Source organism: Falco cherrug, chromosome 4 (genome assembly GCF_023634085.1).
Source record: "Falco cherrug isolate bFalChe1 chromosome 4, bFalChe1.pri, whole genome shotgun sequence".
Taxonomy (NCBI): domain Eukaryota; kingdom Metazoa; phylum Chordata; class Aves; order Falconiformes; family Falconidae; genus Falco; species Falco cherrug.
This window is the reverse complement of record NC_073700.1, coordinates 67,194,157-67,435,715: the sequence shown is the minus strand read 5'-3', so window position 1 is coordinate 67,435,715 and position 241,559 is coordinate 67,194,157. Positions and strand designations below refer to the sequence as shown.

The 241,559-nt window shown below is 41.5% G+C and overlaps 1 protein-coding gene and 1 long non-coding RNA gene across 20 annotated transcripts; one reads left to right on the top strand and one right to left on the bottom strand.

The window, feature by feature from the left end:
* Positions 1-11,722: 11,722 nt before the first annotated feature.
* Positions 11,723-69,626, bottom strand: LOC129736009 (uncharacterized). 6 transcript variants are annotated; one of them, XR_008732113.1, is made up of 5 exons: positions 68,693-69,626; positions 61,446-61,523; positions 23,046-23,363; positions 18,016-18,419; positions 11,723-16,951 (listed from the first exon to the last, which is right to left on the bottom strand). It is a non-coding gene; the product is annotated as an uncharacterized LOC129736009 (long non-coding RNA). The 6 variants fall into 6 exon arrangements; XR_008732109.1 differs by lacking the exons at positions 11,723-16,951; positions 18,016-18,419 and adding exons at positions 53,904-53,962; positions 59,892-59,988 and having other exon boundaries at positions 21,475-23,363; positions 61,453-61,523; XR_008732110.1 differs by having other exon boundaries at positions 11,723-18,419.
* Positions 69,627-69,823: 197 nt separating this feature from the next.
* Positions 69,824-212,234, top strand: SVIL (supervillin). Of its 14 annotated transcripts, none has more exons than XM_055709482.1 (38): positions 69,825-69,953; positions 99,192-99,280; positions 141,106-141,172; positions 146,405-146,496; positions 151,766-151,823; positions 151,963-152,114; positions 152,515-153,199; positions 160,372-160,455; positions 162,474-163,361; positions 163,692-163,862; positions 164,483-164,517; positions 165,657-165,718; positions 166,083-166,222; positions 168,332-168,584; positions 171,195-171,681; positions 173,267-173,486; positions 179,015-179,144; positions 189,528-189,678; positions 192,364-192,453; positions 192,536-192,622; positions 193,682-193,859; positions 194,142-194,314; positions 195,561-195,716; positions 196,445-196,581; positions 197,097-197,244; positions 197,384-197,529; positions 198,405-198,580; positions 198,682-198,826; positions 199,151-199,427; positions 201,293-201,444; positions 202,623-202,728; positions 203,541-203,748; positions 204,423-204,556; positions 205,235-205,390; positions 205,792-205,935; positions 210,051-210,172; positions 211,002-211,157; positions 211,283-212,234. In XM_055709482.1, exons 5-38 carry the CDS (start codon positions 151,816-151,818, stop codon positions 211,367-211,369), a joined length of 6,444 nt encoding a protein of 2,147 aa, XP_055565457.1. In that variant the 5' UTR covers positions 69,825-69,953; positions 99,192-99,280; positions 141,106-141,172; positions 146,405-146,496; positions 151,766-151,815; the 3' UTR covers positions 211,370-212,234. The 14 variants fall into 14 exon arrangements, 13 of the variants coding, with proteins under 13 accessions (XP_055565459.1, XP_055565457.1, XP_055565460.1 ...); XM_055709483.1 differs by lacking the exon at positions 69,825-69,953 and adding an exon at positions 73,395-73,468; XM_055709484.1 differs by lacking the exon at positions 99,192-99,280 and having other exon boundaries at positions 69,824-69,953.
* Positions 212,235-241,559: the final 29,325 nt, after the last annotated feature.

Here is a 241,559-nt window from a genome sequence, read left to right as displayed (position 1 = left end):
AGCTTGCATGTGCAAAGTGACCAACGCAAACTAAGTCGAAGCTGTTTACAGTCTGCTGAGAGCACAGCACTTAAGAGTTATGCTTGTTTAACTAACATAGACCTTTATGCCATAACAAGACTTGCTCTTATTGAAACATATATTTGAGACCTTGAGAAATACATCTGAGAAACTATATCATGATAAGAGTAAATGTAGGTCTTCTTGGAATAATTGCATTCTTTTGTGTGCCCCTTTGAAACATTTAACAACCTTACAACCTTTCCTGTAAAGTTTGTGGAACTTTATGGCCCTCATTATTAAAGTTCTTGAAGACATTTGTATCAGGGAGAGGTGGAATCCTTTCTCTGCATTTCTTCACAGCAAACCTGTATCAGCTTTATTTGATTTTATGCTATTCCTTGTGAACATGACCTGAGCCCACTCCAACATCAAATGAGAAAGAAAAGGTCAGAACCATAAATTTTTGACCTTGCTGGCTGAAAGTAGGCTTTAGACTCAAATCCCTGTTACTAATGGTAGCTGTGCTTCATGGCAGTGCAGGCAGTGCTAAAGGGCACCAGCAATGACATCTTTCATCACTTGTGCTAAAATGCTCTTCACTTACTGCCTCTTGCATGGGCTGCGAGTGAAATGAGATGTAAATGGATCTGTTGACAAACAGGTTAAATGTCAACACCCACGGTGATATGTTGTTAGGAGTAAGGGCACAAGATACTACAGGATTGTTTAAAAGGGGCAAGTGCTGAAAGGTGAGCAAAGTTGTCATCACAGTTATTTACTGTGTAAGTACCATGGCTGGACAAGTTGGCTCCGGTTCAATACAGCCCTCATCCTAACCTCTCTTTTCTTTCAGGCAGCCTCACTCCAAACTTTGCTGCTGATCATCCACATTCCTGTGGTTCCCCTGTTAGTGTTGTAATGCAACAGGAGGACTACACAGAGGCACCAAGCCCTCTTGGGACCAGTGATTGGGGACTAAAATGCCTTCTTGCTGGAGGCTGTCCTCAGGGATGGTGAGAGCTTCAGATAGGAGATGTTAGATACTGTGCAGCTCGGGGCAGCTATTAGATGTCACACTACTTCTGTGTGCTCTGACTTGTTTGCTTTAGAGGGAGGCTTTTTAATCACACTGGTATTTATATTGTTTTACAATGTTTTTGTTATTATTCTGAATCACTATCCAGGGCTTGTGCTAGGCACAACTTACTCAATGCAGTTATTCTCATTTGCTTTACTACTGTAATAAGCATCTCGAGACCCTGAGAGTTGCTCCTGAGAGAAATAAATTGAAAACCTCCCTTTCTCTGATGCTGAAATATGCAGTGTTTTTCATAAGGAAAGAACCTGAGTGAGTGGCTGCTGCTTGTTTCCACTGTGCCTCAGGCAAAGGAGGAAAGATGCTATGGAAAAGTGTTTAGGAATATACACATACAAGGTGGTACTTGTGATTGACTTAGTATCTTCCAGACAAAATAGTTTATAAGCAGGATAGCAATTAGATGATCCATTCTTTTTGTAAAGCTGTTATTACTATGTTATGTTTAATATACAGTCATCCCCCCATGTCCCATTAAGGTCCTCTCTCTTGGGTGTTGTGTAAACGTGGTAGAGTGTATAATGGGCAAGATTAGACTTGATTCCAGTCAGTTTTTGATGAACAAATATTTTTATGGTGTATTTTAATGATGTGAATAGAGAAACTATCCTATGAAATGATGTTAGTATGAAATAGCCAAAGGCAAAAGCAGCTTCTAACGAGGTATGAACAGCTCTGCAATCACAGGGTTTCCCATCTTAAGCTGATGGATTTGTCACTTCCTCCCTTGGCTCTTTCCCAAATCTAGATGCCAAATGAAACAAAAATAACTTCAGATGAAAATCTTCATAAATAATGACAAGAATAAAAAATTTTCATGCAGAGCATTAGGAAAATATCTCCATAAAAATATAATGTCATTATAAAATATGAGTATGTCTTTTACTAGAAAAATAAAATATGTTAAATAACAAAAGGAAAGAATGACATGTTAGGTCAGCAGGAACTTCTGTGGAAACAGGGCTGGGTTACGTCTCAATCAGCGATCATCTCAGATGTTTCTTATAACTAACCCTGAAATAACTTCTTCAGCTAGAACAATGCAACTTTGAGACAGGGAACCAGGGGAAAAGCAGGAATTCCTGATACTGAAGAAATAACAATACATATACTTGATAGTTTCTATACTTCGGAATAAATTTTATTTGGTGCAGTGATTACTGGGAATGCAGCATTATTCTAAAGAGATTTTCAAATGTGAAAATTAGATGTTGGTTTGAAACCAAATAATAACCACTTACATTCTTAGGGCTAAACCAAATAAAACTGAAAGAGCAATGGGAAGTATCTAAACTTTGCAGCCATGGGGAAGAACCTGTCAGCTTCTCCTGGGGAAACCTTGCCTCACAACACCTTTTCCCTGATGTCAGCTTCAGGCTTCATTCTTCCATGGCCATGGCTTCTGGCTGTCCTTCCACAGGAGATGCTGGCTGGACAGCGAGTGTGAGCAGCAGTTCCTTAGGCCCCTACAGAAAGAATAAGCTTCATGGAAATATCCCAGACATACTGCTGATGAGTTCCACTCGTTACCCTACATGGGAGCTCCCAGTGCCTTGCCTGGCCTGCTCTCCAAGCTGTCTGCATCCTGGTTTGGATGCATCCTCCAACTCCTCCTGGCTCTCTGCTTCCTTTTGCATTTTCCCCCCGTTATTCTTAGGGCTTTTTTCGCTTTCCTCTCTAACCAGGCAGCTCCCTCTGACTCCTTCTAGTGCTTGTACTGTGTCATGATTTCCTTGTGTCCTCCTCAAAGGGTGCCATGTAGGAGCATACACATATTGGACACTCTCTTATTGTTTGTAATAATAAGAAAGGGAGTATGTAGCTCTTTTATGTGAAATTTCTTGCAGGATTACAAAACTGCCCGCCTGCTGTGGTGCTAAAATGATCTCACTCTACCTCAGGCTATATATCCCTGCATGTCCTTCTTCACAAATGGCTTCATCTTATACTAAAGTCAGTACGTGGAACCTGGCCATCTGCAGGATGATGCTTGAGTGGTCTCTGCTTCTGTACTGCATCAGTTTTATTTCTACCTACTCCTGCTTCTCTTTCTCTTTTCTCCATGATTTTGTCCATGCTTTGAGCCTGACCTTCCTTTCTCTGCCTGTTCATCTCTCCTGTGCCTCCTGGTCAGGTCCTGTCTCTTGGCAGTCTGTACAAACCAAGTGACTCCCAGACTGGACCTTCTCTCCAGATCTCTGCTGAATCTCTCCCATCCTTGCTGCCTTCTCTTCTGCTACTTCTTGGATCTCTCAGCCATCATGGGACATTTTTTTCCAGTTCCAGATTTCCACAGCTGCAACCTGAGTAGCTGTCTCTCAAACCCAGTAAAAGCAGTAAATATTTATACTGTGTTAGCGTCTCAACAGGTATTTGGGCTATACTGAATTGCTGTACAAAATCAAAGGAAACAGTCTTTGGCTTGACAGCAAAAGCTGCAGAAGGTGGGTTCAGCTGGGTGCCCCGGGGCAGCGCCTGTCAAAGGGCGCCTGTGCCACCGCAGAACACTGCCTTTTCAAGTGGGAACTTCAGAAACTTCTGTCTACCATAAATCTATAGCCTGTATTCTGCTCTTCTGTCACTGGGTTGCCATACAAATCCCAGCCAAATAATGCATACCGTATACTAAACACTGGTTAAAGAGCACCACACATAACATAAACTTACATAAACTCCTAAGGTTACCAAAGATTTAACTCCTCAGAACAATACTTCTCAACTCTAAGACCTTAGCATGAACTTCCCCAGGAAATACCTCATCACCTTCTGCCCTCAGTGTAAACTCTGTTTCTTTGATGTTACCTTCTCTTAAATGTATAATAACATGTGTGCGGTGTTAGAAAATTCAAATCATTGTATATACTGGAAGGGAAAGTAAGAAAGCGAGCACGTGTGAAGCTAATCCCAGCGGGGACCTCAGGATGGAGACATGCTCAGATGTGGTGACGGAGCGTGTAAGTTCCAGCGTAGGAAGGACAGAGCAGCTGCGTGGCTTGCCAGGATGAAGTGACTTTGTACTGATGTGGGAAGGGAGCCCACGAGGTCTGACTCCGGGCTCTTGGCTTGGCTGGTTTTTGCAATTAAGAAAAGATACCCGCTGTCTTCCTGCTGTAACAGGCACTATCCAAAATACGACAGTAATAACAAATGCAATGGCATGTACTGCAGCCTGACCCTGAGGTGAGGTCAGAGATAATATTGTTGCTGCAGTACTTCTTCATGGTCAGCTGTGGCTGAGTGTGAGGCTTCTTAATGATGACAGTGGTAACTCCAGGACTTGATAAACTTGTCTTTATCGGTGAAGTCAGAGCATGTTATTAACAAATGTATACGGATTTTGTGTTCTGCTATAGCACATGTTTGTATAGCCTTTTCTGACAGTTAAAGATGTCCTAAGTTTCCTTGACAGAAAACAGATATTTTCAATAAAATGGCTGCCACTTAACTAGAGGCTCCTCTGCAGAACTCTATGGGAAACAGTTCCCATGACCTTCAGGAGGGAAGAAATGTTAATAGGGCTCCATACTGTAAAAAAATCCTAACTCTGCAGTATATAGGCTTTTTTAACAGAACCCTAATGATGCAAGTTGTGAGGAAGTACATATGTCGTTTGTGGAAACATACTGCAAATTACACTCGTCTTTACTTTCAGAAAAAGAAACTTGGAAATACTATCTCAGAATAATGAATTTGGAAAGAGTGAAGCAGGATCTTCTGTAATGCACCTAATTTCATTACATTACACATTTTAATCCTGAAATTACAATTGCTTATCGATTTTTTTACCCTGTTAAGCAACTGACTGCTAGTCTGTATCTGGGAATACATACTTACTCTGCATGGGTTTTTGTTTTGGATCATATCTAAGTTCACATTTAATGTATTTATTTTAATTTAAAGCATGTTTTACAAAAGTAGCAAAACCTATAACCCAGCTGTCTTTATTCAGTGTATCCAGTTCATGCTTAAGGGTCACCAGCTTGAATTAGCTCCTTATTCAACATTGCTGGATTGTTTATAGCGTGCACATGTCACTGAGCAATTGTAAGGAAAGATTTATTTATGAGCTGCCCTACCTGGGAGTGCTCCCCAGCAGCGAGATGAGAAGTGAGCAACGGGAACTGAAGTTGAGAAGGAAGTTGCACCATCTGTCTTAAAAGCAAGACACAGGTGAGGGATAAAGAAGGGATGAAAAGAGGTATTCATAAAAAGCTGATTCATCATTAATCTGCTCACACTCAAACACAGACAATAGCTTGTTTTATGATAAGGTGCTGCCCTTCCAAAGCTGCGTTCCGCTTTGGGAGGGAGAGTGTACTACGTGCTGCAAAATTGGGATGATTGGCCTCATTTCACCAAAGAGCTTGTGTTGAAACTCCACCTGTTGTTTGTGGTTGGCACAGAAATGAAATGCAAAAAGGAAGAGAAGCTCTGCAGAGTCCACCAAGAGTGATTGCTCCCGAAGGCTGTCAGCTGGCTGAGCTGGCTGGATGGACGGGGTGCCCACCCCAGCCCTGCTCAAGCCACCTGGATGTGAGATCCATGGAGCTGCCTCGGGCAGTGCTGGCTCTGAGCCCACCAAGGGCCCCTGCTCACCCCTTCAGCAGTGCCACTGGCCCTCCACATCTCCCACCCAGTCCCACAGCCCTGTTTGTGTACGTGTTGTGTGGCCTGTGGTTTTGTGCTGTGTGTTATACCCACTCCTCACAACTGGAGGTAGAGTGGGGTTAAAAATAACAGCAAATTTCTGTCTCCTTCTTGCACACGTACAAATAAAAAGAATTTTGAAGTAAAAGTGCGACATGGTCCCTTCTGCTTGGCTCCTTTGGGAGGGGCTTTTGCAAGCAGTATGCACTACCCTGGCATTTGTGCCAACAGCCTTTGGTTTTCTGAAGAAGCAGCAGCCTTTCTTGCAGTCTGCATGGAGCAAGTCTCCATGGTAGGCTGGGCCCTGGGCACAGCCCCCACCCCGGGGTGCTGACGGGCTGCTGCACCCACGGGGAGGGAGCCCTTTGCTCCAGGGAACAGCTGCACAGCCACTTTCCTGGCAGAACAGCATCTGACCAAGCTTGAGTCCTAAGGTCCTGGTTCAACCCGTCACTTATGCCTACATATAGTAAGACTTGAATACACATGTGCCCAAACTGTAAAGACAAGTCCGAGAGGGCCGAAGTTTTTCCTTAGGCTTCTAGAAGCTGTAGAAAGAAATCCCTCTAGAAAAATCTTGTTGGCTTTGTGCTGAGCCTGCTTTCCGAAGGAAGTTAGGCTTGGGCGGTTGCACTCTGCCTGTCAGACTCCTTTTCTTTCCTCCAGCCAGCACCTTTCTAGCTTGTGTGCCAATTCAGCCAGGTTGGAGCAGGATGAGGGTCTCAGAGAGGTTCTTCCTCCCTGTCCTGTGAGACCTGGGGGCTGCATAAAGGACAGAGACCCAGGTCAGTGCCTGCTCTGGGGGAAAAAAACCCCAGCGAGTGCTCAGGAGTGATCCACTCCAGTGAGGTTGCCTGTTGGATGACCAGCTCGTGATTATCCATGCAGGTGGACATGTGATATTTACACCAGAGAACACCTATTTCATTCATGGGTCATGAGAGGGGAAGGCGCAGTTGGCTGGACTTCACAGGGTGACACCAGGCTGCTCAACTTCTGATTAAGTTGGATTTTCTGTGTTAGAGTTCAACAGGGAGAAATTCCCTGCATTTTAACAGATTTTAATTGCAAAGCAAAGAAAAAGCAAAACAGGGGTCTCCATTTTTTCACCACATTTTTCACACCTGAAATGAGAGTCACTGGGTCTTGAGGCTTTGCCAGTTAAAACATGGTAATATTGCAGACCTTTTGTTTTTGGAGAAGGAAGCCAGGTAGGAAAATGGCATGCATGGGAGAAAATTTCTGGCTGGGTATGTAAATAACAAATACCTGCCTTATGCACTTGTTGACAGGTTTTCTTGCAAAGTTCCAACTAATCCTATGTGCAGGGGAGTTGTCTTGTCACCATGTGCAACATGGGGACAATTTGGTGTCCCAAGACGTCAAAGGCAAAAGCTAAAAGCTGGAAGTATGGACCAGGTACTTGGAGCTATGATGCCAGTCACGCAGACAGTGCAGAGGAAAGAGAGCCTGTATGACCCAAGACTGGGTCTAAGCACTTTGGGTTACTCAAGTGACCTCTCATGTAAATTGTTGTCATGATAGTGACTGCCACAGTAACATCCTCAACCTGCCAAGAGACATGCCCTCAAAGACAGTCAAAAGAACTTTGCACTGGTAAAAATTAGTAAAGAAACCATTTTGTATGGATAATTAAGAGTAGTAACAATTGTCATTTGGCTTATTGTAAGTACTACAGGAGAGGCTCTTGAAGAGTTATTAGTGAGCTGTCATGTTTCACACAACATGTAGAAGGAACAGAGACCAAAAATTGTCAGCAAAGTCTTTCATCTTGTATTTAATTCTTATTTTTAAAGTGTAATGGCAAGACAGAAAAGATAAAAAGCAATATCATTCCATGTATATATTAGATTTCAAATACCTGACATTACATTTTTATTTTAGCAAATGAAATTTCATTAATCAATTCAACCACTTTCATGGAAAAAATGTTGACAAAAGGTTGAAAGTCAATTACCAAGCATATTGCGTGTGTTTAAGGAGGATTGTACTAGAAAGTGGTCTAAGCTCTATTTTCAGTCATATTCTTCAATTTTTTAATATGCACTGAATTTATGATGCCCTTTCCTTCTTCATATGCAGGAACTGAAATAATATTTTCCTTATCTAAACAAGGTGAGGCAGAGCTCTACATACAGAGAGTTATATTGCTTAGAAAAAAACCACCATGGACTAAAACTGTCTATAAGTATCATCTTAAATAAGAAGAGCTTAATTATGTATTGAAGTGCGGTAGCAATGTATACCTAAGAGGAACATGCATCACCTCTAATGGAAATACAGTGCCTCTGGCTGCCCCAAGGAACAAAGAATTGTTCCACATTTGAGGCTTATTTCCAACCAATACAGACTATGGTACCAACCTCTGTGTTGCCAAATATGAACCTCCACAGCAGCTACAACAGGGATTTGCTTGCTGACAGCCACAGTCACTCCAGCCTGTATCTGGGGAACACAGGTAGGAAGTGAAGGGCCCAAGGGTGGTCCAGAGGGTGGTGGGTTGTGGGGCTGGGGTGGGAGGCATGGTAGAAAGAACAAAATTCAGGGAAAAGGATGCATAAGAGGGTAGGAGGAAATTAAGATCACAGCTCAGGAAAAGAGACTCCATAAGCACCTAAAGGGCAGGGGTGGGCGGGGGGCACAGAACCCAAAATGAAAAGAAAGTGGAAGAGCAAGAGAAAGCTGGTATATAGGTTTGCTGAGTAATGGCCCATGAATGTACCATGAGATGATGATAACCAGGAGATCATGTGTAATTTAGCCAGTTAATTGACCTGCATCAAGTAGAGTCTGATATTTCTCTTGGCTGACCCCTAATACATTACAAATCACAATGTATGCCAACTGCAGTGCCAAGTAAGTACCAGTGGTCTGTAAGCCATAGGCTTACAGACACGGGGCTTGTAGAAAGTAACAAACTAAATGAAGACTGTCATAACAGTTTTCAATTAAATAGAATGTTGTTCTCTCAAAAAATGTCGGAGCAACTCAAGCCGTAATGGGTTCAAACACAGTGCAATATGTGATACCCAGTGGTGGTGTCTGTTCAGTGTCAGACGATGGCTCAGTTGTCTGCTGGGTTTTAAGCCAGTAGTAAACACTGATGTGCAATTTCCATGTAGCCAGACATGAGGTTTTACAATGACCATCTTAACCACAAATATCAGGAAAGAGCAGAGGCTGCTTCAGAAGTTGTTGCCGTGCATGTTTTATGTTGTCAATCATCATTTGTCTCTCAGTGCAGGTATTGCAGAAGATTTTATGTTCACATGTGATAACAACACCTGAATGATGGTAATGGTGCCAAAATGAAAGCAGGATATATACAAGGCACAGTCCACTTGTGGGGGTCTATTCCCTTCCAATCAAAGTCTTTCTGAAATTCCCTCAGTAGCCCAACATCAGCAGATACAGCTGTACTATCTGTAATTAGATGTGGTTCACTGATACTACTAGCAGTGCACAGTGCTAAAGTACAAAGGAATATTCCGAAACAATACGTTAGTGTCTGAACAACATTCAGATGAGCTGTGACTTCTTTCAGCCTCTAGGACATGAAGGCTTATTACACGCTCTATAGCTGCAGAACATCCCTTTCCTTTTCTTTGGTTGTGGCTCCATTATGTTCCTGTGAATAGCTACACACGGTGAAGAGCTTAGCTGAGAGGAGAGTTCTTTTCTGAGGGCAAATTCATGAAGATACAACCAGAGCTGCAGCTACAGGACGGAAGAAACCTGACAAACCCTTATCTCATTATTGCTGTAATCTGAATGTTGCCCCTGGATAATAATTATCTCCCTAATATCTTCTTAGCTTGCACTTCAAGTCTTGCTCTAAACACGTTTGTAAACTTAAAAGGAAACTTCTGTAAAGGTTAAAAAACCCCTTTGATTACACCTGAGGTGCCAACAGACTGCACAAGAAGGTGACACCCCCAAAGACCAGAGGTCTTGGCCATTTATTGCATGCCTTCACATCCCTTTAGGAATCTATACCTGCTCAAATTCATCCAGATACTGTAAACAAGGACTTTGGAATAAATCTTGTTATGTTTCTAGCCCTACCTCTGGGGCTTCTCAGGAGCATGGGTGTCCCAGTACCAAAACTGAGAGCAGAGCAAATATGGGAGCCCCAGTCCAATTAGACTCCTTCAATCAAGTAATGCTCGAGTAGACAGCATTTCCTTTTCCTTCTGCCACCATCTTGCACCTTTCAGGAATAAATTCATCCATGGCTTTAAACAGGAGGTCCACATCCCTATTTTCTTACAGGTGTATGCCCTGGCTCTAGTTCACATAGTATATTCCAGAGGCAGCTTTACAGTAGCAAGTTACAGCCTCTGGTTACAGTGGGGTTTCTGGGTACGGAGTTCAACACAGACCCCATACTCCCCAACACTTAATAGGTTCTCTAGATATTCTTCTGGGCGTAGGTTTTTAGAGTAGGAACCCTCCTGCAGTAAAATTTTTCCATTACTGAGCACAATCAGACTCTAGTCAAGACTTAAAGGCCCTAATTGTGCAATAAACACTGGTTAGTAAAATGGGGTGCAGGGCTCCAGTAGCCATCTCCTTAGGAGACCCTCAGCCGCTGGAGGCCACAGCAGGGTGCACAGAGTAAGTCCTTTTAGAAGGCCCTTGCTTCATCTTGGTGAGGTTCAGCATGACTAGGGTTTGTCGGAATTAATGCAGAATAGGGCCTCCACGGTCTTGGGCATCTCAGTGATAGTTTTCCCAGCCAAATTACATGTAGAGTGTGTATGTGAGACTTGCACAGCTGGGTCCCCCTGCACATCCTACAGCCGTGCCCAGATTCCACCCATGGGACACAGCTGGTTCACACACTCCACCACTGACCAGCTGCATCTGCAAGGCTGGGTCAAGAAACAGAAAGGGCTGTAGTGGCAATTGCACAGCTGGATGTGTGCTGCCCAGCAGAGACTTTGCTCAAAACCAGCAACCACCTTGTGTTGCTCCGTTATAGTTGCACAGGCTCCCATCATGTCGTAAAACATTTCCCTCATGGGATCCAACATGGGAATGTCTCGAGTGTCAGAGTGGTCACTACTGGTGTGGCTCACAGCCTGGTACATTCCTGTTGGTAATACAACCCACAACTAAAAGACATGCTTCGTCCTCAAGTCCCCGTGCAGCACCTCAGGGTGCAGCATACTTAATCTCCACCGCTGCTCTAGGGAGGTAAATTTTTTTTCCAAAAAGCAGAACCTTGCTGCTGGTGCTGAGGAGCTGGCCCAAGCCTTGGCCCCAGCCCTGGGAGCATGTGTGCCCCTGTTGCTCCTCTCAGCTACTGTCAGCAGCTCCAGAGCCCTGTGAAGAAGGTAGAGAGGCAAGAGCAGGAGCAACAAGACTTGATTTTTCAAAATCCAGCTTAATCTTCAGAGGCAGTGGTAAGAAAAAAAATAACATTGCAGCTTCCAACTTGCATATATCATATGGACTACTATATGAAGGTCATATGGACCACATCATGTAGTGGCATTTTTTTCTACTCTAGCTGCTCTTCATTGAAGAGGAAGGTTCTCAGAAGTCCATCCAGAGGACGTGTGCTTTGATAATCTGCTCTGTTGTGTTCCCCCAAACCCCCTTTCCTCTCTAATCAGACCATCGGTCACTACAAAGGATCTAAATTGCCATGTTTAAATACTGTTCTCCTTGTGAGAAACTAACATCTGATCAAAGTTTAACAGCGTGAAATGCATTTCTTGTTTTTGCAGTAAACCTCCATGTTCCTTGTTGTTGATCCAAGTTCATAGAGGTTTATTTTCAAAGCAAATCCCTTGTTTTTATTCCACCAGAGAGCTGTTATAAAGCCAACTATTGTTACTGTAGAGTATAACTTTATTTTTCTTAGTCTAACTGCTAGAAGCAAATGGTTTTCATCAGGTAGAAAGTCATTGTATACATGCATTACATAGACAAGTCTTGGACACAACAAGCAGTTAATGGTTTTTAATTAAATAGAGTGAGACGGGGCACTCACGGGGTGACCCAGGGGTTACTTGTAGAGGAAGTTTCTCTCATGGCTAATAGTGACTACAAATAAGATGGGCTATTACAATAAAATTCTACTGCTGACAAAAATATTAACAGTAAACGACGACAGAGCTTTCATCTGGGACTAGGAAAGCATCTGGAATATATTAAGACTGTAAAATTTCCCTTTAAGTATGGATTCCTAAAGTTAAAGTCAGCCACCCAGAAACTATGGCACTCAGAGTAACTCAATATTTTTTTTCATTAAAAATTACTTAAGGAGATTTACATCTTCCCTTGGTTGACATCGCGATGTTCTACTTGTCCAGACTTTGAGTTCTGAAAATATGTATGTGATAAGAAGGAATGGAGCAAAAATAATCTCAGATATGTCCTGCCTATGTTCGTCTGAGAAAACAACCCCAGTTCCAGGCATCCTGCAATGCAGTCAGATGCTCTTTGCAACCACTCTGTGCAGACACTCACTGCTTATTAACACCACATGTGAAGTGATGCATTATGTATCTAGAGATACAGTATAAGCATCAGATATTGACAGAGATAAACAGGAAAGAAGTGGGATGTGCTGGGAGATCATTCCAGAAAACAGGAAAGTTTGCATTAAACAAAAAGGCAGTGTGCTGAAAGAAGGGTGAGATTGCAACAAGGTTCCTTTTTTCCATCCTCCTTTCTCCCTGTTACCAGTTCTCACGACATCTCTCACTGCAGCCTTGTCTTCATTTAGACTGTGAGTTCCTGGAGACAGAAATTATCCTGTAACTTGCATACGTTGCATGCAGTACTAGAAGTGCTCTTGTTTCGCCTGCACCTTCAGATGGTGTTTGGGAGGCAGCTGCAGCATAAACAGAGGAGCTGGATGTCTCTGCAGCTGGACTCCAGACCATGCACAGTGCACAACAGGCAGTGGTCCTGCGAGGGGACGCAGCATCCCACTCCTGTCAAGCTGCACCAGGTGGTCTTGAACCACCAAGAATTAGGAATAACCAGACCTTGTGTACAGCCCCCGCATTTTCAGAGTAAAACCCAGGAGATGACACTGGTTTTGGCTACATTGGGAGCTCCCAAAAGGCAAGCCAAGGTCTGCAGAACAGAGAGTCAAGTGCTAGCTCTGCGCTCCTGCTCCCTGCAAAGTGGACCAAAACCCACAAAACTCCTCAGGGTGGGATTCATCTCACCTCCTAGGAGGCCCCAGGTCACAAAGATCCAGGGTAAATGATTTTTCTTTTTCCACTTTTCTTCACTTGCTCTAGTGGGAGTGGAAGTAGGAAGGACTAGTTGCTCAGCAGTTAGTTTCCAGCAGCTAGTGTTAGGTAAGATGAAGCTCATCCACTATGTTCAGAAATCAGCCCTGCCAAAGGGCTTTCCTCCCCTACATATTCCACCCTGCGGAGCTTCCTGGCTGTTTCTGAAGGAAATTTGACAAGGTAAGTGCAGCAAAGCTCAGCCTGTGAAGCACAGGAGACCTTGCTCTGCATCAGTGTAGAAGTGGTAGGTCATGGTCCCCATGGAGCCAAGCACCCCGCGGTGAAAGACATGCACAAATACAGAACAGAAAGATGGTTTAGAACAAAAGCCAACTCACTGGGTGGCCTTGGTTAGCATCTGATGTCTCAGCTGAATATTTATGTATTTATTTCCGCTTATGCCTATTTTCCTCAGAATAGGGGAGGGTTTGACATGTCTTTGCTATAAAACTTCAGCCCAAATCCTAATGCTGGGATAACAACCCATATTCACAGATGAAAGCACTGTGTCAGGAAGAAGAGATGAATCTTCTCTCTCTCTTTCTTCCCACCTCCCACTAGCTCCCATTTCCACTTTATTCTGACCATATATTTGTGTGGCTGAAACATCCAAAAGTAGCTGTAGAAATAAGATCAAGTTTGTTCAGAAACTGGCAGGGAGCAACTATTATACCCACTGAGGTCCTTACAGACAGACAGCACACAGGATCTGAACTCTGATGAGACGATAGCTACTTTTCTGGCATTTAAGAAGGAGTTTTGAAATGCCAGCCTGCAGTGTTAAGACGGACAAAAACTCTGCATGTGTCTCCCAAAAGGGAAATCTGAACCTCCTGATGTACACCACATCTCATCCTACCAAGAAGTTGGTGAACATTATAAAAAAACCAAAACACAGAGAAAAAGTCTGATCCTGGAAATGTTCTGAGGGGAGGAATATAAGATATATTCTGCCCTGAGCATCAGTTCTTATCACCTGACCCCATTTCTGGGCCTGGTAGTGAAGGGGTGGCATGTGTGTGTAGGAGACAAAGTCGGGGAGCTGCAATAAAGCGCTAGCATCCTCAAATTTTGCTTCCTGTCAGTAAGCCATTGCTGCTAAAGGCAATCAAGGACGCCTGCCAAATACAACAGCTAAAACCAACACGTTATAAAACATAATATTTAGGGAAAGATGGTGTGGGGCAGGGAGGGCGGCTTGTGCCAGCTGCCAAGTCTGCAGCCATGAGAGGCCTGGGGCATGGGGAGGTCTCCAGGAGAGTGCCTGTTGGTGGCCAGGCCCAGGACAACCCCTCTGCTCCTGTGCGGGTATGAGACCATGCCCCCCACTGACGGCGTGGGCGGTCAGCTTCCCCTTCCCTCAAACCAGTCACTCTTTGCAAATGGAAATAGAGATGAATACTGATGGCAGCCCCAGGGTGGGGTGCAGGGCTTGGTGAGTGGTGGCTCATACAAGGGCTGAGCTCAGCACTCCACAGCAGCTCCCAGGCTCTTAGCAGGACTCATCATCAGGGTGGAGTGAAATAGGGGCTTAAGGAAATCCTGGACTTACCAGGGTCTCCTGGAGGTCTGTCAAAGAGAAATAGGGAAGTTCTTCTCTAACATAGCCCTGGTAGGACGGGTGCAATACAATTTCCTTGTCTGCACATCTAGAGGGATGTTGGGAGAGGTACACAGCACAATACAGGGGTGGAAAAAGTCTTGTAAGTCTTGAGCAGATGGGATGTGAAATGGGCAGAGAACTCCCCGTCTTCCCTCTTCACATACCTGGGGTTTAATATGGGGCTACAGTGAGGCTCTTTTTTCCCCACATCAGGATGACATTGCCTGGTTCCCCTACCGGGAGATTTTGATCAAGGAATTGGGTATGACTGTTAGCAGGGCGAATCCTGCTCTTTGGTGATGGCAATTAGTAATCTGTTCCCCGAGGACTTGTGTGCTTTTGTCTAATCCATGCCAAGGGGCTCAAGTAGCAAGTAACTAGGCAAAACTTTACTAGCTAAATGCCTAATCTGCAGGCAGTTTGGTGATCTTCTGCCTTTAAACTCAATTAAATCCATGGCTTTGGGTCCACATGATGTCTTATCAGCTGCTTCTCTTGGCCAGCCTTGCTGTCCTTGGCATTAGAGTCTGCTAAGAAGACTGAGGCTTGAGGCTGGGGTGTGCAAAACCATTAGTAGTTTGGGATGTCTAGTGGGGGTGTCTTTCAAAAGATGTGAATGTAGGAGCACGCTAAGCACCTGTTCTCTGGAGTCAGGCCGGTTCACATGGCAAACAAAGCAGCTGCATATCCAAGGGCTCAGAGTTACTGACCCGACACTTCATGCGAGCTCTGCAAGGCTCCTGTCCCACAGGACAGACCCTGTTGCGGCACAGCAGCTCCTTTTGGTGAAGGCAGTGCTACAGCAGCAACACAGTTCACTGCACCTCAGAAAAAAAAATAAATTGCCTGTTCATTTTTGATGGCCATCTCAGTCTGAAGAGTCATAAACCAGCTTCTACTAACTCTACAGCAAGTTCTTCCTAAGAGGTCTGAATTTCTCAGTATGTGAAGGCCACTTCTCCCCATGGGGCTCCTGGGAACCACTGCAATTGTTCCTGGCCCCACTTCTCCTTGCAACTTCTATTCTGCACGCGCTCTCACTTGACTGCGATTCCTGCGTTCATTTTTATCTTCATGCCAGTCTTGAGCTGCAGCTCATTGTAACAATATTTCCTCATAAGGCTGTGCTTAAAAAGTGAGGAGCTTGTTATTTGTTGGTGCTGGGTGGCAGCATGTGAGGCTGCACAAAGGAAAATAAATGTTTGAGATATTTGTGAATGTGCTGTCATGAGACAAAACAGGGCAGTCAGGCCTGACATTGCTACGTTTACTTGTGCTGAGGTGTACCAGAGCCTGTTCAGTCTCTTCAATAACTCTCCCCTGGGAAGTTTCCATCACTTCCCTGCCCTCCTGCCAGCTCTGCTTGCCACCGGGGCTGTGCTCTTTGGAGAGATGATGGGGAGACTCATCCCCACCTTGGAGAGTCTGACCAACTATTGCCACCTTGCAAAATCAGCTTCTTCACCCCTGTTTGTCACACGGGTGACACAGTTCAGAACACCCTGTGCAGCCACATCAGGGCTACTTTTGCCATCCTACGGGGAAGCGATCCACTCAAACCCACAGCTTTAAAAGCTGCAGAGGCTTTGTGCTGGCTCCAAGCAGTTAAAATATCCATGCAAATGAGGAAACAAATATCCTATTTACTCATTTCAGGGTGAGCTGTAAAGTGGAAGGACTAAGCCCCGTCTCTCAAGGGTCAGCGGGAGCAGAGACAGAGGAATGGGCAATGGCTCGGCCACTGCACCTAACTGAGCTTGCTTGCTCCTTATCCAGCCTGGTTTGGAAGCAGAGCTTAAAAGCTGTTTGCTTAGAAGGTTTGTTATAGTTGTGGAAGCTAACACTGGAGTTACACTGAGCAGCAGGGCAGAGGGTAAAACAATATTTTATTCTTAAGTTAAAGCACTTTCACAAGGGTAAAATAAGTAGTCTGCTCTGGCTGCAACTTGTGTAAGCAAGTGCTGCTGGTGGGGTTCATCTGCAGGAGCCTGCGCTGGGGCTTTCCCCGTGCCTGCCTGTGGGGTGGGCACGCTGCATCCTCGGGCCATCAAATCACCCCTCACCCCCCCTGTCCTCTGGAGACCCTGATGATTGCTCTGGGATGAGGAAAGGAAAGGGGATTATTTACTGGCCACCCAGTGCTGGGGAAAGGCTCTGTTAAAGCCCACACAATGTAAGACCATCTTTCTCCGTGTAGGAAACTTGCAGCTGTGAAGATGTGATTCCTGGAAATGTGGTGCCTTCTTGTACAGTAACTGTGAGTATGAGCTGGGTAACAAAGTACTATCCAGGTATTTAGGCAAAGACTTCTTTTGAAGTGCTCTTTAAAATAAGCAAAAACTCTCTAGTATTAGGGTTTGGTATTTCTTAGTTTTGCCTTCTTGTTTTTCCCTTCTAAAACTTTAGTACTAATTCCCCCTGGAAATGAGACATACAAAGGAAATATATTTGGGGAAGAATCATACTCTGAACATGGGAAAGTGAGGTCCCAGGAGGTGAAGGGACTTGCCCCAAGCCCTGTAGGAAGCTTGTCCCACACTGTAGAACCAAAGGGCCTTTCAAACCCCAATCCTTTGTTTTAGCTGCAAATTTCTTGCAAATATTTGGGACTCAGATTTCAAAGTTCAAGCTGGGTTAATCACAAAGAATGCGGCTCTTCCTGCTCTGCCCGCAGGGGTGTAAGGTAACAGGGGCTGCGGTGCCCTCCCAGACACCCCATGCATCTGCAAGGGTTTCCAGTAACATCTGGTCTTTAAATTCAATATCACACATACAGATTAATGATTACCTGCCTGCTGTCCTGGCTTCCAGTCAGTTCCACTTTATTGACTTAGCCCGGGCTTGACAATGGTTTATTAATCTTGCCTTTGTGTACACATAGCAGCCTTATTGTGATTATATACTTCGCCCAGTTTTATTAACCAAGGTTATTATTGCAAGGCACTAAGGACTTTGTTAATTTGGGCGTCTGTCAACAGTCTGCAGACTGGAGCCTAGGTGTGATAATTATGAGAGCCGGATCAAACTCTACTGCGTGGGAAGTTTCCCACAAGAAGAGGTCTGATAACAAGGCACTGTCACATCCCAAGAAGAACACAGGAACGGACCTGGGAGGCTGTCAGGACCTGCAAGGTGCCTGTCCCATGGGCTGCCATCAGAGACTGTACCGCTGCCTGGCTCTGGCACCCTGGCACAGCACCTGGGACCGCAGCCTACAGGGTCCTGCTCTGCTCTGAGCCCCGCAGCAGCCTGCGCAGAGCCAGCCCCTGCCCTGTGCGCAGCCCGCACGCCATGCCCCTGTCTGGCTGCCTGCTCCATCCTGCCTTCGTCCCTGCGGAAAGGGGAGAGGGCAGGCAGCTCATCAGGGCACGAGGCCAGGGTTTTACCTGTGTGGTGGAGCTTCTCGCCTGGCCCAAAGTAGCTAAAGTGTTTGGGGAAGCTGCTCCGGGCCATTCCCAAAAGCTCATTCCTGGAAACAGATAATTCAAAACATTTGTCTGGAGGATGGTCCGTGGGATACCACAAGCATTTGTATCACGGGGCAAATATTTGGGGCGCATCCAGATCAGCTATTACCAATGTTATTGTTTTCACTTATCTTATGGAGGATAGGCCCCTGCGGGGTGGCTGCACTGGGAAGAGAGAGGGGGAGGAAACCTGGACCTCGAAGTGCACCCCAGGCTGATGGTTCATCTGCTCTTTCCTGATGCAATGCCCACTGCGAGCACAGATGTGAGAGCTGGGGACTGTGTGGCAGATGCTCCAAAGTTTTATTTATTGGGAGGTTAACCTGCATAGGAGGAGAAACAAGGCCCTTTTATTATAAAAAGTAGAGGGAGTCAAATAGCAGCTGTAAAAATGAGAAGCTCCAACAATACAACAAACATAAAATTACATTTCCCCTCATTGTGTCAAAGGGACTGAGCTTCCAGCCAGCTGTGGAGGAAATAAGGAGTTTATATTACTTGCAGTGTCAGTGAGGACCAATGTACGAATTTCCTGTCTGGCTCCCTCCACAGATTAAAAAAACTTCAGCAAAGAATATATTTTCATTTAATTTCATTTTTCTGATTCTGTGGGGAGAATACGCACTCCAAGCAAAGTGGTCACAGAAGGTGTGACTGAGAAGGTGCCATGGGAAACTGAGCATGAAGGAGACAAAAAAAAAAAGAAAAAAAAAAGGCAGAAATGCTTGTGATGCTGGAGCGACACAGCTCTGCCCCTTACAGCTCTGAGCCCAGACTGAGTCATGTATTGCTGTTTGTGGTATCACAGATAAGAATGTGCCATTTGCTCACAAGTCCAAAGTTTTTTCAACGTGTGCATTGCCATGCAGAAAATTACCTCCTGCCAATGTTTGCTTTAAGTTTCAAAGCATTGACATGTAAACTTAAATTATTTAAAGAAAAATGCCATATTCTGACTTGGCGCTTGTTTATCCAGTCTGTCTAAGCAGAAAGCACAGTCCATATGTGCTGGAGATTTCTTGGTGCCTTCCTGTACTCCAGCACAGGGTATTTCAGCTGGCCATGGGCAGAAATGGAGCCCACAAGACTCCTGGCTCGTCGTGATGGCTGGTGTTCATGCTGCTTTTCCAGCTGCCTCCAGCATCCTATGACTGATGGCACTGGGCAGGGAGAAAGCAAAAATGGCACTCAGCAAACTGCAAGTCAGGTGTATGTAAAATGAAGCAGTCAATAGTCCACAGCAAACTGCTCAGCACACTGCAGGCTTCCTGAAGCACCCTGAGGAACCATCAGACATGCAAGAAGACCCCAGACAAAGGGCCCTGACATCACAAGCATCATGTTTTCTCTAGTTTTCGACAATCCCACCACAAATAAAACTGGTATGACCATCTCCCTCTTCCTGTCCAAAATTACAACTTGTGGGTTCCTAATTTAAGGGCAGCTCCCGCCTGCCTTCCCCTATGTTTAAGGCATGCTGGCTGCTGGATCTCTCATCTTAGTGTCTTGGAATAAATGGCAGAGAAGTCAGCCGCCCTGTTCCCAGGATGCTTGGAGTTATCAGGGAACGCAACAGAGGGAAGAGTATTTCAGGCTTCCTCACTTGAGAGAAGGGAAGGAGCATGGAGGAACCGCTGGATGAAAAGAGCTGGATTTCACCTATTGTGAAGTATTGTATTGTAAACTGACCTAACCCAGCTGCTCTCACTTCTGTAACTGGACAGATGTTCTCCCCTGCTTGAGCTATAATGTGTGTTTCCAGGAGTCCTGTCCCTCTACCGTTGTGTGTTTGTGCATCTATCACCCCTGTGCAATGGCCTTTTCCCTGCATCTCCTGAGGGAGCCCTTGAAGGGGACCCCCAGAGCCACCGCTGCATGGAGTTGGTGGGTGATGGCTGGGACTAGAGGGGCCAGGGGGCCAGGCTGAGGGAGATACTCCAGGAGGTGTTTGGAAAGGAGTGTACTAGCTAGAAAAGAATCACTAGGAAAAAGACAGGGATCTGCTTTAGGAATGGCTGTGAGGTTTGTCGGCTCCAGGGTCTCCCAAGGCGATTAACTTCTGGTGTGGAGCAGGCTCATTTGTTTACCTTCCCGGGAGATGAAAAACAGAGTGAGATTTCGCAGCACTCAGATTCCCTGGGTTTTTTTAAGATTTTGATTAATCATAAGGCATTTTGGCAGCCTCCTCGAATACTCCATAACCCCAGTTTAATCAGTCACCGTCTAAGTGCTTACTTTGTCTGCTCTCAACTGGCATGGCTTGACTGCACAGGGGACTGGTGGGCCTCAAGGTGCTGGTGGGGCAGGCAGCTGGCTCCACTCAGGGTGCATGCTGATATCCTCTTGGTTTTATGACAAATGTCCAATGGATGTAGAACACGGAATAGCCTTAATCTGTATTCTGTGCAATCACGGTTGGCTCATAGGGCTCAAGGGACAGAAAGATTCAGATGCCATGGACCTGGAGACCATCACCATTAAAGCTGGAAAATTATGCTGTCAGTATTGCAATTATGAGAAGTTGTGGAAGTATTGCCAAAAAGTTATTAAAGAGGGGATTTGCTGTCCTGAGTGTCTCAGCTCCCTGAGTGTCTCTGCCATGTCAGGTGAATGGACAGTGGGAGACCCCTCAGCTGGCTGTGTCTCCATTAACAACTTAGTGCAGACCAGGATGGGACTTCTGAAGCAAATGTCTTAATGTGCCATGCTTTGACTGTGGTCACAGAGGAGTTTTGGTGAATGTGAATTGGATCCCTTTCAACAAACAGGAATGTACTCCAGCCATGCACTCAACAGCACAGGGGCATTCGGTCCATGGGACCACATCCAGCTAGTGCAGAGCAAGACTCCCTTGAAAGGCTGGGTGTGTAGGCATGGCCCTCAGCACACTTTCCACTCTACCGTTTTGTTCGCTGGGTGACACTGAAGAGAGATAATGTTACACAGTCAGTGGTGAAATGGTCAAAAAGATGGATACCTTTTTCTTGTCCCCTCTGCATGGTGGATGGCTTGTTGATCGCAAGAAGGTGCTGGCTGGTACTTCCTGTTAGCAAAACACCTTTCTTGTGTTTTTCTGAGATGGCAAAGCTGCTTTACAAAACTGCACAGGAAGTGCACAAAAACATGATTTGCAGAGGGATCTCTTTTTCTTATACAGAATGGATCTGTGCTTCATTTTCCCTTCTAAAACTTTCCTTGTCTAAACCAGGAAAATTCAACATTCTTCCTTCCAAAAAGTGAATCCAAGGAATAAGCCTAAAAATGTCACTCTACAGACCTTGGGGTACCAATACAGGCCACTGATTAGCTGAACAAAGTAAAACCAAGCATGTCTGGAAAATAAGGATGAGCAAAAATTGGCAGAAGAATAAAGAGAGCTTCTACAGAAAAATAAATATTTCATTTATTTTATCTCTTAACAGTATAGCAGCGCTTAAAAATGTACAATTCACTGCTGCTTCCAAGCCCATTTGGAATTGGCACACTTGGGAACATCAGGTGTCCACCATTACCACATGCCCATTTCTCGATTTCCTTCTTTGATGATGACTGTGACTGGTACATGCACAGCTGCAGAACTGTCTGCTGGCTCCTCCTCAGTAACTGAAGCACGTTTTCCTACTGCATTTTCTCTGTGCACCAGCTGCCATGGGGGTATAGTTTTCTAATTACCTGTTTACAAAAGTAACTCTCCTCTTTTTTGCATTCACAGCAAGAAGCTGATGAGCATGTTCCCTTCTGATGTATGGCTTGAAGACCCTGGCTGACTGGTGTTGTACTTGGATGTTAAACATAGAATCAAAAGTATATAGCGGCATCGGCTTAAGTTGAGCTTTTCCAGCAGAGGACACGGCCAAGAACAAGCAAAGCTCTTGCTGGGGAGATTGAGTAGATACTGTTTACAGACTTTCAGAACAAGCCCATTAAAACAAATACCTCAGTAGAATGAAGTACCTGTGGAATCATGTTTCTGATACAGTAAATGACAAAGTTTACTGTCATGTATGTTTCAGACAGTGAGTTGAGTATGCAGTGCTTTTCCTGTACATACCAAAGGCAGTCTATGCACTGGTATTTGCAGATATCAACAGATTGAGTTGTTCCTTGCCTATTTTTTAATCGGGAAAATGGGTTTCCTCTTGAAGTGCAGGTGTTTTTCAGTGAGGCAGGGATTTTTCAGATAGGTCCCTCTTGCATAAGATTTTGATATCTCATCATCTTCAGGCACCAACTTGCCTAAAAAGAAGTGGTAACCTTCCTAATAGCCTGATAGTCACTCAAAGATTTACCCCAGATGTAATAATGTAACTTAAATTTCTTTTGCCATCCTGTATACATCCCAAGTCTTGAGTCACCTTTATGGGTCTTGGTTCATTTCTGTAGTTCCTGCTGCTCATAGTGTCTTGGGAACGAGTTTCCCAGAGCAAGGTCTGTGGCGATGCCATGCAAGAATATTTTCCTGCAATTCATTTGGGAATTCTCCAGCAAGCTGTGCATGCAAGAAAGTCTTCTGCTATCTTACTTCTCAGGCAGTAGGTGGTCATATCTGCACACTAACTTTCATCAGATTTTAGGTGCGCTGCAATCATTCTTTCTGCCAGTGATAAAACAATTCGTCTCTCATTCATCATTATGACTGAATGACATGGGAATAGTAATGATGCAGTCCACGAATGAGCAGCTGAGACAGTTGCGAATTTCATGTTACATTGCATTTAGTTAGTCATAAAAAAGGCTTGTTCAGATAACCAAGCACTCAGTTAACTGCCACGCAGACAGCTTGCAGTGGGTGTCTTGGGATCTTTTTTCCCACAATTACCAAGTAACCAAACATGTAAAGGACCATTTTCTTTTAAGATTTCCTTCATGGAGGTATTTATTAGTTAAAAAAAGATATGGGAACATTAGCCTCTAACTGGCACCAAACTATTATCCAAGGGAATACTCACATGCTCTCCTGTGTGAAACCCTGTGTTTATTCTGCAGCTGTCAGAAGTAGGATAGGCGTATGTCATGTGAAAGATGTTGAATGGATGATCACTCAGCTTTCCAGATTAGACCTGGAGCTGGTCCACACAGATGTGTAGCGAGACTCTTCGTAACCACAAGTCATACAACTGGCACCAATTTTTCTTGAAGAACTCTCAAGCTTCTTGGACAGACTGTCCACACATGAATTCAGCAACTGCAGTGGAAGAAAATATACCCCTTGTCTTGCTTGCTGCTCATTCAGATTGCAGACCATTCAGCAATTTTCCTGTGACCATCTTCAGATTAGAGAAACATTAAAAATGTGCTAAGCCAGTACCACTTAAAAACTCTGAGAAGCCAATGGAAAATCCCTGATGAATAACTTGTATGTATGTGAATTTTGGTATTTTGATGCTGCCATCTTCCTTCCACTGCTGATACAGAGCACAATAAGTGCACTGCCAGGTAAAGGGAAAGAAGGTTTAACCAGCGAGAACAAGAAGAAATAAACTATCCAGTCCTTTTACAGCTCCTGCTGTACAAATACTGCTGTGTCCCTTGTTTAAAGGTTGACGATATTTTTAAGCCTAAGTACCCTCATGTGCTGTATAATTACTTTCTGTCTGTCTGACATGGTGAAATGATATGAGGACAGAGTAATGACTCTCAAGCCTTCAAAAACTGGAACTTATATTCTTGGATATGACCTTTTTTAGATTCTTGGAAGTTTTGGGCCACATAGTTGTGTGCAAAGGGGAAGTTTGCAGTAGAACAACAGATCCATGATCCCTAGATCTGACTGCTTTACTAAGAAACTAGAGGCAGGATTCAGCTCATGGATCAGGACACTTGTGCCTCCAGGCGATCTTAGGTGGCTGAGCCACGTTATAGTCCTTAGCAATCTAGCCAATACACCACTTGAGTAGAGAGGCATTTCAGCTAGATGCCTACATGTGATCACCAAAGGCTCTCCAACACCTTTGATGTATTGACCAGATAACCACTGACAGTAGAAGACAGAGGATCTCAGACACCTTCACCTGTAGAGACCCCTGCTTTTAGGTGTCTGTCTCTGGGGGCTGGATTCCACTTCAGGATTCACAGCCAGATCTTGCTGCCTTTTGGTGGGCAGTCACCAAGAGGGTCTGGAGGCTGGAGCACACACACTAGCTACCAGCTATCATCCTGAGGCATGAACATCCATGTTCTCATAGTTCAGATTAGCTGTCCATGCACATGCTGTCACCTCAACAGACTTGTAGTTACAAGCATCAGGTAGGTCATGTCACAGTACAAGAGCAAGAAAAAGAGTATCAAAATCTGCACCTCAGGTTGTGGATAGCAACTGCAAAATTCCACTGAGAAAAGTGGAACCAAGAAATTGCACTATAATATTAGTAAAACATGTCACCCACATTAAACAGGCAGCATAATACATATTTAAATGTGTCTGATAGACCAGAACTAGATGGAAAAGTCAATTACATGTTCTACAGACCTGAAATGGATGCCTGGCTGGAAGTCTTCCAATGGAAAGATTTTTCTTGCAAAATACTGACTACAGTTAACTGTCTTGAGGATACTTTTGGCTTTCAATTAAAAAAAAATCATCTGAAGAAAAAAAAAAGGAAATATAATTTTAATAACATTGAACATTTTTCTATTTGGATATCATCATTCTTTTTCTTTGTATTATAAACTATAACCTCTTCCCAAAAGCTTATTTAGATCAAAATCTTAATTTTTGGTAGAACAAGATGTTTTACCCATCTTGTACTTTTTCACAATTAGGATTCATTTGCAATATTCATCTGGAATGAAAGAAACTTCAATGTTGTAAAACGCTCTCTGCAATGAAAAATCTAACTCCTGGATTAGCTGTTACTTTCCTTCACTGAAATAACCTTCACTTAGTGTCTTGTTCTTTTATTTATATGATAAAATATTTCAGCTTATGAAAGCAAAGAATAGTTGTTGACTAAGACGTTCTTCTCACACATTACAATATATCTCTGTAGGAATGCAAGCAAGTTTTATTTTTTTGATATATACCATGTTCCTACAAATAGTTATATGATAAACATGTGTCAAAGTAACTCAGTTTTATTAAACTTTACCAGAAGGTTTTAAAAGCTACATTATAGTATTTATTGAATTTATATTTATTTTTTCTTTTATTTATTCATCCCAAAGACTTAGGCTGAAAATTTCCCCAGCCTGTAAGGAATCTCTAATGAAGACAAGCAAAAGATTTACATTTTTTAATCATGTGTCTGGATTTTCTTTCTAATTTATGGGAATAGTAATGAAAAAGTACACCCCCAGGACATCCACAGAATGTCTCTGACAGTACGTCAACAGGGACTGCATACCTAAGGATAAATAAATGGAGAAAATGACTGCTTGACAGATTCCTGGGGAGGGAAGAAAGAAAAGAAGCCAAGGAGAGATGGCATTTCCTCAAAGAAGTGATAGCAAGGGCACAAGGACAAACATCCCAATTAGGGTAGTGACTAGCTTGGCTAAAACAGTGGCTTCGGGCTCTACAGGGAAACAAAAAAGTGGAAACCATATTGTGTGAATTTGGCATAAAGTTTGAAAAAGAGAGGCAAGGCTGAGGCAGAAGAGAGGCAAGAACAAAACAGGAACATCTCAAAAGGGGGCATGACCATGGTGGCTTTGCACGTGGTGGAAGCCTACGATGTTCGGGACACTGAGTTCATACGGAGAAGTAGCATCTTTATTAGTCAACCTGATATGGCTGACAAAATGCCATTTGATAGATACACTCATCAAAAGAAAAAGGCCAAGGAATGCCCTGCTTCACAGTTCAACAAGGTTGCAGCTGTTGGCAAAAGACTTAAATTTATTGTATATTTTTTATATTTTATAATATATGTCTTTGTTGCAACCAGGTAACCAGCGTGATCCATATTAGTGAAAAAGAGGCAAGAACTTGGCCTTCAGTAGTTGATTTTAATCTTTTGGAAAGTTTTTAATTACTAGCAAGGAAATAAATAGCACTCAGGATGGATTCATTAAGAACAAATTTATGAAATAAAGTGAGTTTAATCCTGTGGTGGGGTAGCAGTCTTTGCGTGCAAGGGCAAGTAGCTTGACTTTAGCCAGCCACTGAATGCTACATCTTGCCCTTTTCCTAAGCAAGGCATGAAAATGTGGTGTTGATGGAGGAAGTGGACATCTTTGAGAGCAGGCTAGACAGATGTCCATAGGGAATGGCGAAACTTTTGGAGAACTGGGAAGGGCTAAGGGATTGTTGGGGTACCTACCCCTTTATTTTTCTATGCTTCTGTGACTTTGTATGTACATAAATTATTATTATCTGAGTTTGCATTCTGTTCTTGTCCTGTCCTGAATCCCATGATGTTTCTCCTTGTTTGATTCACATTGAGTTCTCCAACTTGCCTGTTGAATCGTATCACAAGTGCTTCTTAGTTCCAAGTGGCACAGAGATCTGACGGCCTCTTTTGCTGGAGGAGTTTCTTTTTTCTTTAAAGTCATTGCATTCAATGACACAAGGCAGAGAAAGTGAATTGTTACTTATCCCCACTTTGCAGACAAGAGAAGACTCTACAGAATCCATAGCAAAGCTGGTAACTGAACCCGAATCTTCTGGATCCCCATAGAGTTTCTTATATGCACAACTACCCTATTAATCCTGAGAACAGGACAGGCTGTCATGAACCATTGACAAGCCTCACATCAACAATTGCCATCTTCTCCCTTTCTCAAGGTAAGTGAGTACAGGAGCGGTAGAGCTGAGTCTAAATTGTGAAAGCCCAGGAAATATTCCTGGGGCTCGAACAGCCTAATGAATCCAAAGTTTAGATCCCAGCATCGCAAGCTAATGAGCCTTTCAAAGCTCCCCTCAGGTTGTCTTGAGCCACTCCCCAGCCACAGATTTAATTATCTCTATACACTCTGAGAAAAAAATAGTCTGTTTAATATTCTACCCACAACTTGGCTTAAGGCTACTTGAAGCTATTGTTTGGGGCTTTTTTCTGGTCTGTTAATTAGACCTACAATTGGCAAACTACATTTCTGATGTAAAGCTACATGTGATGTGTTCCCAGGCCAAATCACATATGATCTTAGGCTGGAAAACTAGCAGCTAGCAGCCAAATGCAGCAAAAACTGAGCTCTGGAGGTATCCCCTGAGCATGTGTAGGCAGCAGCCAAGACAAAATGAGAAGATGCCAGAAGGGCAGATCCTAAAACACTTGTTCAATTTTTATGGCAATTCTTTACTCAGGCAAAAATCATTGGTTTTAGGGAAGTGAGGGCTTTGGAGATTGGATTTGCAGTGCTTATAGGCAGACGACTGTGAATCCAGAAGCCTTCCGAAGGAAAGTTTCCCTCCGTGCTACCTATTTACAACGGAGATGCTAACACCAGGCTGCAGTGCTTCTCACCCCACGGCATGATGCATGGCACCCTGCCCCAGGTGCAGGTGAGAGTCCCCAAGGTGACCAGGACCACCAGCCCCGTGAGCATCTCCACTAGCCCAGCACTGCCTGTGTAAAGCTGCACAGAGACTCAGGAGCAGCCCTGCCAGGGAAGATGCTGGCCCTGGCTGCCTGCACATACGCAGTGCATAGCATGAGGAGAAATAGTTTCAAGTGAGCTGCTCTTGTGACAGCAGAAGGGGCAGAGGTGCATGTCGGTGGGTCTTCCAGCAGTGGCTGGAGGTATGTTAGCTCTGCTGCCCAGCAGTGCTGAGCCAAGCCTTCTGCACGCCTCTTCCTCAGACACTGCATCACCAGCCCTGCTTGTCTGGAGAGGTGAGAGGTCCTCATGGCAGACACCCAGGCACAGGGAGACACAGCTCACACAGAAGGGGTGTCCCTGCAGGGATACATGCCTCTGCAAATTCAAATTTAAATACAAACAAGGCTCCCGAAGGCAGTGCATAGCCTTGGTCTCTTGCTGCTCATCAGTCCCACATGTACAACAGCCTGAGGTGACAGGGAATTTTCAGTCAGCGCTTCCCCATGATGCCACTGCCATGGATCAAGCAAAGGCCACTGCTTTTTCAGGTCCTTGGTAGTCACGCTTCACTGTGGTCAGGTGGATCAGAGGAGAGGAAAAGGGCATAGACTCAGGGCTGGCCATGAGGTAAAGGGCAGGCCAACTCCAAGAGTTCCCTCTGAATTCATGTCTTTTCCTGGGAAACCACTGGATTTGGCCACCAAGGCCTTTCCATGGGAGAGAGAGGCAAACAGCCGTGCCTCTCCCCCCGAGTGACAACCAGCCAGCAAAACTCACAAGGATGCTTGCAAACCTTTCCCTTGCAGCCCATGCCAGGAGGGACAATTCAGGCCTTAACAGCTATTACTTCTAGTGCCTGTGATAAGAAATCAGAATGGAATAAAAACTAACCCAAATGGAACAAAAAATATTTTTATTTTGCAAAATCTGAGGTGAACGGTAAACATATTTTTACATTTTTCACAATTTGTGGAATGTTTTCAGAGTACTTCAACTTTCTGGTAGTTTAGCTTTGAGTTTCTTATTTGCTGCCAAATATAATAAACTAAGTGGTGGCCACAGGGTAGCACTTTCCCCTATTTTTTCACTTTTCTGTGTTACCATAAGCTTTCAAGACATCATAAAAATGTGGAAGTTCTGAAAATCTAGAGAGCAGCAGAAGGAAAATGAAAAGAAAAGTGACAAGTAGGGAGAAGAACAGGAGGTAGCCGAGAAAAAAAAAATCAGTGGGTTCTGATCTGGCAAAAATTCTTAGACATCTCAACAAACCAAATGGAAATTGCAGGGCCACCCTCACAGTCTGTGTAGCCTCTATTGGCAGATCCGCTGTAGAGAGGCATGAAATGATTTTGTGCCACAACATTTGTGCCTTAAATACAAGTGCATTTCATGCCATACATTGAAGAAATCTTAGGCAACTTAATTTGGCCAGTTAGTTTGAGCTTGAGGCTGGTGTAGTCCCTTATACAAACATTCCAGAGGCAGCGCAATCCATTTCCTACTTTGCATAAATAAACCTCTCTTTTCTCTAAAATTTTGAACACAGAAAGAAAAATTGGCTAGAACAAGTCTCTTGGTAGAAAGGTTGCTTTCTACAGCTACTCGAAAGAAGGTGTTTTACAAGCGAAACTGTAAAGTCGTATAAAACAACTTTCCTGCCCCAGCAACGAAACAGCATGCTCTGGCTTGCTGCTTGTGCAATGACAAATCGACGTGGAGGGGAAGGCCACTGATGGCTGCAGCAGCAGCAGCCAGCATGTTGGCGGTGCCGTTCTGGGTGGTACCCAGTGGGTTTGGGGACAGAGGCCAGACAAGCACTGCTGGAGGGCTCACTGGGGACCAGACAGCCTGGCAGTGCAGAGCTGCTTTCCCAGTTTGGCAGCTGTGACTGGGCTCAGGCTCAGGTCCCACTGCATGCTTTAGTAGTAAAGTTGCAAACCTAACAAAAAAATACAGAGTTAAAAAAAAAAAAAATCTTTTTCCTGCCTGTTTTAATAAATCACCCAACAGAATTTTTTGTCTGTAGAAAATAATAGAAACTTGACCACTGCTTTATATTAAAATCTTGTCATTCCCATGTCACTCTTGCATGATGCAGGATTGAGTCCACCATGATCTGGCAAACAGCAAGGGGAGGGGAGGAGGAAAGACATGACAAAGAGGTCAGCATATTTGAGCATTTACCTCTTACTGAATGAATCTGGAGCAAAAGAATTGCTGGGAAATAAAATAATGTAAGAGAATTTACAAGGCAACATCTGTTTCAGTGTCAGAATTCATTAGTGAAGAAAAGGGGAACACAGGTACACCAGGGGGATTTGGAAAATCTGAGATTACAAGCAAATGTGTCATTCAACATCCATTATTTTCTGTTTCTTGCAACTTTGCTCAACAGATCAAAAGAATTTGAGTCCAGCTAAAGAGCGTATGTGAGGCTTAAACGTATTATGGTACTCATTATCCTTCATGCAATCCTCTTTAATGATTTGTTCTGTGACCATATACAGGATCACAAATGCAATAAAAGAGGGAAATGTTGAGTTAAAGCAATGGTCTGGCATGGTGATGTCATCTATACAATAAACAAATGTCAATGCAGAGCTATAAATAATCTTTTTATCATAATCTTGAATTGATCCGATACCAGATGTATACACACTTCATGAAAATTCCTTAGCTTTGAAGAAAGAGGACAATAACCTGTAATACAAAGTTGGACATATTTATATGTGTGCTTCTCATGGGTAATATATGTTACAGGCAAGAGGGCACCTTGTCTTTCCTGCAAACAATGCATATGCCTCTGTGCCAAGCATGACACGCTCCTGTGAGCACACAGGCTGAAAGAATCATTATGGGCTGGTAAAGATCCCCCAATGGCAGTCAGGTTCTTAGAAGCACAGAAAAATCTTTATAAAGAACATTTTGGTTATTGTATGAGAGAGAGCTGTTCTAGTTTGCACAGGGAAACTCCCAGGTTCAAAATGCTTACTGTCCCCCAGCACACCTGAGCTTTCCCTCTGTATGATGCAAAGAGTGAAGTACATTGTTGTGAAACATCACAGAAACATATATCCACACTGAAATAGCAGCCTTGGGCAGCTAAATCTGTCCTTTTGTTCTGGGTCTCTCTGTAATTCTGTTTGTATGAGATATATCTGTTCAACAGAAGCTTTTACATTATAACAATTGCATTCAAAAAAACCCCCAACAACCCATTGCATCAGTTGAGCAGTGTCTTGGGTCTCGCTCAAGCCAATGAGAATCTTTCCATTGACGTCACTAAGCTTTTATTCTTAATCTTTTATTTTTATGCTCTTAATCTGCAATCAATCAACCCTTAATATTATTCCAAGCAGGAGTCCATGCCTTCTTTTGGTGATAGAAAAAAATGAGACCAAACACTTGTCCCAGCTACCAGTGCTGGAAAAAATACATTTTTAGTGAGCTTCAGTCAGGAGTTACCCTGCATTGCACTGTTTTGCCTTTTCTCCCTTGTGTACGTTTCTCTAGCTTCATGTTTGGGCTTTTGTGCTACACTGGACTGTCCCTGCTGATCGAAGCTGGGGACCCCCATCCTGTGGCATCCCGAGTGTTGCTGGGGACAGGCAGCCTGGGCCATGAGCTGGCTCCAGGGACATGCAGTGCTTCCCAGGAGCATGTTCTGGGACGTTAAATCCTCCCGCAGTATCATGAGGTATTTACCAATGGTGCTGAGAAGCTGCACGAGATTGTCAGGAAAAAAAGATGTATAAACCCTAATCTTTCTTGGACTCTCCCAGTGGTACATCTCATTAACCTTTCCATCTCCAATGGCTACAGCCATGGCTGCATTTTCTCATGGGGCAGTGACTCTGCACAGGCTGCCACAACAAGAAGCATCTGTCTAGAAGCTCTGATGACAGGTTCTTTATCTCTGGTGGTCTTTCTGGTATATCTTCCTCATATGTCTTCTGTTAAAGGAAAGGGAATGGGTGCCTGGTTCTACACCTGTGGGGGTGGCTGCACAGGGCTAAATAGCTCAATAAATGTCACCCCCATCTCACCCAGGACTATGATGTGGCTGTAACTGGGCTGAAACAAGTTTCTTCATTTAGCAGCAGAAAAGAACAGGCAAAAAGAAGGAAACAAAATGCAGGGCATTATCAGAGGTGTCTGAAAAGTGGTCTGGGTACACTGGACATTGAGAGGTGACCTGGAAGAGGAGTGACAGAGGGGAAGGCCGCACACTAGAAATAAGTTCAAGCACAGGTAGTTTGGAAACATGCACAACAACAATCAGATGTGCCACAGAGTGCAAGGTCACAGTTGGCAATGGTGGCCTGCTGCTTCCTATTGCAACTACGTCACTTACATTTGGAAATCATTGAACAAAGCATTGGCCAATGCTTGCTTCAGGTCTCACAGTAAAAATTAACCAGCAACCCCATGAGGTCAAAGAACGGGCAGAACGGTTTTAACCTTAGACTTTAAAGGGCAGGGCATTCAGGATTGCTGTTGGGGCTTAGGACAGCAGAGCTATAGGTTACAGGTTACAGGTTACCTATTCCTGAAGGTGTCACAGCCTTTGCCCAGTGACTACACTGGAGGCCAAGGGGTTTAGAGGAATACAGAGCACCCAGATCCAGACTGCAGGGAGTGTCCACATATCTAAAGCAGATCAGGAGCAGAGCAGGCACCACTTCCAGGTCTCAAGCCTTGGTCCCACATCTTATTCATGCTGACTCCCTCATTCATGCCATGGATTGAGGGGTGAAGTGTGCAGGTTTGGGACAGGAAAGGAAACTATTGTGGGACAGAGGGATGCAGCACTCAGGGCTGCTCTGCCCTGCTAGCAGGGAGCACCCTTCACTCAAACCAGTGGTCACACACTGCCCAGCATTGGTTTTGCAGACTTGAGAGGTGGGAGTGGCCCAAGGGCTGAACTGGGGGTCAGGAGAAAAGAAGAGGAGCAGCTAAGCTCAGAAGCACACTTAAACTGCTGACACACCTGGGTGAGGGTAAAGATGGTCTGGGGTCTCTCACAGAAGGCTTCTTTTTTTCTAGGCAGTGTATAGGAAACAGGCCATGGGTCTGTCCAGCCATTCACTGGGAAGTGCTGCAGGCACTTAAAAGTAAACACTGGTACTTTCAGTTCGGTAAAGAACCTTGCTGTATGAGTAGCTTCATTACAATGCTAAAGATTAAGTACCTGTAACCTAAGATTTAATTTGAGGTGAAGCCATAAATTAAATTGTTCTCATCTCTCATTATTGATCGTTTCTGGGAAGATACAAGCAGATACAAGTTGCATCTAGAAAACGAGGAGTAATTGATGGAGCAGCCAGAGGGCTTTGTTGTAGCCACGTTCATTTTGTGCTTGTGAGTTAATGCCAACAATAGCAGATATAATTACAGACATTAGTAGTACATTCAGGATAATCTCTTGGTGTGTGAAGTACGTGCAGGTACTCTGATACTATATCATATATATATATATATGCAGTGATGTGCTGCATCAACAACACATGTCTCTGTTTCTGAATTACTGCTGAATATTCCAGGTGCTCTGTAAGACTGAAGGCCTTTGCACTATAAATAACAGGAGAGCAATAATTTTAGCCTTTCACAATGGGAAAGCTTGTTCTGAAAAACCTTTCCCTCTTGAAGGCCCCCTCTTGACTTTGGGTGGTTTGGGCTTGTAGGTCTCCCTACTTTTCTAGGCTACAATTTACAGACAGAAACTAAAAAACGGGTCTATGTCTTCAATCTTTATCACAGGTGTGAATATAATATAACACTAAGGTAATGGTGCCTGGCTTGGGGGGGTGAGACCCTTCCTTATGTGACTTGTGGCCTCAGGAAATTAAAAAGTTTAAGCTCAGGAGGGACAAAATATATTATAAGCAGAATTGCTTCTTGTTCAGTATTCCTACTCACTGGCCTCAGGGGACCAGCTGAAAGCCCCACTGCTGTCACAAGGGTCTTAGCATTTCAGGTGTCCTTAGAGACTTATCATCTGGACATACAAGAAATGCAAATGTCAGTTCACAAGGCACAATTTTCTTGCTCTCAGCACTGCAGGAAAAATACCCTAGAAAATATGAAATGAATGTAATTAATGACTCACAGAAATCAAAAGGAAAAAGTATTTGAAATAAGTTATTGTACAAATTACCATGATTTTAAAATCAAATTGTTTGGGCCTGACTGACTGGCCTGTATGCAGAGGTGTGTCAATCCTGCAGCCAGAGAGGCCAGTCTTTCTCCAGCATTGTAAAACCATTAAAAATGGATGATACCCTGATTTTCCACCCTAATAATGCAGCTTGGCCAGCTTTTGTTGAATGAATCTTCTAAGTAACAGCTGTGAAGTGGTGCTGATTGCACTGGAGCTTGAACCTCTCTGCTCAGGCCATACAAACCAGAGCTCCATCAGAGAAAAGGGAGAGGGACCACAAGCTGCCGGGAAACACAGGAGGGCTGCCATGGGTGGCCGGACAGCCTGGCACAGGAGGAAGGGTGCTCTGCCTGTGCCGAACCTGCCGCCCTCAGCAGGTCTGCCCCAGTTTGCATTAGCAAGCAGCAGTTGCTGGAGTCAGCTGCATAATGCAAAAGCTTATGAGGAAAAGTGTGACTGGAGCTCTGCAGGCAACCGCCTTGTTTCTGACTCACTGACTAACTAGAAAAAGAAGAATCAAAAAATAATCATCCATCTGGGTCAAATGAAGGAGCAGGATTAAGAAGCAGCGCCTAGGGCCCTGAAGTACCTGGACAAGCATTTCCACAGAGGGGATTAGCACAGCCGGGCTCATGAGCTGAGTTTCCAGCTGATTTGCTTCCCCAGTCTCTGGCCCCTCTGTGTCAGGACACCTGCAGAATGCTCCCGGAGAGCCATGGCCGAGCACCTGCTCTCCAGCTCCGAGTGGGGCTTCTGCCTCTGGGTGGAAGAGCCCACCAACCTGGGGCGAACTGCAACTCGCCTTGACTCAAAAAGTGAGGGCAGGGAGAGGGGCAGGCATTGTAACTAGTCCTACCCAGCCTTCTGTTCCCAGCCACCCGAAAGAAGGTAAATTAAAGAGGACTGGGCTGTGCTGTTATTCTTCTGAATAACTGCTACTGACGTCTGGGCAGCCTCAGCTGGCAGCACTTTTGGATTTCTATTCTTATATTTGTATATTTTAAGCCTAAGAAAAGCAGCTGAGGCCACAGGCTAGGTACTTTCAGCAAATCCCAGGGGAAAAAAAACCCAACACAAAACCATCTAATAAAAGTTCCCTTAGAAGGCGGCTCTCTCAGCACGCTGCCCGGCTGCCCACCTCCAGCACGCTGGGTGATGCTGGGTGAGGAGGGGCACATCGGGATGGGGACTGGCACACGGTGGGCTCCTGCCTCCTGCAAAAGGAGATGGGAAAGCAGGGTCAAACCTGAAAAGCTGTGCTATTCCTGTGGTGACTGCCACCAGAGGCCACTTGCTGACCCCCACGGAGCTGTGTCTTAGATGAGTTCTTGGTTTCGCCTCTGCAGGCACCGCATTTCACAAAGGCACGCTATAAACTCAGCGAGCATGTCAGCGCAGCCTGAAGGCAAGCAGCAGGGAAACAACCCCAGGTCTGTTTTTTTCACTCTTTCTAAATATATGGGCAGTGACAGGTGTAAAATTACACCGACCAGGCAATAACTCAGACCTGTTTGAGTGCCAATTATGTGTCTTTTTACAACATTGGGCCTCTGCCTGAACACATCATTTAGGAGAAAAGTATGTTATAAAAGTGTATTCATTCAAAAGAATGCTATAAAAAATTATTTTTAATATTGGTCTCACTTGTTCAGTCTTCAGTCTTTTTCTCTGCTCCTCCCCCATTCTGGGGTAAATGAGCTCTGGATGCCCTGTGTTGTGTGCACAATCTTGTAGAGTTAGCGAATAGGCCATTGAAATAAATATACATAAATCTTAGCCATGTATGGTCTCCAGCCGGGGAAAATGTCTTACAAAACCCAGAAAGATGACCATCCATTAAAAAAATGCTGGACACTATTACTTTGATGCCAGGAACTCAAGCTACGCAGCGTATGGCACAGTTTACAGAAAAAGAGTCTGCTAATTTAACACAGCAGCTTGGCAGGCAGGGCAGCTCACTGCCTGGGGCACGTGGTCAGCCCGGATTGTGCACTGGTGCCAGCAGTTGCCACCAGAAGCAAAGAGTTTAGCCTCTGTGATTTGGTTGATAGCAACTAAAAATTAGGTGGAGATGGTAGGGTCCTGCCTCTAAAACGTACAAGTGTGGATACTGTCCTTTGCTAACAGGAATGCTTTATGTATAAATTAATTTGCCCACTTCACAGGTGGAAACACTGCCTGCTCTGAAGCTTAGGGGACTTCTGTGGCTGACCAATGAACACCTTCAGGGGAAGAAGGCACAAAGAAGATAGGTAAGGATGATGTGCTCACGAAGCGCAGAGAAGCATGTAAGAAGTGACCACAGCTGTTGTAAAGGAAGCTTAACTTATCTTAACATAAAGGGGACTGAAGGGTGGCCTTTGTTTTAGATAAACAGCTGTATCTGTTGAGTGGGTCAACTGGTTGTGTAAATGGCCTTCCCCAAAATAATAGGGAAGTATTATCTTCCTGAGCCAGCCAGACCAGCATGGGTGAAGTGTACTTGTGGCTCAGCCCAACACAGAGTGTAAACATTAACCAACAAAACAAACCCTGAAGACAGCAATGGGCCTGAGCTGCCCTCAGCCACTAATGGGAATCATGTTTGTATCATGATCCAACTGTATGTTGCAATATATTGTGTTTGGGTTCTGATTTTAGTAAGTTGCTGTATCACTCGGTGGAATCAGAATCCCATGCTGTCAAATATCTACGAATAAGTAAATACAATATTAAACCTCAAACCCTGCTTGTGTGAAACATCTAAAAGAACCTGGTCAATGGGTGTTGGACTCATGAAAACTTCATGCCTTACTCTCACCAGGAGACAGGCTTAGCAGTCGATTTCCTAAGCCCTTTGGAGCATGTTAGTCCTGCCAGTAAAGCTGATTGCACAATTTCTGTAGAGGTTATCACTGTTGGTGTCACTGCAATTTCCAATATTTCCCTGCAATTTCCCAAACTGCAGACAATTAAGGGAACGAATGTGAAATGACAACTCCTTTGCAAACTTCCCAAAGCATAGCACAAGCCTCTAGAAACCCTCCCACCTATGTACCCCCAAGCTTCTACTCAGGCTATTCCTCCCCATTTCCTTACCCCTCAGGTTGTTCACACTCAGGTATTGGGACTTAGATGAGTAGAAAAATTGTGTTTGTTATTTGTCCATGTTCTGCACAGCTGAAGTGGGAAGGCTGAGCCCTTGTTCTTGAGCAGAAGCATGCAAAATGATTCAAAGCATGCCCATGCTTTTATTTACATATTTATATTTATATTACACACTATAACAATATCTCATAATTTAGTATTATATTAATATAATAATACATTCGAGTAATTTTTTATTATTACATATAATGGTAAATATTTAATTTTAAATGTTCATGTTTATCCTTTTTAGCCAACCAGTGGAAACACTAGACTAGAACCCAGAAGCCCTAAAATAGTTGAAATGTATCAGATGTACATGGAAGTACTTTGTCTTGTGACACAGATATTTATAAAAAATCATTCCACACATACAGTTATGCTGCTGATAGACATAGTTTTCTTTTGCTGACACCATATTCCTCGGTCTGCAGAAGCTGTTTCTTCCCTTACAAGCCCTGTTTTAATAACACTTCAAGCCATTTAAAAATCCGCACTGCAAGCACAAGTCAAGGGGTGTAGAGCAGTGTAGAAATCAGGGCAAGAAGAATGCAGCCAAGTTTAGGGCTTGCACAGATGTTTCTGTGACAGCTATGTGTACTGCTATGATCAAGAAGTACTCCTTTTGGTAAAGGAGCTGCAAAGCAAGACTCAAGGGTTACATATTCCCACGTACAGGAGAAAATGCACATTTGTTAACATGAAGAAATAATCTGCACCAAGCTTCAGATACATATTCCCTGGGATGCTAGCTTCAGCTATTTCCTTTTAAACTAAGGTGTCTTGCCACAGGGTTTTTGCATATGAATTCATGACAAAGCCTGAGGTACTCACTCTATTTTGACCTTCTCGATATCCTCCCAGCCTGGGGCCACCTTTACCCTTTCTTAATTTACTCCCAAAGCCCCAGTTCACAGCAACCTTATTCCAGCTGGGGGTAATGAGATGCTTATTGAACTCTGAGGTCACCTCTGAGCATCATCAGAACCCTTTCTTCCCTCTCACCACCATTGCCAAAGACTGAGCTGGAAGTTTATCTTTTTAGACCAATTTACATTTCAAACTCAGATCAATGAAAGCAACAGGACTAAAACAGATTCAGTGGAGCAATCAAGCAGTGAATGAGGTTGCCTTTCCCCATGGGAGGAACCTGCCTGTGAGGCTTGTTTGTTCTCCGAGGCGTTGCAGAGGGAGGTGGGGGGAGAGTTAGGGGGCTCCTGCGTATGGGACATTTATGGTTCTTAGCACTCCATTACGTTCAGATGTAGCAAATTGTTGGACAGGGGTATTGAGCATCTTTTAGAAACCTAAATGAATACAGTCAGCATAATGGTCCAGTGGTTCTGAGGCAGTCAGCAATTAATGGCCCTCTGGGGGAAAGCCTGTGACTAATTAATTTATAGAACTGATCAAACTGGAAAGCAACATCAAAAACCAGATTAGGAGAAAAAAGCAAAGTGCACTTGTGAAAGATTTTAATTACTATAAGAGGGCAGCAAAAAGACTGCAATAGCTTCTTGCCTTACCTGTCTGCCTTGGAAAGGCCAAATCCTGCAAATACATTATCACAGATATATCCTGTAGGAAACCCTGGCATCTGCTTGGATCTATTTGCAGGATACCCCATGAAATAATAATGTGCTTCAGGTCCATAGAGAATACTGGCATTGGAGGCAGTACAAACTGTGAGGAAAAATGCCTTTTATTCAAAAGGGTTTGGCTTGTTAGTGAGATTGGGCCAGCAGATGGTAAATACCAGCTTGTAATACAGTATAATGCAGTTTGCTGCAGAAAAATGTAGCATAATTTAATATGAGGGCAAGGAACCAATCACTCAGAGCAATGAGCAGGGAAGGGATTGAGAGTATTACGGAAAAATCATTGGAACCATGAGGCCAGTGCACAGCTGCAGTAATAAAGTCTGTCATAAAGGGGAAGGGACTATAAGAGAGGAGGACTTAGTGTAGATGGTATTAGTCGCAGCCCGATCTGCTCTAAGTCCCGCACCATGTAAGGGGCTACTAATGGCTCAAGAGGGTACAGGGCAGCTCAGGGCAAGGACATCTGTTTTACTACCAGGTTTACACAGAGGAGTTGACCTACATGGAGGTTCTAGCATCCCACAGGATGCTCTCCTATAACAGAGAGGGAAGTGGGCATGGAGCTGAACCCAGGTTTGTAGCTCTCAGGTCTTCAAGTCCTTACATAGACAAAAATTCTTGTATTTTTATTGTTTCCTGTTTGGTCAGCTCTAAATTAAGGCCCAAGTAGATATTTTGCTTTTTCTATGACCAGCCTGAACTCTGAACAACCCCTGGTGCCCTTGTTAAAGAAAATGTATTTTGAATTAAGGAATTTAAAGCGCTGAAGCTGCTAACCGGCAGAACCAGGCCTCAGCCCTTGTATAGCCCTAATCCAAGGCTGGTTTAAAACCCAGTCAAGTTAATCAGTAGGATAATGGAAAAGCAACAGATGATCAATTTGTATACACAGGTGCTCTCAGAAACACAGATGTCTTTAGAAAAATGAATATAGATGAGTAGGAATTGCTTGTTCAATAAGTAAGTGTGCTTGAAGGATTGTGTAAGTTAAAGCAAGTGGAAAGAAGATCATGATCCAAAGGGGATCTTGAAACTGAGGCAGAGACTGGAACCAGAATAGATGAATCAACTGGGACAGGGTCAAATGATGATTTTGCAGAACTGACAAGACCAAAGGAAACTCCCAAAAACTTTGGACATTGACTAATGATTTAATAAGTGTGTATAAGCTGTGCTGCATCTCTTTGTTCTCTGCCACTCACTGAGGTGGTGACCCAGCTCTGAGTTGCGATTAAAGCAAGCCCAGTCGTACCCACATCTGTGTGAATTTCTCCTTTAAGAGCCCTGATGCTGAGCAAGCATTGTACGGAGGCACACTGGGTAGCCAGGATCCGTGAAAGCTTCCCACCATCCTTTCCTAAAACCTACCTGCCCCCAACAAACCCCTTCAGAGAAAACAATCATCCTCCTCAAATTCCACAGAACCCAGGCTAGATTTCTCCAGAGAAATACAGGGATGCCTCTGAATTATTTAATGCAGAATATTTAATAATATTCTGATTTTTTTGGCAAAGTTCTTTCTCAGACAACCACAATTTTCTGATTCATTATGCAAAAAGATTCACTTTAGATCTGGAAATCAAGCCAAGTTTCCCCTACTTGTTTCTCATTCCCCACCCCAAGCAGCCTGCAGACCGGGCTACACTGCAACACCCCTGCGTGGTGCATGCTGTTGTACCCAAGCCCTCCACACCGGGGACTGTCTTTGTCTTCCGTGGGATTGCAGAGTGATGAATGAGTGCAGAATCTGATTGAGCAGGTATTAATGAAGCTTAATACTGTCTTTGGCCAGCCACAGTGAACACCAGTTGACAGCTGAAGGAACCATTATGTTCCACAAGAAACCATATAATTAAACCTACAGGAACCTCCACATCAAACACAGGTATGTGTCACTACCCCAGATGAAAGTACACATGAAGCATAGAAGGGGGGAGAGCTTTTACTGCCTCTCCTTTACAAAGGCTTATGTGTTTGAGATAGAGGCTGAGCAGCCAAGGGGAGCTAGCAGAGATGTAAAAGGAGCCCTTGAAACAAAAACACTCCAATAGTGCAACATAAAAAGCTATGCAAGAAAGAAAAGGTGTCTGACTGGTTTAGAGGTGTAAGAAAAGAGATTATCCCCTTTTGGCTGATTTCTCCTGTGATTTGTGACCAGTGCATACCCTTAGTGCATTAACAGAAGTGCATCAAAAGAAGTACCTTCCTCATCAACACTTTTCCTTTTAAAGGAAATAGTCCACCAGACCTTCATTTGGCTAAAAGCTTAGGGTCAAAAGGGAAGAGTGGTACTGCTGCTGCCTGAGATGCAAGAGTACAATTTGGCCTTTGCACCGTCAACATGAAAAAGGAACATGTGAAAAAAATTCTTGCTATTGAAGTCACTAGACTGGTATTCTGATTTTGCACATGGAATGTATCTACTAAGAAAGCAGTTGCCAATTTTATTCAGAAAATCTTTAGAGTAAAACCATACTTTAAATAATGACAGAGTGGGGAAGCGCATCAAAGGTTGGAATGAGATTTCATGTTACCATGAATAAAGGCTAGCAGTGCTCTGGATGACTTCAGAGCTAAATCTGTGTGATTTTCTTATAAATAAGTTAAATGAGCACAATGGAATTTTGCGCACGTTAATTCACTTCCCACAAATAGGGAAATGTGAGGCATCCCTAACCTTCTTCCTCTCAGTTACTGGACCCAGGCCCAGTAACCCAAGTGCACGTCCTGGTTGTGTGTTGAACAGCACAATCTCAGAGCCACTCTTAGCCAAACTCCCCATCTTTGCTCATGTGCTCAGCATTCCTAGTAAAATGGAGCCTGAGTCCACTTGCTGACCCCCCGAAGGGCCAGCCGGGAGTGTCCATAGCAGCACCTACCAGACCTGAAAAGGATAACACAACTGACCTCAAACCACTTCAGAACAAGGCTTTTTGTGTGCTGAAGGTCAGCGTCCCAGTTTGCTCAGCAATGTGGTCTCCCCTGTCCTATCTATCTTTGTTGCAGACTTGATTGGTACCAGGGTTACAGCACTGAGTTGAATGACTGTGTTTTCACCAACTCTGTGCTCTGTCCCCATGTCCCTGGGACATCCTGGATCATATTCTCCATCTCTTCAGGTGGCAGAGGTGGAGCCACATTACAGCTCTGCAGCCACAGGGTGCCGGTAGGGGTCCTGTCCCAGAGGAGCACTGGGGAACAGTGCCATGGGAAGGCTGGATGCACTGGCCTGCTCCCTGAGCATTTTGGCTTTGCACCCCTTTCCAGGCCAGCTAAACCTAGTGGAAAATGGCACTCACTTTGTATGAGCAAGATTTGCCTTAGGAGAGGGGAGAGGTAAGGGACAGAGTGTGCCAGAAATTATAATCAAAACTGTGAGCCAACCTGGATCCAAACAATTTTGGCTGGAGACGCTCTGAGACAGAAAATAAAGCCCTAATGTATGCTCAATTGCAGCTGCCCCAACTTTGTTGTTACTATCTTCCTGAAATGGGAACAGGGACAGCGTAAGTGACCTCTTTCCCTCTTGATTTTGTGATGACCACAAGATAAAACTTTCACTGTTATATTTTCACATTATGCTGTACTAGTGACTTCCCCTAAAATAATGAAACAATAACAACAACATTTAAGGAAGTGTAAAATATGATTAGTTTTTAAACTATTTAAAAACAGTTGCTTTTTCCAGGTGGATTTCTTCTGACTTCGCCTTGTACAGAGGATTTTGAAAATAGCTTGGTTTATTTCTGTTCAGAATGCTTGTTTTTAAACACCCATATTTCCTCCAAAAGAAGAATGTGAGGTTTGGAGTAAAGCTCTGACTTCAGCCCAGGCTTTGCTGTGGGGGAACATCCCTTCTCTGTAGCCTTGCTCAAGACCTCCAGAACAGCAAAGGGAAGGCATCAACCATGACAGCTCCATGGAGCTGAATCTTGCCTCTGCATAGGTGTTCTCTGTCCTGTTATTCATAACAGCAGAATCCCTTTACAGAGCACACGCATGGGCCACTTGGCCATTGCGGTAGGTAGCACACAAACCCAAGCTAAAAGGAGAGTCCCAAGAAATGTCCAGCCTGGGCAGAGGGTAACGCTGCTCACTGGTGGTGCCAGCTGGTTACACTAGTTCCTTAGCTGCATCTGAGTCCTCTTTACATAAACACTTCCATTTGGATAGTACAAATTGCCAGCGCTGGTACAGATCCTCATCTGTAGCAGCATCACACCTTCACCAGTTAAAGTGAAGTTCCCAGAAAGGATTCAAGTCGTGCAGGCTGGAAACAACATTCTTCAGGTAGCTGTCAAACGAGGGCAGCTAGGCCTTTGCCTCCCTCCCCAGCCCACCACCTCCACCATGCTGCTGTGTGCCCAGCTCTCCATTTCTACCCTGCCTATCTGGACTGGAGGGTACTGGAGAGGCAGGAGGAGGGCTGGCTGTCACTGCCTGTGCTGCAGTAACGCTGAGGGCAGGGCTGGGGAGTAGCACTACAGCTACAAAAACCCTCTCTGGGCCTTCTGACCATGTAATCTACTGCTTGCCTTTGGTACATCCAGAAGTGCAGAGGGGTTCAGGCGTGGGTGAAGGATGTAGTTTAGACATCTGCATGCTGGAGGGATGCCTCCCTTTCCACCGTGTGTTGTCTGAGTATATAGTGGGTCCTCTCATTAACTCTGGGAGAAATCCATGGCTGCCACCACTAAGGCTCATTACAGCTGCTAGAGGCAACAGAAGCAGTCTTTCTGTGAACAGTTAGAGCAGTTTAGCTCCACTTTGCCTTCAACACATCATCATGTACTGATCAGATATCCGACAACAATGTGTGGCTGACTGGGATCCTCACAGAACTGGCAGCCCCTGAGGGACTTTTATTTTATCAATGTACTTTAGGATAATTACTCCAAACAATTCTAAATGAGGCTAAGAAAAATACCTCCACCCTTTAAGTGCAGCTGCTAATTTGTAGCAGTTCTTGAAACAATAGATCTTTGTGTGCTATAAGAAACTTTGATCTGGCATGGGTCCTTCCCTGAGGAGGCTCCAAGAAGAAAGGAGCCCAACTCATTCCAGGACAAAACAAAAAGCTATGTGCTTAAATACTCAGCCTTACATTTAGGCTCATTTTGAAACATCTGCATAATCCAAGTACAGATCAAAGTCTGGATGCCTGAAAATATTCCCCTGACTATGAATGCAGGATTACAGCGACTCCATACATCACACAACAGGTGGTGGGATATTGAAGGATCACATTTCTGGAGCCACTTAGGATTCATGCCAGGAGGAATTTCATACATGAAACAGATCAAGCAAATGAACTCTTGAGCTCCACTTTGAGCAATGTGGAATCCTCCGTCCTCACCTGGCTGCTGCTGCAGGCCAGTGCTGGAAGGGCCTCTGGAGCCAGGACTTGGACCTCAGTGCTTGGCTCTCAGGCTGCACTGTGCTGCTGGTGTGCCAGAGACCTGGCTCTGGATCAAAGCATCCCAGGCTCATCTGCAGAAAGCACTTGAGTCAAGGAGCTCCTGGGTACAACCTGTATGGACCTTATCTTGGGGCGCTGTGCTGCCTGATCTGCAAGTTACAACAGTTATGGGTAATTAAATTGTTTCTTGTCAGTGAATTATAGATCCCTTTAGGCTGCTGCTGTCAATGATGAGACAGATAATGGTTACTGTTAACGGAGCCAAGGTTGGTAACAAGTTGCCCTCTAAGGAATGTTCCACTTTGGGGGCAGTTTTTTTAGGGAATGTTCAAAAAAGGATCTTCTTTATGTGGGACAGAAATCCCAGTGCCATCACAGTACATATAACAACACACCATATATACATACATTCATGCACACGTATAAAAATAAATATTTTATATGTATATATAAAAATGGACATACTTATATATATTTGCAGTTATTTATATAAGGTTTATCCCACTAGACTAACTCAGTGCAAAAGATATCTTGGGTAATGGCTCTTTGCATTGCACTTGTTGTAGCTTTTGCAGTGGAAGGATGAAAAGATAATTTTCTGTAAAATTTTAACATATTTTGGAGCCTTTTTAAATTTTCTTTTTGTGGTCCACCCAGGTTTCTGGGAATGGGATTCTGTCAGTGCAGGATTTTAAAGGGCACTGTCCTCATTAATCACAGTCCCAGCACTCTGCCCTGGAGAAGAATGTATAAGCATTGTACTACGTAAGCGGTATAAGTAGATTTAATGAGATCTTCCCCTGGCATGAATACATATTCCTTCACTGTGTGCTGTAAACACAAATGCAATCTATTTACTTTACCTAAACCTTATCAAGGAGTTTACAGTGAAACTGTGACCACTGAATGTAGAAATCTTGGATGAAGAAATTATTTTCTCCCAGAAAACACAAACAAAAGTCTATGTCCTCCTTTACTTTGATGGGATGGCTCTGCCCTGCAGCTGACCTCCCACACTCAGCTGTCATTGGAAAACATAGTTGGAAAGTGATGCTGGTATGTACCTGGACCTGCTTGGGAAGCATTTTTGAATGCTACTCACTAGGCATAACGATTGCTAGGTGACTGAATGCAGGTTTAGGGACCCAAGCTTAAAAACTGGCCTTGGGACTGCATATTACTTCAGTTAAAAACAAGAAGCTGGTGGCATTAAGTCATTAAGAACAAGAAGGATGTTCACAAATAAAATAACACCCTTCAATAAAGGAAGAAACTGTGTTGGCTCCCAGCCAGTGGCACTCACTCCAAAGCAGTTTCAAGATAATGGCTCATTCATTAAAAAGTATTGCTCAACAGCAAAGCAGCAAGGGTGATTGATGTGTGGGAGTCAGAATCCCCTTTGTGCTGGGGCTGGAGTCTGGGAACAACCTGCCAACCCTCTGCAGAGTACTACCAGCTGCAGTCCCCCTGGTCAGGGCAGGGCAGAGGGTGTAGTACAACCTCACAGTATTTTAAGATGCAGTGCCTCTACTAGTCAGGCCTAGAAACCTGCAGCCTAAAGAGCCCTGCTTTTTTTAATGTAATATAAACTAAAGCAATTTGCAGAGGGATCTGCACAGAACTCATATTGCCTGTATGTTGCACTGCCTGTGATTTCCTGCTTTGTATTTTTGGATACAAATTCTTTACACAAGGACAATATCCAAGAGACTGATTTATTTGTAACAATTCGTACAAATGATTAAATATTAGATAAACACAATTATCTCTCAACTAGCTTTTAAATAGATGCCTCAGTTACTGCACTGCATTCCAGGCCCCAGGGACATGGATCATACTCGACAGCCTTAACCAGGCGATATGGACAACCTTATTAGGAAAGGGGATTGCCATGGGCCTGCTTGTGATTTCATTTTAGTTGAAGGACTTTTTGACAACTTATTCGTGAGGAACAGTTGCCAAAAATCCAATTGTTTTAAGATGTTCTTGAAACAGGAAAAGAACAAAAGAGAGAGAGAAAGGGGGGGACGGACACATGGAGGGAGGAAGGAAGGAAAGAGGTTTATTAAGTATGCACTTTTTCTTGCCATAAGTGATTTATGAGCAACAAATTTAACCACACAACCATCATTGGAACAGATATTGGGAAATAGAGCCCTACCTAACACTAGTCACATTGGGGCCTCTTCTGATCCTATCACAATTAGCAAGTAGCAATTCTTTGCCTGACTTAGCAGAAATGGAGAGTCATCCTTATAGCGGGAAGCATGGACTTCCCCACTTGGCAAAGTTTCAGAAGCTAGGAAGCCCATCTCTCTGTGTAGATTGGTTCAACAAAGTATGAACTACTTCTGTTGTTTTAAAATCTTTCTCCTGTTTTTGCACCCAAAGGCCACAGCCAGGCCTGAAGCTCCTTTTTTGAGAAAAGCTGACAAAGATAAGAACAGGCCTAATTTTGTGCCAAAATGATGTGCAGTAACAAACTGGGGCATGGTTACAGCCATATTTATTGGCATTCCAGCACCATGACTCAACATGGAATTAGTGCTCAAAGTGGAACAATGTCAGCTGAAGAGGTCTGCACTTGAGGAATAAACAAAGGAGATGGATTGAGGATCCAATCCGCAAGAGATCAAATTTAGCAGAGGACCAGTGCAGCAGAACTTCGTTAGTTGCTGGGCTTTTTCTTTCTTCAGGTTAAGAGTAATGCTAACCTTTAAGAGTTAATCTTTAAGAGTTAAATGGAAAACAGCAGTTTTACTCTGCTAGGTGAGTGTACTTCTTTTTTTAACTCCTCACTAAGTCAGAGTGTGAATATTCAGTGACTAAGATGAGACAAGGCCATGAATTATGGGTTTATCCTAGAGGATTTTACCAGGGGTTTAGTCAGAGCTCACCACCATATTCACAAAATCCTCTAAAGATCAGGCTCATATGAAATCTGCACATGGGACTGTTTGCCTTATTGGGGCAGTTGATTAAACCCCAGGTTTTCATGCAAGAGAGCTTCCAGACCACCTATTTTATTGTTAGGGCTCATTTAAAGTCTGGGGAGCAGATGCTGCCTTTTGAGAGTCCTACAATAACTTCCCACATTTCTTCAAATCTGCATTCCCAGGTGTTGCATCCTCCGTCTCCATTCACCTCCTACCAACTGGAAGCCACAGGAAAGTTTATATAAATGTAGTCACTGTTTTACATGCAGCCTGCTTAATTTCTTCAGGATTCAGCTCGTTTCAGTTAAACGGTACTAGAAACTGGTGGTGTGGTGTGCTGCTAATGGGGCAGAGCTCCAGTCAGCTGCTGGTGCAAGTGCAGAACAAACCAGTATCCTGTGAAATGCACAGCTGGATGCCAGTGACACCCAAAGGATGCTGAAGATAGAGCAGATGTCAGTAGCAAGAGGAGAACTAAGGCCAGAAATCTGGATCAGACCTTGGATCAGACAGCTCCAAGGGCCACAGCCCAAGGTTCTGTCTAGGTAGGATGGATAAAAACAGCTCAGAGAACAGCCAGAGCTGGGACTGCAGCAGGGTGAGCTATGGCCTCTCTGTTTTGTTGTTACAGGGTAAAGTGCCACATTAATATAGTTGCTGTGGAGGGCAGTGCATGAAATGGGGTTGTTTTGCTTCAATTAATCGTGGGAGGAATTTAACTTCTTGGAGGTCCCTTTCTCTCCTCCCCCTGCACCATCTCTGAGCGTGATCCAGACTAGATTCCAAGTGGGAGGAAGAAAGGAAACACACAATTATTGATTTGCTCTGCCAAAGTTTGAATAGATTCCTTCTAAAAAAAATGAAAGCTTGTTTAACTGGCCTGGAAAACATGAATGTGTATAACATTATGTACTGCCCTTTTTGTAACTATCACACTGGGAGACCGTTATAGCATAATCAGAACAACATTACCCCAAGCGGCCTGAATTATAAATCCCAAAGGCTGTGTTACACTAAAAAATCCCTGGGTGATCACAAGAGTTAGTCTCTTTGCCTTACTTAGGCAGGGGACATCAGCCTCCTAGCTATCTCACTATTTTTTGTATGGCTGTCTTTCTGCCTCTGCCCAAATCCCAGCTGGTGGCTGAGGATTCAAAATATTTAATGCAGGAGAAACTCAAGGCAGTTGATCAGAATCTGTAGTAGAACAAAATTCCTGTTGCCTTGCTTGTAATTAGCCTTTCTACTCTGAGTCTGGCTGGTGAATTAGTAGGTGGTAAAAAAAATCTCCTCACAAATAAATGATCTAGCAGTGGAAGATCTGCCACCAGGAGACCAGGTGCTTCTTTTCAGGATGTGCACTTCCACCCCAAATGAATTCAAATTCACTTTTAGAACCAGTTCTTGACTTGACTGTCCTAAATATCTTGGTGTTCCCCCAAAATTTCTTAGTCTTTTACAAAGGCACTGAACCTTAAATGCCTGTGATATTCTGTCTGTGGGCTAACAGCAGCTTCTCTACAGGGTAATGGGCAGGGGCAGAAAGGTGGCTACAAACCTTCTTTGCCATCTTTGCTAATCCTTTTAGCTCAGTTCTCAACCTTGCTTTGCTATGTTTGACTCTGCACTAGCTTGTGAGAGAAAAGTATTTTCCCAACTGTGACTCCAAGTCTAGTCCATGAACTAACTTACATAGAGTTCACTTACAGTGAGGTTACAGTGAACTTACACAAAAGAAATGGAGCCTTTCCACAGTGGCAAGGCATAGAAAATGCCTTGAAGAACTGAGAAATAATATGTCTTTCCTGCAGACAGGCCATGCTCCCCAGAGCATATACATAGGCAAGGGCGTACCAGCTACGCTGTTGTTACTGACCAGTAGGTATTTGTGGTGTCCTCAGATGCAATCCTCTAAAGGCTACAGTAGCATCAAAAGGTTAGACACTGTCATTGTGGAATTTGTAAGAAGGGCTGAGAACATGAGAAGGGGCAATTGTTTTTTTCTTCTTCGGTATTCAGGAATATATTGGCTGAAAGATGTAATTAGGAACAGCATACAAGTACGGCTGGCGTCTGTTTTAAGACAGATGCAAGCTATAAAGGAGTAAACAAACTCTAATAGTTACAGTGAGAACATATAAACCCAAATTTAACCTGAATGTTTCTCTTTTATCAAATACATTGAGAGAATTCAGTCAACCACAAGCAGTGGAATCAACTAACTGAAAAGAGCTACCTCATCCAGAAGACATACCCCAAAATCTGCCAGTGTTGTCAGCTGAGGACATTTCTGTTTTGGAGGTAGACTGTAACTACCTGAAATGCTCTCATAATTAAGTTTTTAGGTATTTTTAAACTACCTATTTCCTCCTGGGACCAGGACCAAAAAGGCCAAAATACCACAAGAAAAGCTGGTTTTGCAAGTTTTTGGCCACTGCCACAAGTCAGAGAACTGGAAATTTTTAAGTGAGAGAATGTTTCACTGGTTCCTCATCTGCTGAAATATGGGGTATATGTAAATGCCAAATAAACATCAGCTTTCAGGTACTTGACTGAACTCAGACTCCGAAAACTATGAAGACCATCCAAACCTTCCTTTGACTATTAATTTTCTTTTGAGGGAGGTGCATATAGAGAACAGAGGCATGGCCTCAAAAATAGATGCAACTGACACTACTTTCAAGCCTTGCGCTGCTTTACAATGCCCTTTGAAGAGCACCTAAAAGTAATTACCCAGTGCTTTGGTTCATCTGGCTAGATTAGAAACCAAGACAGTTCAAAACATTCCTTCCTGTTCTAGTAACTTGTACTTTGGAATAACAAATAATTCAGTGTGGTAATTAGGTAATGTGTGGAATCAGTGTATCACTGTGTCTTTGAACCATGAACATGGGGAAACAAACCTTCATGGGCCAGGTGATTAGGCAGCTACCTGGCTTTAGGAATTTGCCTTGGGTGGACCAACCTTACAGTATCTACTTACAAAGTTACTTGCACATTTCTCTGAAAAACCTAGGACTAACAACTGTCAAAGAACAAACTAATATGATGACTCATTGATCGAATGTGAAAAATGCAATGCAATTAGGATGCAAATGTTTCCCATACTAGCTTAGTCTGGTGACAACATTTTTAATATTGAAAAACTCTCAAAAGTTCCACAAATCTCCCTCCCTTTATCCAATTGTCTTTTCCAGAAGAGGGACAGACAAGGCCAAAACAGGCCCTGCCTGAGCTGACTGCTGACCCTGCCTGCTGTGCCAGCAAGATCCTCTTTTTTCCCTCTGTCTCTTGTTCTCAATCTATCATTTTCCTCAGGCCAATGCTAGCTATGACAGCAGAATAAGGAAAAGGATCCAATCTAAGAATATGTCTATAAATGAAAGTCTCCAGCTTTCTAGTCTCTAACTTGATTTGCCAGATCACCTTGTGAAATCAATCAGGGAGAGATTCTCATCTAAGAGTGGTTAGAGTGAGGGGATGGCATTTCCATTCAAGCTTTTCAGAGCAGTTTACAACCTCCCTGTGAACATGTTTTCATATTTGAAAAATATGTTAACCTGACAGGAATTTTATGGGGATTAAGTAACAAAGCCTAGTTATTTACACAACGAACATGGGTAGGAGGTAAAATAGAGAAGTCAAACCTCTTGCCCAGGCTCACATACTGTGGCAGTGGCAGAGACATGGGAATAACCCAGGTCTCCTGAATTCAAGGTTAGTCCACAACACTATTTCCATATTTCCAGAAAGTCTATGAGTTAATGAACCTGCTAACTGTTTGTGCATTCCTGTCATCCTAGCTCCCTGTTGTGATACTTTCTGCTGTGTTAAAACAGCTTGACAGCCCCAGTCTTGAAGCTGGAAACTGAGTGAAGCCAGTGATTGTGAGCATTAGACAAATCTTAAAATGCTCCCCTGTCATTACACAAAAAGAGAGCTGCCACTCACTGCTCAGGCAGTTCTGCCATATACATGGATACAAATGACCGGTGCCAGTGTACAAAGGTAAATGCCACCTAATGTATCTTAGTCTACAAGGTGCAGGCTTGAGATAGCTGCCTAGCAGAGCAATAGATGCACCACTCCTGACAAAATATATGCACATGTATGGACAAAAGACTTTATTTGCCTAAAAACTGATGCCAGTCTAATTACCTTGGAGGCAAGGCTCTTACAATCAGCAGAAATTCCAGTTGTACCTGGATGTGTAGTGAAAATACAAAGAAATCACAAGATCCCTATTTGGAGGCTGAGCATAACATGGATTTGCTAAGATGCTCTGCCTGGAGAGTGAAACCCAGGACAGCGAAAAACTGATGGCTGGTGGGCCAAGCATGATATGGTGTTAGGGAGTTCTTGGCAGATGGCTTTCATCTAGGTATACCAGGAGGGATGTATGGAGGTGTCCCTAGGGCACTTATCTCTGTGCCCAGCTCACTGAGAAAAACCTTGGGCTAGAACCCCTGGGCTTTCCTAGAGGGAATCTGCTGTACTGTTTCAGGAAAGAAAAATATAAACCATCATCCCATCTTTGACAAAAGTGAGAAACTCCATTGTCATGGCTGAGTAAGCTTCTTCCTTGCTTATAGTCTACAGGCTTGCTTTTTGTTATGGTTCAACTCCAGCCAAAGCACACCTGAGACTTTTAATTACTGTAATTAATATTATAGCAATGCCCCAAGCAGAAATTAGGTCCCCACTGAATGGTGTGCTGCTCAAATGCATGCAAAGAGTTCTTCGCCTTAATAACTTGCAAGCTGAAAGGACAAACTATGGTCAAGTTTGTGGGATATAATAGCAGAGACAAATTGAGGGAGGGGGTGATGACAGATGCATGGCTTGTTAGCTCCATTTCTGACTCATTTTTTTACTTATATTACATAAACCTGGATTCAGGGGATGTCATGGGGAAAATACTGTTGAAATAGGAGACAAGAGGGACTATTGGAACAGGAGGAAAGGTGGGAGCAGTTCAAGCCTTTTGGTGCACTCAGGACCCTGACTGATGTGGGAAAGATGAGCAAGAGGAAAAGCTGAGCTCACTCATTCAACAGCAACAGAGCAGGAAACTGACGGCTGCTTCTTTGAGATCTTTACATAAAACAATGCTGGGTACTAGCCTTTCCAGTTTCCTTCTTTGCATCATTGCTAGAAGGGATCTATGCTGGCTCTTCTCCTGGCCTGGAAAAAGTACCAGCCAGGGAACTGTGCAGCTTGCCTCCTCTGCACAGCCTCCACATAGCCCTGAACCAGACTACTCTTGAAAGTACTGTGGTAGCTGGCACAGAAGACTCTTGGTGAAGACCCTCACAGAAAATCAAACAATCTCATTACCTTTGGGCAGAGAAGCCAGGCATTTCTCTAACTCAAAAGCCAAGCCAGCCCAAATAAGCCCAACTTTTAAATCAGGGAATACCCACAGAGAACCAGAGGGTCAAAATTTTCTACCTGCCCATCTCGAGACTTGCTGTCAGCTCTCCAGGCCTCAGAACTCCTGCTGTCTCGAAGCCACAAGTGCGGTTAGCTCTGTTCTTTCTATGACCAGCTATCCTCCTACTGCCTAATGTTTTAAACATACCAGGAAAAGCATACATGGTGCTAACATTACAACTGTTGTTGGTGTGCAGGATCACTGCCTGAGTAAGACATATTCTTCTCCAGGGACAACAACCCACTGCAAACCATCTTCAGTGAATGTATCCTTTACATCTGATTCCCTCTCTCATCCTCCTCTAATTTCAAGGTATCCTTTCATGTTGAACAGGTGGCAAGCACCATTTGTTACTTTGCTCAGTATATCACTTTTGTATATTAAAGTTCATTTACATGAGTCCATATGCTTTCCTTCCCCAAGTGGATATGAGATATTTCTAGTGTCTTCCCAGAACACAGCTTAGCTGAGTGTCTGATGCTCCAACTCAATAATTTAGTTTTGAAACTGTTTAGCAGTGTCCCTTTATGAGATTTGCTTGGTGGCTGTCACCATGATAAATAGTGCTTTATAAGACGTAGTGTGAATACAAACCACATGAATAGCTTCCTAGTTTTATCAGGGGTTTATTGACAAATATTTCCAGAGCTTGTTTCTGACCCTCGTCTCACAGCAAAGAATAGTGCCTCCTTAAGCAAAAGTTTACCCTACATTAAGGTTTGTCTGTAGCTACAAATCTAAAATAGGCAGATAAAAAAATAGAAATGAGCTAATTTGCCAGTGTTTCTGTATTTAAACTTTCCTCTGCTTTGAAGTAAATCCACAGGTATTTAATGATACTGGCTTCCAGAGAACACAAGTATTTCCCCAGATAATTATTCTTTGGAAACTTCTGCAGTAACTCTTTTTTAAAACAAAACAGGCTGAGTGGCAAGGCTAATAGGAGAAAGAAAGAAAGAAAGAAAGATCAAAAATGCTACCACTCGACAGCAAGGAACCAACAAAATTGGGCAGGAAGAGCCTTGAGGCTCTTTTTCCAAATAAACTAAATGGTTGGAGACATAGTTGCTTTGTCTTTTTTGGGGGCATGGGTCATGTAAATGTGAAATACTTGGGACACAATGGACATCTTGCACATATACACTTCAATAGCATAATACATATGTAGTAGGACAGATACTAACTGTAAGTACGCTTGCTTGATGCTCACCAGAGCAGGAGAAAAGTCCTGCCTTTGTGCAGGGCACGCAGGAAGAATTTCTGGGTATTAGCAGCCCAGCTAGCTACATATATTTGCCTACACATTCGGTTCTAAAATATAATAACAACTTATACTATTCTAATTTCTAGAATATATTATATTATTTAATGATAGTATTTATCTTAATCATTTATATCACATACTAGGTTTGCCTTCTGGGCGTAAATCCAGAAATCCTGAAATAGTCAGATTAAGCCACTACTAAGCCAGCTCGGTTAGAAGGTTGTTGACTTCCTCCTTGTGTCCATTGCCCCAGTAGTTAAACCCAGCATAAATGGCTGGGGAAGGACTCTTTGCCACTGGTTCCTAAATGAGCAGCCCAGTGACACAACTAATCAACCCCACTTCCTTCAATAAACTAGTCAAATCCTGTTATGTATGAAAAACAACCCCATACCTGGCAGAGGTTCTCTCCTCCACTGCAGCTGGTGTTGCAGTTGATGGCGTCACTGATTATGAGGATGAGAAAAATACATCAGCTACAGGAAGCATATTGGCACTGGGTCAGCCTCAGAGCACGCTGAAGCTTTTGGGGTCAGAGAAGTTGCTCAGCCCTCCCTCCCAGAAGCACAAAAGCAACCAACGGGCAGCCAAGACTGCCAATCCCCAGTTGTCCCTCAAAAATGAACACCCACCCCTAGACTCTCTGGAAAGTGCCATCAACCTTCTCCCCATTGCAGGGAGGGGGTGAAGCATTTAGAGATGGAAACTAGCCGGCACTCAGCACTGACTATAAGCTTGTGCAGGGCTACTGCAGCTCTGTTGATTCCCTCCCTCCTGGCAGCCTGCGCTCATGGCCAGGCAAAGAGCACAAATTGGCTGCTGACCTATTTGCAGAAGGGCTGGTGGGAACAGCAGGCACTCACACCAGCCCTCAGGACAGTGCTTACTCCTCGCTTCAGTTCACAACTTGCTTGCTTTTGGATTGACACTAACTCCGGGGCTTCCCCATGCAAGAGCAAGAGATGGATAAAGCCAAGAGCACAGGCTCAGACTCTGCTACAGTATTTTAAATAATTCCCATGAACATGAAAGGATGACTGGGCTCGGAGGATGTCCTCTGGTTTGAATGTGTAGTTAGGGATTCTTCAGGGAGAAAAATCTGCCGGTCTGCCCTGGTGTCATTCTACTGAAATCAAAGAGGAATCAGTATTTTAATTCCGGTCATGCCTTCTACACTCTATGTTAATAGTTTCTGGCAAAAAGAGGTTCAGTACTAATTTTGATTGTACTGTCACTGCTCTTTCCTGGCATGGCTCCAGAAACGTATGTGCATTTTTTAACCCTATGTACACACTTATTACTATTTCTGGATTTTAAACAGTTTTAGATAGGAAATACATTCTCCATCTACCTTTAAATAGGTAGTTAGGAACTTATTTGTGCTAACTGCCTGGGATGGTATCTGGATGGAATATGAGTCTTAAGCCTCTTGAAACAATGTCTGCTTTTGATATGGTTGCTAAATGGAGTTCTTTACCTTGTTAAATTTGGCTCCTTTGATGGAGTAATTCACTCTTCCACAGACCAGATGACTAGAAAATCTGGTTACATTTTTCAAACAGTTCTCTTTTGGGATGATCAGGTTACAGCAAATGCATCGGCAATTACGCAAATAAAAATGTACGTAAATTCAAGGGCTTAGGATTTTTAAGGTAGCAATTGTAAGAAATTGCAGAAAATGTGAAAATTATAATATGCATTAGCAGATGGCCACTACAATGGTCAAGACACTGAAGTGCACAACTTATAAGGAGAGGTTGAGGCAATTCTGTTTGTTCAGCCTGGAGAAGAGAAAGCCAAACGTGGGGATTTAATTGCTGCTTAACTACCTATTAATTAGTTATAGAGAAGATGGAGATAAAGCAGCAGAGACAAACTGCAAGGAAATTCTCATTAGGAAAAAAACTCCTTGAGGGCAGCCAAACACCAGAACGAGTTGTCCAAAGAGCCTGCAAAGACTTCATCCTTGCAGACACTCAAAACCCAACTGGACAAAACTCCAAGCAACCGGATCTAATATTGAAGTTAGTCCTGTTTTAAGCAGGAGATTAGATCACATGAGTTTCAGAAGTTCTTTCTAACCTGAATTGTGCTTTGAATCTATGAAAAATATTGTAACTGGTTACCAAACCAGACACAAGATGACAGGTATGTCACAATTTTTGCAAGGGAAAAGAAACAAAATTAATTTCCATTGTGTCAAGTAGTTCTGCCAATATAGGAATATAGCCCACAAATCTTCTATTTCTTATATGGTTATTTTATCTTCACTGGTTGTATCTGGGATGCCAGCCTGCAGCTCGTGAGGTCCTGCAGCTTCACAGTGAAGCCAAGATCTTTGCTAAATTCTTGTTACCAAATACCAGAATAACTTCTCAGCTCTGTATTATGCTGGTTACAGAAGATGCTCCTTGAAGTGTGTGATTTTGTTTGTCTTTCCTTCTGGAATGCATAGAACTCTATTTAATCAATCACAGAAACCACAAGGCTGGAAATTCACTGAGCTGTTTCTGTTCAGACTTCCAGTGATATGCCTGGTGGGGTGAACATTTTGCTTGCATACGCCCAGAAACGGTGACTGCCTCAATGAAAGAAATGTGGAGAATAACAGAATCATAGAATCATTTAGGTTGAAAAAGACCTTTAAGATCAAGTCCACCCATCACCCTACCATTCTTTTTGAATAAAGGGTAACTCTGTAACACACCCTACAGATATGATAAAAAAAGAATGAAATGGGGATGAAATAACAGAACTCAAATCTTTATCAACATGAAGAAATAAAAACTATATGACCATTTCTCTCTCTCTGGGGCATGCTGCAGAAGTGGGGTTGGGCCAAATACGTGGAATAATTCAGGTTTGAACTGACAAGTAATGAAAAATTTAAGAGTTCAATATGTGCAGTAATTTCAAACCTACTCCCAAAAAGACAGGTTTGGGAGGGGTGGGGATTTTTTTTGGGAAAATTCTTGTCTGTAGCCAAATCTGAGTTAAGGATTTTGTCTAACTCCATAGTTATAGTCAACTCAGAGAAACAGGCATGTCTGGATGTCAATTCACTCTATTCAAAGATAAGTATTCAAGACTGTGGTGCTTACAGCTGGTCAAATGAATGCCACCCAAATGTTTTTGCCCCAGAATATTGAAAATTAAATATTTACTTTGGAAATAAGGAAATGATTTTGACTTTTTTTTTCTTAAAAAATGGGGTTATTTCTTTAAACAAGAAGGTGTTTTGACAATAAATCAAAATTAAAGAGTTAGCTCTATTTCAGGACAAAGAGGAGCTTCAAAGAATTATTTTGCAGGTTTTTGCTTTTCTCTACAAAGCAGAAAAATTCTGCCTCACTCATTTCCATTCTACAGGTCCATATTGTGGTAGGGTTGAGTCAGTATTTACAGAGCAAGACAAAAAAAACCTTCTTAAGTAGCAAATACGGTTGTTAATAAGCTGAAGAACGTGATTTGTTAATTAGTAGTATTCTCAATCTGTTGCCTTATTTAGCATTTCCTCCAAATGCCTGTGGTTACAAATGTTTCATACATTTTAGGAAAATGATTATCCTCTTGAAACAGAATATGCTGCAGCTTGGTATTTTTATTCCCTGATTTATGATTCTATTTTAAATTTAAGAGTCATCCAGTCAGGAAAAAACAATACTTGAAAGTACAAACACATAACATGGATAAATGCAGTTAAATGCTCAAAGGAAGCTGTTTCAAAGAGCCAAAGGACTGAGAATTATTTAAGCAAGGTATTCCACAAAGAAAGTATGTAAAAAGCAAAACTAAAAACATTAAAGAGCCTAATTCAGATTTTTTCTCTCTCCAAAAATAATGGTAAATCCATAACAAACAGTTCAGCCAGCTCTAGACTCAACTGCGGTCTGATCCAGTTATTATTTTGGTATTTGAAATCAAAAGGAATTTGATGGAAATGTATGATAGATTATTTTCTGCACATTTTTAATTGGGTGACTTCTTCCCTTAAAGGGTTCTAATTTTTCACACATGTCTCCAAACACCCTCTGCCAATATTAAATTCTGCTCAGATGGATTTTCTGTTAAGAGAAAAATTTGGCAGTTACAGCTCTTTGGCTATAATCCAGTAAATCCAGATGGGAGGAGCCAGCAAATGGAAATGTTTTATGTAGATAGTATGTTACTTCTCTGTGAATCCAAATTTACACATTCCTGGAATAAATAAAGTCATGAACTTTCTTTTGGTTCCTTTTTGACTTTACAAAAAGCTACAGTAGCATGGAACCTTCTTCCTAATCTTTGCGGTTCTCTCCCTGCTCTTTAGTTTACCTGGCTGTATTTACTATTGTCGACACATCTCTCCCCCTTTGCCCATCTTACTTTATACAACCTGATCAAGGCATTTTTAGAAATGAAAAGTGATTTGGTCAGATGGCTTAAATTATCCATAGTCTTAGGTAGGATCAATCTTACTAAGTAGGTGAATGCCTTATGAAATTATATCCTCTTTAAATATTCCCTCTTTTAATCTTCTGAAAACGGATTTGAGAGAGAGATAAAGCATTTGTTAAATTTACTTGAAAAATAAAACTCTCAGACTTTGGGTGAATAAACTAGAGACACTCAGTTCAGAAAGAGAACTGGGATTTCCAAGTTTGTAGATGAATATTTAAGTATGCCAATAATGAGCAGCTGAAATAGTACAGTCGAGGAAAGCAAGGCAGCTTTAAAAGGCCCCAAATGGTTACCTTCAGATTCCATGGTTTTATGAGTGATTATTTTCACCACAGATTTAAAAAAGTCCATCTGCTTATTCTAGCCTGCTGAAAAAAGTGACTAGAGGAATGGCTTTTACCATACCACTGACATCTCCTTCATACAACAGTGTCAGAGGGTAGATACAGGTTTACTGCTAGAAAGCTCCTGTATATAAGTAGAACTAGTTCTTTTACAGGGACAATTGTATGCATGCTTAGGTTATTGAGGACATGTTCATTACAAAAATCTGCATAAGTTATTTCTTCTCCTAATTTTTTTCTTGTTTTTTTTTCTCTCTTCTGCAAGTTTAGGTTTATTGGGGTAATTACAGGGATTAACCATCATTGCCCATTCTAAATGCTCAGACAGGGCTATGGCAGAACTGGAACTTTAATTTTGTATGAAATTCTGTTATTTTGAAACATATCCAGGTTTGGAAGGGGGAAAAAATAGAGTTTGTGAAGTCCATAAAACAGAACATTTCAAAAAAGTAATGTTAATAGGAATATATTGTTTTGTTAAAACAACAAAAAAAAACATTTAGTTTTTTGTTTGTTTTTAAAGAATAAGAGCTCTTCTGAAAGAGGAGTAATAAATACAAAATACACCATTCCAAAACCTTTGCAATGACCCTTAATCAAATATCTTTTTACTAAGTATGAATATTTCCAATGTGAAATATCCACCTTGACATATTCCCACTGACAAATCAGCATTTTTAAAATGGAAAACGCTAATTTAGAAAATGCCTGCCCAGTACTAGGAAAAGATTGAGGAGCTGCTTCAGAGTATTCCTTGGTTACTATTTTCTACTAAATTTTACTAAAAAAAATACCATAAATGTTATGTAAGTGTTTTCCACATCTTATACTTGGCATACTTGGCACGTAAGCTAGCAGCACAGTCACCAGAGGGTCACCTGTCTCTATGGGACTGGAAAGATGTCTGCCCTGGAATCATGTCCTGGGCTCCAACCAGAACATCTTAACCTGAGATGCTGTTAGCAGCAGAGTGCTCCTTCCCCACTTTGTGCTTTTTTGTGCCACCTTGGCAGCATAAAAAGGCTGTACAATAGTGGAAAATAGAACTTCAAGTCTCCACCAATTTTCACAATCCTCATTTTCACTCAAGTTCAAATGTTAACAAAGGAGCAGGATATACGACAACAGTGGATGTCTGAAGAGCAAACTTACGCAGTCATTGTCCTCATCAATGAGATGTTTATCTACACACTTTCTCCCTGTCTTTGGCATTATTGCCACTGGGAAATAATAGCTAGGAAACCCTGCAGAAGTACTCTCATTATGGTAGTTCAGTCTCTTTTAGGTTATCTGAACTTTCCCCTTTCATGCTTCTGTATTAGACAATCTGCACACACGCAGCACCATGAACCCCATCCATCCATAGATGCCAGCATTGCTGAGGAGTAGTATTATTCAGTGTTTCCCTCACCGCTTCTAGAACAACATATAACATTTTATGGTTCTTTCATGGCTCAGTTGTGAAGTAATGAAATATAATTATACTCACATTAGACTGGGGAAGGTTATTTGCTCTAGTGAGAATGATTAAGAATGTAGGGAGTCGGACCTGGATGTAAACATAGCTGGTAGGTAGCTGGTATTTACTTACTAGAAAACCAGAGGAGTATTGGAAGAAGATCCAACTCTAATGTAAGAGGATGCAGTTTCCAATAAAGTGAGCTAAATCTGCTTAAGCCAGGCCAAATCTGTGAACATACAAGCAATCCCACCCAAATGTGTTCATTATATAGACCTGTGCAGCACATTTAATGTTCTTTGACTTGTGACATCCTTGTTGTAGGTTCTGGCTTTTTTAATTGGTTTTGGACAGGCTTCAGGATCATGAATTTACAATTATTTGAACACACCAAGATATTTTAGTTGGCTAAAGTGTAAACATTTTGAATGCAATGACAGATAGCTTTAGAGCCTGATTTTCCACTGCCTTGTACCTTACATAGCATAAATTCACTGTAAGATAAAGGTTTCAGAGTGCAGTTTGGTAGCTCACTGCTCATGACTTTCCTATGACATTAAGCCCACTGAGCTTCTAATGACCTTCTGCTGTGTGACTGGTTCTGCTCAGGGTCTTCTCTACCATCACAACAACATGATGGGGTTCAGAGTTAATGCAAATGGTCTCCAGGGATTTTCCCAATCATATATGCTCCCTTGCTTATCTACAACTTCAGTACCCAAACTTTGGAGTCTATCAGTGAAGAAATATTTGTTGCCAAATTCTGCTGTTTCCAGCTTTTTTTTTTCTCTTGTTCCAGCTATCATAGCACTTGGTAGGACCTCAAATAGCTGAAGAAAATGAGAAGCAAAACCAGAGCTTGAAGTACCAACATCTTTTGCCACAAAACTCTACCAATCACAGCTTGTGACCTGTGAGCTCACTCCTCAGTATAAATCTGGCAAATCATTTCAGCATATGCTTAACTTAAAATCTTCAACTACACCCATTTTATTCTAAGTATGACTAGTGCATTCTTTGAGAGTTCTCAAGTACTTCACCGATAAATTCAAGAGGGGCCTAAATAAATGAATTATAAAATACAAGGCAGAAAAGCATTTGTCCTTGATTTGAGGTGCTTTCAACTGTGGGTTTAGAGAATGTGTTTTATCACTATGTAATTTCTGATCTTTGCCTTGACACAGTGTCAGACCTGGGATTATTATGTTTTCATGTTTTGCTACCAGACACAATTCTTTGGCAACAATATCTTCAGGGCTGGGGAAAATACGCGTGAAACTGCATCAGCATTGCAAATGAATTTACAACTATGTCTTTTAAAACATTTTTTGTACCTTCTGCCTTACTACCTACAATATAGCGGCAATATTCTGGATGGCTTTGGAAACGTGTGCAGTGGTGCTCACACAAACTCTGTGTATTCAGAGGCCAGATTTTCAGCTGAATGACACTAACCTCCATTACTGTAGTTGTGAGTTGTAGCTGATGGCCCATGCTGTTTTTCTGTCTAATGTTGCTATCAGAATCATGTTGTAGACAACCATTGAATATGTAAAAGCACTAGCAAAATCAGTTTATACCAAAGACAGTATTTCCATTACACAACACACTGACACTAATGATGTTTTTCATATGAAAGATCACAATACAATCATGCAACAAAGAACAACTGCTAGGTCATCAAACTACTCACCATATCACTCGGTAGTAACAAAAAAGTTGCTTCATAAAATCTGTCTTTCTGCCTTGAAAGCCTTATTTAACCTAAAAGAGATTGGGGGGTTTCATTAGGAGACAAAATATCACTGTTTAGTCTTTTTGTTCCTTCATGAACTCAGTTTGCTGAAAAAGCTCTGAGTTGTACAGAGTGTTACTTGTTTAAATTAGAGCTTTTCTATTCCAATAACCTTATTCTATTTGTCTGAAAAGCTGCTTTAGGCAAGCCAAAGTTGGGATCTTTATTTCACACAGATGAGATGTGAGCACACTGGCTTGGAGGAGGATGGGTTCCACATAGCTTTTCTGATTACACAGATGACAAGTAAAACTGCAAATATTTTCATTCCTGCCAACAGAAGTCACTCTAAGGTACAGTTTCACCTTCTACAGTCTTATATCCTTTGATGTGGATTGCCTATAATTGCCTATAACAAGTGTTTCTATTTCATTTTCTGTGGGGGTTTTTTTGGTTTGGGTTTTTTTTTTTTTTCCTAGCCCCTCTCATATCTGTTGCTAATGCATTAATGTAGGAGGGAAAATAAATAATGAATAAGCTATTAAACTGCAGGATCCTAGTGAAATATTGCAAGAAACTCAGGCTTTTCCTGGGAGTGCTAACATGATTCATACTGTATGCTTGTATGACATTGGCAGCTATAAGTCTTGGGAGGGATTATTTTAAAAAGGTTGTTCTTTTCACACATCTTCAATAATTTGCAATTGTTGCTCTTCATGGGAAGTCTGTGTTTAAGCACAAGAGTGCTCCAGACAAATTATTATTGCTAGTGGATCATTCAGAACCATCCACTTCCATCTCCTAACTTCAACTGCAATGACTCTGGCTCCAGCTAACGAGACCAAGACACAGCTTCATGTGGAGAATATCACTAGATCTTTGAGTAGTGGACAGAGCTTGCCTATGAAGACAATGGGTCATGGATTTCTGATTCAGTGAGCTCCAATGAAGAAAATCTGAAATCTTTCACAGTTGTAATTTTCCCAAGGTGTTTCGTTTCATGCTTAAATTTATTTAAGTTTTGCATCACTATTAAAAATTAAGCCAAATATAGAATTTACCTGCCACTTCCGAATCCAAAGTAAAAAACCCCCAAACCTTAAAAATATCAGGATTAAACATTTAATGTTTCTGATTCTTCCCCTCCTGTTTCCAACTGAAACAATTAAGAAAACTGATATTCCCAAACACTCTTGTCCGCTTCAATATAACCTAATGACTTGACTAAGTAGAATAAAATTCTTGTTACTTCAAAGTAGTGCAAATTAGTCCTTCCTCTAAACCCAAGAAGTTCTGCAGCACAAGGACTCCCAGTGGATGGACTGCTCTCATACTATCCCATACAAGCAATCAAATGGTGCACACACTGAAGTAGTTAAAGCTCTAACTGTAGATGTTTGCAAGTAAACACCCTGCTTTCATATATGGCTTTCATAAAAGCTAATGTATGTTAAGACTTTGTGAGCAAACTGCTGAAAGGACTTGTACATTTATTTACATCATTGTTTATATCTTAAAGACTCCCTTAAAGCATTGGAAACACAAGCACACCCATGCAGAACAGCCTCTGTGGAAACAGAAGTTGGAAGGGCATATGGACAAAACAGTAATTGGTAAGCTCAATTACACAAGTGCAAGGACTTAAAACAACGACTGGAACCTGCAGGGTTTTCCATGTGGGAAGAGCCCTGCATGTGAAGGGACTGACACTGATTTTGTTCCATCTCTTTTTTACATATGTTACTCCAGAAGGCAACAGACTACAAACTCACACCACAGTTACATAGCGCACCAAGGCCAGGAAGGCTGAGGAATTCCTTTTATGCCTCTTGCATGTACTTGTATTTCAAAGTCATTAGCATTATAGATGATAGTCTTCATTGTGCCATGGTCACATCACAGGTAAATGACTGTATCACCACCTGCACAGAAGATGTGTACTTTTCTGAAGTCACTGGGGTGTGCTTGAGTGCAGTCCAGTATTGTCAAGGGAAGGTAATACTTCTGGAATACCAGCATTAAGTTCCCCTTAGACACCACAGACTGTGCATATTTGACACCAATCAATCTCAAAATTCTTACAAACAGCAAAATGGGATTGCTAATGGTGATGTTTCTTATTGTTATGGAATTATTATTTTTGTTGTTCTTGTATGTTAAGCATTTAACATTTAAATATCTGCTGTGAGACTGTTAGATGGTATGGAGAGCCCAAGGTGAGGAATAGCATTCAAAATCCCACATATTATTACAGAAGTACTATTTATTTTAATAACTATGAGCTCCATATGAGGACTGTTATATCAAATAACTTGAAGAAAACTCTGTGGCAGACAGACCCAATGCCTTTGTTGAAATCCATACAGTTGTGCCAGTTACCTTCTGAAGGATATTTACCAAGGCTTTGAACTTTTTCTTGATGTTCTTCAGATGGTGTCAGTAGCTGAAAGCTTCATTCACTGTGACCCTGTGCTCCAACACTCCACCAAGTTCAATAGTTTGGATGCAACCTCAGCTGACCAACTACAATGGTCTTGCTGAATTTTATGCACTGACCCCAAACAGAAATGAGTTTTTTTTCCAGATAAGTGTCTCATCACCGAAAGACATGCAAACAAGTAAATAAAAAGCCAGTTGATTTGCACCCAAGAAATACCCAGGAGAATAGAAAACAACTGTAAACCCAGCATGCCAAAGTATCAGATGTATAGTACATAAATTATATAGCTAATCTGACTTTGCACAGTAAGTGGGTTTACTATAGGTTGTGCAGTTCATCTGGGCAACATATGCACAGAAGGTCTAACACTGTGGAAGTACTGCATACTTTGTAGAGCTGATCTGCAATGCACAGTGAATGTGTCTAGGATTTCCAGATATCCAGCAGCCCAGGCAGAGTGGCTGTTCTGGTAAGGCTGCTCCAGACAATTGTCAGCACTCTGAAATTCTGCCCCAACAAAATTACCAGGGAGAAAAAACGACATATTTGGTGAAAGCCAGATGTATGGTGGGTAAGAAAAATACAGAAAAAATCCATTCTTATGTATTACTTTACTTTTGTAAAGTAATTTTGTCTAGTGTTACTGAGCTCGGTATTAATTGCCAAAGCACTCAACATTTGGTTGGTGCTGTTTGATGAAAGCAGCTAATTGGAATGCTTCCTCTGAAGAAATCCATTTACACATGTGGACTCCTTTGTACCTGTGCATATTTAGGTGATATGCTCTGAAACCTGCATAAGGAAAACTCACAGTATGCTGTTTAGATGTAGCATAAATGTAACTAATTGTTCCTGCCTTGCTAAACATTCACTCATAACTTGCAATTCAATTCCATCACCTGAAATAAAATACTTGAGACAACTGTAAACTAAATGTCAGCCCTCTTTCTGGTCAGAGAAGATGCCTTTTCCATTCAACAGAATTAATCAACTTATCTTACTCAAAAAATATTTTTTTCTGGAAAACTCCCAGAGTTGGGTTTTTAAAGCGGTCTTACAGAAATTCAATAGAAAATAATATGGAGTGATTCAAATGGAAAGGATTGAGCAGTGGAATATAAATCCTGATATAAGACTGCAGATGTTTTAAATACAAAGATTTTTAACCCTGATATTCATCCATGTCATACCAATGATATGAACAAGCAGAATCAGTACAAGTACAAACAAGCAGTAAAGTACAAAAAGTGTATTTCTATACTGTGCATGAAACTGAAAACAAATCATATGCTACAGCATAGTTTCTTCAAACATCTTTTTCCGAAGCCAACAGATTCATGGTAATATAATTTAGGTGATGAGCATGCTTGGACAAATGCCATGTGGGCCACAAAGTGTCTACTCCACCAAAAGAAACTGCTGTCCCAACTTATCCCAGCTTCCTTTGCACCTCCCATTTTCATTTTTTCCAGTGCAGTAATTGTAATAGCACTGACATGAGTCAGGACTTACTCCAAAATTCTCCATAGCTCCTTTTAGAAAATACATAGGGGTATATACTAAAAGTATCTTCTGACAAGCAGGAGATCTTTTGGGGATTTTGTTGCTGTTCCTTCTCCCCACCTGCCCTTTCTCTTACCTTTTTTTTTTTTTTTTTTTTTTTTTTTTTTTGCTTGTGAGACGGATGGTTATTATCAGTTTATTATTACTGGTTTTCCACAGACTTTCTCAAATGTCAAGTGAATCTGATCTGGAGTTCAGGCCCATAATTACACTGGAACGAATCCAGGAACTTGTAAATAAATCGGTGGTGGCTGCAATGGCTGCCAGAGCTCTGTCATTCTGCTCTTCTGAGGGTGGACAGAGGCTTTGGCTCTTTTCTTAAATTCTACACTTGGCCCAGAGTTTTTCACACCTTCTTTTAAAAGACCCTAGGCTTCCTCACTCTAGTTTGGCATAGTCTTGCACAGGAAGAGAAAGCTACTAGCCTGCCACATTGTTGAGTATGTTCATTTAGAAAAGCAGCTGAAATATAGTTTGTTACTTTTTCCCCCTGCTTTCTCCATATGTGGAAACATTGCAGGAACAGACGTATTTCTGTCTCTCTACTCTGGCCTCTTTGTTGACATTAATAGTTTACACTGGGCCCTACAACGAGGCACAATCTTTGTCATAGTGTATCAACTGTGTGGAGCCACCAAGGTCAGTTCCTAAGCTTGGCATGAAAGTCCCTGAAGTGAAGAGATGTCTGGATTCACGATCATGGATTTAAAAGAAGCAGGCACAACATTCATTCACAGACCTGGTTTACTGAAGCCTGAGAAGTTTACTAGTAAATTTTAAATGCTACTTTAAGCCTGTTTCTAATCATATCAATGCATATACAGCACAGCATCTGGTTACAGAATGGAATCTCCACCCAGTGCAGGCTTGAACTTAAAATAATGCTACATACGTTTATCTTCTGATACCCTCAACACTTTTCCCTGAAAAACTTCAAATAAACTACTCAAGCACATCGTGAGAGCTGATTCAGGGTATGTAACTATTCAGAAACTGGTCCTTTCCTTCAGAGTCATCTCCAGTTAGAACCAGTCCCCACATCAGCCATCGAATGGTGCAGACAGCAGTGTAGATCAAAATTTGCATGACTTTATCTACAGTGAGTTTATACCAGAAGGTAAAATAATTCCTAAAATCAGAGGTAATCCCGAGTGCAGACAAGGCTCCAGAGTGCCAACTAGCTCCAAATGTTTTTAAGATGTGAATACTTGTATGCTGCCAACGAGACTGAGATGACCAATTCTTTTCACGCAGGTCACTAAGGCAAGTGAACAGTAACAGTATTTCATCAGTGCTAACCTGGTTCATATTCATACCAGTCACATAAAGGTGAAAGCTGCTGGACTCCTTTATAATAGGTTGAATCATTGTGTCTTCTGCAGAGTACTTTGCAAAACAAAGCAGGATTCTTTGTGGAGTGAAAAACACTGAATTCTTTGCAAAAGAATGTCATTTCTTTCCTATATCCCCCCCCCCCAGGGAGCCCCATTGTTTAAATAAGCATTTGCTTGTGCCCTGAAGTACAGATGTTTTTGACTGCTGTCATAAATCAAACATGCTTGTCTCTAACACATTAAAAAAAGTGGGGAAAATAATCTTTTTAAATGACATGGATTAAGATGGTTGGTCTGACCCAAATTATACTTCTAAAATAATCTTCATTCTTTGCTGGTTCTGGGAACAAAAGATTCACATTTTGCCTTCCTCTCCTTCCTTGGAATTCAAATCAATCTGTTACCCCTTTCTAAATATAAATTTGAAATAATCATGTATCTGGATCATGAATTAAGTTTGCAGGAGCAAAATCTCTGGCAGAAAGTGGCAGGGACTATGCCTAAAGCTAAATCCAGACAGACAAATCAGTTCCGAACCAGGGTGAACACAGAGTTCTCATTAAATGGGTTGCAGGTTTTCAGTTGCAAAAGTTCCATCAATAAACTATTCTGATATTTGAAAACAAATAAGGATAGTATCATGTCAATCACAACAAAAGCAAATTTAACATTTCAGTTACGTTTTCTCCCCTCCACTCACGCAATCATCTCAGGCCTGTGTTACAGGGGATTTTTAAAAGGATCAGAATTCCATTGCTAAACTTTGGCAATTCTAGTGGCAGGTTTTTTATTTCCTTAAGGGAAGGCTTTTGATAGTTTCAAATAGGGATGTTGGACAACAGGAAAAATTGTGTTTAAACGCAGCAGTATAAAACCATATTTTCAAGGTCATTTTTTTAATCCAATATTTTTAACCTTGCTATGGTTTATGTTTGACCTCCTTCCTATGCTAGCTTTCCTCCTCTCCCTGGAAGACCATGTCTATACTTTCTATTTGATGTGGGTTTCATGTATCTGCACAAAGTAATTCATAACCCCTAGGCAAAAGGCATGTGCCCACACCACATCATTATCCTGCAATTAAGAAACTTCTGCTGCCGCAAAGCTATAAAGCTCAGCAATGTTTCAAGCTAGGCCCTCAATGTTCAATTCTGAGCTCATCTAGAGCTGAAAGCTGCTACAGTGCTGCAAAGATACTTCGTAGTGCACCTTGTGAAATACTTGCTGGGTGTTGATTTGAAAGTTGTTAGGTTTGCCTCATCTTAGCATGTTTCCCACACCTTAAGATTTTCTTCTGTTTCTCTGCACAGTCTGCACACAGATGCAGAAAAGAAGATAGCTCTGCTTTTGCATATGCAACTGAATGCAACAGAAGCATGTATTCTTTTCAGTTCCGTGTGTTCTCTACCTAAGTTCTCAGGTTTAACATTCTTCAAATGATTCCCCCTTTGGTAATTCTCTATGTGGTGTGTGCTGTGGTCATGTTTCAGGTCGCTTTGTAAGATCTGATCAAGTGAAGCAGGGCTTGAATTCACCTTGTAATTCACTTAGAAAAAATACTTGTCTAAAGTAAAAGATGAAAGAGAAAGGACAATTCTATCTTCTGGGCTATTTAACACCAGAAAATTTGAATGCTCTGTTTCCCTTTTACTGTGTGGACAAATATACCTTTGCTGTACTGCTGAGGTGAGGTCTACAACATCATAATTGCATTTCCTCTATCTTCCTAATGGTTCCTTGATTTTAAACAAGTGCATCGGGGGGATGACACGACACGACAACGGATGACGGGGGGGAAGTTTCTCACTTTAAATAAAAAGATAAAAAGTGGTGATGACTTTCTGCTCCCCCAGGCTCCTACCCCATGTTGTCCCAGCAGTAGGGGGAAAGCAGGACACTCATCGAATTGTTCCTCTAGACAGCCTTCACCCCAAGCTCTTCCCATGATCTGCTCCCGTCCAGCAGCGGCAAACTCTGCAATGTGGTTGAGATCACTTGGAAAGGTTGAGCAAGTTAATAGAGACCAAAGCCCCATGTCTGAGAAACACCGTCCAGAAATGTTGCTAATGCAGGAACCATCCACATAGTTACGTTAAAACAGGAGTAATGCTGTTGAGCCCTGCCTAGCTCCTTCCCTGCACTGGAGCTCTCTCGTTGGGCCTGTTCCCCTTTAAATAAATATTAATTTGGCCAAGCACGGTGAAAGGGACCCAAAAACCTCCCACCACACTTCAACACGTTGGCCAGAGGGGCCAGGGCAGCTCGATGAAGCGGCAGGCCCTGGTTCAGGTGGTGGGTACCCTCACACCTGCGTGAGGAAGGGCTCCTCACACCCCGTGCCCCCGAGGCCAGCCTGCCACCCACCTGACCCCCAAGGTACAGAGGCACTGGGACACTAAACCTGGGCACCCACCACCCACGGCATTCACCTGCCGTAACCCCGCGGGGCTCGCTGGGGACAGGCTCCCCGAGGCCGGCGCGGAGGGCGCCTGAGGCAGGACCCAACGCTTCCATTTCCTCCGCGGCCCGGCGGGACGAGGTTGATCTGGTGCCGCCGCGTTACCTCAGTCTCCCCTTACAGGCTTCGCCCCGGCGGCCGCTACCTTCGCCAGGGCCCCTCGGCAGGTGGCTCCGCCCGGGCGACACTCGCCTCTCGCGTCGCCGCCGGCGCAGGTCACCCACGGCGGCCCGGCCACGCGCCCCTCGCCCCGCCTCGCCTCGCCCCCCGCCACGCCGGGCGCGGCCCCTTTAAGGAGTGGAGCAGCGCCTCCAGGAGGCGCGCGGAAGCGGGGAGAGCCGGGCGGGGGGCGCGGGGGCGGGGCCGGCGCGAGGGGCGCGTCCCGCCCCCCCCCGCGCCCGCCCCGTCCCGCGTGGGGCCGTGTGGCGCTGCGCGGCCGCTGCTCCCCGCGCGCCCGGCCGGGGTCGGGCACGTCCGCTCCCGCCGGGGCACTGAGGCGAGGGGCGCTGCCCCGCCGAGCCGAGGAGGCGGCCCCCTGCGGCGGGGGGCCGCGCCGCTTCCCCCGCCCCACTCCACCCCGCCGGCCGGTCGGAGGGACGGGTGGACGGACGGGCGGGCGGAGGCCGCCTGAGGCTGTGGCTGCCCCCGAGACGCCGGCTGTGAGGTGAGTGGCGGCGGCCGCGCTCGCCGCCCCCTCCTCGCGGGAGGGAGACCCCCGCGGGGCCGGGGGCGCTGCCCCGGGTCACGGCCGCCGCCTGTGACGGGGCGCCGCGGGCTCCTCGCTCGCCCGGGGAGAGGCTTTCCTCGCGAAGGTGCTGCACGAAACTCCCCCGCTTCCTCCCGCCCGGGGCTGAGCTGTCACCCCGGGTGCGGGCTTTCTCCTCAGCGCAGCAGCATGTGGAGGAAGAAGGGCTTGCGCCCTGCCCGCGCTCCCCGCCGCGGTTTCCCGCACGGGCTGCGGGAGCACCTGCTGCCGGGCAGAGCGCGGCGGCCGAGCGCTTGTCCTCCGCCCCGGGTACGGCGGCGGGGTGCCGTGCGGGGTATCCCCGGCGCTGGCGGGAGCAGTGAGCCGGAGGCGCGGCAGAGGGTGCTCTGCCATTGCCGCGCTCGGCGCTCGGGCTGCTTTGCGCTGGGCCTGAGAATTTTTTGAAGGAGTTTTGTCTCTTCTTTCAGCTGGCAAAAAAGGCATAGGCGGCAGCAGCAGCGTGCACGTGTGGTGTAAAGAAAGGCGCTTTATGATGCTGGTTGGTTGCAGCACAGTGGGATACTGGGAAAGGCTGACAAAATCAACAGGGTACTTGTTTACTGATGCACGGAACCTCCTTGGCCTAGAGCCCAATAGCTCTGTTGGAGAGGTTGAGTACTTACCTTCGTTGGCTTAAATGGGTCAGCAGTGGGATTGCAGTTCGGCCTGACTTGTCCGAACTCCAGAAAGCAATGATATGTTTAGAAAGGGGGGAAACAATGAAGTATTGTGATTAACAGGGAAAAAATCAGTAGGGTGTGCTGATAGTTATGCGTGCAGTGCTTGTAGGGTTTAACGTACAGCATGGACACCCAATGCTGCAAAGCTGACTACTTAATGATACCTTTGGATCCACTTTACTAATAAGGCTTCTTAAAGTCTGCACATGATTGTGGATTATGACTCTCTTAAGAGAGACTTAAGCGATCTTGCAAAGACTGAGTGTACTCGAGTTTGTTATTTGGCAGTGGGTAGCAGCATGAGGTCTGGGAAGCAAATAGGAAGTAAAAATTATTCATTTAGTTTTGATGTTGTTCTGGGTCTTTGACAGTTGTTAGTGTCATCATAGACTGATCTTAGCTCAGATAGTTTCTCATGTGCTGAAAGACAGTACTCCTAACCCAGTAGATGTGTAGTTCTTCTGGATGTGCAGACAGTCCCTGTAATAGCGTATGGAAAATGTTCTGAATTAGTCTGGTTATTTTTATTGTGGCAAGTATGTTTCTTTAAGAGTAAACTAAACTGTATCACACTGAAAAATGTTCTCAGCCTGCAATTATCTTAATCTCTTGTGTTCAAAATGAAAAAAAGCCATTGAAAATGGAAACCTCTCTACTGATTCACGTGGCTAATGAGGTTTATGACAACAGATCCTTATGCAGTGTTACTACTTTGAGGTGTCATGACCTCTGGCCCAAAAGTGCAGTTCAAGATGAGGATGGGCTGTCCTCTGGCTCTGCAGGCTGCCCTGTGTAACCAACAGTGGTAGAGGTCCAGCCTGTGTTTTCAGAGAAACAGTCCTGGTTTCTTGGTAGTCTGCATCAAGCCTCCATAAGACAGAGGTGCCTTTTGTGGAGACAAGAGGAGGGAATAGTGGTAATTTGCTCAGCTCTTGAAACTCAGGTCTGACAGCTGTTCCTGCCACGAGTTCTTCCCTGGTGGGACATTCAGGGGCTTGACATGTCATCCTGTTTTTCTGCGCCTCTTGAGGCCTCAAAAAAAGGGTATTGGTTTGGTCCTTAAATGCATCTGGCTGTAGGTAACAGCATGGTGAGATGCAGTAGTTTGCTTTTTTTCAGTTCTGTTTTGCTTACCCGTCTCAAGACTACTTTGGATGTTATTGTATTGAGATGCATTCAAAATTTTTCTTTCCTACCCTGATAGGAAATACACTTCAGCTTTCACTTTAAAGTAGTTGAGTGTTAATTATAAGACTTAAAGAGCTGTATCCTAGTGTGGACATGCGTGCCTGTAAGTTTATCTGACTATGATATCATTATTAACCTCTCTGATACAGGCAGGACCAAACTGTCTGCGCTGTGTAGGAACTTTAGAAATCACCACAGGAAAATCATGGGCTTTTCAGCAGTAAAGTTCTGAACAAAATTCCTGTCTTCAGGTGAGTGTTAGCTCCTGCTTAGGTGCAGCCTGACTGTATTCCCCCTGGGGGAATCATTTTACTCTCTTTGTTTCCCTAGAAAATTTATAGTTCCCAACTGCACTGCTTGGTTCTGTGTGGATGCAAACCATGCTGACTCATATGCTGAACTGTTGCAGCCTTGCTCCATGTAAACACAAGCACACTTCCAAAACATTTAATTTGTAATGTCCTCTGTGGAGAGCTATCCCACAGCTCCTGGCCTAATTCCCAGAAGCAGCAGATTCTGGGGTACTGGGAGTTTCAAAGGCCATTGGTGCCCAGCAGGATAACTGTCTGAACTAGCTTAGTGTAGTTTATCCTGGCACTGGGACAGTTCAAACTGAACAGGTATTTAATCTTGCTTAAAGCAAGTCTGCTTTGAACAATACTTGGTATGTGTATAAATGATCTGGAGCCTGTTGGGACATGGCTGTCAGGAGATCTACATGGTAGGGAAATCTTTGTTATGGCAAGTAAACTTTGGTGTAGATGTACCTCCTAACAATTTTTTTAAAAAAAACCTATCTGTGTGCAGTTATAGTAAAATCAGGAATAAGCTATTAAAAGATTTGTTTTCTTGGTTCCTCTGTGGCAAATAACAGCAGTAATTGTTCTGTGAAAGAGCTGAGTTTATATCCACATATAAAATGCTTGTTAAAAAGAACTTCTCAAACATGGAAACTCACTCTCCCATTCATGCCCACAAGCATCCTATTAGGTCTTTTAATTGAAAATAAATATGATTTGACTACAAAGAATGATTTCCAAGTACAGTTATTTAGTCTGTACCTGGTAAGTACAGCAGTAGAATTTTAAGATAAATGCCTTCTCCTTTAAAGCAGTAATTAGTTTAGTGGAGACTAACTGATGAGGAACTGGAATTCCTTAGTTTTTGTGGGTTTTTAATTTTATTTGGTTTGGTTTTTGTTTTATTTATTATTGTGATCTAGGTTGAAAGAGTAATCAGCTATGGTAAGTATGGAGAGTAATTTGGGAGAGGTTCAGTGCAGCTTATGGGTGATCTAGATCATTTACATCTCACTTGCTAATGTAGGTTGGCTGTCAGTGCACTACCTGTAATTGTTAAAAATCATCTGTTTGCTGAACCGTGCTAAGCTTTGCTGATGTCATAACTTATTCCAATATCCTGCACTTATTTCAGGTTTCCATTCTTACTTTTTTTTTTCTTTTGGGAACAAGACTTCAGAGGCACTGGAGTAGTGGAATGTGCTCAAAGCTGGATCTGAGTACAAGAACTGGTTCAGAACTCTGGAGGAAAAAGCTCCTGGTGCAGGTGGGACTCTATAGCGCATATTGAGGTCCCTTGGGGATACAAGCCATTGCTCCCTCTGCCACAACATGGCAGCACTTGCAGATGCTCCTAGCGAGCACTGTATCAGTGCAACTGGAAGAGCATATCTGTGCTCTTACCTTTACAGATGGTAGGGCTTGAAGGTAGCATGCCTGTTACTGCTTCACCTGCAGGAAGGGCACTTAGAGTAATAGTATTTTGGTATCAGAAGCATCTTTTCCCAAAGTGTGATTCAAGGCCCTACTTATTTTCCTTCTTTATTCAGTATGTATATTCTATTTATATGGGGAATTTCTTAAAAATATGGCTTAATTCACAAATGGATTTCACTAGAAAGTCTTTATCAGAAGTGTGAAATTGAAGTTTACATATGTGGCATTTTGTTGCTGAGTGATCATTGACAGAGTACTGTTAATTACAACATGGAATCTTACAACCTGTATTTCAAAATCTTCCTTTCTGTGATGGCTATTATTGGCATTTTTCTTTGTAAAAGCAAAGGATGTTAAAAACTGTGCTTGCATCTGTTATTTTTGCTACGACAGCTGTCTTTGTCCAGTTTTAACTTACCATTTTCTGAATAGCTCTTAACTGGGATTGTAGCATTAATGGCTATGTACAGGGGAAGTAGAAGAGGAAATCTCCCAATGCCATCTCCTTCTTTCCGTCAAAATATGTTTCTTTCATGTTACACTACTTTTAATCAAGATGCAGTGAGTGGAAACATTAAATTACTAACTCTGTTTTGGTGCCTAGCATAATTAGGAGTGGTACAGTTATGGTATAAAGGAGTAGCCAGTTTGTTAGTACTGTTTAATCATGGTTTGTCTTGAGCAAGACAGATGGTAGCACTGATACTGTGCTTCTGAGACTTGAAAACTGGGAAGATCGCTTGAAATAAGGTGATGCAATTTTTGTGCAAAGTCATGTACAAAATCGTGTTGTCTTCAGATGGCAATTGTGAAACAATTGTGAAACAAGCACTCCTTGCAACATGCTATCAGTCATTACACAAGCAGCAGCAAGTAAGGACTGTCCCTCTGTCTCGATGTAAGCAGTGGGATGTATCGTCTTCCGGTGCCAACTTACTTTTACACCAATATGCAACACTAGTGTAAAAGAACTGTAAAATAACCTGTGTTTATTCAAACACTCTTTCTGGCACACTGAACGTATTTGTCTGAAGTTGATAGCTAACTTCTGTGTAGTCAGCGTCTATATTAAGTGTTTGTATATGGCTGTCTTCCTGACACTAGCTGTAGAATACTGTCATGAGAGAAGGGGATTTTTATATGTTAGATGGCAACCTGTTGGACTGAATAATGCATTGTTGGAAACTGTTGGTGGTAAAGTAACAGCAGTTTGGAAAGCTCTATGACCCTAATCCAGACCTGTTTTAAAGGGTAACTTCTAATACAGAATCTAGTACAGTTTAGTCCAGTTGGAGGGCCAGCTGTCTATTTTGGAAATCAAAGTGCTGCCTTTTAAGATGAAAGCCATATTTCTGTGAATATGAACTCTTTTGTATCTGCTTACTGTGCCTTGTCTGAGGGAAGGAGCAGCTGTAGTGCATTCGCCAGACCTGCATTTGGCTGTTGCTGCCATTGTGTTGTGTGTAAACATGTACCATTATTTTGGATCACATAGCAGCCTGTTCAAAAGGGTCTCACATTCCCCAGCTGTTCCGCAACTTTTCCATCTCTGAGCTTGCCAGCTGCTTAATACAGGCAACTGTAGCTGCATGTGTTTCTCTGGTGTTAAGTATTAGTGTAGATAAAATTGACTTCTTGTTAAATGCTTGATGCTGTGAGCTTCTCTCCTGCTTCTAATGGGCTTAAACCAAAAGTAGGCTGTTCTTACTGTATCAGAGTTGTTAGAAGTTTTCTTTGCCACTATTTGGACAGATTTGCTTAATCTTATTGTTTTTAGATTTGGCACAAATATGAAATACAATTGTGTTTACTTATATATGTATATCCACAGTGTGTGATAGTAATTAATCCAAAAGAACTGGGGTATGAAAAGGCACCTCTTAAAACCATATCAACAGCTCTTTTGTTTCCCCACTTCTCTGAAAAATGTTCAGTTTAACAAGGCATCCTCTGCTCTCTGGTCAGCCAACTCTTTCATTTACCAATTCTTGCAATAAGTTTTATTTCAGTGGCAGCACTGCTCAGATCAGATGTTGAGGAAAGAACAGGGGCTCTGAAATGCCTCGTATCTGTAGAGAGTGCTCAGACCTGCTGAAGGACCATAGGCTGAGCCCTGCCTTCTAGATTTTTCCATCCAGCCTGCTGCCCCTGCCATGAAAGGGATAGGAAACATCCGGGAAATGTTTTGTGTGGCTGAACTCCTTTTTGTAGCAGTGAATCTGGAAGTATCTCCCTGGAGATACAGAAGTTGAGTCAGACTATCTGCGTATGGTGAACTTCAATGAAAGTTTTGAAGAGAGTAAATTCAAGCACTTTTGGAAAAGGGGGGTAATTCTCTTAATGACTAAAGTTAGTCTTCTAAACACTTAATGTGTTCTACAATGTTAGTTTGAAACTCTGGGTGAGAAGGAACATATACTTGCTGCAAGAGATTGTTAAAGATAGTGACAGAGCTAAGTTTTCAGAGGCTTGAGGTGGTTTTATTAACTAGTAGTCCATGCTTCCGTGTAAGGGGATAAATCAGGCATTTTCTTGAAAACATATTTAATGCAGTTTATAGTTGAAGAATATAATTTGAATTTTCCTGGCTTTATGAATCGTTTTATGATGAAGGAGAGTGGAAAGGAATGACTTGTGCATTTTTGCTGTTAACAGCAGAAAAGGCTGCCTCTGCTCCAGGCTCCTAGTTACCCATTATAAGTAGTCTGGAAAATCCTACTATTCAGAGAGGAAATTTTCAGGTGACTGTAGATACATTTCTTCCCCCCTCCCCCCCTTTTTCTTTTTCCTTTCACCAGGCCTACTAGATCTATCCTGGCTGCTTGTAGCTTTCATGTTCATGTTAAATATCAACACTACCTAAATTATGCTAATGAGAGGATGACTCTGGCTTAGTAATAGAGCCTTGCCCTGTAAAAACAAAACAGAAACATAAAAAGAAGTTTTTTGGTTTAAGGTAGCATAATTCAGGATCTGGTTATCATATCTCCAAATAGCTGAGAGTTTGAACTTTTCCATTCTAATGCTAGCGTCTGAAAAGAACTTGAAATACTGTCTTTGGCTAGATGCTTGCTCTTGTCTTCTGCAAAATTACTCTTTCAGACTCAGTGTTGGAGTGCTAAATCAGTATTTGTGAAATCATAGCAGAAATACAGGCTTATAGTTTGAAGTGATCATATCAGATACAGTTATGTTAGCTGAAGCAAAGTAACGGATATTAGCTTAAAATGTATAGTTAATACAGAAAATGTAGAAATGAATATGTAGTCTGGATTTACTAACTATATGTATGAACAGTTATTTGGAAAACAGGTAACAGGCGTTCTCATCCAGAATAGCACACTGTTCGTGCTTCAAAAATAGAGGAAGACAACTGAGTGTGATACTGAGGGCAGGAAAGAAGGTGGGGAACGGAGGAGGAACATTTGTCACAGAGAAGGTCAGGGAGCATGTCTTAATTTTTTTTCTCTCTCTTTTTTTTTTTTTTTTTTTTTTTTTTTTTTTTAGTGCTGCTGATTTATTCATAAACCCCTTTGGGGTGAGTCTAGGGAATGAACATAGAGGAGATTTGGAGGAGTGGAATTTGAGAAGTACGAAAGTAAGGAAGTGTTGGTTTGTCCTCACTAGAGCAGAGGGGGAAGACAGTATGTGATTAAGAAGGTGTTCAGTTATTAAAGGCTTTAGGAGAAACAATTTTCTCATGGAAGGTGGTGGGAAGTCATGTGATAAGACTTAAACAGCAGTAAATTGCTAAACATGTTTAAAAGCAGTGGGGGGAAAAAGAAGGGGTTACCCCTTCACCCACCTCCAGAACCTGTTCTTGACTAAGGTGGTGAAAGTTCTAGAAAGGCATAATAATAGAGCATTGGAGAAAGCTTTTTGTTAAGGTTTTTTTCTTTCTTATAAATGAAAGGTTCTTCCAATGTTGTTGGCTTAAATTTGCTTCAACCCCTACAGGGGAAAATATTTATTTCAAAGTTTCCTCTAAACTTAAATTGGCTTCCCAACCAATTTAAAGACATGTCTGTCTATGTAATGCCTTCCAACTCCAGGAAAGCTGACAACTGTAAGGCTTAGCAGAGGAGAAGACCTTGTGAATTGCGCAGGGGTTTCCAGCAGCAGGGAAACTGCTGTTCTGAAAACATAACTTGAATTAATCTCTTCAACCTTTGTTTCCTTTTGCTGTTGTTAATGATTTCCTTTGCACAGCTAATGATAAACGCTGCTTTGCCTGCCTCACTTCACTGACTCTTTCACTGCTCTCTGAAACTAAAAATTACTGTTTGTGTTAAAGACAGAAGTAGTGCAGCAGCAGGTAGAACTGCTTCCTCGAGTCACAGGTTGATGTGTGATGAGAGTTGTCATCTCTTAACTTCATCAATTCTCTCCAGGGCAGTCCTTGCAGCTCTTACCATGGGTTGTCCTGCACACTGGTGAGCTTGGGTGTCTGTTATCATACAGGTTGTGTGGTTCATGGCTCAGCACTGTATATAGCTGGTGCATGGCACCCCAGAGCCTACTTACACTCAATTGTCTCTATCACTGGAAAGATTCAAAGGTTTGAAAGAAACTTACTTAAGCAAAAGTTACAATAATGAACAAAATCACAAAAAGAAAACAAAGTGTATTTACTGAGGTAATGTCTATCAGTAAGGCTCTGGCTTGCTTAGGCTGCTGCTGTTAGGGTGCCTGTTATAGTTCCTTGTGTTCTTGATGCTTTTGCCTTGTTTGTGTGCTGCATGTGAGGCTGTACTCTCACCTGTAATCAGCATCAGCGTTTAGGTGTTAACTACTAAGAAGCAGTTGTTTCTTCTTCTCCTACTTTTATTTCACAAAGGCTGCATAGCTTACGTGTTGTTGATTAGACCACACTGTTGGCTTTAGGCTTGAATTAATTATTTATTCTGTCACTTGTGGTATAAAGCATATACTGTGACAAATGTTACTTCAAAGGAGTTTGTACAAAACTTGACCCTTGCAAAGCTCAGAGAGTAAAGACTCTCCAGAACTCTGTAAACACCCTGACTGTGAGATTGCACCAGACCTCTGCTGGATGCTCTGCCCAGTGCCTGTCCATTTCCTTCCTGTTACATTGTAGAGTGCCAGTAGTTGACAGACAAAGGATTTGTTTTTTTCTTAAATACACTTGTTTGTCTTGTCTCCATAATATTTGGTGCATGCCTGACTTTACAACTTGCATGCAAATGCCTATTTTTGTATTGTTTTTGTGGGTTGGCAACAAAGTTGTTATGGCTTCCTACTGCAAGCAAAATCCTGGAGTATGGAAATAAGTTGTTTATATGGATTCCTGTTATGGAATGCAAGTTTAATTTTTCTAGTTTGAAATTAAATTACCTTTAATAAAATGAACTTTGAATTTAAGTAGTACTGAACCCAGCTTAAACAACTTTCTAGGTCTTAAATTAATAAAAGCTAACTATAGCATAACTAACTACTGCTAGCTATCCATTTCAAGTTCTTAAAACTTGTGGTTTAAGAGGGGAATGCTCAGCTAATACTTCTGTAATAAAATTCATGTCTGAAATGCATTGTGTAGCGTACCCTGCTGGGATAGTACAGCCACAGACAACCTGAAGGGATTTGTGTGGGCAGGGAGATGGCAGATGAAACGTTCCAGGTGAGATATAAATTTCCATTCCCTGGTTTGGGAACCTAATCTGCCTTCCAATAGGGAGTTAGGGAGCTCCGAAAAAGAAGTTACTAGTGATTTTGTTTCATCTGACCTGCTATTGGAGTCTTGACCTTGCAGCCTTTTAAAATAAGTCTTTAAAGAAGTATTTGGTTGGACATACTCTTTCTGGGCTCCCAGGAGGTGCTTGCCAGCAACAAGCTGCTGAAATCAAAAGCAAAACCCCAAAACGTTTATATATGTGTGTGAAGTAAGGAAATTGAGGACCAAAGTGGTTTTGTGCTGAACTTCAGCCTGCCCAAAATATCTTTCCAAATGCAATAAAGAGAGGGAACACCTTAAATACTGTTTTCGAGATTTATAATTTCTTGTGAAATTCCTAGAGTAACATACAAATGTGCTTTCATGATGCAGTTGCAATGTCCTTCCAATAAAACAAATGCTACTTCAGTAAATGTTTCTCACATAGACTGACATGAGAGCTTATAATCATGCCAGTCCGTGCTGAAACAAAGCAAGTAATCTTCATGCTACAGAAGTTAGTTTCTTAAGGAAACCCTGAAAAAAAAACTTTCCATGAACATGTTGGTATGAATTGGCATTCTTTCTTGCACAGGAAACCACAAATTCTTATTGTGGAAAACTTCTGACTCTTGTAAAGCAGTCATTAGTTTTGTGTATTAAAGTTGTTCAGAATGTTCTAGGTTTTTTTGGTGTGGCCTCTAAAGAGCTGCTGTAAGAAATGTTACTCTTGATAAAGGAAAGATCACTTGCTCAAATGTTTCCAGTCACTTGTATTCTCAGTGCGTGTTACTGGAGCTTGGATACTTGTCAAATACCTACAAGCCTAAGACCATCTTTATTTGTCAATTATTTTTACCCCCTCAAGTCTCCAAGTATGACGGTTATAGCAATTGAATATGATCCCTGTATTAAATACAGCAATGTGTTTGAGTTTTGTTAAGGTTTCTGAAACTGATGTACTTGAAATTGCCTGTGGTGGTTAGGTAGCTCCTGGATCAGCGCCATTCAGTGCACAGATATGCACACACATACATACATGTGTTTGTGTGTGCTTCATGGCAACACTTGGCCAACGCTGGAACACTGGTGTGCAATGTTAACGTGACTTGCATACCAGTAGTGTGTGCTGTGTATACCAGAGGCTGGGAGCTTCAGGTTCAGGTGACTCAACCTGACTGGTCTTCTTTCTCTCCCCCCCTCTAATTATTTTTTTTTTTTTTTTAAGAAAATGCCTATTCTGGATTTCAAATGATCAGTTTTCAGACTTCACCTAAGGTAAACCTCTCTTTCTTAACTGAGAACTGCATCCCTAATTTGTTCCTTTGAAATACACTATCAATAATATAACCGAATTACAGCACATTCTTCCAGGTTTGTTTTTTTTTTCATGAAAGAAGAAAGAATCATGGGTGGAGATGTAGCAAATTACCTAAGCTAGCAGTAATAAAAGTGATTATTTTTTTTTCTTTGTAGAGCAGACTTGTTTGAAACATTTATCACATCATCTTCATTAATGTTTTATACTTTCTACTATTTTGGAGTGTTAGCTGGGCTCTCAAGTACTGGAACGTTACTGCTGCTATTTAGGGCAGGACATCTGTCATGATGTGTCTAGAGTCTGATTTCCCCAAGCCTGAACAATTCTTGCCTTTATACTCTACCTATGTAGCTGTTGCTCTTTCTACAACCTAAAAATACTGCAAATAAATAAAGCTACAGAGAGGTTAAATGACTCTTTGAAAGTTTGTGTTTTCTGAGGGCGGGAAATTGCCAGTAGCTATGTCTTGTGCTGTCTGGACAAAGCTTTGGCAGAGTTTTAAGAATTTGCTAAACTAGGCCAAATTAACTTTCCTTTCTGGTCAGGCATACTTTTTGTACTGGAAGGGTGCGTGCAAAATGAATTCATGCTTCTCACAAATGGTGTTAACACTGTCTCGTGCTGCACACACCAAGGCTTCTGGGATCCAGCTCTAGCAGCACCCTGTTGGTGTGCTACCCTTGGCTTGCTCCCTTGCTTCTTGAAGTCATGGCTTGCATACTGACTTCCTTGGGCTTTGGGACTTTTCCTTTGCGGTAGCCTCAGTGTTGGCTGCCCTCTCAGTCGTGGTTTATATCCCAACAGCTGTTCAGTTTGCACACTTAGTACTGTAAATAGCAGTTACAATATTATTACAGTATTATTGAATATTCCCTGCACAGAGTAGTGAGGTTTCTCAGTGGAGCCTCAAAACTCATTTCTGGAAAGGGCAGACTTTGCAGGGTAATGTAGAGAAATGATTTCCCTTCTGCCACTGAAACCCTACCCTGAAAACTTTGTTTTAGAGGCAATTTTAATGACCTTTGAAACCTGTATTACAGTTTTCAGACCAACTCTTTCTGTGTGTGTGGCTTTGCAATAATACCGTTCTGGGGATGAAGTTTTATGAGTGTAACAGCTCCCTACTCCTCCCATTTCCCTCTTTCCTTCCTGCTCCCAGCTGTATGCCTGTGCTGATTATTCTGGGGTGGCTCTAGTCCACTTCTTCAACTTTGTAAGCTTCTTTATCTCAGGTTTTGGTTGCTGGGTCAGCACTTCAGTGTTCTGCTGTGTTAGTGGACCCAGGAAGCTCTCAGACCTCCAGTGAATGTGGGAGCTGGTGCTGTGAGGATCAGCCCATCTGGGAGTGGGGACAGAGAAGAAAGTTTGGGCTGGTGGCACAAAGTCCCCTCCCTGGTCAGCTCTTGGCTTGAGAGCCTTGGTCTTCATGCTGGTGGGGAAAGGTTGGTCAGAGTCAGACTGGGAAAAAAATACATGCCATTCACAGTTCATCTAATGTGGATCTGTGCATGAACATGGGTTTTCCTGTCACACCTTTCAGCTGTGAACTGACAAATTAAAAGCTTTTAAATGGAACACTGAAGTAATGTTTATTGGAAGCTTAAAATGCTGAAATTGGAGTTGTTTTTTTCTTTTCTTTTTTCTTTGTGCTTGTGGTTCCTTTTCCACGCTATTTTTTTTTAAGTTGTTTAAAGGAAACTACACTTTTCAGGGAAGATCACAGATGGGAAAGGCCAGCAACTATTGCAGTTGCATAGCATTGTTTGGCTCTGTTGGATTGTAACTGTTCTTAATCTAAAACTGCAGATCCTTTACTTGTTCATCAGATTGTAAAGTTCTATGACAGCATCTAGTATCTTGTAAAGACAGTATGAGCTGCTGTATGTTGGAGTTACAATAGGCATGGTGACAGCATGTCTCTTCTGTACTGGGTGGAGTAAATTAAAGAGAATGGGGAAGAAATGCTAGGGAGGTGACTTGAAATAACTGCACGGGTAAATACAACATAGGAAGTTTCAGGAAGCTTTGTTGAACTTGGGATAAGTACTTAGAAGTTTACTAGAGAGCAGTACGTGCTGTTGAACCTGATGGCTTTGGTTTCTGATCATCAGTGAAGGCCTGCTTTTTCACCTAGTTTTGAAATTGGGGATTTACTTTGGCACAAAGGAGGCAAGTGTCTTGTTTGAGTTAGCTGAATACAAGTGTCTGGTTGGAAACATTCCCAGCAATGATCTGATTCCTAGCCTTTTCTGTAACCTCAATAGTGCCACCAATGCATACTGGGCAACGAAAGAGTTATGAGAACCTATGTAAACTCCAGGATTTTTGAATGTCCCAAACCCACTTGAATATAGGGGAAAAGCCAGTCACTTATAAACATTGGCTTGAAACAAAGTAATTGGATTTAACAGGACAGTTTGGTGGATTGTCAGTTCCAAGTGTGCTGGCTTCCTAGGAACTACCAGATGAGTTTAACAAAACCATTGCTTCTGTCTGCTGACTTTGTGGTGTCACAGGTACAGCTTGGTAAGTTCACTGGCAGTGAGTGACCCTGAACACCTACCTCACAGTACAGGAGTCTTGTCTCCTAAGACATCATGTTGCAGACTGTTAGGCTTTGTTTACAGAGGACACCTGAGATGGCTCTGTTGGCTGCTGGACGTGTTGAATTGCCCCCATGTTTCAGAAAAGACTGTGCTGTACTATCAGTAAATTTTCCAGGGTAACTCATATACATATTTGACCAAAATAAAACAGGCATTGTCTTCTTTTACATCTAAGCAAAACTTTTGCTCCTTGTAAATTGAAGTATTTGAGTTAAAGCGAAAAAACCCACAAAAACCCCCTTTGATTTCTCACTTCATTCTGGCAGTAGATGCACATCCACTGTACAAAGGGGAGACTCATGATTGTGTTACACTGCAGACATGGGAGAGTCTTCTGTATTGCAGGTGGATGAAATAAATTTCAAAGTCATCTGGCAATGAGCAGAGTGCATCTGCTTGACTGCCTTGAACTTCACTTGTTTAAACAAACCTCTGTCACAGGTTTCATTTTCAGGAGTGACCTGAAAAGATTCCCATTAAATCTTTTTACATTATTATCTGGTGACCTTACTGTCTAAAGTATTACATAATTCAGATCTGAGATTTAGACTCAAAGTTAAGGTAATATCTCCATATCAAAGTCCATGTTGTTCAGAGATGTTCCAGTGTTAATTGTTAAAAGAGGTGCCCTTGCTGCTCAGCTGATCTGCAAGGTTTGTTAGCTGTGCACTGTTTACAGCACTAATTGTTCAAGTGCTATTTCTGTTGCCTCACAGCACCAATATATTTAACTTAATAGATGTGACATGGAGGACCCTTATCCTGAAATGTGCTGCCAAAACTTAGTTTGGACTGTTTGCTTTATGCTCACAAATACTACGTTATATTTTCTCCAGATTTAATTGCATCATGTATTTGATTCATTCTATTTAAATAGTGTGTTTGAATTAAAGGAAGGGGAGGAAACCAAACTTACTTTGATCTTTGAGCACAAGATGGTATTATTTGGTTGTTTATGGCAACCTGAGTATTGTGTTTTGGTTTTTGTTTGTTTGGTTTTTTTAAATCCTCTAACAGCCTGTGTATTGAGTGCTGTTGTTTAGAACAAGCATGTATTTGTGTGTGCACCTGGTTCACAAGAATCACTTTTATGTTAGTTGTCTCAGGCACTTGAGAGTCTTGCTTCATCTTGCCTACTGCCTTTGCCTCGTTTCTGTTTCTTTCTTGTGTGGCACTGTCCATTTCCAAAACCTTGGGAAAGGGTTTTTGACTACAGCTCTCACTCTTGTATATAAGTGAGTCTTCAGTCTTGTTCCATAATTGCTCAGTGAAGAGAGCTATCTCTGCTGCTGCTGAGGAAGCTGAGATGCTTTGAGGCATTACAGATCAAAAGATGATTGTAGTTCTGTATGAGTTCCTCTGTTCTCCAGTGTAAGATAATGTTGTCACTAACAGATTGAGTATTTTTGAAAATTCATGTAGGTGAACAGAAGTGCAGTAGGCTTGAATCCAAGATGTCCCTCATTATGTTGTACTTTAAGAATTCTTATATTTATTGAATTTATTTTTAATTAAATTAATTTCATTAAATAGGGGTGATGTTTTTAGTCATGCTGTCACAAAATGCTTAACCCCTGGAGATAAATCTAAACACAGGGAATGTGTCTTGAATGCATTGTTAAGACGTGGACTGATGAATAGGACAGTGCATGACCTACTGGTTAATGACCATGCAGCATTAGTCATGTCCTTTTGCCTTGTCTGAGAGAACTAAATATTTAATATCCCTTCCATTTCTGAATCTGGCCATTCTGGACACTGTAATTAGTTGTGACTGTTATCTTTGGTTGGATATTCAACCGTTTCTGTTTCGGATTTTATGGTCTATTTTTATGATTAGTCTGTTCTTGAGTGTTTGGGGGGTTTTCTTTGGGTTTTTTTGGCTGTGTGTTCCTCTCTAACCTGCTATGAAGACTTTACTGCTAGACACTCAGGCCATGTCCAGTTGATCCACATAGTCCCAACAGCCAAGGTATCTTGCATTCTCTTGGAGTTGGATTATGTGCTTGTGCATTTTAGGATGATGCATAATATCCTGACCAGGAGAGATGACTGTGGAAAAAAGGAAGAGGAGACTGGGATTCTGAATCAGGTGACCTCTTGCTAGCTTTAGGGAAAGAGCTGCTGGAAAGCAGGTATGCTTTTAAGGGACTGCTTTCCTATTATGGGTCTTAAGAGTTGCACAGCTTTAATTCTCATTTTAGGATTAGTCTGCTGTTCCTGGTTATATCCAGATCACAAAGCAATTTTGCCATTGCTGTGCTGACCCACTGAATGATGCTGTTTCAGAGCAGAATGGTAGTGATTGCTAGTCTAGCTTGGGCAGGAAATGGCCAGTGTATCACTACTATCTCTGCCAAACTCCAATTTGATTCCTTCTTTGTACAGATGTAAAAGGAGCGTGTGCTAACACTCCTGTGCAAAGCAGATCTTACAGTATAGCTGAATGTAACTGATGATCAGAACTACCCACCAGATTTTATAGTGTATGATATATGATTGATCACATGGAGACCAATTTAATGGAATCTTGGTCTGTTGTACTGCTGTACTTTGAAATCAATCCCAATTGCACAATTTCAGTGAGAAGGCCTTTATTCAGCGAAGACTTGAAATGCAGTTTGTCCTTCCCTCCCTCTCCCACTTTTTAGTCATGTACGACATTCTTGAACTCACCACATCCACCGTGGCTGGCCAAGCACTTGGAGTTGCTGACCACTTTAACACTTCTACCTTTGCCTGACCTCTACCAAATCTACTCCTTTAGCAGTATTTGCAGTATCTTTCTTTTCTGGCCAAAAGAAAGCATGTACCTCTTATTTGTATTCAAATTTTTGGTTTGTGCATCACTCAGTAATTTTGCTAGAGGGGGCAGCAGTGTGAATTTGGAAGGAGGGCATAAGTTATGTGAATGATGTCTCAACAGACTTTCTCTCTACAGGCAAAGGCCCAGTGAGAGTCGGGGGAAAAAAAGCAGCTCTTGATGTTCAAAATTGGACAATTATTACATGTAGAACTGTCTTTTTAAAGAATTGTTTTTCTTTTTAAATTCTTGAAGTGTAGGAATGGACATCTCTCTCTGTTACCCATTTTGTCAGTGCTGGCAAGTTCAACACTGCAAGTGTTGCTTGTTGATGAGCTGGAATTCCAGCGGTGACACTGCTGTCGGCTCCCTTGCTTTCTGCTGCTTTCTCTTGCTCTTCCTCTCTGGTCCCATGGTAAACAGTGGTGATAACTACCACTTCTCAGCATGTAAGTATACTGTTCAGCATCTATAAAGCAGTGAATACGTTATGCTACTCATGGCTTTGGACTAACTAAATTAATTGGAAACTCTTAAAACATCCTCAAGATCTTGTTTGTAAACCATCTTAGAGATGAGTGATGCATCTGATTTTCAATATTTCTCCTGTTTTTAAGTGCTGAGGGAGACAGTATAAAAAGTGTCAAAAAAAGTATCAAAATTGGTGGAAGCAGCTGAAAACTGATTTGTTTTAGGGAAAGGGAGTGCTGGCTTGAAGGAATGATTCTTTAGACCTAAGTGCTTGATATTAACACTGAAATTTCATGGGCTTTGAATGCCATAGACATAAGTTACAATAAGGAGGTAACAGGACAGCAAAATGAGTCAGAGAAGTGAGAGAAACTAGGCAACTCAAATAAGTTCCCTTGTGGTAATGAAGTCTTGAATGTATGGGGTTTTTTTGAAGAGGTGGTTCAGAACGGTAATCTGCAGCATAATCAAGTGTGTCTTCTGAAGGAAGAAGCTGCTATTATTATGAAATCTGAACATGCAGATGTCTCTGAGCTTGAAGGAATATTTCAAAAAGTTAACCTTGAGGACTTGGAAAACAATCTGATAAGCATATGTGGAAATTGCTCCATAGGACTTATTAGGTTGGCAGAAGTCATTGGTTTACATGCTGATAAAATACCTCTTTCATAAGTGTTGCTACTCGATAAGTCTAAGAACATTATAATTTGGTTTTGCAGCCCTTTCAGAAGATGTCCTAAATAATTGATACCCCGGCCCAAGGAGCTAAGAGAGAAACTGTAACAGAGCCACCTCTGATGTCACATTTTAGTTGTATAGGAACACATTAAATAATGAAACCTTTAAATCTATGATCATATTTTATTTTGGCTAAGATTGGCGTTTACTTAATTACAGGTGTGCTCTAATTCTAGCGGTTTTATGAGAAAGTTTTGGAAGTTGAAAATGTTCTTGCTCAGACTGAGCAGTTGAGTTGAACAGTTGAGCATGGCAATTTACTGCAAGTCTCATTAGACATTGATGTTGCCTATGTTGGGATATGCATTCAGGGTGGACTGCTGTGACTTGAATCAACAGCAGCTGGTTTACAGATACAAAAGGACTCGTTTGTTTGCCAGGTGCATCTTAGTCAAAGTTGCTGGAGTTATTTGAATGTACAGTCAGTGAAACCTATACACAGGCTCCTGTGTAGAATTTAGACAAATATCACTGGGATACCCACACTCATACTGTTTAGAGCGTGTCACAGTTGCTGCATTTTACTTGTTTAAATCGGATTTGGGGGATGAAATAGTTTACGCAGCTAGTACTTGGCTTTTATTTTGGTATATCTAATTGGTATGTAAAAGATGAGGACGGAATTCAAACTGAAGATTAAAGAATGAGTTTGCCTAAGAGACCTCAAGTAATGTGATTTGCTGTCTGAACTCATGACTGAAGCTCTAACTATAGTACATGTTACTGGCCTCTGTTTCTGTACTGGGGCACTTCGTCAGAAGAAACTCCCACCTCTGTTACTTGCACTCTTGCACATGTCAGAGGTAAGAGTGCACATTGCAAATATGCAAAAAAGTCCTGATTTATAGCTGAGGTCTGGCTGAGCAGAGCTATACAAGTGCAGGTTAGAAGTCACTCAGATAACATAAATCCAGAACACTTAGGTTTGCCAGCTGGCTGATAAATGAAGTGGGTGTTTTACAGCACATATTCTCTAAACTGTAAGGGAGGGATTGAAAACAATAGTTGATTCCTAGATTTGCTGTAAACCCAGTTTTAACCTGTTTGTATTGTGCTATTGATGGTGTATTTTCCTGTGTTTTTTAGCTTGAAGGTAGGAAAATTCCCTTGAACATAGATGAAATTCAAAGATGATGCAAATAGGTACTTTTTGCATTCATTGAGGTTCTTACCCTTCCACATTCAGCACAGTGGGTTACCTAGCTGAGGAGGAATTGCCTTTATGATGTGTCTAGCTTTTCAGAAGCTTTTTACCAGCCTAAAAAAAACCCTCAGTCTTAGTAATTTTGAGTTTAGAATGCCATGTTTCACATCAAAAGAGAAATCAAATTTACCCTTTATGTTGTAGTCCTTTGTGTATGTTTCAGAAAATGCACTTACCTGCTACTGGCTAACTGGTAAACTGAACATCTGCCCTAAGCATGCAGGTTATGAGTTTGCATGGAGCTGCGGAAAAGCAAGAGGGCACGCTTCTGTGCAGGGCAGGACTGAGCTGGTGTCTCTGCAATGCAGTTTTTCAAGCATCTGAAATAGGGAGGTCTGCTCTCATTCAGATGTCTTCCCCAGCGGTGAGGCGGGAGGAGTGCTGACTGAGTTTGCCAGCAGTGATAAGGCCTCCAGGTGGTCATCACAGTAAACATGCTGCGAGAATCACAGCCCTGCTTTCCTGGAAGTTACATGAGGCAAGGGCGTACTTCTGTCACTTGTTCTGTTGGAAGCTTCTTGTTGCTAGCAGCTAAATGACATGCAAAGCAATCAAACTGTGGTTCTTTCAGCATTACTGGTATTTGGCTTGTGGTACTTGCTTCCATTTTGAAAGCTGAATTTGTCAGCATAGACAGACTACTTAACTCTGAAAATGTAAACTCTTATCACAAGTGCTTCTTGTGTTGTAATAAACATACCTAACTTTCCTCTACAAGAGCTGATATCATGCTTGCTTTTTTCCACCCACTGTTTATTCAATAGCCTGCCAAACAGCATAGGTATCTTCTGAAGAGATTTATGCAAAACTGGCAAATCAGGTGCTAATGATGTTGCTTCCAATAAATTCAGACTATTGTATTCTATGTACAGTATTCACGGTCCTATTACTGACAAACAGGGCTGCTATTGGCTGCAGTGAAGTACACCACAAAATCACTCTGATCTTAGACTTAAGCTATAATTTGAGACAGCTACCTTAAAAGAACCTAAGTCCATATGTAAGCTATAAGCAACATAAACTTTAAATAGCAGAGACAATTAGCAAGGAACTACGCAAATCCCACAGGGCTAGATAGTATTTACCATCATTATGTAGTCCACTAAGTGAGTAACATTTCCAAAGCTTAGCTTGTGAATAAGACCAGATTGTTTGTGATATGATTTCATAAAACGAACAAGGAAGGGTCCAGAGGCTACTTAAGGTTTTGCAGATGTGTTAATGACTACTACTTAATTGTGTAAAGTATGTATGAGGAGATACATGGCAGCTGTAGAAAGAATATCTAAGAAAGAAACTTATCATTAGATATATGCTGAATTTCTTTATCAATATATCTGTGTTTCCAACTGTTCAATTTTATTACCTTCTGTTTGAAATAACCTTTAAATGTTAAGTGAGTTTTTTGCTGCTTATTGTGCTACATAATGTGTGTTCCCGAATATGTTCTGTCTCCTGTATTCCAATTGTGCTAATAAAGTGACCATTTTCTGTGACGTTTCTTGTTCTCCTTTGGTACTATTAACACATACCTGTTCTGATTCCATATATCCTATCTAATTCTGCCACCTAAGACAGCTGTGCCAATAGAAGAACTGGGAAGAAAACAACACTTGCAGCAGTCTAGAAAAAAATGCTCCCCAGAACATGAGTGCTGGAGGAAAGATTGCTGAGAAGAGGTGTTCAGCCATGAAGTTGGTGGACTTCCTAATGGGTTGTCTTTCTTGGCTTTTGAGTTAGCCAGCCCCAAAGAGCCACAGAAGTATAGCCACCGTGCTGAAGATCATAGGAAGCTGTAGCTTCCCTTTGGGGTGCTTTAAGAATGGATTGGGCCTCTTCCCTTTCTTGAGAGAAATGAGATTCAGCTGTTGGGGACATTTTATCTAGGGAGCCTCCTGAAGACCATGTCTTCCATTTTCCTTTTTTATGGTTGTTGTCTAATTGAGATAGAGCAGCATGTGTGCTTCTGATACAGGAATTTGCACTTGTTCAGATAAAACTGCTGAGTGATGCCCCCCCAAATACAGAAGGAATCACAGAAACAGCAGCAAAAGTTCTGCATGTAGGCTTGTAGAAGGGAAGGCCCCTTCTGTGCCTGTTCACTGTTCCCTCATACTGGAGCCTCCCTCGTACTAGAGCCTCCCTCATACTGGAGCTTCCTGCAAAACAATGGCTTGTCCTGCTTAGTAGCATGGATCCCTTTGTAAGCTTTATTGTACTTCATAGTGTCTAACTCAGAGCCCCTAGAGAACTTAGAAATTTGGGTGATGGGAGCCACTGAATTGTCCAAAATGGGTATTCTGTGGACAAACTTCCCTTCCATAGGCACATAATCTAAAAAATTGCTCCAGTGAGTTTAACATGAATCTCAGTGCCTTTTTAACCTTTAGTTTACTCATCCTGTCTAGACCTCTGTGAAATTGGAGAGTTCTCTTCATGAATGATGGACTGGAAGCTGGATTATGGGGTCTAGCTACCATGTTTTCACCCACGTGTACCAGCTTCCCCCTTTACACCCCTCTGCTTTTCTGACCCCATACTGAGTCATCTGTGTTTAATGTGTAAGGAAGTGATTGAATTATTTTTATCGTTGCTGGTCTGAAATGAGTCAGTGCAGGGTCAAACATGTTGTGGAGCAGGGAAGGGATAGACTCATGCTGCCAGGGAGAGGTGTGGGAATCTGGCAGCCAGCAGCTGGCCGAGATTGCCATGCACCCACAGACCAACCCCAGTGATTTCTCCAAGGTCACACAAACTTCTGTCAGCAAAAGGTTGAAACCCTCTCTCTCATGTTATAGGATGCTGACCGCAGGTCTGTCACATGCAATGACTGGTAGGAAGTGGCTTTAGGTTTATTCTACTTGAATGTATTTTTTGCTTGCAAATACTGATGTATGAATTAATAGATGCTTTCTAGTCTGTGCCAAAATCCAAATGTACTGAGCTGGTTATAATGTAGAAAACACAGTTAACTTCAGGTAACTTTCCCTTAGAAATGTGATCTATTTTTTTTTTTCTTTGATAGTGATCTGTCAACTATAGCACGTTTACGGGCTGCTGCCTTTTAATAAAGATAGCTCAGGAATTAGTGTCTGAAACAAATCCTTATGTGGTATTATATTGCCAACTCAGTAAAAAAAAAAAGAGTCTGTACAGAGTTGCCAGATAACTCACACAGTTTGCAACATGACACTTTATCAGTGGCCTAATACAAAATTTAGAAACCCGGACACACAAATTTCTTAACAGATACAGCATTTTAAGCTATCTTCCTTATCATTAAGGCAGTGCTTAATGTAAGGATTTGAGGGCAGAGGTTAGGTCGTGTATTATGGCATCAATTTCTATGCCTTATTTTTGTTTTGGATTTATTTGGGAAGGAATAAACAAACTTGAGTGAAGAGTTTAGAGCTCTGTGCTGGTTATGAAGCATCTGCTTCACTCCTGTGTTTCTGCATTTTCTTTAGAAAAACAGCTATCCAAAAAAATTCTGGACATAATTATATATAACATGCATTTTCTTTACACAATACGCCATGGTTAATTCAATTTGAAGGGCTTTCTCCTAGTTCTGGCAAACTTTGTCAAGCTACCATTTTGACTTCATTTCTGTGGGTTTTGTTTCGGCTTTGTTTTTTTTAACTTTTATGTTTTAAAATCAGAGAAAGCTTGTTGCAGTTAAAAAAAAAAAAAAAAAAAAAAAGGACAATATTGGAGAAATCTGTTTCCAGCAATCTAATATATTGTCTGATGTTCTTCTAGGAACAAATACATCATGTGGATTTTTATGTGGGAGGATTTTTAGACTTTTAATGGTTGGGTGTTAGCTACAAGGTTCATGTGACATGACAAATGTGGAACATCTGTGTACTGATGCTCATCAGTGTTCTAAAAGTCATTCCCATCACCACATGCATTGAATTAAATACAAGAATTTAGGGAAAAAATAGTTGGAAGAACATATTTTGTCAAATACAATAGCAAGAATATGTTGTGCAAGCCATCAGAGCTCACTCACGCACTTCTTATTCAGAAGTCTGATGTGCTTTATGCATTAACTGTTACTGCCTTTGGACTGGGAGCGTGTTACCTCTCTAGTCAGAGGCAAACTATTTTCTGGATAGAAATTACAGTTTAATGTAAGGGATTTCTTGATTCAGTTCCTTGTCTGAGTGGTGTATAGGCTGTACATGAGATAAGGGGTTGGCCAAGTTGGCATACTTGAATTGGAAATGAAGTGGCTGAGTGGCTTTGACCAGGGTCTCTCATATTAAAACATGAGTGTTATTCATAATTCTGCCTGAAATGACCTTTCTTAGCAACTGGTATTCTTGTAAATCCTGAGTGCTACTGTTTGACTCCATGCTATAACTGGAATAAGAGTTTTTGGCTATAAAATGACTGTGATGTAGGAGAGAAAAGCAGTTCTTCTAGGAAGAACTAGCATTCTGGACCAGTAGATGGGAATCCCATTTCTTCTTAGACCGCTTACCAAATTGCATGAAGGGTGCTGTACTTCATTACGACTTGTATGCTTGATGCTATCACTTTAGCCTACCAGATGCTGCTGGGTTTAGATTGCAGGACACAGTACATCCGAAAAGCAGACTCCAGGATACAGGTCACAGCTTATGTTGAGGTGGAATTCCTTGCTGGGGTGGCAGGAAGCTCACAGCTATGCAGAAGGCAAATGTGGTAGGTAATAGTAGTTGTCTTCCTAGTGACTTATATATTTCAGAAGTGGTCTGAAACTTTAGATGTTTAGTTTTGAACACATCATTAAGTAGCGTTTTTCGGGTTTGTTTTAAGTAATGCAAAGCTATTCTTTCAGATGTTGTCACTACGGATAAGGATTTATTGAATTCTTGTACTCACAGCTCTAAAGCCAGTCTTAAAAACTGAGTCCTTACTTTATGGATTATCTTCACAGGCTCGAATCTGGGAGTGCAAACATAAAGGACCTCCTTTAGTTGTTCTGAACTTCATTTCAAACAGCTATCTCTGAAATGATTTCCAAATACTTCCTTCATACATGGAAATTACAATTGGCTGTTTTCATGCTGTGCTTAACTCTTTTTGAACTTAGTATTTCTGAAGCTTCTATGACCTTGTTCAAAAGAGATTTCAGTTTATAAGAGTTTCTACATAAGCATGTACATAAAAGCTCTCATTCCAACATAGCCCATAGGCCTGCATTTCAGGGACAGTGTGTACAGACAGTGGAGAGCTTAAACACTGAAAATGTCACTTCACTTGGAAACGGCTTCTGAATGATGCCCTGCTTTTAAAAGAGGTGTAAGAAATGATCTGAAGGGAACATCTCTGGGATTTGTTGTCCAGAGTCAGGTGCTTAGGGAGTGGACAGAAGTGGTATACAAGTACCAAATAATTTGAGTATCCATTTTAATAGTCCTGTTCAGCAATGCTGTTGTAGAATTTGCTACACTTTCATTAAATAGTTTTTATCATAAATCTATAGTTAGCTCTTAACAAATGCAGATTCTTTAATCATTGAAGTTGTGGGGGAGGAACATTTTTGTTTGGGTTTTATGTTGAGAGTTTTGAAACGAATTTATATATCTTTGTTTGGTTTTTTGTTTGTTTATTTGGGGTTTTCTCTTTTCAAAAGCTGTTGGTCAAAATCAACCAGCCACTCTCCCACCCCTGCCTGCCTGGGCTGTCTAAGAGGCCACCTCCCCAGCTGACTGTGAGCCCTGTGACTTTAGTGAGCGAGGACCCATGCAGGCTTTTATATCACATTTCCAGCAGACTTCTTGTCTTGAATGCTGGCTACAGTACGTATATCTGATTAAGCAGCTCTGTCCACATGCACTCTAAAAGTTTGGTACAGAATCTGGGCTGATCTAGTTGTGATCTATCTGGTACAGGACTTGCCCAAACCAAGTGTTTATATTTGAACATTGAGCTTTTTTTTTTATTTGAGCTTTTTTAATTGAGCTTTGTAAAACTGTAGTTAAGAAAGAGTTCTGTACATCCAGAGTGTTTAGGTGTTAAATTAAGCTGGTGTTCAAAGTAGTTAAATGCAACTTTGATGTTAATTACTTTATGTAAACACAGCAGTATCTTCACATCCTTAGAACAATTTAAGTTACATAGCTTCTTTTAGCCATGCTCCAGTTTTGTTAAACAATTGAGAGTAATCTTTCAAGGCCCTTCTGACTTCAGTCTGTTTTATGGCATGAAAATATCCTTCAGAGTGCTAGGAAACTAATCTGATAATTTTTCTAAGGCTTTGAAAAGACTTCTGATGTCTTGAGTCTTTATTACACTAGAGGTCAGTGTATGACGGGAGCTTCTGTGAGGTGGTATAGAGTTTCTTGCAGAATCCTATTTCATCAAATTTGAAACCAGATTCTAAGAGAAACTGTAGCCTACTACTGTGGAGAAAACTTCATATTCACTAACATGTCTTATGACTTTCTTGGCTAAAGGGCTTTTTTGAGCTTCCTGCTTTTAATTCTCTTTGCTTAAGGAGTATTTGGCAAGTATCAATAACAGCACTTTAATGTGGTAAGCATGAATATGCACACTGTTGTTCCAACGTGCATCTCAAACGTTCATCTTGCAATGCATTAACACGACTTTTTGGTTCAGATATATTTCTATATGCCATGCTATTTATAGGCATCATCCTTAACTTGTGCACTGTACTTATTAAGGGCATGGTGGGAGAACTGCACGTGGACCCATTAATCTTAGTGCAGATGTCAACTTCCTGGGCACTGAACTGGTAACTTCCAGGTGAATGGCTGCACTTTTGGGTGTTGAGGGAAGCACAGTCAGGCATGATTCTATCATGATACACGTAGAGATTGTTTCCTCTGCAGGTGTTCTTCAGTTGTCCAGAAAAGTAATTTCTTTAAACATCTGGAATGTACAAAACCAGATTGTTTCTGAAAACATCATTGGGCAGAGGGTCTGGAACAGAGGGTCAAACTATGACAGTGTTATGTGAGGTCAAATGGGAGAGAAATGCACTGGAGGAGAGTCCTGCTGACTGGAGCAGATCACATCACAAATGACAATTTAAGTAAGATGGTGGAATAGGAAAAAGTAACAGCAGGGTGGATTTGCACTCTTGAATGTGTTTTCTAAGAGAACTGGCTACAAACAAAAGTGCCTCTATGCTGTTACATTTCTGTAGGGTTCTTCTGAAATGTCTTGAAAACAAGGAAAATAAGATCATGGGATATTAAGAGTTTATACCAGCTAGCACCAATATAGAGGTTTGTAGAGCTGAATTGTGCTGCTAAGTGTTTTTTCCGAGTGTTCAAGAGAGACCTGGACCAATGAAAATTCTTTTTGGCCTTTCTTTTTGGTGAGGTGGAAAGGGGAGGGGACACTGTAAAAGCATAACCAGCATTCTGAAAACCTCCTTTGCACTTGGCTGCTGCCCAGTATGTTTTGTTACATGACTCTGGAGCATCAAGAAGGATGACACCTCAGTTGAGATAGCATGAAGGAGGTGTTAGACTCTGGTTTAATCGAACTCCCTGTGAGGATTCCTGGCTTCACAGGGAAGTTGCACTCCTCTACCTCTTTCCCAGGTTTTCCCAGACTGTATGTTTTTTGTTCTTTTTTTTATCCTCTGTAAGAAATGAAGAATTTTGCAGAATGGGGCCTTATCGAAACATCTCTAAGTTTTGGTCTCAGGCTTTCTTGGGTTGGGTTTGAGGACCATGAGAAGGCAATGGCTTAGCAGAACTGGTGTGATATAAGTCATTAAGCAACAAATAAAACATCCAAAAAATTTATTTCCTTTTCCTGTCCTTTTGACATTGGAGGAATGCAACCTTAATTTGTTTCAGTGAAAGTCTTTAAAGTCTGTTCTGCACGTAAGACCTCCAGATCTATGAAGCTTATCTTAAAGAAGAGAAGCTGTTGTAGCTGTCCTGTAGCTAGCCTAGTGAATAACCTGATGGGTCACTGCGGATTCTTGCAGGGGAGCTGTATTTCTGTCTGCTGTGCACATAGTAACAACCTTTCCTGGTTCAGCTGTCAGGTGTTAAAATTAATCCAAATATTGATGTTCCCTGCATCCAGCAGAATCTTTGTCTAGAATAACTGTAAGTTTGATTATTATCCTGGATCAAAAATGATGGATCTTTGTAGGTAAACAGAAGTGATTACACACTAGTCCCTCTTTCTAGTTCATAATTTCAAGTATCCAAATGATATTTTGATGTCTGTCTTTCCTTCCTGATGTACTGACTGATTCCAGGACCTATCTATTGTGTAATAAAGCAGAGTCCATCAAAAAGGCAAAAATTAGTATTTGGAGTGTCTTTTCCTGCTTTTGTTCTAAACTCTCAAAAAGTGGGAGTTATCAGATACACGGTTCAAGTGGCTTGCCAGACACTTCTCAGATGAACTGGAGAGAGAGTGCAAAAAATCGTAGCTAAGGTCAGTCTTTAAAAGGTTGGAATTCACTTGCCAGCTTTCACATTTTGGTTTCAATCTCAAATGTTCCCTGGTAGGTGCTCTGTATTTGTTAGGCCTTGTGTTTGTCTCATCTTGTCTTCTTGCCAAAACTTCTCGTAAAACTTCTGACACTAAGAGGGTTGTATAGAATATAGTGACATAGGCAAATATAAAAAGACCCTGTCAAGACAGTTCAATTCACACCAGATATTCAAGGTTCCTTTAAAAGGGTAGACTTTGACAGGCTTCAAAGCCACAGGCCTTCAAAACTGCAGCACCACAGTGTTCTTTCTCTTGATCCAGTACATAAATGTAGTATTTGCTAAAAAAGAAATAATGAAATACACTAGTGGGATAGTGGCAGTGCATATGCTGTGTGTTGTAAATGTTGTCTATTCCCACCTCACAGTGGCTTCCAGGAAACCTGTGAAGTAGTTGACCATAACTATAGTTGGATTTCAAATCCTTCCTTTTCTGTCTTTTTAAAATGTTAATATATGAAGAGGAGGAAGGTAGAAACAGTAGAATTAGGCAGCCCTACAGTTAAGTAGCAAGAAGGAATTTAGAGACTGAGCATTATGTGATGGTGGAGAAACTAGTTTCTTTCAACTACCCCTTGCTGACCTTCTTTTTTTCTTCAATTTTCCTACCAGGATGAAGTGAGTCCCCACTCATTTACCCTTCCAAAGAGCAGGAATGCTCATCTGAGGTGAATGAAAATTGAAAATGGGAAAACAATAGTATGTGGTTTACCATATTCTGGGAACTGTAGCTAGTTTCCTGCCTTAAATACTAAGATAAATGTGGGTAGGCAGTAAAAACTGGCTTAGTTAAAATTTGTGAATGGCTGCATAACATTAGGGAGAAGACTGAGTTGCTGCCTCTTCTGTTCTATTGACTCTAATGTAGTCTATCTTTGGAGGTTTGCTTGTCTTCTAAAATCAGATTTCTTCCTAACTTGGGCAAAATCCCCGTCCTATCTATCTTTCAGTCTTTTCAATTAATTATTTTTGTTTTGACCTCTTCTCTAGATACTGTTATTAGTGTCTGACACGTCCAGCAGCTGCAGTGGAAGCAGAGCAGTGGCCTGACTGCTCTTAGCAGTTGTTGCTCTGGTCACATAGGGTATCATGACTTCATTTTGTGCCTCTTAATAGATTAAAAAGGAAGTTTAATAAAGCTGCTGTGAAAGTGAAAGCAGTGTGTTTGGCACCTAAAAATATATACAGGTGAGCTGAATCGCACCCTGGAAGAGTAAAAATGTTGTTCTGGCTATCAGCTATATTACAGGAGAGAGAGACAATAATCCGTTTAACAGCAGACTGTTCCATGGAGTTCAGGTCTGCATTGGTGAACTCTTCACTGCTCTGTGGAGCGAATCAACTGCACTGGTGGCACAGAATAGAGGTAACAAGTCACAGTAGTTGATTATTGTGAGTTTTTATGAGTTCAGGGGCCTGGCATCTTTAATGACAATGTGGTGCTGGGTAATTCAGCTAGTTTGAAACAGCCTGACTTGGATACTGCATCAGCATGAATCTCCACATGGATTAAATCACCCTGTGGGAAAACAGTGTTGTAGGCAGAGCTAGAGATGTTTTGTATTTGCCAAAGAAGAAAATAAAAGCAGTTGTGGTTCAAGGTGTGGGGATCAATAAACAAGCCATGTAGCAGATGTTGTCTGCAGAACTGGACTTTCTTGACAGGTCAAGTGCTCTCTTCAGGGAGAGGTCTTAGGTCTGTCTCCTGATTGCTGTGGTTCTAGGAAGACAGATGGCTCTTCCAGTTGTATCCACTAGTGTTTAAAATTAAAGATTTTGAGGGTAGTAGTTTTTTTGGTATATGCTGCTGATCTGTTGTTATCTTCATTGCTGCTTCACCTTACTGAAATGTGTAATACAGACTACTTCGTGTGAGGTGGCTAAGTGAAAGCTCGGCATTTCTAGAGAAATTGGTAGTTCAAGAATGTGTCTCCTGTTAAAGGCTCAGACTAATAACTGAAAGGTCAAGTTCCTTGGGGCTCCTAGCAGACTTGCAAGGCCTCTCTTTCCCTGTCAATATAGCTACAGTGCATTCATAGCTGGGCTTTGAAAAGTGCTGTTGCTTGTGGTAAACATCTTGTTTATATGAGTGGTCAATATACTCTAAACTGCTTCATTCCCTGTAGTCAGTCAGGTCATCCCGTTTGTGCAGCTGCCTGGTAGATCTGAAGTTCTTTTCATACCCTGGGATGTGCATTTGTGGTTCTTACCTATACTTTTTTGTATATATACTTTTTTTTACTTACTTTGTTGTAGGAGGAGGACTGCCTTTTGGATTGTGAGCCACTTGGACATGGTGATGCATATCTGCCTAGAGGGTCAGGCCTGGATATTTGGAATTTAAGGTGAGCTTGTGCTGAAAAATGAATGTGGATGTGAACCAAGAACTATGGGCTGTTGTTTTTCTTCTTTTCTTTCTGCAGTTGTTTGTATCAAATATTTAAAGAAGAATCTGTGTGTGCCTCATGGTACATATGTAGCATTAATAAAATGCAGTGGTATAATAGCTAAGATCCCAGAGTACCCTTTAGGACCTTCAGAAAAGCTGGATGGTATTTGAATACCTAGGAGATGCTAATGCTGCTTTAAGAAGAAATGTTATTCAATATGAAAGTGACAATAAGTGTTCCCAAAACTTCACCTCAGTATGCACTGAAGGCAGCAGGCAGCTGAGATGGATCCCCTGTTCCAACCTTTCTAGCATTTCCTCTTCCAATTGTGTAACTAAATAGCTTCAGCCATTCTAGACTATGGACAATCCCTGTAAATGTAGGATTTTCATTATTTACATATGTGTAGTCTACCTTTCATGTTACCCGCTCTTCATGCTGCAGACTTCTGCTGATAATTTCTGGGTTTGATTTGATTCAGTTTTTGTCAGTTCTTGGCTATGGGAAAGCATTTCCCAATGCAAACACAAACAAAGAACAAAAGGGACATTTTTTGTAAGTCTGTGTAGCAGGTTCTGTCAGTCCCATAAAGGCAGAGCTCCCATAAATTGTGTAGCGCATTGGATTAATGTTGCTCTTGGGTAATTTTGTGAGTGGAGAGATGTGATTTTTTGGAAATGATCAGGAAGATCTCACTGGTTTGTATCAGAAAAATAATATATAGATGATCTATCTCTTAACTTTCCTAGAACAGAACTCATGTTTAATTCTGGCCATACTACCTGGAAAGAGCTGTCAGCTGTCATCCTACTAGCTCTGTCACCACGCATAGCCTATGTTTTTTCCTCGGAGCTATGGTAGGCACTGTGTCAGTTGTTGCCCCAAAATTATGTCAGAACTGTTTTCTTTGCAACTTGCCATAACTTCTGAAGGCTGGGGGGACACAATGTAAGAAGTGGAAGTTTGAATAATAGCTTATTTTGCTGTTTGCAACACCTTATTTAAATAAAAAAATAAAGTGGGGGACTGGGGATAGTGCCTACTCTTACATGTGCTCAAGAGCTTGAAAAGTTGGAAGGGCTTGTAGTAGAAAAGGGAAACCTTATCTTGATTCCCAAAAATTTGGGTTTGGAGCATGGTCATGCAAAAAATTGATTGGATCTTGACAATTTTGCATTAAAGCATTTGCAGTCTCCTCCAAAAATGTTTAGAGCAAGTGTATTTACATCACAGTTACTAGCTGTATACTTTCTGTCAGTGAATAATTTAATGAAGGTGAGCAGAAGTATCCTGTTCTTGCAAGACTAAAGCGTGTACTGAAAATTCTTTGAAGAGTCGTGTCAATTTAAGTTTTTAAGGGTAATGTGTACTTAAAGAACTTCTTCCAGCAAAGACTCAAGTAAGTCAAGCCTCCAGAGGGTTTCTTGCTGAACTTGCTTCTCAGTATATATCACCATTAAATGGTTGTAACCTTCAAGAGATGATGCTGTCAAACCATGTGAATGGGTATTCTGTCTGTATTTAAAATCAACAACTAAAATCCATGAGGATGAGATACTGTCTTTTCATATCATCACAGTAGCCACAATTTCTGAAGAGATATTTTGGTTCTTTTTTAATTTACAGTGTGTTGGCTTTGCTAGCAGCATACTGTTTATCATATACTACCTGTATATGATAATAATATATAATTATAATATACTTATTATTAATACAAATATTTTAATTTTTAATTTATCAATTTATTTTATATATATTATATAGTGTTATAAAATTAAGATATTAAATTACATGAAACATTATTTCATTTCTACCGTTTCTAGGATAAAATTGAAACATAGGGGATGCCCAGTTTTTATAAATCCCCATCAATTAAGCAGTATCCTTCAGGTTAATATCACATGTTGAACACCTGTGCTATGTTCTCCCTAACCTGGACACAAACTTAATCCCTCGCCCTTCTGAGGATAAAGGCAAAACCAATTGTTTCCTATTTATTTTCTCAGATGTCGATAAGACTATGCCCTTCTTCTATGGTTTCAATTCAACTACTTTTCTGAATACTTTATAAGCTGAACTATTAATGCTTTCACCAATTAAAAAAACAATGCCATGTCATACCTCACAATCTCTTGCTGACCCAGAATATTATTATTTTTTCGGTTTTGGGAGCAGTGTGCTTGAAATTTCACACTTTACTGCTACAGAACAGTAGTACTAGACTTCTTGCAGAAGTCAAGCTTACAGGGAATGTCGTCCTATTGAAAGGGGTTTCCTCTTATACAATGTATGATAATGCTTTTGTTAAAATGTGTGTATTTGGCATAGTACCTGTTGTGCCTAGTGTTCTCTGGCAATATTACTTATCCTCACTTTGCCTGGGGATGGAAGGGTTAGTGTTGGATTAGCCTGGCATCTTGTGCAGAGAGTCAGGTCCTCAGCTGTGTTTGAAAGTGTACCATTATCTTCACCTTCTACCTTGTGGTAAGGACCACTCTTTTGCTATTTTCTCCTTACAGTTCATTGCAGGTTTGGGATTGTACTACTTGAAGGCATACCCAAAACTTTGATTTTTGTTGTCATGGACTTTTTTGTTTGTTTGTTTAGAGCATTGGGAAATTTTAGTAAAGATGTTGCCAGACGAAGAAGGGTGGGATAGGGAGAGTGCAAAATCATCTTCCTTACTGCTGCATTGCTTTTCAAATTAATAATTCCTGGTAAGAAAGGAAGTTATGTCCAATGTCACTCCCAGAAATTTAACATGCACGTGGCCTGGGCTATTGACAAATGTCCTTAGCTATTTATTATGGTCAACAAAACAGCATCCTGACTATTGGAGAGTTGTAAATTTTGGATTAAACCAATAATCTGTTCAGTCTGACATCCTTTCTGATGCTTTGTGCTTCTTTCTGTAGTAAGGCTTTTGAGGAGCAGCCTGGCCACCTAGGACATTTCTTCCTAATTTCTGTTCAGTGAAAGATTTCAGGTTTGTTTCTAGGATCTGAAATACTCATGCCTCTTTCCAAAACTTTTATTGCTGTGTCCTACTGGAAGTCTAGAATTTTTCTTCTTTAGGAATATTTTGTTTCCCCCAAATTGTAATAACTCAAGAGTGTTGGTGCGAAGCCATGCAAAGCAAGAGAAGGTCAAGAAATCTGAGAAATGGTGACTCAGTTGTACTGCTTTTGCTAACTACTTTTGAGTTGTGGATTCTAGCTTCATTAGTGGCTCTGCAGATACTGGTGTTTGAGACTTGCAACTGATACCTTTTCTAAAAACAGAGGGAGGAGAGGGAGTACTCTGTTTATTTCCACAACCACAAGCAACAGTTCCAAAATACACTTGTGGTTGTATCGCAGAGTTATGAATCTTAGGTTATCTAGTGGTGACTAACATGGTGAGACAGTAGCCTAATATGTCCACGCTTTATTTATAAAAGGTAGCCCTTATTTGAGACAGGAAACACCAGTGTTTCATTCACTGTGTTTGCTGTATCCTAAAGTACAGATATCAGGTCTTTCCAAATATTCACCTTTCAGGGTATGACTGCAGGTTCTTAAGGATTTTGCAGTGCAGAAAGAAAGAAGCTCCTCTCCTCCTCCACCTTCTCTCCTTCCAGATGCTTTTTTAGGCTGTCCTGTGGTTTGATCAAAGTTAACAAAGGGTTGCGATATCTCTTGATCAGATAGATTTTTCACTTACACTGTGCTGAATTTGCAGCCACTTTATTATCTCAGTGGAGTGGGGGCTCACAAATAGATTGTAACAGCTTTCTAAATTCTTCAGGCAGAATATAAGATTATACCAGTCATTACATTTAGAGAACCCTACAGGTCAAAAAAAAATTTACTTCTTCCTCACTGCAGAGTTTAATCTGTAGAGTCTGGGTGTCTGTCTTCAGAAATGCAGCAATCTTTTACTGTTTTGCTTATTTAAAAATAAAATGGAAGAGCAAATCATCCCTGGAAAACTGGAAGATCCTTAGTTTTGGGGGTTTACATTAAAGATAAGGTGGGTTGGAGGGCATAGGTTTTGACACAAAAACATGTAGCCAAACAGAAGTCTGTGGGACTGTCCTCCCTGACACTCTACTCTGAGTGCAGGGAATTTTTTGGCCCTGGGGCAACAACACCAACCATAGTATGCATCTGATAGTGGAAGAGCGAACAGTTTGTTCTCCCAGAAAGACAAAAAGTGTTTGTGTTTGGAGTTTTTTTGTTGTTGTCGGGTTTTTTTTTAAGATGAAGAAAAAGTCCTCTGTGGGTCATTTTAGGCTCTCACAGAAACTTGAATATGCTAAATGAGTGTGGTTCCCTAGCTGAGCCAATAGGGATAGCCAGGCACAGGCAACACTTTTATCCCACGAGAGGGAGGAGGGGTGAATGAGCTAGAAGATATAAGCTGAAACAAAGCCATGCTGTCCTTCTGAGTCATTCGCATACACTGGATGGGTAAGGCTTCCTGCTTCCTGGGACACAGAAGTGGGGTCATGATTCTAACAATGGATGCTGGTAAGTCACTTTTTATTAAATTTCTCTGTCTGTCTTTTCTGGGAAGACTCTCCTTCTCCTCCCTTTCCCAGCTGAAAAGAAGATATCTGTAAACTGGGAAGTTGAATTGTTAAATAAACGCATGCTTAATCCAGACTTCTCAGGCTGTGTGTGCTTTACTGTGCATCACACTGGTGTTATTTGACTGTTACTCATTGAATCACATATCCTCTCTTGCAATGCAAGACCTCAGTATTAAAAATGTGTCTGTTAATTTGTACTTCTGTCTTCATGGGGACAGAAAGTGTGGCCTGAGAAGTACATGATGTCTCACTGTCTTTGGTAATAGAGGTGATAGTCGCTGGAAGATGCATACTAGATTTTACTTTTGCTGTAAAGAGCTCACGGTGATCTAATGTATTGGCTGGGGCTTTCGCTACTCTGTTTACAGAGATTTTGTCTTGGGGAAGAAGAGGGAGAGACAGCTGCATTTCTGTGGTAGTCAGTTCTGCTTTTTGTGTTTATAGCCAGGGAAGTTTATGTGAAAAAAGCACACACAGAATTATTATTTTTTATTTTTTTTTAAATTAGGTGTGAAAGTGAAATCTAACATAGTTCCTCGTGTGATAGGGAGAATGAATATAGAGTGGTTTCTATAAAAGAAACGTGCAATCCCAGTCCTCCTTGAGAGGGAGTGTGTTTCTATGTCATAACTCGCATCCTTCAAATTCCACAGTAATAAAAGACCTTGGATTTGAAATGGTTATGGATAGGGCATAAAGCACCAGTGGTTGTGCTCTGGCAGCATGCTCACGGCTGCTTTTTCTCTTACCAGTTGCAAGCATGCCTACTGCATTTTTAAGAGCTCTGTTGAACTTTTGTCAGCAGTTGGTTCAGCTACTTTTTTTTCACCACAGAAGCATAATGTAACAAGTTCTACAAGCTGCCTTCAAAGTGCTAAACTTACTCAGGCAGATCTTGCTGGTCTGTTTTATCTACTTGTCACATGCTCAGTTTACTCCACGCTAATGGAAAGGCACTGTCCCCTGTGTATCTGAATTGATTTGGTTGGGCATTTGCTAGGGCCTAAAGGGAAAACTCTGTGCCTTCTTCAGTTCTTTGACTTTTTTGAGACTTCCAGAAGGTGACCCAGCTAGGTTCATGATGCTCAATTTAGAGGAGATAGCAAACTGTTTCATTTAACCCACCCACACTTAATTGAACTTGCTTTGTCATCATTTGTAGGCAAGATTGGAATCAGTGACTCTTTTTGTGTTCAAGGTATGTTACATGCTTTGCAAATCAGTTAAAACCCAGGCCCTTTAACTGAGATGATAAAATTTAACACAATATCAGGGAGGAGTAGGATGGCATATGGCTGACAACTTTCCATGAGGTGGAAGAGAATGGGTTTTGTATTTGTCCCTTTCATCGGAATAGCTTCTAGAGGAGCCAAATTTCAGGCCCTTCTTAAAGCAGTTTGCAATTAGCAATCCCCTTCTCCCCCTACTTGTACAAGGACCGATGCCTAGATGGTAGATGTTATGCCCGGTATTATAGGAGTATGCCTTGGCAATGTTCAGGATTTACGTGCTTGCAGGAGATACGGATCCAGGCTTTGCCCTCAAGACACTTCTTCCCCTTTGAAGTACCAGAGTCCTTGTACTGCACTGGAGTAACTGAACTTTTTGTGTTGGAAAGGCTGGATGGTAATAATTTATGGCTTAAAAAAATCTTTTATTTGCGTATACTTCTGTACTTGCATTGTATGCCGTTTCTTTGCACTGAGATGAGCCATAAACATAATGCTACTCACCTGTGTTTCCAAACCTATGTCTTTTTCCAGAACAGTGTCACTGCAAGGAATTACTGCACTCTAGTAGTCCTAGTGGTAATTTTCAGAGTTATATTGACTTGTATGTTTAATAAACATACATTCTGGAAGCTCCCAGTTCCTTATGAATTCTTAAATTATAGTTCTCAGCTTCTTAGCAGGAAAATGGTTTTAACTGCCTGAGAGGAGACATTGTAAGTCAAGGATACATGAGTTCTAGTACTTCTCAAGAGTATTTAAGTTACAGAAAAAATAGACAAGCAATTCAGTGCCTTATGCCTTAATCTGGGACACAGATAGTGCTCTGTGAAGTTTATCTGCTTAGTTTCACCTATCTTTTAAAGCTGAGCTTACTGTTCTTGGAACTGTTTGCTTATTTCAAATTGTATATTTACTTTACAAGTAAGCACTGATTTTTATTTTTTTTTAATGTGCATCAAATTCTTAAGCTGTTTTTTAACAGAATAAAATATCTGTTCCTTAAGGTATTTGTAAGAATACTTGTGCTTATGTTTCAAATTTTTATTAGATGCATTTTATTTGGCTGCATTTGTCTTTGCAGCTTTTAGTTTCTCACAGGAGCAGAACTAAAAAAGTTTTGGATGAAGGAAGAAAAAAGGAGAGCTGCAAGATAGAGCTGACAATATAATTGGATTTGAAGCTGCTACAGGCTGGGACTGTTGCAACAGCTGATTTGATCCTTCTGAGTTTCAAGAGCTATTTATGGTAGATTAGCTGTATCAAAGCTGTACTGTTCCAACCATAAAAGGTTGGTCCTATGTGAAGTTGCCGCACTGCATTTGGTTTAGTCCTCTGAGGTTGGAGAGCCTATAGCTTTTTACGTGGATAAATCCAGTGATGGATGGAAATACTAAAGGCATATCAAGGAATAACATTGCTGAGACCTTCAGATGGCAGCGAACTCTTAAAAGGAGATTTTCACTAATAAATTTTTTGCTCTAATGTTTGGAATCAGCTCTTGGATATAGCTCCTGCATATTTACTGCATTTGGTGAACGCATGCTTTTAGGAAAGCGCTGTTCTAAATTTATCTGACTTATCTGAATCATCTTGACTGCACACGTACTTGCCAGCCTTGCATGTTGATATTTGGTAACTTTTGTGAAGTCACTTTTCTGTTTTCTTAGCGGGTGAGTGTTAAGTCCTTTGGAAAGGAATCTTAGCTGAAGTGAGAAGCTTCTATAAAACAAGAATCATTAAATACCTGGCTAAAGACAGCTTCAGGCATTATCAGTAACTATTTTGAGAAGACTTTGACCCCTTCTGCTGCATCTATACTTTCTTTCCTCCCTTGTGTAAAGGCAGACAAGTGGATTTTTTACTGGATTCTGAAGTAAGTAGCACCTCATTCGGACAGCTTGCATGCAGTCGCTCGAGCCAGTTGTTTGAGAATCTTTGTGACTTTGTCAGGTTGAAATGTGAGTGGGTTTATTCCAGCCTATGCATGCCAGTCATTCAGTCTTCCTTAAGGCATTTTGTGTTTTTATTCTCGTGGTTTTGCTTAGAGGATGAGTTCATTCTGCTATGAATGGAAGGCCCTGTCACTGGTTGTTTGTGTGAGATGTCTTAGTTTTAATCCATTAACCTTAGTGGCAGTAGTACCAGAACACTTCTATAAAACCAAAAATTTTCATTAGTAGTTTTCTCTTGTGTTTTAAGAAGTTCTATAAAAACATGTCAATACTGTTGCATTAGATAACTGTTGTATTTTGAGACTTGGAGTGCTCTGGAGAAAGCTTCCTCCAACTTCCCATTCTCTTATTTTTACAAATTACCAGGACACAACAGGTGAAAATTACTGGTACTGTTTTACCTTCCTCTCCTGCAGCAGTATCAGCTGTTAAAGCAGAGGAGCATAAGGGGCAGGGGGCTGGAAAGAGGAGGTTCCTTGCTTCAAGGATATTCCAGGTGTTGCATTTTAATCTCCAGAAACACAAGAATGGTGTCATTCCCAAGGAAATTAATTTTCTGTTTTTCAGTTTCCCTGTTAGGAACTAACAATTAAGGCCATCTGCCATTTCCTTTGGATTATAAATTTGTATTTCTCTGTCAAATGGATATAGAGTTTTAATTCTGAATTATATAAACCTGTGTTTTAGCCTAGAGAATACCAGAAGATGGAACATATCTGAAGAGTTACTGTTTAAAAACTACTTTGTCAGTTTAAAAATAGGAATATTTTATTGAAATACCCCCCTATATTTAATCTTTCTGACACAGACTTTGTTAGATATACATTTAGATTTCTATCTGCATATTTTATAGAAGATTGAATCCTCCTACCTGCAGAGGCAGTGAAGGTTAGGAAGAAACTGCCCGATCAATATCCTTTTTCAGATAGCCTGTTAATTTTTGTCTTTGATTAACAGATGCGTACTTCAGTTTGATACCTGACTTTAAACTGTTTTTACATTGCTTCCAGTAAAATTAGTATTTTTAATAGGCATCCTTTTTTATATGATCTGATTATTTTTTTCCTTTGCTACTTGCATTTTAAAAAGCAAGTTGACATAAATTGCTCCACTAACATGCCTGTGTTATGTTCCTATAAACCTGTTAGAAGATGTCAATTACTTAAGAGCCTTAAAACAGACCACAAAGACATCAGATGTCGAACTTAGGTACCCCACAGTGTGCACAAGAGCAGGAAGACACTGTTAGAGCTCTTAACTTGGGTTTCAGGCTTAAATGCACTAAGGGTGTGATGCAGGAAACATTTTCATTAATGAGAAGTAACACTACCAACTCCTCTTTGTGCAGCGGATGCTTAAACTTGTTGGAACTGGTAAGCTTTCTTCCTTGCTTCTCTGGGGGTTAGTGAGTCAATGTAAGCATGAATTCTACCTCTTTGAATGCTGTTTTGTCTTGATTGCATTGCTAAATTACATTCTTGGCAAAAACTTCCAGTAGGAAGGAGGATTTCAGATTTCTAGGAGCTTTATTCAGAAGGACTATAGCTTTGTACTTGGCATTTCTTTGCTGAATTGCTTGTATTTAATAGTTTATATAGGGTAAAGGTAGTGGGGACGGGCAAGGAGTATTAATCTAGCTATGCCATTTTCACATTTTATACAGAGGAGAGAGATTATGCTGTAACTGTACACAGAGCTCCCCAAAACTATCTACGTGAGGGAAAGTGAAATGGTAGTACATGTTCCTTCTTCACAGCAAGTCAAGGTAGACTCGGAGGTGGTAGAGTTGAGCCACTTGTGACCAAGACATTTCCAGACAGGTCAGAGGAATCTTTTGCCAGTTTTCTGTGTGGAAAGGGTATGTGCGTTATCCTACATACATTGTAAAACGTTATGAGCCAAGGTTTCTCTCTTGTTTAGATTTATGTTGATTAAGCGGTTTGAAAGCTTTATATAGTCTTAGTACATTTGTTTATGCAAAACATTCTTAATAACGTGTAGAATTTATGGTTTGTAGTTTTGCTTTTTTTTAAATGCAGCATTATCATTTCCCTTCCTTAGAACACATGCACATGATTGGCTCTTGTCTGTGAAGCCTTTAATGTGATGAACATAGGTAAAAATTGCAGAAGCTTATTTAGTTTGAATTGTCATTGTTTGAGTTCATGTTTTTTCCACAATGTGTTGGCTGTTTTGCACGGCAATTTCACTACAGTTTTAAAGAGGCAAAAACTTGGGAATGGTTTGCAGTAACAGGGTGTTTTCTTGCTGAGTGCATAGGCTTCCATTTCTCCAAAGAGAAGCCTCTATTTGGCATAATGGAAGGGAATAGTGTACACAATGTTCTCATTAACTCAGTGGTTTTGGTACTTTCCCAACCAGACCCTATAGAGTTAACAGACACATAGGAAGGTTGTGATTTTGAATGAGAAAAAAAAAAAAGTCCTGTTTGGTATCTGCCTTAAGCAGATAAGAATGCATTGGGTAACTGGTGATAAAAATGCTTCTGATGTCACTTACTCAAGTGGTGGTGTGTTGAAGGTAGTCTTTCAGTAGAGAGAGTACAGCAATTATGCATTAAGTCTTTGCTGATTTATTTGGATTTAGTTGATGGGTAGTTTGTCTTTGCTCTTATGATGCCAGTTTTCAGAGTTAAAAAAATATAATCTGTGAAGTCAGATTTCAAAGACCCGGATTAAAATAATGGCATGTCTCTCTTCAGATATATAAAAAAGCATCATGATGAACTTGGACATGAAGCATCAATGTGTCACAATAACTAAGGCCAGATAATGTTTCCAAAACAACTTGAGGCTCCATCAAACAGTTATGCAGGAAGTGTGTAATTTCCTGACAGAACTGAGCCGTTTGACACCAAAAGCTGCCATGCTGTTGCTAGTGGTCTGTTACAAAGGAACTCCGTTCAGGTGTTAGTTGAGAGATTGCATGCTGAAGTACTGTGAGAAGTTAATCATACTTCCATGGAGTTAATGACTGCCAAATGTGTTCCTTGTGTTCCTTATGTTCCTTATACCTGTAAAACTCTTGGCAGTCAGCAAAGACCTGCAGGATGTCATTCTTGCTTCATCATATCAGCCTTAAACAAAATTATTGTCTATTCCGTAAAATAAAACAAAGCTAGCACCGTCTCCTATTAGCTTGCTGTGAAAGGAGTGAGGAGTGTGGATTACTCTTTCAAAACAGTTGCACCAAATGATCTAGGGAATATGTAAATCGTATGTGCTTCACATGTGAAATTTTCAATCTTGCCCTTTCAGACAAGAAGCCCAGTTAAGCCTCAGAGACAGCTAGAATAACTCTTTACCTCTTAGAAAATAATTGCCCCAAATGTTATTATTAGTGTGAAAACTGGACAGTATTTCAATGTCGATTTCCATTAAGTGCCAACTGGCCCCAAACACAAAGTAAGAGCCTACTGGAAGCAGTGTTTCAGGCAGCTGTTGGCTCTCCAGAGGTGACTAAGGGTTGGTAATGCTAACCCTGTAACCACAAATTAGGTCTGGGAGTTGAGACCTGGGTTTTCTTGGCTTTGGTGTCAGTCATTGTAACACCTGCCTGCCTTCAGTTTCCAATAAAAAAAAGTTACCTGATTTGTTAACACAGGCAGCTGGAGCTGAACAACTGAGGCAGTTGTAGCTCCAGAAGCACTGCATTTCGCATTTTGTTCATCTTCATTGTGAAGACAAGTAGCTATTTTTTGCAGTGAATAAAGCTAATCTTGAATGATGTGTTTCTTATTGTTGTCAAACCATCCAGAGCATAGAACACAGACTCAAAGATTAAGCGCTGATATTTCAGGGCAACTTGATAAACTTTTGAAGTTGAGGGAAATAAAGTTTACTGCATGCCTTAACCCTAACTAGAGTTAGTTTATACTAAAACTACTTCTAACAAAAAACATACATCAACTCCCTGAGTTGCACTCAGTGAAACCTGTGTGAATTGCACAAGCTGACTTTGAAAACAGCTCAACATCCATCCTTTCATGCTGATAGGATAGTAAGGGTTGGCTTTGCAAGGAAGGAGTCTTTATGTTCATAGCTGAAGGTTGTGTTTCAGAATGGGAAACTTCATTTTATAACTCAAATCTTTAAAGGCTGCATTACAGGTTTCAATAACCAAATTCTCAAGTTGAGGTTTCTCATGTTTTCTTACTTCCATTTCTTACAAAATAATCACTGGGGAAAAATTAGTAGAAAACCCTATACTTTATAAAACAGCACAGAATAAGTTTTGGTTATAGAGCTCTACTTACTAAAATATTCTAATTGTCAGTACACAGATACCTAAAGGTATGCAACAAATATAATTGTGGCAGATGCAATTTTGATATTGTCAAAATGCATCTGTCAGTTTATATGTGCAAGTATTGGAGTTGCAGATGTTTTAACAATTGTTTTGTTAGTATTTGGGGCAGGATGAGTCGTGCCACTCAGCTGTTTAAAACTGAACTAAGCAATTAACAGAAAAATGTTTATGTATCTCTGCAAGATATCAAGAACATTGCCATTTCAGTCAGCCATAACCAGTTGTACTGAGAATGAACAAAACCATTTGTTTGGTGATCAGTTCTGCTTATATAGCAATCATCAGGAATTGTGCTTCAAATGGTTACAGTTATTTTGTACCTGAAACACTAGTAAATCAGAACAGCTCTGGAAGAAGTGTATTCTGTTTGCAAAATTTATGTGTATTTGGTGTATGGACAACTTTGATATTTTTTTCCTTGTTGAAATTTCTAGAAAGGATAAGGGTCTTTTGGCTTATTCAAATCAAGGCCAACTGAACTAACCACACATACTGACACAGGTAAGATCATTTAATTTTATGAAATGCCATGTGAATCTACTCTTGACATCTCCCAAGGATTTTGGAGGAGTATGGATCAGGCAGTCTTAAGGATACATATGTACATATACATATCTCTGTAAAGGGAAAATAGACTAAGTGAACATAATGCCACTTTCAGCAGATGTGAGTCACAATACTGAAGAGCCAGGCAGGCTAACAGTGCTGGTGTGAGAAGAATTGGCATGTAGAAAACTACACTAAGTCTTCATCTAGCTACCGATCGCCACGTGTATTTGATGTGACCTGTCCAGCCAAAGATCTCACAGAGATGAAAATGGAATATTTAAGCTCTAGAAAACCTGGTTAGGTTATTTTTTTTGAAAGAGTAGCAAAGAATTGGTTGTCTTGAAGTATCTCAGAGCTCCAAAGAATAGATCTGAGGATCGTGTACTCATGTGTAGCATATTGTGACAGATAAGAGACCTGTTCAGCTTAGAGGAACTTTGGTGACTTCAAGCTGTGATGTTAAAAAAGCCCCCATACATGCAAATCATTAGCATTTCTCTTCTGACCAGAAGCTGGAAGCCTTTGCTGGTCAGTTAGATGAAGTCACAACCCTTTTTATGTAAGGGTTCTGTTTAGGTGGGCACAGGAAAAATGATCCATCTTGGCATTTACTCAGCGCCATAAAGGCTTGGATTTTCCAGTGCTAATCGTGTTTCTGGCTATTTGGACTATGTATATTTGGACTATGTAGCTATAAGGATTTGTAATGGTTAAGTCAATGGAAAAAACATAGCATCAATACGCTTCAGTCCAACATTTTGTTCTCTGAGCTAGTAATGTGTGTCAGACATTAACTAGGAGGATTTATAGCAATTACTAATTGCAGAAAAAACATGAAATAGTAAAACTGTGTTCTTCATAGCTGCCCTGCTTTAAACAATGGGGGGTCAAGAGCAGCTTTCCTATTCACTTGCTTGTAGACAGGCTTTTAGGACTGTTTTGAAGTTGCTTCAGGCTGCTAAGTTTCAAATTGAGGTCTCCGCATTTCTTTTGGAAATACCTAGGCAGTTTGGACACCACTTGGTGAGGCTGGTCACATTCTTTCCTACTATTGTCAGGAGTGATGGTTGCTGTCCACCGAAATTAGATACTCTAAGCACACCTACTAGATCATGTCCCTGCAAATGTTTAAGACTAGGGATTCCAAGTCTGTTTTTCTGACTGCTTTCGGCAGCTGACAGTTTGGATTGGTAGATAGGAATAGTGGAAGTCACAACCTTGCTTTAAAACACCAGTTTAGGAATCCCTCACACTCATCCCCCTTCCCAGTTTGCTCCTGAACCACTCTCTCCATGTCTGTCAGTTGGCTGTGTGGCTGCCCAGGTAGGGAACTACTCAGTCTGAGAACTTTTTTCCCCTTCCTCTCTAGCCCTGTGGGTTCCCCAGTCCTGCTCGCCATGGCTATGCCAGTGCAGGTGCTGATTTAGGGGGGGATGGGAGGAGTTGAGGTTTGAAAAGAGCTGCTTAGTGTGGGAGTGAAAATGAAGGACAGGTGAGTAAGGAACATGGCTCCTCTTAGATGGCAGGAGAAGGGACAAAACCTGGGGGCCCTATAAACTGTGAGGTACTTCAGTGCTTTCTGTTGCTTTCACCACATCAGGTGGAATGTCAGCATTTAAATGTTTGTGACTCAAGGACTATCATACTGTGTTCACAGTAGCCTCAGTCTGCTTGTTTTAGAGGCTTAAACAAACCATGGTAAGGCAGGTAGGGTGATGTGTTGTGCTAATATCCTTATGCCAAAAAGAATTTCTCTCTTATTTTAAGCCACTGTATTGATTCTTGGACCAAGCCTACTGCTCGCTCTTCTAGTCAGTGTTAAAATTGCCCAGTTATCTACTTGCCTCTGTGCCATGCTTCTGAAAGAGTGTTGTGGAGAGTTAAGTCTGAATGGTCTCCTACTTGAAATTAGTTAGCTCTGAACCTTTTATTTGAGATGTAAGTAAGTGATTGTTTTGAATCATGAAGGCTTGCATATACTGCCTGTGCTGAGTTGTTTGGACTTAAGTAAAAATAGGTATAAGTAAAGTTAGAGGGTAGTTTTGAAGAGCAGCTATGAAAGACTTATGTTTGATATCACAGGAACTTTACAGCTTGATTTAAGCCAGCACAGTAGTAGTTAGTTTCTAGTGAAACATTAAATGGATGAATATTTCTGATTTAAACCTAGGGCTAGTAATTGAGTAGACTTTTATAAGGGACTTGTAAATGCCTGTCATGATGCGAGACTGAATGCAGACAAGGAAATGTCATGACAACACAACTTTGTGGAAGTTAATTGTCAGGGAAAAAAAGTGACTCCACACACATTCCTCTCAGCAAACACTTAAGATAAATCAGGAACTATTAGGCTTAGTGGCCCTGGCTTGTCTTCCTGCTGTTAGGAGTAGCCTTTCACAGCAGGCCACTTGCTCCCCGTGCAAGACTTTGGAGAGACAGAGAGAGAGAGAGACAGGAGAGAAAGCAGGAATTGAGAGAGATCAAGGATTAGGGACCAGGCTTTGAGATGGAAACGTAGAGCTGGTTTCAAGGAGCAAGGGAAGCACTTAGAGAAGAGGAGCTCTCTCATGCTTTTGTTTTCACTGTCTTGATTGGATAAATGGGCTAGTTTAAACAGGATCTTCAGGTCACCTCTCTGCTGGGAACAGACAGGGTTGATATGCTGGGATAATAGTCTAAGATTTAATCTGAGTATTGCATCATGAGATTACACCCTAGGAGGCGTAAATGACTCGTTCTCAACATGACTTCATTTATGTGTCGTGTACCCTGACAATGCCTCGTTCAGTACTTTGGGATATTTTACTCCATATTCATGTCTTTGATTCAATGGCTATGAAATGCAACCTGCTGCTTGACTTCAGATTATTAACAATTAAATGGTTTGAGTTGAAATAACTCCAGATTGATTAACATTTCTGATTACTTCCCTCTTGTGACATCTGACAATTAGTTGAATTACCAGGTAGTTTTCTGGTGACTGCATTGCTTCCAGAAACCTGAATTTTTGTGGTGAACACTATTTCCCTATTAGCAGAGAGGCAAAACTGAAGTGTGGCCCTTGCATATTCTAAGACTGGTGGGCTGGAACCTAACCATGAAAGCCAACGGAGCTGAGATGTGCCCTTCTGCTTGCAAAGGGATGCTTTACTGCAGCACTGACTGGGCAGACATGTGTTAATCTTCCTGACACAGAGAAGTAATTTTGTCACTGAGTTCACTGAGGGGGTTAAGTGTATTCAGGAGAGTACAGTAAAAAACAGTGTAGTTGGTGGTACTGTTCCCATGGCCATCAAGCTGTACTCCCTGCAGGTGGTCTAGCAAGACAGACAAGCTCTAAATGTTTGGAAATATTTACATAATTCAGGACCCTGACCAACCTGGCTGTATAGCCTATGAGGGTATTGGGTGCTAAAAAAAATATTGGGCATTCAGCTTTATCCCAGCCCATCATGGTTTTCCTTGTAGCTGTAAGTCCTTCCTACAGCCACCTGCCAAGTGTTGTAGCTGTTTAGCTTTAAGGGTTGACAGCTACTTAGACCTGGTTTTTTCGCAGGCCACCAGAAAAAAAGAAAAAAAGAAACGGTGTTTGGGTGGGAATAGAGTTCTGCAGGGCAGACTTGGTTTGGGATTTTCCCCCCCTCTTAAAAATCAAGCTTTTAGCTCAGGGTTCTTGAAGTAAATTATTTTAACCTTCTGTGTTTTTTAATAATAATAACAAAAACAACAACAGCAATAATAATAACAACAGTCATAATAACAACAACAACAAAACCCCCATTCTGCTTCTAAAGGAGATCTCTTACAAGTGAAAGGTCCCCCTTCCACCTCTACCACAAAGGATCTATCCCTGTTAGGGCAAACAGGCAGCTTGTGACTTTGACAATAGGTCTTTGTGTTCTGAAGGCATGGCATAAATTATTCCGTCCCCAAAGAAGGCTGGGAAAGAAAAAAGAAGGCCAAAAAGTCAGGTTTCTTTACAGAAGCAAACCAAAAATACTGTAATTTAACCACAGTTGTGCTGTGCCTGCTGTACCCTGAGTGGTGTCCAGGACTGCCTGCAGTGCAAAGCTTTTCACCAGGTTTTGGTAAGTATTTACAATTCTATTCCCAAACACCAGTCTCTGGGCAAAGCAGTGGCCTGGGAGCTAGAGGAAGCATCAAGAGAAAAATCGCAAGTGATAATGTTCCGTGAAGCCATTTTATTTATGGTACTTCAGATTTTCTGGACTAGCCGATAGGCCATTGTATCAGTCACAATTTTAGCCTTTCCCTTTTTAAAACAGGATCATGATTACATCTTTCAGGACTTCTGACCTTTCTTTACTGTCTGAGTTACTGGTCTTTAATTTCCCATCCCTTTCCCTTCAAGGATTATACTCATTTATTTATTTATTTATTTATTTATTTATTTTATTACTTAAGTTATTCTTTATCTGCATTTCTCTCCTCCTTTTCTCCTGCTAACTTTGAGTAGTCTGCAAGTTCCATTTGGAGATACCTTTAAATATTGCATTTGCCAAATGGTACTGTTGGAAATGACTCTTCCAAACTGAGAGCTTTTCATTGCTTTGTAAATATTCGGATTAAAAGAAAGCAGAAACTTTGAATGCTCGTTTATGACAGATCAACCCTCTTACCATGTTTGTTCTGAAGTGGTGATGGTGAGGGGAAAATAATTGCATCATTTGTTCTGAGCGTAAGGTTTGACTGTGCCTTCAGGAAGATCTATTTAAATTCATTTTGTTAGGAAAAAACAAAATTAGTTCTGAGCTTTCTTGAGCTGTCTCTTTCTCGACAAAGGAGAGGCATAGCCAAGGAGTAGATAATACTATTTGGCTTTCTAGTTTTGCTTTCTAGTTTGCATGAATATTAGGAGGAAGCTCTAAATAACTAACCAAAAATACACATGGCTTAATACATTTAATGTAGCCTTAAATAAATTTCACGTGCCTTACAAACTGTGGCCTAAACATTTGTTGCCCTATTCAAGTTCATAGGAACTTCTGATCTGCCTGCACTATGAACTCCTGTAGAGCTCTCCTTTCAGAACTGGAGATGCTTTACATCTGGGGATGGTTAGGTCACACGTCTGTGAAATACAGTAATGTCCAAGCCAGTGTTTTAAAACTGCAGCACTGTCACAGTTCTGAAAAAAATACACATCTGTCAAACAAACTGCATTTTGGTACAGAACTGTTTATGCCTCTTGGTAATGGAATAATGTGTCACAAACTTTATTTAGCTGTTGCAGTGTGCCAGTTTCATCTGACTTGTAGCACTTGCTGAAGCAAGCTGACTGCATGAAATAGTTGTCCGTACACATCTCATAAACCCCTTGTGGTCTGGGCAACTGTTCTCTCACATAGGAGCAGCCTTTGAAGGGCTGGTTGTTGCGTGCTTGGCTTGTAATTGCAGTGGCATGTAGGAGGAGAGAAACAGGAGGAGATAAGGGAGAAATAGGCATTATAGCCTAGAACCGATGAGCGATGTGAAGAAGCATCACGTCCAGTGGAGGGATTAATAGGTATCCTTAGCAGGAGTACTCGGATGTCTGCTGTGTCTGTTAATCTCTGTGAAATGACCTAGATGGCTGGACTAACTGCAGACCTGATGCACTTTCTGACAGCATAAAATTGGCTTGTAATAAATATGCTAAGGAAGCAGCAGGAATAATGGAACCTCTTTAGGAACTGACATGGCATTGGGTTTTCATAAATCCCTGGAAGTGTAATGCTAGTAAATGAATATTCATAAACCAGGCTATTAAAATTTTAAGAGAACCTTGAGGGGTGGTGATGTCAGACTCCAGAGTTAATTACAGAGATGGTAAAATTCTTGGCTAACTAGGTTGAACACGCTCTCAGAACAGTTTTTACACAATAAAACAATCAGAGGGAGCCACAGCATTGGATGTAGGTTCTGAATCTCCTAATATGTTCCCTGAACTGAAAGTCTACCAGTGTAGAGCAGAGGAATTACTTACATCTGGCTACTGTGGGAATAAATCATCTTCAAGTAGCTGAGTTGCTGATCGTTTCTGCTTGTTTCTGCAATGGAGCTGGTCACAGTTTGTGGCTCGCTTGCTTGACATGAAGTGCCTTGCTGGGCTGGGAAGCATGTGGTGGCTCTCTCGAAGATTGCCAGTTTTTAAATGCAGTCTGTAGCATTCACTAGACTTATTATGGGGGATACTAATGCCACAGTAACTTTACTTACTCAAGGCAGCAATCAGTTTTAAGGATTGTTGCTTTGTTTTAAGACACTCTCAAAAGAGTTATGAAAAAAATCTGATTCCTGATTTTTAGGATAGCTGTATTTTATAATGTTTTCAGAATTACTGAGAGGTTGGAAAGAGCTACAGAGGTCACAGTTATAGTCCCACTTGGCAGAAACAAATTGAAAAATCTCTAACTTTTGTTGATGCTCAGTGTACTCTTACTTTTCCTATTGCATTTTTTCCACAGTATTGATTGAAAATTTAGAAGAAATGCCAAAGCAAATCCCTCATACATGTCCTTGTAGTAGTACAATGGGCAAAGGCGCTGAATAGGATTCTAGTTACACTGGAATCAGGGTAGTTAAAAGGTCCTAAATTTTAGAACCTTACTGAAAGTAATGTTACTGTTCCACTTCAAATAATACGTACCTCCTTTCCTAAACAGAAAGGGTGAAAAGGAAGGACATGTTACTGTGTTTCTTGAATCAAGATCTGTAACACAGGACCCTTTTAACAGCGTAACCCATAGGAGGAAGAGGAACAAAATAATACTTGGCATTTTTTTTAGATGTGGTGTGATGTTAAAACCTAAACCAAACCTTTTGGTCAAGGAACTGGAACAGCTGATCACCCCCTTTATTTTGCCAGAACAAGGAACAGTAAACTCTGTAAATATAGATGAAGCAGTTCTTAAATCCCAGGAAAAAGCCTGAAAACAACTGTGAATCTCAAAACATGCTAAATAGGATCTTGTGGTTTGGGAGGATTTAGAAAATCATTCCAACTTGTTTTGAAATTGAAATCTTCTTAAGAGGCAAGTCTTCAGCAGTCAGTAAGTCTAAAAGAGTTGGTATGTGACCATAATAATGCAAGAAGTCTTAAATTTTTAAATATACTTTATGAGAAATAATTCTTCCAAGAGCTCTCACCAGCTGAGGGAGCGCAACAGGAAATCTCTAATGTCTAGTGAGATGTGCTACAGTTCTGAGGGAGTGAAAATCCCTTATTAACTTCAAACTTTAGCAGCCCTTGTTGCATGGTAACTGAGGAGGTAGTATCTGCTTTTGGGTGTGAAACACAGGCTGCCTTTTTGACAGAGGCCTTCAGAGTCCTCTGAGAGGAAAGCATATTTATCGCTTACCTAATCTTGCAGTTTCCATGATTAAGTAATCATTAATTCTTCCACACTTATTGCTCAGTCTTGAGTCCTTTTACTGCAAAGGGACTTGTGCCACAGAAACTGTCTTTTCCCCACCTACCTCTTCTAACTTTAAGCTTACCAAAGGTGCTTTAACTGTGTGGCCTCTCTACATGAGATCTGGCAGTGAAAACCCCACACACATTTGCAAGATGCGTTTCATGATAAAAAACAAAGTCCAAGACTGTTCTGAATGAGAGCCTTTTGAATGTAGCTTGATAGCAAGGCTACTGGCCACCAAGGAAGAACTGAACAGATGCCAAACCTTCATCACAGGTCTGTCCTCTGGGAAGAAGAGCATTGTTTGTTTGAAGTCCAGGCTTTTCCTTAGCAAATTAAGTTTTTTAGTAGGTATTTCCCCTTCTTTCTCCCATAGTTGCCTCATTGTTATGTTGCTATTGTACTTGGTTTTCTTGTCTAAATTGTTCAGACTTTCTAGATGGGAATCGGCATTTTCATGCAGATGCAGACCATGTCTGGTTCGAGAGATTCTTTGCCTACTCTCCCAGGATGAGCAGTATCCACTCGCCTAAGGACTGACATAATCAACCATCCATCAGAAGATGAATGTAAATGATTCTGTCATCGAAGTCGGGTGCTTCCATGAACACTGTGGTCTAGACAGGTTGGAAGTGAAGTCTGGGTTGGTGGTGATGGTCCACCAAGGACCAGTGCTAGGCATCTGCAATGAAGTGGACTTTTGTTCCTCAGTTTAACAGCACTGACCCAGTGCTCCAGGAGTGAGCATAGGGAATAATCCAAGCTAAAGATTGTGCAGAATGTGAATTTTAACTTCTGGAACAAAAGTTCTTTTTCAAAGGAAGATGAAAGTACCTTTAAATGGATACCTCCTCTTTCTGTTTTGCTGTAATGCCTTTTTGTATGGTTCCTCTATTTGACCTTGGTGCAATACCCAAGAAGAGGAAGGTGAGGAAGAAAACTTGAATGGAACTTGATAGAGTCTTCCCCCCACCAAAAAAAAAAAAAAAAAAAAAAGAAAAAGGAAAAGAAAAAGAAAAGAAAAATTGCTGAAGATATGGTGACTTTCCTAGCTGAGAGCATTCCTTGGTGTGAGAGAAAGCGGGGTGGAGGAAAAAAATTCAAATAGATCCTCACATTGCATTTGAGGTGAGGTTATAACTTCAAATTCCTGGGGTATCCTCACTAGGTTTCCTCTGCCACTAATGTTCCTGAGACTCCTAGGAGATGGGATTTTCAGGAAGATAGCTGGCCTGAAGTTTTAGTTCCGTTTATTTTTGTCAAAGTGGGCTGGTCAGTGGCTGTGTAAAAATAGTCTCTTCTCCCTGTCTGTGAGAGGAAGGGGGATGTGATCTCAAGGAGCCATCTTGCAGGTATTGCAGTGAACAGACAAGCGCTAATGCCGGTGTGTGAGCTGCATCTTATTCCTGCATTTTAGTACACTGATGGTGCCCAGTTTGAAACTTCATGTCCAGTTGTTTGTCAGCACTTCAGTTAGCTTCCTGTCCCACTCTCATTCACAACCAGCGCTAGCGCTGCCTGTGCCTTTCATGAGGCAGTGCCCTCTTATCTAGAGCTTGCTCTTAAGAGCAAATACGCTGCAGTCCTGAAGATAGCACTGTGATACAGGTAATAAGTGTCCTAAAGAGTATAGTTGTGCAAGCTTCAAGCTTTGCAGGATTTATGTGGAGCTCTGGTCTGTGCCTAAAAGCAGAGATAAGAATTCTCTTCTTTCCTTTAATGATTAATAAGCAATTACAAAGGGTTGGTTTTGGTTGGTTTTGTTTGGGTTTTTTTTTTTGTTTGCTTGCTTTTTTTAAACTGTAACCTACACATTTGGGTTGGTGATTTGTGTTTGGTTTTGTTTTTTTTTTTACAGGGACAGTTACAGGAGCATATGGCTGTATTGATTGTGCAGAGCTGCCACTCATTTTGCTGATTGTTGTTAGTTTGCATGTGGCCAGGCAGCATTTATGAAAAAGCCCTGCCCTGCTTGCTCCTGCATTGTTTCCAAATAAAGGCACGTCTGAAAGGGGAGTTAAGCCTCCAACTGCCAGACCTTGGAAAAAATAAAAAAGGACTTTTCACTCATGTATTGAAAAGAGGTGATCTATCTGCAACAAACTGCCTTCCCCGCCACCCCCTTCCCTTTCTCAAATGAAGTGAAAAGGTTGCTTTTAAATTTAAGTCATGAGAACCGGTTGTTTTACAGTTATGCTCTGTAGCACAAAGTTTAGGAACCTAAACACCAGACAAGTCACCTCAAACTTATAAAAAAATGTTCGATCAATATATTTATTTACATTTCGAGCAGTTTAAACAGAAAATGCCCATGTTCCTGGAAGGTATTTAATAAATGAGCCTTTTCCCTGCATATTAACTAACTCTCATCTGTGTGATGAGTGGAGAAGTTGAGCAGCGACCTTTATATAATGCAAGGTAGTAGTTTGGGTGACTTTGATTATTATTAGTTCTTAAGCCAGAAGTACTCATTATCAGGGTTTAATACAAGTTTGAAGCACCATAACAGTGTTTTGCTGTGTATGATCTAAGGACACAGCTAACATGAGGTTGTTAGGAAGAGGTAATTTATTAGACCAGCTGGTGGGGGGGGGAATGAGACAAGCTTGCAGGCACACCAGCACTTCATCAGGTCTGAAATAGAAGCAGATTTCAAGGTTAAACAGAAGTTATAAAAAACCACTTGGTTTAATCAGACATGCATTGAACTGTCAAGGAAGAGCTTGCTGGTATGATACTCCTTCAGTGGAGGGAGGAGGCTGAGAAGATAATTGTTTCACTAGAGAAAGAAATAAGGAATTTACAGCCTCTTAATCAGGGCAAGGCTATAAAACCAGTACCTGATGACCCCAGGGCTGTACTCAGTATCTAGGGGAATTAAGAAATTTTAGTTCTTTGTCTTGTCTTTGGAAGGTTTTATTTTTGTAAGTTTACTTCAGAATCAGGATTGCAAGATCAGTCATTTGGAGACAGAGTTGAGTTTATCTAAAGGAACTTGATCAGGCAAATCTGGTTTCAGGCATTCTTTGTCAACTAGTTTCCATCCTTAGCCTACACTGCTAACTTAAGGAGTTACCTAGTAGTCAGTTTATAGTTGTAAAGGTAATGGCAGAAAGGAAATACCGCCCTTTATTGTTGGTTGGTTGGGGTTTTTTTGGTAAAAAGCACAGAGTATTTACTTGCAAAAGTCAGATCAAATCCATTCTAACAAGCCCTGAATGCTTGTGGGTTTTTTTAATCTATTATTTTCCTCAAGCAGAAGCCAAATTCAGAGTTGAAATGTTTAAAAAAAACAGTTTCAAGGCTCTGCAGAATGACAGGTTCTTTACTTGTGCTGCTAACAGAGTTGGCAATGTGCTGGTTTTAAATTTTGAATTAGGATGTTTTATCAGCATGGTTTCAATACACATCTGATGATGCAGTGTCAGTATATGTTGGACTGTACACTGTGGAGAGCAGAGGAAGACTATTTGGTGCTCTTTTTCTAAAGCTTTTAACTGTTTTTCTGTAGTGCTGTACCTGAAAGTGATTAATATTGTAGTTAAAGCAATGTCAGGTTAAACATGTTAAAGTAGAAGTCATTATCTTCTGATTTGCTAATCTGACTTCTTAGTTCTCTTTTAAGGCTTTCCATACAAATGCCCCCTAAATTAACCTCTGTATATAGTAACAGTTGCTTTTAAAGTTATGGTATCTAGCTTTATCATGCAAAACTAACTTTCAGTATCAATTATAATGCTCAAAACGATTGATGCTGTTTGAGACATGTCAGGAGGCCCAGGAACCTGCCTGTTCTCTTTTTCTGAGTCCAACTGCTGTATGTTAAGAGGGCAGAGCTGTTTACTCAGCTGTGTCCTGTTAGTACTGCAGGGGCTGGATAGGTAACCCTTGCATTTAACCCAAGGTCTGGGTAGGTGGAAGAGGTCAGAAAAGCTTAATCTAATTTAGATAAATAACTTCCCAGGGAAGGGGTGTAGCTATGCTAGCATCTGTCATTCTCTGCCAGAAGACAGCTTCCTTCAACTTGCTGAACTAACAAATTGAAAAAGAAGTTGTTGTGTATTGGGAGCAGTTTAACAGCAAGTAGGATATACAGAGGGACGGACTGCGGTATCTTCTGTGATCCTTGATATTGTGGGATATGGCATATGTGTCTTTGCTTCTTTGAAGGCAGTTTCACAGAAACTTGAAACATCAAGGTATGTTAAAATGTCCCTTTCATGTGGTGCTAGCACAGAGCCAAGGTTTTTGTGGTTTGCTCTCAAATTTTTCAAGAAATTACCTGTGATTAGTTGTGAATGCCTGCCACCACTACCTCTGTAGTAGTACCATTGCTTTAGTAATCTGTTTTACAGGTCTCAAGATATTTCCTGAAAACCAAAGCTGGACACCAAGTCACCCTAAGACTGTTCTTGAGGTATTGAATGGCTTGAGTATGGCCTCTGTGTAGCAAGCTCACAGGGAAGCTAGTGTTAGAAGCTGATACTAATGTATTGAGTTGATATTTAACCAGAAAGAAGTAGCAGCACTAGGCATTCAAGTAATTTTTGATGTGGAACAAGTTATAGAAACACTGTAATCTAACTGGAGCCCAATGGAGTGTGGTGGCTCAGTTCTAACAGGTACGAGCTTTGTTTGTATGTTGGCTGTGCATTGTATAAGTAGCATATTTTTTTTGGTACAGCTAAACAGCATGCTCTATAATGTTGGAATAAGAGTATTTATAGGACTCAGTCCTGAGGCATTAATACTACCAGTGCTTGGAAAGAGAAAGAATTAACTGACATAACACTTGATGGGATTAAAAATGGGGAGGGGAAATAAAGGGATTTATAGCAATTCCAGTAGGTGGAGATGGGTATAACTATATATTATTCTAACATATTTGGACCCAAAATCTGTTACGAGTTCTTCTTATCATCTTATTTTCCAAACCCTCCCTCTTAATAAGTGTAACTAAAAGGAGGTCAAAGTCCTGCTGCAGTCTCTAAAGTCTGCAGTCTCTAAAGTCTCTACTTGTTTATTTTCTTCACAGTCTAAAATAGTAAGAAAAAAATTGTCTATGAACGGGAAACTGTTAAGCCTTTGGATAAGGAAACAAATAAACTGTAAGGTTTCTTTATTGGGGGGCAGAAAGGGGAGATAAAAATAGTTTATCACTAACACAGAGAAACAACTGCTGGACTTCTTAAATAAAACAAGACAGTCACCTACACTGATGTAGATTTCTGGCATTCCTGGTACTGATGCACCTTGGCATCCCTTAGTCTCCACCTTTCTCTTCCGGGCCTTTCTGTTTGGAAGTCATTTTTCAAGATTACTTACCAAGCTGCCTACCTTTTGCTTTTCTTTGCTTCCTGGATACAGGACAAAAAGATAGGATAGGTGAATAAGACTCTTTCAATGAAGAGTTGTGTGTTTATTCTAACAGATTTTCTTACAGTTAATAGATGAAAATTCTTGGTAAAAAGGTTGGTTGATTGGTTGTTGTTTTTTACTGTGAATGCTTTGTAAAATCCAGAGTCTCTGCAGATAGTTTTTACACATGCTCAGACCCTTGAAATATCAGAAACTAAATGCTCTCACACTGTTCCTCATAATGACTTGTAAGAAATAAAGATAATTTTTGGCAAACAAAAAGCTCCCAAAAAAGCAACTAGTTGAGAACTTACATATGCCAAACTGTTTAATAGAATACTTTCACACACACCCTTGAGGGAAGAAAGTGAGAATTTGACTATAAAAATGAAATTGTGCTTTCCAAGTGAAATCCCTATATAGTGGCCTCTCTAGGAGAAATCCTCTAGTTCTGCTCAGCCTTCATTAAACAGCATTCTAGTGCTCTGTATCTCCTTGGAAGGGATTTTGTTTTTTTACTGCATATTGTGAGCTAATGCAACTCCTGGACTTGCTCCAGTCTGTGCTGTCTTGACATCTAGACTTGGGGTATAAGCTGCTGATTATGGCTTCAAACTTCCCAGGAAACAAAAATAAAGAGCTGAAGAAAATGCTGCAGCTTTTCACAGTGATCTCATGCATGGCCACATGCTGTCAGGATGTTGAGGTTTCTTGTACAGAGTTTTAATGCAGGCACACTTTCCATGGGAGTTTAAAATACTGCTGTAGTTCGACTTAGTAATTTGCAAGCAATACACTTACAAGATAGTCTAAATGCCTTGAATTCTAGCCTTGACTGAGCTTTCTTCTGTTTACTTGACTATTTATGAACTTGAATTTTTTAAATGAAAGCAAGAGATGTGTGTGCTGATGTGCAATACAAATTTTTAAATCGTTTATTTAGAGAAGCTACTGGATTACCTAGCTCTTCTACTGCTTTATTTTATTCAGTTTTTCCATTAGCACTTATAAAAATCAGGTCAGGTGTAGAAAGGCAGTGAGGAAAATAAGCATCTTGGTTGGCCTTCAAAGTGCTTTGTGTGGAGCATTGATATAGAACTTAATAGTAAATGTGCCAGTAGTGCTGGTGTGCCAAAATAAAGTTATCAAATGGCACCCAGAGGAGGGTCCCAGCTGTAGGAGGAAGACTATGTTCATGCCATAAGAATATCTTTTTGCAGACTGTGAGCAGGGCACTGTGCTGATGGTAAACTAGGTGCACTTCAGTGAATTTCTCGTGTACCCGTTCTGTACATGTTCTATTAAGGTGCTGAAGCTCATGTACAACTGCCATGTATTACTTGAATCATGAACTGTGGGTCTAGCCTTAACCGTGGCTGTGAGGATGATGGGGCATTTTAGCAATGAAGCTTCTTTGGGGTCTACGCACCCCCAAATTCGCCAAGGCTTGTGATACCTTATTGCTTCTGAGAACTGCAAGGTCATTGATTTGAAGAGAGTTTGATGTGGGTGCTGAAGAGCAGCCTGGCTGCAGAACTTGTCCTGTTTTCCTGCTGGGTTTTGCAGACCCTCCTGAGCACTGTCCTCCTGCAGCCCTTGAACGTACTGCTGCTTTGTCTGAGCTGTCTGAACCTTGTGCTCAACACTAAACTGCATTCACATGTGACAGGCCTCTAGTGACTGAGGATTTTGTAGCATCACCTGGCACAGGGCCGTGTCCCACTGTGTCCTGCTGGCTAAGTGGCATGGTACTGTTCATGTCTGTGACTTCAGTTATAACACACTATTCCTGAGCAGTGGTTTTGCCTCACTTTTAGACAAATACTACTGTAGGTATGTTTTCAAAACCTGGGTTGTAAGGCCTCCCTTGCAAGGACCTAGTCCAACACCCTTTGTGTAACTGGTTGTTAGCACATTGCTGTAATTACCAATGACCATCAAGACATCTAGGGAGTTCTTCATTCTTTCCAACTCTGATTTGTTCAAGCTGCCTGTCTTTTATCTCTTTTTAAGGGACGTCTCTTTTTTTTCCATTACATGTGCCTCTCTTCAAACAACACAGCATTCCTTTGATGCTATTCATGGGACAAAAAAGTGGCTGATGAAGGGAATTTACCTGCAAAAGAAAAATGTCCGGGATGATCAGCATGTTTACACTATCACCCTCTGGTTGTTGGCCTGCTCCATAGTGTGCTGCTGAAGTTAAGTTTTGTGTGCTCCAGCTTGGTTCAGCTCTCATGAATGCACATACTTAGTTTCCCATGTGCAGATCTTGCCTAATAAAGGGGAGAGTAAGTCTGCTAGATTGGACAGCCCTTTACTGAAACCTTGAAAAGGAAACCAAAACCCTGCTCAAGAAAGTGGCCTGGTTTGGAGAGCATGTGGAGTGGAGTCGGTAAAGCGGGCCAGTGGGGTGGGGCTGGGTCTCTAATGCGAAAGTCTGCAGTGGGAGCTGAAGAAGAGCCAGGGGAAAAGTGGACGTAGATTGGAAAACACTGAAGGATACAGGTGTGGTCTGGTTACCCAAAGGATGGGGTGCACGAGGAAAGTGCAGGTATGGAGAGTGCAGCAGAAATAAAATGAGAAGAGAGGGACTGGCAAGGATGAGAGCTAGGAGACTAAAAGGAGTAGAGCTAGAACTGGCAGTTCTAGTTTCAGGAAGATGTGTGAACTTTGGGGCAAGTACAGCTGAGCTTCTCTCATACGACAGTAAAAGCTGTTGTGTGGCGGAGCACTCCTCCCCAGCCATCACATAGCCCCCAAGGCAGGTGTAACCTTGATGCCTGTCCTCTGTACATTCCTGAGGTGGCTCAGGGAAGCTGCACTATAACAAACCTCTCAGCTCCCCAGGCAGCTGCCTTTGTTCTTCCATGTGTAGGCCGTTTTCTCTGCTCACTACATTTTATTTGAACAGTCACAATGTTTTGCTTTTGAGCTTGAGCTGACCATCTGTACACCAGGGGAAGAACACCTCCCCATTACCTCACTGAAGCCTCGTCCATCTTCTCAGCAAATGCGTGCCTACAGCACGTGATTGTTGATTACGTGGTAGATGTGTTTCCTCTCGTGACCGAGGGCTGGGGTGGCCGTTGACTCTTGTAAAGTTACTGGAGGAAGTGGCCTGTTTGGGGAAGTGTGTGTGGAAAAAAAATTTCCTCAGCCTTTGTTTAAAGTAATGGTCTTACGTGAGCCCGTTACACTGTTCTTTAAGCATCACCTTTGATATGCATGGATTTTGCTGAAATTACTTCTATACCCTGTTCTTGAAGAATTCAGTGAGAACTTGGCTCTCTAACTCTATGCCAGTCAGGTATAACTTTGTGTGTGCTTTCTCCTGAGCAATGAAAAAGCCATGCTTCTTTGTGAGGGTGACTTCTCTGCCACTTAGGTGTCCTTATGCATTGAAGATACTCAGAATACAGATAAATGTTAATTCTTTTTTCATTTTTTTCCATCTTTAGCACAGTGGAGGAGATACTGCTGTATTTCTAGCTGTCCCAAAAATTCCTTCCTGAAGCCTGTCTTAAGGAATTCTTAATATCTGTAAGCAAAGATGGAAAATGGAGAAAGACAGTTGTTAGTTTACCTCACATTTAAAATGAAAAATGTGAAAGTGGAAAAGATTTTGAAAAATATTTGCTTTTGTGCAGTTACACAAATAGTCCTAAATTAACTGGCGTGAAATAAGCAGTCACTAGTGAGGGTGTCATGGTGGTGGTTTTTTGTTGTTTTTTTTTCCTGGATGTGCCTGAGTTTATTGAGATTCTCCTTTTTAACCAAGAGGACAGACAGTGTTCCCCCTAGTACTTTGAGTTAGTGGGTGTGTGTTTTGAGAGGCTAGAAACAAATGGGTGAACCCATTTCCTAGCAAGTAGTGCAAGCCTGATGGGTCTTCTCTTGTCCCAGCCTGGATGTCTGTGAAGCACAACTGACTTCCATAGTTGAGGGTTATCCTGACTCCTTCCTAAACTCTGTTAAGAGTCTCATTTCCAGTGTGTTGTTTAGTTTCCTACAACATTCATTATTGATACAGTGACCCGCATGGATGCAATTCTATGCAACCTGCTGTAGGGGTCCCTTCCAACCCTGACGATCCTGTGATATTAGGTAGTCATAAGAACATATTGTGCTGCTGATGTAAGCAAATTGAACACGAAGTGAGCTTATTTTAGGACTACTTGCGTATAATCGTGTCTGACTGGCCCTTTTTTGAATGTGTGTGCCCCATTTCTTTGTATTAATGAAGCATATATTGGGTGAGAATAGACTTTTAGCAGAAAATTAGTTCTGAGCCAAGATCTGTGTGTGCATCTGGGCACAGCTTCAGCCTAAAATGATAATGGCTAAGCTTACAAGCTGTCAGCATGATTCCCAGCTGCATTTTTTTACACGCACTATTTAGAGTGAGTTGGCCATATATGCTATCTCTTTTAATTATAATAGTGTGAACTCTGGGTTCATTGCAGAAATAGCACATAACTGTGGTAGTTTGGTTTGTTTCAGTGGGGTGATAACCATGGTTTAGTTTTATCCCCTGCATGTTAAGAGATTTTTCTGGCTGTGAGAATTATTTGGTAAATGTCTCGTTATATCTGGTAGTATTAGGTAGGTACTTAAGCCTTACAGGGTGGTGTCATTTTTCTGGAACTATGCAGCTGTGATAGGGAGTTTACAAAACGGAAGAACTACAAGTTTCCAGGGCAATGGACAGGATCCTCGGTTTCCTTTCCAGTGCCCTCCTGTAGACCTGTGTTCTCTGTGCCGGTCCCTGCTGACAGGGGACAGTCTCTACCAGCCCTCCAGCAGCAAGCTCACTGGGGATGCTTCATTCAAGGCAGCAAAGTGCTTAGAAAATTGAATGCCAGTTTTAGAACTATCAGGGTACAAATAACATCTGAACTGGTATTTTACTGTTAAGTGCCAGGCATCGGCAGAATGAAGGACAGAAATGCACTGTCTGTACTGACCTGTAGGGAAGAAGACAGTCTGAATGACCCCTCGGAGCGGGCTCACAGCAGTTCTGTGGGAGAAGGTGACCTGTGCTGCTCCTCTGTCTGCTGGCTCTAGCCACAGAGTGATCTTGCAGCTTTCCTTGCAGACAGACTCTGCTGGGAAAGAGGATAGAACGGTGTTCAAATCTAGCATCTTGAATTTACCTCAGGAGAGGTATAAAGGAAAAACTAGCCTGAATCATGAGAGGCTGCGAGCAGCAGAAGCATTTTTTATTTTATTTTTTTTATTGCCAGATAGCTATTTTGGGGAGAGTAAATCGTTACTTTTGAAGCCATCTCTCTGAATTCCAGTGACTCTCAACATAACTGATAAAGAGTGTTAAATAATTGAATAGTAGTGTTCAAATGAGTGTCTGTACCTTGCTTTCATCTAGTTCACTTGGTTCTGGTGGTTGACAGGTACCTGTCTGCAGTCTTGGAGCTGTGAAGGTGGCTGTTTATACCTGTGCTGCTGGCCTACTTTCAAGCAATTCATGCAGTGAGAAACCTGATTATTTTTTTCAGTCCAGTGGTCCTAAAATGTGCTGTGGTGAAAACTGTACCTGAACTCCCTCCAGTTTCACCCTGCCTGTGGTAAAACTAAAGTACGTCACCCTCAGCTGCAAGCTGTTGGCTGAGCTTAACCTCTCCTGTGGGAGCAGCCAGAGCTCTTGACCAGTACCCGTCTGCCGAGATTCCTGCGGTGTGGAAGCGCAGGGATGGCAGAGCAATGGCACAGCAGTTGTGGAAGGCTGGCTGAGCCCCCTCTGCCTGCCAGAGGGGTAGGTAGGCTCTGGCTCCTGCTGTGCTGCTGGCTTGCAAGGTAAACACTGGGTGACCTATAAGCCAGCCAGTCAACTCACACGTGGCCTTATTAGGCAAGCTGTGGCTGTGGTGTCTGGGGACAGAACATGCTGGATGGCGGCGGAAAGCGTGCAGCCCAGAACAGATCCAGCGCAGACCCCAGGAGATACGACCCAGTACTGCGGTGCTGACAGCGTGCTGCTGGGGAGCTGCTGCTGTCTGAGCCCAGCTGTCAGAGACTGAACTCTGCTTGGCAAATACCAAGAATTATGCTAGAGATGGTGTAAAAAAAATAAATCCTTTTATGTAAATGTTAATAACTGTAGTTTTCCTTCCTGACATATTTTTCATGTGCTTGGTTAAGGCTTAGGCTGCTGGTTAAGGCTGTCATTCCATATACTGAAACACTTTGCAGTGGCCTTTGCTAAGAAGTATGTTTTCATTCCATGTGCTGCTGCCTGCTTTCTGACACACACCTGAATTAAGAGGGATTAATTTGCTTTTTGTATGACCTCAGGACTTGTTTCTTCTCTCCTCTTGTGCAGTCCTATGCCCTTTATTGGAAGACTGACTGTTACTGGCTAAAGCAATGATCCTGCTCCCAGGAGAAGGGGAATATTGGCACCCACTGCCTCTGTGCAGACCAGGACTTCAATAAGTTGCTTCATACTCACCTCATAAAAACTGACTTTCACATGGAAGAAGGCTTTTTTTTAAATAAAATAAAAAAAGTCTATGTGTGTGTTTGGTTTTTTGTTTGTTTGGGTGTTTTTTTTTTTCTCCAGTAAAATCCCTGTAGATTTAGATGAGTACAGTGCTATGAAATCTTTCCCGGGCAGCTCTGGGAAAGCTCTTCAGATCTAACTTGTGATTAACTTGCTATTAGTGATTGGTACCCTCCTGAGCACTGGGCATGTTTTTGATTTATGTGGGGGTCCTGGGAGTGTATGAGAGCAATAAAGAGAAAAGGCTGTGACTGCTATGAATTTAAACCTGCTTTCTAGAGACAAAGCTCCAGAACTGCAGTATCACTGTTCTAACCAGATTTTCTTTCCTCATGAATTTTTGCTTAGCCATGCTGGATGCAAATTAAGTCTGATACATGTGCTTTTTCATAGTGACATTATTTTCAGTGGCAGTACTTGCAGTTGAGCTGCCCTACCTTGACCATCAACTCTTGAATAAATTACATGCTTTTTCTTTATTTCTCTTACTAAATATTTAATTTTCTGGGAAAGCATTGCAACATGCTATAAACAGGATGGGAGCTAGGGTCATGGATTTGTTGTCTTGCAAGGTTGCTGTCTGCCTAAGGCTTGAAAATGACAGTTAAATTTCAAGGTAAGTATGCAGGGATATGATGTGGCCTGTGAAATGTTACCATCACAGTGGTAAACAAAATTGATGTTTTCCTTAGATGACTATTGCAAAGAGCCAAATAACTTTGTTATAAATTCTTTCTTGTGGTATGTGTGCCTCCCTCTGCTCCCTTATTGGGCTTTTACACGCATGCAGATAGCAGTGCAGAGTTGTTAAGAGCAGCCAGGAGAAAACTTGGTAGCATGGCTGGGCTTTTTGTGTTGCTTAACTGCATGGGTGCACTCGCTGCTCCAGGCAAGGAAAGAACCTTGTGGTGGTTATATTGCACTGTGGAAGAAAGTCTTCCAGAGAGTAAGGAGACCAGAAGTGTCAGAAGATGGGGAAACCCATCCTAGAAACCCTGGCTGCTTGTTTGGAGGACACGAATTTTGCAGACACTCTCCCCCAAAAGCAGTTTAAGCCCCGAGTTGTTGCAGCAGCAAAGCTCTCATTCACTGCGGTAGTAAAGAAACCGCTGCTTGTGTCATGACTTCAGTGAAGGATGTCCACAGGGCTGTGGCTGACCCTGTGCCTTCACGATCTGAGCTGCAGTTGCTTTAGTGAGCCATGGTGTGAAATGCTCCGATAATTGTTTTGCTGGGCAAAAACCTGTGCCTTCTCAAAGTCCTTGGGCTGTTTAATCATTTAAATTGTACATACTCCTGGGAGAGAACTTGCTGCCTTATACTTGTTTCCAGCCATTTGCTCAGTCCGTGTCTAACCCTGTTAGACAGTCTGGCCCTGTGCATGCTTGACATCTTCTGTTACCATTTCAGGCCCACAGGTCTGACGCAGTAGGGATAATGTGCCTCGCTGGTGTATCTGATTATCACATGTGAGGGGGTGCATGGCCTTTGAACTTCCTTTAAGGAGTTAGTCTAGACTGATCCTACTCCTAAAGAGGAAAACCTTGAAGATCTTTTAATTATGCTACAGTCTTGCCATACGGTGTTGTGAACAGTGATACGAGATGTAGGAATGTCAGGGGACATTACCTTCATGTTCCTTATTCTGAAAACGTGTTGTAAGATTGAAAGGTACCAAAATCTCCTTTTAGGAGCAATTCATTGTAAAATTAATTACTTGAGCAAGATTTCTTCAAATCTGAAATAATAATCTAGGGACTGGAAGGTGTCTTTTTTTAGTGTGCATGGAAAAATACCTACTGTTCTCCCTTTTCCCAGAGCACATGAGTAAATAGCCAGTATAAAAAGACCATCCATTTAATGCATCTGTCATCATGTACTAAAAAACTTAGTCTTCTTTTTAATACTTAATGATCAGGGATTTTTTTTATATCTTTGCATATGACCTTTTTTAAACTACAGCACACAGGCAACACTGCTGAAGTTTATCTGAAGACTTGTCCAAAACATAATCAGTAATCAAACAGAAATCTTTTTGCCAGGATCATTATTCGAAAACTGTTGCACAGTGGGAACAGGGGTAAAAAAACAAAGTGAAAAGGATTATATCTGCTTTCCACTGGAGGGATGATACTATGTCAGTAAACTTTATCCTAGTTTAGAAGTCCATAGGAATGACCTTAATTTATGAAATGAAAATAAACCCACATACATGGGATTTGGATGGAGAAGACAAAACTGAGTGGCATTGCCAGCCCAGAATATGTACTGTGTTTGCAAGCTAGGAGTGTGTTAAGTGTTGACTACTGAAGTAATCTTCTGTTAGATTTTTGACCTGTCCTTTAGCTTTGGTCTAAATTATTTCTCAAACACTTTGGCAGAAATTGCTGGAGAGTGGGGGGAAGGGGAAATGAGAAAAAGGAGGCTTTTCTAGTGCCTTGCCACTTACCTTTGGAAACACATGCCTACATGCCAAAAACTGACAAGGTGGCTTGGGGTGGGCGAGTAGCCTGGAGCCTGGCAGGGGAGGTCAGATGGACTAATGGAAGTGAGTGGTCTAGTTTAGCCCTCTCTTAACAACCTTCATTCGTACAATCAACAGCATCTCAGATCTTGGCACAGCTCACTTTGACTTGCTATTGCAAGGGTGCTCTCCTTGTCCAGAAGAAGAGCAGTAGAATAAAATTCATGAGCTCCTTTAGATCTCTGCCCCTGAAGTGCAGATGAAAATATGATTTCATCATCTTTATTTATACAGCTCATCTCAGTTTTCAGTGCTGCTCAGACTCCTCTTTACCAAACTGACATATTTGCTGAAAGTTTCTTTGCAGTCACTGTGGATCTTTTTCCTCTGCATTCTGGAGGTTTGTTTATTTATTTATTTATTTATAGGCTTTCTTCAAACAGCCATCATGGGCGGCTTTGATTTTTGCTTTTATGATAACTGGAAGTCACAACAAAGTATCTAGTTCTCCTTATCACAGAGGAACACTTCTAAATATAAATTCATAAGCCATCAAAATTCAGAAAGAAAAAAGACTTCATCTTGGTGGGACCTAATTCATAATTCCTCAGTGCATTGGGTTTGGCAGCCCTGTAGGTTGGGAACAGTTTTGCAAGTCGTTTAAACTCCAGCTTTGATTACAGTGATCGGTTTTGCCAGACAAAAGGAAGATATTTTCCTTCTTTTCCTGTGGGAAGCTTCAGAACAACATTTAGCTGCCAGCTGGTCTTTCATGAGCAGTCTCAGATTTGAAATGTATGCATGCTTAACCTCTAGCTCTTTGCCCAGATGACTGCAAAACTTAACTTCCAGCTGGGCTTGCCCCCCTTTCTAACGGCTGAACTGTTGTTCTCTCTTTGTTTGCTTATGTTGGAGGCTGCTAATGCTCAAGAATTAATGATGGCAGAGGAGGACAAGAACATTACTACTGATTTGTAACACAGCCTTGATAATGTAGTTTGGCTGAGCATACTTCTAGGTCCTGGAGACTGGATCTCTTTGAAGGACAAAATATTCTTTCTCCTTCCCTCATCAAGCATTTGGAGATGGATTTCTTTTCTTCTGGAAAACACTTGCTTTTAAACCTGCTGTTTCCAAAAAAGCAGCAAAAAACTAAACCTAAGATTTCTTACACCTGTGCTTGACTCTGCTATGACCTACTGTTTTTACCACGGTGTCTTCGCTACTGCCAAAGCTATTATGAGACAGCACAGAGACCTGTCTTGCAATAGGTGGTTCTTTTTTGATGGAAAGGAGGAAAGGAAGTTGTCAGTTACCTACAGTTACATCTGTCTAACAATGTGTGTGAAGTGCATAAGATTGGTCTAATACCCTAAGGCTCCAGAATCTCGTGGCTGAAAGAGTTTTATATTGGAAGCAGCTTTGGCACATACCCCTCATCTTGAAGTGACACTGAACAAACTCTGGTGTCACAGATTCTGCACAGTTTCAGTATTGACAGCAGTGACAGTAATGTGAATTCATAGATACCGTGCACAGAGCAATGAGTGGTGATCACCTTCCAACCTAACATGAAGAGAATTTTAAGCCAAACTGTAGAGTGTTGATAGTTTTGCGTTTTGGTTTAGTTTTTTTTATGGGGTGTTTGGGTTTTTTTGGTTTGGTTTGGGGTTTGTTTTCTATTTTTGTTTTGAGAAGACCTTGCTACAGAAGTTTATTTTCTTGGATATTTTACTGACCTCTATCGTAATTCTCTTTGATCTTGTGAGATGACCCCTGTATTCTTGACCTGCCAGCTGTAAATAGTAGGGAAATGAGTCCTACTTGCAGCAAAGCTTATCACAAGTATTCCTTCCCAGTTGGTAGCCAGAACTATTGGAGAAACTGGTTTCTTATTGTATTCTGTGAGTAGAATTTGAACAGCACAAGCAAGCACCCATTTAAAATATACACATTTGTGAAAGGCGTTCTAGATTCTGTCTTTCTGCAGCTGTATGTGCTGTACCTCATTTACCCAGAGGATGCAGAGGACAAAATGTTGGAAATTATGTACAGCAGAGGAATGTTGGAGTCTGACCCCTCCCTCCATAAATACAAACACACACCTCCTCTCTGTGATATGGGACATTGCCAGACATGGGGATGACAGTCAAGCTGAGCTCCTCCTTTGTTAGCTGGAAGGGCTGATCCCTTTCCTGATCATAGAATCCTGTGCCTTTTCCTTCGTTCTGGCACCTCCTGAAGAGCATACCCAGAAAAAATAAAAGGGAGTATTTACTGCCAGTTTAGTCATCTGACTGGGTCACTAGGGGAGTGGGACCTAGCAGAGAACCTGCAGAGAAAAACTGGTAGGACTCTGGTTCTTGGCAGCCATGAGCTATTGCATCAGCTCAGCTGTCAAGTCTAACTTCTCTTTCAGGCTTGCTAAAGACTCTAGCCATGGGATTTATCAAATGAGTATTATTTATCTGTTCTTTATGGGAAACAGTTTCCTTACTGTGTACCAGATGGGTACAGGTGCTTAAAAATGTTCCGGGTAGTAATACTCCTATTCACAAGATCAAGTAAGCAGTTTTCACACAAGCAGGATTTGGAAATGAGACACCTTTACAAAACTGGATGTCTCTTTTATTCATATACCCACACAGATACTGGTCCAGAACATCCCCATTAGCTGCTACTAGGCAGCTTCTTTGTTATTTCTACACTGTCTCATTTTTGTTTGTTAAGCACATCTGCACTTATGTCTAGGCCATAAAGTGGATTTTCAGGTTAATGGCAGGTTTGGACCAGTGTCGACAGAATGTATTTTTTGTTACTGCTTTTATAGATATTAGGCTCAAGTACATGTAGGCCCTCACACCTGGCTAAGGCAGCGTAGCAGTCTTTCGTTTGTGTTCTATGGGTGGTGCTGTGAAGAGGTTTAGAATTCAATGCGAGAGCCAGTAAGGTTACAGGTAAAGAAAAAAACGTGGTACGTACTATCAAATATTTCTGAGTCAGAGACTTGAATGCCATTTTCTTGTGTTGGGTGACTCTTGTGGTGACTTGTTCTAGGGAGCTCTGGACTGTTGAATCAGCTAATAAAAGGTGCTTCAGTTAAGGTGACTGCAGTGTTATTCATGGTTAAAAATGAATAAATGAATACAAATAGCACGGCCATTAGACAAGATGGAGCACATACTCTTCTATCCATTGCAAGAACATGTTAGCATGAAAAACAGTGTTTTGATGACCTAGACAAGCTAAATACAACTTCATGGTGAGCCAACAGAATTTAATAGATTTTTGATAGATTGTATTTTTCACTTGTGGTTAAGCAGTCTCTTTCACAGCATCATTGCTTACCTTTTGCCACTACATAGAGGTTCCCAGCATGGATCAGGGTCCTGTTGTACCAGATATCATAAAAATGGATAAGAAAAGACAGGAACTGCAGTCTTGTGTTTCTAGGCTGTCTTTTCATGGTCCTGACAACCCCAGCCTTGTGGTGAGTTTTCTACTGATACTAGTTGAAATGGTTTTGAAGGGAAGAAGTCTGTTGGAGGGAAGCTAGTAGGCAGTTACTGCCTTTGGTTGGATGGGGTTAAGTGTGTGTTTCAGTCACATATTTAACGCTTCTATGTGTGCTGAATGACCAGGTAGTTTAGTTTAGTGTGGAAGACTGCGCCAGGGTTATTGCACCATTTCAAACAAATACGATCAGATTTTCAAAATTAACTATAAAGGGTTCCAACTCTTAAATCCGAAATCCATCAAAAATAAAAGAATATGGTAGCTAGACAATACTTCTGTACAATTTTACACCTTCTGTCTCAAATTAAAATATTTGGAGCTGTGGTGTCTGTTCCTAAATCCCCACCCCCACCAGTAATTTTGTTCATATGTTATCCATAAATCTTGTCTGTTCTAAGTGTTCCAACTAACAGTTAGGCAAAACGTTTAGCATAATGATATGATTAACAGAGTCCATTTTTTTGGCAGCCTCAATGCTGTTTTTCTGAAGCAAGCATTGCAGTTTATCCTGATTAGAGATACGAAGGAATTCTTCTTCTTGGAGGTTTTTTTCCTTTTTTCTTTTTTCTTCTGTAGTATGAGGATTTAGGGGTTCTGCATTCATTTTTCAGGCGTATTTTGTGTGATTTGGCTGGATCTTTGAAGTGGTAATATTATAAATCTCCCAATCACCATTGCCCAATCTGTTTTAGTATTCAAGTGCCTAATTTCTGTTTGTAATCTGATTACTGGCTTGAGCTGCTCCAGCTTGCAGCCTATTGCTATGCATTTACTGTACTCCCTAGGATGCGATAGCCTGACAGCTCCAGTCCTGTGCTATGAAAAATCTCTACGCGATATTGCTAAGACAGGCCTAGGGCTGTGGCTGGTTGAGAATTAGCTGCTATTGTAGTTTCTCTTTGCTGAATCCTTTGTTTGTGCAACCATGTTCAGAAATCCTTGGATCTCCAGCTATTTGGGAAATGTTAAATACTCTGAGGAACAAGGTAAGAGTTCCAAGTAGATAGGAGAAAATGCAGTTCATTTGTGTGTGTTTAATCTTTCTTGTATATATGTGTGCATGTGTAAATATTGTTTGACTGGATCTTTCTGCAGCTACATTAGCTACTTTAGTAATTAGTATGCAGTTAGTCACCTAGGCTATTTCTTTATTTCCTAAAGGACACTTTTGAAAGATCCGATTAGATGGATCTTTTAATTAGCTTAACTTGCCACCGACTTAGGGCCTTTAAATATACTAAGTAAGACTGGAAGGTTGCATCTACTTTTTTTTATTAAAATTCAGCATTTTTGATTTCCTGTGTATTAAATTATTGGTAGTGGTTTTATCTGGTAGTTTGTACCCAAGAGGGAGGGGGACTAGACTGAACAAATGGTTAAACTTGTGAGCAAGTTTGATTTACACTTCAGTAAATATACTCTTGGTTTTAAATACAAATATTTAAAATTGTTTTAATGTGGTTATGAGCATGTTTAGAATTCCTCAGTGAAAGAAGGAACAAAATGCTGTTGCAAAGATTTTCCTTCTGTGTATTAGGTACTGCGAGGGTGGATTTTTTTCTTTAAATTAACCATTGAATTAAGACTGTGTTAAACTGATGTTTCTTTTGTAGGCATATTTATTTTCTTTTGAAGCAGAGTTGTTTTACTTTTTCTCCTGTGTTTGTATTTAATTTTAAAACTTCCATATTGTAGTAAGTTTTATTGAACTTTAATCCTCCTACATGGGGTTAAATTTGAACAGGAGGAAATACGTAAAATATCAAAATAATATAACAGTATAAGGGGGGGGGGAAATTGCCCCTGTGAAATATAGCAAAGGTTTAAGATGTTTTTGAGGTATTATAGATGTCATATGTATGAATGTTACTGAATGTGTTTAATGGGTAGCAAGAGCCAGACTAGCTTGTGTGCCCCCTCTTAGCAGCCCTTCTCCCTCCCATCTCCCAAGCAAATCAATGAAAGCTACTTTCTTCCCTTCCAGTATCCCCTCTCCAGTTTTGCCTAGGGTAGGGAGAATTTCTCTGTGGTCTACGTGTGGTTTTCATGGTGGACAGCTGTTTTAGTGCCAAAACCTATAGGATGGGTTATATCCTGTTACAACAGCTATAAATTTAAGATATGTCTGGTTCTGATTAGCTAAACTGATACTGAGCTGGGCTTTTTAAGTTACTGCATACTCTTCTCACAGTAATGTAAATCTAGCCTTTTTAGAGGATACTTATGGCATGGAATATTCTTTTTAATGTTGTAGTGTAAAATATAATACTTTCTATACCATTCGTACTGTTTTTCTTATAATGCTCTATTTTTGTCTAACAAGATGTTTCTTTGTCATCTGCATGCTTTATTCTCCATTTACTTGGAAAGAGAAAATGAATGTTAACAAAAACAGGGAAAAGTTGCCTATTAAAGTTGAAGAATGCTATTAGCAAAGCTGCTTGAAATCTGCACTGACTTGTAGCAGATGACTAAAAAACGCCTTTTTGCACATTTTAAGCCTCTTTATCAACCTGGTTTTTTGTTTTGTTGGTTTTTTCTCTTCTCTTCTCCTAAATCTGCATACCTGCAGAGGTGGTAGAAAGAAGTGGAAGAGGGGAGGAGGGTGAAAATTTTTCAAAGGCATAGACAAGAGATACACTCTCTAAGTTAAGACCCATGTCGTCAGCTATAATTTTCATTAAACCTTTTCTGCAAAAATAAAGAAACATCCTACCTAGACTTTAAAATACTTTGTATTAGCAAAACGGCCTTTGAAATATTTAAATCTCAGCTCTGAGGTAGAGTAAAAGGGGTGTAGCTGCTTTTGAATTGTTCTAAAGTACAGGTTGTGTAATATTCACGTCTGTCTTTTAAAAATAAAATGAATACTGCATCAGTGACCAATTGTTTCTTAACTTAGGGTCTTGGGATATTAGAGTTAACACAGATGAGGATGGAAGGCCATTTTCCCATCGGAAGTAAATTATTAGTAGCTTCATGTGTTTTTCAACAGCAGTCACAGAGCAGGTACTCCCCTGCTTCCTGGCTAGGAGTTCTCTAATGTCTCTTAATAGCATCCTCATTGTTGAATGGAGGGAGCTGGTACATGGAGCACTGGTCCCCCTTGCCACTGGTCATCATTTAAATCCTCTGATGATGCTCTTCACTGCAGAAATGAAAAAGTTAAATTGGGGGGAGATATGGGAAATTGCCCATTGCTTGTTATGGTTCACAAAGCTTTGGGAACCTAGTAACTTTGTAATACATGCTTTTTGAATATAAGGCTGCATCTCACACAGATGTGTAAACACGTGTTCCTCTCTGAAGGAGAAGGTAAGTATGTTCAGGCTATTCAGAAAAAAACCTGGAACTTCCAAATAGTAGAAAACCTTCAGAAATATTTCGGTCTTGCATGGTGTAATACTGTTGTTGCAACAGATCCTTAGCTGGACCTCTCAGACTTCTGCAGTGAATATGCAGTTTTTATAGTGTTCCTAGGCTTCAGCCAAAAAGGCTTTTACTGTTTGCAGCATTTCACATTTGCAGAGTGCTTCATAAACATGTCTGCTGCCTGTTTTATAAGCTGGGAAACTGAGTCAAGGAGTTTAAATGATACTGCAGTGCTGTACCATGAATACTGGGATTAGAACGTGGCAGTTCCATAAAGTGTTGATGCTTTGATATGTTTACTTATATACTCATTTTTGCAAGGCTTTGGTTTATCACCATCTTGGATGTGACAGCTTATGCTCCTTTGACTAGAACGAAGTCCTTTGTATGGTCTTTTTCAGTGAAAAAGAACAATGATTGGAGACTACAACCTAGCTTCCTAAAAGTTTCTCTATTGAAGCATGTTCACTATGGTGTGTTTTCTTTTCGTTTCACAGATTTTGACAAAGAAAACTCAGTCAGATTTAAACCTTCACGATTGCTCCAAAGAAAGGGAGCATTAAGGTAAGGTCAAGTTTTTCTTGCCCAGTGAGGATGACTGGTTGCACGATTGTAACTTGCTTGAATCTGATTATTCTTTTGTCAGGGCAAATTATTATTGGTCCTTTTGCAGGACCAAGCTTTTGCATAAAGCAGATGCTCTGAACAGGTATTGAAAACACTTAACTGCCTTCGAAGTGATGTGAAAATTTTTAGCTTGCATTGCTAAGGGAAAAGTCTTACTCTGCACTGAGCCTCCTGCCACTGCAATGCCCATTTTTCTTTGCATGGCACAAACACAGTACAGACATCTAGTGAACCGGCTTGGAAAACTGGTCTGTCTAAAAAAGAAGGTGGCTGAAGTGGGTGAATTAATTATACAGCCATACAGAGAGCTTTGTCAGCACATGGGAGGGGGATGCCGCAGAGATGAATGGAGAGATGACGCTGCTTCCTTGCAGGGCCATGCTACCTCGTGCCTGCAGTCTTAGGGCACAGTTCCACAAGGCTGAGTCAGGGGATACAGTTCAAAGTTAAGCAAGGTGGTAGGTCACATTCCCTCTCTCTTCCCATCCTCACTCTGACTGCTTTTGGTGTCCACCTTTGCTCTTGCTGGACTCATTCATAACAGTGCAGAGGGGAGCTCAGGGAGTTGGGAATTGACTTCTGCCCCAGCAACGAGCTGTTTTGTTGGCTCAGCTGCACAGGAATACACCACCTTTAGGCACCCAGGCTTATGTGTGCAGGCATCTTTTCAGTCAACGCACACCTTCTGGAGTGCACCTGATTCCATATAATATTGTTTTTTAGAGATGGAAGGAATTAGGTGTACAAGATGCATTGTGTTATGGAAGGCAAGTAGTGGAAGGTAGAAGTGGGAGTAGAAGAGAAGGATATGACTGTAGAACAGACCTTTTACATAACAGTCCAGGGAAGGAAATACTCCTTGGAGGCAGAAAAAGAGAAGAAAAATGAATGCCAAGCATCTAGCTGGCAGGTATAAAAGCAGATTTTCATGCATGTGTTTCAATCACGAAATCTCAGTGTATCCCATAGCTTTAATCCAGGTGGCAAGGTAGTGTGATCAGTGGCATTTGGATCAAACTTGTGCTTGCTTTTGGGCATGTAACTAGGTTAGTGGGGCAGCTATTTAGAAATTGTATGCTGCTGCTGCAGCAGCAGATGAAGTTTTCATCTTGGAATCCCTGATGTATAGAAGCAGCCCGCACTTACCTGGGAAGTTGCAAGAGCAGTATAACTACTGAGACTGTCAAATACTTTACTAATGTCACATTACACATTGTGACAAAAACTGTTGAGACTGTGAAATATTGTTGCCTGTGTTTTAATAGGAATCATATGAATTCCTGAACATTGGAGAGTATAATGGGTTTGTTGGGAACCTGAGACCAAACCACACATAAATCCTACATGAAACAAACTCATGGGACCTCATGCTGTTGATTGCATTTCATAAACCATGATCATAGGCTAAATTTCAGGCAAGCAAAGGAGAAGTTCCTCTTGCAGTATCCAGATTTAACAGGGACTTTAAAAAGAAAGAGTTCTTGCAAACTGCTAAATTCTTTCATTCATTTAGAGAAACCTATATATGCCTTAAATTGTTTGAATAATGAATGTGCATAGCCTAGCTATTAAGTGCAGAGATTTCTGGTGCTGCTTCTCAGAATCTGCACCTAAATTTAGAGCATGATTTCAGAAATTAAGAAAAGTAAAGGTGAGTAGATGTAGTAGATGTAGTTCTATAACAGGATTGCCCATGAGTTTGGAAGTACAGTGTACTTGGCATCCAAGTCTGACAATCACACCCTGCTTAAGTCACTAAATTGATGATGCAGCTGCTTCTTTAGCAGAGAAACTAATAAAGCAGGGAGACATCTGGATAGATCCCTTTGAGTGAAAAGGGAAGTCTTGGTGAGGAATTACTTACAACTGTATGTTGTGGGGTTTTTTTAAAGCCTTATGAGTAGTGTCCTGTAATACTTTTTTTAAAAAATAATTTTTACTATTTGGAATTGCTTGAACAACCTTCTGACTCAATTTAGATTCCTAATGAATGTTCTTATTGAATACTGTGACATGTCCTAAATAGGTCTACTTTCATTTTTAGAACTAATTTTATATATGTATCTATAAATACCCAATTGTTGGCTTGACTGTATCATCTTCAGAGCAGTGGTCTGTCTCTGAATCCTCTGTGCAAGTGAAAGCAATGTAATTGATACATCAGTTTAAAACAATTTGTGTTTCTATTTTTATTATTTATTTATTTATTATCTTATTTAAAACAAGCAATGCCACCTGCAGCTTTGCAAGAGAAAGCAAAAACACTCCTGGAGAGGAAAAACTCCTCCATTGTGGATAAAATAGTCATGATATGAAAATAATTAATCATTTAAAAATAAACAAGAAAATAAGAGTTTACAGTCTGTCCAGAAGGAAATGGAAAATGACGAGCGTAAGGGAAACTGGGAAGGAACTTTCACAAAGCAGATAACCTGTGATGCTCTGTAGCCCACTGAGGGTTAAGCTTAAAAAGTTTGTGGTTATTAAAAGAATTTTAATGAAATCTGCCAGTGAGCAAAGCTTGGAACCCACCCTCAGTACAAAGGAGGAGGGAGCTCATATACAGGAAGAACTGGATGACCTTGAGGAGTAATAGAAAAAGGATGTAATGTAATAATACTAAGTGCACAGTTGTGCATTGGGGGCTGATAAATTTTTCTGTCACTTGCAACTGATGAAAGCAAAGCCTTGGCATATTAGTTTCTCGTGCAGGATTGAGCAAGCAATAATAGTGTAGATATAAAAATAAAAATGTATTATAGATCCTGGCATTCATCTGGCTAATCATATAATAATGTCTTCTCTTTTAAAATTCCTATTTTTATGAGACACTGCTAAGACCCAGGTCTGGCATGAAGACTGTCCAATTCTAGTCACCGTATACAAAAACATGACCTAAAACTGGAATAGGTAGAGAACATTTTTACAGATAACCAATGAAACTGAGAGCCTGTCTTGAGGAGCTGAGTAGATGTGGAAAACTTCTATTAAGAAAAATAAGGTAACCAATGACACAGCAAATGAATGGAAACAGAGGGAAAGACATTTAGACTGGGTTTAGAGGGTCTCTGGCTTCAGAGTCCCTGGAACTCCCTGGAGTTTGGAGGAAGGGGCAGGAGCGAACCGAACTAGTTTACAGTATGTAAAAGTTTGTTGAGGATCCACAAGCAATCCAACCATACAACTCTTTTCAGAACCAGTGGGCTAGTGTCAGTTCTGATTCTGTATGATTTTACCTTTGGAACTTTGTGTGGGACTGAGGCATAGTTGTGGTTGTTAGTGCACAGTTAATGAAAGTTTTTGCTGTATGAACGAATGTGTTTCCATACAGAATTCCATGTTTATGGAAACTTAAGGTACCGCGCTGTCACAAGCATTATGGAAGCAATTGGAGATGCTGCTAGATAAAGCCCAGGTATTCAAAAATCGTGAGCTGGGTCCCTCAGCGCTTTTGAGACAAGTCTTAAGTAATCAAATTGATTTGACAGAATACATTTTGGGTTTGATTTATAGCCTTAGGCCAATATTATTCACGTTTTTCAAACTCATCCATAGCCAAAAGGAGTAGAAACTGCTTTCAAATGGAAACTGGGAATCTCTCCACCTCGGGGTTCTCCAGAAGCTGTGTCTGTAAGAAAAGAACATATTGTGAGGCTAATAAGAATCAGGAGTGTTGGCCGTGTGGGTTAGGCATATAGAAACATGCGGTTAACTGTCTGAGTCTCTGCTTAGTCTCAGATGATACACGTACTCCTTTGCTTGTGGCTTCTGTGTGCTATTTTTTAATTTTATTTTGTTTTTTGTTTAGTTTTGTCCAAGTGTTTTTACCCTGTAAGGATACACAGTTTTCTGTAATGGACAGCTTATCGCAGCTCTTCATCTTCTCCCTTCTATTTTCTGTAGTGGCTAACATTGCTTTTCTTGGCAGTACTTGGAATAATATCTGTAAGTGCAGTTGTTGGAGACAATTAGGAGCAGGTGGCATGGTGCCTCAATGTGACACAGCCTAATTTCTTTATTGTCATTGGAAGAATTTTATTCTCTCTTCAGTGTCTTACAAAGGAGTATTATCTATAAATGATAAAGAAGCAAATACTTCTTGGAGTTCATATAAAAAGTTATTAGTCATTACATGTTACATTTCTCATTGAAAAGTTTTTGTACTGGAATAGTGAGTACAGAATTTTTTTAAAACCTTTTTTTTTTTTCATTTCTAACCAAATATCCTTGATGAAAGGGTATTCGTTTATTTAAAAAGCCATTTTAAAACTATACTGAGGAAGGATTTTCCAGCAGGAAGGCTGTGCAATTTGTCTTACCAAAATGACAGTAAATGATACGGCACATCATTACCATGGCAAAATGAAGAGCCTGGGATCACTGTGGGATTTTGTATCTGTTACACCTGTCCACACAGTTTACTAAAGGTTTTAAGACTAGTGTAAGTTTTCTTATGCCTGGTTGGGATAGTTTAGAAGTCATAATGGCAGAATACAGCAGTTCTCTCTATTTTTAATAATTGGAGAGAAAAAAATCTCACTCTGTTTTACCCAAAAGGAGGAATACTTCCTCTAAAAAAGTCTTTGTAGACAGTAGCTACCTTAGACCATTATGACACCTAAATTTTACAGTTAAAATTTGTATATTTAATGAACATATTTAAAGAAATGTTTTGTTTCATCTAAATGGACATTTTTGCTGTTTTGAAAAGACAAGATATAAAACTAAATGATCTGCTGCTCATATTAGTGTACTACAAGCCATATAAGATCCAGACATCAATGCAGTAACAACAATAGGGCAGTCATGCATAAGGCTTCTAGGTGGAATGAACATGCAGTACTGCGTTTGATGAAATATGTTTAAATATTTATGAAGAATCATTCAGTATAGACAATTTCAAATGTAGTTGCTAGTAGAGCATTTTGAAGGCAGTCTCCAGTCACTATTTTAATGTAAAAATGTGTCACAGTCTGTTCCAAACAAGTTTCAAATTATGTTCAGTTTGGCTTTGTGAGTTTCTTGGGGTTATTTCTTATTTTGTTCTTATGGAAAATATTTTCTTTGGTATCTCTGTTACACTATCTTGCAGTAAATTGGTTACATCTTGGGTTTATTTGATTTGTAGCAGAAACATCCACAATTCTGTAAACCAGATGTTGCTTTCAGTTTTCAGAAGGAATTCTCATTTGAAGATAAAGAAGAACTTGCAAACAGCACAAAGGATATCGATGCTAATCTCTTAGCAGTACTTCCAAAAGGTAGGTAAGGGAGACACATTATGAACACAAGTGGTAATTTAACAGCATGTGAAGTTTAGTCTATCGAAGCGCAAGGCACAGTTAAGATCACTTAGGCACGGATGTTTTGTAAATGAGTTTTCTTTTCCCTGTGAAGTATGCATAGGGGATAAAACGGGATTAACCAATGCTCTTTTACAAGGCCTTTTTACATCCCTGCTTCAAAAAGTGCTGCTTTATTTACTTAGTTTTCAATAGGTTAAGATTAGTTGAAATTCAGAACTTGAGAGCGGTTTCTTTGTATAGTTAGATTAGTACTGATTTCAAGTGTACTAACTTGGCTTGTAGTCATAGCTTTTTCCAGTCCCCTTCAGTGGCTGGGAGAATCACTGTGCTTGTGTTACTGACTACACACTGAATTTTAATCTTGCATGCTAAAGGACCTGCAGTAGATATGGGGTTTGGGAATTTTTTTTCTTTAAACTTTTGTCTTAGTCTGAATGACTTATGAAGAAAACAGAAGTTCTGTCTCTTATCTTTTGACACAGTTCAGGTAGAGGTGACAATTAATTCTCCTGAATTATTTAGAAGAGATCACAGTCTGCTAGGAAATAGCTCTTGACGAGTAAAGGGGGACATTTTGACGTAAGATCAACATGTAACTGGCATAAATATGTTCCTTTCACTCAGAGATGCTGTGAATCTCAGAACTTCGATTAAAAATCTAATGGTATTTGCCCTTTTCAGACAAACTACAAGGCTAGATGCGCTAATCTCAGCGTAAAGGAACTGGCTTGCTCTTTTAATGTCATTTGTTGCAAAGTTCCTTTAGAAAGGAGCTTTCTTCCAGTATAACACTTAAGTGATATTTGATGTGCTTTTTAAAAAATATAATCATTACAGATGTTCAAAGAGACTTGATTGACATAATGATGGGATAGAGTAATTTATACAATACAGATGCCCTGAGAACACCCTGATAGTCATGCTGGCCAACAACTTAATTGCAAGAGCCTTCACTTGAAAAACCTTCTTCGTAAGTTTCTTCTCAGTGAATTAATTTCTTTTCCCAGATGTCTCTATTTCCTAAGAAATTATTCTCTCAATAAAGGCATCAGATTTGGTGTGTACCAAACTTAAGAAAAAATTAGCAGTGCGAGCTGATGGTTACATTCTGAGGGACTACTTAAGGCCAAACACTTTCCAAAAATCCAGGTTATTTGTCCCATCCAGGGCCTAACTTCGATCCAGATTTGCACATGTTGGAAAACTGGAGGATTATATTTAATTCTCAACTGATACAGACTGAACTGAAGTTCAAAGAGTCTAGCTGAAGTCTCACACATTGCTGCCTGCAGTTACGTATTTGACATTTAGTATGCCTCTGCTAGCACAAAGAAAAGATAAATGCTTCTCAAGTTTGCAGACTATCATCTTTCTAGGTGAGAAGAGGAGTTAGGGACAAGGCTGGTAGGCTTCACTATTGCATTAAATTTTCCTCAAAATGAAAATGTATATACCTGCATTGCAATGGTTATTTACTAGCTCTGAGAAATTAAGCCTCTGGCAGGTAAACTTCTGATCCACATCTATACAGGCTTCACAATTTTATGTGTTCACTCTCTAGTAGGGACTTTTGGAAGGCTTGATTTAGTTTTTACAGCTTCTGTATTTTAAAAATAAAACTGCTGTCACATGCCTGCAACTTTATCCACGTTTCCCCTCTGCTGTTGTCAAAGAGGGCTTTCAGCAAAAACATATTTATATTCTGTAACAAATGATTCTGAAAGATTTCTGAAATCTGTAAGAAATCTTTCACCTTAATGTAAGGAGTTTTATAAGCATTTTTATAAGGTGCCCTCCAAATGTACTTTTTGTTTTTTATTCTGGGACAAGGCATGAAACAATACTGCTTTTGCTAAATACTGGTATTAGGAGGTAAATTTTGCTCAGAAGGTCTACAGTTACCAAAATTAAGATGCCTCTTGGGAGTCTACCTTAGAGAGTATCCTGCCATAGCAACCTGCTCAACATCCTAAACTAAAGCCTGAAGTTCAGGGCTGTTCCTGAACTGTGGCTGTTCTTCCTGTTGCCCTCAACTATACTGAGCAGCAGTGCTTACAAAGTGTGTTGGCGTGAAGAAACTTAGATGAGGAGCTTTTACTGTGAATTTAATTATTTTAAGCTTCTTAGTCTTTTCATATGTGCTGAATCAGATCTTTGTGCTACGTCTTAGGTAGAAGTGGTGTTATTCTTTAACACTGTCATGGATGTTTTTGAAATGGTATAGCCTTTGATGGTCATGGGGAGAAACATCCCATGAACAGATGGGAGATTGGCACCAACATGTCCAAACTGCAAACTAAAAAAGAGAAACCCTATCACTAAGCTTGCAATGGCCAACCACTGTCCTTATGAGTGAAATTTCTCCAACTGGCTTTCATGTTTTGAAGTCAAATATTTTATTCAGCAAAAAGAAATCACTAGAGTAGAAGACTTCCTGCATTTTGTATTCTTTTTTTGCTTTATTTGTGCTTCTTTTCCCCACTTCCCCAGACAAAGAATATTGCTGAAACTGCTTTCACAAAAAAGCTCTGCAGATGTTGGCCAACCTAGCTGAAATTACTGTCTGGAATCTCAAGTGTGGAAAAAGTGTAAGGCAGCATAAGAGTAGTCCCATGCTATTTTTGTCCCATCTTGTTTGGGAAGGTGTTGGAGAGATTCTTCATGAGGCCAGTGCTCTTTTTAGGACTGCAAAAGGGTAGTAGAATCTCTGGAACTTCAGCTAACACATAGCAAGAGGGTGTTGAGCTAATGCTGCTGGGAGTTCTTTGGATGTTCCACATTTCTTGTATATGAACAACTTATAGTCACGTTTCCTTTTTTTGGGGGGAGGTGGGAAGATGACTTTAGTATATGAAGCTATGCTTTAGAGCTTTACTAAAGCTGGGTAAAAGACCTGTTCTCTGATGATGGTTTTAGGGACTGTATAAATTGGTGACTAGGGAAGAAAAATGATCAGGATTTGGATGGAATGTATTTTTATTAACTGTGAGCTGTGGAGGCCTTTGACCTGTCTGAAGTGGCAGAACAGTTATGGGCTTTGTTTTGACCATTTCATGTATGTATAGCCAACAGATGGAACAGAAAAACTCTTAAAAGCCAGAGGAACAAACTTAAACAGAAGTAGATTTGGCAGAGGTGAGAGGGAAATATTCGTAAGAAATCATTTTCTTTGGTGTGAATGTGAGATGAAAGCTGGTTTCATATGGTTAAATTCTCTGTTTAATACACTTCTATAGCTAGCACAGCTTGAATAGGCAGGGCAGCTGCAGGAACTGCTCATGCATTGTGAGAAAAAACTGTGAAAACAACATGTAAAGGCTCACCTTTGCTTTGGTATTGGTTCAGGATGCAAATTCTGCATTGCCCAAGTCCAGTTTCCACCCGTCTCCAGAGATCTGTGCCTGGAGCTTGCTGACTTTCAGTGGCTATCTTGCACTGTAAACCTCATCAGCAGTATATAGGCTTCAATCTGCTTTGCTGCAGATGCTGAAACTAGGCGTGGAAGAAGTGTCCCTTGGGTTAGTGCTGTTAAGTAGCTGCATACTTGGCTACTCTGCATTGCTAGTTGCATCAAATGTGTACGTATCAGATTTTTTTTCATGGCATGATCACAATCTGAGCTAACCTGGCTTGAGGAATTGAGGCGGATAGCTTGAGTCTACTTTCTGTAAAAATGTAGACTAAACGAGTTGTTTTGGGGAGTGGCCCAGTTGATTTCTTCCCCTGGTTAATCACACATGCTCAGTGGGCCCTCGTGTAGCCTCAGACACTACATTCATACCTCATTCATTTGCTTCTCTGAGGAGTCATGATCAGAACACATTCATTCTTGGTGATGCAAGAAATTTTACCTGAAGTCCTAGTGGCCTTTCAGCACATAAGGTTGATATGGCAGCCAATGTCAATAGTGTCTGTATCTATGAGGTATGAGCAGTGGTATTGACTATAGCCAGCTTCCTGAATATCCATCAGCTGAGCTGAAACCCTGACTTAGCGATGCATGCAGAGGAAAGCGAGAGAAGGTGCATCAGACCTTTGAAAGGGTAGTGTTTCAATAATGTTTATCTTCTAAGTATCTAGAGCTAGGAAGTCCGGTAGGGAAAAAAGGTGATAGATTTACTTCTGCTGTGGTGTGGAACAGCGTCTACTGGACACTTCTGGCTCATCAGGCATTTCTGATGGCAATCTAAGGCTGACTTAGCAGGCTGTAGGCTTTAGCTTGCTTTAACTTGTGATCCCTGGGTCAACAGGATCAGAACCCCAGAGGTGCATTACATCAGAAGGCACATACAGCTTTTAGCACCGTATCTTTGCCAAGGCAATGATATGGGTGGGTATGTGGCAGGGGGTTGTTAGGCACACCACCTTCCCCCTCCCCATCCTTTGGCAATGTGGATGGTTTCTCTTCCTGGTGGTAAGAAGTCACACCATACTTGTTTATGTAGCACTCACTGCTCCAGTGTGGTTTGCAAACATCACTGATAACTGCACATGTGTGTGTGTGTATATATATATAGGGATTACTTCATCTGTCATGCCTCCTGTTGGTTCACTACTATTTTGTGAACTGTGACAGCTGTCTACTAGCACATAACACCACCAAACAGTTTAGGGGGAGAGAAGGAAAGTATGTCCAATTGAAACTACAAGGGAAAATTAGCAAGGTAGAAAGTGATTAACCATGCAGGAATATCATGAGGGTACATGGTAACTTTTACTCCAACCATGAGTCACTGCGATTCTTGCAATTTGCTCAATATAAGGGAGTGGAGGAAAGTAAGGAATAGAGGACACTGTTTCTCTTTAAACATACTCAGTCCCCAACCTCTGTTTAGACAAGATAAAGCAGTAGTTCCATACTACCTGGTTTTGAAATAGGTTATTATAGCATGTGAGCTTGACCTCAGCTAATCAAAATACAACATACCCACTTTGTAATAGATTTTGAAAACTGCTAGGATGGCATAGCAGGTTCTACCTTAGCCTGGAAGTACCTGGAGGGGAGGACACCTTGGTGTTTACACCTGTGTACCTAATGCACTTTTGACAACACAAGCTTAATAATCGAGTAAAACAAGGAAAATGTTTGTTCCCTGACAAAAGCTGTTTCAAACCTCTTACCTCTATTTGACTGTTCCTTCTTATCCTAAAGCATTATAGCAAGTTTCTGTGAGTTTTCTGAAGCTTAGTAGCTTATAAACTGCATAATCTTTTGTTGTCTCAGTTTCAGAATTAAGAAAACTGTTTGAACCAAACCACCAAGATTTTTTGGAAATGAAAAGGTAAAAAAAAAAAAAAAAAAAAAAAAAGTCTTTGGCCTTTAAAACAAAACACACGGCTGTTTTGTTATCTCCTCTTAGAAACTTAGAAACCTCAAATCTTCAAAGATGCTTGATTTCACATTGTTAACATCTTTTTCAGAAAAGAGAGAATAGCTAGACGCTTAGAAGGAATTGAAAATGATACGCAGCCTATGCTTCTACAAAACTGTCCAGGATCAGTCACACACCGATTACTAGAGGAAGATACACCGAGATATATGCGTGCAACTGATCCATACAGTCCCCACCTAGGTAAGCAGCATATATCAGTCAATCTTGTATTGCTGAATTACTTCATGTTTACTGCCCTATCATTTGTGCAGTACATGGAAGGGAGTTTTATAGAAGAGCTGTAGTCAGGGGGTTTTTTAACTTGCCTTTTAATTCTTCAGTTGTCTTATTTGAAAAAGGTTTATTATCCATATTGTTTTAAACAAACAATAATTTCATATGAGTCTTGTAAAGAATTATAAATAATACACATTTCTTAATCATTTGTATGAGATATAAGTGCAAAAATGTCATGTGTCTGTTTAGTCATTAGTACACTTTGTAAGAAAATGGGAAGCTTTTAGTTCACTTGATGTGGATGGCAGGTAGGGTACTTGGAGTTTTGGGATGGACTTGCTCATATATGGTGTACTTTTGACAGGAAGATCAAATGAAGAGGAAGAAACTTCAGATTCTTCTGTAGAAAAACAACCCAGATCATCAAGATACCGAACAGAAATCACAGGAGGTAATACAGAGCCCTTATATACTACAGGAAACATGGATGTCCAGGAACTAGAGTCAAAAGCAGAAAGAATAGCTAGGTACAAGGCAGAAAGGCGGCGCCAGCTGGCAGAAAAATATGGATTATCTCTTGATTCTGATTTGGATTCTGACTACTCATCCAGATATACACGGGCAAGGAAAGATCCTGACAGCATGGAAAGAAAGGGAATGAAAAGTGAAAGGCAAGGTGATGACAACAAGGACTGTGGCTCCTTGTATTTGTCTAGGACTGAGGTGAAGGAGTCGAAGAGTGTGATTGCTGAATCCAAAGAGTGCTCCAGCCATGGAAAAGATGTTGTTCCAGACAAAGAAGACCTCTCAAATGAAAAGAGTGATGGAAAAGCAGATGATGACAGTGCCATTGGACAGGTTTCTGACCCTTCAGCAACCTTGGATAGTTCTGTCTCCCTTTCACTTCCTGGGCGAGAATCTTCCTCCTATAATGAAGTGCCAATATCACCAAAGCAAACCCCCAGAGAGTCCCTTTCGTCACCAAAGCGGGCAGCCTCACCAATCCATTTGCAGAATGACCAGCACTTGCACAGCAACATCAGACAAAGGTAAGCATGATTTTTATTTTCTGTTTGTACAGTAGCTTCTTTTATCTTAGATCACCTTCTGCAGCAATGTCTAATGTATTTATTACCGTTGATGAATGTATTAAGAGGCTTTGGATGTCTCAGGCCCTTTGGGGGTGGGAGGAGAGGAATAACTAAGATATTTATGCAAACTAGAAACTGAGGCACTTATGGTTCTAAATCTGCTTTTTTTTTTTTTTTCTTTCTCCTTAACTATTCTCCATAACTATTTCTTTTCTCCATTAGAGTAAGCCTTTAACTTTTTATTCGGCATCTTGTAATTGTTTGGTGGGGGGGTTCCAAGTAAAGGCAAGTTGTTTCTCAGCAAAGGCTTGAATAGCTATGTGATGGCTTCAGCGAAAACAAAACAGTTCTCAGAGTTTAAAGCTGAAAAGCGTCTTGGGTCAGTTGAAATAATAGTCCTTTTCCTGCTGAGACAGTGTAAAAAACCTTCTGAACTGTTACAGTTCATCTTTCAGATAATATTGGGGTATGTGTGTGAAGGGGCAGAGGGGAGAGTTAAAATTTCATGCTGAATTTAAGAAAATGTAGCCTTCCTCGTGGTATGCTAAATTGCTTCAGATTTGACAAATTTACTCCAGTAATCCAGAAGGAAAAAAACCCACAACAGTTTTCACTAATTTCACATCATAATTTCACATTATGGTATGGTAACTGGAAACAACGCGTAGCTAAGAATTTAAAAGCAAGATTTTCTCTAAGTGTGATTCTTTAATTTCTATGTAGATGCATAGATGTAAAATAATAACTGTAAAAACTTGTTAGTGTTGCAGCTCAAAATGATGTAAATTGTAATGAGAACTTAATTGTAAACACATCTGCATCATGCTGAGCAGTGCTGACTGTTTCTAAGGAACTGAAATGAACTGGCATAAACAGAACAACTACACATTTTGGCATTTTTTGCAGTAGGTTCAGAAGCAAGCTACCTTGACTCGGTGGCTTTAATCCTCCCTTCAAAATCAAAAAACTTGATTCTTATTTGTTGTGGCCTTTCTTATTAACTAGCATAAGCATACCTTAAAGTTTGAATGAAGCAGTCTTCCATGTCGAAGGTTAATCACCTGGAGTATTAAGTCATCTATTTACAGTGCCTGTAAACTGCTGAAATGTACTTAGCCTTTTTTGTTTCACTTTATTGCATAGGATACACCAGTATAGTCTCTTTAATATCTGTTTCATAGCTTTTCATTGTTTAGGTGACTTCTAATCCTGCTCGTCATCTTTTGCATGGATACGTAGCTATATGAGCTATCATTGGACTCTCCCAATTAAGCCAAAATTTTAAAGGAATATTGTAATTTCAAAAAAGCCATCAGAGGGAAAGTAAGTCAACATATCAACATACTTAGGAAGTATGACCTTCTATTTAGTTTATGTTTTAAGCTTATAATTCTGGTGCTACAATAAGGAAAATACTCATTGCGGGATCACCCATGCAGCTGAGACCAGAGTTGTGCTGAAACTCCTTGAGCTGACTAGGTTCTTTCAGGCGCCAAAAAACTTGTCTTTAAAGCAGTCGCAACTCAAATGCTACAAAATATTATCCCTTATCCTCAAATAGTAAATTTGAGATAAATCTCTTGACTAATCCAGTTACTGATAGGAAGGGAAATTGGAGCAATGGACCCTTGACAGGTTCTTTTCTTTGTTTTATCATGTGAAGGAAGGGACAAATTTTTCAGCCTTAGGACAGCAAAGAGAATATCCCATCAAACTTTATAGCCAAGAATGGTCTGCTGCAGTGTAAAAAGAGGGTTTATTTTTTTACTTTCATAAAGAAATCCTAGTCCCTGTTTCTGTGAGGGGAAACCAATAAAGCACTGAATAATGAAATGCCTTCTAGATTGTTCTCTCCAGCTCAGGAGAAGCTGCGCTGCACACAGCATTGGTGGGATAGCAGTTGTCCTGGTGAAACACGTGCTGGCTATAGAGAGACACCTGAACCTCCTCATTCACAGATCAGCCTTTAATGTAGAGAAACCATGTCTCCTTATAAAGCTCCTTCATTTTTAGTTAGCAAGTGTGGGGTTTTTTTTATAATGCAGCTTTATAAACCAGTTACAAGTTCAGACTGAGCAGGCTGAAGGCATTATCAAATCATTCACAAATTCCAGCTGTTTCTTTTTAAAGCTGCCACTTCTGGCATTACCTATTTATTTATAATAAAAGATGCTGCAAAAGTTGGGTGGAAGAGAATTATAAGGAAACTGTTTTTAATGGGGACATATTTTTAAATTTGTTAAAAGTTATATGTGTGAAGCACTAAGGGGTCAGCTATGTTCGGCAAACACTGGAGACAGGCCCCTTCTGCAAGGTCTTCCTTTTTTTGAGACTTTGTTGTTCTCGATTTCTAGATAGGTAAGATCCATTTTGAAGTAAGTTCTGACAACTCCATCCCATTTGTAGTATGGTCAGGTTTACTTCTCTGCAGTCTCTACGCTCTGCAGTAGTGCCATACTAAACAAAAGAGAGTGGGGCAAAAGCATCAGGAATAGAGTTGGCAGATCCTTTAAGTATGCTTTCCATAAAGTGCAAGAGTTCTTGATCCGCCCAGTGTAAGAAATCGGGAAAGCAAGAGACCTGCATGGATCAGTCAAGACCTGCTGGTCAAACTAGAGGGCCAGAAGGAAATGCACAGGCAGTGGAAGCACGGACAGGTATCCTGGGAAGAGTATAGGGGTTGCTGCCTGGTTGTATAGGGATGGGGTCAGGAAGGCCAAGGTGTGTCTGGAGCTGAACGTGGCAAGGAATGCAAAAAATAGTAAGAAGGGTTTCTACAGGTATGTCTACCAGAAAAGGAAGGTCAAAGAAAGCACACACCCCCAATGATCAAGTATGGCAAACTGGTAACAACAGACGAAAAGGCTGAGGTATTCAACAACTTCCTTGCCTCAGTCTTCACTGGCAGCCTATCTTCTAACACTTCTTGAGTGGATGGACCGCAAGACAGGGACTGAGGGAGCACAGTCCCTCGCACTGTAAGAGACGATCAGGTTCATGGATGCCTGAGGAACCTGAATACGCATGAGTATGGTACCTGACAAGATGCATCCCAGAGTCCTGTGAGAATTAGCTGATGCAGTTGCCAAGCTACTCTCCATGATATTTGAAAAGTCATGGCAGTCAGGTGAAGACCCTGGTGACTGGAAAATGGGAAATATTGCACCAATTTTTACAAAGGGTAGAAAGGAGGGCTCTGGGAGCTACCAACCTGTCAGCCTCACATCTGTGCCTGGGAAGATCGTGGAACAAATCCTTCTAGAAGCTATGCTAAGGCACATGGAGAACAGGGAGGTGATTCAAGGCTTAACCAAGGGTGGGTCCTGCCTGACCAACCTAGTGGCCTTCTATTATGGAGTGACTAAATCAGTGGATAAGGGAAGAGCTATGGATGTCATCTGTCTGGACTTCTGTAAGGCCTTTGACATGGTTCCTCACAACATTCTTCTCTAAATTGGCAAGATATGGATTTAATAGGTGGACAGTTCACTGGATGAGGAATTAGTTGGATGGTCGCATCCAGAGAGTGGTGGTCAATGGCTCAATGTGCAGGTGGAGATTGGTGACAAGCAGTGTCCCTCAGGGGTCCACATTGAGACCAGCACTGGTTAGTATCTTCACCAATGTCACAGACAGTGGGATCGAGTGCACCCTCAGCAAGTTGGCAGGCAACACCAAGCTGAGTGGTGCAGCTGCCATGCCTGAGGGACAGGTTACCATTTAGAGGGACCTGGACAACCTTGAGGAGTGGACCCATGTGAACCTCATGAGGTTCAACAAAGCCAAGTGCAAGGTCCTGCACCTGGGTGGGGGCAACCCCTGATACCAATACAGGCTGGGGGATGAATGGATTGCGAGCAGCTTTGAGGAGAAGGACTTGGGGGTACTGGTAGATGAAAAGCTGGACATAGGCCAGCAATGTGTGCTTGCAGCCCAGAAACCCAACCGTATCTTGGGCTGCATCAAAAGAAGTGTGGCCAGCAGGCTGAGGGAGATGATTCTGCCCCTCTACTCCATGGTGGTGAGACCCCACCTGGAGTGCTGCGTCCAGCTCTGGAGTCCTCAGCACAGGGAAGACATGGACCTGTTGGAGCGGGTCCAGAGGAGGGCCACAAAAATGATCAGAGGGGTGCAGCACCTCCCCTACGAGGGAAGGCTGAGAGAGTCGGAGCTGTTCAGCCTGCAGAAGAGAAGGCTCTGGGAAGACCCTACTGCAGCCTTTCAATAATTAGAGGGGGCTTGTAAGACAGAAGGGGACAGAATTTTTAATAGACCCTGTGGTGATAGGACAAGGGTTAATGGTTTTAAACTAAAAGAGGTTAGATTCAGACTAGACATAAGGAAGAATTTTTTTTATGATGAGGGTGGTGAAACACTGGACCAGGTTGCCCAGAGAGGTGGTAGATGCTCCATTCCTGGAAGCATTCCAGGTCAGATTGGACGGGGCTTTGAGCATCCTCATCTACTTGAAGCTGTCCCTGCTCATTGCAGGAGGATTGGACTAGATGACTTTTAGAGGTCCCTTCCAACCCACACCATTTTATGACCCTTTGAATAAGTCATAACTTAGTACAAGTTACTGACTGCTTTATTACTAATTTCAAATTCTTTCTGGATGAGGCTTGGGTCAGTATTTGCATAAAACAAGTTTCCCACACTGTCTGTCTTTTGAAGAAAATCACCTGCACCCACAAGAGATATGGTGTAGCTCTTATACCAGTTAAGAGTTTACACTTTTGGTCTTGTTTGGATATGCATGTAGGCAGTAGTTGGTATTTTAAAGGCCAAATTGCCAAGAGCCCATTCTTCATTTTAATACTTCTGACAACTTTGAGTGCTCACTGGTGTAATATTCAGATTTAAGAATAACCTCTCAGAAACTCTTGTCCCTGTTGCTGAATGGTAAAGTCATTGCCTATTACCATGCACTCTGTCTAAAGCTACTATGTGGTAGTCTCCTATAAAGCCATTTGCGCAATCAAAATAAGGGCTAACACCAGCTTTCCAGGTGGCTGCTGTTTTGTAGTCACTTCCACGTTATATAGGTTGCAGAATTGTTGTTATTAAATTTAAATTTGCTGAGTTCAAATTGGAAGATGAATGTGTCTTGCTTTGGAATACATATGAAAGGTTTGTGCCTTCAGTCCTAAGAAGATTTAATAATTAATCCTATTATCCATCACTGAGAAAACAACAAAGTGCTGAGAAGGTATCATTTGACATTGTCTGTGTTTGGCTGCTGAAGTGGCTGATTAACTCTAAATTCAAAACATGGCTTGCGTCCTTCTGACTACTCTTTTCAAAGGATGAATGATCAAGTACAAATAATTGCTGCTTGGGCCATGCCCACTGCAAAATGTGCCAAATTACACATTAAGAGACGAGAAGGAAGTTTGCTTGTTTCAAAGCAGTTCCAGCTATGGGGACAGCTCCTGTGAAAGGTTTTTACCTCCTATTTGGTCAGTTTCTTTAGGAACATAAAAAAATTTTGAAAAATAAAAGGTGTTTTTAACAGTTAGTTTGACCTTTTTCTAAACTTGATTTGGATGACATGACAACTGTAGGTGAGTTCTCAAATCTAAAGCTATTTGCAGTAAATACACTGTTATCTTAAGACCAGTCATTGATTTCACCTTTTCCAACTATTTTTATTTAAAGACCAGCTAAGAAAAATGGAAGTAGATGACCTGGAGCTTAATTTGGGATTTTCATCCCAGATGGCTCTACTGCAATGTGAGGACTTCTTTCAGACATAGCTATAGGTAATGGAAAACGGCTTGGATGCTTGTCATCTGCAGGGAGTTTGTTTGTAAATGTTAGTGTGGCTGGACAGTCTGTGCTTGCAGGGCTAAAAGTATTTGATGTGACCTGTTGGAGCAAGTCCAGAGGGCCATGAAGATGATCAGAGGGCTGGAGCACCTCTGCCATGAAGACAGGCTGAGAGGGTTGACCATGTTCAGCCTGGAGAAGGCTGCGGGGACACCATATAGCACCTTCAAGTACCTAAAGGGGCCTGCAAGAAAGCTGGAGCGGGACTTTTTACAAGGGTGTGTAGTGACAGGACAAGGGGGAATGGCTTTAAACTGAAAGAGGGTAGATGTAGATTAGATATAAAGAAATTTTTCACTGCAAGGGTGGTGAGACACTGGCACAGGCTGCCCAGAGAAGCTGTGGATGCCCCATCCCTGGCAGTGTTCAAGGCCAGGCTGGATGGGGCTTTGAGCAACCTGGTCTGGTGGGAGGTGTCCCTGCCCATGGCAGGGGGGTTGGAACTAGATGATCTTTAAAGTCCCTTCCAACCCAAACCATTCTGATTCTGCTGTTCCTGGAGGACTGTAGATGAAGTTGGGCATTAGCAAAGTATTTGAGAAACAGTATGTAGGTAGCCTGCAAATACCCTTTCATGCAGGCCTTTTAAAAGTTTGCAATGCTGGTGTTTCTTTCTATGCTTTCAACTCCAGAATAAACAGAACAAAGTCAAGACATGATCAAATAGGGGTTACTTAGTTTTTTAAGCTTTTGCCTTTCCCCTGTCCCTCAGTGACACGGCATGTTTTACTTGAGCAGACTGGGTTTGCATTTCTGAAGCTTTTGTGATACAGGGCTACAAAAGGACAGAGGAGTTCCAGATGCTCCTGAGAATTTCTTAGGAAATATGATATACCCATCTGAATTTCTACATTAATTAAATTCATATAACTACTTCATTTTGGACCCAGTGGTCTTTACCACTTTAAACTACAAATTAAAGGAATGGCTTTAGCAACTTTTCCAGGTGTTCTTACATAAACACTCAAACTGACCTCCAGTGGCAAATGGTAAAAAAAAATAAAAAAAAATGCATAGTTGCTTTCGCTTCTCAAATTCTGGACAAAACACACTTGGTAAAGTTACCTTTGCAGAGTATTTAACATTCTGAACACATTTTAGTTGTTTGTGGAATGAAAATGATAGGGTTTTTCAGTTTATCACCTTTCAATTTGATTAACCTGCTGTGCTTTTGTTTTCCTGAACAGTCCTCTGTAATTGAGTAATTAGAAAAAAAAAATCAGTGGGGAGGGAAGACTGGGAGAAAAAATGGGAGTATGTGTTGAAATCTCAAAAATTACCTGAAGTTCTGTTTTCTGTAGTAGTGCAGGGAAAGCAAAACCTGAATGGTTTCTTCAGAAAGATTCGGAAGGGGACACACCTTCACTTATCAGCTGGCCCTCCAGGTATCCTGAAACATAACTGTGTGGCTAACAATCAGACTACAAACCTGCCCTTTCTTTCCCTTTACTCTGTCTTCATTTAACATTTGCCTTTAATTTTCCTTTAACAGCAGCAAGTTAGAAAGCATTGTTTCTTGTGGATAAACAGCTGCTGAAACTTTTCTGAAGCACCTGCTTTTACTGTAACTTACAACTGATTGTATTTTGATAAAGTAAAAATGCCCCTAGCTTCTTCCATAGACACTGTCATTGTGGCTCCCATTGATTTTTATAACTTATTTATTCCGCTTTGTACTCTGCAAAGCAGCAGATTTTTATACCACACACCATTCTATCTTAGCATTTCCTACAATGTATTCCTTGAATATTAAAGGAGAGGTACAAGAGAAGTAAAAAAAAAAATATATTGAAAAGTAAAGCAAGATCTTAATCAGAGCTACAAGCAGCTGCTTTCTCCCATTTTGGTCACACATGCAGTTAGCCCACCATGAGAAGCATTGCAGGAAGACTCTTTTTCCATTATTCTGATTAAAGTAATTGTTATAACCCAGTACTAACATCAGTGTGGATGTTCTGGCGAATGCTTGCTACATGTTGTTTAAAGAATCACTTTTTCAAACTGAACACTTTCTGTGCTTAACTTTGAGAAGTTTCCCTGATTAAGTGCACTGATCCTTAGGGATAAGAAACACCAAAATATTAGAAACGTTGGTGTTTCAGATAACTTTGGATGTCCTGGCTTATTCTCTATTAATTTGCCTTTTTTCCTAAATTTTGCTTTTTTAAAAATAATGTAAACTCCAAAATGTCTTTTGGTAGCAAGCCTGGAATTGCACATACTTTCAGATGGACTGCTTGCTTTCAAATAAAAAGCTGGTCTCCTGTGGTGCTTGAGTTTCTTTCCTTCCTCAGAATTAAAATCTTTGTTTGTACCCATGTGGGACAGGAGGAAGTACAGAGCTTTAATTTTTAATATTGTGTATGCAGTATTTACCCACGCTCGCCCTATAAGCTGTCTGAACACTTGATGTAGCTGTAGAACTGCTGGAGAGCTTGCCTGCAGTTGTAGCCATAGAGCCTCCGGCTGCACATGCTTGCCTTCCACTAGTGCAGCAGTTAATTAAGTGTCTAAAGGTAGAGTAAGACTCTGTTTTGCATGGACGTTACACGAGTCTATAGGTGATTGTAGAAAATACACTGAAGTAAGGTAACTTTTGGGAACATTCCTGTCAGTTTTGCATGTTAGAATGTAAGGAAACATTGTAAAACAGAATGCCTGTTTTGGGGTGGGGGTTTGTTCCTTTTTTTTTTTTTTTTTTTTAAATACTTTTCTCCCCTGCAAGCCCTCTGAAGAACAGCCATCCATAGTGTCACTTTCGGCTTTAAGGCTTGCACTTTCAACATTTATTGTCACATACTGAAACAGGTTATACTAAATGTAACATTTCTTGCATGATACACAAAAGCACAAGTAAAAATGTCTCTGGCAAAACCTCTGAAGGGCTAGGTGGATGTAACAATGTGGATTTTCGTCCCTTTCCCCAATGCAACAGCCTCTTAGTATGATGTAAGCTGTCCAGTATTTAGGTATATTCAGAAATCTGACTACACATGTGACTGCCAAGGAAATTTGCATTTCAGGCTGAACCTAACACTTCCATAACATAGAAAGCAGTTTTGATCATCTTGTTTGTTTGAGGCTATGGGTATGTGCTGTTCGACACACACAGTTGTGACCTCATGGGAACATGCTGTACGTTTTCAGAGCTTGCTCAGTTACCTTCTCAGGAGTCATGCATGTTTGAGGGCGTGTGAATCACTTGAATGTTTTTGAGCAATGTTACTGCTAAGAACTGGGGACAGGGGGAGGAAGGGGTTGCATCGTAAGATTGCTTTCGTTTATGTATTGATTGCTTTTTATTTTAATACGATGTTGCTGTCTGTGCCCACAGTAGGTGTCTGTGTTCCTTCCCAGCTTGGGTATTGCTGTTCACAGCTTTAATCCTTTTTCTTTCTTAAAGAGTAAAAGTTAGAGAGAAACTGGTGAAAGAGGAAAGTGCTCGTGGAAGCCCTGAACTTGTCACAGACACAGTATCTCACAGAAAATCCCATCCAGTGCCAGCCCACTACATGCCTCTTCAGACAGAAACATCTGCCTTTGATAGGGTTATAAATCAGCCCATCAGTTCAGTCCGCCAACCAATACATGGCTATATTCAGCCTGCTGGCACTGCTCACACAGCTCAGCTGATGGCAACAGAAGAACCAGCAAACAACTCTGTTGGCAGCCCTCTCCTACCAGACGGTGTTAGCCTCTTAACAAAATCATCAGTGGCCACTGTATCAGAGAGTGAAAAGAAAGAGGCACTTGGTTATGGAGCAAAGCCCGATGAAGAGGATTCCTTGGAGGGTGAACAGGCTTCCAAAGGCAGAAGACCAATTTTGCCCTCTGAGATTCGCAAGCAAGGGAAGAACCATGAAGGCCTTTTTGGAGGAGGAGAATTGGATACCCCTGTGGGGAGTTCCTCTTTCGCAAGCAAGCTCAAAGTTAACTCAGAAGTTCAGAGAGAGCTGGAGTGCAATAAGAGGCAGGCTCCTGAGCAGCAGTTTAAGACCTCTGAGAATATAGAAAGGAGCGAAGCTGTTATGTACATACAGAGTGGGTCTGTATCGCAGCCTGCCAAGGCAAAAACTCCTGTTTGGAAAGTGTCGACCGCAAAGCATAAAGTCCTGACTCGCTCAGTGTCGGACTATACTGTGGCTCCTAAGCTAGAAGCTTTTAAATGTAAGGAGAGCACGGAAGCAAATGCACCAAACGGTGAGATTGGCATGGTTGACACAAAAGTCTCTGTTGCCCAGCTCCGTAATGTCTTTCTGGAGACTGCTAATGCCAACAAGAAAACGGAACTGTAGGTGACATTTCAGACATATTTTCGTGTGAAATTTGCACGTCCTTAGCAAAAAATTACACACTCAACAGCAGTTGTGTTCAGCACTTAAAGCACACAGCTTGGCTCTCACCAGTGTGTACTGGAGGCTGAGATGGTCTGAATCCTGCTTTTGTGCTTCTGCTTGCTAGCGCAAGTTGTGATGTGGGGTAGCTGGAATGTGTACGTCTGTGCATGTTGCTGGAGGAGCATGCAGAGTGATCTCTAGTGAATTTTGAGATGCTTACATCTGTGCTTTACTTCTCTCTTCTATTTTCTTTTCTATGCACTTTCTATCATGTGGTTTAAAAGTGAATCTCGGTTTGAGATGGCAACAGCAGGCAGCACTTTGTCTGCCAATGGTGACCGTGAAAGAGGGCCACGAAGGCCGAGGCGCTATTTTTCTCCTGGTGAAAATAGAAAGACTTCTGAGAGATTTAAAACTCAACCTATAACGTCAGCAGAACGAAAGGAGACAGATAGGTAGGCACACACATAGCTCTGTGTAGTGTTCCGGTGCAGGTAGACACGAACAAGCTTGTGAAGAGATGCTCATTTGTTAGCATAAACATTTTGCAAGTTTATTGTTTCTCTTTAAAAACAATCAAGTATTTGTTATATCCTCTTATGACATAAAACCCAAAACATTACTGACAAAACCAATTTGTTGAAAATCCCCCCAACGTAAAATGGTGATCAGTGAATCATCTTAAGGTATTACAGCTGTCAGGTTCTGTCTAATGATAAATGCTTTTGGTTTTATTTGAAGAAAAAAATCTACTCTGCCTTATCGTTTACTTTTTTGTAAACAACCAAAGCTACACATTTTATGTTAAAAGAGTGGGCAGCAAATCTTAGACTTTTAACTTCAGCAAGATGAACTGGAAATCATTTTTGTGTACTGTATTTAAGTTTGGCTGCAATGGCTTGCCTTTCTGCTTTATTAAAGGATGTCAAAGTAGGAACCGTTGAAACTTGAGTAATAGATAGTTTTCCTATTCCTAAGACTTTTGAGGTCCTGCTATTTCAGATGGAGTTTGCATTTAATTTTTTTTATGTCTCATTTCCAACTAACTTCCTTCTGTTTGATAATTTTTTGCTAGGTCAATTCTGAGTGCAGAAATTCCAACTGCTGAAGGTATGTTACTACATTATTTTCTTAGGAAGAAATGGGAGCAAATGTTTTGTTTAAACTGAATAATTATTTGATAATGCAAAGAAGTCCACTTGAAAATAGCTATCATTACCTATAATATGTTTGAAGTACCATTTTTCCTTGGGTTGTGTTTACTACAGACTTGATTTCAAATTCATTTAAGTCCAAAAGTCTTTCTGTGGATACTGAACTTTGTATGGAAGTTAAGAGGGGGAATGGCTTGTTATTTTTCAATATAGTTGGGGTTTTTTTTCCTGATTTAGACAATAAATAAGCTACTTGGTGAGGAAAAAACCCACACACATTTTAATCAGCACTCTAGGACTAATAACTACATAAATAACAAAAAATCTTTACTATAGTGTGAAACTTATTAGTAACATTTTCTAGCTAAGGAGGCTGCAAGGCATTGGTTATTAAATTATATAAATCAGTCTGCCATCTTGCTTCTCTTTCCCTCTTGTCACTCTCGGCAAGTGTGTCACAAATTAAGTCGGTAATCTCATGAGTAACTAAATTTAGATTTAATGCTTTATGCTATTTGAAAGCTGATATTCTCTGCAGCTTTGAGATGCTGGCTCTTGGATCTGGAGGATGCTGATTTCAGCTCCTAAGGATACCAGCTGAGCCTCTGAATAATGGGGACACAAGGTGGTAAACAGAATGACCAGCTTCCAGAAGAGACCATTTTGTAGGTTCAATTAGTAGAAAACAGACATTCTACAAAGCAGGATGAATACTAACCCTTAAGAAAGTCTTTCAATCTAATTATTTTCATAGTTCATGTGTTATCATAGATATATTAAGTTTGATTATCATAAAAAGTTACTTGGATAACTTGAAAGCATGTGAAAGTATTGAAGACAAGTCTTTTGTTCTCAAATCATGTTAAGGATTTTCCTCTGATGCAATATGTGTAAAAAGAAGTAAAGTTTAAACAATTTGGTTCATGATAAGTCTTTTGTTAAAAGGGAGGAACAGCCAGCTTATTTGCTGGTGGTGCTTCTTAACTTAGTAAAACATAACTTCTGAGGAGCTCAAAAATCATTTAGTCAAAAACCCCCTTGCACTTAATAGGAACTTGATTCCTTATATCCAGTCTCCTTTTTTCCTTTGTGTAGATGAAGAGAAATTGGATGACCGAGCCAAACTAAGCGTAGCTGCAAAGAGGCTGCTTTTTAGAGTAAGTATTACATTCTCTTAACAGAAGGCTGAGTTAAACATTTCATGTACAAGATACTGAAGAACCCAAAGTGCATTAGAGTGAATTGTAATGCAGTTGACCAAGTCCAAGCTACATAACTTTTTTTTACTTCATCTCACGTATCTATACAGTAGACCTGTTGCTCGAAAGTCTTCTTTAAGAATGTAATGTAGAGAGATGTGTAGTTAGTTTTAACTCTGTGATACCTACTGTGCAATTATTTCCTCCTAATTCAGAGATGGGCATTTGGGAAATTTACTACTTTGCATGCAGGAAAGCTAAAAAGAAAGTACTGGTTTAGAACTTTCTTCCCTGGTTTTAATTACGATATATGTCCTCTTAGGAAATGGAGAAATCATTTGAAATGAAAAATATTCCTAAACCACCTACAAGAAGTTCAGCAGTAGAGAGAAGACTGCGGCGTTTGCAGGATAGATCACACACGCAACCAATAACCAGTGAGGAAGTGGTCATTGCAGCTACGTAAGTATTGTACATATGTTGGCTCTAAATTTGGTTCCTGCTTTTAAATCTGGGAGTAAGTTCCATATATGTGGTATTTACAGCTTTGTAACAAGGAAAACACTTATTGTTAAGGGCCAACTTCCTTGAGAACCACAATGGAAACTATATTGAAATTCCTTTTTAGAAGTAGAGGGACTAGTAAAGCATAACTTGTATGACTGTAATTTGGTAGAAAGCTTATGCACCTGTAGATCAGGTAAATGGGACTAATCATAGCATTGGTTTGTCACTCAAATAAAAAAAAATACATTGTGCTGAGGGAAATGGCACAATTTCTTAAGCAATGTATATTTGTATTGTGGAAAAACTTTTACACTCTGAAATCTCAAAGATACTTTTTGAAAATAGATTTCTTGCACGCTGGTCATACCTCATGAAATTTTCCTGAAAAACTAAAAGCAACTTTTTGGGAAAATTAAACAAAGGTGAATGATTTTCACCTAATAATCTACTAAAAGATAGCTTATGTTATGGGTAAAGAGTAACTTCAATAGACAACCTGTTTGTTCCTCTAGGTCTTTAGTTCTTTGAAAGTATTTGAAGATATTTTGCAAAGGTCGCAGCATATAACTCAGTTAATTAAAAAATCATTGCTGTTTGGCTTTTTTCTGTTTTGGTTTGGTTTGGTTTTGGTCTTTTCTGTAGTTAACACTTAATGTATTGCTTTTCTTAATGCTTTTTTCTTCTCTCTCCCTGTGAATTTTCCCTCCTTGGCAATTCTTTAAAGTGAATCTACCCCTGCTTCACGTTCTGTGAATACCCACACAGTAGTGACAAGAGTACCTAGTCCCACTGTAGTTAAGAGCACTGTACAACCTATCAGGTACTGGGCGGGATAAACATGCATGTTACATGGAGCACAAGATTCCTCAATAGCAGATGCATCTTTAAAGTTTTGAATGCCTTTTCAATGTGTCAAGTCAATACTCATTTCAAGAATATTTAAAACATTTGCCAACGTCATTTATGTTTGCATGATAAAACAATGCAACTTTTTTTTGTCAAGCATCTGTTTTCAGAACCTTTCTAACCACACTTACCTGTTCCAGAAGCATATTCTTCTTTGTGAAAGAAATGAATTTGCATGTGAGAAAACCTAGCAGAACCCTCTTTGCTTTTGGGTTTTTTTGTTGTTTTTTTTTTTTACACAGTAATGTCATCTTGTAATGAAAATACCAAAGCTGGGTGCTTGATTTCACAAGAAGTACATACGCTCTTTCTCTGTCTCTACATATATATATATATATATTTTATTTTTTTTAGCTTGCAAAATTAAAGGAAAGATAAGAAATTGCACCACCTATAGGTAAAGATGCAGAATACTGTTTGTCTGTTCTGAATGAGACGGGGGAAAAAAAAATAAAATAGTACTAACTCCATAAATTATATTATTGTAGAGGTGAATGAAATATAATATTGTAGAGACAAACGCAGTTACAGCTTTTATGAATGAATATGTCTGCCTTCAGCATTGGTCAAACGATCTTCAAAATTAATGGAGTATATTACAAAACTATTTTTTTGGTTTTGAGTTACCCGAAATAACTCAAGAGACAGTCTAAATTCTGTTCCACTTAAAATTATAAGAGGCACTACAATTTATGCTAACCAAAAAGCAGCACTTAATTTGGAGTTTAAATCCATCTTTTAAATGTTTTTATCATATGTGGTCCACAAGTTCTTTCTAATAAAATTGATTTTTACATAAATTGAACTGTAAGACCCATGTTTGTTCTACAGCAGGCATCTTTAATGTCTCTCCATAGCTTTATATTCTGTATAAAGAGATTGGTCTGAAAAGTCTCTCTTCAGTCTGGAGTTCCCCTTTTAAAAAAATTGTTGTGCCATAATCAAATGAATTTGTGAATGAAAGTTTAACTTTTTTTAAATCTTCAGCTGTTGAATTGGAATTCATCATGCCAATGTTGAACCACTGCATAACCACTTAGGCTGCTATATTACATTGGCTGTTGTGCTTCATGTGCAGTTCTTCTGCTTCTGTCAGGTTGAGATTTTAAAATTTCATAATGGCTTCTTCAAAACTCATTTTCAGTTCTGTTTCTTCAGCTTGCAGGCATCAGCACACCAAAAAATTTTAGCTAAAGAAGAGATAAGAGCAGCCAAAGAGGCTATGGGGCAAGATCAGTCTGATGAACCAGATTCTTCCACCTTAAGTTTGGCAGAAAAGATGGCTTTGTTTAACAAACTGTCTCAACCAGTATCCAGGGCCATCTCCACAAGGAGTCGAGGAGATATTAGGCACAGGAGAATGAATGCTCGTTACCAGACTCAGCCAGTCACTCTTGGAGAAGTTGAGCAGGTAAGTGCAGTCTTAGCTCTTTTTCATTTGTTTCTTTTTATTGGAGAAAACAACTTCAAGTGTAAGATGCTGTAACAACTGGTCTTTTCTTTCTCTGAGCTACACATTGGGGTCATGACATATTAGCAGGAAAAAGCTTGTCAAGAAGCAGTCTTCTGACACTGAGGAACAACATCCTTTAAAATGTTCAACTTCATTGATGTGTTTTTCTTTTTTAAGTAATTCAAGAGTGTATCATTTTCCTGATTAGTGTACGCTGTACCTTTTGCAGTGCCTGTCTTTTTTGGCAGAGTATTATATGTCTTTTAAAAGTAAATTCCTGACCAAAGGGGTAAAAACTGTGACACGTGTCATCGTGCTTTAGATGTATTTTCAGGGAATTTTGGAGCTTGTCATGTGTAACTTTCAGACTCTCTCCTGTAAGCACTGAAAGTGTTTCCATTATTAGTCAGGACATGTTTTGTCATTTTCATCCGGGAGTGGGGATAGATTTCTTTCCCACCTCCCCCTGCAAATGCAGAATACATTTGAAATTTAGAAGGTCATAGTCAAAATGAAATTATTTACTATGTGCAGTGGAATTGGGCTTCCTGTTCTGGTATCCTTCATATAATTGGAACTGAAAAGGATTGGCTTTTTAGTGAAGTTTGAGTATAAGATGGCTCAGCAGTGGTCTTTCAGAGCTGATGTTCACAACAGCAGAAACTTCAGTCTCTTAGTATTACAGCTTTAAAAGAAATCACTTTAACAGTGAAGCACAACTCCTATGCATGTTGTATTTCTAGGGATTTGGATCCATCAGAGTGTTAGAAAGTTCCTGTTCTTCTCTTCCTATATGCTTCAATCATGATGTTACCTTTTCCGTATTATAATAATGGAATAGTGAAAAGGCAGGATTTCTCTAACTATTGGTGCAAAGGTGTCCAGATATATAATTTTTCTTTATGCTTACTTTACTTAGGCATGAAGTAGTGGTAAATATTTGGCAAATTAATTTTAACAAGGTTTCAAAACCTTACATAGTTCTCTTTCCTTTCATTTTCCACATGCCACCCACTGTCACAGCCTGGCCTCTTTAATATTAAAGAGTGTGTCACTAACTTGTTCGAGGGCCAGGAAGGTGATCAACAGAAATGGGCTGAAGAAGGTGGGAAAGAAGTGACATTCACATTAGTTTGTCAGACTTTTGCAGAACAAACTCGCTCTTCAAGGAAGGAAACGCAGAGGAAGCATGTTTTGTCATCTCTTTCTGAACCTAGCAAAACAACCCGGAGCTGACTCTGAACCAGGCTTGATAGGAATATATTTTCAAAAAGACTTTCTGTAGTGAACCGTTCATTTGTAGTGTTGGGATGTTTTGAGATGCAGTTACATTTTTTCTAGGAAGAAACAGAAGGTATCAAAAGAGATAACTAGAAGTTATGTTCCCAAAATATTTTGCAAATGTAAATATCTTGTAATTAAAGCTGAAATCTCTTTGCTGATCTCTTCTAAATTTCTGATTCTGATAGATGCAATGGAAAAAGAGTAAACTGGTAACTATTTTCTTATTCTTTCTTTGGAATCATTGAGCTAGCAAAATAGTCTTTGCTCTGCTTTCCCATTTGTTTAATGAATGACTATTGGCCATGCTTTATGGAATTTGCACGTGCATTTTAAGTTTTCAGTTGATTTCCTCCTACTGGTGTGATTTTTGTCTATTCCTTTTGCATGTTGTTCTCTAGCCCTGCAGTTTAAAAAAAACAACAAAAAAGCCTCTCTTGATGTGTATGAAGGTATAATTTTCAGTTTCTTTCATAGCTTTTGTCTCCTTTGGAGAAGGCAAAGCCAAGCTCTGCATTTCAGAAAAATTTTGCTTCTTAACTTTCTGTAGGAAAACTTTACAAAATTATTGTTTTAGAAGAGTAGAAAAGATTAGCTTTTCCACTGTGGAGGCTGGAAAAGCAAATTTGGAGTTTTTTTAAGGTTTTTTAATATGTTTCTAAGATTCAAATACTTTGCTCAGAGGTGTACATGACAGCCAATGTTTATATTTGAAAAAGACTAACAGTCCTGCATGAAGGTGATTTATGTGGCAGAAACGTCAGGAATGTCTGCTCTATGTAGGACACCACAGAGCAGAATCTCTCTCTGGCGCTGAGCTAGCTCCAGAGCTGGAAGCTGTATAACCGTATCAGAGCAGAGCTGTGCCAAAGCTAATTAGTCTTGCTGAGATGCAGAGTTGATTAGCTTGGGCACATGGCATGTCATCCGGTGTCTGGAACCTGAACTAATTTCTTTCCCCAGTGCTTCACAGTACCATGCCAGTATGAGCCTTTTTATGGAGCCCTGACACAACATTGCGTTGCATGCTACACATACACCCTTTATTACTAAAGATGTTGCTGTTCACATGCAGTCATTTCTTCTCTGGGTGGAATAATCTGCCTGCAGCCAAATTGTGGGGGCATTGTTGCTTTCCATGTGTGTTTCTAGTCTATATTTGTAGAGCACTACATTTATAAAGAAGGATACCTCTGATACGATTAGACTGTTTTCAGGAATTGATGATTTCGGAGCTTTTAAATCCTTAGGTCCCTTTTTTTTTGTTTGTTTGTTTTTTGTGCATAGGTACAAAATGAAAGTGGAAAAATTACTCCCCTGTCAACTGCAGTTGCAATGTCGGTTTCAACAATGGCATCTGCCCTTTCTTCATTGCATGCTGGAGACCTGCACACGAAGCCAGCTGGTGATGGAAGCATGAGTGCTACCACTAGAGCTGATTTGAGATTCCACTCTTCAGCAGAAAACTTGGACTCTTCAGGAAAACGCACACAGAAGTCAGAACAGTGGCAGCCCTCAACAGAAGCACTAGAAAGTAAAAGAGCATCAATGAAGCATGAAGAAGAGAGAAAGAGGTTTCTAGCACATGAAGCTAATGAAATTACAAAGTACAGCTCCTTTGAGGAAGAAACCACACATCCTGTTCCTGAAAAAACAGGAGACTACCACAAAGAGACAACATACAGCTTCCTGAGGAAGGGCAGCATGGAACTGTTTAGTTCACAAGCACTTTTTCAGCCTCTTGAACAGAAGGAAATCACTACTGGCATGCAAGGTAAAAAGGAAGTTAAAGAAGGCCAGTCCTTTGAGGAAAAGATGGATTTGGAAAGTGTTATGAAAAGAAAGACATGGCAAAGAGTTGCAATATATAGTTGCTCTTGTAATAGTCTCATTCAGCAAACGGTGTTTCTCTAGTTTAAAAGTCTTTATTTCAAGCATTATCAAGGCTGGTTATGTTTCATTTTTTTAACACCACTTAAAATTAGAGAATTACCTGTGAAATCTTAAGTTTTACAAATACACTTTTCTTTGTTATTCTTTCAATTCTTCAGCCTTTAAAGATGGCTCAATTTTATTCAAATTTTCTTACTTTGAAAGAAGTGGTATTATATGCTGAAGCTAAGATTTATCCTTTCTGCTTTTGTCCTTGCCGCTGCCCTCCAAAATGCTGAACAAACTAAACTTGCTGCTCTGGGTTAAGCATCTACTCTTAACTATTGCCTTCTCATGCATGTATAGTTACATATTAGCTATATATGTGTATATGTAGTTAGTAGCAGATAATTTTCAGACAACTAATTTTGCAAAACTATTATTTTCTCTTCAAAATGTTGACAATATAAAAAAAGTAATTCTCAGAGCAACTACATTTCTATATGCACAGCGTAATTCAGACTTAACAAGTAAACTTACCCGTCTTTAAATAAAGTGCTTTGGAAATAGTCAGTTTGGTCATTGCATAAAACCCTTCTATTTGCTTGAATTCAGAAGGATGTTGTATTAATTTTCTGTTTTATTTTGATGGGATACAGGACCACAGTACCCTGTAGTGCTAGAAACATTTTTGTCTTCATTCTGTGAAGTTAATTTATTTTTAATTTAATGGTCTTCAAACAAGTGTAGGGAGGAGGGTATAGTTCTGTCTACATTCCTCAAAAGCAGCGTCTGTTCTATCCAATTAACTTTCAGTGACTGCAGGGAAGATGGAGACTGGGATAAAACAAGAGCAGTTGTGTATCAGAGGGGGCGTTGTGCTTGTAAAATTTCAAAAAGAAAAATGAAGATCACTTATTTCCTTAAGGATAACTGTAATGGTGCATTTATCTTTCATCAAGGCAGTTTTTCCTGTGGGTTAATTGCTGCTTGAAAAAACAAAATCAAATAAGCCCCCAACACCCTCCTAGAAAATAATACCTTTATTAAGTTATTAAATGCCCTCCTAATATGCTACTTATGCATTAAGCTACTTTACCAATAAGTTAATTTCTTACTTAAATTTTGTCTGCTTATGTTCTCCTACTCTGTGTTCCACTCTTACTTGCATCTGTCCATTTGTTATCCTGTCGGTGTGATGACAGGAGCAGCCGTTTGTGCTTCTTCCATGTGAAGTTCAGAACTGTATATTGAACACGATATTCGGTGGCTTCGTGTGAACCTCGGTCACTAATGGCCAGTCTATGCAGCAGATAATACTGCACAAATAATCTTTGTACTGTAGTTCAGCCAGAGATTTTTTTCCTGTTAGGGTAGCATGTGATTTGAATATTAAAAACCAGATTTGCTGCTTCAGTGTTAGTAATGTAAAATATGTTTCAGAACAGCACTAAGTCTAATTCAGCACTTCTCTTTTGAATGGGCAGACCATGCTGAGCCTACTTCTGAACTCACCAGCACATCAGCAATGAGGACAGTTCCGCAAACTGCAGCTGTGGCATCCTGTAGACTTCAGGAGCTCTCTGAACAATTGGAAGGCAAATTTTATAAGAATTCCTCTGAGATGTTTTCAGTTGGAGAGAACAAAGCACAAACAACTGAGGATGTCCTTGATAATTCCAGCAAAACGATGTCAATTAAAGAAAGGTACTTAAATTTCACTTTCCTTTAAAATGATCTCTATTAATACAATCATTAGACAGATGGTATAAAAAGAAGCTTTAAACCTGTTTCTGAAAAAGCTAAGTGGTGATTATTAGCCTTTATTAGATGTCAAATACTAACAGTAGCAACATGCAGCTAATCTGCCTGACATGCTTATAAAGCAGATGGTGGTGAATGAGAATTACTGTTCAAGAGAACGTGATAATCTGATTTTGAAAGAGCCACCTGAATAATCAATAAGTAGTTCAGAAATTGAAAGTTGTAAAAATACATGTTCTAGTTACATTTATACTGATATACTCAATATACTTCCCCAGGTTCCGTTTTTAGTTACAACAGATATAATGTGATTAATTTTTTAATAGCTGGTTTTCTGTTGGTCTCTGGGTGTGCGCTTTTAAATAAGCTCGGTACCGGGAGTCAGGGACAGACTCTGTGGTGTTTCCCCCTCTGCTTCAGAAATACATGGTTGCCATTTTGACTTCTGAGAACTTACTGGAGGGGTTTTAAAAGGGTAGTAAGTTAGACAGGTTTGTGGGAGTATTAGAAATATTTTTTGAGCCCAAGATCATTCTGATCTGAAACAAAATGTTGAGTGTTCTGTGCTTGTATGGACAGTAGGAGTTCATGGGTGGACCTCCAATAGCTGCTGTAGTACTTGTAAAAGTCATTCTAATTTAGTTAAAACTTTGAGGGGATAAACTCAGCCCAAAACCGTCAACAGATCTAGTAGCAGTCCAGTGAGTAAAACTGCAAAATTCAGCTTGACGAATAGGCCTGGTTTTACTTCAGTTTTTCTGCAGTGAAAACAGAACCAATAAATAAAAATAGCTGTTTGATTAAACTTTCGCTGTGTAAAAGCCTTCCTTTACTTGGTGAGGGGGGGGAGATATTAGGAACTCCTAACTTCTTTTGTTTTAAACATGATTCCAAAGCATGCTCCTTACGTTCATGTATTTCTAGGAGGTGAGTCATCCTCATTTATAGACCATCCCCACTCCCTGTTATCCCCTTAACATAAAGAGGGGATGCAGGGGCAGCTACAACAGCTCTATAGTCTTAGTCCCCCTTCTGAAGGATATACTTACCTTTTTCAGTTTGCTGTTGCTTTGTTCAAAGCAACCTTCACCCACGCCCACCCTCCACCCCTCTTCTGTAAATATGTCAACTGTCTGCACAGGTGAGGTTTAACACCAGTAACTTCTGGTTTATAGGTGATAAATTATCTGCCTTCCCTGATCCCAGCGAGGAAAAAGAGGTTGGAGGGAGGGGAAGATCCAAGTATTAGCAGCTGTTTCAGTCCTAAATTTAATGCTTCAGTTGAGTTGATCTCTTGAGGAACTGATGTTAAGGACTATCAGTCGCACAGTCTGGAATTGCTTTCGTTAGGCCTCCAAGACTGTCTAGTCAGTCCCAAAGCTGACAAAAGAAAATACCTGCTGCTTTGTCAGGAATTTGTATATACTGATTCCACAAATGTCTGTAAAGGGCAGAATTGGTATCAAAATGTTTTAGCCTTCCAAAATACCTCAGTAGTCTATTTCTTGGCCCAGAATTACAAAAAACTACAACCAGTTATTTTCTTTGCTTGGCTATTGCTGATGCCAAGTATTCATAAACCTCAAAGAAGATTTCTGCTAAAGATTAACTATTACACTTTGGATATTTTTTTTTTCCCCTTTTACATTCACTAACTCCATCTTCCCATCCAGTGAATTTTTCTGGCTGTGTCAGACATTCTTTCACCTTATGGAAGAACAGCTTTTCCACAGATGTAATGATATTTGGGCAGGATGCATGCATACTGGTCTGGATGAAAGTGATTTTCCACAAAGACTTACTTTACTGAACTAATATTATCCTTGTGAAGTGAGTGCATGCCTGGCATTTCAAAATTACCTATAGTATATGGAAGAATGAAAATAATGATTTTTCAAGGAAGAAAAGACATGTATCCTCTCTTATGTAAACATACAGCTTGGACGTGAGAGGGAGCAGAGTCTTATATCTTTGGATAGTCTTGGCTGTGTTTTGTTTTAGGCCAGTCCACTGATATGTTGTATATGAATGGTGGAAAGCTTTTTTTAATTGTCTTGCCTTCAGGAAGAGGAATGTCTGGGAGAACTTCAAGTGGAGCATCAGTTGTGTGTAACTACCTGTCTTTGTGTATTTATAAAGACCAAAGTTGCTAGAACACCACCCTATCAGGTCTGCTTTACAAGTTGGCAAAAAACCTACAGATAACTCCAATTTCTGGTGAATCTCTTACCATCATTCATTCCTTCTCAGGAAGAGCCCAGCCTAAACTTAATTTTCAAACTTCTTTGTTTGTTTGTTTCATGTATGGATGCCACAGCAAGACTTTCTTAGGCAGACTAGTCCCCACTATGGTGATTTTATGCACTCTTTTTAACAATCAGATTCCTTTTTGTAGCTACTTATCTCATATTAGCCTCCAGGATTTATGATTTAGTTGAAAATACCTGGTCAAGTACAGCCAGTGGAGTATGTGTGAAAGCCAAACCTGTGTCCAGTTTAATCTGTGTTGAGGGTAACATTAGCGGCTAAGATACTAAAATATTGCCACAGAAGAAAGATGTGTCATTTTTGACATTTTTTGCAAGGACTTTTGCCAAGGCCTTTCATACAGTGCTCCTTATTTAGGCAAAACCATTGTTCAGATCTTGTTTCTATTTCCCTTCAGTATTAATCCAACATTTTGCATTCAGTGGTGAAAGCTTTTGCTTTAAACCCATCCTGACACCTTTGGGATGACGATGATTCTGATCTTGATGGTGGATATTCTATCTCAGTAGTAGGTGAAAGAAGGATGCAGAGCAAGCTGTCAAAGATGGGCAGATATATAAGCAGCTTTTTTCTTTCAAGGAAAGAGTAAAACTTTTTTTTCCGATCAGGAAGGGAACTTTTGAAGGCAAAAGTAGTACGAACAGAACTGTGAAAGCAAATAATGAATGATTATTCAATATTTATCAAAAGCAGAAAACTAAAGGTATGCAATGAAACTAGGCAGCAGGCCTTAAACAAATCCAAGGGTTAGACCCAATAATTGCCTCATTTTTGCAGACTTTCCAAAGAATCAACTTCTGCCTACTTTGGGTTAAGCTACTGTGGCTGGTAGGCTTGCTTGTGTGAACCAGTTCGGTAGTTCTTGCATCTTTATTCTTACAGAAAGGTGCCCTCCAGTTGTTGCTCAGTCTGGGCAGTCTAATTTTATTGTTGTTTCCATTGTTCAAAAGTAATTCATGGCTTTAGGTTTTACACATCAGTCAAGTTTTCAATGGCATACAGGGCATACATGTTTAGTTTAAGTGGTGATTTCATTGCTCAAAACAGACAAATGTGTTCTCACTCTAGGAGTTGTTTCATACCAGTGAAGAGTGGAGGGCTAGTATGAATCCATCCTTATGGCAGGAGAAAGCAAAACAAAGTCTTCAGAGACACAGAAGCATAATCAGAATTAGATGTTCTCTTCCTGATCAACCAAGCTGTTTGGGGCAAAGGTCTAGGGTAAATACTCTGCAGTAATATCAGGTTAAAAAAAGAGAATTATTTTTTTTTTTCTGCCTGCTATGCTGAGCAGCTAGAGACATTTTTCAAAACAAACCCATCTCAGGCCACAACTGACCAAAATGCCTTTCAGCTTCAATTATCAGATCATTTCTAAGCAAAGCTGACCTGAGAGAACATAACTACTGAAGATTATTCAACTGCATGGTGGCAATTTAGTCCCATCTTGGTCTCCTCCACAGTTTCACACATGCATGGATGCACTCCAGAAGATTAGTTCTGGGCAGTGAAATCTTGTATGCATTCTGGAAACAATGACTATGGCCTCAACTCCTTATTGTGAGTCCTCTTCACCCCTACTCGTCCTGTGCTGTGAGGTATGAAGCAACTAGGCAATATGAAGCCTGCCAGCACTGCCTGCCAGGCCAGGAAGAGAGGAAGTAACTGCTTTCTTGAATACTAACATTCTTGCTGCCATTGTATTCTGTGGATTTACTGTTTTCTGCATTCTCAGTTTTTCTCAAATGACTGCCTTAAGGCCAGTTGGTCATCTTTGAATAGGTCAGTAGCATGGTTGCACCCCCTGGATTTTTGCAGGAAGCAGCTGCCTGAAACTTGGCTTCTAGCTAGACCTATTCAGTCCTATCCTTTCCTTCTCAGAGTTTCAAGACAAGATTTACTGTGAGTGTAACAGTAATCACATCTCTAGAGAGAAATCTCCATGTCTTGTGGTCAAAATAGGTTTAACTACTGAACTTGTTAAAATGTTACTAGGGTTAAGGGTTTTGTATATCCTTACTGAAATGCCCTAGATTAAAGGAAGTTATTTAGTAAAACTTAATTCAACTAGAATAAAAATTACTTAGCGGACCGATGCAACTGTTTGCACAAGTACTGCAGATACATGTTGTATGGATTACTAAGGATAAGTTCTGAAGCCTGGACAATTCCTACAAATACTAATTTCTGAGGAAGGTAAAGTGAGATCATGCCTGTGTAGATCTTGTATTCCTAACTGACTTCCCCTACCCTCAAAACTAATCACCTCAGGGTTAGTATGGACAAACAGGTTCTAATTTTAGCAAAATAAATCTACATGCTGTCCCCACCAGAGCCAGTCAGTGTCCGTTTGTGCTATATTTAGAATTTTGCTCAAGATTAGGAAATAGTACTTTTAAAAGATCCTATTTACCTGAGATTAATGGTAATCCACACTTTAAATATCAGCCATCCTTTACATGAGTTGAATCTTGCACATAGATTTCACAGTTGTAGTATAGTTAGCACCAATTTACTAGTACATTAGTACTACTGATCTGTGTCACAGCAATGCCTGAGCTAAGCAAGGAGGTACTAAGTGATCCCTAGGAGTTGTAGTGAAAGCAGAAACTGCAGAGTTGTCATTTGATGTGCCTGATGAGACCTAATTGGTGTGTGCCTGCTGAACAGACCTCTTTCTTCTTGGACTTCAAAGAAAATAAATCTTAAAATCTTTTTTTTTAATGAGTACAATAAAGACCAAATGTAGGATTCTTCTTATTAACTCTGGACATCTACAGCATAAGCATCCATAGCTGAGCTAGTCACTCTCTATGCCTTATCGATGGAAGGGGAGGGAAAAAAGCAGTGATAAATCTAACCTATTTGTATGTTTACTTTAGGAGGATCTGCATTGAATCTTGGTCTCCCTTGACTGTATTGGCAATTTCCACTGACCATACAAATTAACTGGAGTGTCTGTCTCAGATCTAAATGTCTGTGTTTTGATAGATGAATTCCCATTCAACATGTTCAGTAAAGGCTTTGATGTTCGTTTGTGAATTTGGTATACATGTGCAAAATGTAAATAACTACAGTTAATGTTAGTAAACTTAATTTCAAATTCTCTTGAATGCAGCATTAGTGAAACACTAAGGGTAGCTTTTGAGGATAATGAGAAGTGCAGTGTTTAAAGCTACCTGTTGGCATGTTTTTTCTTCTAGGTTGGCGTTGCTGAAGAAGAGTGGTGAAGAAGATTGGAAGAGCAGGCTCAGCAAAAAGCAAGAGTATGCAAAAGTGCCTGTTACTGATCGTAGTGCGCAGATGCAAGAAGTTGAGCAGCTGTTGAAGAAGGTAACTCTATCCTTGTTTGGAAAAAACGTCTTGCTTGAAATGCTTCAGCTTTTTGAAGATGCATCCAACTAGACAGGCACGCCTAATACGAGTTACTAGCTTCTGCTATTTCTCTTGTTGTCAGGCTTGTTTAAATAACAATTTTCCCAACGTGAGAGCTCTTTAAACAAGAATGTTTTTACTGACTTGGGACATACACTATTGGTTAGTATCTTTACATTAGCAGATTATGAACCAGTAAGTATCCTTGTAAGGCTTCTGGAAATTTTACTGATAGAATGATTTAAGCCTCTTCCTCCAGTGAAATTGCCTTAAAACTTTAAGTCTAGGTGTTTTCTTTAGTATGGGTGAGCTTGTAAAAATTTCAGATTCCTAAAGCTGTGTTGTCTCTGTGCATATACTTTTTTTCTGAGCAGTAATTTTGGATCCTGGAAACACTGAGGAAATGCAGGTACCAGAGCATTCATGAGCCATTCAGCTTTTGGTTATCTTCCATGATCTTTGGTGTTTGTCATAGCCAAAGCCATCTGGACAAGGATTTTATTTGTTTTGTCAGTGTTGGTGAATAGAGTGGGAGATGGGTAGAAGGGTGTAGAGGAAAGTCCACATTGTTAGCACACTCTGGCTATGTCTATACATGTGTAAGTTATGTTGCCCATCAGGAGTGGGTCTGTAAAGCAGAACAGTTATGGATGAGGATCTGCTATCCATGCCATACTTGCTTGTTTTGCTTCACAGTGAAGTTTTGCTTCAGGCTAAATTTAGTCTGCTCCTGTGGCCTGACTGCCTTACAGCCGTGGTGTTACATGGGAATCCAGGATTGTGCTTCAGGGCTTAGTTTCATCCAAAAGTCTGTACATTCTGCAGTGTGAACCAAAGCACACAAAATAAGAATGACTGGGAGATTTGCTTCAAAATGGACTGCTGGTTTAAACTACAGGACTAATGCTTCCCCTCTGCATCTATTATTTTGAAAATGACAGTCAGATAAAATAGGCTATTTCAAAAGCCTTTTAATTTTTGAAGGGGTATTTTCTCAGAGAACAAGTGAGGATAAAATTTGTGTTATAAATTCTACTAGTGGAGACAGAAACCTTTGGATTCAATTATTCAGTTGTGAGAATGCTGCTTGAATTAAATAGCATAGGTCACCAAAACCAAAAAGTCTTCTGTTCCATCAGTATATTGGAAGTAAGGAGTTGTTACACAGTCTGTCATTATTGAGGATAAATATGTGCCTAACGTGTGACTCATCAATGGTTGTGTGTTAACTGGACAGAAAAACAAGAAAGCTTATTTTTGCGTTTGGTTTATGGGTTTTGTTTTGGTTTTGCCCTGTGGACTCGCTCAGAAATCCAGTTGCTGGTTTGAAAGATGTCCTAAAGCAAAAATAGTTTCAGGGAGGAAAGCAAAACTGTGGTCACATTTTTAACAAGCTAGGCTCCGAAATGACAACTGTTGAGATCAGATAACAAATGTACTCCAGCTAAAGACAATGGGGCTGAGAAAAAGCTTTAAGAAGCTGCCAAGATTTAGGCAGAGACAAAACCTTTGTTCTTTCTGCTGCTCCCCAGCACCCATATCCTCCCTGCTGTGTTACCATGTGCAGCAGCTTCATTCAGCATAGCACAAGTTAGGCTTTTAAAGCAAGTAAGCGAGCATGAAGTGCTTGAAGGGTACAAGCTTTGAAGTGACAGTGCTAGCAGTGGGAGTTTCTGTGACACTGGGTCACCCACTCTATTGGTTCATGTTGGCACTTGGCTTTTTAGAGCCTAAATCAAAGGATTTGCATGTCTGCCAATGGGTGAAATCTTGGATGTATAAGAAAAAACGTTAGTCTTATTAGATACACAACTCCCTGAACTGTAATGGTATTTGTGATGCTGATTTATTATGTGATACATGATAAATAATGTGAAGCTTCACTTAACTGACCACACTACTTATAACACACCATGTCAGCTGCCCTTAAATCTGAAAATGCTGTTATTGATAACTAATCGATGTAATGGCTATTAGAGGACCATCAAGCAGTGTGCCACTGAAGTCTCTGTTTGTAGAGACTATGGTGTACTTAAGAATCTGGGTAGTCTCTGTTGCTGGATTGCAATAAAAACGTATGAATTGTATTGATTACTGTGTTTTGAGCTAGTTAAAATACAATTTCCACACATGCAATCATGCATTGACAGCAAGGGTGTGTAAACTTCTGTCATGCCTTGCTGGTTCAAAATAATGCCTTAAGTTTTTAGTTGCAGTATGTCACTCCTGTTAACATAGTCAGACACGTCTTTAGGTTTTCTTTTGTGTGTGTCTTTTCTTTTAAAAGGTTATCTAACTTCTTCTGGAGACTTGATTATTGAAGCTTAGCTGTGTAAAATAAAATTTATTAGAGTGCATTTAGATGTCTTATAAACAACAAAAGTTGAAAGATTTATTCTTTTAATAAGATAGTTACATTAAATAGTGCTGTTTCATAACTTCTAGTCGAAATGCTTCGGCACGTTTTTTGCATGGTGAGATATTTCTCCAAATGTGTTATAGTCATTTATATGTATGCTAATCTGTAGAAAACCCATAAAATTCATGGAAAAGCTGACAGAGCAATGTCAAATGGGGGAAAAAGGGGACTAAGGAAGTAACTCAAGGAGATATAGATGAGAGGGAAAGTTGAGATTTACTTGGAGGTCCAGCATCTGTCAGCATCTGTTTTGATGATTGCTGCACATAGGAGGAAAATTTGTTAGAAGCTGTGAGTTATTTATATGTACAGTAAAGCATACTTGGACAATTCAAAGAATAGCTCTAACATCAGGGGAACAACTGTACACTGAGGAATGTCTTACTGGGGAAAAAAAATCCCTTTTATTTGGGAAAAATGGTTTGCATTTATTATATCTGTATTTATCATCTCAGGTTGGATGGAAGGCTTCCAGTTTGTTGGGTTTTTTCATGGGTAGCCAAATGAAATAACTTTATAATCTTTCCTTAGTATCAAATTAGCAAGATTTACTGGAATGAAAATTCCCAGTTTATAGTCAGCCATTTTTAACAGTCCCTGATTAATGTGATTACCAGCTGCATTGCAGTCGCATTAAAGCAGTGAACGTCATTTGAAATGTACTTAATTCTTATAGCAAGTTCAAATTGCAGCTCAGCACTGGTGTTAAAGGCTAGGGCTGAGTAGTCAATTCAGAATTACTCAGAGATGAAGTGTGTAAAAATCTTAAAGGGAGTAAGCCCTTAAAAAGTGACCTTTAGGCAAAATATTAATCTCTTGCTGTGGTAATAGTTTTATCCATTGCATATATGGCATCCAAGTGCTCATATACGGTTCTAATCAAAGCTGAAACTAATAATTAGGCTTCATTTTGAGGCACTCTAACAAGCTGCATTTACCCATATCCTGTGTGATGTTCCACATTTGCTTTGACCTATAAAAAGGAAGAAGAATTAGAGATGATAAAGCCATGTCTAATCAGCTTTGGGTAAGCCCAGCTCTGAGGCAGGGGTTATTTGCAGGCTTTGTTTAGAATTGTGAATTCACCTTCACTGAGTGTTGTGGGCTTAGCAATTCCCTCCAGATGGCTTTTGAGTATCCCAGTTTTAGTAAGCATTCTTTGCTTTCATCCAGAAAATAGATGGCTTGTTATTTAGCAGGGTCTGATTAAACTTGCAGTAGAGTTATTCACATTGTGGTGGACATGTTCATCAACGTAATGGTGCATGAAAACAGGCACATAAAAACTGCCAGCATACAAAAAGTGGATCTTCTGGGTGTGCTGTTTTGTTCTGTGTTGAGTCATAGTGGTATTGTTACTAACTTGTTTAATTCCTGCATGAAATTGCTTCGGTAAACATGCTGTTGTATTAAGACAACATTTTTGATCTCTGGCTTTCCTATAGGGAAAACATCTCTAGAAGATTAAAAAACTCTGATTTACCTCATTTTAAGAAATTAGGGGAAGATGAGTTATTTCCCTCCATCTCCATTTCTGATAGTTCGATTCTTTTCTAATCCCTTTGCTTTGCTTCTGTCCTTGTCATAGGAACCTGTATATGCTTCTACTTATTCTCCTGTTATACCTGCTCTCCATAAATTTCATCCTTTTCTACCTATTAATCAGGTGAGCAAAAGTGTGCACAATTTAAATGCTCAACAATTCCAAGTAAGCACATTTTGGCAGTTTGTTGGGTTTGGGGTTTTTTTACATAGGAAATTAATAATCCTCTTATCTGATTAACCATCTTAGTAAATGCTGCTTTAAAGAAACATAGTATTATGTCAGTATGCTGTGTACACTTCAATAGACATTCTGCTAGTGTTTCTTTTCTAAAAATTCTGTATCTGTTAAGACTATATACATGATAAAGTCAATGAAGGAGACATTATTGCATTCATTATAACACTGAAAACTTGGAAGTTGTTAAAACGGGTATATAAAAGGAGCAATATGTAACTGCACAGCATTTATATTAGAATAAATGCTGTGTACCCTGACTTCTCTGTAAGTAATGTGCATATACAACATAACACATAAAATCATCTGATTTATTGACTTTATAAAATAAGCTGCTTTTGTTCAGAGGTGACTTTCCTATAGGGCTTTTCCCTAGTACCTGTCTAAAGGTTTTTTGCCTTCGCCTGTCCTGCTTCTATGCTCTGACTGTCCTGTCTTCCTGCTCCCCTCTCCCTCCCTCCGCCACCCTGCCACCACACCCCCTGGTCTGTAGTACTAGTTTGAAAGAATTAAGCTCTCTGATTTCTGATGGACGTCATCTTTGGAGGTAGAAGGTGAAATGCTGTATAAACTTCCTATTTAGTTATTGAAGGGAGGAGTAAGACAGAAAACTACATTCAGATTTAAAATGCACTTTCCCAAAGCAACTTGTGGCAACAGAGTTAACTTTGTGTTTGCTTGGGAATAGACTTCTGCTGCTGTTCCAGTAAATGTTAAGAGAAACTTGTGAAGCGTTGCTCAAAATCATGTCCATACCTCTGCAATTCTGTCATAAGCAACTTGAAAGACTTACTTATGGAGAATTAATAGATAATGGTAAATATAAACTTTCTTCAGCTAGAGCTACATAAAATAATTGTCTTTGAGCAGGAGTAGAATACTGGATCTTGATCTGAGCAAACAGTGCCTGTTTCACATGATCAGAGGTAAAAATAGCAAAGGCAGGAGCAAGTTGAAGAAAAACATGAGAAAACGAGGAGAGTTCACTGGAAGGTCTCAACAGATCTATGCAAATCTAATTCTGCTTTGTTACACTTCCTTGTCCCTTACCTCCCAGCTCAGGTCTGTGGTTGTACTACTCCAAGGAATCCATTAGGTTCTTCATTCCCCCACAAAACACGGTGTACATCGCATGTGGGGAGCATTCTGACCAGCATGCATAATGGCAGTGCATCCAAGGGGCAGGTATTCACTGCTGAAACAGGGGATGATGATTATGGTAGAGGCTACTGGAACTGTGGTTAAAATTTTGACTACTGCTTACCATTTCCACATTCACTTTCATAGCTGTTTTTGAGGATGATTTTTTACTCTGATTTTTTTTTTTTTTTATTTAAAAATTAAATTTGGGGGTAGTCACTGAAATACATTAGTGTTACCTCTTCTCTGTAAGCTCTGGATTTAATATAGCTTTATTACTATTTACCCAAGATAACCTATTCATTTTGTTGTGACAGAGTTCAAGCTCTATGTATCAAGAAGGTAAATATATAGTCTTAATAACATAATGCACCTCCAGTAGAAGAGGTCCTTCAGTGGGCCCATACGTTTTAAAAGAGGAATGCCCAAAAAGTGTTCACCTTTCTATCGATCATGGTGAGCTACAGCCTGCCCTCTTAGAAGGCTGCTTCTTTCTGGTATAGTTTCAAGGTGCATACAGATTTGTTTGGGTTTTTTCTGGCACAATTAATCGTTTTGTTGTTTGCAGGAAACACGAGTTGAATATGTTCTATTTTGTTGAAACTGCTTTTGAACAGAAAGCCGTGCATTTGCTTTTGAGTTTTCTCCTTAAAATAAGACCCATATAAAGTTGCAGAGGAGAACAATGCAGAAACTTTTCTATACTTGTACAACTGTTGGATTCTTCTTGTGCTTTTTTTGTCATGGGAGCCTAAACTAGAAAAGTTGGTTGTATTAAAAAGTGAATAGATACTTTCTGCATTCTTCTTTTATATAATTCATAACATTGGTTTTAAATGGATCTCCCTTTTGCAAAGTATACTTTTTCTGTTCATTCTTGGTTTGGACTCCCCCAGGTAGGGCCAGTCTTGATCTTCAACATAGAAAACCATGAATTCTCTTATTTCTTGCATTTAAAAAAGACAAAACCCCAGACAACAAAGCAGCATGCTAACAGACGAATCTCAGTTGTGCTCTTGTGATGTAAAGAGGACACTGCTTGGACTGGAAAATTGTAGGGTACAAAATGGAATGCTGCCTAGATATGGGCCCTTCCTTAGCTTGAACGGGTGCTGCAAAAGCAGCGGAGCGCATGTGCATACCCTCAAAAAATGTGTTGTTGTGCTAGAAATAAACATTTCATCATCCATTCTAGCCAAAAGTTGGGGAAAAGCAAGAACAGTCAGAAACAGGGATTACATCATGTCTGTAACTCCTTCTCAGACTTAAAAACAGATATTTAAAAAAATAGGCAGTCTTTATTCTAAACTGCATACAGTTTAGAAAAAATAAAGACAATTCACTGCAATATTAAGTAATTAATGTGTAATTACTCTTGGGTAAAACTTAACTCTCAACCCTCTTCAGCAGAAATAAATATTCATCTGACTTAATCTGGGGTGGATATTTTAGCCCTTTCCTGAAACCTTGCAAAATCGTCAGCATCCTGGATAGAAGTGTAGAGGCAGGAAATGGAGAAGCTATTGCAGTACAGGTTATTTGTTGAGAACAACTGTTGCAGGGGAATTTTTCTCATCTGTCTTCTGAACCAGCTGGGTTTTGCTTATTTCCCTTCTCAAATAACATTTCTCTTAAAACCCTGGTGTACGAGATTTTTCTGATACCCTTTTTTTTTTTTTACCCGTTATGTGATTATTTCTCCTTTACCTTTACCTTCATCACTCGTCTGTATGTTGGTGTCATCCTGAGGGTCTCTTCTTAGCAGAACTATGTGTTTTTTTCCACGTGCATGAAAACATTTTGATCGAAGTTGGGATGAATGAGATCACTGCATGGCTGTTTTCTGTTTAGAAATTTTTTTTCAATTAACTAGTTTGCAGCCTGTAAGCTGCACTGGTATTTTTATATTGCTCAAAAAAACCTCAGAATGTCATCTGAGATTAAGTCAAATATATTAAAGAAATCAGAGGTAACTGTGTTAACATATTTAATCATAATTGATCTCATCAAACTTACCATTTTGATTAAACCTATTTTCCATAATGCCATGCAGAATGGCATTAATTACACTCCTGTGCTTTGATTCTTCATTGATTGTCTTACAGCAGTCTTTCCATGAGTGTCTGGAACAACACACAGCTTGTATGACCTGTACTTAAATGCTTTAGTTTTACTTCTTCTAAATATTGTCCTCATCTGAGCTTTTATCAGTCCTATGCATTTTCCCATTTTCAAAGGTTTAAAATTTTTTTTTAAATTCACTGCTCATGTTTGGGGCATCTCCTATTCTACTCATTTCACATTGTTGGATGCCAGTTCTTCTGATCCTTCTTCTGTTTCACTTCATTTTAGGAATTTATTGTTTGTCTGAAAAAAGAGATATCAATGAACACACAGAAGTATTTTTCATAATAAATTGGGATATTTCGTTGAATTTAACCACCTTTTTTCTTTAATGGAAAAAAAATGCATTGGAGCTGTTGTCTTCCTAAGCTTTTATTTATTCTTGATACATCAATTCTTGTTTTTATTGGGGTCTTTAGCTCCCCTTATCAAAATGTCACAGTTGTGTATTTGAGATTTATTCCTCTTTGAGATATATCTACTTTTTTTTTTCAAACTGGAAGTAAAATTTGCAATTAAAAGCTTGTTGAGTTTTACCTTTCTTGCCATGTTTTCTCACAACTGGAATGTGCCTTGACCAACTCATTCCTCCATAAATGCTGCCATTTGATATTTGCAAAAGCTTTCTAAACTACTCCCAATTACCAGGTGTATTTTTCGTGAAATTTCTTTTGATAATTGCATTGGCTTATGTTAGTTTTCCAGCTATAGAAACTTATTCTTTCTTTTAATGATCACAGATACTTTTGTTTTTCATCAGTATTGTTATGGCAAATTAAAGGGGTTAGAGATTGCTTGATGTCAATTCAGTTTATCATTTTTTTAGTTCATTTGTTCATTAACAGACAAAGCTGTGAGTATTCATGTGTTAGGAAGAGATCTAATATGGAATTGCTCCAAGTTTTGTAACATATACATCCAGTCTGATTTATTTTTTTTTTTGGTAGGAACTCCAAAGATGTTTTGCCCAATAGATCAGGTTGAAATCTTCCATTTTAAAAAATACTTGTTTCTGCTGTTAGACAGCTACTCTCTTTTGTCCTTTGACACAGCTCCAGAATTACTCATGATCTTTCTTAAAATTTATGTGTAGTGATTAACACACAAGCTTTCCAGGTCTGTGTTTTCAGAATTTCCAGTAGCTCTGCAGACTCAGAAGCTTCAGGTATTCACTGGAGACAAAATTCAAAATTAAGCCCCTTGTCACTTAAAAAAACCAAAACCGACCAACCAACCAAAACATATGAAAGAATCCATATGATTCCACTTCTTCCTCCCTGTTTGTTACTTCCCCTCATATTGTAATGGAAGTCTGCATCCTCACTAAATTAAAAGTTTTTGTATATGAAATTTTGTTTGTGGTTTCATTAGGTATTTATTAATTTCCTGCCCAGATCTCCTTTAGTATGTTGCTGTGGGTTTTTTATTACCAGCTGTTCATCCCAGGGGTGGCCGTGCTGATGCTGGAAGGGCAGAGACTGGGGGAAGTGAACAGAGATTACTTGCAGTGTTGTTCCTTAAAGCATTCAGAGGCTTTTACAGCCAACAAAGCAATACTGAATAGATTTGCATCTTGTTATTTCTAGTGAATGTTTCATTGTTCTAGGGAAAAATCAGACGTTTTTATCTTGATTATCATGACTTGCAGTCATTGTATCTGGCTGCCCAGCTATCTTTCCTAATAACTTGACGGCAAGTGTTACTGCAGAAGGCTGCAGAGATGCATAGAACTAGGGGAAGGAGTGGAGGGCTCTCGTGTCCTAGTCCTTATACAAGCCACTTCTTGTCTTTACTGTCCTGGCTGAATAATGCTCCTGGTAAATGCTGAAAGCTATGAAATCTCTTATTTCAGTGTGTCCCCTGCAGCCACAATAGTTTTAATATAAAGTGACTGATTTATTTAGTCGATTTTAAGAAAATAATAAATAAGAATATCTGGGTTTCTATCTCTTCCTTGTCTCTTGAAAGGAGAAGAGTGTTTACTTTATGTTCACAAGTTTTTGCGTACTTCTTCATTTCTACTCTGGTTGTATGAGCTAGAGCTGTGCTAAAGCTTTAGATTTTCATGTGGTTTTTCAATTCTAGCAGCTAGGTTGTAAAGAAAAATGACAAATAGCACACAACTTCAAAGTAATTCTAGAATTGACTCCCATGCACTGAAAATACTTTTATGCTTGATTTCTATGCAGTATAATCCCTGAAATGTTGCTAGTTTTTTTAAGATAAGTGCATTGAAGCCGTATTTCTTTGGCCTGACTTAGCTCCAGCAGAGTATGTAAATTCAGTTTCTTCCCTACTTAATGTCCTGTCGTCAATCTTTTGTGTTAGGAGGGCACTAAGATAGTGCTCCTAGCTGCTTCTACTTATTCAAGCTGTTGGCTCCTAACATCTAAAGCAAGCAAGAAAAGCTGCGAGTGACCTAAAAGAAAAACAAAAATCACCAGCTGAAGTTGCAGTACTTCATTGTTATTCTCTGTGCCACCTGCAGATTTGTACACTTGAAAACATAAGCTGAAAAGTCAGTTTAGTGATCTCACTGTTGTAGCAAGTCATGCTTCAAAAGAACAAGGTCTGGAAGATTGTATCATACACAGAGTAAATGTTTTGCTTTGCTTAGAGGGATGCCATTTGCCTTGGCTGGTAGTTTCCAGAAAAGGTCAAAGAGCGTAGAACAAAACCTTATCTTCACAGTGTAGTGGGGCAGTAAGGCAATGAAGCATGTCAGGGTCACAAAGCTGTGTCTGTGACTTGACTTCAGTAGCTTGTTCTCCTGTTCTCTTCCCTCTACAGCTGGCAGTTGAAATGTTAAGCCAGTGTTCAGCTATATCCTGGTCAGCTTATCTGTTTTTAAACATCTTTCTCTCTTCCCCCCAAAAAGCAGAGAACGGCAGATAACCAGGAGAGTCAAATGACCATTGAAGAAAGGAAACACCTGATTACAGCTCGAGAAGAGGCCTGGAAATCCAAGGGTAAAGGAGCAGCCAATGATTCCACACAGTTCACTGTAGCTGGCCGAATGGTAAAAAAAGGTCAGTGATCAAACGATCCCAATATAAGTAAGCCACTGCTTATCTGTCTAGTCAAAATAAAGTCAAGCTAAAGCTATGCCGAAACAGTATCCATGTTTAGCAAGAGGAGGACTGTTTGTCTTCAACTGAATATCATGCCATGAGGCTGTTCACTCTTGCTTCTTGTGGCTGTTTGGTATTGATCTGTTTTGTTCTGCACTGTTGCACTACCATCCAGTTGTTACTGGGCTCTGCCTGACTGGTGGTAGTCCATCACTTGAACAGTTGTATGTTTTGGTTTTCCTTCTGGTACAACCCAGAGGGCACAGTTGGATTATTCTTTCTTATTTATTCTTCCTTTCAAAACCCAGGTGCACTGTCTAGGGAAAAGTTGTGAAATCTAGTTGTTGCTGTTGCTGGCACTTCCCCCACTCCTAGAATCACTGGGAATATGTAGCAAACACATGTTATTTTTATGGATGCTGTTTTGGGCAACAACTTGCAGTGTTGTGTTTGGCTGAAGAAATCACTGAACAGATTTCGGCATGGAACCAGGGAGTAGAAATGACAAGGGAGCAATGTTAACATTTTTGAGATCTCAAATTCAGTCACTGTTTCCAGATTAAATCATTCTTCTGAAGTGGACAGGAGTCTCTGAAGTCTATACATGGTAGAAATACAGCTGTTCATGCAGTGTGCCTGGGAAGATGATAGCTTTGGGAAGAAGACACCTAAACTGATCTCTTTGTGGTTATTGAATACTAAATTTTGTTTTGTGAGAAGAACTTGATTATTAAACACAACAACCATGAACCTTGACTTAAATGACAACCACCAAAAAAAAAAAAAAAATCATTGTCGGGTGAGAGCAGTGTTTCAACAGGGAGTAACTCCATTTGCAATCCAAGCCACATTCTGTTGGCAGATAAATAAATAAACGGTACTACAAATTACATCTATTAGTAACTGATTTTAGCTGCTGCTTACATTGTTGCGCTGCTAGAAATGCCTGTGGTCAGTGTTTAAAAGACCTCCTATTTTGGAGGGTCACCAAGAAAAGATGTTGTCCACAGACTGCTTTTTGAGATTTTATTATTTTTTTTTTACTACGTAGATTGGTCTTTGGAAAGTAATAGAAGGTGATAGCATTTGCTGCTCTTAATAAGAAAAGAAAGATACCTTGAAAGGATCTCTTTAGGTGCTGCAATCATTCACTGTAATCCAGTGACAGTGGCATCAATAAAAGTAGCCCAAGTATGATTTTATTCAGATGTGTGCTGGTTTTGTTGCCTAAAAGAATAAATTATCGCAGTGAGTTTTTAAGAGATGATGATGATGAGAAAGCAATGCAAAGTTAAATCTTTGATATATACATGTGCACAGAAGCTGTATTTTAATTGTTTCTTATTGCTGAAAATTTTTCAGTCTTAATTGGAAGTTGATCCTTTACTAACATCTGAAGCGGTTCTTAGGGTGGTCTTGTGGGTTAAGTCCTGGGAGAGCTGCTTAAGAGCTGTGTCCTCTCAGTTATGTCTTGATGAAGGCTTTACTAGTTGACTTAAAAACTGCTGGAATTTTGAGTCTCTTAGGTAACAGGAAAGAAGAGTGTATGTGGAAAGCTACTCAATTATATTCTAAATCTATCTTGGTGTTAGATAATTATGGCTTGCTAGGACTTGCAGTAAAGATAGCGGAGACATGGTTAGTATATATTATCCCATCACAGTATTGGTTTAATCTGATCAAAATAACAAAAGGCTTCAACTTATGTGTCTCAGTAATTACTAAGCTATGGCTAATTGGAAAATAAATACTACAGGAAAGTTTGGATGCCATTTTCCCTATTTACTGAAAGTCTAGGCAACAAGAGGTAATAGATGTAATTCCTTGCTTCAGTATGCTTCTCTACCTAATAAAAAACATGAATCTGAGAGTTCCATTTCTCCTAGTGGAGCAATGTAGATTCACATGAAAAGAACTAAACAAAAAATCATTTTATCCACTGGGTCCAGAATGAACTGCTTTATGATAGTCGCTGAGAAGGAGGGAGAAGAATACAACAAAAGGAGGGAGTAGTGCTTGATATGGTCGGGAATCCAACTTCTATTTCTACTTCCATTTCCACATGTTCTTAAAAATGCAACAGGGCCCAAGAATCACTGCTTAATCCAGAGACAGCATTCACAGGTCAGATGCATCCTACTACGTTTATTAGTAGAGACAGGTTTAAAATAATAAGGGGGGTAAGGGTCGTGGTGGTAAGGTACCAAGCAAGATCTTGGTAGTTCCCTGCTAACTGTATCTTTTTGTTCAAAACAGTTTCATGTTTTTAAAATGTGGCTTGTGGTAGAACTGGAGTCCAAAATGTAGACCAAATAAACTGCTGCTACCTTGAAAACAATCAAAATTACTGTATTCAAGAGAAAGTAGGTATCTTTTGTTAGTTTGCTTACAGACACTTGGAAACAAAGCTTTGTTCTTGTGAATGAGACATTCACAATCTGAAGCTGCTGTTTATTTAAGAAGCAGGCAGGGCAGTATACTCTGCCATACCTCATACGACAGTTGTTGAGGCTGGGGAAGTATGAGGGACTGCAGGAAGTGGCCAGGCTTGTCTGCTTTCCCTAAATAGCTTTGCCTGTCATCTTTGTTGGAAACGTAGGCTGATCTAGAACTGCATTTCCTATGTTCTGTGTTCTTTTGTAGGCCTGGCTTCTCCAAGTGCGCTAACACCAGTAGCATCACCTTTCAGTAACCGGCATAAATCTACCACTCCAGTTACAAAGCCCTTGGAAGGTAAAGAATAAAAATGGCTGAAGTATGTTCAGGCATTTTTACTTTCTATCAATTAACAAGTTTTAATTTCTGGTTTGCTTAGAAATTGAAGCCAGGCCTGATATGCAATTGGAATCAGATATGAAGCTTGACAAGTTGGAGTCATTCTTGGGAAGGCTGAATAACAAAGGTTGGTATGAGTTACCAAAGGTGGCAATGTATACACTCTCCAGCTTCAATAAATCACTTAAAGTACCTCTTAGTTAAAATACCTGCTAACACAAACTGAAGATTTCTTTCTTCAGACTGCACTGACTAATCGTGCTTTTTTGTGATTCAGTCTTTGCTAAATTTTAACAAAAAAGCCTTATGCTCAGTATTACAAATATACAATAGAATAAATTGCAAATGTCAAAGTAACTTTATTCTTTCTCTGCATGCAATGTACATGTTCTTCTTGAGAGCAGAATTTCTCAAAACCACACAGCAGTCTGAACTATATTGCCATATACAGTGAAACAGCTTTAAATGTGGTTTAATCTTATTAATATCAAGATAGGATGCTAAGCTGCTCCCAAGCACAATTCATTCATCTTCATGCTTTTTTTGAAAACGGACTCTCTGTAGCAGCTCATACAACGTCCTTGTACAGCTTGTTGGCTACCTATGAAGCTGTCTGGAGTTCTCTGGTGTTTCCATCTCATATGGCTGTCCTCCATTTGTAAGGCAAAAATCCTTTTGTAATTTGCAGAGTGTCAAATACAATAAACAAACATATTCACATTTCAGCAGAGGAGGCAGTAGCATGCAATAATGATTGTGCCGTACTCGCTAATCCGAAGTAGTGACATTTCCACTTCTAGTTCTAGTAGATCTTTTCATAGGAAGGAATGATGTGGTTGGAGGCAAGATGGGATATACAAGGCTATAAAATGCTTATATCATCCTACCAAAATAACTCATTTTTGATAGTACCGATCTTTATTCAGCCATATTTCTCAACCATTTTGCAATAAAGACTATTGCATATGAGTAGCAGTTACACTGTTTCTATCATTCTTTTCCAACAGACTTTTCTACTATCTCTCCTTCAAATTCCATCAGTTTAAAAAAAGAAACAAAAAACAAAACACCATCCCTACTCCAAAAAACCCACCCCAACAACTACCAAACAAGCCATGTTTACCTGTTCTAGAGTTAGAAATTCTAGTATGACATTTTCATGGTGTGAGGGTTTTTTTTCCTGCAGTTGCTGGGATGCAAGAGACAGTGCTGACAGTTACAGGAAAATCTGTGAAAGAGGTGATGAAGCTGGATGACGATGAAACATTTTCCAAATTTTATCGCCATGTGGATTTCCCTTCCTCCTCAGTGCCTTTGGACCTTGATGAGGACTTTGATGCTATCTTTGATCCTTATGCACCGAAGTAAGAACTTCCCCCCCCCCTCCCCCGCCACTCCCATTGTTTTATAATGCAGATAGAAGGGCAGTAGCAAAATGTACAGCTTTAAGTCATCTTGGAGGTATCTTAGTATGGGGCATGTTCATTTCTTCTACACATTTCTGAAATTACTCTTCTTCCTGAATCAAGGAACTGATCCTGATTTCGTAGCAAATGTCACCCCCAAAATCAAATCAAATCTATTGTTATTAGATGATTTTGACTAGGAAAATTAACTGATGATTATAAACACTGCTTGTTTTTCAGGTTAATATCTTCTGTAGCAGAGCACAAACGTGCAGTTAGGCCTACGCGTAGAGTCCAGTCCTCAAGAAACCCCCTGAAAATGCTGGCAGCAAGAGAAGATATTCTTCATGAATATACAGAACAAAGACTGAATGTTGCCTTCATGGAATCAAAGCGAATGAAAATAGAAAAAAGTAGGCTAACAGGCTGATTTGTACAAGACATATCTTGCTTTTTTAATTAAAAACTAAACAAAAGAAAAAATGTAAACACAAACCCCACAACTGAAGTAATGGAACATATTGTCTGAGAGGCAATAAATTGATTGAGGTATAAGGTTGAATGTAGACTGTCTAGGTGGTCTGGAGAGAAGTGCATATGTGACTTCCTGCGGGAAACCTACCTACAGCCACCTCCTGTACATAGATTTATTTTTAGCACAGTCCCCCTGCACAGAGAATGAGAGAGAGTGCCACTGTGCCTGCAGGGCAAGGACAGGAGATCCAGGAAAGCAGATCTAATGTTATGCGGTGCGGGGAGGGAGAGCTGGCAAGAGTAGATAAACTTTTGTTCAGGTACACTGGCACAGTTTTGGGTCCTGGTTTTTTTTCAGAAACTGGAATTAGCCCTCTTGTCTCTGAAAGATTAATTTCCATAAAGCATCATTTGTTTTTTACTTCATGTTGCTTTCCCCTGACAAGCAGACAGACAACAAAAGACGTTATTGTAAAATCTATTTAAAGGTTTGTCAAGCCACTTTTACTATTTTGGGTACAAGTTTTCCTTACTACATTTGAACAAAGAGGAATCGTCTTTAAAACTTGCCTGTACTGATGAAAGCTACACTAATTATATGTGTAATACTTTGTTGACATTCAATGAGAAGCATTTCCCCAAGTTATAAATTCATAATATCCTTTGTCTTTGGTTGAGAAATAAGCAAAAATAGCCAAGAATTTAAGCTTTAAGTTTACAGTAAAACATGGCTAAGACTTTAAAATGTAAATGGCTGTTGCATTACACTGCCTGAGACAAATTTGAAGGGGATTTTAGTTAATTAGCCTTGGCTACTCTGCTGTCTTTTATCATTAATCAATTATAAGGCATTGAAGATCTACAGAGTACTTCACAAAACATTGGGTAAGACATGTTTCCTAGCGAAGCTGGTACTTTTGCCAAATAACATAATTCTGACAGACAGTTTACTCTTGGATGATACTTAGAAACTTAGGTACTATGAAACCCACAAAGATTTTGGGCTAGCAGTTAATCTGAGTTCAACCTGGTTTTGCTGTTGCTATCAAGAAGGAGAAAAACTGGAAATATTGGAAGGAAATTATTTTTTTAATGCAACAGCCAATTTTCTTCATATAATTTTGTCCTCTTCTTTTTTGTGTGTGTGTGTGTGTGTTATTTCTCCAACTTCTTTTTATGTACAAGTGTCTACAAACTCCAATTTCTCAGAAGTAGCACTTGCTGGCTTGGCAAGCAAAGAGAACTTCAGCAACGTTAGCCTGCGGAGTGTTAATCTAACAGAACAAAATTCTAATAACAGTGCTGTGCCATACAAGAAGCTAATGCTGTTGCAAATTAAAGGTATGCTGGAACTGCTTTTACTTTCTATACATAATAGGCTGATTGTAACATGAAAGAGTCACTACTAAGTTCTAGATCTCCAGCTTGAGATTTACGTCCAAAACCTAAAGGAATGAAAACTATGAGAAATGCAAAACCTTACAGATAGGTTTGCATTGTGGCCACTGGTGTGCGTGCAAGGAGGAAACAGAATATTGCAGGAATTCTAGCCATCTCCTGTGGAAATTTTTGAACTGTCCTGTTCTTCCAGTGCTCAGAGTAACTTGGAAGTGGCGTGACAGTATTCTTGCCCATTTCCCATTACATTGCATAGTAATATATCTGATTGTGCAAAATAATAGCTACTTTTTTCGCAAAGTAAAATTCTTAAAACTTTTTACTGCCTACAGAAACTGTGCTATAACTTTACTTAAGCAAATGTAAAGGATTCTAGAATTTGGCTGCTGTCTGCCATTTATTTAATTAATTTCTTTCCAGAAGGACATGAATTTGTTAAAGCAAGGACGGGAAATAATAGAAATATTAGTTGGTAGGAGGTAACATTTTTTTGTTTCCTGTGAGTAAACCCTTTTTCCACAGTAGTAGTCTTTTAATTCTTCTTTAACAGTGTGTTTCCATATATTTTGTGAAACGTGCTGGGATTGTTTGTATTTCATTCAAAACAAATTAGATCTTGGCATTTGATAACAGTAGTCAAAGGAATGTAATTAGCTTTGTTTTCTCTTTAGGAAGAAGACATGTTCAAACAAGATTAGTTGAACCAAGGGCCTCATCACTGAACAGCGGAGACTGTTTCCTGTTATTAACTCCACATTTGTGTTTCTTGTGGGTAGGCGAGTTTGCAAATGTCATAGAAAAAGCAAAGGTTAGTACTAGTTGGGGTTTTTTAGTATTTATTTTTAGAACTCTCGCAGCGTATGTCTCTGATGCAGTTGAGCCTTGGTGCCAGTTGTTTCAAAAAGTAGCATGTAACAGATAGTCAGTGACAGGTAGATATACAGAATTTCTATAAATATGTTTTAGCCTGTGCACTGAATGAAAGCTGACATAGGAGTGTGTAGGTTGTGAAGCTGCAAGAATAAAGAGGATATCCTCAGGAAACAGATTTGCACTCAAACAAAAAATAGACTGAATTGCAGGATGTCCTTTTTATTCCCATGTTCATTAAGATCAAGTCTTGTTTTAAGGCAAATGAAAGAATTAATGTATTTCTGTAACATTTTCTCTAGTGTCTGTTTATTTAGTGCAACGAATAATAACTGTTTCTGCTGCTGATTGCTCTGTGATATCCTATCTACTTTTGCCTTCTCACTGAAAAAGATATGCACAAATATTCCAAAGATTTAAGCAATCCTGTTCAGGTAACTGTTAATCTCTTAGGCTTCAGAACTTGCAACTTTAATTCAGACAAAGAGGGAACTTGGCTGTAGAGCTTCTTATATACAGACTATAGAAGAAGGAATAAATACCCATACCCATGCAGCTAAAGACTTCTGGAAGCTCCTTGGTGGACAGACAAATTACCAATGTAAGCATTCTTACAGTTACAGTATCTGATGTTTGACCATAGTAAATTAGTTAAATTAGTAAATTAGTCGGTTCTCTTTACTAAAGATAGTTGGATGTTAATTATTTTTAATTATTTTTTACAATCTTTTTTCCTTAAGTGGCTGGAAGTCCTGAAGAAGATGAAATGTATGAAGCTGCAATAATAGAAACAAATTGCATTTACCGCCTTGTAGAAGATAAACTCATTCCCGAGGATGACTACTGGGGAAAGGTGCCAAAATGTACCCTGCTCCAACCAAAAGAGGTATCGTGCCACTTACTGCTCCTGTGGTAAGTGCAGGAACATACAGCTGATAATGACTTTCAGTAACTGAAAATCCTCATGTAGAGGCTCACTGACACTGACACAGAGGTTCTCTGTGTTTCTTAAGAGCTTCTAAACACTTTGCTGTCTAGAGTGTGTTGCAGGTCTCAAGAAATTAATCGTGTTATCTTCGAAGTGAAATACTGGTTTAGGAAGTGTAAATCTTTTTGTCAATAGTGGCTCATTCCAAAGTCATGAAGTGCAAAACAGGTAGCACCTCGGAAAAACAAAACAAAATACAAACCTGTTTTCCCTTTCGAGCATTTTTATTTCTAGCCTTAGCACTTTTCCCTTTTGAACAACCATTTCACCCATCTAAGTAGGAATGGGAGCAGATTTCCAAAATAAAGACATGATGCATTTTCTTGGAAGTATTCAAGTTGCTGCCTGTTTGCTGAGCCAGTTACCCACACTGTATATTCTGTCAGCCTTCCCAAGCTGCAGGATGAAGCATAGGTCTAAATGTCAGTGAAAGCTGCTGTAACTGGACAGCAATCAGTCCTGCAACAAAAGCAGGTTTTTAGTAACAAGAGCTCTCTAATCTGCTAGTGACTTAGCTACCACCAAAAGATAGACCTCATAGCATTCCCTGTACTTGCTTCCAGTTATCCTCAACCACTGGACATCACAGAGCGCACCGCTACCCTGGCCTTACTTGCGTTGCAGTGCTAGTTGTTAATGCCACTGCAGAAACTTCGATATTTGGAGGAGTTTGTGTTAAACGCGCTGTCAGCTTGCAGCACTAGAAAACTGGAGGATCAGGGTACCACCTAACCTAATAGTAGATTATTTATTTGGTTTGGTTTGGTTTTTAGGTGCTGGTGTTTGATTTTGGCAGTGAAGTATATGTATGGCATGGAAAGGAAGTTACTTTGGCACAAAGAAAGGTGGCATTCCAGCTGGCAAAACACTTGTGGAATGGCACCTTTGACTACTCCAATTGTGACATAAATCCTCTGGACCCAGGGGAATGCAATCCCCTCATACCCAGGTATTAAAACTCGAGTTTAGTCTCACTGCAGATACTTAGTTTTCTTGTCCTTATTTCACATTGTTTAATTTGATTCTGTTTTTTTTTATTCCCTTGTACAGGAAGGGACAAGGACGCCCAGACTGGGCTGTGTTTGGCAGACTCACAGAACATAATGAGACCATACTGTTCAAAGAAAAATTTCTTGATTGGACAGAGCTGAAGAAACACAATGAGAAGAATTCTAGTGAATCCCTTCACCAGAAGGTGCATATAATAAGCATGCTAGATATTTCAAACTAGATGACCTAGCTGGGATGGAAGCCAGGGATGCTTGTTCTCAAGGATCCAGAGCACTTTCTTTATCTTGCAGGCCTTGACCTAGGGATCAGAATATCACCACCTACAGTGAACCCACATAGTTGCTTTATGTTAGTGCCAAGCAACTCAATGAATACTGCCAAGGTGGCTTTGACAGAGCATCAAATGATGACAAGATATTAAAGTAATGAAATATGCAGTTTGACTGGAACTGTGGGGTAAGAGGAAAAAAGCTATGCTCAAAGAAATCTCTTCTGTGTTTTTTGACAGGAAGAATCCAGATCTGACTCTAAACCGTATGATGTCATGCTAATGGTAGCTGTGCCCCCAACGACTGTAGGCACAGTCTTGGATGGAATGAATATTGGCCGGGGCTATGGACTTGTAGAAGGAGAAGATGGGAGGCAGTTTGAGATTATCACGGCATCTGTGGATGTCTGGCACATCCTGGAATTTGATTATAGTAGACTGCCTAAGCAAAGCATAGGGCAGTTCCACGAAGGGGACACATATGTGGTGAAGTGGAAGTACATGGTGAGCACTACAGGTTAGTGAACAATTCCATTTCATCCTGCTGAAACAAGGTGAAGTGCAGCTAAAACTGCTGCTGTACATGGTGAGATCCAGACCTAAACTTCCTTAGATGTAAAAATGTTTTAAAGATTAGGAATGCTAATTTAGCCTTCCCAGGCCATTAGGAAGTAGAGCTTCTTCCTTTATTTTGTTTAGAAGAAGGCATTAAAAAAAAAGCTGTACTTATTTTTCATACATCAAATGTAATACTGTCCATCTCTGCTTTTACTCAACAGTGGTGTTGTACACGTTCACAGGACAGCTCATTAAGCCAGAATTCTGCCCACAGCTTAACACCAAAATAACTAGGCAGATGGACTAATGTCTTGCAAGAGAGGTAGGCTTAGCAACAGGGAAAGCCTGTGCTGGGTAATGGAGAACAGTAACAATGACAGGAAAAGCCCTTGCCAACTCACTGCCCTTGCTGTCCTTTTAGCTGTTTCTGGAAACTGTTTGCTATGGGTTTCAGTCTCAAGTGGAAAACTTTAGCAGTGTTCTGACAAAGAGCCTGGGAGCAGCATGTAAATGTTGAGAATCAGTCAGCTCAGTATGCTCGCTGGAACTATCCCTTCTGGCACTGAAATAAGGATAGGTGGTTTTTGTGGTAAGTAAAATAGAAATAGTTTAAAAATGATTGTTCCAAATAGGAAAATATTAAAATTGGTTGAAAGCAGTATAACAACTATGCAGCTTCAGGCTTTTAGCCAAAAACTGTAGGTAGGTCTTATTCAGGACTGTTAAGTTCAGATACTGGGAAATCCAAGAAAAATACAAAAGCTTCTGAGTCTTGGGAGAAGTGGATAAACACTAATACTGAACTGTAAACAGACTCCTAATTCAAATAAATGACATTATATTCTGTCACTCCAAAACAGAGTAGGAGGTGGTACTTTTATGGACTGAATGTACAAATAAAAGTGAAAACCATAAATTTTAGAAGTGCATAGTGGTTTGAATATTCTCAACTTAAAAAGACCAGGATGCTTTCTCTCAAATATTTCAGTTGGATGCTGCTCAGCTCCGCTGAAATCAAGGCAGCAATTTTAATATTTTATTTAAGAATCTGGTTTAAAGCTTTTTTAATCTTTGATTTAATTATATCTGTTTATTCAGTATTCACTAGAAAGAGTAAAATATTCCATAACTGGTTGTATTGTTGAACTTCAGTTGCTGTAAACATTATTTGCTTAACATAACAACTAAATAATGATATTTCAAGAAAAGAAGTTTTCTCCTATCCCACTTTCCAGACCAACATGAAATACTGAGTTAATTAAAAAAAAAAAAAATAAAGCTTACCTAATCCTAACTTTTTATGACTGCAAAGTACTGCTTTGGTGTTCTGCTGTTCTTGTAGTTTTCCTTTCTAGTATCACTTTACCACGAAATATTTTTCTTTTATGCCTGTAGCTTTCTCAACTGTTGCTGTTTCCAGTATTGCTCAGCAGCCAGCTACTCTCCTGCTGCCAAAGAACAGCGTAATGTGGAAAATGAGCCATAATGCACTCTTCTGGTGACATGACTGGACATACCATTTCACATGCAAATTGGCTCAAGTGATGTCAGTTATTTTTCTCCAGATAGTACCAGTTCTTTCTACATCTCTTTCTCTGGCCAACACAGGCATCTCTGCCTGTGGGCTTAACTCCACCAGTTGAGACAATGCCAGCTTTGCTCAGGGACGCACTGGCTTGGTGGCCTAATGTTCCTCCAATTGGACATTTTATCTTTCCTGTTCTGGACGGGATAGAGCTGAGCTGGCAGATAAGATAAAACCATGTGTTGTTTAAACCTATAGCCAGAGTACTTTCTTCAGCATGTGCTTTCTGTTTTTTTCAGTTGGAAGCAGGCAAAAAGGAGAGCAACAAGTAAGGGCTGTCGGAAAAGAGAAATGCGTTTATTTCTTTTGGCAAGGAAGACACTCCACAGTGAGTGAGAAAGGGACATCGGCACTGATGACAGTGGAACTTGATGAAGAGAGAGGAGCACAGGTGAGCTTCCTGCAGACCTAGGTGGCAGACCGGGTAAGACTTGCCTGCCCAAGTAGCCACTAACTGTCAATGCAGATTATCTTTTTTGCTTCCTGTCTTTCTGTAAAGGTGTTCTTGCCTTTACAGATAGCCAGGTCTCAGAATTACTTTTGGCTTTATTCCAAATTTCCTTTATGGATTGTCATTCCCAAATCCCACTTCTAAAGATGGTATTTCTCAGAATGGCTGAGGAGGATGTTTTCTCTCCTCTCCCTGCAGGAGCAGGTGAAGCACAGTTACACAAATTTGTGCCTTCACTTCAAGTGCATGTTGAGATAACAGGACTGTCTTGTAGTGCTGAGAACAGGAGAAGCACTTTCTGCCAGGCCAAGATATGAAAATACATTTGAAATTTTCGATGTATTTATTCTGTAATTACATAGTAGATTGTTTTGCAGAGATTCTAGCAACTGCAGATTCAGCTAGTCTGAAGCTCAGAGGACAGGCTAGCTTGCTTTGTGTTTTGGCAGTTAGTCTTTGCTGTGACTTGACTGTTAACAGCATACAAGATGCGAGGTTTAAAGTTAGTTTCTGTACCTTGATAATGCTGTACTTAGTTTTTTAACAGCAGCATAGACGTGACCAGTAGTACAGAAGTTCATAGAGGAGATAGGTAAATACACTTAATCCAGAGGGTGGGATACTGTGCAGCATAGCTCATTTAGCAATGGCTATATCGGTTTCATAATCAAAATGCAAAGTTGAATGAGCAAAGAACATGCATGTTGTCATATAAATCCATTTTACAACAAATTTTAAACTTACTTCAGTTCCTACATTATCTCCATAAATTTCAGAGAACATCAGGCAAGATGGCCCAGTCCTGTAAAAAAATCAGATAATGGTTAGTTTAAATTAATTTAAATTAAAATTTATTTGGTATTCCAAATCCTCTGAAACTCTTGATTGTTGGATTCCAGCTAGAGGTTTCTTTTTAATATGCACGTCACATATGAAATCTATTGCATGTTGATATATATGGTAATTTAAACAATAGTCAGCAGTTGTATAGTAGAAGGAAAGCCATCTTCATGGGTAGCCATAACTATGTAATTTTTAATAATCCATAAAGACTAGTTTTTCTGAGTCTGTATACTTGCTGCACTTTTTTAATGAAGAGGGGTGCTTTCAATTTCCAGGTACAAGTGCTTCAAGGGAAAGAACCACCATGCTTCCTGCAGTGCTTCCAAGGAGGGATGATTGTGCATGCTGGAAGAAGGGAAGAGGAAGAAGAAAACGCACAAAGTAAATTACTGTTAGTTAAGAGCTTCTGCCCCCAGATCCTTTTTTACCTATTGTGAAGGGCTTTGATTCAGTCTCAACTACTGTATTCTGTAGAAAAGATAAACTAATGCCATGAAACCCATGAGACAGCTTTGCAGTGCTTTGTTTCAAGGTAGTTTGTTTCTTCTTTGAGCATAGAATGGATTTTGTCACTCTAGAGCAAACTGACTTCATTGTATTGGTATGCATTTAAATTCTTCTAGTTGTTTTTTAGTTAAGTGTCCATTTGCTTTAAAATATGTTCCTTTTTGTGTAGTCAGGGCAAAAGAGTATTTTTAAGAGCAGTTCTCCTGCTCCAAGGAGAACTCTTAAGCTTTTGTTACCCATTCATTACTTTTTGCAACATATTCCTTGAATGCTGCAGTTGAGGTAGGAGAATTTCAATGCAATAGACATGTTCCAGTTCGCATCTGAATGTGACCTCCCGTGCCTAACGTGCTCAGGGGAAGAGGAGCTGAATAGTAGGACTGCTGTATTAGTTTCCCTCTTTTTCCTCTATGAAACAGAGCAGAAACTTGACTCTTCTGCTCTGTTAAGCTCTTCAGCTCTTAATACTTGTACTTTTGTAGCAGGGTTTCAGAAAACATCTTTTCTACAACATGGTTTCTCAAGTATTGTTAGCCAAACCTGTTAGCTAGTTCATTCTGTGACAATATAGGGATGCGATGTGTGAAATTCATCCAGTATGAGAACAGCTGCTCCAGAGCAGAGGTCTTGAATTTTCAATCCCATGTGACTGTATAATACTGCTGCACTGTTCCTGTCTGCTCCAGGTGACTGGAGGCTATATTGCGTGCGAGGAGAAGTTCCCAATGAAGGAAACTTACTTGAAGTAGCATGTCACTGCAGCAGCCTGCGTTCCCGGACATCCATGATTGTCCTCAATATAAATAAAGCTCTTATCTACCTGTGGCATGGCTGCAAAGCACAATCTCACACCAAGGATGTAGGAAGAACAGCAGCCAATAAAATAAAAGAACAGTGAGTGTCTGACCTATGTTTTGGAGATGTTTATACAGGCTACCAATTTACTTAAAATAGTCTGCCTCAAACGAAAGTTGATATAAATAAAGCTGTCCTCTGAGTACAACTGCAGCATGTGCATGCTTGGTAAGGAGGAGGAATGATGGGTAGTTGATTTGGTGGAGTGGGGAAAACACATGTTCTGTAATCACTTTCACTTAAGGTCAAACACACTTATTCTTCCTACTGTAATAATTACAGTTGCAAAAAAACCTGTCTCTTTCCATTTGGAGGGAGATGCTCAATATCTGAATAGCAAACTAAATCCCAGTTGATAGGAGGATTAGAATCAAGCCTTGTGAATAAGAAAGAGGAAATGAATTCGGGAAAGCATGTGAGGAGGACAGCAGTAGTTACAAAAACAGGCAGTGAGAATCCCTACTGAGAGCTCATGTGAGCATCTCCTCCGCTCTGGGAATGTGATCAGTAATGATACAAGAATGGTTGCTGAAATTCCGTATCTTGCTTATTGATGGTTTTTACCATCATTTTCCAAAAGCCTATGTTGACATGAATTGTGCAGCAAGCCTATAGAGTGCTTTTGGGTTCTAATAATGCAAGTGGCCAGCAGGTTTGTGTCAGCTGTGTTTGGGGCAGGAAAGCTGGGTTCACTCTCTTTCTTTGTTTTGTAGATGTCCACTGGAGGCAGGGCTGCACAGCAGCAGCAAGGTGACGATTCATGAATGTGATGAAGGGTCAGAGCCCTTGGGATTCTGGGACGCATTGGGAAGGAGAGATCGGAAGGCCTATGATTGCATGTTGCAAGGTAGATCTGCATTCCTGGATTTGGCACTCACATTTTAGTTTACTGGTCTATTGTATTGTGAGATTTAATGTAAAGCTTTTGAAGAACTGCTTGGTAGTTGAGATGATCCCTTCAGAGGGATGTTTCAAAAAACCTGCTAAGTAATACTGTTCTACAGGGAAAGTGCTGGAAAACCAAGCATTTCATTTTGTTCTTTTCCCATTCTGCAGTCCCTCTGTATTCATGCAGTGCAGAGCCACAGTTAATGCTGTAACCAATACACATTGCTTCTCTTCTGAAGGGATTTAGGAGGCAGTTCTGCACACATTCTTGTCCAGTCTTTGCTTTCAAACTGCCAACAAAGGTAGCAGGGGAATTGATTTACCAAGTGGAAAATTTGTCAGCCAAAAAGTAAACTCTGAGCTGGGCTTGCTTCATTTAAGCTGCAAAACAGCCAGTTACGAAATGGTGGATACTAACTAGCCATCATCGGATTCAAACTGATGGCAGCCAGCCTTTTAGCTCAAGTTCTTCACAGCTGTTGCTAGTCCCCCAAGACATCTGGGTGTCTTTCTTGATTTTTCAAAACCCACAAAATTTACGGTCACTCTAAAAGTTGATATTTTTTTTTATATTTTTTTTTTACATGAATCTCTGGCACTTACTGTTGGAAATCTTCTTAACCTTTGTTCTTTAAAGATCCTGGAAAGTTTAATTTCACCCCCCGCCTGTTCAGCCTCAGTAGTTCATCAGGAGAGTTCTCAGCCACTGAGTACATTTACCCTTCAAGAGACCCTGCTGTCATCAATTCAATGCCGTTCTTGCAAGAGGATCTTTACACTGCCCCACAGCCAGGTATATGCTTTAAAATACTTAAGTAACAGGAAAACAGATAACTGTCCTGCATTGGGCAGCGATTCAGTAACTGTGATCACTTTTAACTTGATTTATCACAGGAAAAGGTGTGTATGTGATGCATGTACAGCATTAAGCAGTAACAGTAATTTTTCTGTGGTAAAGATCCTGAGAACTAATTAAACATACTTGTATCGCAGAAGTTTGCTATAAAAATACATTGTTTATATCAGAAAATCCGAGTTTAGCTGAGGTTCAGCTGGATGAATAACAAAAGGGGCTGGTAAGCTTTGAAATGATCCTGTCCTGATGCTGACAAGCATCTAAGACTGGGGTTGTTTAGGGGATTCCGAGAACCAGTAAATGGCTGATGATAAATTTGATATTTTTTGGCTGTGTAGCACTGTTTCTTGTTGATAATCACCATGAAGTGTACCTGTGGCAAGGCTGGTGGCCTGTGGAAAATAAAATCGCTGGATCAGCTCGAATCAGATGGGCTACAGACAGGAAATGCGCCATGGAGACAGTGCTCCAGTACTGCAAAGGTAACAGACTGCTGTGTCTGGCTGGTCTGATGTCATGTGTGTGTCATGTATGAAGTGTGTCATACCTTTCCACACCATACTGTCCCTAGCTGAAAGGTACTCAGGTGCTCCCCCAACATTATCGATAAACATCAGTGTATTTGAAGATGCGTTCTCAACTCTTTTCTTAGCAAGCAGTTTGTCTAGTAGTGGCATTGTTCCCAAATTGCCAAGACATTCTGCTAACTCAGTTCTCAGGAAGGGCTTTATTTCTCTTCTGTGCCCCCACTGTGGGACAATAGTTCAGACATCAGATCTCTAAAAGTGAATTCTGAGAACACAGCCTCTTAAACCTGAATGCTTTGTGTCTAGCTCCTTGTACATTTCTTAAGCTTTTGTATGTCAAAAGACTGAATGAAGATAGAGTTTGCTGATGTAACTAGGTTTTGATTTAGTGGGGGAGGTGGAAAGACTATAAAGATCAAGAACAAGTCTCACATGGAAACAGGTGGCTGTTGGAAATACTGGAAATACAGCCTCAGCTCTGTGCTCATTGGTACAAGACAGAGTTACTGCCACTCAGCGTGCAGTGGTTCAAGCTGCAATTGATGATCATGTAGCAGTACACTGACTAGTTTATTTTCTGCACTAGTAGAGTTTCCTTGAGACACCATAGTGCTTTCCTCTCACTTCATCTAAGGTTATGTGAGGCTGGGAACAGAACTTGCATCTTGTGATGGGGGATGAATAAAGAAAGATGTGGGGTAACATCTAGGAGGGGCATAAGAAACAGCCATGTTCTGTTAACTCAAAGCAGTTTCCCACTGTGAATAAGTCACTAGGGCATAACTGGTGCAAGCTATGTCCTCTTGCAAGGAAAGCCTGATTGCTTATAGACCTTGAGACCTCATAATGCGACTGATTTCTTTTGTAGCAAATAAACTTTAAAATTTGTGATACAGCTGGTAGTAAGTGTCATCTTCCTCCATAGACATTTGTATATTTGAAGAGGGAAGGCGGTATCCTTGATGGATTCCACCCTTATAAGGATAAGCCAGTCTTTCATTCCCAATCTGCAGGTCGAATAGGAGTAGGAGCAAGTGTTGTGTTTCTGCTCAGTTGTCTTGCGTCATCACTGAGGGGAGGTGGTAACACCCAACAGGAGACAACTGAAAACTGGTTCTGAAGACACTGAAACATGACCTTTATTGGGCTGCATGATTGCTCTGCATGGTTCATCCTGTGGTGTCCCTGGCACTGCCATGACAAACGGCAGCAGCATTTGTTTAAGAATGGGGGTGCTAAAGACAGGGAAGCAATTGGAAGAGTCTTTGGCAGTGACTGCTGAATTCCTTAAGAAGAGGCCAGTTACTTGTTCTTCAGCACCCCCACCCCTGTTTTTTGCAAGTCAGAAGGAGTGATAAAATGCATTTCTTTGAAATCATTTCATACAATGTGCTTCACAGCAGAAGTGAATGTCAGCATAGAGGAACAAAGCCCCGTGCAATGAAGTGCCCAGAGTTGCTCAGCAGGCTAGTGAGAGAGACGAATGTAAGATCCTGGTCTCAGTGTTTCTGGTGCAATGCTGTAATCTTCTGGTAATGAAAATCATGTTTTCTGGCCCCAGCAGAGATAGAATCAGATACACATGCTGAGGTTTGGATACTTTTCCATGTTTCTTGAACTTCATCAAGTTTGATGATGGGGAAAAGGGATTAATACCTTCTGCACTGGATAGGGTTTGCTGCATCAGAGTTTGATGCACAGCAGAAAGCTCTTCAGTGACTCCTCAGGGGTCTGAAGTGTAGCATATGTATCATAGAACAAGTATTTTTGCTGGGTGCTCACTTCTTTACCTCTGGCCGTGATTTTGCAGCAATTTGGCTTTTATCCTCTTTGCCATGGGGTAGTTCTCTAGAGCTTTGGGCTGTGTGGTTGGATAGATACAGAGCAAGTGTGTTACTGTTAAAGACTGATTCTACTTGTAATGTTTCTATGTTAAGGCTGATGTGAACTTCTGTAGCAGTTTTTGACTGTTCAAACCATGCTGTTCTGGTGGTCGATCACTTTCACAATATGGTATTCTGTCAGTCACTTCAAAATTTCATTGCATCAAGCTGTGAGGGCTGACTACCTTTTATGTGTTGTTACTTACCAAGGTGAAGAAATTTAATTTCAAGAGATATCAACACTGCTGCAATTATTTTGACTACCAGAATATAGTTAAGTGATCAGACGCATTAAAAGGCCTTTCTATTATTTTTCTCTTTCCATTTCTTTCCACATCTGTGTCTCCCCTGCCCCCAACCCCCCCACCCCCCCACCCCCCCCTTTTTTTTTTTTCCTTTTCCTGGCTTGCAGTGTTTTTCTACATGATGATATGAAAGAGATTGATTAGCAACTCTGGATATCCCTTGAATATACCTAGCAGTTCTCCTTGTGCATAAACCTTATTTAACTTGTCAACATGTCTTGAAAGTTTTTCTGTGGTTTTATCTGCTAAATCAGCAGTTTGGAAAGCTGAGCTGCAGACCACTAGGAGAGGGAAGAATCTAGTTTGCCCTTAAGTGATTCTTAGTGAGGAGATCAGCTTGTGCTGAGGGCAGAGTTCATGCAGTAAATATGTTTATCCAGTTACACGCAAATTTATCCTACCTATGCTGGAACACTAGCACATGCCACTTCCTTTTATTTCTTGGCTGAATTACTGAGAGTGGAGCAGCGCAACTAGAGCAGATTCACGCATTTTTTTTAATGCAAAGTCTTTAAGTGCATGTTGAATCACTCCACAGAGCTTGTATCTGTGGTATTCAGAGTTTCATGTGAACATACTGTCTCTAATCAGTTTGCTCCCAGCACCTGATGTAAAGCCAAACATGTAATGTCCAGGTTTTGCAGACCTAATGGAACAACTATGTCCAGCCAGGCTCTCTGCATTCAGCACAGGCGTTGCATCAGTCCCTGGGGTGCTCCTTGGCAATGGGGAGGAGGGGGCTGTGTTCTTTTAGTCCCTCCCTCCTGACAGCCCATGCTCATCAAGTGCAGGTAGGGACTACAGTAAAAACCAGGGTCTTCTGTGATAGATTTACACTCTCTGGAGGAAATCTTATAATGTAGGGAATAACAGAATTTTGCAAGAGACAGTTTTTAGGGAAGCTACAGCCCTCAGAAGTGAGGTGGTGTCATGCTGCTCTGTTACTTTGACCTGATTCTGGACTTCGCAACATCTTCAGCTTTTCCATTGCCTATCTGGAAGAAAGATTTGATTAGACTGACTTGTTTGAATCCAAGTGAGATGAAGGTACAACATTTTTCTGAATGACAGCTCCTCCCAGTCCCTGACTGTGTGTCTACCTCTTTCTAATAATATTTGGAGTTTATTAGTGGTTTTGAATCCTTGGGGAATGAAATCATTCAGTCAGTAGTTTTTTCACCAGTACTTGGCATAATGACTTTAATGACTTAATTTGATGTGGCATCACTCCTAGGCAGTGTTATGTCCATGTCCTATATAGCGTGCACAGATACATGTGTTAAAGCAGCAGGACTGTCTTTGAAAATCATCAGTAGTTACCACCCAGCTGTTGCAGTACCTCTGTGAACTTTCAGATCCCATTCCTTTGAATTTAATAACAAAAGGATTGTGTTAGACCTCAGTATCCCAAGTTAAGAGCAGTTTAAAAAATCTCACTTAAACCTCTAAGCTTAAGCTGTATTTGCTGCTGGCAGGACATTTCTGCTGAGCATACCAGAAGTTTTCATTTACCTGAATCTGGCTAATTTCAGACCATCAAACTCTGCTTACTCTATTCTAATTCTGTTTTTGTAAGATAAGAAATACATTGGGTTAGGAAGTAACTGTGAGGAATTTTCAGCATACATGGGTTGATCTTTATGGTCAGATAGAGTAAAAGGCAGATTTAAGAATACTGGAAAACATGTTAAAAGGTGCCATACTACATAAAAAAACCCACCAAAACTGGTGAAACTTATTCCTACTTTTGTCTTAAATTACTTCAGCTTTCCAGGAGAGAATCATTTATACATACTTCCAAGGCAGCTTTGAACAGCGGGTGACATTGCAAAATATGGTACCATTTGTAATTTCTCTCTCTTTTTATTTTGACCGGTTTTAGGAAAAAATGTAAAGAAGCCCCCCAAATCCTATCTAATTCATGCTGGCCTAGAGCCTCTGACCTTCACTAATATGTTCCCAAGTTGGGAACACAGGGAAGACATCGCAGAGATCACAGAAATGGTAAATCTTTTCATGGCACAGACTGTTTCCTGTTGCTAATGGATGTGTCTTGTGTGGTCGTTAACATTGCTTGTTCGTGCTGTCAAGCCCCAAAATCCAGAGTTATGAACTTCCAAAGTGCAGTTCAGGAGTGTGCACAGGAAAAAAATAACAACACAGCTAAATTCTGACTGGGAGTGTGGATATCAGAGGAACTCCTGGTTGTTCTTTCCTGTAACTTCTTATATTCTTTCTTGTTAAAAACGGGAGCAAAGTGTTATCTGAACCATCTCTTGGAAAGAGATGTGCTAGAGTTTAGCAGAACAACTCTTTCAACCATGTGAAATGGGCAGCAATATGCAGTTCTGGTCTGTCCTCCAGACTCAAAGTGCAGAGGAGCAAAATGCCCCGCAGAGGATCAGCTGGCTCCAAGAGCTCCAGCATTGACTTCCCCACCTGGGAAGCAGAGTCACAGCCGATTTACATGTGACTGCTTTAAAAGCCTTCAGTCAAGGGGCATCTCAAGGTGCATGACATGCTGTGTTTTGTCTTTTGCAGCCGTCCTTAGTGGAAAATGATGGCTTTGTGACTAAACACAGAAGTCAACCTTAAACTGAGATTTTGAGTATGGGGTGTCCTGCTTAGTGCACACCCCTTTTTTGTTTTCTTTTCAGCTGTGAAATTGTTGTAGGGCAGTGTTGTTTACCTATATGCCAACCTGGATGTATAGCTTTGTGCTCTGTGGGCCATGCAGTGCGAGTTGATCCCATGCCATCTTCAGACTGCAGTGGGAGCAGTTGGTGATTTCAGCATTGTGATCCTGTTCTCGGTTTTCCTTCTCTCCTTACAGGATGCTGATGTTTCTAACCAAATAATCCTTGTGGAGGACGTGCTGGCCAAGCTGTGTAAAACAGTGTATCCGTTAGCGGATCTTTTAGCTAGGCCTCTACCTGAGGGAGTTGATCCTCTGAAGCTTGAAATTTATCTTTCAGATGAGGACTTTGAGGTAAGGAGAGAATAGGTGCGCTGTTACTCTGTGCATGTGTGTCTAATCATGCTGTGAAGTCATTTGACAGTTTTGCTACTTACAAGTGTTTTTATTAACGGTGTATCTTCTCATTTTAAATGCAGGTTGCATTAGAGATGACGAGAGAAGAATACAATGCACTGCCATCTTGGAAGCAGGTTAATCTGAAGAAGGCAAAAGGACTCTTCTAAGTTGTGTTTATTGGAGTGAGACTAAAGGGATATCAGTTTTCACTTCCTCTGCCCTTTAGAAGAATTGTTCCCACATTTACAGAACAAATAGAAATAATCTGAAGTTATTAGTGACTACCTATCCGGAAGTGTGTAATAATATAAAAGGCCAAGAGAACTCTTTGGAAATGGAATTCAACTTTGACTCTTAAAGGTAATGTGTTTAAGCTCTGCTCTCCTATGCACTTAAACAGTAGTTTCCTAAGCTACTGCTGCAGGTGTCCTTTGGCTATATACAATACTTCCCATTTTTGGTTTCGAAGAAGTTCTCTTTGTAAAGTGTTATTTTGTTAGTTTGTGGATTACAAAGAATTTATATTTATATAAACACATAGAACAAGTATGTATTTAACAATGCAATATATATTCACTTTCAAGACTTTCATTTCAAAACTACAGAAAAGTAGCTGGATGGCAGTTGCTTGTACTGAATTAGCTATACCACCAATATGTATCTCCTACGCATTCTGAAAACTTTCTCTTTGCAATAGTTAATGAATTGTTCTCAGTGCTGCTTCAGGTGCTAAACTGAACAAAGCGTTTGTATTTATAGCATGGATTTCTTGAGAAACTATGCGAATCAACCTTTATACTTTATTATCCAAAAATGTATAGTGCCTTGTTTTTTGTGTACAGTTTATATACAAAAAAAAAAAGATTGGTCTGCATTTTGAAGATGGCTTAGAATTGTCTCTTATGTTACTTTTATAACAGTAGAAATAAAAACATCTCAGTTTCTAATACTTGTTGTAAACATTAAACATGTCTTTTGTGATATAAGAACTGAAAGTAAAAGCTTCTGAATAAACTCCTAGCGATGCTCTCACTTGTCATTATTTTGTACTTTAATCTGTACTAAGTCATTGGAACCTTCCCTAACGTAGTATTTTATCAAAATATTTTAACCTTCGATACCTGCGGGTGTTGTACAGTTATAATTTGAGAGGCAGATAATACAGAAAATAATCAGTGTATGAGATAAAAATAGGTTGCACAACACTTCAATGCTGAACATTGCAACAGTCACACAACTCCTGTATCCTTTGGGTTTCCCCGTTTTATAATGAAACTAAAATTATTAACTGGTTTTCAAACTCTGAAAAACTATTTTCAACCTTTGTGTAATTGGGAGTAAAACTTGAACTGAAAATGAGTATGGCATTGTGTCCACTCTTTCAATAAGCACTGCAGTCAAAATCATTTTCATTGAGCTAATTAGGACTTGAATAGAATAACCAGGTAAAAAATTACTATTGTTTGAAATGTTTTTCAGGCATCTGGCATTTCTGTTAACAACTTGTGTGGTTCCCCTCTGGTAGCCTAGTGGATTTCACATTTTCATTCCTGCCAGCATAAGTTTCCTTCTGCCCTGCAGCCATTCAGAACTCCTCCCGTTTCAGTATAAAGTGATCGCCTGCAGTGCTGCCTGTTGCCGCTCTTGTCATTCTCCTAGGCCCAGGGAAATGAAGGAGCATCTTTGAATGTGTGAGGTGTAGATTTCATCAGGATCTGCAGTAAATATTGCTCCATAGTTAAAATTAATCTTGTTTTGATAGATGTTAATAAGTTGTAAACTAGCCTTTAAGTAAATAAACAAAAAGCCTAGAAATACACAAGTGCTTTTTGCCTGACCGGAGATATTACAGGTGAATTTTTAGCACTGGTGTATTTCCTTTAATTTGTAATTTCTGTCAAGAAACGAAATGAAATAACCCAAGAAAAGGTAGCAACCCTATTCAGTCAGGACACTTCTTACATAGCCTCCCGCAAAAAGATGTTTAGATGTCTGATAGTTCCTCAGAGGTCCTGAGCTATGTCTTCTGCATGGGATACACTATTAGTTTGAAAATGCAGGGCTTTATAGTGACAAGTTTATTTTTCAAGAACTGAGAGGTTTCCAAAGTCACTGCTGTATTAATCTGAAGTATTTTTGCATCTATGTATTTTCCTCTTTCACCCTCTCTGGTGATAAAATCAAGCAGGAGTTAAGTTTTGTTTATTCACATTCAGTCTGTACCTTGGGGGTAGCAGGTTCCTCTGTTTTGATTTTCCTCTCCAACAGAGAGCTGATTTGCATAGCATGATTGACCTTGTTTTTCCTTCTGGCAGGGTAGGATCATTTGCTTTTGTTTTCTTGAAAACACCATCAGTGCTACAAGTGCTGCTGAAGGGCAACATCCACCCACCCTTAAAGCTTTTAGAACCTCAGCTAAAAGACAAGCCAGCACCGGACCCGCAGGCAGTGAAACATAATTCAGTGTTGCCAGCTCTCAAGAGTTCCTGTAATTTTTACATGATTTGGTATCTTGTGTCCCAGTTCCAGGGAACCCAACTTCCTACTTAGCTGCTTTACTCATAACATTGCCTAGGAAAGCTTCAAGGTTTTACAGAAAGTATAAAATTTTATTGTCCTTAATATACTTGTTATTTATCAACGTGCTTTCTGGAAATGTGGAACTTTACAATGTGGCAAATTAAGTCGGTGTAAGGCCTCAGACAGAACTGTGGGTTAAGCTTTATAATTTTCTGCTACCTTCCCTTTCCACTGTGGGCATGGCATTTATGGTTGGAAATTGGAAAGGGACTTTAAAATCCTCTTGAAGTGGTTTTACAGCACTGCATGGGAAATACAGCTGTAACAGGTTTTATCTGGGTATGGGGGAGGGATAGTTTGTTTGTTTGCATGGGTTATGTGGTGGTGTTTGCTTGTTTCAAATAGACCCTCAAGAACACAATGTCTAGGGTGAATTCACAGGTGAAGTATCTGGTAGAGGGACTTTGTATGTGAAAAAGGCAGTACCTTGAACATGGCATTCTGCATTTTCTGTCAGTCTCGCAGCTTCCAAGCCTTGAAGCGTGATTCTTCTTGCCTGTGGTTTTACACTGCTCAATCCTGACTTAAAAATATTGCTGTTTGATTACACAAGCATTCCCACACAAGTGGTAAGCATTTGTGAGCAGTGAAATAGGCTGAAAACCAAATATGTTAGTACACCAAAACAGGAAATAAAACATCATGTCTGAAAAATCTGCAGCCTGTATGCTTCAGCTAGAAGAGATGGGAAAATGGAAGGTAAGTAAGGGGAAAAAAACCGAAACTAATCCTTAGTTGGGGAGAGCTTGTTTCTGCCTGTTGCCATCCCACCACTCTCCCAAACAGGTATTAGCTGAGCAGGAGTTGTGGACCCATGTGCACAACTGGTGAGAGCTGGTTCTGAGCTTCTCTGCAAGCCCGTGGTGCTTTTGTGGGAGGTGGGCAGTGGCTGGCTGGTGCAGCGGGAGGTGGGCAGTGGCTGGCTGGTGCGGAGTCTGAACTCTGCAGAGCCCTCTGGGGTAGAGGCTTTGGCCGGCTTCCGTGCCCCCACGGAGCAGCATTAACCCTGCTTGACTGGAGTGGCAGGAAGAACAATTTGACCAGTCTGTGCTGTTAACTCTGAATTTCTGTTTTGGATCAAGCAGCAGATGGGGAGAAATGTCTGAAATGATAATACTCTCCAAAGTCTCTGCTTTCCACATCTTCTTGCATGGAAACTAAAGTAGGTTTGCAATAGCAGGTCATTGCTGCCCAGAAGTAGGAGAAAGCAGCCTGTACACCCAGGTCACCACTCAAATGTGAGGCTCCTGTTCACCTGGTGCACTCTCCCAGTATGGTGCTGGGAGCCAACAGCTGGTGCTGCAGGGAAATCCCTTTTGGGCACACGCTGAGTGAGGATCATGCTTAGCCAGTCTGGGGACACGTGGTCCCCTTTGCTTCTCACAGGGCAACAGCATGGGGTTGATCATGCAAGCTGAGATGCTGCCATGGGTAGATGAACAGTTTTAACCTTTCACCTGAGACGGTGTGAATCGATCTTTGATGGGGATGAAAGAGGTTGGGGTGCAGTGTTTGAAATGTCAGGCTGGTTCTCCCTCCTCTGGTCTCATATTTATATGCCCTGTAAGGTTAATGCTGATTCTACGGTTTTTTCCTGTGATTTGATCCAGTGAAGTAAGACAAGCACGTGGAAGAACAGCTAATTGTGAGTAACTCCTCTTTCTGCTGCTGCCCTGCTGAGGTAGTAGCCAAAATTGGCTGAAGAAGTCTGGAGAGTCAGTGCAGTTTCCTCATTCACACTGGCTCTGTGGCTGTTTTGTTAAAACCTGTAATTGTGGAGTAGTGTTGTCACAGTATTCGTTTTTCTCTATCTAATCCAACTACCCCGGTCCTGTAATAATAATAATAATTTTAAAACCCCAGCTAAAATATTTTAATAATATTTTTCCCTTCATGTTAAGCCTCAGCATGCGTGCTGTGCTGGCTCCTTGCTAGCAGTATTTTTCTGGGTGCTGACTTCCGAACTTGGAGGTGAACAAGTGCAAAACCTCTTTTGCAGACAGAGGCACAGCCCCAATACCCACACGGTAAGTACAGCCAGTCCCAGAAAGAAAAGGATGAAGCAGCAGCTCTTCCCGCCGGTGGGCAGGAGGGCACTCCCAGGGACCGTGCTGGTCAGCCACTGCCCTACCTGGGAGGGAATCTGCTGCTCACACACGTGGTACCTGCCCGCAGGTGATACCGCTGCTCCTCTTCAAAATCAGCCCCTCTGGGTACAAGCAAGGTGCTGGCTGCCAGGTATCCCACTTGTGCTATGACTCGCAGGTGGTCTTAAATTCTCCGTTTGGCAGCCCCGGGACCTGCTCTGTGTCAGGACTGTTTCGTGGGGGATTTCCCAGTTTGGTTTTGTGAGACTTGGGGCTAAACAGGGGGAACTATGCAGGCAAGTGCAGCGTTTCACCAGCCCTGCGGCTGGCAGCCCTATCCTGCGGGGAGGATAGCCCTTCTCCACGGTACTCTGGGCTCTGGCGTGGCTGAGAGTAGCATGGACTGGGAACCGGTCATGCAGGGACAATTCCTAGAGCTGGGGAGCCACCAAGGAAGCAACCCCAACCAGCCTGGATGCTCTGGAGCTGAAGCGAAGTAAATTTTGTCTCTGGCTCGTGCTTCTCCTGAAGTGCAGTATATTTCAGAGGAATGGTGAAAAAGAGGGAGCGCCAATATGCTGTGTGCACACCATCATCACTCCTGCAGCTGGACTACTTTGCCTTTGGGTGCTCCCTGCCCTTTATGCTTTGAGGAACTGGTGCAATGTGCCCAAGTGCCAAGGCAGCAGGCAAGGAAGATCAGCAGCAGAGACTGCATCTTCAACACGCTTTCATGCCGAATCTTGTGCTTTCCACGAGGATGTGCAGTCCAAGGAGTAAGGATCCTGTTTCTACAGCCACATTCATAAGTAAATGAAGTAAAGGGCGGCCCCATGACTTGAGGTCCACACGTGGTCCCGGTGCACTGACAAAGCAGAAAGCACCAGTTGCCCTCTTGGCAAAATGTTCCTTATATAAAGCTTTGTAAATCACTCCTGCTCAGTGTAGCCCCATAGACTAGCACATGAATGTATTTTCACAGAAAGGACCAGAATCGGGACAAAATTCTTACATTTTGTTGCTAAAAGATACAATATTTATGCAAAAGAAGCAGCTTTGGGTTTTGCTCTCTCATCACAATAAGGGGTTTTCAAGAAAACTTTCCTTCATCTTTTCCAATAGAAGGTAGAGTCAGTTGTAGAGATTCATGGTAAAAGCTCCTGAATCTGCATGTGAGGCCCCTGGCTTTGCTACCCACGTCCGCACACACACACAGTCTAGGCCCTGTGCTGACAGACCCGTGAGTCATGTATTTCTACGCTTGTGGCTCTACCAATTCAGCCAAGCTGGAAGGGGCCTTGAGGGCTTTCTAGCCTGGCTGCCTACACCATGGTGGCAAACATTACCTAAACCACTCCAAATCTGAGCTCTCTCCTCTGTAGGGACCTGTCCGTGGAACTACTCACCAATTTACTGTACCAGAGAAAGTCCTAGAGCACATGCGCTGCAGGAAGAGCAAGGGGAGGCAGAAGGGAGCACCCTGTAGCATCCCCGTTTTCCACATTACTACCTGACACTTGTTCAGCTTCAATTTTACAGTCCCCTGCAGGGTGGTGTTCGCTCAGCCCCCACCCTCTGCAGCCGGTGGGTTCCAGGCTCTCCCAGCCAGCACATGTTCTCCAGTGGCAATTGCTGAGCTGCTTGAGCTGTGATAGCAGCACTCTGGTATTTAATCACTTTAATTTGGAAATCTGCTGTATAAACTGTTTATGTGTGGGGCTATTAATTGTCTTCATGCAGCCACTAAACATATAGTAGCCTCAATACCATTGCTACTCTAGGTAATGGTGAGTTGCTGCAAAGAAAGGCACCTGCTTCCTAGCTCCAGAAATTGGATGATTTATATAATAATGTTGTTGAAGTGGTAACACTTTATTATAAGTGCTTCTGTTCGTTCACTCCATACTTTATAAATTGACTCATGACTTATAGACAGAAAAGTAATTGACTTGGCTTGGTTTATTTATGGGGCCCCAGGCAATATTTTATCATTTCACTTCTATAGCTTTTTTTTTAACTTAAGTCATTTATGTAAGTAGTTTTCAAGCAAAATCTCAGCTAGTTCTAATGCTTTTCTTTTTCCGACTGACTGCTACCTTCATTTCATTGGAGTGTTACAATTTAAATATGTGGGGTTGTTTTTTAACAATTCCAACTTTTGTATTTCAGGAATACAATTACTGGTACCTTACTGCACAGCTGGGGGGGGTGTACTTTCCCCCCCCAGTTCTTTCCAAGTGTTTTATTAGTGATCTGGGAAAGATGATTCTCTACTTCAGAAAAAAATTTTCCAAATCTGGCTGCAGACCAGAAGCAGAATTGTGCTCCTCCATACCATACCAGACCAGACCAGTGGAATAAATAGTAAGGAACGTAGGACACTTCACAAAAGGAAAACTACCAGAAATAGTCTGCAGTTTTGGCTTTATCCAGAAGCTTCTGTTTTACTTTATTATCAAAATTTCCAGCAAAACAGACAATTTTTGCAATGCCTTTTGATATAGATAGAGCCATGCATTCTGCCAACACATGACTGCTGGATGAGCAAAGACTTGCAAGATGGACTTTGCAGAATTGCCTTTAGGATGCAGCACCCAAGGCTGGCAGTAATGTGAGGAAGGACCAGCCAAAATCACACAGGGCAGCAACAGGAATGAACTTTGAAAGCCCACAGTCTGAGCAACAGAGGGACAAGCTGGAGCCCTTCAGGAATTACTTGTGAAGGTGAGATCCTCTGGAACCACCACTGGTCTTGGTACCCGTTCGGACAGAGCAGATGCTGCAGGAAAAGATCTACAGTTTGTCCTTAGAATATGTGGAAAGACTCCGTAAGCTGAGGTTTATGAGGAGCCCACATTGGTTGGACAAATAAGATACTGCCTTACGCAACACACCTCACTTGTTGTTGTTCACAAACTCTAAGACCAAGTGCTAGAACATGAGGGTTTGTATCTGAGGCTCTTACCACAGCTGCCTCATTTCTGATGACAGAACAGGCAGTGGTCTGCGAGCACCTGGTAGCAGTAGATTCACTTCCAGGTGATATCTCTGGAACGAGATGGCCCTTATTTAACACAACGGGGTGTGAAAGCAGAGCTTGTGGAAACACACTTGGGCACATGGCATCCTCGCTCAGTCCCCTGAGGGATCTCTTAAGGGTCTGTTCCTTCCTGAAGGGCATACATCAAACCAAACCTTCCCTTTTCTTGGCTAAACTCATTAAGGAATATTAGAGAACCTTTAAAGCAGCATTCTCCAACAAAGGGACTGGGCTGGCAGGGATAGGGTGGGGTGGTGGGGTAGGGGTGTGAGCCATCACCAGCCCCCTGGAGGCTCAGCCCTTTCCTCTGGCTAAACCTGAGCTGGAGGCAGGCCGTTGTGTTGCCGCAGGGGACTTCACCTGGTGCCCTGCATCGGGACGGGCGCTTAAAAGCCACGGGGCCTAGAGCCGGGGCCGGGCCCGAGGGCTGCCCGTGGTTCGGGCCGGGCCCGGGGCCCGCTGAGGCCCTGCGCTGCCCCACACGGCTGGCCGGCGGCACCCGTGGTTAATGGCCGGGCGCGCGTTAAGCTGCGGCCGCAGCAAGAGGCGCCTGCGGGACGCGGCGCAGGGCAGCGGGACCGTGCCTGCCCCGCCGCCCCGCCCGCCCACACGCCGCTCGGCAGCCATTCCTCTCAGCCGGTGCCTCGGGCCAGCGTCCCGAGGTCACCGCCGGGGCCGGCTGCGGGCCTGGGGGCGCCTCGCCTCTGTCCGCCGGGCCCTCGGAGACTCTTCGTGCCCGCCCGCAGCCCCCAGCCCTGCGGCGAGGCGGCGCCCGGCACGCCGAGAGCCCGCCCCGGCCGCCCCTCGGGCCGCCTCCCTCCCGCCGCACCTCCGCGACGAACCAGGGCCCTCCCCGCCGCGGGGCCCGGCCCGCTCCCTCCGCCGCCATGGAGCCCCGCCGCCGGCAGGGGGCGCCGCCGCCGCGCTGCCCGCGGGGCCTGTGCTGGCGCTGCCGGCCGAGCGGGGCCTGGCGGGCCCGGGCCAGAGCCCGGCAGCCGCGGGGGACCTCGCCGCGGCCGCTTGCTGTGCTGGGAGCAGGGCGGCGGGGGCGGGCAGGCCTCGCTGCCGTGCGCCCCAGCGAGGGCCGTAACGTTTCACTCCACGGCTTCGGGTGATTGTGGTCAGGGACGTTAACCTCGGCCCGGCGGTGCAAGCCGGGCGGCGGGCTGGGGCTCGGCGCCAGCGTGCTGTCGGATAGCGGAGGCAGCACCCGGGTGAACCCGGGTGCGCCGGCTGCTGCCGTCCCAGGGGGCCCTCCTCACCACCGGCTCACGGCTGCCGGCGCTGGGCTTCGGTGCCCGGCCCGCAGCCCCGGCTGGCGGGTTACGGGGCGTCCCGCGGGCCGGCGCCGGCCGCCGTGTGCCCTGGAGCTCCGCTGCCAAGGGGCATCACCAGGCTGCGCCAGCCCCTCATCAAAAGCCTTTAGCAGCCGCACTTCCCCCCGACATCCCAGCGCCGCCTTAGAGCTGTCCTGACCCAACCTCCCCGCGCAGGCAGCGCTAATCCCGCCTCGGGACAGCAGCTGCGGGTGACAGGGACCACGCTCCTCCATCCAGAGGCACATTAAAAGGGCAAACCTAGCCTTTGACCAGGAGAGCAGGAGTGGCCCCTCGGGGACAACGGCCCAGCGGACAGAGGAGGGGACTGCCCTCCGTGCTGGCACGCTTGGGGCGATGTCAGGGGCAAACGTGTTCCCCACCAGCAGATTACCCGGTAGCCGGTCTAAACGAGTTAGTGCTGAGAGCCGGTCCCCTGTGGCAGCTCAGGCAACGACCCCCTGGGGACACAGGCTGGGTTTCGTGGCATTCCCTGCTCTGGGACAGGCGTGGGGAGGGTGGCCACCCTTTTCCTCTCCCGCTGGACCCAGCGGTTCGGGCTGGCCGGGCTGCGGGGGTGCACAGAGCATACCCCAAACGCCGGGTGCTACAGAAATTGTGCTGGCTGCGTGTCAGTGAGCACGGGTAAGGTAGATCCACGCAGCCCTCTTCCATCGGCCCTGAACACACGCACATGTCTAGTGGCTCTTTCTTCCCTACTCCAGCAGAATAATCGGCGCATTGACTAGAAGAGCAGTGGCTCGCAGCTGGCACAGATCAGCCACGGCTCGCTGGCCCCAGCCGCTTCGCTTTGAATTCGCTCACTTGCTGTCGCCTCTTCCTTCCCCCCTTTTCTCCCAAAGCTGCACAAAGAGAGCTGGCAGGGCCGCCTGGCAGGCACCGCTCACCTTGCCAAGCAGGGCCCCCTCCGTGCCCCTTCCCTGCCGCCCCCCCAGCTGCTTTGCCCCCTGTCTCCATTGTGTGGGCTTGCCTTTGAAACTGGCAGGAGACATCAGCTATGCTCACATGATGAAAAGAGAGGGAGAAGCACCTGCTAGCTTTTGGGGCTTGGCTTTAGAGCAGTGCTTGTGCTGCATACATACACCCTTATTTGGGTGCTTGGGGACAGAGGAGTTGGAGAGGGGCTTTTTTTCTGCTGCTGAAATACTCAGCCAGATCACAGTGTGGCAGTTTGCAAAGAAAATACCCCCCACACACACACGCACCCCACTATCATTTTTAAGCACCTTATGTGCTGAATACTCAATTGCTTTTTACCTTGCAATGGGAATACTGTTAGGAAGGGCTAAATGGACTAACCAACAGCAGCCTTCTTGCCCCGTTACACCAGTGACAGTGTGTTGTCACCTGCATGCATCATATCTCTTGAAAGCATTTTGGGACCACAGTAGTTTCAACCTGTAAGACACATTTTAATACCTAGGAGGAGGCAGGCAGCATCTAACAACAAGTGAGAAGTGAACGACGTTTTTCCAGGACATGGGAACTAGCAGAGTGAGGGTAAACCACTCGTGCTGGATGGTTGCCGGCAGTTCACTCCTTTCCAAGGCATAGACCCAAATGGGTGACCAAAACCAGGCTTGGACTTTCTGCTCTCTCACTTGCTATGATTTTTTCATGGGGTTTATTACCGTATATATAGAAGGGAGAGGGAGGTGGGTCTTGAACACATGGCCTGAAGCAAATAGTGTTTATGAGCCCTGTACGCTTCGAACCAGGCAGCAGCCCAGGGCTGCCCATGCACAGAGAGCTAGTAATGGCACGAGGTGCAGCCTGGTGTTACACAGACGTACCAGTGGGTCTGATGGCAGTACTGACACATTTGCCTGGCATTGCACCTGAGCTAATAAGCCCTGAGTTTGTTAGCTTGGGCACAGCACTGCACTGACATCAGGGGACCTACGCTGACTCCCAGCCCACCAACTGTGATGCCTCTGGGCTGTTTCCCCCGATTCTGGTGTTGGGTAAGCACAACTTGAGAGCCGGGACAGCTACATCATTCAAAATGTCCCTTCCTCACTTTTTGCAGCAGTCCCTGGAGCTGAAGCCCCAGTAGTTCCTCAGCTTTAGCTCCTGCCTATGAGAGGAGATGGCCAGGAATGGGTAAGCAAGGGCATGGAAGCAGCTGTAAATGCCTTTGTCTCTGTGACCACTGCAGTGCCCTGCCTGCACACTCTTCCTTTTGCCCGTTTTCAGCCTTCAGACTTGCAGAGCATCTTGCACCTGAGTACACCTGACAGTTCCACACAGGGGCTAAGAGGAGGTTGTGGGGAAGCAACCACCACTGCTCAGATCTACAGTCAGCAGAGCTCTACTTGGTTCAGCTGCTGCATTCTAGGATTGGAATCACCGCCTCCAGAAGGAGGCATGTATATCAAGTCAGATTAACTGTATCCAGAAGGATTTCCCTCACACTACTGACCATAAAGGAGCCTGGGATATGGCTCAACTATAGAATGAGGAGAGTAGAATCCCACTGGATACAATTAGAGTCTAGAGGTGCTCAAGTTTCCCCAGTAACCCAGGACTCTGCACAGGAGGCCTGCCCTGAGCACTGGCCACTGCAGCGGGACTCCTCACGTTCCCGCCTAGATCTGTGCAGGAGCTTGGGGTCTTCCTCCTCTCCCCGAGGAGCTCCAAGGCACAGGGGTCTCCACTAATGACCTCTGAGCAAGGCCCACCAGACCTGGCTGCTATTAGGCTGGAGAAGCCAATACTAGCTTCTATTTGCCCCATAACACTGTAATCAGAGCAATGGAGAGATTTGGGGTTGATGTCAGGCCTGAGGGGCTGCAGAACCTTTACCTTGCAGGTAATCTTCCCAACCATCCAATGCCAGCCTGCTGGGGCAGGGGAAAAGCCAAGGGGACTGGGCTCATGCAGGGGGAGTTTGAGCAGGTGACTCCTGTGTCATCTACCAAGCACTCCAGCACTGAGTGTTAAGGGTCTGGGGGGCACATCACATCAGCCACTGCCTGGAGCTGGCCCTGCCTGCCCAGGTGTCAGGCAGCTGGGTACTGGAATGCTCCAAGAGGTGAGTCCGACTTTAGTAAATATTAGTTTGCAGAATCATTTGCAGTCTACTGAAATGTAAGCTGTTTCCTGCTAAAGAGCCATTTTTCTAAAAGCTGAAGGGAGTGAGGTTAGGAATGCTGATTTCACATTGGCAGACATGATGCCTCAGTGGTTGAGTGGGAAAAAGCCCTGAGGAAGTGAGAGGTGCAATGATGAAAGGCCATGAACAGCTGCTGAAAGTGTTTGTGAACCAGGAATAACTTTACATAAAGAACTAAAACAGAAATAAAGCCTGGTTTGATTAAATAGTTGGATTCAGGAAAGCAGGTCACCTCCTGGAAAGCAGCTTAGGTAGGTGTGAGGTGATTCAGGCTATTTCTGAAGAGAGAAAATATGCAACAGCTTGCTGGCTAAAGCACAGGCCACCCCACTCCCAAGTAAGGCCATAGTTGTCTGGTGACCCTTGTCATCACCCCTTCAGTCTCTGTGCTCTCGGGGAGTACTGGTGTCCCTCTGCCTGGTCTCTGCCTCCAAGACCAGAACACCACACACACAAATGCACACAAACAATTCCAACTTGCTGAAATTCATTCACCCACACGAAAGCAATTGCAAAGGTGAAATTCAAAGGTGGTGAACTTTTCTGCTCTTGGTCAAATCATGCCCAGATCTCCATTCTTTAGGTAGCACGATGGCCAAAATCACTGATGGAAATTTTAAGCATTTGGCATATGAAAATAAGGATACATTCATTTTTGTGTCTAACCTCAAATAAATGCTTGGAAAAAATACCTGAAGATCCCCCCTGAGGACTCAGGGGCACCATGCAGGTCCTTGTAGTAGTTGGAAACCTTCAAGCCCCTGTGACCACATGGGTCAGCTGGCAACCGCTACCCATCCTGCCCATGTAACCAGGTAGGATGGAAAGAGAAAAGCCATTTGCCAACCCACAGTTTGTCAGTATGACTCGTGAGACATGGGATCTTGTGGCCTGGGTGATTTCTTTGCAAAAAATCACTGGCAGAGGACCTGGATACACATCCTGGCTCATCTCTGCTTTCTCTGTAATTTGGCCCAGGCAGTTGAAAGCAAGTGAGTGATGATGTAGCAATAATATGGGGGAAGCTGGAGAGGTTAGAAATACGAGCAAGAAATAACCAACTTAGGCTGTGCCTGGGAAAACTGAAGTTAATACTTGTGGGGGAAGTAATCTGAAACACTGCTAGTCAATAGGACAGAGAAACCTGGAAAGCAGGCACATCAGTTAGTGGCCACTGCTGCAACGTGGGAACAGGACAAGCCTGTGCAACTCAGAGCTGCCCACTGAGGTATCACATCCCAGGGCGAGGGTGTGCTGGGGCTGCGCAGGGCTCTGCCACAGCTGCACCTGGGCTGTTGCAGTTGTTGCTGCGCACCTCAGGCCTGGGGTGATGCAGATGGACTGGAGGGCTTTCAAAGAGCACCACCACAGATGAGGCAGGAGGGAACCGTTGGATGAGGAAAGCCTGAAAGAATTCAGTATAAACAACTTTTCCAAATGATGACTAAAGGAGGAGGATATGATAACCCTCTGCAAGTATTTGAAGGCTATAAACACTAAGGCTGGCTCATTTGGGTTAAGATTAGATGTAATGGGATGAATTTACAGACAGGAAAAAATGTGTTTTATGCAAGGACACAGGTACAAAGTAACAGAAGGTGGTAGTTTCCCAAAGTAGGGGTGGAAGTCCCCTTGGCATATACAAAACTGCTCTGGCTATCAAAACAAGATCGTGTGCTGTTAGAGCAGTCTACCACAGGAGAAGTAGACAAGGTAGCTCCTCTACCTTCAGGTCTTTTTCTGTGAGGCTTGCTGTTCTGTAGAAGAACTTACACTCATTGCCTTGCTTTAAATTCCCACCAGAAGCAAGCAGAGTACAAAAGTGTGTGACAAGACTTTTCCCACATTGATGAGGGACATTGCTTATCATAATCCAGATTTTTCCCTGCTTGTACAATGAAGGACGTGTGATGCCCTGCTCCATGTGGGTTTTGTTGAGGATGGCCAAGAGGACATAAAAAGGGATAGTTAGCAGCAGCCACCTATCATCACTTGTGTCACTGGCAGCATGCCAGCAATAGCAAAGTGATTTCCTCACACACTGCATTCTTCCTGGAAATGAAATTCAAATTAAGTCAGGGTGATAGTGACAAAACGTTGCTTCTATCCAGCATCAGGCGATTGCCCTCTGGGAAATGAGGCAAATAGGCTTTGCACATTTCCAAAAGGAGCTTTCGTACTGGGGGTCAGTGGCATAAAGATTGTTTGCAGTCTTGTTCCTGCAGAGAGTGAGGTCTGGTTGGACCCCTTCGCATCCATGGAAGGAAAGAGAGCCTTATATTGAAGTTTTTCCCAACATGGCTGGACCATTTTAGAGAGGCAGGAGATACATACACCACTCTATTGAGAGGTCCATCCTACGTGGCCATCAGCCACGTTGCACACTGCTGTCAGTTACAAGATGTTCCAGTGCTGCAGACTGCTCTGGCTAGCACAGCAAACAAAAAGAGAAAAAAAAGAGCAAAACAGCAACAAGAGTTTCAGAGAGATTTGCTTCATCTTACAAATGGTGAGGTGGCTCACAAGACTAGCATCAGCCCCTTCACCTCCCACTTGGATTGATACAGAAGGTAAAGCCACACCTCCTGCCTTTCATCATCTGCCTTGAAGTTACCCTTGGGTGTCATTTGTGGTCCCACAACCACACAGGCAACTCAGATGACCAACTTCATGTGCCCTGAGCTGTATTGCAGCATGACTGTCTAACAAATTTAGTACAAACATCCACCATGTCACAGCACAAACAAAACTAGCACACTGCAACAAGACTTTACCTTAAGTTAAATTCTACTGTCCATGCTGTTTCTCCATCCGCCAGACCACATGCCTTCTCTCTGCTACATCCAGGTTCTGCCTTCTCTGGGCTGCTCCTCCTCCATCCAGCCTCCCTCTCCCACACTCCTCAGGCCTATTTAACTATTTAGCAGGAACGAGCTACAGCTGCACATCACCCATGTCTATCAACCCGCTGCCTTTGAAACAAGGCCCCAGCTGCATATTATCAATGCTAACCAACCCACTGCCTTCATTCCTCTACACGCCGTATTTATTTTCTGAATAAAGCCACTGCCCAGGCACTCTGCGATTTAAATGGAGCAAGTACATTTGTTAGGAAAAGATGTTCTGAGACAGTTAAAGAAATCTAGAAACAAATTTTCCATACAATATATTGGGAGTGTTTATTGGCCAGTGTTACCCAGTGGCCAAGCTGTAATTAATTCCTGGGACTGCAGCAACGACCAAACCAGAGAAGGGGCGCTCCTGTTCCACCACTAATTTTTCCTCACAGTAGAAGTGAAGCTCAAATTTTCACCCATTTTATTTAGACCCTCTGCAGGCTCTGACTTTCACTGGCATTTTTAAGGGGGGAAAAAAAATCAAGACTTTGATGCAATCCTATCCCCTGCTGATGGCTCTCTCCACTCCAGTCAGTGTAAAGCTAAGCAGAAAAGGTTTCCCCCCCCCCCCCCCCCCCTTCTCTGTCTCTTTTCCTCTCCCACTCCCCTAAATCTGTGTAATCTACAGGGGCTGGGGTGTACAGTGCTGCTCACATCCTGTACTGGGCTCATTAAAATGTCAGACTCGCCACTGCACACCCAGGGCACTCATTCCTATTGACATCAATGGACAATGAAGTCGGTGGGAGTTGGGGAAGTAGAAAAAGCCCACAACTTTCTTCATGACGAGATTAGCGATCGGAGTAGCTTTAAATTTTGCTAGAAGTCCTCTCGTGTCATTAAGCAGAGTTGTCAAGCTGTCTGTTCCAACACAAACACACAAACATTTCAATAAGTTTTCCCTTCTTGTGTAACTCGGGAAAGAAATGTGTGTCTGACACTCACTCGTGCTCCGCTGCCGGGCTGTGCCAAGGCTTTCATGCTGCTGCTGATCAGCAATACATGAGGAAAATGGATTTTGCTGCTGTGTTTCCAGCCTTTATAATGCATCACACAAGCCATTTAACAAATACAGAGTAAAGTGAAAAATAAATCGTTCTACAAGAAGCCCGAGGTGATCTGAAAGCCGAGCACAAAGCTGTCAATGCGCTTCTCTGGAACAAAACCCTTCTATCCCTTATTTTCAGACTACAGAATTGAGTTAGCAGCTACTGCAAACTCAGTTGTTCTTTACCTAGTTGCTTCCAAACCTTATCTAACATATTTCTTAATGGGAAAACAAGACTGCTGAGGGAAATAGCGCAGAACCTGAAAATAAGCATTGACCAGAGCTAAAATTTCGGTTTGGTACACTAAGCTATTGCTGTCTGTCATCTTCTTCACATTTAAAAGGAACTTTGTATTTTCACATTCAGACAAATACATGCCTTTCCCATAGATGAGAATTTTATGTCCCCAAATATGTCTAATAACATTTCCAGTTTAATTCTGGAAACGATTTTAATGAGGACTGTCTCTCTCCCAGTAAACTGGTATAATGGAAGCTCATTAAATATAATCGAAAGGTTTCTCATTTAATAAATCATTGTAATATTTTATCTTGTATGAAAGTGGAGGTGATTCTCAGCACTGCTAAACGTTCCATATGTGAACTACTCTTCCCGGTATTACTGAGGAATTATTTTTTCACTGGGTTTTCCTCAAAGAACACCAGAGTTAATGTTTCTCCTTCAGTTCTCGTTTTCTGCTGCCCCAGGCATCCCTTAGGGAAGCAGAGGGGACCTGCAGCGGCCGCAGCTTGGGCTCATTGCATGTTGCCCTGAGGTTCCGTCCTGGTGCGAGGTGGCCGCGGGCAGCGGCAGCGGTACTGCTCAGTGCGGGCACGGCACCGGGCACTGGCTCCTCGGGGAATTTTCCAGTAAGTGCTAAAAGGGGCCGGCAACTGTGTGGCACAAGGCATTCAATTAGCATGTTAAATACTCACATGTACGTGTCAAAACAGTGCCAGCTGAGCAGGAAAGCAGCGTAACTCACAGTATGAAGGAAGCAATCATATTTGCAAACATTTTTTTTTCCTTAGGTTGATTGTTGCCTTTTGAATAGTAAAGAAGAATCTGTTTTTTTGGAAGTGGAACATACATTGAAGTCCCTTATTAAATCAGCTGGCTGAACTGCAACTGCTGAAGGCAATGGTGAGAACTCGCCAGCTTCTTTTGAAAAGCATCCTCTTGTTCTGGCACGGTTTAGGCTATGCAAGTTTATTGCAGATGCTGAACTCTGCCCCAGAGGGTAGGGGCACGCACTTCGGCATACATCATTACACATTTCTGGGACACTGAAAGGCTGCCAGAACAAGTTATCTTGCTCCACCTGGAACCAAGTGAAAAGGAGATTTCTTTCGCTTTGATTCCTCAGTGTCTCGGCCAGATGAACTTGGAAACTTAACCTGCCAAATTCACATGGTTTGAGAGGGTTCAGATTAAACCTATGGGGCCATACTGTGCTTTCCAGAGCTTTCTCCTGGCATTCTTTCTTAAGCAATCCCTTCCAGCTCCATCGGCCCCAGGGCCTGACACAAAGTAGTCCTAAGGAAAACACCTCAGTCTCAGTCTGCTTTAGCTGCCACCCGGCATGAAGCTGGCCCAGCTCATACACACTAATTTTTCCTGTTTGGGCCACCTTCACCGGCACTGTCCTGTGCAGGCTGCGGAGGGCAAGAAGGTATCTGTCTCACCCACTGTCAGCTGGAAACAGGCATGGTCCTGCTGCAGCCTCTGTTGCCCTGCAGATGTTTGTACCTGGGACATAAAGCACTTACACTTCAAAAAAGCCAACACAAAAAAAACCCAACCAACCAAACGACAAAAGCCAAAGAAACACATTAGGTGCCCCCCAAGTCCTGTTTTAGAGACACTGGGAGTTGTTTTAAGTGGAAGGCATAGCATCAGCATTCAAACCACTGGTCTAGGAATTGCAAAGAGCTGCTCCCCCAGCCCTGCTCCAGTTAGAGCATTGCTGGTGAGGAAGAGCAGGAGTGCAGCCTCACTGGTAGGTGCTCTGGGGGCCCACGGGAAGGGAACGAATATTCCTTTGGACATTACCTTCTGCCATTCTCCCTTCCCTCTTATTGTGGAGATGCAGCCAAAAGAAAAGCTGCTGCTAGCGGAGAAGAGGGGCCTGTGGTGACAGGAGAAGGGGAAAAGATTTTAAATGGAAAAAGAGGTGGTTTAGACTGGACATAAGAATAATTTTTTTTATGATGGGGGTGGTGAGGCAGTGGAACAGGTTGCCCAGAGAAGCTGTGGATGCCCCATCCCTGGAAGTGTTGAAGGCCAGGTTGGGTAAGGCTTTGGGCAACCAGGTCTAGTGAAAAATGTCCCTGCCCATGGCAGCGGCATGGGGCTACAGGACCTTCAAAGGTCCCTTTCAACCCAAACCATGCTATGATTGTAAGAGCCACCTTCAGCAGAGTGCCAGTGAGGGGGGAGCTGAGGGTGCTGGGCACATTGCAGGATCAGATTGGCCATAGAGACAAGACCCTGCAAGGCAGCTTTGACCAGGCTTGTGTTGGTCATTGAGTACTGGGCGTTTTTACTCGGTACACTCTAAAAACATATTAGATGACAAGGTCCTGGCTGCTGGGAGCTGATGAAAATGAGAAGGCACCTGGGGAAATCTGGGGGCAGCAAGAAAACAGGAGGCTGGAGACAAAGCTGTAATTTTAAAATCCCTTTCTTCTCTAGAGTTTCACAGTCTGCTAGGTTTGGCCTCAGCCGACATGAAAGATCTGGTGTGTTTCCTGTTACACGTGAAAAATTACATACACACCAGTAACATCAATATCATTACAATTTTTTAAATTGGACTTTGCATGTAATTTTTACTAAAAATATGCATTTTGAGATTTATAACTGATCTTAGCCTGGCTTTCCTCATTGAGCATGACTGGAGTTTTGGGAAGAGTGATAAGATACTGCATCTCTCAGGCAATGCCCATCGCTGCCCAGAGCTGAGTCCGTCGTGCCAACGTGCCACCTGCATCTTTAATGATGTCAAGCAGCTTCAAAATACTGACATCTGCTCACAAAGTTTGCACTTTAAGTGATTTCTCAGATATGAAAGTCAACACTCTATACCTGGAACCTTATTTGGAAAATGTTTGACATTTCTATAGCAGGCATTTGCTCAGTTAGGAAAAAGTTATCCAGAGAAAATAAGGGCTTTGCCAATTCTTATGCACACTGCAAGTGAGCTCCCCTGCCGCCTCTTTTCTCTACGTTGTCATGTTTCTACATGAGAGAGACACACCGTGGCCATCAATCTGCTTGTGGGCTTTTCCCCTCCTGCAGGAACTCTGCTTCACTGCTCACACACTGGCATATTTTGTTCTATTTTCTCTTGACAACTCACTAGCAGAAGACCAGTAAAACCATTTTTTTTTCATTATTTAACTAGGGATACTTATGATTGCTCAATAATGTAACAGATCTTGTAAGGGGATTTCATTTTTCACCCAAATACCAAAATCTCTGGCAGAAGTTCAGTATTTCTTACAATTTAAGTAGGCCTTTTTAAAGCCCAACTGTATTTTTAAAATGTCTCATCTTTTTTTAATAGCTTTGTGTACATACTGTGGGGATTGGGCCATATAATCACATGAAGACTTGGATAAGATCCAGCCCAGATCAGCTGCTATTACAGGAACAAATCAAGCAGGGTTGTGGGGTTTTATTTCTAGACTCAAAACAAGGCACAGGGCTGGAGCTGCGTTGGCTGCCAGCAAGTCAGAGGTTAACCCTGGCATGCTGAACCTGCAGTTGGGTTGGTCGTTTACCACTAGGCATATAGGCCAGAGGGTGTGCGTGTTGCAGTCATGCACACACATACACACACGGAGAAAGCATGATGGCTGTGCATGGCTATGTACCGCTCCCCGCCAGACCTGCCCTGTACACCGAAGTGGGGCTGTTTGATGCTGAGGTGATTACAAAGCCAGGCTGGAGTCATTGCCCTGCTTGCTCAGCAACTCCAGATGTTTTCAGCAACTTGCCGAATGAGGCCCTTGTGCTTAAGTAAATCGCAGCAGCAGCACCAGCAACTCCAGTGCAGGCTGTGGGGGAGCTCCTGTCCCTGCTCTTCCCCACTGCAGCTTTCCCAGCCCGCAGCCCTGCTTCAGCCCCCGTACATCAGCACCAGGGAGCAGAGCCTGATGACACAGCATGGTCCAAACACATATTTCTGCCTTATAAAACCACAGAACAAGACATTTGGCTTCTGTTGCCAGAGGCCTGGGGTATAATTAATCCACCCTATCTTGCATTTTTAATTACATCTGCACTGAAGTATCCAAGTCTTTCACAACTCCAATACTTTTAAGATGCAGGGAAAATATTACAGCCCTGTTTTTACAGGGAGAGAGGCTGCGGCATAGAGACTTTGAGTAAGTAGGGCAAACTTCAGAGAAAACCCGGAGCATGACTGAGAACAGAACCCAGATGTACCCGGGCTCATGCTTTGCTTTAAATACAGCGCTAGGATCCCTCTCATTCATGATGCCAGTATAATGGTATTTCCTTTCCTGGAATGGTGCATTCAGCTTTGGCCGGCACCTCTCTCTCTCTCTCTCCCTCTCTGAAAAGTCGGAGGGAGAGGGAGAAAAAGGCCAGAGAAGCACAACCCAAACAATTTTTGTTGCGCAGAGGACCTCCATACAAGGCAAGGAAGAGGCGCAGGAGCCCGCAGAGGACCGGGAGGTGCCCTGTGCCTGGGGGAGCAGTGGCAGAGCAGTGAGCTGGCAGCGTGGTGCTGGGCTTCAGCCAGCCGCAGGGTACCAGCGCTCGGCGTCAGGGAATTCAGGCTCAGCCTGGGTCTGCTTCTGTTTTCTCTGTGTCCCGGAACAAGCCGTTTAACGCTTTGGGGTTTATCTACTAGAGTGGGGGGAACTTTGGCAGGGTGCTTTGAAGTGCAAGTTTAACGTGTTCCAGCTACCTTGAGCTAACTCCCCAGGTTAGCCCAAACGCAAGGCAGATGGATGCACTTGTGAGTGGCTGCTTCCAAAGGTGCTCTTAGATCTCTTGTATACAGGCAGTTTGTGTACGGTTCCAAGGGCATACATGTCATGACAAATGTGCTGTGAAGTCCCATCTTAGTGCTGTATACAGTGGTCCTGGCAGAGGTAAGCCCTTAGTCAAGAAGAGCAACGCTCAGCTTCATCAAACCTGAAGACCCTCAGGTGCACCATGGTGGTAGAAATGCAAAATATGCTTTTTTCAAGCCTTTATTATTCCTGCATGACCTGTCTCAAGTACCCCCACCCTTAACTACGCAATGGTAAAACGGCATTCACCCAAAGGAAAAAAAAAATCCAAAGACTAAAAATAGACAAGAAAAAAAGTTAACGGAGCCAAAATGGACTCTTTGGTGGGAAACACTGCCCAGGAAGATTTGAAAAAATCTTTTCTAACAGAGCTTTTGACACTCTATAATTACTTCACATAACTCTTCTAGTTTATGCTTGCAACCTACAGAAAAGGGCATCTAGTTTAACAAAAAATTTTGGTTTTTTAGAAAACCACGTGGCTTAGCATTAGAGTTGAGAAGATGCACATTTTTACTAAGGACACTAGTTTTGACTCCAGGCCTGCGTAAGAGCTACTAAAATGCAAGCACATTGCATGCTGTGCTGCAAAGTAGATGAGCAAGGCTCACAGCCCAGGCTTGGAGGATGACAACTGCCTCCACAGCATGGGGAAAGACCTGCATGGCCCCCTCACCCAAACTGGCTGCAGGGCTGCATCCTCCAGACAGCCGTGAGCCTGTGGAGGGGCAGGCAGGGTACAGCCCATGCCATGGCTGATTTATGAACGGTGTATATGAAGGTATCCTGCCTTCCTGACAACATGTCCTTCAACTTGTAAGTTTGTCTCCAAGAAGTACTGTTTTCCATGTGGGCACACACAGTGGCCTTAGCGATTTGCTCTCCTTAAAGTCAGGGGCCCTCTGGGAGAAGGCATCTTTTTCCCACATCTGCCGGTCTTGTACTCACTTTGAAATCTGAGATATACTGATGGTTCTGCTCCATTGCTTTGTGCATATGTTCATGTGAATGTGAGATTTCCATGCAACCTGAGAAAGAGACTTCCTTTGGTAACCACATCCATGATCCGCCTGAACCCTGTAGCTTAGGGATCCCTTGGCAGCCTCTATCACCCATTTTTAGTTTGCACAGCTCTCTCCTCTACCATTTACCCTCCTGTGCTTGCAAGGAGCCTCCTGTAAATGTTTGCCAATTATCTCTAAAAATCTCTTCTGCCACTATGTCTATGAAAAGCTTTCTAAAGATCAGCGTTTGCTGTTTATGATGCTGATTCTGTCTCCCTGTTCCCTCAGCCGTGGGCCTGCCTGGGCAGGACCAATGCTTGTCCTTTCTCTGGCACAAAGGGATGGTGGTCCAGGATGAGTGTTACATTGTGAGACCGTAATAAAAGTGGTAAACAAATAATCAGACTAATGCAGGGGAAAGTACTTACTGGAACACTGATAAAAGAGATCAAGCAGTTCCTCTAAAAAGCAAATTATTCCAAATAACACCTTCCTTCACCCAAATCAAGCCATCAGGACCTACGCTGGTTTGACTGACCATGTTTACCCTCATCAGAAACTGCTTCCCCACTAACTCTTCAACTTCGGTACTCTTCACTTTCAGAGCCCACAAACATAAATCAATTAGAAATAAAATTTAATTTACAACATCAAAAACAGTCACATTTGGAAACAGTCTAATTCCCCAGTGCTCAAAAGCACATCACATTATAATTTATCAACCATCACATTTTTAATGGTCAGACATTTGTCATAAAATCACCATTAAATTGGTATCTAAGGGCTTCTAATAAATGTCAAAATGAACTTGCAGATGCCTATTTGAAATATATTAGGAGCCATTAAACAGCAATTAAAAGGAAGTTTCACAAATAATATTTTATATTGGACATGTTGCAGAGCCATGCAAGGAAGGGGCAGTGACATTTTGAGGAACCTCTGAAAATGCTCCCTCATGCCACGTATTTCTGCAACAATGGACTGCATACCTCCTTGGAGAGGTTAAGGGCATTATCCCCTCTCTCCCTCATCCCCTTCTGCTCTGGAGGCAGAAGGGTGGCCCAGACCCTTCCCCAGCATTGCCTTCCAGGGTGCCGGGAGGTGCTGGGGCAGGCAGGGAGAGCTGCCGGTGTGGGGAGGGGTAATCGGGCAGTGACATTTGCTGGCTTTTGGAGGAGATGAGCAGGGGAAGATCTCCAAGGGAGTGCAGAAGATTTTGGGGAGGATGAGTGGAAAAGGGGATATGAACAGCCATACTCCTTCTGCAAATGTGAGGTGAGTGAGAAAGAGGGTTACAGAGTTGGGTAGAGGGACAACCTGAGGTTGCCTAGTACTGAAGCTTGCACCTGCACTAAACCCTGAAGTGTGCACAGTTTACTACTTACTTAGCTCACACCTTCACACCACTGGCACTACCATCACCCCCACCCCACCACCCCTTTTTCTACTCACCCGGTGTGGTTGGTGCAGTCTGAGAGCACATCCTGGGCTCTCTCAGGATGGCACTGAAGATCACCTTTGCCTTCTAGCTCAGAGCTCTCCAGAAGCAGCTGTGCACCGAGAGGCACCAATGGTCCATGTCATGCCCATGGACACATGCTCCTTCATGCTCCTTCTGTTCTGGACCTGTGGTTTAAAAGGTGCATCTTAGGTGCATGTTAAGTACATGTACACATGTATATACAATTTATATAAAATATACAGCTCATTAAAAATATGCCCAGGTATGATGCTCCTAGTTTCTCTTGCAGCACAAAGTTTAATTTCATCTGCTATAGAATTATAGAATCATTTAGGTTGGAAAAGAACTTTAAGATCATTGGTCCAACCGTTAACCTAACACTGCCAAGTCCACCACTAAACCACGTCCATATACCTGGAAAATGACCGACAGATGTGTGACCTTTGAACATTAGCAAGAATTTCCTAGTATTCCCATGCCTTTATAAGTCCAGGCACATCTTAGAAATAGTTAAAAAGAATAACTTAATCCCAGCTTGCTCCATTCCAGTATCAGGCTCTCTTATAAGAGCAGCTTGTTTTCTCCCTTTATTTTTTTCACATTAGCCATCACAAACAGGATGGAGGGAAGGATGGGACTAGACGTGACCATTAATCCTGCTGGGGTGCAGGCCAGTGTGGTGAGAATTAGGTAAGCGGAGGCTGCGGAGCCCGATGGGGACAGCACGTTCTGGTGTGCTTGGGAGAGTGAGCAACAAAACAGCGCCTTACACAAGTAGGTATCAGCAGCCAGTAATAGATCCATTGTGTCAGTACACAAATATGTTGTTACGCTCCACCTTCTGTCTTATTTGTTTCTTACAGTACTATGGCTACTTTCCTTTCCCATTTACGTAGCTGAGAATTGGTCCTGACACAGAAAAGCAAGAAAAAATCCCACTCCCCCCATTCTCCCCGTCACTTAGGCTGTAAAGGACCTGTTTATACAACTGTGGAAGAGGGTGTGTATTTGCATATTAAATGGGATCAAGAAAATATGTAACATATGTTGCAAACAGAACTAACGTCTAAACACACATGTAAACCTGGGCTAACGGGTCCTGCCAAAATATTGTAACCATCTGTTTTTACTTAGCTGTTTTTGAACAAATTATGTTTATTATGTTAATTTATTTTACTGTCAACAACACCAAATGACAGAGTTGCCGCTAAACAACATCATTATATATCACATTCTGGCATAATACCAGCAGGTTTTTTTTATGCGACAGGAATAAATGCATATTAAAATGTCAATTTGTTTAAAATCTAGTTCAGGATGGTAAATACATCTGCACAAATTTATCATGTTCCAACAGATGCTGTTTTCTCAGAGACTAGTTAAAGATAAGGCACTTCAACAGGACTTGGAGAAAGAGGCAGGAGCGCAGAGGTCCTGCCTGTACTTGGCTCCAGCTTTGAGGCTGATCCCAAGAGGAGGGGAAGGGAGGGAGCGAAGTGGGGGTTAATTCACATTTCAAGAAGTTGTGATTAAACTTCTCAGGAGTCTTTCTTCATTTGCAGCATCCAGGAAATATCCCTTAGGTGAAGAAAAACTGAAACTGAGATCAACCACAAAATAATATTGATCTGCATCCCAGGTCCATGCCCTATTCCCCAGAATTCGCTGTTTGTGTCTGGGCAGGAGTCTCTGCCCCCAGGCTCTGCCCCAGGCTGATGCAGGGCAGGGTCAGCCAGTGCCACAGGCAGCTGCTGCTGCAAGCCCACATCCAGCATGTGAGGACAACAAGGGATGCTCTGGGGCCCTCAGCATCCTCTCAAAAGTCCCCTATCATTTGAGTTGCATGGTATGTTCTGAATCAGCTCCTTCCTCTTGCTCAAATAATTTTCTGTTGCCCAAAAGCAAATCTTTGTTTCAGCAGGATTTGTTTGATGACATCCCTAAGAAGAAAGATTTCTTCTCTGGAAGGGGAGGGTCTGTCAGTGGCTCCGTTGCCCTCCTGGCTGCCCCACTTCACCATCCACAAGTGCAAAATCATTCTGGTTTCCAAAGTCAGTACCTGTTCTCCTAAATCAGTCTGCTCCCTGAATCCTGTTCTCATGTAGACAGTTGCTCACACCTTTCCCAACAAAACCATCCTTTTCTCCAAATAACGTGCTAAATCCCATCTTCTCCCATGCAGGCGGTGTAATCTTCTCCTCTGGCCATGTTTCCCTTCCAGTACCATTCATGGGATATGGCGCAGTCTGCTTTGGTTGCCTTATTCCCTTCTCAGGGCCACGCTTCCTGAGCTGACCTTCCCTCACACCATGAGAGGACCCTGCCTTTTCCAGCTCTTGGCCTGCACACGCTTTTACACCACAGGCAGGTCAGGGCCAGAAACCCCCAGCCTACCTCAATTCACTCTCTGCAGAGATGGGAAAATAGACGATGGCCCCGTCTAGAAGCAGAAGCAGAAGCAGAGATTTTTCAGTGCTCCAGAAAACAAATGGAAAAATTGGAGAAGCGGGGAGTCCTCTGGGTTTTGAGCCAAAAACCCAGAAAGACAAACTGATTTTCCCAATCGAATAATCTTCCTTTCTCTCTTGTACACTGAATCCCACACCCTACCCTCGTCTCCATCTAGTGCAGACCTCTGGGGCTGTCTTGGTGCTGGCCAGGTAGTATGAACGCAGCAGCTTGAACATGGTGGGACAGGCTGTGGCATTTTCCCTGGTGTTGTTATACGGTCCTCAGAGAGGAGAAGAGAGCGCAAAATGAGCCTGAAGTCCTCAGAAGCACTAGATAACCAGAACGGCGCAAGATGAAAGTGGAACAAATGGAAAAGCCCAAGATGAGACAATGAGTCCAGGGAGTGCTCTCTCACCATCACGAACCACCCGGCTTCCAACAGTTTGCTCCAGGAGCTGAGGGAACTCATGACATATAAGCCAGTGACAATGTCATATATTACAGGATACGGTACAACATAAAGTACATTCAGACCAGGGTCCTGCAAAGACCCACGCGTGTGAGTAACGATGCACATGAATGGTTCTGCTGATTGAACACATGCACAAAACCTTGCAGAACCAGAGCCCAGTCAAGGAGGAACTCTCCTGCCTTGAGAAATCCTAACACAGTGTAACACTGCCTCTGATATTGAATCAATTAGATGAGAAGCAACCAGTATGGAAATACATATTGCTTTCTGGGGATTAAGGAACAGGCATCTTGGGACAAGATTTTAAGACAAGAAACAGGCTCCTTTTGATTAACCTCACCCTTTTGAGAAGTGTAGCAAAGAAATAATGTGCACATAAATATTTTGATACCTCGCTAACAAATATTATAAGCCATGCCACCTTTGTTTAAATGCTCTTCCCGGCCATGACAAGGGCTGTTCATGCAGGATGGTGAAGGATCTGTAGTATCCACTATAGCACTAGACTTTGTCAAGTGCAGCAACACGTGAGAGGCAATGCCACGCAGTGCAAAGCTTGGAGGAATTCCCCCTCCCCTCTCTAAATTCTGGTTTTATGAAGAGAAAGGTTACATGGTTTATATTTCAGGAGTTGAAGTCCTGAGAAAATAAACCTCAGTCCAAGTACTTGTCCAGCATACAACAGATATTCCATAAAATGTATGGGCTGATTTCACGCATATGGCTGCTCATTTTACAAGGGGATGATTAAGACGGTCACGGTTATGTTGGCTTTTAGTCCACAAATGCCTCAGCTGTTCTGGATTCGTTTAAAATCATAATGTACCTCTGTGTGCAGAAAGCAAGCAGCCAGCACTCCTCTGCTCTCGCCGTCCTGCAAATCCAGCCCTTTGATTTTGACGGTGTTTCCAACATGGTTCATTAGTTGCTCTTGACTTACGTGGTCCATCTCTTTCTTCTTGCAGCCTACCATCTCCCTCTACTCTGGCACTAAAGAGACCCATGGAGTGGGCAGAGCTGCCTTTGGGAAGAGGTGAATTTTTATTTCAGTTTGCTAGCTTACACCCCTCATCCTGCTGCCTTTCTTGCTCTTTGATATGTCCCGACCAGCACTTTGCAGCCTGCCCCCCGAGGAATGCCAGCCTGCCCAGCCCCAGCCAGAGCACACCAAGCTTTTCTGCAGGCAATTTCAGAGGAGTAATTTTATTGAGAAGAAATTTTACCCCTAGGAATGCAGTTCAAAAGTGCTTTTTGCCCCCCAAGACCGAAACTTCAGCACTCGCACGCCAACCCATAAGAGAAACATGCTCGGCACCATCGGGAGAACCAGCTTTTCACCCCTGGGAATGGAGACTGCTTTATAGCGTGGTCTGGGTGGTGCAGTATCATGTGCTGTTATTCCTGAAGTACCCCATCCCCTCCCCAGGAGTCACACAGAGAGTGATTAAAATGGCAGGCTGTGACTCAAGAAACATAACCGCCTTTTCCTGTTTTAATCTGATTTGGTCATCTCAGGCTTTTCACGCACACTCTATTTGATACTTCCTGCTTCAGAGGTTTTTCTTGCTGCAGCTGCCCAGCATCCCTTCCCCTCACCCTCCTCCACATCTTTTCCTGCACTTCATTTATCTCTTCAATGTAAAAAGGAAAGGCATTTATTGCTTCATTCACATTAAGTGATTATCATGTAACAGAAATAAACTGCTTGTTCCTATATAGTCATAGATCACTTTTCAGAATACGGGCTTCAAACAGCAGAGGTAGAAGTCTGCAATGTTTTCCTCTGAAGCAATCTTAGTTTCTTTAAAAAAAAACAAACAAAACAAACCCTGAAACCCCTAAGTCAGTATCTTCCCACAACTGCAGCTGATTTCCTGTGTAAACTAAAACCATGTGATATTCCATAAATGCTTCCAGCTCTAAATTACAGGAAATGAAAACCATCATGGAAAAGGAAAGCTTTGGACTAAATTCCCAGATCAGATATCATTGTAAGTCCGTTTCAGTCTGATTACAATTTGGATGCTTTCTAACATACCTGTTAGTAATTAAAGGAGCCGGTAACAGCTGATAGAGCACAAAGTCACCCTGTTGCAGGACTAAGACATCTTCCACACCTAGGGCAGTGCCTCAGAGGTGCCACAGCTGAAATCGTGAGCTGAGGCTGAGGAGGGGAAGCATTTTTATGTAGCCTTTGTGAAGGTCAGGCTCTAAACTTTCAACTGTATTAAATTGCGTGTGCCATACACAGTCACGATTTGCAATTAGCTGGCCACACACCCACATCTGCACTGTAGATGCTTTTTCACCATCAAGGGCTTAATGGCTGTGCAGCTCTTCATTGCTTAGTAACACTTTTTGCAATAAGAAAGAAAGACTTGTGCAAGGCAATATCAGCCGCTGCTGGTACAGAGCACATACATTACAAGAGCATAGGAAAAGGGAGGAACTGCTCTCACCCCATCCCACTTGAATTTGTAATATATGCTTGGTCCCTTGGGAGTGGTGCTGTCTGCTGCTACTTAGAGCCGGAGGGCTGCTCTAATCCCATGGGAAGCTGTGGGAGAGATTTAAGCCATGTTTGCATGCTACTGTGATATTCACCATGCAGTCTGAATGTACAGGAGGTCTCATTTTCCCCCTAGGTTCCTTACCAGGAAGCACCCACAGCCCCTCATAGCTGCAGTGAACGCAGCGCATAGTTAACAGCCCTCCGCCATTCAGGTGGGTCCTCTGTAGCTCTGGCTTGCTTGCAAGTCAGGTGGCCAAGCTGAGATTTATGGACACTTGTCCCAGTGTTGTCATCCTGTAAATGACTGCAGAAAAAGGATTTTCATTCCTGTGACCAGCTCATTCTCTTCATTTCTGCAGAGTATCTGTGGCCTTCAAGGCACTAAATCAGCCTGGCACTGCTAAGAAATAGGGACTTCAATTAAACAAATTAATAGCAATGCTCTTATACAATTTGTTAATTGATATGCTAGGAGATTTTTTAGTTTGTTCAGCCAAGATCATGATAATTTTCCTTGTGAACTGACACAGTGAATAGTTATCAGACTGAAAAGAAGTTGAGGCAAAGTACTCATTTTAAGGGCAGTTCTTGGGTACACTGACATTCATTTCTTACTTTCCAATGCCACAGGAGTGATGCATCGCTCTTACTGTGGAAAGGAGTCTTGCTGGACCAATGTCTGTGTGCCACAGTCACCCCCCTTTCAGATGTTCTAACCGTTGCTGTCACTTCTGCACACGTAAAACATTTGGGGCAGTCCCTAGCACCCCTGGAAGTTAAATTCTAGGCTGTCCTGTTCTTGATATTACGAAAGGATTTCTATAAACCAGAGTGTCTCAACCATCAATATATCATTCACATTTAGGCCTGCATTGATTTCTGTCTTGTTACCAGATGAGGCAGATGCTTCAGTGGGGCAGAGGGTCGTACATCTGACGCCAAAGGAACCAAGACAATTTGCACAAATTGAGGACTTCGGCCAATACTTTTTACAAGCTGCTCTTGCTGAATGTCCCAAATGAGAGGCTTTGGTGCCAGAAAAATCATTAAAGTGAACAGCTTTGCCTTGTTCCCTACCCGGCAGACATTTCTGTTAGGGTAGGTCATTAGTTATTCCTGAGGTTGTTAGGTTATCGCATTGAATCTTAATCCATCTAATTCATCCCAGCGCACTCCCATTTGTTTCTAGTGCCTGCCTTTTAAAATACCATTAAATCATGTCAAAGGCCTTCTCTGCACCTGCCAAGAAAGCTGCATGCATTCTCCAATTTTCTTTGCCAGGTGAATTCTATTTAGTATATTC

Excerpts from the sequence above, each read along its gene's own strand:
- SVIL (XM_055709486.1), top strand. The coding sequence starts at position 103,773 with ATGGGTAAGGCTTCCTGCTTCCTGGGACACAGAAGTGGGGTCATGATT. Across the intron at positions 152,115-152,514 it reads TCCATACAGTCCCCACCTAG|GAAGATCAAATGAAGAGGAA; the intron begins GTAAGCAGCATA and ends TACTTTTGACAG. Across the intron at positions 196,582-197,096 it reads ATGTCATAGAAAAAGCAAAG|GCTTCAGAACTTGCAACTTT; the intron begins GTTAGTACTAGT and ends TTAATCTCTTAG.